This window comes from Podarcis muralis, chromosome 13, assembly GCF_964188315.1.
Source record: "Podarcis muralis chromosome 13, rPodMur119.hap1.1, whole genome shotgun sequence".
NCBI classification, from domain to species: Eukaryota; Metazoa; Chordata; class Lepidosauria; order Squamata; family Lacertidae; genus Podarcis; species Podarcis muralis.
In genome coordinates, this window is record NC_135667.1 from 4,272,336 (window position 1) to 4,536,699 (window position 264,364).

The 264,364-nt window shown below is 50.1% G+C and overlaps 7 protein-coding genes, 1 long non-coding RNA gene and 4 other non-coding genes across 14 annotated transcripts; 5 read left to right on the forward strand and 7 right to left on the reverse strand.

Annotated features, from left to right (window-relative positions):
• Window positions 1–30,812: 30,812 nt before the first annotated feature.
• GRK1 (G protein-coupled receptor kinase 1) lies at window positions 30,813–55,881 on the forward strand. The gene is made up of 7 exons (XM_028752014.2): window positions 30,813–31,502; window positions 43,289–43,416; window positions 50,643–50,800; window positions 51,016–51,099; window positions 51,258–51,382; window positions 52,713–52,914; window positions 55,477–55,881. Exons 1-7 carry the CDS (start codon window positions 30,813–30,815, stop codon window positions 55,770–55,772), a joined length of 1,683 nt encoding a protein of 560 aa, XP_028607847.2. The 3' UTR covers window positions 55,773–55,881.
• Window positions 55,882–64,083: 8,202 nt separating this feature from the next.
• On the reverse strand, window positions 64,084–82,588 carry SHBG (sex hormone binding globulin). Its single transcript, XM_028751999.2, has 8 exons — window positions 82,165–82,588; window positions 79,172–79,287; window positions 77,293–77,482; window positions 74,908–75,069; window positions 71,090–71,258; window positions 67,766–67,899; window positions 66,272–66,491; window positions 64,084–65,163 (listed from the first exon to the last, which is right to left on the reverse strand). The coding sequence occupies exons 1-8, from the start codon at window positions 82,264–82,266 to the stop codon at window positions 64,985–64,987; spliced, it is 1,272 nt and encodes a 423-aa protein (XP_028607832.2). The 5' UTR covers window positions 82,267–82,588; the 3' UTR covers window positions 64,084–64,984.
• A 5,062-nt stretch (window positions 82,589–87,650) lies between these two features.
• Window positions 87,651–120,826, reverse strand: ZBTB4 (zinc finger and BTB domain containing 4). Of its 3 annotated transcripts, none has more exons than XM_028751985.2 (3): window positions 120,502–120,826; window positions 106,421–106,503; window positions 87,651–96,120 (listed from the first exon to the last, which is right to left on the reverse strand). In XM_028751985.2, the coding sequence occupies exon 3, from the start codon at window positions 96,103–96,105 to the stop codon at window positions 92,389–92,391; it is 3,717 nt and encodes a 1,238-aa protein (XP_028607818.2). In that variant the 5' UTR covers window positions 96,106–96,120; window positions 106,421–106,503; window positions 120,502–120,826; the 3' UTR covers window positions 87,651–92,388. The 3 variants fall into 3 exon arrangements, with proteins under 3 accessions (XP_028607818.2, XP_028607821.2, XP_028607819.2); XM_028751988.2 differs by lacking the exon at window positions 120,502–120,826 and adding an exon at window positions 108,563–108,788; XM_028751986.2 differs by lacking the exon at window positions 120,502–120,826 and adding an exon at window positions 108,527–108,788.
• TRNAN-GUU (transfer RNA asparagine (anticodon GUU)) lies at window positions 104,644–104,717 on the forward strand. Its single transcript has one exon. It is a non-coding gene; the product is annotated as a tRNA-Asn (tRNA).
• On the forward strand, window positions 118,654–129,171 carry SLC35G6 (solute carrier family 35 member G6). Its single transcript, XM_028752006.2, has 2 exons — window positions 118,654–118,738; window positions 127,891–129,171. Exon 2 carries the CDS (start codon window positions 127,931–127,933, stop codon window positions 128,996–128,998), a length of 1,068 nt encoding a protein of 355 aa, XP_028607839.2. The 5' UTR covers window positions 118,654–118,738; window positions 127,891–127,930; the 3' UTR covers window positions 128,999–129,171.
• Window positions 129,172–129,300: 129 nt separating this feature from the next.
• Window positions 129,301–148,800, reverse strand: LOC114582437 (uncharacterized). Its single transcript, XR_013390329.1, has 2 exons — window positions 148,468–148,800; window positions 129,301–129,772 (listed from the first exon to the last, which is right to left on the reverse strand). It is a non-coding gene; the product is annotated as an uncharacterized LOC114582437 (long non-coding RNA).
• Window positions 148,801–150,270: 1,470 nt separating this feature from the next.
• On the forward strand, window positions 150,271–184,282 carry POLR2A (RNA polymerase II subunit A). The gene is made up of 29 exons (XM_028701691.2): window positions 150,271–150,562; window positions 151,731–151,863; window positions 152,527–152,663; window positions 153,414–153,587; window positions 154,384–154,665; window positions 155,539–155,700; window positions 157,128–157,348; window positions 157,440–157,572; window positions 160,069–160,193; window positions 161,420–161,630; window positions 162,568–162,777; window positions 163,874–164,042; window positions 165,155–165,249; window positions 166,440–166,643; window positions 166,780–167,002; window positions 168,698–168,881; window positions 169,641–169,812; window positions 171,124–171,229; window positions 171,538–171,743; window positions 172,868–173,092; window positions 174,115–174,361; window positions 174,489–174,589; window positions 176,570–176,674; window positions 176,811–176,993; window positions 178,455–178,658; window positions 179,432–179,618; window positions 180,145–180,258; window positions 181,738–181,887; window positions 182,230–184,282. The coding sequence occupies exons 1-29, from the start codon at window positions 150,473–150,475 to the stop codon at window positions 183,384–183,386; spliced, it is 5,910 nt and encodes a 1,969-aa protein (XP_028557524.1). The 5' UTR covers window positions 150,271–150,472; the 3' UTR covers window positions 183,387–184,282.
• Window positions 184,283–198,191: 13,909 nt separating this feature from the next.
• Window positions 198,192–198,263, reverse strand: TRNAG-UCC (transfer RNA glycine (anticodon UCC)). Its single transcript has one exon. It is a non-coding gene; the product is annotated as a tRNA-Gly (tRNA).
• Window positions 198,264–198,470: 207 nt separating this feature from the next.
• TRNAL-UAG (transfer RNA leucine (anticodon UAG)) lies at window positions 198,471–198,552 on the reverse strand. Its single transcript has one exon. It is a non-coding gene; the product is annotated as a tRNA-Leu (tRNA).
• Window positions 198,553–200,794: 2,242 nt separating this feature from the next.
• Window positions 200,795–237,455, forward strand: LOC114582321 (uncharacterized). Its single transcript, XM_077917809.1, has 15 exons — window positions 200,795–201,124; window positions 210,698–210,736; window positions 211,297–211,381; window positions 212,597–212,659; window positions 213,059–213,094; window positions 215,337–215,461; window positions 217,186–217,432; window positions 220,193–220,244; window positions 221,146–221,209; window positions 221,595–221,939; window positions 227,813–227,915; window positions 229,902–229,949; window positions 232,993–233,111; window positions 235,524–235,665; window positions 236,939–237,455. Exons 1-15 carry the CDS (start codon window positions 200,939–200,941, stop codon window positions 237,046–237,048), a joined length of 1,764 nt encoding a protein of 587 aa, XP_077773935.1. The 5' UTR covers window positions 200,795–200,938; the 3' UTR covers window positions 237,049–237,455.
• On the reverse strand, window positions 233,347–233,426 carry TRNAQ-CUG (transfer RNA glutamine (anticodon CUG)). Its single transcript has one exon. It is a non-coding gene; the product is annotated as a tRNA-Gln (tRNA).
• A 10,880-nt stretch (window positions 237,456–248,335) lies between the features above and the next one.
• LOC114582596 (thialysine N-epsilon-acetyltransferase-like) lies at window positions 248,336–263,215 on the reverse strand. The gene is made up of 6 exons (XM_028703749.2): window positions 262,958–263,215; window positions 260,802–260,853; window positions 257,639–257,722; window positions 254,628–254,729; window positions 251,661–251,701; window positions 248,336–249,566 (listed from the first exon to the last, which is right to left on the reverse strand). The coding sequence occupies exons 1-6, from the start codon at window positions 263,069–263,071 to the stop codon at window positions 249,390–249,392; spliced, it is 570 nt and encodes a 189-aa protein (XP_028559582.2). The 5' UTR covers window positions 263,072–263,215; the 3' UTR covers window positions 248,336–249,389.
• Window positions 263,216–264,364: the final 1,149 nt, after the last annotated feature.

A 264,364-nucleotide genomic window follows, 5' to 3' on the forward strand; every position in this document is an offset into this window, starting at 1 on the left:
GGTACCTCAGGTTACAGACGCTTCAGGTTACAGACTCCGCTAACCCAGAAATATTACCTCAGGTTAAGAACTTTGCTTCAGGATGAGAACAGAAATTGTGCTCCGGCGGCGCAGCAGCAGCAGGAGGCCCCATTAGCTAAAGTGGTGCTTCAGGTTAAGAACAGTTTCAGGTTAAGAACGGATCTCCGGAACGAATTAAATACTTAATCCGAGGTACCACTGTAGAAGCAAACGGGTGGCCGTTTGACACGGATGCTTTAGCTGATATTCCTTCCGATGCTACAATTCTGTGATCCTGTATCGAAACAAATTTCCAGACCAAAATCAAACACAACAAATGAACACCACAAGGATCCGTGTAACACAAATGGTTTGACATTAGCCTGTCCCTTATTCTTGCGCTGTGTTATAAAAGAAACTCCATTTCTTGATAAAGACGCTGTCTTCTGAAGGCAGCCCTGTTTAGGGAAGCTTTTAATGTTTGATGTATTACGGTATTTTAATACAATGGTACCTCGGGTTACATACGCTTCAGGTTACAGACTCTGCTAACCCTGAAATATTACCTCAAGTTAAGAACTTTGCTTCAGGATGAGAACAGAAATTGTCTTCCCTTTGGCGCAGCAGCAGCAGGAGGCCCCATTAGCTAAAGGGGTGCTTCAGGTTAAGAACAGTTTCAGGTTAAGCACAGACCTCCGGAACGAATTAAATGCTTAACCCAAGGTACCACTGTATTTTGTTGGAAGCCACCCAGAGTGGCTGGGATAGCCCAGCCAGATGGGCGGGGTATAAATAAATTATTATTATTATTATTATTATTATTATTATTATTATCTTGTTCTCAGCCCTCTCTGCTTCTCAACATATATGTAACCATAGCGCAGCACTCGGGGGAGAGCCTGTTCTGGTTTTGCACATCCCACTACGAAGGCGTACCTGGGAAGACAACATATTTTGGGCCTGCTTCCCTCTCTCTCCCTAAGAGATCCCTGTTTCTCCTTTCAGATCCTGCCTAGAAGCTTCTCTCCCTGCAGCCTCAACTCAAAGTAAACAAGTCCGGCCTCAATAAACGGGTGGCCGTTGCAAAGTTCAAGAGGGGGGTCTCAAAGGGAAGAAGGCTCCTTGGGTCAAAGTCTACAGGATCTGCTTGGAGACTGGGGAGCCGGGGTGGAGAGGTCAAGAGACCAGTTCTTGGCTAAAGGATAAACAGCGGGGAGAGAACAGATGGGTGCAAATTCTCTTGCTAAGTCTTAAAAGGAGATGCCGGCTGCAGGAGTTCAAAGGTGACCTGGCCATGGAGCCAGCTTAAGAGGGGTCAACGTCCAGCAACAGATTTTCCTGCCTAGTCCCCCCTCGATAAAGGGATGTGGGTGGCGCTGTGGGTTAAACCACAGAGCCTAGGACTTGCCGATCAGAAGGTTGGTGTTTCCGTGTGCTGCTCTGGTTCACCAGTAACGGCTTAGTCCTGCTGGCCACATGACCGGGAAGCTGTACGCCGGCTCCCTCGGCCAGCAAAGCGAGATGAGCGCCGCAACCCCAGAGTCATCCGTGACTGGACCTTATAGAGCAAAAAATATGGTATACATAAAAAAGGTAAAGGGACCCCTGACCATTAGGTCCAGTTGTGGCCGACTCTGGGGTTGCGGTGCTCATCTCGCTTTCAGGCCGAGGGAGCCTGTGTACAGCTTCTGGGTCATGTGGCCAGCAGGACTCAGCCGCTTCTGGCGAACCAGAGCAGTGCATGGAAACGCCATTTACCTTCCCGCCAGAGCAGTACCTATTTATCTACTTGCACTTTGACGTGGTTTGGAACTGTTAGGATGGCAGGAGCAGGGACCGAGCAACAGGAGCTCACCCCGTCGCAGGGATTCGAACCGCCGACCTTCTGATCGGCAAGTCCTAGGCTCAGTGGTTTAGACCACAGCGCCTATTACATTTTACATTTATTCTTTCTCTCAAGAGCTGACTTCCCTCCTTCCTTCTTTCGGCTTTTTTGTGTCGTCTTTAACTTTTTGCGTTGTCTTTATCCATTTTGTATATAGTTGTTCTTCTTCCATTTTTGTCCATGAAACGTCCGTAAACAAATAAATCTTTCTATATATACCATTCTTGTTGTCTGTCTGTATTCATCTACAAATACTGTTCAACCTTGGCCATAATATACATTTTTAATTCATTTTGATATTATTGTCCAGTAAATTTCTTTGTATTTTCCCTTTATGAGGTTTATTCCAGTTCTGCTGGTTTCCCTATTTCACATCATCTTCTCTATATACAGTGGTACCTCAGGTTAAGAACTTAATTCGTTCCGGAGGTCTGTACTTAACCTGAAACTGTTCTTAACCTGAAGCACCACTTTAGCTAATGGGGCCTCCAGCTGCCGCTGCACGATTTCTGTTCTCATCCTGAAGCAAAGTTCTTAACCCGAGGTACTATTTCTGGGTTAGCGGAGTCTGTAACCTGAAGCGTATGTAACCTGAAGCGTACCACTGTATAACATATTCTTTTTGATATGTTTCATCACCCTGATGTCGAATTTTTGCTGTGAGTTTGCCTATTTCTGCATACTCCTTAACCTTAAACTGCCACTCTTCTACATCTGGAGTGGGCGCCGGGTTGCCAAAGGCCGGTTTTGTGGCTTGGGCCCAGCCCCTGAAATGGAAATCAGCCCAAAGGACAGGAGAGGAGAGGGGTGTTGATAGATCAACACATTTCCCAGAAGGCTCCCCAGGAAAATCAAAGCAAAGGGCTGCCGCCACCTTGCAAGGTTCTTACGCAACAGGATGGAGCTTTGCCCAGACTTTTCGATTCATCTGAGGATTGCTGCCAGGCTGGTTTTGGGGCAGCCGACCTCAGAAATTCATCTGACAAGCGAAAGAGGAGTGGAGGAGAGAAAGATCGAGGCCTAGAGAAATCTCTCTCTCTTTCTCTGGTTCCGTCTCCTTCCCTCGCTCTTCCGAGATTGAGGACAACACGGCTGTTGTTTCTGTGACTGGTCCTGGGCCCCTCGCATGGGAACAGGGGGTGGAATCGACGGCCTCCTCTGAATCTGCATGGGTGCATGCATTGCAGGCCGAAACCCAACAGGCGGGGTGATTCTGCGCCGCACCTGTTGCATTTCTGCCTGCAGGGACCTGTCCCAAGGAAATCAGGGTTTCCCTAGAGCTTGGTAGGAGGCTGCTGGGGAGAAGGATGACTGTTTGTCCCTGGAAGGGCGCCAGGCTGGGCTGGGCGCCAGGGCCAAATCTGCCCCCCTCCCCGGCCAAACGCTTGCATGCCCAGCATCTAAAGGCGCAGATTGGCAGAGGGAGGATTATCTGCCACTGCAGGGTGTTGACATGCCCCCTGGTGGCAGCAGCAGGAATGGCACCCTACAAATAGAGGATGGGGTGATGTCAGAGAGAAGCAGGAATTATTATTTATTATTATTTGTTTCATTTCTCTATGGCTTTCTATTTTCAAGAAAAACCTCTAAGCGGCTTGCAGCATATTAAAGCATCAACAAAACAATCTGAAGAAGGTCAAATATAGAGTGCACACGGTCAAAGCAACGTAATTAACATGAATAACTAAAATATTGTCTTAAAAGATTTCAAAATGAAACATTACAAAGGAGGTCAACTACAGAATGTGTATTTAACACAAACAAAGTTAACCCAAAAAAACTTAAGCATCTAAAAAAAAACAACCCACCATTGCTACGTGAAGTCAAATATAAAATGCACATTTAAAGCAGCATAATTAACCGGAGGAATAAAATGGCAAATGGCAATGTCAGATATTTGCAAATCTAGCCTGACAGTCGCTGGGTATTTCCTGTTCCGTCCTCAACGCCGTTTCATTTCGCAGTTTGAAATTTAGCAAGGGAGATTTCATGTCTTTGGTGGGCGGCATGCAATGGCATCCGGGACCTAGCTTTTCACAGTTGACATGCAATGGCATGCAGCCTCTGGCTTTTCTTGGTGTGAAATTTCAATTGATGCGTGAAAAGCTGGCGTCTGGTGAGTTCTTATAACCGGACCTGGCCGAAATTTGCATACTCAAGAGTTGCCAGCAGGTCTTAAAGAGCTCGAGTGTTTCAGATTCAAAAAGCCAACGTTGCTTTTGAGATTGGAAGGGAGAAATGGGGAAATCTGGGTGCTTTTGAAATTCAGCACTGACTAGCTAAGAATGCCAGCTTTTCCTCACTGGAACTGCTGCTGTGCTTCTAAACAGGCTGCCGATCAAGCCACAGGAGCTGATTGAGAGGGGGAAACTGGCAACCCTATAAGCAGCTGGGATTATTTTCCCCACCAAGATCTGCGGAAGAGACACAAGGATTCATGGTTCCTGCTCTAAGCCACTGTTCTCTGAAGGATAGATTTGCCCCCGCAAACTCAGGGGAGACAATGTAGGTAAAATCCCCTGCTCTGTTTGACCGCCCAGGATGCAGACTTTTGAGTCACACAGAACTCAATTTCAGCCTGATGAAGAGTCCTGTGGAACTCAAAAGCTTGCCTCTCCCTCACAAACTCAGGCCGTCGGTTTTTTAACATGCATTTTTTTCTGGCCTTTGTATTTTGAGCTAAGTACTTGCAGCCCAGTGTAATTCGGACCGAGGGAAACTTGCAACAGCTCCTCGAAAACATCAGAACTTTTCAGACGGTGAGAGCCGTTCGACGGACCCCCTCGGAAGATCGGGGGCTCTCCTTGGCTGCAGATTTTTCAACGGCAATCGGATGGCCTTCTGTTGGGGAATTCTTCAACTAATCCAGAATGCGGCAGCTAGACTGGGGACTGGGAGCGGCCGCCGAGACCACATAACACCGGTCTTGAAAGACCTACATTGGCTCCCAGGACATTTCTGAGCACAATTCAAAGTGTTGGTGCTGACCTTGAAAGCCCTAAATGACCTCAAAGGCCCAGTAGACCTGAAGGAGCGTTTCCAGCCCCATTGTTCTACCCGGACACTGAGGTCCAGCTTCGAGGGCCTTTTGGCGGTTCCCTCATTGCGAGAAGTGAGGTTACAGGGAACCAGGCAGAGGGCCTTCTCGGTGGTGGCACCCTCCCTGTGGAACGCCCTCCCACCAGATGTCAAAGAGAAAAACAACTGCCAGACTTCTAGAAGACATCTGAAGGCAGCCCTGTTTAGGGAAGCTTTTAATGTTTAATAGGTTATTGTATTTTAATACAGTGGTTACGTACTTAATTTGTTCCGGAGGTCCGTTCTTAACCTGAAAATGATCTTAACCTGAGGCACCACTTTAGCTAAGTGCTGCTGTTCTCATCCTGAAGCAAAGTTCTTATCCCGAGGTCCTATTTCTGGCTTAGCAGACTCTGTAACCTGAAGTGTCTGTAACCTGAAGCGTCTGTAACCCGAGGCACCACTGTATTCTGTTGGAAGCCGCCCAGAGTGGCTGGGGAAACCCAGCCAGATGGGCAGGGTATAAATAATAAACTACTACTACTACTACTACTACTAAGGTAAAGGTAAAGGTACCCCTGCCCGTACGGGCCAGTCTTGACAGACTCTAGGGTTGTGCGCCCATCTCACTTAAGAGGCCGGGGGCCAGCGCTGTCCGGAGACACTTCCGGGTCACGTGGCCAGCGTGACATCGCTGCTCTGGCTAGCCAGAGCCACACACAGAAACGCCGTTTACCTTCCTGCTAGTAAGTGGTCCCTATTTATCTACTTGCACCCGGAGGTGCTTTCGAACTGCTAGGTTGGCAGGCGCTGGGACCGAACGATGGGAGCGCACCCCGCCGCGGGGATTCGAACCGCCGACCTTTCGATCGGCAAGTCCTAGGCGCTGAGGTTTTACCCACAGCGCCACCCACGTCCCTACACTACTATTATTATTATTATTATTTCAGCCGCGGTCCCTGCCTTGCAAGGTGGTTGGACTAGATGACCGCCGGGGGTCCCTTCCAACTCGGAAAGTGGGGGGGGGGGGCAAGGCCTATGGAGAAGTCCCAAATCCCGGCCTCTACCCCTGGGCTGTGGGAACATTTCAGAGCTGCCCGCTGTGCAGCAAATGCCCTCTGACTCTTTGACAAAACAAGGTGGATTTGCTTAATGCTCCTTGACAGGTTGGTGATGTTTTCATGCCTCACGCCCCCCCCCCCCAAACCATGCTCCTTCCCAGCCTTGCCTTGGCACAGCGGCTTGCAGGGTGGGGGGGGGGGGAGAGCTAATCCTGGCCCTGGAGGATTGCAAAGGCCCCCACCCTCCCAAGCCCGACTGCTGGACGTTCCTGGGATGCAGCCTGACACTTGGGACCCGGCGCCTGTCAAAGCGTGAGACGCCCCAGGGTGGGGGTTTGGGGGGGCGACGCAGGGCTCCCCATCTGAGGCCTCTTTCTCCCCCTGCAGCGCCTGACAGGTAAGCAATTTGGGGGACCCTCACCCAGTTCTTCTCTGGAGGGACCCTCGCCTGTGCATTTGGGTCACGGATAGGGGCAGATTTTCTGCCAAAGGCAGGGTGGCCGGGACTTTGGGGAACCACTGGGGAGAATTGGGATTGGGGGGGGGGAGCATAGCTGTCAATGTTTTCCTCTTTTAAGGGAAATTTCCTTATTCCAAATAGGAAAAGGAAAGGTTGACTTCTTGGGGGGGGGGGGGTGGAGGATTATGGTAGGTTAAGTCAGGGAGAATTATTGGGCATGTGGGTCAGGTGAGAGTTTGGGTTGGGAGGGATACCCAGGTATTTTCAGTGGGGTGGGGGGCTTGCAGAATTGGGGAAGGGTGTTGTTGGCAAAATCAAGCAAAATCTTTTTCTCTTTCTTTTTTTGAATTTGCATTTTATTTCTTTGTTAACCTTCTTATATTACATTGGTAAACGTCATATTACATTACAGGACTTACTGTAATATGATTTCCAACATCTATACAGAAATTATATACCTAGAAAGAAAATGAAACAAAAAAGAAAGAAAGATCAAAGGGGGGGGGACAAATCCCCCCCCAAATCATATACATACCAACACACCAGACTTCCTGTGTTTCCCGTTGTATATTCCTTTTTTACAAATGAATGTACTCTTATTATTGTATATTTCTTTACATATTCTCTAATACATTCCTATATCAATATGTTGCTCTTAGTCTTATTTCTCAACTCAGTCTCACGCCAATGTCAATCAAATGCTAGCATATGCTTTGCTATGCGGGCAAAATCTAGCAAAATTAAGGGATGGCAGCTGGTAAAAAAGGCTCCAGACTTCTGAAGGGTGCGAGCGAATGTCTAGGACAGCCTTTGCCAACGTGGCGCCCTCCAGATCTCTGCCACTACAACTCCCAGCATACCTTGTGAGTCCATGGAAAAAACCTTGGGTGTCTATATGTCTGGGTTTATATATGTCACATATATATGTTATATATGTCACATTTTAGCGATGTTATTTTATCTCAGAGTTATTTTATTGTCTTCATTTTAAATATATATATACCGTATTTTTTGCTCTATAAGACTCACTTTTTCCCTCCTAAAAAGTAAGGGGAAATGTGTGTGCGTCTTATGGAGCGAATGCAGGCTGCGCAGCTATCCCAGAAGCCAGAACAGCAAGAGGGATTGCTGCTTTCACTGCACAGCGATCCCTCTTGCTGTTCTGGCTTCTGAGATTCAGAATATATTTTTTCTTGTTTTCCTCCTCCAAAAACTAGGTGCGACTTGTGGTCTGGTGCGTCTTATAGAGCGAAAAATACGGGTATATATATATAAATAAGAATTCTACGCTGCCATGCATAAAAGGAAAGCAGAAGGGGTTTGCGGCCGTTATGCATAAAACCGTACCGCTAAAACCAGACGGATAGATGGGTACATAAAAGTTGAAATCAACTCACTAGGATGGAAAGGATGCAGTCTTCATTACCTGGCAGAACAGAAAAGTTTTCCCCTTGCATTTAAAAGCCGCTTTCCGGATCTCAGTCGGTGGCATATTCCACAAGGCTGGTCCGATGGAGCTACAAGATCGGTTTCTCTTTTGGTGTCAAATGAGCCTCGCTAACTCGTGGGAGTTACCCAACAAAGGTCCGTATAGTAAAAGCTATAGTTTTCCCAGTAGTGATGTATGGAAGTGAGAGCTGGACCATAAAGAAGGCTGATCGCCGAAGAATGGATGCTTTTGAATTCTGGTGCTGAAGGAGACTCTTGAGAGTCCCATGGACTGCAAGCAGATCAAACGTATCCATTCTGAAGGAAATCAGCCCTGAGTGCTCACTGGAAGGACAGATCCTGAAGCTGAGGCTCCAAGACTTTGGCCACCTCATGAGAAGAGAAGACTCCCTGGAAAAGACCCTGATGTTGGGAAAGATGGAGGGCACAAGGAGAAGGGGATGACAGAGGACGAGATGGTGGGACAGTGTTCTCGAAGCTACCAGCATGAGTTTGACCAAACTGCGGGAGGCAGTGGAAGACAGGAGGGCCTGGCGTGCTCTGGTCCAGGGGGTCACGAAGAGTCAGACACAACTAAACAACAACAACTCGGGGGAGATTTGTGCAGAAAGGTTTGTGCAATGAGGCTGAAGTGGCAGGTTGGCTGGCAGCTGCGGGGCCTGACTAATAATAATAATAATAATAATAATAATAATAATAATGGTGGTACTAATAATTTGATTTGCCCTGAGGTCCCAGAGCGGGCCATGGCAAGTTAAAACACCGCTTTAAAAACAGTTTGAACTGCAATAGCAAAAAAAAGGGCGAGTCTTTGAAATTTGCTCTTCTTCTTTAGAAAGGGACCCCCCAAGGTCATCCAGCCCAACCCCACCATTGCAAAAACCTTCCTCTTCCTCTTCCTGTGTTCTTGGTGGGGAGAGAAGCCGGGGTGAGATCCTGGGTCCATCTAGACTTCTTGGGCACCCGCTGACAGAAGTGGGGCAGAGTAGGGGGGAGAGAGAGGTTTGCTGGGAATGGGGGAGAAGGAGGAGGGTGGGTTGCCAGCAAGGCTAAACGAGGAAGGAGGGAACCGGCAGCCATTCGGAACAAACGCTTTTCTTCTTCTTAAATTTGCATGCATTTATATGCATGCGTGCTAATCATGTGCCGCTACTGGCACCACTTTTCGGGCCCAAAACATGTGCCCAACACGCTACCAGTTCCCCACTGGTTTAGCTGTTGAAACAGAGTGAGCTGAGGGTTCGCTGCCTGGCACACCACCTGTTTCCTGGGCAGTGTGGTGCAGTGGTTAGGATGTTGCAGTAAGACCTGGGAGAGACGGGGGTTCCAATTGCCACTCGGCTCGCTGGGTGCAAGCCTTGGGGATAGTCGCTGCCTCTCTTAGCCTGGCCCGCCTCGCAAGGTTGTTGTTGTGGGGGAGAACCATGTATGCCACTGTCAGCTCCCTGGAGAAAAAAGGTGGGGTATTGTTTAAAAAATTCAGTTTATTTTCTAATAACAAAAACATCACAAACAAAAATGCAAGCCGTAATCCCTAACTGCACTGTATAAATAAATCATAACATCACCCTGGGGTTTCAAAAAACCCTTGTTTTCCCTCCACTCCCCCTCTTGGTTCCATTGTTTTGTGTTTATTCATGCACCTTGTATCCTTAACAACCCGATTTTTAAACCTTATTCATCTTCTTACAAGTGACTTTTAAAAGTTCTGCTAATGTAACAATCTATACGCAAAGCTTGAAAAGCATGCATTGAACATTTCCCTTAAAATAAAAAAAAGAATATCGGGAAAAAGAGGAGAGTGCAAAATATGGCCTGAAGCTCAACATCAAAAAAATGGAGATCGTGGCCCCTGGTCCCATCACCTCCTGGCAAACAGAAGGGGAAGAAATGGAGGCAGTGAGAGATTTTACTTTCTTGGGCTCCATGATCACTGCAGATGGTGACAGCAGCCACGAAATTAAAAGACGCCTGCTTCTTGGGAGAAAAGCGATGACAAACCAAGACAGCATCTTAAAAAGCAGAGACATCACCTTGCCAACAAAGGTCCGTATAGTTTTCCCAGTAGTGATGTATGGAAGTGAGAGCTGGACCACAAAGAAGGCTGATTGCCAAAGAATGGATGCTTTTGAATTCTGGTGCTGGAGGAGACTCTGGAGAGTCCCATGGACTGCAAGAAGATCAAACCTCTCCATTCTGAAGGAAATCAGCCCTGAGTGCTCACTGGAAGGACAGATCCTGAAGCTGAGGCTCCAAGACTTTGGCCACCTCATGAGAAGAGAAGACTCCCTGGAAAAGACCCTGATGTTGGGAAAGATGGAGGGCACAAGGCGAAGGGGACGACGGAGGACGAGATGGTGGGACAGTGTTCTCGAAGCTACCAGCATGCGTTTGACCCAACTGCGGGAGGCAGTGGAAGACAGGAGGGCCTGGCGTGCTCTGGTCCAGGGGTCACGAAGAGTCGGACACGACTAAACGACTCAACAACAACAACAAATAAATGCAATAGAATCACAGGACTGTAGATTTGGAAGGGACCCTTGTGATCATCTAGTCCAACCCCCTGCAATGCAGGAATCTTTTCCCCAAGGTGGGGCTCGAACCCTTGACCACAAAAAATAAATGAAAAATAATTTTGACTAGGCCAGGGAGGGAGAACTCTGGTGGTGTGTGCGCCCGACGGCAGCCAGATCTCAATTTCTTTCTCTCTCTCTCTCTCTCTGCCACCTTTTCTCGAACCCAGAACCTGCTGCCCGCCCAGCGGCCAACTGCTTCACTTGTTGCCCTGTTCTGATACACCTTTAGTCCTCCAGGGCAGCGAGAGCTGTGTAGAGCGGCCTTTTTCAGGGCAGCCCCTTTTTTGCCCACTAAGAGGGAGAGCAGAAGCGAGGCAGACAAAATTAATGGACTATGCAGAATTAGATAAGATGACAGGAAGGATCCAAAACCCGAGGGACCAGAGATTCTCCGAGGACTGGAATAAATATTTGAACTATTTGAAAAGCAATTGTAATAAACAAATCACGCTAGTAGCATTGCAAGACGTTTTGTAAGGAGGACTATGCAAAATATTGCAGAGATGATTGTGAAGAGAATGGTTAAAGGTAAAGGTACCCCTGCCCGTACGGGCCAGTCTTGCCAGACTCTAGGGTTGTGCGCCCATCTCACTCAAGAGGCCGGGGGCCAGCGCTGTCCGGAGACACTTCCGGGTCACGTGGCCAGCGTGACATCGCTGTTCTGGCGAGCCAGAGCCGCACACGGAAATGCTGTTTACCTTCCCGCTATAAAGCGGTCCCTATTTATCTACTTGCACCCGGGGATGTTTTCGAACTGCTAGGTTGGCAGGCGCTGGGACCGAGCAGCGGGAGCGCACCCCTCCGCGGGGATTCGAACCGCCGACCTTTCGATCGGCAAGCCCTAGGCGCTGAGGCTTTTACCCACAGCGCCACCCGCGTCCCTGTGAAGAGAATGGTTAGTTGAGGATAATTGAAAGTAATAAGGAAATTAAGAAATGTAGATTAAGTGATAAAGACTGAAAAATCTTCAGATGTGGTTGATGGAGGTCCAAAACACTGTATAAGATAAGAAATTACTGTATTTTTTGCTCCATAAGACGCACCTAGTTTTTAGAGGAGGAGAACAAGAAAATAATATTCTGAACGAAACAATGGATGTATGATTTTAGTGGTTCATGCTGTGGCCACAGACATGATGATATGTGATTTGACAGTGAGTTTGGGGTAGCCCAATGCAGATATCCTGAGAATCCATGGGGATCCGTGCTTTTTGCGCCATTGCGGCCCCATTCGCTCCATAAGACACACAGACATTTCCCTTTACTTTTTAGGAGGAAAGAAGTGCTTCTTATGGAGCGAAAAATACGGTACGTTATATGATTGTTGGGAATGATATGTGGAGAGAGAGCGCAGAAGAGACTGAGGATGGGATGCAAAGCCAGGAGGGAGTTTCCCAGAAGCCTTTGCAGCGGTACTTGGGCGGTACTTGGGCTACAGAGAGATGCAGGAGACGCATGCAAGCCATCCTTGCCAGCAACTCGAGACGAGCATCCCCCAGAACCCTTTGCAAGACCGACTCAGTAGGAGACCTCACCCAGGGAGGCAATCCCATAACTGGGGGGGCCCTTCAGCATCCCCCGGAGAGGGCGTGAGCCAGGCTTACGCCTCGAAAGCAGCTTACAGGGTGGGGATTATCAAACGTTTCGCTGGCTGTAAGATAATGGGTTTGGACAGCTCCTTCCCAACCTCCAACTCAGGTGCAGAAGGCATGAAGCAGTTGGGGGGTGGCCTTGATCTCCCCTTCCCCAGATCCATGGGGCACCAAGAATGGCACGTGAGGGTCTTCCACAGCTGCCCCCCCCCCCGAGAGAGAGAGAGAGAGAGAGAGAGAGGCCAGCAAACCGGAGACCATCTCAGCCAGCACTTGGAAAGGGAAACAGGGAAGGAGCAAGGCCTATAAGGAGCAAATGCCTGGAGACAGTTGGAGGATGGATGGCGGCTAATGGATTGAGGTTGAACCCTGACAAGACAGAAGTACTGTTTCGGGGGGACAGGAGGCAGGCGGGTGTGGAGGACTCCCTGGTCCTGAATGGGGCAACTGTGCCCCTGAAGGACCAGGTGCGCAGCCTGGGAGTCATTTTGGACTCACAGCTGTCCATGGAGGCACAGGTCAGTTCTCTGTCCAGGGCAGCTGTCTCCCAGCTCCATCTGGTACGCAGGATGAGATCCTCCCTGCTCGCAGACTGTCTGACTAGAGTGGTGCACGCTCTAGTTAACTCCCGCTTGGACTGCTGCAATGCGCTCTACGTGGGGCTACCTTTGAAGGTGACCCGGAAACTGCAACTAATCCAGAATGCGGCAGTTAGACTGGGGACTGGGAGACAACATAACACCAGTCTTGAGAGACCTGCATTGGCTCTCTGGATGTTTCCGAGCACAATTCAAAGTGTTGGTGCTGACCTTGAAAGCCCTAAACGGCCTCAAAGACCCAGTACAGTGGTACCTTGGGTTACATATGCTTCAGGTTACATACGCTTCAGGTTACAGACTCCGCTAACCCAGAAATAGTACCTCAGGTTAAGAACTTTGCTTCAGGATGAGAACAGAAATCGTGCTCCGGCGGCGCGGCAGCAGCAGGAGACCCATTAGCTAAAGTGCTGCTTCAGGTTAAGAACAGTTTCAGGTTAAGAATGGACCTCCGGAACGAATTACGTAAGTTCTTAACCTGAGGTACCACTGTATACCTGAAGGAGCGTCTCCACCCCCATCGTCCAGTCGGACACTGAGGTCCAGCTCCGAGGGCCTTCTGGCGGTTCCCTCATTGCGAGAAGTTACAGGGAACCAGGCAGAGAGCCTTCTCGGTGGTGGCGCCCGTCCTGTGGAACACCCTTCCGCCAGATGTCAAAGAGAAAAATAACTACCAGACTTTTAGAAGACATCTGAAGGCAGCCCTGTTGAGGGAAGTTTTTAATATTTAATGCTGTATTGTTTTTAACACTCGATTCGGAGCCGCCCAGAGTGGCTGGGGAAACTCAGCCAGATGGGCGGGGTGTAAATAATAAATTATTATTAATATAAAAACACGCATTTCATAGAATTGTAGAGTTGAGGGGGAACCCCAAGGATCTTCCCCTTGCAGTGCAGAAATCATAGCCCTGGCCGGGAGACAAGGAAGGAGATTTTCCCCACCTTCCGACCAGAAAGTCTGTTCCACTGTTGAATGGCTCTTACAGCCAGAAACGTCTTCCTGATGTTTAGTCGGAATCTCCTCTCTTGTAACATGAGGTCACGGGTTCGAGTCCCGCCCCCCGCCCCCCAGAGCAGGAGAAAACAAGCTGGCTCCGACTTCTACTTGACGGCGCTTCGGTTATTGGAAGACGGCTCCTTATATCCTACCTTGAGAGCTCTCCATGTTATTCTCACAGCAACCCAGAGCGGTAGGCTTTCTGTGAGCTCCCAGGGACTGAGTGGGGATCTGAACCCTGCGCTCTCCCTTCGAAACGGACAGGGTTTCTTGCTTTTTCGCCGTGACACAGGGGCTTGCAGTTTTACATGCTTTTGCATGGCTGTTGCTGTTCAGTCGTTTAGTCGTGTCCGACTCTTCGTGACCCCCTGGATCAGAGCACGCCAGGCCCTCCTGTCTTCCACTGCCTCCCGCAGTTTGGTCAAACTCATGCTGGTAGCTTCCAGAACATTGTCCCACCATCTCTTCCTCCGTCGTCCCCTTCTCCTTGTGCCCTCCATCTTTCCCAACATCAGGGTCTTTTCCAGGGAGTCTTCTCTTCTCATGAGGTGGCCAAAGTCTTGGAGCCTCAGCTTCAGGATCTGTCCTTCCAGTGAGCACTCAGGGCTGATTTCCTTCAGAATGGAGAGGTTGGATCTTCTTGCAGTCCATGGGACTCTCAAGAGTCTCCTCCAGCACCAGAATTCAAAAGCATCCATTCTTCGGCGATCAGCCTTCTTTATGGTCCAGCTCTCACTTCCATACATCACTACTGGGAAAACCATGGCTTTAACTGTACGGACCTTTGTTGGCAAGGTGCTGTCTCTGCTTTTTAAGATGCTGTCTAGGTTTGTCATTGCTTTTCTCCCAAGGAGCAGGCGTCTTTTAATTTCGTGACTGCTGTCACCCTCTGCAGTGATCATGGAGCCCAAGAAAGTAAAATCTCTCACTGCCTCCATTTCTTCCCCTTCTATTTGCCAGGAGGTGATGGGACCAGTGGCCACGATCTTCGTTTTTTTTGATGTTGAGCTTCAGACCATATTTTGCGCTCTCCTCTTTCACCCTCATTAAAAGGTTATTTTATTCCTCCTCACTTTCTGCCATCGAGGTTGTGTCATCTGCATATCTGAGGTTGTTGATATTTCTTCCTGCGATCTTAATTCCGGCTTGGGATTCATCCAGCCCAGCCTTTCGCATGATGAATTCTGCATATAAGTTAAATAAGCAGGGGAAGTTAAATAAGCAGGGGCTTTTGCATGGCAACGCCATCTAAAAGAGCAACTGCATGTATCTATGTTTGCATATTTGCAGTATATCAAAAAAGAGAGTTGCGTTGATATCTATCGGTGTACAAAGGCTTCCCAATTTTCCCAATTCTTTCATATTAAGAACACAAGAACAGCCTGCAGGATCTGGCCAGTAACCCACCCAGTCCAGCATCTTGCTCTCACATTGGCCAGACCGCAGGCAGTGTGGTGTAGCGGTTAGAGGAGTCGTTCAGAGGGCCGAACCAGGGTGCGTGTGGAGGCAGAGATAGCAGCTACCAATAACCCTCTCCTCTATGAATTTGCCCAATACTCTTCTGCAGCTATCTGTGTGTCTCCTGCGGAAAGGAGTTCCATAGTTGTGCTCCGTGAATAAATTCTTTAATCCAGCATGAACTGTGCAACATTCGCACGTGGTGCTGGCTGAATATGCCTTTTTGGGAGTGCTGTGCACATGATGTCACCCCAATGCCAAACCAATCCCATGTTACTCGCCCGCCCAATGCACATCCTGCCGTTATAATCCACTTTCTTTTAATTTTAATTTTTAATTTTTTTATTTTCAGTGCAAAATTGCAACAAAAATTACAAACATTGAATCCAAAATAAAACAGTACAAACAAGAAAAAAACACACAAAAACACACATCTACAAATAAAACCATATTATCATTCTAATCTAATCCTTACATACATATACACACATTGACTTCCTTCCTTTGTTCTAAGACCTCGAAATTTTTACTCTTTCTAAGTTGTTGTGTCTAATGTACAGTAGATTAGTAAAGGGTAAAGGGACCGCTGACCATTAGGTCCAGCCGTGACCGATTCTGGGGTTGCGGTGCTCATCTCGCTTTACTGGCCAAGGGAGCCGGCGTACAGCTTCCGGGTCATGTGGCCAGCATGACTAAGCCGCTTCTGGCGAACCAGAGCAGCGCACGGAAACGCTGTTTACCTTCCCGCCGGAGCAATACCTATTTATCTACTTGCACTTTGACATGCTTTCGAACTGCTAGGTTGGCAGGAGCAGGGACAGAGCAGCGGGAGCTCACCCCATCGTGGGGATTCGAACCACCGACCTTCTGATCGGCAAGTCCTAGGCTCTGTAGTTTAACCCACAGTGCCACCCGCGTCCCTAATGTAGATTACCTCTATCTTTATACTTACCATTTTTCTCTTTCTTTAACCCTGCAAAGCTTCATTCGTTACATACCGATATGCTTACTCGAGAACAATATTTTTTTCATATACTCCTTAGCACATCCCCATTATTTCAATAATTTCTGGTCCGATTGTCCCCTTATGAATGCTGTGAGTCTTGCCAGATTTATATATTCACTTTCTGTGGGGAATGCGCTTCTCATTGCCGCCCACATGCGACCACAGAGCGCATTTTCTCAGGACCCAAATACATTTAACCTGCAGCATCTCCTTGTCTCTTTCTAAAAAACAATAATATGTGCATTCAGAGACGCCGGTTTAAGCACAAGGTAAGGTTTTAGCTCACCAAAGCATTAGAGGATAAATCTAGAAATGTTTAGGGAGATGTTCTTTAGTGTGACAGCAGCCACGAAATTAAAAGACGCCTGCTTCTTGGGAGAAAAACAATGACAAACCTAGACAGCATCTTAAAAAGCAGAGACATCACCTTGCCAACAAAGGCTTTGGTCCGGGGAAGGCGGGGTATAAATAAAATTTATTATTATTATTATTATTATTATTATTATTATTATTATTATTCACCTTCCTTTATTTGTTCAGCATTCAAGGGAGAAGGTTAAATAACCACTCTTGTTCCCCCGATGTTGCCGCTTTAAACCTTCTTTTAAATTTTTATTATTATTAATAGATCAGAAGAATCATAGAATCATAGAATCATAGAGTTGGAAGAGACCACAAGGGCCATCGAGTCCAACCCCCTGCCAAGCAGGAAACACCATCAGAGCACTCCTGACATATGGTTGTCAAGCCTCTGCTTAAAGACCTCCAAAGAAGGAGACTCCACCACACTCCTTGGCAGCAAATTCCACTGTCAAACAGCTCTTACTGTCAGGAAGTTCTTCCTAATCTTTAGGTGGAATCTTCTTTCTTGTAGTTTGGATCCATTGCTCCGTGTCCGCTTCTCTGGAGCAGCAGAAAACAACCTTTCTCCCTCCTCTATGTGACATCCTTTTATATATTTGAACATGGCTATCATATCACCCCTTAACCTCCTCTTCTCCAGGCTAAACATGCCCAGCTCCCTTAGCCGTTCCTCATAAGGCATCGTTTCCAGGCCTTGGACCATTTTGGTTGCCCTCCTCTGGACACGTTCCAGTTTGTCAGTGTCCTTCTTGAACTGTGGTGCCCAGAACTGGACACAGTACTCCAGGTGAGGTCTGACCAGAGCAGAATACAGTGGCACTATTACTTCCCTTGATCTAGATGCTATACTCCTATTGAGGCAGCCCAGAATTGCATTGGCTTTTTTAGCTGCCGCGTCAGGTCCCAGGTCTCTGAGCAGGCTTCAGACTTCGAGGAACGGGCCAAAGACTTGAAATAATCTTCCCTGGTCTTGTGCCATGAGGAGTTAGTCCTGTTGGGGGGGGGGGGGATAGAAACAGGCTATTCTTAACCAGCCCAGTTTGCCTATTTGCATTAGAGACTGTTTTTAGCAAAGGCTAATTCTAGATGCGCCTCGAAAGGAGCGCCTCTCGTCCCAGATCCCCGCAATGCGCAAAGTCCTGCGCCGAGTTGATCGCACAGCCTCCCCCCCCCCCACAACTCGGAGCCCTCCAGATGTTCAGCCTGCCAGAGACTCTGGGCATTGCTGTCCCAAACATCTGTCCACCGTCCCTCAGACCTTGTGGGGGGGCCGGACTATATATTTGGGGGGGGGGGGGATGAATGAATTCCTATGCCCCACAAATAACCCAGAGATGCATTTTAAATAAAAGGACACATTCTACTCGTGTAAAAACACGCTGATTCCTGGACCGTCCACGGGCCGGATTGAGAAGGCGGTTGGGCCTGATCCGGCCCCTGAGCCTTAGGTTGCCTACCCCTGATGTAAGTAATGGGCCCCACCTGCTAGCCTCTAAAATATCACCGGTTTGCTGAGTTCTGTAGATAGGGTGACTACATTCTGCATGTGCAAATGGCTTGAGATAGCTACTAGATCAGGCACCCCCAAATTCGGCCCTCCACAAGATTTACTCCCAAGTAAACGGGTGCAGCTGTTGCATGGGCAGAATGACATAGGATTTCCCACCCCAGCTGGATAGCGGTCCACGTGCTTTTGCCAACTCAGCACCCTCCAGGTGTTTTGGACTACAACTCCCATCATCCTGAACGAAAGGTTTGATTTAAGCCAGGCACCCCCAAACTCGGCCCTCCAGATGTTTTGGGACTACAATTCCCATCATCCCTGACCACTGGTCCTGTTAGCTAGGGATGATGGGAGTTGTAGTCCCAAAACATCTGGAGAGCCGAGTTTGGAGGTGCCTGTACAGTGGTACCTCGGGTTAAGTACTTAATTCATTCTGGAGATCCATTCTTAATCTGAAACTGTTCTTAACCTGAAGCACCACTTTAGCTAATGTGTCTCCTGCTACCTCCTGCTGCCAGAGTACGATTTCTGTTCTCATCCTGAAGCAAAGTTCTTAACCCGAGGTACTATTTCTGGGTTAGCGGAGTCTGTAACCTGAAGTGTATGTAACCCGAGGTACCACTGTATTCTGTTGGAAGCCGCCCAGATTGGCTGGGGAAACCCAGTCAGATGGGTGGGGTATAAATGATGTACTAGATACATAAATTACCATATAGCATATATTCAACACACACAAAACAGCGACAATTTCTTGTTGACAAAGTACAGCTGGACATATAAAGGGCCCCATTACCTTCTGTAGGGACGCGGGTGGCGCTGTGAGTAAAACCTCAGTGCCTAGGACTTGCCGATCGTATGGTCGGCGGTTCGAATCCCCACGGCGGGGTGAGCTCCCGTCTTTCGGTCCCAGCTCCTGCCCACCTAGCAGTTCAAAAGCACCCCTAACTGCAAGTAGATAAATAGGGACCGCTTTCTAGCGGGAAGGTAAACGGCGTTTCCGTGTGCTGCGCTGGTGCTGGCTCGCCAGAGCAGCGATGTCACGCTGGCCATGTGACCCGGAAGTGTCTGCGGACAGCGCTGGCTTCCGGCCTCTTAAGTGAGATGAGCGCACAACCCTAGAGTCTGTCAAGACTGGCCCGTACGGGCAGGGGTACCTTTACCTTTACCTTCAGTAGCTGAGGGCCTCATCAAACCTAAATCCAGCCCTGACCCTAAACATCTGCTGCCTTGCGGGACATCTTTGGGAGAAGAAGAGGCTCCGGGGTAAACCCTACAGAGATCTGGAGCGGAGTCCCTAAGGCGGTTGGACGGCGCCTTGTACACCTCCTTCCAGCAACTCCAGCAGCCAAACTGGTGCCAAACGTCTTGTTCTGCTTTCCTTTGGACCACACCTGTGAGGCCGAGAGGGGGGTCTTGTCGTCCGGGCAGCCCAGGACCTCCAGACACTCTGCCCAGGCTTGCGCCCGAGGAAGTCCTTTCAATGCTGCTGGTGCAGCAGTTGGACTTCACCCCTGGAAGCGCACTCCATTGCTTCACCCCTGGAGGCGCACTCCATTGTCTCTCAAGACAGACGGGTGCCAACTCAACTCCACTCCACAAGGCAGCTGCCTCCCCACGCCCACCCAGACTGATTGTTTTGACCCTCAGAAACACAAAACAAATGAATTAAAAATCCACAATTGCCTCCGTGGTCCGCACCCTGTCCTTGGCTCCTCACATCAGCCCCAGTTTGATCTCCCTGCTTTCTGTGCTTTTATAGAATCATAGAAATGGAAGGGACCCCCCAGGGGCAGAGCCTTTCAGGGTCAGGCAGAGGCCCGGGCCAGGTAGATGATGTGCCCCCCCTTTTTTTTACCCCTGGGGATAACTGAAGTCTTATAAATAAGTAAGTATATAAATACAGTGGTGCCCCGCAAGACGAATGCCTCGCAAGACGGAAAACCCGCTAGACGAAAGGGTTTTCCGTTTTTGAGTTGCTTCGCAAGACGAATTTCCCTATGGGCTTGCTTCGCAAGACGAAAATGTCTTGTGAGTCTTGCCATATTTTTTTTTCGCTCCCCCCCCCCTTTTCTAAGCCGCTAATAGCCTCTTAGCCGCTAAGCCGCTAAGCCTTTAATAGCCGCTAAACCGCTAATAGCGCTAATCCGCTAATCCGCTAATGGGGTTGCTTCGCAAGACAAAAAAACCGCTAGACGAAGAGAATCGCGGAACGGATTCTTTTCATCTTGCGAGGCACCACTGTAATTTTCACAAACGTTATGCTGACAAATAATTTTATTTAAATTTTTTAAAAAGATTTTTATTAAAGTTTCCAAATATTACAAAAAGAAAAAAGGAAAAGAAAAAATACAAAGTAAAAACAGTTAAAAACAATTCAATCTTTCCGTGTCTTATCTTTCATTTGCCTGTTCCCCGGACCTCCTCACACCTCCCTTTTTTGTATCCATTTCAATTAGTTGGTTCAGCAAATCCTTTCCCTCTTTATTTTTATCCTAATCTTTAATCTTAATATCTTAATATATTATATAAGTTATATATATTATAACTTTAAATTATCACCTGCTAACAATCCATTTTTGCACATCTATTTAACATTCCTGCTGAAAACCACTTAACTTCAATCCAACATCATTCTAACATTCATTAATTTTGCAGTATTTCTGTAAATAGTCTTTAAAGTTCTTCCAATCTTCTTCCACCGACTCTTCTCCCTGGTCTCGGATTCTGCCGGTCATCTCCGCCAGTTCCATATAGTCCATCACCTTCATCTGCCATTCTTCCAGGGTGGGTAGATCTTGCGTCTTCCAATACTTTGCGATGAGTATTCTTGCTGCTGTTGTGGCATATACATAGACAAATAATTTTATTTCAAGGCTTGAACCGTATCTGCATATAAAGACAAAATGGAAAATATAGATATACAATAGTGCTTTTAAAAAATAGATAGGGAAAATGCTAACCGATGCCCCCTTTGGAATTGGAGGCCCGGGCCAAGTGGCCCCTATGGCCCCCCCCCCTCTGTATGGGCCTGCTCAGCGGTCATCGGGCCCAACCCTTTGCTTCGCAAAAACCTTGCCCCCAGCCGCCCCCTGGGTGGGCTCGAACCGCCAACCTTTGGATTAACAGCCATTCTCCAAAGTACCTATTTCCCCAGGGTAGTGGTGGGAGTAATTACGGTAAGGGCTTGCCGATCAGAAGGTCGGCGGTTCGAATCCCCGCAATGACGGGGTGAGCTCCTGTTGCTTGGTCCCTGCTCCTGCCAACCTAGCAGTTCGAAAGCACACCAGTGCAAGTAGATAAATAGGTACCACTTCGGCGGGAAGGTAAACGGCGTTTCCGTGCGCTGCTCTGGTTCACCAGAAGTGGCTTAGTCATGCTGGCCACATGACCCGGAAGCTGTACGCCGGCTCCCTCGGCCAATAAAGCGAGATGAGCGTCGCAACCCCAGAGTCGGCCACGACTGGACCTAATGGTCAGGGGTCCCTTTACCCTTTACCTGGCATCTCAGCCCCACAAGTGCAGGAATTTCAGGAAGCCGCAGGGAAGGGAAGGAATTCTTCCCGTGGTTTTGTGTGACAGGGCTAGTGCCCCATTTCTCCGGAGCAGAGCAGCTGCTTTGTGACTTCCAGTTTTTCTGCCTAAATCAAGCACCCCTAAACTCGGCCCTCCAGATGTTTTGGGACTACAACTCCCATCATCCCTAGCTAACAGGACCAGTGGTCAGGGATGATGCGAACTGTAGTCCCAAAAGCATCTGGAGGGCCGAGTTTGGGGGTACCCGGCTTAAATCAATCCTTTCGTTCAGGATGATGGGAGTTGTAGTCCAAAACATCCAGAGGGGGCCGGGTTGGCGAAGGCTGCTCTGAGCCAGTGCGCTTCAACCTTGGGTCCCCAGTTGTCGCTGGACTACAACTCCCATCATCTGCAACCATTGGTGCTGACTCAGGCTGATGGGAGTTGTAGTCCGAATCATCGGGAGGAGGCCGGGTTGGCGAAATCAAGTTGACAGCTATCCAACTGGGGTGGGTGGGGAATCCTATGCCATTCTGCCCATGCAACAGCTGCACCCGTTTACTTGGGAGTAAATCTTCTTGGAGCTCAATTAGCGGAGGACGAGACTCCCGGGTTGTGGGCATAGTTGTCAATTTACAGATTTGAAAATAAGGGACCAGCAGCCAAAATAAGGGACCTGCAGCCTCCCCTGTTCCAGGCACTCCACTCTTCCTGTCCTCCTGCAGTCTGGTCAAACTCATGCTGGCGGCTTCGAGAACACTGTCCAACCAACTTTGTAACCAGAGGTTCAACTGAATAGAATCTGAATCACATGCACCACAAGGCCTAGGCAGCCTCAACTTAAGATGGCTCCCCGGCTTGGCTTTGCACTCCAAAGTTTGCAGCAGCACGTGCAAGAAAATGGCGTCCAGCATTCAAAAACCCCCTCAGCTTGCATTAACTAGCCACACACAAGGCATGCAAGCTCCACCCCCCAGTCGTTCTTAGACTTCTTATTGGGTGAGCAACACAGCCAAGCAACACAGTTGGAGCCTCCCTCCTCCCTGGCTGGCAGGGAGGGAGGGAGAGGAGCTGCTTCCTTTGAAATTTAAGGGACATCATTTGAGGGACATCCATCAATAAGGGACAGCAGTGGGACATGGCGCTGGAATAAGGGACTGTCCCTTCAAATAAGAGACACTTGACGGCTATGGTTGTGGGTTCGAGCCCCCATGTTGGGCAAAAGATTCCTGCATTTCGGGGGGGTTGGGCTAGATGACCCTCGGGGACCCTTCCAGTGGTGGGCGGGGCCAAAGGTGTTGTGGGCGGAGCAATGCATCTCAGCTCCCAAACATGCAAGTAATAAGCAAGATCAGAGATATCAAGGACACATTTCAGCCAGGCAGAAACATTCAAGGAGGGGGTGTGGCCTGGGAAAAGTCCCGAGGGCCTGATAGAGAGGATTGGGGGGCCGCATTTGAGGCGAACCATCAGTCGGAGACTCTTTTCCACCCAAGAATGGTTGCTTCCACATCAACCACTTAATGTGGAACAAATATCCTTCTTCTTCTTTTTTTTAATTAATTTTATTGAGTACAAATTAGAAAAAAATACAAATATACAAAAAAAAAAAAGGAAAATACATGTAACCAAGAGAAAATCAGAAAACATTTTGTGCCTCTTCTCATATTTACAATGATTTACACCTCTACAAAACAATATTCACAAGAAAGAAAAGACATGAAAGGTAAAATAAAAAAGAAAAGAACAAGAAGAAGATAAAGAAAAGGAAGAAATAAGATCAGGAATGAGAATTTAAAAAGTAGATAAGGATTCACTAAACACAACTATTTCCAATCTATATTTATGTTCAGTTATGTATTTACATCATATCCTTAGCTATCTTAATTAAAACGTTTTTAATCTGGAAGAAATATCCTTCATCCACTCCCTGCCCCCACCAGCAAATCAAGTTGATATTGTTACCAGCTTCTTGCATTCTAGAATTTTCTACCTTCTTTTCCTGCCTTTTCCCAGACCTGATTCCAGTGGCACCCTGCAGAGTGTCGGCAGGCAAATTGCTACTGAACCTCATCGTCCCTCCTGTACCTTTAGCTAGTAGCTTCCTCACCATCCTTCATTCCCCCCCCCCCCCCCGGAAACTTCTGTTTTATTTCTTCCCGCAAAACAATATTGCTTTTACTATGAAAAGAATTAAAATGAGGGTGAGGTGGTCAGGAATCAAAGCTGCACCCAGGGCCGGATTTAGGTTTGACGAGGCCCTAAGCTATTGACGTTAATGGGGGCCTTTCTATGTCCAGCTGTCCTTTGTCAACAAGAAATTGTCGCTGTTTTTTGTGTTGTATATATGCTCTATGGTCATTTATGGACCTCATAGGTATCTCAAGCCATTTGCACGTAACAAAATATTTTTTATCTTGTGTTTTGGAAATGTACATCCAGTTTTTTCCCCTTTAAATTTTTAAAGTTATAGCTAAGGGACGCAGGTGGCGCTGTGGGTTAAACCACAGAGCCTAGGACTTGCCGATCAGAAGGTCGGCGGTTCGAATCCCCGCGATGGGGTGAGCTCCTGTTGCTCGGTCCCTGCTCCTGCCAAACTAGCAGTTCAAAAGCATGTCAAAGTGCAAGTAGATAAATAGGTACCACTCCGGCAGGAAGGTAAAGGGCGTTTCCGTGCGCTGCTCTGGTTCTCCAGAAGCGGCTTAGTCATGCTGGCCACGTGACCCGGAAGCTGTACGCCAGCTCCCTCGGCCAATAAAGCAAGATGAGAGCCGCAACCCCAGAGTCGGTCACGACTGGACCTAATGGTCAGGGGTCCCTTTACCTTTACTAATTCATCAAACATTAAAAGCTTCCCTAAAGAGGACTGCCTTCAGATGTCTTCTAAAAGTCTGGTATTTGTTCTTCTCTTTGACATCTGCTGGGAGGGCGTTCCACAGGGCGGGTGCCACCACCGAGAAGGCCCTCTGCCTGGTTCCCTGTAACTTGGCTTCTCGCAGTGAGGGAACCGCCAGAAGGCCCTCGGCATTGGACCTCAGTGTCCGGGCAGAACGATGGGGGTGGAGACGCTCCTTCAGGTCTACTGGGCCTTTGAGGCCGTTTAGGGCTTTCAAGGTCAGCACCAACACTTTGAATTGTGCTTGGAAACATACTGAGGATCTTTGCTGAGGTGGACATTGTGAGCCTTGCTAGATGGTAAATTCATTCTCCTTTCGTGTGAAAAAACAGCATCTTAGCAGGGTTAAAGGCCGCTAGGGTCAAAGCATCCTGTGACTTTTAAGCTGTGCACGGGTCTCAGAAGGCTCCCACACGTCGTAGAATTGCAAGGGACCCGGAGGGTCATCTAGTCCAACCCCCATGAAGCAAGAATCACAGTTGAAGAACTCCGGACAGATGGCCCTTGAACCGCTGCTTAAAAACCTCCAGGCGAGGAGAGTCCACAACTACCCAAGGGAGACCGTTCCTGCGATAACAGGATGCCTTGTTTTGTTGTGTTGTGTTGCCCTTCTTTCCTTCCGAATTCCTAGTATGTGGTGTGGCATAGTGGTTAGAGCAGGGGTCAGCCAACTTTTCTAGCAGGGGGCCAGTCCTCTGTCCCTCAGACATTGTGGGGGGCTGGACTATATTTGCCTGGGGTGGAAATGAACGAATTCCTATGCCCCACAAATAACCCAGAGATGCATTTTAAATAAAAGGACACATTCTACTCATGTAAAAACATGCTGATTCCCAGACCGTCCGCGGGCTGGATTGAGAAGGTGATTGGGCCGGATCCGGCCCCCGCGGCTTAGTTTGCCTACCCGTGGGTTAGAGTGTTAGATTGTTAGGTTCTGGATTCAAATCCCTACTAGGCCATGAAGCTTCAGGGCAGCAGTCACTGCCTCTCTCAGCCTGACCAACCTCACAGGGTTGTTGTTGCGGGGGTTAAATGAGGGGGGGGGAGAAGAGCAATGTACACCACACTGAGCTCCCTGGGGGGAAAGGTGGGATATAAACAAAGAAACAAAAATGAACAACAGCTTGGCAAAACCATCTCCTATGTATCACTGCAGCCCTGGTTCTTAGTGACATTTTGGGGACTTTTTAGGGCAAGGTGAGAGTGCTAGCATGGCCTCAGAAAAGATTTCTGCATGCATGAGGCATCTCCCCCCCCCCCCCATAATTTTTAGTAATTTTTTCCAAATATCTTAACCACAACACAGCTTAACAATATTATTCTCCTTTCAATCTATAAATCTTATCCGAATTAACTTCCCTCCACCCCTCTTCTGACAAACCTAGACAGCATCTTAAAAAGCAGAGACACCACCTTGCCGACAAAGGTCTGTATAGTTAAAGCCATGGTTTTCCCAGTAGTGATGTATGGAAGTGAGAGCTGGACCATCAAGAAGGCTGATCTCCGAAGAATGGATGCTTTTGAATTCTGGTGCTGGAGGAGACTCTTGAGAGTCCCATGGACTGCAAGAAGATCCAACCTCTCCAATCTGAAGGAAATCAGCCCTGAGTGCTCACTGGAAGGACAGATCCTGAAGCTGAGGCTCCAAGACTTTGGCCACCTCATGAGAAGAGAAGACTCCCTGGAAAAGACCCTGATGTTGGGAAAGATGGAGGGCACAAGGAGAAGGGACAACAGAGGACGAGATGGTGGGACAGTGTTCTCCAAGCTACCAGCATGAGTTTGACCAAACTGCGGGAGGCAGTGGAAGACAGGAGGGCCTGGCCTGCTCTGGTCCATGTGGCCATTAAGAGTCGGACACGACTAAACGACCAAACAAAAACAACCACCATATATACATACTATAAACATCTATAATTCCTTCATAAATTTTTGTATTATTCTTTAGACATACATTCCTTATTATATTACAGCATTACATCTTGCGGTCTAACCAAATGTTCACAATAAACTTTATGAGTTTTATTTCAGTCCTGTGAGTGTCTTTATTTATGTGCAGTTTTCTTGTAAGTATACCATAAATTTGGACCATTCTTTTTGGAATTTCTTATTGTCCTGCCATCGGATTCTTCCAAGTTAGCCTTGCTATTTCTGCATACTCCAATACTTTCTGTTGCCATTCTTCAATTGTCGGAATATCCTGTGGTTTCCATCTCCGATCTTCTTTTTTAATGTACGGGGCAGCTTTTGACGAGTCCCCCAATATTCATTCCCCCAATATTAAATTCAGTTCTTTGCATTCCTGCTCCTGCAAAAAAAAAAAAAGTTTTTAAAATCCTCCTGTAAATCCATCAGCATTTTATTATTGCTATTCTCATTATTAGTTGGTCGATTCAATACACCAGTCCCTTTTTCCACTGCGACTCAAAGCGATGTGCAACATTTTAGGCAAAAAGCAAACCCGTGCATATGTGAAAACCAGAGTTTTTAAAATCTGAATGGCAATTCTATTTTTTGAAATAGAATTTCTCCTAATTTGCGGTTTTCCGATCTTCTTCTTCTTTCTTTTTTTTCTCTTTTCAGTGGTCTTTTTTTTTTTGAAAAGTTTTTATTGTTAAAAGACACACATATTGCAAATATACAAGCACACAAACATACATTTCATACAATCCTTAAAAATGTTCAAACATAGCCACACTCAATCCCACAGATAATTCCTTTTCCCTTCCCCATCCACCACCCTTCACCCCACCTTTGTGTTAGACTTCCAATCTACTCATTTGCAATTTCTATTACTTTCTTTCACACACCTTTAACCTAATTTCATGCTTCTTTTTCTATTACATATTGTTATCCATCTTATTTAGTATTTCAGTATTTAAAACGGAACTGGTTTATTCTAATAGGAGTTCTGATTTTTCGATATGATTTTGTAAGTATCCTTTAAACACCTTCCAGTCCCTGTCTATCTTCTCTTTTGAGATCCTTCCAATTTCTCCCTTTGTTTTGGATATATTGTAGCACTCCAATAGTTTGGCAAGCCACTCTGTTTTTGTCGGTATAATACCACTTTCCCAATTTTTATGTTTATATTTACACGCAGCAGTAGCCGCAAGGCTATTGATTGCGAAAAACCGAAAAATTGGGGGCGGGGAGCAGTTTTCCAATCTTCTTTTTAATGCGCGAGGCAACTTTTGACAAGTTGCGGGACGGGTGGAAGTTCAACCGATGCAGCTCCCTCCCCGGAACGCATGCGCGCAGTGGGGATGCAGGTGTCGCTTGGCCAGCATCCTTGAGAAGTCCGGAAGCGTAAGAAAATATGCCAATCTTCTAAATCCTGGAGCAGCTTGTTCTCCTCCCCTCCCCGGTCACCTCCTTTAACCCCCCCTCTCCTTAAGATATTCCTGGCATCTTGATAGCCTCACCTGTTTTGCCCTCTCCCGCCCACTAATCTTCTTTTGAGTCAAGGAGCTGTCCATTTTTTTCAGTGCTCTCTGGCTCTCATTCCCCCATATTAAATTCAGTTCCTTGCATTCCTGCTCCTGCAAAAAAAATTAAAAAATAAATAAAAAGTCCTCATGTAAATCCATCAGCATTTTATTATTGCTATTCTCATTATTAGTCGATTCAATATTGTTGTTGTTGTTTAGTCGTTTAGTCGTGTCCGACTCTTCGTGACCCCATGGACCAGAGCACGCCAGGCACCTCTGTCCTCCACTACCTCCCACAGTTTGGTCAAACTCATGCTGGTAGCTTCGAGAACACCGTCCAACCATCTCGTCCTCCGTCGTCCCCTTCTCCTTGTGCCCTCCATCTTTCCCAGCATTAGTGTCTTCTCCAGGGAGTCTTCTCTTCTCATGAGGTGGCCAAAGTATTGGAGCCTCAGCTTCAGGATCTGTCCTTCCAGTGAGCACTCAGGGCGGATTTCCTTCAGAATGGAGAGGTTGGATCTTCTTGCAGTCCATGGGACTCTCAAGAGTCTCCTCCAGCACCATAATTCAAAAGCATCAATTCTTCGGCGATCAGCCTTCTTTATGGTCCAGCTCTCACTTCCATACATCACTATATCAGTCCCTTTTTCTGGCCGCGGTGGCTCAAAGCGACGTGCAACATTTTAGGCAAAAAGCAAACCCGTGCATATGTTAAAACCAGAGTTTTTAAATGATCTCTTTCAGCTTCTGCCTTCTGGAAGAAGGGACAGGGTTATAAAGACTAGGACTAGCCGCCTGAGAAACAGTTTCTATCCAAATGCGATTTTGGTTTTAAATGCAGTATAAAGTAAAGGTAAAGGGACCCCTGACCATTGGAGGAGCAAGGGAACTATGCGACACTGTGATTTGGAGACTTTAGTTCTGCATTTAATACTATTCTTCCACATAGATTGGTGCCCAAATTATTAGACCTAGGACTTCCACCGTGTTTGTGCAGGTGGATATTAGATTTTCTACCAAACCGTTCCCAAAGGGTCAGGACGGGTCAGGAACTGCAGGTCTCATCATGAATATGGGGACACCACAGGGATGCGTGTTGAGCCCGCTTTTATATACGTTCTAGACAGCTGACTGTGCCCCAAATACCCCAGTAATAAGATAATTAAGTTTGCAGATGATACAACGGTGGTTGGTTTAATCACAGCTGGAGAGGGGGAGGCGGCTTATAGGAAGGAAGTTGAGCAGTTGGGGGAGTGGTGCAGGAAAAACAACTTACTCCTTAACTTAAAGAAAACAAAAGAGATCATTGTGGACTTTAGGAAATGTAAACTGAATGTTCAGCCACTTATCATTGAGGGGAAGTGCGTCGAACAGGTCTCGGTGTTTTGATTTCTGGGAATGGAGTTGAGAGATGACCTAACCTGGGGAGAAAACAGCAAAGACACGATGAAGAGAGCACAGCAGAGGTTATATTTTCTGAGAAACCTCCGGAAAAATAATCTCTCAGAGGACCTGTTGATGGTATTTTACCATTGCACTGTAGAGAGTGTATTAACTTAGGGTCTGTGTGTGTGGTTTGGGAGCTGCATGGTCAGGGGGGGAAACAATGCTGTCCAGGGTTGTAAAGACTGCGGAGAGAATAATTGGGTGCCCTCTTCCCACCTTGGATCAAATCTGTGCTTCCAGGTGCCATAAGAAAGCTGCAGAGATAGCGCAGGATAGTGCGCACCCCAGAAATGATCTCTTTCAGCTTCTGCCTTCTGGAAGAAGGTCCAGGATTATAAAGACTAGGACTAGCCGCCTGAGAAACAGTTTCTACCCAAATGCAATTCTGGCTTTAAACGCAGTATAAAGTAAAGGTAAAGGGACCCCTGACCATTAGGTCCAGTCGTGGCCGACTCTGGGGTTGCAGTGCTCATCTCGCTTTATTGGCCGAGGGAGCCGGCGTACAGCTTCCGGGTCATGTGGCCAGCACGACGAAGCCGCTTCTGGCAAACCAGAGCAGCGCACGGAAACGCCGTTTACCTTCCCGCCGGAGTGGTACCTATTTATCTACTTGCACTTTGACATGCTTTTGAACTGCTAGGTTGGCAGGAGCAGGGACCGAGCAACGGGAGCCTACCCTGTCGCGGGGATTCAAACTGCCGACCTTCTGATCAGCAAGTCCTAGGCTCTGTGGTTTAACCCACAGCACCACCCGCGTCCCTTTTAAACACAGTACAGTGGTACCTCGGGTTCACAATAACGATAACAATAACAATATCTTTATTGTCATTGTCCCTTACGGAAGTACAGGTTAAGTACTTAATTCGTTCCGGAGGTCCGTTCTTAACCTGAAACTGTTCTTAACCTGAAGTACAACTTTAGCTAATGGGGCCTCTTGCTGCCGCCGCGCTGCCGGAGCACAATTTCTGTTCTCATCCTGAAGCAAAGTTCTTAACCTGAAGCACTATTTCTGGGTTAGCGGAGTCTGTAACCTGAAGCGTATGTAACCTGAAGCGTATGTAACCCGAGGTACCACTGTATAAGGAGTCTCTATAGGAGTATATTGTATTTTAAAATGGGGTTTCAGAGATTTTAGGGGGGGTTGAATGTATTATGCAGAGTTTTCAATTCCATTGTTCTGTATGGGACAATGACAATAAATACAGTGGTGCTTCGCAAGACGAAAATAATCCGTTCCGTGATTCTCTTCGTCTAGCGGTTTTTTCGTCTTGCGAAGCAACCCTATTAGCGGCTTAGCGGCTTAGCGCTATTAGCTGTTTAGCGGCTTAGCGGCTATTAAAGGCTTAGCGGCTTAGCGGCTAAAAGGCTATTAGCGGCTTAGCGGCTTAGAAAAAGGGGGGGGCAAAAAAAAATGGCAAGACTCGCAAGACATTTTCGTCTTGCGGGTTTTCCGTCTTGCGAGGCATTCGTCTTGCGGGGCACCACTGTATGTCGTATCGTAAAAATTGGAGGGTCTGGAATTCACCCTCTCTGCTTGCCTTTCTAGGTGACGCGAAGCCGCCATGGATATCGGAGGCCTGGAGACGGTGGTGGCCAATTCGGCCTACGTGTCGGCTCGGGGCGACGGCGGCCCGTCCTCGGGGCGCGACAAGAAGATGCGAGCCAAGCTGAAGTTGCCGCACATCACCCAGTGCGAGCATCTCAAAGACACCTTGGACCTGGACTTCAAATTCATCTGCCTGAGGCAGCCCATCGGGAAGAGGATCTTCCAGCAGTTCCTGGAGGACACGCCCCAGTTCCTGGCGGCGGCAGGACTGTGGGAAAGCATTGAGGAGTACAACACATCGGAGGAGGCCATGAGAGGCTCCACCGCCCAGGTGACCATCAACAAGTACTTCGACTCGGCCTCGAAGGAGTTCTGCTCCTTCCTGGAGGAGAAGGCCATCATGCGGGTCAAGGAGGACAGCAAGCACAGCCATGGAGACCTCTTCAAGGAGTCCGAGAAGCAGCTGCTCAAACACCTGGAGGAGAAGGCCTTCGCCCCCTACAAGGAGAGCCTCTTCTTCTACCGCTTCCTCCAGTTCAAGTGGCTGGAGGCCCAGAGCGTGACGGACGAGTGGTTCATGGACTTCCGAGTGCTGGGCAAAGGGGGGTTCGGGGAGGTGTGCGCCTGCCAGATGAAGGCCACCGGCAAAATGTACGCCAACAAGCGCCTCAACAAGAAGAGGCTAAAGAAGCGCAAGGGATACGAGGTGAGGAGGGATCCGGGGTGGAAGATGTTCTTGATGGCCTTAGAGAGTAAATAAGAAATGCTCCCGGTGGCCTTAGAGAAAATTAGAGATGTTCCTGATGGCCTTAGAATAAACAAGAGATGTTCCTGGTGGCCTTAGAGTAAGTTAGAGATGTTCCTGGTGGTCTTAGAGTAGATTAGAGATGTTCCTGGTGGCCTTAGAGTAAGTTAGAGATGTTCCTGGTGGTCTTAGAGTAGATTAGAGATGTTCCTGGTGGCCTTAGAGTAAATTAGAGATGTTCCTGGTGACCTTAGAGTAAGTTAGAGATGTTCCTGGTGGCCTTAGAGTAAATTAGAGATGTCCCTGGTGACCTTAGAGTAAGTTAGAGATGTTCCTGGTGGCCTTAGAGTAAATTAGAGATGTTTCTGGTGGCCTTAGAGTAAATTAAAGATGTTCCTGGTGGCCTTAGTGTAAATTAGAGATGTTTCTGGTGGCCTTAGAGTAAATTAGAGATGTTCCTGGTGGCCTTAGAGTAAACTAGAGGTGTTCCTGGTGGCCTTAGAGTAAATAAGAGATGTTTCTGGTGGCCTTAGAGTAAATAAGAGATGTTTCTGGTGGCCTTAGAGTAAATTAGAGATGTTCCTGGTGGCCTTAGAGTAAATAAGAGATGTTTCTGGTGACCTTAGAGTAAACTAGAGATGTTTCTGGTGGCCTTAGAGTAAATAAGAGATGTTCCTGGTGGCCTTAGAGTAAATTAGAGATGTTCCTGGTGGCCTTAGAGTAAATAAGAGATGTTTCTGGTGGCCTAATAGAGTAAACAAGAGATGTTCCTGGTGGCCTTAGAGTAGATTAGAGATGCTCCTGGTGGCCTTAGTGTAAATTAGAGATGTTCCTGGTGGCCTAATAGAGTAAACAAGAGATGTTCCTGGTGGCCTTAGAGTATGTTAGAGATGTTCCTTTTGGCCTTAGAGTAAATAAGAGATGTTCTTGGTGGTCTTATAGAGTAAATAAGAGATTGATATGAGTAATAAGAGATTAATAGAGTAAATGTTGAGGTTGGCCACTGTGAGAACAGGATGCTGGAAAAGGTGGGCCACTGGCCGCATCCAGGAGAGCTCTTCTTAGGTTCTTCATGGTGTTCAGGTCATAGAACCATAGAATGACAGAGTTGGAAAGGACCTCCAACCCTCTGCAATGCAAGAATCTCATCTAAAGCTCCTCTGACAGATGCCCCCCCAACCTCTGCTGAAGAACCTCCAACGGATGGGAGTCCACCACCTCCCGAGGGAGACCGGTCCACTGTCCAACGGCTCTTGCCGTCTTCCTGATATTTTGTCAGAATCTCCTTTCTTGTAACGTGAAGCCATGGGTTCGAGTCCTACCCTCCGGAGCAGGAGAAAACAAGCTTGTTCCCTCTTTCACATGACACCCCTTGAGATATTTAGAGATGGCTCTCATCTCTTTCGTCTCTCTATTCCCAAGCTAAACAACTCCCCCATCCGTTCCTCACAAAGTTTGATCATCTTGGTTGCCCTCCTCTGCACGCGTTGCAGCTTATCAACATCCTCCTTAAATTGCAGAGCCCAGAACTAATAATAATAATAATAATAATAATAATAATAATAATAATAATAAATTTTATTTATACCCCGCCCTCCCCAGCCAGAGCCGGGCTCAGGGCGGCTAACACCAGTAAAATTACAGAAAAATAATAAGGGGGGGGGCAAATTAAAATACAGGTTAAAATGCAATTTAAAATGCAGCCTCATTTTAAAAGTAGCCCATAGATCAAAACCCTAAAGGGAGGGAAACATAAGGGTCAGACTGAGTCCAAACCAAAGGCCAGGTGGAACAGCTCTGTCTTGCAGGCCCTGCGGAAAGATGTCAAGTCCCACAGGGCCCTGGTCTCTTGGGACAGAGCGTTCCACCACGTCGGGGCCAGTGCTGAAAAGGCCCTGGCCCTAGTTGAGACCAATCTAACCGCCTTGCGACCTGGGACCTCCAAGGTGTTGTCGTTTGTGGACCTCTCCGCGGGGCAGACCAGGAGAGGCGGTCCCGTAGGTACGTGGGTCCTAGGCCGCATGACTCTCAGGGGTCCCTCCAGCAACACGAAAGAACTTTCTTCCGCCACCAGAACGCCCTCTGCAAACTTAGCCAGGTTGCACAAATTTCCACCAGGCATTCTAGTGTCTGCAAACTGTCTTCGAAAATGGGGTCTGCGGTACAGTGGCTGTGGGGGATCAATGCGCCCTCAGCTATTTTATTTACTGCATGTATATCTCACATTTTTCCCTCAAGGTGGAATGGGCATGGCTCTTCTGGCCTCTTCATTTTATCCCCACAACACCCCTGTGAGGTAGGCTAGGTCGAGAGAGGCAGGGACTGGCTGCAAGGTTTCACCTGGTGAGCTTCATAGCTGACTGGGGATTCAGATTTTGGTCTGAAGTACTAACCACTACATCGGGACGCGGGTGGTGCTGTGGGTAAACCACAGAGCCTAGGACTTGCCGATCGGAAGGTTGGCGGTTCGAATCCCCGCAACGGGGTGAGCTCCTGTTGCTCGGTCCCTGCTCCTGCCAACCTAGCAGTTCGAAATTGCCCAGGGGGGGAAAGCAGATCATGTTTGGGTTTTTTTAGAAAGAGGGAAGGGGGTGTTGAAAGGAAGCCGCTGATTGGCAAGTGATCGGGAGTGAGATAAGGGATGCTATCAATAAAGGAGGCTGCCTGGGAGGGGGGAGGTAAAGACAGCGAACTTGCAAGGAGAGGAGACAGGAAGACTAAAGTAAGAAGGAGAGGAATTGGAAGAAAAGGAGGAGCAAAAAACTGCTCCAGCTAAGGAAAAGACACTAAGGCAAACAAAAGGGAAGGGAGTGTTGAAAGCAAATAGCTGATCGGTGGGATCAGGAGAGAGATAAGGGACACTAGAGATAAAGGAGGCTGCCTGGGAGGGGGGAGGTAAAAGCCCATGGATCCTCAGGATTTTTACATTGGGTCACCCCAAATTCACCATCAGATCACATAGCATGTACATGGCAGCAGCCTGCACCAAAAGAATCACGCACCCACTGTTGCATGAGGCCGCAATGGTGCAGAAACGTGGTTACAAAGCACGGATCCACATGGATCCTCAGGATTTTTGCATTGTTGTTGTTGTTGTTTAGTCGTGTCCGACTCTTCGTGGCCCCCTGGACCAGAGCATGCCAGGCCCTCCTGTCTTCCACTGCCTCCCCCAGTTTGGTCAAACTCATGTTTGTAGCTTCGAGAACACTATCCAACCATCTCGTCCTCCGTCATCCCCTTCTCCTTGTGCCCTCCATCTTTCCCAACATCAGGGTCTTTCCCAGGGAGTCTTCTCTTCTCATGAGGTGGCCAAAGTCTTGGAGCCTCAGCTTCAGGATCTGTCCTTCCAGTGAGCACTCAGGGCTGATTTCCTTCAGAATGGAGAGGTTGGATCTTCTTGCAGTCTGTGGGACTCTCAAGAGTCTCCTCCAGCACCAGAATTCATAATTTTGGCATTGGGCTACCCCAAACTCACCGTCAAATCACATGTCTGTGGCCACAGCATGAACCACAAAAATCACACATCCACTGTTTCTTTCAGAATATATTTTTTCTTGTTTTCCTCCTATAAAAACTAGGTGTGTCTTATGGTCAGGTGTGTCTTATGTAGCAAAAAATACGGTAAATCTTTTTCCTGCAGGCAGGAAGTGGGTACAAAATTCACAGCCTGATATCTGCTCCTTGGTGACCATTTTGACTCATTTATTGAACCACTGAGAAGCAAAGAAAGCAAAGAAAGCAATGGGGTCTTTCCTTAAGGCCCTTGAAGCTGATTGGCTCCCAGGCATCCAGCCTTCTGATTGGCTGAGAGCCCTATATATACATCCTGGGTCAGGCCCAAAGGTGGCCATTCTGGTTGTGGGGAGGAATCAGCAAGGTGGGGTTTGGGGCTGGCTGGCTAGCACTCTTGAACCCAGGGCAGTTGAGGGGTTGCAAAACAACAACACCATATTTATACGGGTACTTACTGAGAAGATCTATAAAAAAAGCAACTGTACTCAAAGGAATCATTAGGAAAATAAGAAATATTTAGGGTGGGGCTGCCAAATGTTGTCCTTGCTCAGGGCACCGTATTACCAAAGTCCACCCTGGTTTGCAAGAATAAAATAAATAACATTATTGGTGAAAACAGATAAAAGCAACTATTTAAACATTTTTTAAAAAAAATCAACACGAGCGATAACCGCCCTAGACCTCCGGGTATAGGGCAATCTATCAATTCAATCAATCCATCAATAATAACTTAAAAACAGGTTAAAACCCCCTTCGATATTCTCCTTCTTCTTCCGCTGCTCAACCCCAGACCTTGATTCAAGAAGGTTCTGGAAAGATGCAGGAATGAGAGAAGAGGCGAGGAATTAATGGACCAGAAACGCGTGTGATATCATTCCAATCAAATATCCTTTATTAGGCATAGCAAACCACACGTTATCAAACAGGCGCCGTATACAAATTGTGCAAAATACGAGCTCAGCGTAACAAGGTTTGTCCCGGTCAGATCTTTAACTCCAGGGGAAATCAATTTGCGTAAATAATACAATACAACACTACCCCATCACCCATCAATTAAGAACCGCTAAATCTCTTTATAATGGCCCAGTCTTTCTACATGGACAGCACTCAGAAATTCAGCCACTATTAAAGTAATTTGATCGTTCCTGTCCGAGAGCAAGTCCTGAACGGTTGGTATCGTAGAATTCAGCCTATTGAGTTGTAAGGCCTCTAATAATTGTCTTCTGGCATGAATGCCAAAATCACAAGAAAAGAAAATATGCTCGTGTGATGTCATTATTCCTCCCAAGAACTGGGGGCCAAGTGTGTTGTTCTTCCTCTGATTTTTTTTTCCAATATATTTTTTATTAGTTTTTTTAACATATCATTTTCAACAGTAATTAAACATACTTTTACATCTTATTCAAATTTTTGACTTCCATCAATCCTGTCTGAAAATTTCCCAATCTAATCTCTCAGTATGCATTTCTTATCCTCCCTATTACATTTCAAACTCATAACCAATATCTCTATCTTTTTCTACTTTGTAACACTTCGTATATTTCTCCTTACAAAACTTCTTGTAGTCCTACTAGCGTAATTTGTTGGTTACAGTTGCTCTTCAAATAATTCATATACTTCTTCCAATCTTCTGTAAATCTCTGGTCCCGCAGGTTTCGAATCCTTCCTGTCATTTTGTCCAATTCTGCATAGTCCATTAATTTCGTCTGCCATTCTTCTTTTGTCGGAATTTCTTCCTGTTTCCATTTCTGGGCTAATAATACTCTTGCCGCAGTTGTTGCATATAAAAACAATTTAACATCTTGCCTACTAATGTCCTGACCTATAATACCAAGTAAAAATGCTTCTGGTTTTTTTAAGAACGTGTATTTCAACATCTTTTTCATCTCATTATATATCATTTCCCAGAAGTTCTTTACTTTTTTTTACATTCCCACCACATATGATAAAATGTTCCTTCTGTTCTTCCTCTGATTTTATCTTAATAACAACCCTTCGAGGTAGACCAGGCTGAGAGGCAGTGCGTGAGAACGGCAGAGCCCTTTGACAGGATCAGGCCTGAGGCCCGTCTGTTCCAGCAGCCTGTCCTCACCAAGGCCCACCAGACCCCCCAGTGAGAAGCCTGCAAGCGGGACCCGAGTTCAAGAGTCGCTCTCCCCTACTGTGAATCCCTGGAACCGTCATTCAGAGGCATAGGCCGCCTTCAAGGCTACTGGGGTCCTGGGTTTCAGGCAGGATGTTAGGATGTTGCCCCAGCCCTGGCAGGAGAGGCTGGAAACCACAGAATCGTAGAACTTCAGTTCAAAGGGACCCCCAGCGATCATCTAGTCCAACCCCCCTTCAATGCAGGAATCTCAGCTAAAGCACCCAGGGCAGATGGCCATCCAAACTCTTTCAACAAATTGACACCTTTTGATATAATCATATCAATCTTTATTACAGTCCAGAGACCCAACAGATCCTTACAAAGCAATACATAATTCATACAGCCTACCTCCAGGTTAAACAAGCATTTTGTTCAGAATATAGGGATCACTGGTTCTTGCAACCACCGACAAAAACTTTGCCACTGCTAATGTTCTAGCGTTTGTCCGGTCTTCCAATAGGAACCTGACATAGTGAGCCTCTGATTTTCCCGGGAAAGGTACCAGCAAGGGTAATATCAGTTCAGCCCTGGCTTGCTCATATTTTGCACAGTGCAACAAAATATGTTTTATGGAATCGATGTCTTGAGCACACGAGCAAAGTCTGTCCTGGTAGGGAACTCCTCTCAACACTGCAGAAGGAAAGACGCTTAGTCTGGCTTTGGTGAAAAGCCTTCGATAGTTTGGTACTGTCAGGTTTTTAATGTAAGATGTTAACTTAAAGACATGCCCATATTGTACTCCTACTACCAGCGGACTACAGACTGCGTGTGATCGAGATCGCAAGTCACTGTGTGCATTATCCCATAATCTTTGCTTTAACATCTTTAGGGCGCCTTCATAACCCAGGTAATACAGCTGGAGGGGGTGACAGACAGAGGTGGCTTTTTTAGCCATGGTTTTCTGCCATTTGCTGAATATATGTTAGATGGTCATTGATGGACCTGATGGGTATCTCAAGCCATTTGCACACAACAAATTGGAGCCTACACAACACAAAACGCTGTTGCTGCATGTAGGTTTTATTTGATTTTTATCTTATATTTTAGAAATGTAAATCCAGGGTGTTTTTTTCCTTTAAAGTTTTTTGGGGGGTCCTAAGCTATACCTATAGCTTCCGGGACGCAGGTGGCACTGTGGGTTAAACCACAGAGCCTAGGACTTGCTGATCAGAAGGTCGGCAGTTCGAATCCTCGTGGCGGGGTGAGCTCCCGTTGCTCGGTCCCTGCTCCTGCCAACCTAGCAGTTCAAAAGCACGTCAAAGTGCAAGTAGATAAATAGGTACCGCTCCGGCAGGAAGGTAAACGGTGTTTCCATGCGCTGCTTTGGTTCGCCAGAAGCGGCTTAGTCATGCTGGCCACATGACCTGGAAGCTGTACGCTGGCTCCCTCGGCCAGTAAAGTGAGATGAGCACCACACCCCCAGAGTCAGCCACGACTCGACCTAATGGTCAAGGGTCCCTTTACCTTTAAGCTTTAAGCTATAGCTTGTTTAGCTTACACTGGGCACAAGTGAATTTCTAGCATTGCGAATTCTAGCTTTGGCATTGCGTGCGTCCACACCATCCAAGGTGTGCAAAACGAGCGAAGTCACGTGTCCCTGAGTCACAGGGGGTTGGACTAGTAGACCTTTGGAGGTCCCAGCCATCTCGGCAATTCTGTGCGAGGTGTTGGGAACGGCCTCTGCGCAGCCGTGCGCGTGATCTCCTCCCTGGCCTGGTGTCCAATGGGGTGAGCCACGTGCGCGGCCGGCTCACGACAACTGTGTCTCCCTCTCTCAGGCAAACCCTCCTGCTTCCCATCCCAGGATTATTTTCAGATGAAGCAAATTAGCCACCTTAATCCCCGCGGGGCCAATTATTCCCCCGTAAAGAAGCTTGCTGTTTAGCTGCTTGCTGGCCGCGATGGCGGATCTGGCGAAAGAGGTGTCAGAGAACATCAGCGTCAGGGGTTTCGCGGCGGGGAGGGTGGTGTGTGAGACAGGAATTGTGGAATTGCAGAATTGGAAGGGGCCACGAGGGTCTGCTATTGCCCAGTGCGAGACTCGAACCCGTGGCCCTTGCTCCATCAAGCAATGCCCATAGACACCCATAGATCTGATGGCAATTCACAACAAAAAAATGACAGTATTGCAGCAGGAGAAATGGGTGCTCTAACCTCATCTGTCTGCTGAGAAATCTCTATGTGGGACAAGAAGCTACAGTTAGAACTGGATATGGAACAACTGACTGGTTCAAAATTGGGAAAGGAGTACGGCAAGGCTGTATATTGTCCCCCTGCTTATTTAACTTATATGCAGAATTCATCATGCGAAAGGCTGGGCTGGATGAATCCCTAGCCGGAATTAAGATTGCCGGAAGAAATATCAACAACCTCAGATATGCAGATGACACAACCTTGATGGCAGAAAGTGAGGAGGAATTAAAGAACCTTTTAATGAGGGTGAAAGAGGAAAGCGCAAAATATGGTCTGAAGCTCAACATCAAAAAAATGAAGATCGTGGCCACTGGGCCCATCACCTCCTGGCAAATAGAAGGGGAAGAAATGGAGGCAGTGAGAGATTTTACTTTCTTGGGCTCCATGATCACTGCAGATGGTGACAGCAGCCATGAAATTAAAAGACGCCTGATTCTTGGGAGGAAAGCAATGACAAACCTAGACAGCATCTTAAAAAGCAGAGACATCACCTTGCCAACAAAGGTCCATATAGTTAAAGCTCTGGTTTTCCCCAGTAGTGATGTATGGAAGTGAGAGCTGGACCATCAAGAAGGCTGATCGCCGAAGAATGGATGCTTTTGAATTCTGGTGCTGGAGGAGACTCTTGAGAGTCCCATGGACTGCAAGAAGATCAGACCTCTCCATTCTGAAGGAAATCAGCCCTGAGTGCTCACTGGAAGGACAGATCCTGAAGCTGAGGCTCCAAGACTGTGGCCACCTCATGGGAAGAGAAGACTCCCTGGGAAAGGCCCTGATGTTGGGAAAGATGGAGGGCACAAGGAGAAGGGGACGACGGAGGACAAGATGGTGGGACAGTGTTCTTGAAGCTACCAGCATGAGTTTGACCAAACTGCGGGAGGCAGTGGAAGACAGGAGTGCCTGGCGGGCTCTGGTCCAGGGGGTCACGAAGAGGCGGACAAGACTAAACGACTAAACAACAACAAACTGGAAAGGGGAACCAGCCACCCCAGAACAGATCCTGGGTTGCGGATGATTGACAGGTGACCATCTGCAAAGTGGCGCCGGACCTTCTTCCTAACCCGCAGTTCACCCAAGAGTGCAGCCCCAGCAGAAAACTTTCCAGGGTTATTTTCCTGCAAAAAAAGCTCCCTTTTTGCAAATTAAATAACAAATTATGCAAATTGCAAACGCGGATTGGCACCCGCGTCATACGTTTAAAGCACTCTTTGAATGTTTAAGCAGTTTTCAATGCCCCATGCACTGAGTTCCCCCCCAAAATCCTAGGAATTGTAGTTTCCGGCCCCCCCCCCAATAGAGCTACTCTAGGCTGTCAAAGTGCGTTGGAACTACTTGAACAGCACGAAAGTGCATTGAAGAGGATTGCTAGGGTGCTGTCTCTAACTGTCAGCAGGTGGCGCTGTTTCATTACCTTCCCCTGCTCTGAAGAACATTCTGCTTGAAGGAAAGGCAAGTTTGGTGGCAACCTTAGGGGCGGCAGGAAGAGTGAGGGAAGGACCTTTGCCTTTGCCTAAATATGATATATGAATAATGCAATTCTGGCTTGATTTGCAGTCAGCGAAGAGGCTGGGAAAAAGAATGGCTACTATCTCCAACCTAGTTCCCTCCAGGCAATCTGACTGCAGCTCTTATCAGCTCTGGCCAGCTTCCCTGGCTATGTGTAGTCCATAATTCTGTGGACACAGTTCCAAATTCAGCATTCTCAACTTGCTTGCTTAAACAAAAGCAAGTTTCTAGATCTTAAGGTTGCAAAGAAGGGACTGCAAAATGTGCTGGCTATGTGCAATGAGATCCCAGCAGCCAGGTGGAGAGGCTGGTCTGTCCCGGCAAATGGGGCTGCCCCACTGACCTCAGTCGACCTTCAGCCAGCACCCCCTCCTTAATTCACCTGCCCAGGTGTGTCAGCTCCCTCTTCCTTGTCTCAGGGTTGCCCTTGTAGAACTCAGCAAAGCTGGGGGCAAAACTAGAATGAGTTGGCTCTGCTTTGGCGCCACCTACTGTTGGCCTCCCTTGTCTTCTGCCAATAGACCCTTATTCCAATGGGGGCCATGTTAAAGTCCCAGCATTTGGCGGTGGGTATTTCAGACGACAAAGGGACACGGGTGGCACTGTGGGTTAAACCACAGAGCCTAGGACTTGCCGATCAGAAGGTCGGTGGTCCGAATCCCCGCGACGGGGTGAGCTTATGTTGCTCAGTCCCTGCTCCTGCCAACCTAGCAGTTCGAAAGCACCTCAAAGTGCAAGTAGATAAATAGGTACCTTTCCAGCGGGAAGGTAAACGGCGTTTCCGTGCGCTGCTCTGGTTCGCCAGAAGCGGCTTAGTCATGCTGTCCATATGACCCGGAAGCTGTACGCTGGCTCCCTTGGCCAATAAAGCGAGATGAGCGCCGCAACCCCAGAGTCGGCCACGACTGGACCTAATGGTCAGGGGTCCCTTTACCTTTATTTCAGACGACTCTGGTCTTGCTGCCCCATGAGTGGCAGAAGCAGATTAAAATTATGGAAGCTTTCTTACGTAATCTACGTAATTCAGACAGGCCGCAGTACCCCACCTCTTCCAGCTGTGGAAGAATAAATTATTATTATTATTATTATTATTATTATTATTATTATTATTATTATTATTTTATTTATACCCCTGCCCATCTGGCTGGGTTTCCCCAGTGGTGACTGTCAAAGTCCATTGTAACTAGTCCACTGGAACTAGTTGAACACCCCACAAAGTCCCCCTTTGCCTCCTGATTCCGTGGGTCGCATGGGGCTGAGGCCCAGACTATTTGAAGGACAACAAACCCGCCTGGGCTCTGGGGTCCCTAGGAGAAGGCCTTCTCTCAGCCCACCACCCTCACAGGGCCTGCTTGGTGGGGACGTACAACAGGGCCTTCTCAGTGGTGGCTCCTCCCAGACAACTTTGGAACTCCCTTCCGAGAGAAGCCAGACTGGCTTCCTCCTTGCTGTCCTTCCGCTGGCAAGAGAAGATGCTTTTATTCCTGCAGGCCATTGGGGAACTGACTCTTCTTCTTTTTTGAAGAAAACGGCTTTTAAAAGCGCTGTGCTATTATCTGCATTTTAACAGATTTTTTAAATAAAAAAATATCATTTTGATTCTGCGAAAGTGCTTTTTAGCCGTTCCCTTGGTATGTTTTTAGCTTTCGGCATTGCGTTTGCATTGTTTTTTTGAATTCGTAAAAGCCGCCTTGAGCCCTGGTGTGGAGAAAGAGTGGGATATAAATAAAGAAATCTATTTATTTTATTTTATAGATTTCTTTATTTATATCGCACCCTTTGTGGGAGGGTGGGGGGAGGGAGGGGAAATAAGGATGATATGTTTTTGGATAATATGTTTTGTTTTAATTTTGAATAAAAAAATAAAAAAGAAATATAATAATAATGATAATAATAATAATAATAATACTACAAAGACTTGAAGTCTGAGCCAAAACATGTGCAGTGACCTGCGCCCCCTGTTACTTGCTCGTTTTCTTTCCCCCCAAATGCTTTTTATTGAGATTTAAGAACACCAACACCGACCAACAAAAACATCAAATCTTATTACATATTACATATATCCTACTTTATGCTCCATAGAGCCGTTGACTTCCGTCCTTCCCTTCCGCAAGTTTTCTTATTCCAATCTATAATTCACAGTTTCATTGGTTAAAAATTACACCGTGACATAAGATTTAATTCAATCCTGCCCACGTTTTCATATTTCTACAGTTCTCACTTATATAAACCATAAATTTACTCCATTCCTTTTGGTACTTCGTCTCCTCCTGATTGCGAATTCTGTGTGTCAATTTTGCCATTTCAGCGTATTCGAGCTTTATCTGCCATTCCCTTACAGTCGGAATCTCCTGTAATTTCCACCTTTTCTCGCTCGTTTTTCTTCCAGGGCGCAATAGTGGAGAAGAGGATTCTCGCCAAAGTCCACAGCCGATTCATCGTCACCCTGGCGTACGCCTTCCAAACCAAAAATGACCTCTGCCTCGTTATGACGCTGATGAACGGAGGAGACCTCAGGTGGGAGACCCTTTTGCGGGACAAAAATGCCAGGATCTGAAATATACCCCATATGCTCTTTATTCAGCTCATAGTGAGAGAGGGATGGAAGTCCCCTCAAAGTATCTGCTTTATATATATTATTTACACAATGGGCTACATGTGATTGGCTAATTCCAGACTTCTCCTGTAGGCCAATCAGGTTGTGGATTCACTTCTATCTGGAGCTGGATTGGGTGGCTCCTGCCGAACCAATCATACTGCTGCATTGTTCTAGGACCAATCAGACTGCTGCATTCTGAATCCTATTGTTCTAGGACCAATCAGACTGCTGCCTTTTGGATCCTATTGTTCTAGGACCAATCAAACTGCTGCAGTTTGGATCCTATTCAACTCAGTACATAACAGGATAATGCGCTCCAAACCGGGCCAAAGCAGAGATACAACACAGATCTCTTCTGTCCCGGGGCAAATCCTGACTGCCGGGTCATTTGTACAGATTCTGCCACCGGAGATCTTAGATCAGGGGTCAGCAAACTTTTTCAGCAGGGGGCCAGTCCACTGTCCCTCAGACCTTGTGGGGGGCCGGACTATATTTTGGGTGAAAAAAATGAATGAATTCCTATGCCCCACAAATAACCCAGAGATGCGTTTTAAATAAAAGGACACATTCTACTCATGTGAAAACACACTGATTCCCGGACCGTCCGCCGGCCGGATTGAGAAGGCGATTGGGCCAGATCCGGCCCCCGGGCCTTAGTTTGCCTACCCATATCTTAGATCTTAGTGGGGTAGGATTGCAGAGGGTACGGGTCACTAATAATAATAATAATAATAATAATAATAATAATAATAATAATAATTTATACCCCGCCCATCTGGCTGGGTTTCCCCAGCCACTCTGCGCAGCTCCCAACAAAATATTAAAAATACAAGAAAACATCAGACATTAAAAACTTCCCTAAACAGGGCTGCCTTCAGATGTCTTCTAAAAGTCAGATAGTTGTTTATTTCCTTGACATCTGACGGGAGGGCGTTCCACAGGGCGGGCGCCACCACCGAGAAGGCCCTCTGCCTGGTTCCCTGTAACCTCACTTCTCGCAGGGAGGGAACTGCCAGAAGGCGCTCGGAGCTGGACCTCAGTGTCCAGGCTGGGCAATGGGGGTGGAGACGCTCCTTCAGGTCTACTGGGCCTTTGAGGCCATTTAGGGCTTTCAAGATCAGCACCAACACTTTCAATTGTGCTTGGAAACGTACTGGGAGCCAATGTGGATCTTTTAGGACCGGTGTTATGTGGTCTCGGCGGCTGCTCCCAGTCTGACAACCAGCGCACCTTTTTCGTTTCAGATAGTACACAGGAAGATGAGCCTTAAAAGCCCGGGACACAAATTTTCCCGGCCCTCTAGCAGCTCAGGTGCCTCATTTAACAGAAGCAATGTATTTAGTGTTAACTCTGAAAGTCTGTACAGTGGAACCTTGGGTTAAGAACTTAATTTGTTCTGGAGGTCCGTTCTTAACCCGAAACTGTTCTTAACCTGAGCTACCGCTTTAGCTAATGGGGCCTCCAGCTGGCGCGGCGCAATTTCTGTTCTCATCCTGAAGCAAAGTTCTTAACCCGAGGCACTATTTCTGGGTTAGCAGTGTCTGTAACCTGAAGCGTATGTAACCCGAGGTACCACTGTATTCAGTTCTGACCAAAATATCCCGGTGGATATTTTGCTCTGTGGGCATCCCGCGTGTGATGGGATGATGAGCTGCTTGTGCGTAAAATCCTAGTCCCTCAGAGTTTGGTCAAGTCCGCAAACCTCTGCCTACAACGGAGCCCCTCAAGCATGGCTCCGTCAGTCGCTAGCAGAATCCGACAGTGGGCGCTTACGGAATCTCTTCCAACATAAAAGCTCCTTGACGGAAACACGTCTTCTGGACTCCCGGCGCGACAGTTTCCGGCGAGGAGTGGGTGTCCCTATAGGAGGTCCTGAAACCTCCCCACTGTTTTCGCTGGAAGTGTCTCTGAGCCATCCCTCCGACTCACTTTCCCTCGGAGCTCCTTCTCTCCCCCTGCTGGTTCCCTCTTCAGCTGCTAGATCTCTCCTAACCTCTGTGAGCCCTTCCACCTCCTGTCCTTCCGATGGCAGTTCCCTGACATCCACCTCCCCTCCAGGGCCCCCTTCACACACCCCGTCCCCCCCTCTATGGGCGGTGAGGAAGCGAAACCCCTGAAAGAACCTCCCTCATCTTCCGAAGTCTCGAACATTTCCCTCCACCGGTTGCTGTTCCTGGTCTCCAAGTACTCCTCCTCATCGGAGTCTATTCCTTCTTCCAACTCAGACTCCGTGAATCCTTCCAACTCCTCCTCCTCGTCAGTGGTGCCAAAGTATTCCCTCCGGAACCTCTCTACAGTTTGAGGTTTCCTTGGGAACCTTTGATGGAACGTTTCTATTAAAACCTCGTCATTGACATCCTCTGTCGTTACCCAGGTGTTTTCTGACTCCGGTTCCCCTTCCCACGCTACCAAATACTCCACCTGATTACCCTTCCACCTGGAGTCGATGATTTCTGCCACATGGCTGCTGCGTTCCCTTTCTTCTATGACTGGTCCACGTGTGGACACCCCTTCACGTCCCCCCCTGTACGGTGACAGTAATGACCTGTGGAATACTGGATGCAGTTTCATGTGGTCCGGTAACCGGAGTCTGAAAGCCACTGGGTTGACCTGTTGAACGACCTCAAAGGGTCCCAATCTTTTGGGTCTCAATTTCTTACAACCCCCTTTGAACGGCAACCCTTGGGTTGACAGCCACACCTGATCCCCCACCCTTATGGTTTCACCTTCCCTTCTGTTCTTGTCTGCCTGCTTCTTGTATTCTTCTTTGGCCCTCTCTAAGTTCAGTTGGAGCTGACGATGGATCGCTTCCATTTCTTCTACAAAATGTTCGGCTGCCGGGACGCTCCATCTCTCCCCTCCTCCCCCTGGAAATGCCCTGGGATGACACCCATAATTAGCCAAAAAGGGGCTCATCCCTGTGGACACATTCTCCGCATTATTGTAGGCAAATTCGGCCAGCCAACCTTTCTACCCAATCATTCTCTCTGTCATTGACATAACACCTCAGGTATTGTTGGAGGATACCGTTTGCTCTTTCCGCCTGCCAGTTGGTTTCAGGGTGTCGGGCAGTCGAAAAATTAACCTCTACGTGCAGTAAGCTCATGAGCTTCCTCCAGAACCTGGACGTAAATTGTTTCCCTCTGTCTGAGACCACCCTCAAGGGGGCGCCATGCAACCTAAAAATGTGTTCTACAAACAGTTTCGCTGTCTCTTCTGCCGTGACTGCATGTGAGCACGCTACAAAGTGGCACATCTTTGTTAATAGGTCCACTACAACCATGATGGCTGTTTTACCCTTGGACTTCGGCAGATCAGTCATAAAATCTATCGATACTGCCTCCCATGGTCGTTCTGGTGTGGGTAGTGGTTCTAATAACCCCGCCGGCGCCCGCCTCTCCCCTTTGGCTCGCTGGCATTGGTCACACCCTCTTACATACTCCCGTACATCTTCCCTCACCTTGGGCCACCAAAATTCCCTGGTAACCAACCACATGGTTTTGTGTTGCCCAAAATGCCCCGCTGTGGGGCTGTCATGCAACTGCTTGAGTACTCTCCCCCTCAATTCTCCTTCGGGTATGTACAGTGCCCCTTTGTAATACAATGCCCCGTTTCTTTCCTCAAAACCTCTGGGGTTCTCTCCCTCCCTCCTAAGACTTCTGAGCTTATCCTGGGCGTATTCATCATTCTCCGTTCCCTCTACCAGTTCTCTTTGCCCCACCAATGCCGCCCCACACACCCAGCGGTCCTCTGGGATGATATGTCTCTCTTCGGGTGCTCCCTCCCCCTCCAAATATCCAGGTTTACGTGAGAGAGCGTCCGCCCTGACGTTTTCTGGGCCTGGCACGTAACAAATTTCAAAGTGGAATTTGGAGAACTCCTGGGCCCATCTCACTTGTCGTTGGTTGAGTACTCGTGCCGTTCTCCAATAATCTAGATTCTTGTGGTCGGTGCACACTTGCACCTTGTGTTGTGCACCAATTAGTAAGTGCCTCCATCTCCGGAACGCTTCGTGAATGGCAAGTAGTTCTCGGTCATACACCGTGTAGTTCCTCTCGGATTTATTCAGCTTCCGCGAGAAGAAGGCACAGGGTCTCCACTCCGACTTTCTCTTCCCCAGCTGGAGAAGCACCGCCCCTACCGCCCGGTCCGATGCATCAGTTTCTACTCTCATCGGTTTTTGTAAATCCACATGCAGGAGCTGTTCTTCCGAAGCGAACGCCTTTTTCAGTTCTTCAAATGCTCGCTCCGCCTCCGCCGTCCAAACAAATTTCTTCTTGCTGCTGAGACAGTCAGTAATGGCCGCCGTCAAGTGGGCAAAGTTCTTGATGAACTTCCGATAAAAGTTTGCAAACCCTAGGAATCTTTGCACATCCTTCTTCGTTTTCGGTGTCTTCCATTCCAGCACCGCCTGGACCTTGCCTGGATCCATGGCCAATCCCTTGTCTGACAAGCGGTACCCCAGGAATTCCACCTCCTTGGTATGAAACTGACACTTCTCCAGTTTCACCCACAGCTGGTTTGCTTGCAGCTTGCCCAACACTTCCCGGACGTCCCTTACATGCTGCTCCTCATTCTCTGAATATACCAACACGTCATCTAAGAAGGCCACGCAATTCTTGTAGAGCAAAGGTCCCAGGACGTGGTTCATAAACGATTGAAAACACGCTGAGCCTGCTTGTAGACCGAAGGGCATAACGAGATATTCAAAAGCCCCCAAAGGGGTGAACATGGTGGTTTTCCATTCATCCCCCTTCCTTATTCGTATCAGGTTATACGCCCCCCTCAGGTCCAGTTTGGTAAAAATCTTTCCCTTCCTCACCCTAGTCAAAATGTCATCAATTCTGGGCATAGGGAAAGCCACTGGTTCCGACACTGCATTCAGGGCCCGGTAGTCCACTACAAGCCTCGGTTTATCCGTGTTTTTCTTGTCCACAAAAAACACTGGGCTGCCCCCCACCGCTCTGGATTCTCTTATGAAACCTCGCTTCAGGTTTTTGTCAATGAACTCCCTTAACTCCTGCATTTCCCTGTCGGACATGGCGTACAGCTTGCCCACTGGGAGCTGGGCCCCAGGGAGTAGATTGATTTGACAGTCAAAGGGTCTATGCGGTGGTAGTTTGTCTGCTTCCCTTTCGCTGAAGACGTTGCCCAGGTCGGCGTATTGTGGGGGCACCTTCCCTTTGTATGTTACTTCCGTCCCTGCTAGGGTGGCTCTGGCCCCTTCCGGAGCCTTCCCCTCTTTGCAGTGTTCTAGGCAATGTGCTGACCCAAAGGAAACCACTCTCTGATGCCAGCCCACTAGCGGATCATGTAGCGCTAGCCAGCTCATCCCCAAAATAATGGGAGCCCCTCCCAAGGTGGCCACATTAAACGCTATCAGTTCGGTGTGTCTTGCCACCCTCATTATCATCGGGACGGTCTGTTGGCTAACTTCTCCCCCCAACAGCTCCCTCCCATCGATCGTGGTCACCTGCAAAGGGTTACTTAAAGGGATAGTCTGTATCTGGTGTTCAGCTGCAAACTCCTTACTCATGAAATTACAGGAGCTGCCTGAGTCCAATAGCGCCTTTATCTTTAGTGGATGTCCGTTCGGCAGCTCTAGCAACACCTCTATCACTAGGGCTGGTCTTGGAGGTTCCGGCGTGGGCACTTTCACTGCTCTTTGGCCTGGCTTTTACTTGCTCCTTGACTTCTTCCTCCTTCCCCCCAACAGCTCCCGCCATCCCTTGCCATTCCTTTCTTTGGGGGCAAACTCTGGCAAAGTGACCTGGCTGTTGGCAGAGATAACATTTCTTGGCGCTCTTCCCCTCCTTCTTCCGCCCTTCACTGGGATTTGAAACTGCGCGCGCGCACGCTGTTCCAATTTCCATCGGCTCTCCTGGCGGGAAAGGCGGCTCTGGAATCTCTGGAATGCGGAAATCCCTCCAACGTTCCCCTTTCCCTTCCCGCTTCTCCAAAGCTCTCGCCTCCTGGCGTGCTCCTATGGTCAGCGCGGATTTGGTCAGCTGGTCCATAGACTCCGCCCTGGGCGCCCGGGAAAGTTCATCTTTCACCGCCGAAGAAAGCCCTTCTTCGAAAAGCATTTGTATAGGTTCCACTGATAGATCCCACCCCAATTTATGGATCAACATGGTGAACTCAGTCCAGTACTCACGGACAGATCGGCTCCCCTGTTTACAAGCCATTAACTGTCTGCGCACCACTCCCTGCTCAATCTCGCTGGAAAACATCAGGTCCATGGCGCGAAAAAACTTCCTCGAGTCCTTCAGGACGTCATTATTTGCCGCCATCAGGGGCCTAACCCAGTCTTTCGGCCCCCCCTCGAGGTGGCCAATCACAAACGCCACTCGCGATTCCTCGTCGGGAAAGTCATCAAACTGCAGATTTAGGGCATATTGCATCTCCGTCCTAAAGGCTTGATAGTTCCTGGGATCCCCCCCAAACTTCTGCACCAATCCTGGCACCTTTCGTGTGAGCGGGGTGATTTTTCCCTTTTCTGCATCCTGAGCCCTCCTCTCCTCGAGCCTCGCCGTCTGCAGCGCTAGCTGGACCTCCAACACCCGGTATCTTTCTTCCAGGCTTGGACCAGCTCCAGCTCCTCCTGCTTCTCCGGTTCCGGCTGGGTTGCTCATGATGCCTCTCCTTGCACAAGCTGCTTTCAGGGACTGTCGGATTGCTGTGATGGGATGATGAGCTGCTTGTGCGTAAAATCCTAGTCCCTCAGAGTTTGGTCAAGTCCGCAAACCTCTGCCTACGACGGAGCCCCTCAAGCATGGCTCCGTCAGTCGCTAGCAGAATCCGACAGTGGGCGCTTATGGAATCTCTTCCAGCATAAAAGCTCCTTAACGGAAACGCGTCTTCTGGACTCCCGGCGTGACAGTTTCCGGCGAGGAGTGGGTGTCCCTATAGGAGGTCCTGAAACCTCCCCACTGTTTTCGCTGGAAGTGTCTCTGAGCCATCCCTCCGACTCACTTTCCCTCGGAGCTCCTTCTCTCCCCCTGCTGGTTCCCTCTTCAGCTGCTAGATCTCTCCTAACCTCTGTGAGCCCTTCCACCTCCTGTCCTTCCGATGGCAGTTCCCTGACACCGCGTTTCGGAAACGTGCGACGGGATTCGATTTGGGGCTTTGCCTCCCTTCCCAGGTACCACGTCTATAACGTCGACGAGAAAAACCCCGGCTTTTCGGAATCCAGGGCGATCTTCTACACGGCTCAGATCATTTGCGGCCTCGAACACCTCCATCAAAACCGCATCATCTACCGTGACCTCAAGCCAGAGAACGTCCTTTTGGACGATGCAGGTAAGGGAAGCAACACGCTGAAAGATCCAGGAATTTTCCATGTGTGGTTAAACTGCGGAACTCCCCGCCACAGGAGTGGCCTCCAACCTGGATGGCTCCCAACATTCCCAAATAAGTGTATCTTTTCATTTCCGTTTCCAAATGCCGCACCCAGCCTGTCAATCGGTTCCTTATGACGGCTTCTTCTTTCTCTCGCCCCCCCCCCCCCGATTCAGGACATGTGCGGCTGTCAGATTTGGGCCTGGCGGTGGAACTGGCAGAAGGGAAAGACAAGACCAAGGGCTACGCGGGCACGCCAGGTGGGCACACCGTTATTCGGGGTCCTCCTCTTCAGCTGCAGTTCCTGCGATTTAGCTGCGGCTCCTGCATCGCAGTGGGTTGGGCTAGATGACCGCTGGGGGGTCCCAGCTCTGCAGTTCTGTGATTCTGCGGTTCTTCCTCTCTCCTTTCCCTGCAGGGTTTATGGCCCCGGAACTCCTTAAGGGAGAGGAATACGACTCGAGCGTGGATTACTTTACGCTGGGAGTAACCCTCTATGAGATGGTCGCCGCGAAAGGACCTTTCCGCAGCCGTGGGGAAAAAGTACGGCATTTATTTTATTTTATGCCATCAGATTTATACACTCCTTTTCTTCCTAATGTCTCAACAAATGAAACTGATTTGTAAAAATGTTACGTGGAAAAAAATACAAGAGACATTACACATACTTCTGTAAAACAAGAAAATCTTTAATTAAAAATTTTTTAAAAAAAATTTATAGACTGTGGAAAACAGAAAATCAAAGCAATTAGGGTTGGCATATTTCAAGAAGTAAAAATCAGCACACTAAAGTTATTGAGCTTTTCTTGGGAAATGGCCCAAAAAGTTGTTGAGCTCAAAAGTTAGAATTCGCGCAAAAAAAGGCAGCGAATGATACTCAAACACACGCTTCCTGGTTCTGTTGGCAAAAACCCGGACATTTTGCTGATTTCCCAAAAATTCCCCAGGATGCTAATTTCGACATTTGAATCCCGGACAAGTCCAGGAAATTCTGGAGGTATAGCAACCCATTTACACAGAAGATAGAAATTTGAAGACGTTAGGTAAAGGTAAAGGGACCCCTGACCATTAGGTCCAGTCGTGACTGACTCTGGGGTTGCGGCGCTCATCTCGTTTTATTGGATAAGGGAGCCGGCGTACAGCTTCCGGGTCATGTGGCCAGCATGACTAAACCGCTTCTGGCGAACCAGAACAGTGCACGGAAACACTGTTTACCTTCCCGCTGGAGCGGTACCTATTTATCTACTTGCACTGGTGTGCTTTCAAACTGCTAGGTTGGCAGGAGCAGGGACCGAGCAACGGGAGCTCACCCTGTCATTGCGGGGATTCGAACCGCCGACCTTCTGATTGGCAAGTCCTAGGCTCTGTGGTTTAACCCACAGTGCCACCCGCGTTGAAGACGTTAGCAGGGCTGAAATTAATCTTATGTCATGGTCTAGATATCACTAAGGAACTGTGGATCAGAGGTCGGAATAAGAAAACCTGCGGAAGGGAGGGAAGTCAATGCTTTGTAGAGTGTAAAGAAAGAGAGATGTAAAAGGATATGAAATATTAGTGTATTTTGTTTGTGCATATAAAATGAAAACTTAATAAAAAGCATATATTTTTTTTAAAAAAAAGAAATACTGCCCCTCAATGAGGCCAAACTTAGATTCACAAAATGTTTAGGGGTATGTGTACCCCCAGGAAAAAAAGCACTGGACCTTAATATTCCCAATGGGTACGAATATTATGGTACTTATTATTAACAAAAAACGAAACCGTGTGTTTGTTTTATATCTCACATAAAGATTTTCCGCCTTTCTGCATGCGATGGGGCAGCAGAAAAAGCTTTTTAGAACAAGGTCCAGCACCTTTCTCCCTCCTGACACAGGTAGAGAACAAGGAAGTGACGCGTCGCATCCTGAACGATCCTGTCACGTACCCAGATAAGTTCAGCGCCGAGTGCAAGGCCTGCTGCGAGGGGCTGATGATGAAAGACCCGGCCGCTCGCCTGGGGTTCAAGGACAACGAATGCGCAGAGTTGAAGAAGCACCCCGTTTTCCAGAAGATAAACTGGGGCCGCCTGGAGGCAGGTAAGGACCTCCAAGCCAGGCGGTTGCGGTGGGGTTAAGTGGGATCACCCGACTTCTGAGCCATTACGCTAGCCATAGCTGTCAACTGTCCCTTATCTGGCGGGAAAGTCCCTTTTCCCAGCGCCGTGTCGCCCTGCCGTCCCTTTTTGATGATGTCCCTTAAATTTCCCGGGTTTCAAAGGAAGCAGCTCCTCTCCCTCCCTCCCTCCCTGGGAGGAGGGAGGCTCCAACTGTGTTGCTCGGCTACGTTGCTCAGCCAATAAGGAGTCTAAGAACGACTGGGGGGGTGGAGCTTGCATGCCTTGTGCCAATCAAATCGGCCGCGTTGCCTGGGGACTCGCCTTTGCTCAGCGCTTCCCAGCGGAGAGGGGGCGGTGGTTTCCCTTGCTGCATCCCCTTTGCCGGGTTGCTGCGCTGTGGGAACCACCGCTTGAGGCTTCGTTTGGCTGCTGGCTGGGCTTTCTGCCTTTGGCTCGGAGGGGCTCAGAAGTTTAACACACCTGTGTCCTGAAAATCCCTTATTTTGGCTGCTGACCCCTTATTTTTGATGCTGCTGGTCCCTTATTTTCAAATATGTAAGTTGACAGCTATGACGCTAGCCCAGGACCGATGGGAGCTGTGGTCCAAAATGTCTCAGAGGGCACAAGGTTTAAACCTTCCGGGAGTTAAAAGTGCAATAGGCTTAGATTAGAACTTGCACCAGCTTTCTAAGTGCTGTAAACAAAATCTGACCTTATTCCCTTATGGGGGACACATAGAGTCCTTTGCAGGTTCTCCATCGGTTGGAGAAAACAACAGAGGCCAACCAGAGAATATTGAAAAGCAAAGCAGCTAGTAAGCTTGATCTTTATTGATCTGTTGCAACAGGGTGCTCCCCTCACACGCAGGAAAGGAGGAGGACCCAGAAAAATGGCGCGCAAGGCCTTATAAAGACTTTTGAAATTGCCACCCTGTAGATCAAGACCAGGGACACGGGTGGCACTGTAGGTTAAGCCACAGAGCCTAGGACTTGCCGATCAGAAGGTCGGCGGTTCAAATCCCCGCAATGGGGTGAGCTCCCGTTGCTCGGTCCCTGCTCCTGCCAACCTAGCAGTTCGAAAGCATGTCAAAGTGCAAGTAGATAAATAGGTACCGCTCCGGCGGGAAGGTAAACGGCGTTTCCGTGCGCTGCTCTGGTTCGCCAGAAGCGGCTTTGTCATGCTGGCCACATGACCCAGAAGCTGTACGCCGGCTCCCTCGGCCAGTAAAGCGAGATGAGCGCCTCAACCCCAGAGTTGGCCACGACTGGACCTAATGGTCAGGGGTCCCTTTACCTTTAGATCAAGACCACCCACCAGATACATCATACCTACATCACAGAAAAGGCGGTCTAAAACAGAAATGTGAATGTTGTTTTTCCTGGTTTTTTTCCTGTTATCTGATTGCCTTTCCTGATAGTCTGTCACCCATTAAAATGCTGATTAGTTAATTCCTGAGAAAATGGGAAGGCTCCCTCACCCCCTCTCCCTCCTTGCAGGGAAAATATTTGGTCAATTTGGGAATCAAAATGGTTTCTGGTCGGTCTTCCTGTGCTGAACTATGTACAGTGGTACCTCAGGTTACATACGCTTCAGGTTACACACTCTGCTAACCCAGAAATAGTGCTTCAGGTTAAGAACTTTGCTTCAGGATAAGAACAGAAATCGTGCTCCGGCGGTCCGGCGGCAGCGGGAGGCCCCATTAGCTAAAGTGGTGCTTCAGCTTAAGAACAGTTTCAGGTTAAGAACGGACCTCCGGAACGAATTAAGTACTTAACCCGAGGCACCACTGTACTTGCTCGACTAGACCCACCTTGGGCCTCCTCATTTAGGCACAAACTGGTTCGCTGCATTGCCATTACAGTGGTACCTTGGTTTGCAAACAGTCTGGTTTGCATATGTTTTGGATTACAAACACATCAAACCCAGAGGTGTGTGTGTCCCGGTTTGCAAACTTTTTTTGCATTACAGTCAATTTTTTTTTTTATTACAACCAAATTTGTTTTGGAGGCCCCATTGGCGAAAGTGCGCCTTGGGTTACAACCTGTTTTGGTTGACAAACAAACCTCTGGAATGGATTATGGTTGTAAACCAAGGTACCACTGTATTTATTTTGTTGCGACTCCAAAGTCACACACAAGGGCTGTGCTCCGGCTCCACTACCAAAGGCACTTCAAGTACTTTCCGTATTTTTCGCTCTATAAGACGCACCAGACCACAAGACGCACCTAGTTTTTGAAGGAGGAAAACAAGAAAAAAAATATTCTGAATCTCAGAAGCCAGAACAGCAAGAGGGATTGCTGTGCAGCGAAAGCTGTGATCTCTCTTCCTGTTCTGGCTTCTGGGATAGCTGCGCAGCCTGCGTTCGCTCCATAAGACACACACACATTTCCCCTTACTTTTTAGGAGGGGAAAAGTCTTATAGAGCAAAAAATACGGTAACCCGAGGTACCACTGTAGGTTCTTGGTTGGTACACCTATGAACATTACCATATATCTCAGCCCTCCAAATTCCTATCGCACTCCCTTCCCCCTTCCGCTTCAGGCCTGGTGGAGCCCCCCTTCGTGCCGGACCCCAAGGTGGTCTACGCCAAAGACATTGGCGACGTGGGCGCTTTCTCCACGGTGAAGGGCGTTGTGCTTGACGAGACGGACAAAGCCTTCTACGACGACTTCTCCACGGGCAACATCCCCATCCCCTGGCAGGAGGAGATGGTCGAGACGGGCATCTTCGGAGAGCTCAACGTCTCTTGGGCCAAGGGCACCACCCCCAGGGATCTGGACCGCAACGCACCTCCAACAAGCACCTCCAGCAAGTCGGGGACCTGCCTGCTGCTCTGAAGAGAGGCGGGGAGGTGTGTCTCCGGACACCAGGACTCCGGCCGCTGCGGCGGCCATCGCCGGACTCGCAACAGGGACCAGCTTCCGGCTGGCGGGCGATGCCCACTAGGCTGCGCTGCCCTTCCAGAATTAAGTGGCGGTGGAAAGAAGCCGGGCGCTGTAAGCCGCCGGGGCCCTTTCTCTACCAGAGATAGGACTCTGCTTCACTACGTGGCGGGGGCAGTGGGGAACTCGAACTGGGTCCTGGCCGGCCTGCTCTGACCACTAGGCTCTGCAACCCTCCTAGCGCACCCGGGAGGCGCTCCCTAATTTTAATTAAATTTTCAGTCTGCAAGGAGGTTCACACACACACACACACACACACACACACACACAGACACACACACCCCGGGGACTCCTGGGTTTGGACAGGAAGCGGCAGCTATTGGTTAGACGGACAAGGGGGGGGGCTTGCGTTCTTAAGAAACTTGGGTGGGGGCACATCAAATACATTCAAGGCATCTGGTGGGGGGGGCAGTTCCTCCTCCCTGTTTCACGCTGGAGCACTTTACTTGGGGGGGGTGGGTGTGAATACAGTGGTGCCTCGCAAGACGAAATTAATTCGTTCTGCGAGTTTTGTCATCTTGCGATTTTTTTTGTCTTGCACGGTGTCGGGAAAGTTTTGGAAAAGCTTCAAAAATCACCAAAGTCTTTAAAAACCTCAAAAAAAAGGCTGCCACACCGCGTGCTATGAGTTGCTCCTCGAAGTCAAGTCGCAACTGTATTAACGGTGTTAAGAAAAAGGAAACAAACTTGCAAGACGTTTCCGTCTTGCGAAGCAAGCCCATAGGGAAAATCGTCTTGCGAAGCAGCTCAAAAAACCCTTTCTTCTAGCGAGTTTTTTGTCTTGCGAGGCATTCGTCTTGCGAGGTACCACTGTAATTATGGTGCTGAACGAACGAAATAATTGATCCCACCACCGGCATTTATCCTCGGTCGTTTAACAACTTCTCTCACCTACCTCCCCCTCGAGAGTTAGAGGTTATGGAGAAGGGGCGGTATCTGGGAGGGTTCTGGAACCCCCAAAACGGGGGCAGTTTGGGGGGTTCAGTCCGGCGGGGGTGCAAGGTAGCTCTTTGTTGGGAAGCCGCAGTTCGCACCCGACGACAATAAACAGGGTTTGCTGTGTAGCTGAAGAACGCTGCGGGCTTCTTTGCGTGGGCACCGCGACGGGTGAAGGATCGTCGAGTCGGAAGGGGCCCTCCAGCGGCCATCTAGCCCAACCCCCCTGAAATGCAGGGATTTCAGCTAAAGCATCCCTGACAGTGGGCCGTCCAACCTCTGCTTAAAAACCTCCAAGGAAGGAGAACCTGGCACTTAACGAGGGAGCCAAACAGAAAGTTCTTCCCGATGGCTAGCCAGATTCTCCTTATAATATGGATCCACTGGATCGGGTCCTGCCAGTGGAGGTCATAGGACCACTCCCCCCCCCCCCAAAAAAAGGGTGCTTAATTCGTCTTTTTGCCCCCTTTAGCACCAGCAGAGTCTTCCCCCCCCCCCCAATGCAATGCAGTAGCAGCTTCCGAGGGTGTTTTTCACTCTGTCCGAACCGCAGCAGGAAAGGGTTAAATCTGCCCCCCCCCAAAAAAAACCCCACTCCTAGTAATAGCGGGTGCCATTCGCATTCTAGAAAATCTAAAGCATCAAGTCACGGAATCATCAAAGAGTTGGTTCATTTACTCCAAGGGAAAGAAGTGTTTAATATCCCTCCCAGGCTGGCCTAAAAACGGGGGAATTGCAGAGAGACACCCTTTTCTAAATCTTCGGGGGACCTGGCCGGCAGTCAGTGTTGACAGTACTGAGCGATGTCGACCGAAACAGTGGCTTTCTATGCAACAGGTGGGGAACTGGGACCGAGTGCCGAGCTCATGATCCTGGCAAGCCTAGCTCTCTTGCTCAGTGGTGTAGCAAGGCTAGGTGGTACCCGGGGCAGAAAATTTCTTGCCCTGTCCCCCACACATTGAAATCTAGTTGGACTCCCAAGAGACTGTGATCTAAAAGGTAAAGGTAAAGGGACCCCTGACCATTAGGTCCAGTCGTGGCCGACTCTGGGGTTGCGGCGCTCATCTCGTTTTATTGGCCGAGGGAGCCGGTGTACAGCTTCCGGGTCATGTGGCCAGCAGGACTAAGCCACTTCTGGCGAACCAGAGCAGCGCACGGAAACGCCGTTTACCTTCCCGCCGGAGTGGTACCTATTTATCTGCTTGCACTTTGACGTGCTTTCGAACTGCTAGGTTGGCAGGAGCAGGGACCGAGCAACGGGAGCTCACCCCGTCGCGGGGATTCGAACCTCCAACCTTCTGATGGGCAAGTCCTAGGCTCTGTAGTTTAACCCACAGCACCACCCGCGTCCCGAGACTGCGATCTATTCACAGTAAAAAAAGACTGGCTGTGATCTACATAATAAATAAATAGTAATAATAATAATAATAATTTTTATTTATACCCTGTCCTTCCCGGTTCAGCCTGGGAGTGCGGGGCTGTCAGAACAAAGCGGCGAAAAGCGTGAAACTACCCTCCTTCCCTCCCGACGGCTCAGGGTAGGCAGAAGTCACGGGCGGGCGGCGCGCCAAATGTCACCCCCCCCCGGTGATGACACCTGGGGCAGCCCGCCCCCACCACATCCACCTTGCTCCGCCCCTGCTCTTGCCTCCCTTCCAACACAGGTTTCTAGTCCTTATGGGCTTTGAGCTTTGCCGGTGAACGTCTGCTGGCCTTTCCAAAGCCGGGACGTCCAGCTGGAGGGATCGGGGGTGGAAACAGGACAGGGAATCTGTGCCCTAGATAGCTCCCGGCTTCTCCCCACAAGTTGCAGAGTTGGAAAGGACAGCGAGGGTTCGTCAAAGCTTGACGGTTTCGCCTCTCGGCCGGGCGGATGTGGTGCAAAGGAACGCAGAGCAAAACTCAGAGTTTTTTTGGTGGTGGCACCAAACACAGGGTTTGCGGCACAGAACTAACACAAAACCTCGGCGCTCGATGAGGTTGGATTTTTTGGGCATTAACTTGTGACCCTGAAGTGTCAATTGCGCAGTTTGGGGGTGAAATGCGGGGTTCGCAGCACTAAATTTTGGCATTGGTTTGAGGGCATCCAGAATTTCGGGGTTACACGTTAACGGAGCGACTTAGAGGGGTAGCAGTTCCCTGTGGTGTGTGTGAGAAAGAATAAAAAAGGTAAAGGGACCCCTGACCATTAGGTCCAGTCGTGGCCGACTCTGGGGTTGCGGCGCTCATCTCGCTTTACTGGCCGAGGGAGCCGGCGTACAGCTTCCGGGTCATGTGGCCAGCAGGACTAAGCCGCTTCTGGTGAACCAGAGCTGCGCACGGAAACGCCATTTACCTTCCCACTGGAGCGGTACCTGTTTATCTTCTTGCACTTTGACGTGCTTTCGAACTGCTAGGTTGGCAGGAGCTGGGACCGAGGAACAGGAGCTCACCCCGTCGAGGGGATTCGAACCGCCGACCTTCTGATTGGCAAGTCCTAGGCTCTGTGGTTTAGACCACAGCGCCACCCGCGTCCTGAGAGAGAGAATAGAGGCATCCTATTTTTAAGGCACCCTCCATTTTCCTGTTGTTGGAAGATTCCAAGAAAGTCCTTCCCGCAGCTTGAAGTTGAACCGTGGAACTCCCTGCCACCGACTCAGATGGATTTAAAAGAGGATTGGACAAATTTACGGAGGAGAGAGCTATCACCAGCTACAAGCTAGGATGTCTCTATGGTCTGCCTCCACGGTCAGAGCCAGCAATGCTTTTGAATCCCAGTTGCTGGAAACCACAGGAGGCGAGAGGGATCTTGCGTTCGAATCCCGCTTGTGGGTTTCCCATAATAGCCACTGTGAGAGCAGTTTAAGGACCTGCATTTGAAATAACTGCGTGTTGTTGTTTTTTAAAAAAGCACCAAACAGCCCAGTTAATTGGGAACACTCTTGCAACAGATTTATCATTCCTATTACGTACATGGGACATGGGTGGCGCTGTGGGTTAAACCACAGAGCCTAGGACTTGCTGATCAGAAGCTTGGCGGTTCGAATCCCCGCAACGGGGTGAGCTCCCGTTGCTCGGTCCCTGCTCCTGCCAACCTAGCAGTTCGAAAGCACCTCAAAGTGCAAGTAGATAAATAGGTACCACTCTGGTGGGAGGGGAAACGGCGTTTCCGTGCGCTGCTCTGGTTCACCAGAAGCGGCTTAGTCTTGCTGGCACATGACCCGGAAGCTGTATGCCGGCTCCCTCGGGCAGTAAAGCGAGATGAGCGCCGCAACCCCAGAGTCGGTCACGACTGGACCTAATGGTCAGGGGTCCCTTTACCTTTACTTTTATTACGTACATGGGTTGCTCAGTTAAATGCTGCAGTCCTAGGAAAGATACAGAGTTTGAATCAAAAGGGGCAGCAGCCGCAATCGCACATCTGGGTCCCAACGACAACAATCTTGCGGGGTTGTCCGCCACCAACAGCCAGAGCTGGTCCACGCAGCATATTCTCTTCACCCGTTGGTCAGGTTTTCAAAGGGACGCCTTCCTTGCAATCTCCCATTCTGTCCTTAAGAATCACACACACACAAAGACTTCCTATTGCACATTGACTTCTGTTGTAAACAAAAGCTGCCCTTCTTCCCTTATGGGGGACATAAGAGCCCGTATAGAGTCCTTTGCAGGTTCTCCATCGGTCGGAGAAAATAACAGAGGCCAACCAGAGAATATCGAGAAGCAAAGCGGCTAATAAGCCTGATCTTTATTCAAGCTGTTGCAACCAAGCAAGCTTCGGGATCCATGAAACAGCAGGTGCATGAAGGTGTATATGCTTTGGTTTAGCAGGAACGAACCCTTATGGAGCTAAATTGACTAATTTGGACAAGTACCCTTTTTAGAATGGTTTTTCACAGATGGGTTTGAAAAGTTGAGAACCACGGGGCTATATAAAGTCTAACTGGACTCAGTTTGAATTGGGCAAGTGTATTCAGGCTGCAAAGCACGTGGGAGGCGCTGTGGGTTAAACCACAGAGCCTAGGACTTGCCGATCAGAAGGTCGGCGGTTCGAATCCCCGTGACGGAAAGAGCTCCCGTTGCTCGGTCCCTGCTCCTGCCCGCCTAGCAGTTTGAAAGCATGTCAAAGTGCAAGTAGATAAATTGGTACCGCTCCGGCGGGAAGGTAAACGGCGTTTCTGTGCGCTGCTCTGGTTCGCCAGAAGCGGCTTAGTCATGCTGGCCACATGACCCGGAAGCTGTACGCCGGCTCCCTCGGCCAATAAAGCGAGATGAGCGCCACAACCCCAGAGTCGGTCACGACTGGACCTAAGGGTCAGGAGTCCCTTTACCTTTACTATCAAGGCTGCAACTAGCTTTTTTGGTCCCTTCGTGGTCGCCATCTGTTGTAAACAAAATCTGCCCTTCTTCCCTTATGGGGTACCCAAGAGCCCGAATAGAGTTCTTTGTTCTGGGTCCTCCTCAAGGAGGACCCTGTTGCAACAGCTTTAATAAAGATCAGGCTTACTAGCCACTTTGCTTCTCAATATTCTCTGGTTGGCCTCTGTTATTTTCTCCTACCGATAGGGAACCCACTTAAGGACTCTATATGGGCTCTTGGATACCCCATAAGGGAAGAAGGCCATATTTTGTTTACAACACTACCTTGCCACCACACACAGCCAACTCTGATTCAGGCGTGCCACAAATGTGACCATCACACGTCCTTTACATTTATGGTCTGCTTTCATTCTTAGAACTTATAACCTGCTCTCTCTTTTTGGGCCAAAGGGTGCTAAAGCACTGCATTCTGACTGGCGGATGTGGTCCAAATTATTATTATTATTATTATTATTATTATTATTATTATTATTAGGTGAAAGCCCCACTCCAGGGTTTACTTCTGAGCAAACAGACAACATGATTGCGCTGCCTAGCTCAGGCATCCCCAAACTCAACCCTCCAGCTGTTTTGGGACTACAATTCCCATCATCCCTGACCACTGGTCCTGTTAGCTAGGGATGATGGGAGTTGTAGTCCCAAAACAGATGGAGGGCCGAGTTTGAGGGTGCCTGGCCTAGCTGCAACCCTACACGTCCCATTGAGAACAGCAGGGCTTACTCCTGAGTAAATAGGGGGGGGATGATCTCCGGCGGCCCTTTACTTCCTTTTTTATAAAGTCTCTTACCACAAGGTGTTTGGCTCTCTTGGGTAAGCTAAGTTCAGTCAAAACCAGGAGAATTTTTGACTTGCCAGGGGCAAGTTCCCACACCCAGAAGGGACTGGGGGGAGATTCAGTTCAGTTTGTATTTAAAGCAGAACCTGGCTACTCCAAAAACGCTATGCAAACAGAAACACATCCATCTTTTGAAATTTGTATTTCTCTTTTTGAGTTTCCAATGCAGCTGTCTCCGGCCAAGATATGTGTACAGGAGAAATAATGTGTACGTACTGTACTAAGCTAAAGTGTGCATATAAATGCATATACATAAATGTGTGTGTATATATATGTGTGTGTGTGTGTGTATATCTATATCTATAAAACATATCCCCCAAAATTGCACTAAATTAGGGGAAATCGCTTTGCAAAAATGTCTATATCAAGCAAAACAGCATTAAAAAAATGCGTACATGAAAATTAATTTGCGCCAAGATGCTGATGAACTTTCACAAGGATTTCTTTTCTGTTTAAAAATGGCAGACCGCCGTAAAAATGGGAAGCACCACGCTTAGGACTGGAAAAACAGCAACATGAAAGTAAAGGAAGCTGAGACTGCCAGATTCAGTCGCCGCCCTGTCCCTACACACAACACACACGCAAAACCTTGCACAACCGCCCGCAATCACAACCGAAATCTGGTCAGGCCGTTCCCAGCCACTCAGCAATCGCACAACTACGCCTCGGACTGAGGCCTTGTCTGCACTGCACATTTAAAGCAGAATCAGTTTTAAACAGTGTGCCGTCGTCCCCCAAAGGATCCTGGGAGATGTACGGTAGTTTGTTAAGGGTGCTGAGAGTCCTTAGGAGACTCCTCTGGGGTGCCAGGTGATACGGAAGCGGGAGGCATGCCTTCCGTCACCCTTCTACTAACCACCCGAAGGTCCGAAGCGATGACCTCAAGGGCTCTCAACCCCACGTGGACCCCTCAGCCCCCACACCGTTACACAAGCACCACACTCTACCCCAAGCCCCTTAAATAAAGTGCCTCTCCTACCCCGATCCGCTATTACGGGCGAAATAAGCCCAAATTCTTATGCCTCTTTCCCGCTCTATCTTTACTGAGGGTTGACCGTACGAAGCTATATCCCCATTCGTTTCAATGGCTGCGTTCTATCCAATCAGAACCATGCATTTGCTTTGCAGAGCTAGCTCAGCGAGCTCCTGCACACCTCATTTAACCTCTTGACAAGCTGCTGACGGCTCCCCGCTGGGAGAACAATGGAACCGAAACTCATAAAAGTGTCAAATCTTGCTACAATGTATCTATTTTGTTTCCGACTTCAATCACCAATATAAAATGGACTAAAATGGACTAAAATCTTTAGAAATTCGTATAAAATCAACCACAACTCCGATTTCCTTGCTTTTGGTGTCAATCGGCTCAGTCTCCTCGGGACGCCATGACACCTCCCCTGCCTCCATGATCCCCCGAGTGAGGTGTCATGTACGCAGGAAGACCCTAATCCGGTCAAATCGCTCTGCCAAGCCCTTCCTCCGGGTGATGCCAGGTGACAGACCATGCATACATGGACCACTGTCTTCCCATCACCGGCACTCAGAAAGTGCTTATCTGTGCATATCTCTAGCTCTGCATATTCCCCCTCCCTCCTCCATATGCTAATCCGGTATAACCCAACCTCTCTTTAATGTATTCATGATGTAATCCGTGTAACCCAACCTTTCTCTAATGTATTCATGATGTAACTGGGATGTATTTTGCACTGTATTCTGGGACATGGAGGGAAGTTTCAAAAGCTCATGTCACCCCTCTCTCGGGGTTCAATCTCGTCTTGAACCTGTTGCGCAATAAACTTGGATCTTCTGCAGTTTGCTCCTGTCTCCGGCTGAGCTCATTTTCCTCCGCAGGGACCCGCGGACTTAGTCCAACGAGCTGGGTGGCAGAGTAGCCCCGCACCCAGATTTTACCGTAACACAGGAAACAGGGAATTATGCTCACATGTGTAAATACGTACAATTTTTTGGCAAAGGGTGTTTAAGGAGATAACAGAAATCACTGGGTTAAAAGTGACGGAAAGTCCAGAGGTTGCATCATTATCAATTTACGATGGGGCGGACAGTTCGCAGGCTACGAAGGACTTGCTCACAAATTTATTGACAGCTGCACGAATTATGATAGCTAGGAAGCGGAAGGGCCAAGGGGAATATAAAATGGAAGAATGCTATAAAGAGGTGTGGGGTATAGCTATGAATGATAAATTAACATCTGCCCTTAAGGTGAGACAGGGAATACGCAGGAGAAATGATTTTGAGGCGATAGGGAAGGTGTTAATAGAATTTGTCAAAACAGAAAGGGGTCAAACCATCGCTAGAGGTGTCGAAATTTTGGGAGGTTGGATGGTTACAACGGAATGGCCTCAGTGGTGTGGGGTGCACATTTTATCCTTATTTATTTGTGATGATTACTTTGTCAAAATAAAATTTTTTAAAAGGAGAGTCTTCTGTTTATGGAGGAACCATTCGCAGAGTAGTTTAACCACCGGCTATGGGAATTGTAAGTCGCTGAAGGGTACAGGGTCTCCTTGGAATCACAGAGCCGTGGAGTCGGAAGGGATCCCCGGAGGTCATCCAAACCAACCCCCTGCAATGCGGGGTTCCCAGCTAAAGCACCCATGACAGACGGCCTTACAGCCCTCATAGAGGAGAGAGCTGTCAAAGGCTCCTTGCCGCAGTGGCTATGCACAGCCCCCGCAGCTGGGATAGCGACTCTCGCACTCGGATCCTGCTCGCCATGAAAACAGGAAGCTGGGCTGGACAGGTCGCGCCAGCATCCTGTCTCTCCTGTTGTCGGCGCCCGTGGCGAACTACATTTCCCAGGATCCCTTGGGGGAGAAGCTGTGACTGTTGAGAGCGACCTGGTTGTGCGTTAAATGTGCAAAGGGGGGATTAGTGAGCTGGGGGGGGCAGGAGATGGGGGGGTGCTTTTGCTTGGGAGAAGGAGGGCGGCTTCTCGGGAAAAGATGCGCTGCCATACTCCCTAATCCTCTTGGTCCGCCTTGGCCTGCCCTACGTCGGCTCCGGGGCAGCTGTGGGGCCAGATAGCGTTGCTCCTGGATTGCACCTCGTCAAAGTCCAGCTCGTGGCCTTGAACCCGAACCCCACGCAGGCAGCCCCGGAAGAAACTCTTCTCCTGGGCCGCCGGGAATTTTTCCTGACCTGCAACGGAATAGAAATGGGTGGGTATCACAATGGAGGAAAGATGACTTATATGCACTTATAGGCAATGGCCTAAAAAGGTAAAGGTAAAGGGACCCCTGACCATCAGGTCTAGTCGTGACTGACTCTGGGGTTGTGGCGCTCATCTCACTTTATTGGCCGAGGGAGCCGATGTTTGTCCGCAGACAGTTTATCCGGGTCATGCAGCCAGCATGACTAAGCCGCTTCTGGTGAACCAGAGCAGTGCATGGAAACGCCGTTTACCTTCCTGCCAGAGAAGTACCTATTTGTCTACTTGCACTTTGACGTGCTTTCGAACTGCTAGGTTGGCAGGAGCAGGGACCAAGCAACGGGAGCTCACCCCATCGCAGGGTTTCGAACCGCCAACCTTCCGATCTGCAAGTCCTAGGCTCTGTGGTTTAACCCACAGCGCCACCCACCTAGACAGCATCTTAAAAAGCAGAGACATCACCTTGCCAACAAAGGTCCGTATAGTTAAAGCTCTGGTTTTCCCAGTAGTGATGTATGGAAGTGAGAGCTGGACCACAAAGAAGGCTGATCGCCGAAGAATGGATGCTTTTGAATTCTGGTGCTGGAGGAGACTCTTGAGAGTCCCATGGACTGCAAGAAGATCAAACCGATCCATTCTGAAGGAAATCAGCCCTGAGTGCTCACTGGAAGGACAGATCGTGAAGCTGAGGCTCCAAGACTTTGGCCACCTCATGAGAAGAGAAGACTCCCTGGAAAAGACCCTGATGTTGGGAAAGATGGAGGGCACAAGGAGAAGGGGACGACAGAGGACGAGATGGTGGGACAGTGTTCTCGAAGCTACAAACATGAGTCTGACCAAACTGTGGGAGGCAGTGGAAGACAGGAGTGCCTGGCGTGCTCTGGTCCAGGGGGTCACAAAGAGTCGGACACGACTAAATGACTAAACAGCAACAACAAGAACAAAACCTCTCTTGGAGGATGGTAAGGGGTGCAGCCTGGGGGAAGGTTCAGAGGGCCAGGTGGAGAGGTCTGGGGGCCACATCCTGGAGCTGAGATTCCCTGCCCTTTGCGGGGGGGGGGGGGGGCACACACATGCACTTCTTAGGGGGACACCTACCAGGCAGCCCCCCAACGACAAAGTCCCCCTTTTTCCCCAGCCAGATGTGCTTCAGGCTTTCGAAATCCAGTTTCGGGGTGGGCTTCGAGGTCTCTGCGTCGCCCAGGAGGAGCGTGGCGTGGGACGGGGTGATGCTCAGGAGTAGGGGAGCGTCCAGGCAGCCCCCCAGGGGGAAGGGCACCTGAAGGACCGTCTTGTTCCCCAGGTGAGCCGTCAGATCCTGGAGCACGAAATGGGGGGAGAGAGAAGGGCAGGAGGTTAGCAACCTAGCCAGCCAAGAGAGATCTGTGGAACTCACAGACACATGACAGGCAGGAAAAAAGGTGGCTGGTGGCGAAATCTGATGTTTCCCCAAAGGTGGGTGTTGGTTGGTGCCATGACCAGAGATGATGATGATGATGATGATGATGATGATAATGATAATAATAATAAAGTGGTACCTCGAGTTATGTACTTAATTCGTTCCAGAGGTCTGTTCTTAACCTGAAACTGTTCTTAACCTGAAGCACCACTTTAGCTAATGGGGCCTCCTGCTACTGCCACGCCACCGGAGCACGATTTCTGTTCTCATCCTGAAGCAAAGTTCTTAACCCGAGGTACTATTTCTGGGTTAGCAGTGTCTGTAACCTGAAGCGTATGTAACCCGAGGTACCACTGTAATAATAATTTATTATTTATACCCCGCCCATCTGGCTGATTTTCCCCAGCCACTCTGGGCGGCTTCCAGCAAAATATTAAAATACAATAGTCCTTCAGATATTAAAAGCTTCCCTAAACAGGGCTGCCTTCAGATGTCTTCTAAAAGTCAGATAGTTGTTTATTGCCTTCACATCTGAAGGGAGGGCGTTCCACAGGGCAGGCGCCACCACCGAGAAGGCCCTCTGCCTGGTTCCCTGTCACCTCACTTCTCTCAGGGAGGGAACCGCCAGAAGACCCTCGGAGCTGGACCTCAGTGTCCGGCTGAGCAATGGGGGTAGAGATGCTCCTTCAGGTATACCGAATTCCCCTCCAACCCACGTTTGCAGGAGGGTAGGCTGTCCCGTCCATCTTTGGCAGGGGTCAGACCGGAGCGTTTGGTCGACAGGCAACCTGGGGTCTTCCATCCATTTTGGACTACAACTCCCATCATTCCGAGCCAGCACACCTGTGTTGCAAGGGCTGATGGGAGAATGGCCACGCTGGCCAGGGACCAGAGTGGTTTAATCACCCATCCCTCTTCCCAGGGAACTCTGGGAAATGTAGCTCTAACAACTCCCAACACCCTCAAGAAACTACAACTCCCAGAATTCTTTGGGGGGGAGAGAAGGAAGCCATGACAGTTCACCCCGCATCAAAACTCTTTGTTGAACATGCGGTTCACATGCGGCCAATGTTTTTTGCATTTTGTACACCCATGTTTCCATTATTTCATGGTCGGTGGTCGGTGGTGCTGTTTTGGGGGCCACGCCTCTTCCGTCCCCCCATCCTCAGGGGTCTACGTGGTGCAGCCCTCACCGTGCGATGCAGGCTCAAGCGCAGGGGGAAAGCGGAGGTAGCCAGCAGGGGCGCGGACTGCGGGGCGGCCCCGATCCACATTTCCACAGTCAGGGACCAGCTGCGGTTGGCAGAGATGACTCCGGTAGGGAGGCCTGGAGGGTGAGGGTTGCGGGGGGGGGGGAGAGAAAGAGGAGAGGTAAATAAGATTATTGAGAGTTACACAGTCCTCAGCTCCACCTCTCTTTCAAATCAGAACCAGTGAAGGCGGTGAAGGGCCCGGTCTTATTCAACTTATTCAACTTATTCAACATCTTTATCAACGACTTGGATGATGGACTCAAGGGCATCCTAATCAAATTTGCAGATGACACCAAACTGGGAGGGGTGGCTAACACCCCAGAGGACAGGATCACACTTCAAAACGACCTTGGCAGATTAGAGAACTGGGCCAAAACAAACAAGATGAACTTTAACAGGGAGAAATGTAAAGTATTGCACTTGGGCAAAAAAAAATGAGAGGCACAAATACAAGATGGGGGACACCTGGCTTGAGAGCAGTACATGTGAAAAGGGTCTAGGAGTCTTGGTTGACCACAAACTTGACATGAGCCAACAGTGTGACGCGGCAGCTAAAAAAGCCAATGCAATTCTGGGCTGCATCAATAGGAGTATAGCATCTAGATCAAGGGAAGTAATAATGCCACTGTATTCTGCTCTGGTCAGACCTCACCTGGAGTACTGTGTCCAGTTCTGGGCACCACAGTTCAAGAAGGACACTGACCAACTGGAACGTGTCCAGAGGAGGGCAACCAAAATGGTCAAAGGCCTGGAAACGATGCCTTATGAGGAACGGCTAAGGGGGCTGGGCATGTTTAGCCTGGAGAAGAGGAGGTTAAGGGGTGATATGATAGCCATGTTCAAATATATAAAAGGATGTCATATAGAGGAGGGAGAAAGGTTGTTTTCTGCTGCTCCAGAGAAGCGGACACGGAGCAATGGATCCAAACTACAAGAAAGAAGATTCCACCTAAAGATTAGGAAGAACTTCCTGACAGTGAGAGCTGTTCGACAGTGGAATTTGCTGCCAAGGAGTGTGGTGGAGTCTCCTTTGGAGGTCTTTAAGCAGAGGCTTGACAACCTTATGTCAGGAGTGCTCTGATGGTGGTTCCTGCTTGGCAGGGGGTTGGACTCCATGGCCCTTGTGGTCTAGTCCAACTCTATGATTCTATGATTCTATGATTCTAAGGTCCTGTGTGAGTGCCTGGAGTCGGTTGGAGGATGGATGGCGGCTAACAGATTGAGGTGGAATCCTGACAAGCAGAAGTACTCTTCTTGGGGGACAGGAGGTGGGAGGGTGTGGAGTGTGCAACTTGTCCCAACAGCTTCTAAAGATAAGGCGCTTGTGGATGGTGCTATTACTCTGCTGAAATAGGTATTTGCAACTCTCACACAAGTGAGAAAAAGAGGAAGGATAATTGATAAATTAAATATCCTCTCCTACTCACCTAAATCCATACAGCATGTGACATCCTCCAAAGAATTCTGGAGTCTGTAGTTTACCCCCATAGGGCTGCAGTCCCCAGCACCCTTCGCAAGGCACAGTTCCCAGGAATGGGGGAAGAGATGTGCTTTAAATGCGCATCGACTGTACTTTAAATCAGCAGTTTTCAACCTGTGAGTCCCCCGATGTTGTTGGCCTACAACTCCCATCATCCCTGAGGTCTGGCATTGCTAGCTAGGGGTGATGGGAGTTGTAGTTCAACAGCGTCTGGGGACCCACAGGTTGAGAAAGGCTGCTTTAAATGGATCGTGTGGATCTTTCCTCAAGAGTTAGAAAAGATGGGGGCCATGAGATCTCGCAGGTAAAGTGTTCCCAGGTTGTTCAGGGCTTTGTACAGCAGTACCTCAGAAGTCGAACGGAATCCGTTCCGGAAGTCCGTTCAACTTTTGAAAGTTACAGATAGGTAGCCGTGTTGGTCTGTTTCAACTTTTGAAACCAAGGCATGGCTTCTGATTGGCTGCAGGAAGCTCCTGCAGCCAATCGGAAGCCCCGCCGGACATCCGGGTTCCAAAGAACGTTCGCAAACCGGAACACTCACTTCCAGGTTTGCAGCGTTCGGGAGCCAAAGCGTTTGAGTCGTGAGGCGTTCGCAAACCAAGGTATACTCATAGGAACACCCTGAACTCTGGCAGCAGATCTCTGATTGATAGTTGATAGTATAAAGACTAAGGCTGGGCTGGATGAATCCCTAGGCGGAATTAAGATTGCTGGAAGAAATATCAACAACCTCAGATATGCAGATGACACAACCTTGATGGCAGAAAGTGAGGAGGAATTAAAGAACCTTTTAATGAGGGTGAAAGAGGAGAGCACAAAATATGGTCTGAAGCTCAACATCAAAAAAATGAAGATCATGGCCACTGGTCCCATCACCTCCTGGCAAATAGAAGGGGAAGAAATGGAGGCAGTGAGAGATTTTACTTTCTTGGGCTCCATGATGGTGACAGCAGTCGTGAAATTAAAAGACGACTGCTTCTTGGAAGAAAAGCGATGACAAACCTAGACAGCATCTTAAAAAGCAGAGACATCACCTTGCCAACAAAGGTCCGTATAGTTAAAGCTGTGGTTTTCCCAGTAGTGATGTATGGAAGTGAGAGCTGGACCATAAAGAAGGCTGATCTCCGAAGAATGGATGTTTTTGAATTCTGGTGCTGGAGGAGACTCTGGAGAGTCCCATGGACTGCAAGAAGATCAAACCTCTCCATTCTGAAGGAAATCAGCCCTGGGTGCTCACTGGAAGGACAGATCGTGAAGATGAGGCTCCAATACTTTGGCCACCTCATGAGAAGAGAAGACTCCCTGGAAAAGACCCTGATGTTGGGGAAGATGGAGGACACAAGGAGAAGGGAATGATGGAGGACAAGATGGTGGGACAGTGTTCTTGAAGCGACCAGCATGAGTTTGACCAAACTGCGGGAGGCAGTGGAAGACAGGAGTGCCTGACATGCTCTGGTCCAGGGGGTCACGAAGAGTCGGACACGACTAAATGACTCAACAACAAAGTTGTGCTGGGTGTACCACTAAGGTTCATAAGTCTAATTGCCTATAATTCAGGAACCGGGCCGCAGTATCCCACACTCACAGCAGCTTCCAGATCGACCGCGAGGGAAGCCCCACAGTGAGGGCATTGCGGCAGCCTGGCCTTAAGGCAACCGGTGTCAGGATTGCATCGCAATGGAAGGTCTGTGGCTTTTGCTATTCAGCTCAAGGGAACAGAGATCTAGGCTTGGGTGGTGGAATTGGGGGAGCGAGACATTTGTGGGGTCCTGCCCGGCTGGTACCTGATAGGGAGAAGGTGGCCAGTCCGTTCCCCGGGAAGAAACTCCCCCTGCGGATGGTGGGGAAGCAGACCTTGGTGTCTTTGTCCTCCAGGGACGTCCCTTCCAGCCACTCGGTGCTCTTGTTCAGCCAATTCCATCGCCTCATGCAGCCGTCCATGGCTGGGTTGAGCTGGAAGTCAAAGGGAGCGAAGAGAGTGAAGGGCAGGGAGAGGAAAACCAAAATTTGACAGGGACAAATGCAAGGTTCTGCACTTAGGGGTGGAGATATAGGGTGTGGGCCCCCCAACTCGACCATAGCTGTCAACTTACAGATTTGAAAATAAGGGACCAGCAGCCTCGAAAATAAGGGAACAGCAGCCAAAATAAGCGATCAACAATTACTTCGATAAAATACATATTTTGTTGCATGCAAATGGCTTTAGATACCTATTAGGTCCCTAAATTACCATATAGCATATATTCAACACAAAAAGACAGCAACAATTTGTTGTTGACAAAGGACAGCTGGACATAGAAAGGGCCCCATTACCTTCAGTAGCTTATTTAAGGGACATCAACAATAAGGGACAGCAGCAGGACGTGGCGCTGGGATAAGGGACTGTCCCGCCAAATAAGGGACGCTTGACAGCTATGAACTCGACAGCAGTGGGTGTGGTGATCTAGGGGTCCGAGGGGAGCGTGAGACAGTGGAGTGGTGCCACGTGCAGCGGTTCCCAACCTGTGGGTCCCCAGATGTTGTTGGACTACAACTCCCATCATCCCTTGCTAGCGAGGCCAGAGCTCAGGGATGATGGGAGTTGTAGTCCAACAACATCGGGTGACCCACAGGTTGAGAACCGCTGTGCTACGGAATAACAAGCTATTCTAGGCTACAACGAAACAGTGGATGTATGGTTTTTGTGGTTCATGCTGTGGCCACAGACATGTGATCTGATGGTGAATTTCGGGTGACCCAATGTAAAAATCCTGAGGATCCATGGGCTTTTACCTCCCCCCTCCCAGGCAACCTCCTTTATCTGTAGCCTCCCTTATCTCTCTCCCGATCCCACCGATCAGCTGTTTCCTTTCAACACCCCCTTCCCTCTTGTTTGCCTTAGCGTCATTTCCTTAACTGGAGCAGTTTTTTGCTCCTCCTTTTCTTCTAATTTCTCTCCTTATTGCTTTGGTCTTCCTGTTTCCCCCCTTTGCAAGTTTGCTGTCTTTACCTCCCCCTCCCAGGCAGCCTCCTTTATCTTTAGCGTCCCTTATCTCTCTCCCCGATCAGCAAACGATCAGCGACTTTGTTTCAACACCCACTTCCCTCTTAAAAAAAAAAAGCATGATCTGCTTTTCACCCTTGGGCAATTCGGCTCCAGGGACCGTGCATTCGCTCCATAAGACGCACAGACATTTCCCCTTACATTTTAGGAAGAAAAAAGTGCATCTTATGGAGCGAAAAATACAGTAATCTATTTCCCACACACACACACATTTATTTGTGGGCCTGTTGTGATAGGCCATGGGTCAGCAACCTTTTTCAGCCGTGGGCCGGTCCACTGTCCCTCAGACCTTGTGGGGGGCTGGACTATATTTTGAAAAAACAATAATGAACGAATTCCTATGCCCCACAAATAACCCAGAGATGCACTTTAAACAAAAGGACACATTCTACTCATGTAAAAACACGCTGATTCCCCGACCGTCCGCGGGCCGGATTGAGAAGGCGATTGGGCCGGATCCGGCCCCCGGGCCTTAGGTTGCCTACCCCTGTGATAGACAGCTGTCTCTCGCACCCAGCTAAATTGCCGGAGGAAACTGTGTTTTGGTTTGCACCGTAGAGATTAAGGGATGTTATTGCCGTTCAGATTTCTTCGCCTGAGGGTACAGCTAATTCTGTTTCTGTGGAGGCAGCTGGGGCGACAGAAATTCAAACCTGACTTCTGCTGCTTCGATGGTACGTGAGAAGATTTCTTATGACGCTTGAGTACAATTATAATGTTTAACCTTAAAACTGCTGCTAAGATTGTGAAAGCTAAAATTTGGGGAGCGGGGGTGCAGAGCGTATTTCCTGCTATATCTGAATGGATCGAGAAAATGTGGTCCATTTTATTAAGCTGATTTACTACAAAAGAATACATATAAACCAGCCTCGCAGGATTATGAATCATCTAAGCCAGGGGTCAGCAACCTTTTTCAGCAGGGGGCCGGTCCACCGTCCCTCAGACCTTGTGGGGGCCGGACTATATTTTGGGGGGGAAATAATGAACGAATTCCTATGCCCCACAAATAACCCAGAGATGCATTTTAAATAAAAGCACACATTCTACTCATGTAAAAACACGCTGATTCCAGGACTGTCCGTGGGCCGGATTTAGAAGGCGATTGGGCCGGATCCGGCCCCCGGGCCTTAGTTTGCCTACCCCTGATCTAGCCCAACTCCCTACAATGCAGGAATCTTTTGCCCGACGTGGATCTCAAACCCACAACTCCGAAATTTTCTACTGGCTGAGCTGTGGAAAAAGGGGTACTTTTTGTACTGTTTTGGAACAGCAAGTTCAACGATAACGCCCAACTTTGCGCTGAAACCGTATTTCTCCATGCGATTTGTCTTGGGTTTAATTTTGTTTAATAAAATAAATAAACATTAAACTGACAGGGATGGTGGGTTCTTGCATGCTGCCTTGGGATCTGTTTGGACGAAGAATGGTAGAGGATTCTTAGAAACCCTCCATCCATCCATTGAACAGGGGCTCTATCCATGTGAAGGACCAGGTGCGCAACCTGGGAGTCATTTTGGACTCACCGCTGTCCATGGAGGCGCAGGTCAGTTCTGTGTCCAGGGCAGCTGTCTGCCAGCTCCATCTGGTACGCAGGATGAGACCCTCCCTGCCCGCAGACTGTCTGGCCAGGGTGGCGCATACTCTGGTTATCTCCCGCTTGGACTACTGCCATGCGCTCTACGTGGGGCTATCTTTGAAGGTGATCCGGAAACTGCAACTAATCCAGAATGCGGCAGACAGACTGGGGACTGGGAGACCACATAACACTGGTCTTGAAAGACCTACATTGGCTCCCAGGACGTTTCCGGGAACAATTCAAAGTGTTGGTGCTGACCTTGTAAGCCCTAAACGGCCTCAAAGGCCCAGTAGACCTGGAGGAGCGTCTCCACCCTCATCATTCTGCCCATACACTGAGGTCCAGCTCCGAGGGCCTTCTGGCGGTTCCCTCCCTGCGAGAAGCCAAATTACAGGGAACCAGGCAGAGGGCCTTCTCGGTAGTGGCGCCCTCCCTGTGGAACACCCTCCCACCAGATGTCAAAGAGAGCAACTACCAAACTTTTAGAAGACACCTGAAGGCAGCCCTGTTTAGGGAAGCTTTTAAAGTTTGATGTATTACTGTATTTTAATATTGTGTTGGAAGCCGCCCAAAGTGACTGGGGAAGCCCAGCGAGATGGTTGGGGTATAAATTATTATTATTATTATTATTATTATTATTATTATTATTATTATTATTAGTGACCTGGTGTTCTTTCTAACCTCCACCACCAGAGGGAGCCAAGCTCACCAGCTGGGGGGGCAGGGGGCAGCCCCCCAATATTTCAAGAAGCACCCCCCCAGTTCCACAGCGATGCTTGGCACTGCAAGAGGACCAGTCTCCAGATATTGGAGCCCCAACAAACCGTTCCGCTCTATGCTGCCGGAGACGGGGGTCCTGATGCAGAAACAGTGCCCTCTAGCGCCACCTACTGTTGGCTCCTCCAGCCATACCTGTGCCAAGGAGCTCCAGCCCCCACCTGCAGCCCCTTCTAGCGTACAAGGAGGGGGACAGGCTCTCTTACTGGGAGAAGGAGCTCCTCCATGGGGATCAGCAAGCCCCCGACCCCAATGCGCAGGGCGAAGACAGGGGCCTCCACGATGGCTTCGGAGACGTGGTTGAGGGTCAGCTGGTCAACGCCGTCCACTGCCAGCAGGACGGTGTGCCCCTCGTTCTTCGCCATGATCTGTCAGGCAGAGCGGAGAGGTGTTAGGAACAGGAAAGGCTCACAATTTCCCCTTACTTGTCTCTCTGCTCTGGCAGGAACAAGGGCGACCATTCAGCGGTTGATATCGTATAGGCGCGTCGCTCTGCAAGCTCAGGAAGAGTGCTGGGGTTTTCTGTTTTCCTCCTCCCTCCCCACTCCTTTCCCTCTCGTGTCGTGTCTTCCACACGGGAGGCTTAATACGACAAACAGGTCGCTGAGCTACAGCAAACGGGTTGTTGTTTTTTAACGTAGCAGGTTTCCCCCAGAAAAGGGGAGGTCTGAATTAAAGCACGGGTGTACTGGAATGTCCGTTGTGACATGCAGACACTACTCAAAATTCACACATGGGCGTGAAAGGCAAAGATCCCACCTCAAAAACAGACAAAAAAAGCAGTTTGAGGCTGTAAGATTGAGAGCAGGAAGTACTTTGCCTTACATTTGTAGATATCCCTTTCCGCCTGAAGAGCGGAACAAAAGCGCTCTCATTTTTATATGAACAATGCCCTTCAATGCCCTTTAGTGTTGCTCAATTAACACAGAGGCTTTTTGAGCAGAAGCAAATAGCCAAGGGGCTGTGTTTATTGGGGTGCTTTCAAGGGGCCAAGCTGCCTTATTCAGAGGCAGATCATTGTCTACACACTGACTGCAGATTTCTGGGGTTTCAGCTGAGACCTCTCCCAGCCCTACTCGCAGTTGTCAGGAACTGAACCCGGGACCCAGATGCTCTCGCACGGAGCTCCAGCCGCCCCCCTTCTTTTAGATCAGAGGTTCCCCAAATGGGTGGCGCCTAAACCACTGAGCCTCTTGGGCTTGCTGATCAGAAGGTCGCGGTTCGAATCCCCGCGATGGGGTGAGCTCCCGTTGCTCGGTCCCAGCTCCTGCCCACCTAGCAGTTCGAAAGCACGTCAAAGTGCAAGTACAGTGGTACCTCTGGTTGCGAACAGGATCCATTCCAGAGCCCCGTTCGCAAAACGAGCAGAACGCAACCTGCGTTTGCAGGTGCGCGGGTTGTGATTCGCCGCTTCTGCGCATGCGCGTGATGCCATTTTGAGTATCTGCGCATGCGCAAGCGACGAAACCTGGAAGTAACCCTTTCTGCTACAGTGGTACCTCGGGTTACATACGCTTCAGGTTAGAGACTCCGCTAACCCAGAAATAGTGCTTCAGAACTTTGCTTCAGGATGAGAACAGAAATCGTGCTCCGGCGGCGCGGCAGCAGCAGGAGGCCCCATTAGCTAAAATGGTGCTTCGGGTTAAGAAAAGTTTCAGGTTAAGAACGGACCTCCGGAACGAATTAAGTCTTAACCTGAGGTACCACTGTACTTCCGGGTCGCATCGGGACTCAACCTGAAAACATTTAACCTGAAGCAAACGTAACAAGAGGTATGACTAGATAAATAAGTACCGCTCCGGCGGGAAGGTAAACAGCGTTTCTGGTTCGCCAGAAGCGGCTTAGTCCTGCTGGCCACATGACCCGGAAGCTGTACGCCGGCTCCCTCGGCCAATAAAGCGAGATGAGCACCGCAACCCCAGAGTCGGCCACGAATGGTCCTAATGGTCAGGGGTCCCTTTACCTTGACACACAAAGGCCCTCATATTCCTCCTGTTTAACAGCGCTCAATCAATCAATCACTTTATTTGCATGCCGCCTTTCCATAGTTAAAGGTAAAGGGACCCCTGACCGTTAGGTCCAGTTGCGGACGACTCTGGGGTTGCGGCGCTCATCTCACTCTACAGGCCGAGGGAACCGGCGTTTGTCCACAGACAGCTTTTTCAGGTCATGTGGCCAGCATGACTAAGCCGCTTCTGGCGAACCAGAGCAGCGCACGGAAACACCGTTTCCCTTCCCGCCGGAGTGGTACCTATTGATCTACTTGCACTTTGACCTGCTTTCGAACTGCTAGGTGGGCAGGAGCAGGGACCGAGCAACGGGAGCTCTGTCCTTTACCGTCAGGGGTCCTTTACCTTCACCTGAACAAATGTGGGGTTGGTTTATGAAGCCAAGGGGTCAGGATTTTCTAATAGTTTGGGGAGTGGTGGTTTAGGTCCTCCCAGTCTGAGACCTTTTATGGGTCCTGCCCCAATATTTGGGGCATTTCAGGGGGGTCTGTGTGCGCAGAGTGAGTTGCGTCTTCATCTACCTAAACTTTGCATCTGTCACAGGAACACACACACACACACACACACACACACACACCGTACCCGATGCCATTGGCCGTCGTCAAGGCGACGCCCCCCGGAAACGGTGACGTTCGTCAAGGTGTTGTGGATCTGGATTTCGGGCTTCCCATTGCGCAGAGCCAGGAGGAACCAGTTGACTCCGGGGCTCATGTCCCCGTAGAAGATCACGCCTTCCGGGTCGAAGGTGCGGAAGTCGAAATAGGAGGTGGCACTGGGGAGATGGAATCAGAAGCTGCTGAGATCAGCCAGGCCCCACTTAATCCCAGAATGGCAAAGTTGGACGGGACCTCTGAGGGTCATCTAGACCAACCCCCGCAATGAAGGTAGCTTTTCAAGGTTTAATGATTTATTGTGTTTTTATATGTGTTGGAAGCTGCCCAGAGTGGCTGCGGCAACCCAGTCAGATGGGTGGGGCACAAATATTATTATTATTATTATTATTATTATTATTATTATTATTATTAAACTCCCAAACCAATAATAATAATAAATAATAGTAATAATAATAATAATATAGGTTCGGGAGTTATCTCAACTCTAAAATTGCCCTCCTTTGTTTTCTTGGTTGTTGTTTTATTTTTTAAGAAGGGTTGTTCCAAGGCAGGCAGAAATCCAACAGGCGAAGCCTCGCAAACCACACGAAACTGCCTCTTTCAGAGTCAGATCATTGGCCCATCTCTCTAAATATTGCCTGTTCTGACTGGCGTCCCTAACTGAGAGATCTTTACAGTATTCCCTGCCGTCCTTTAATGAGAGGGGCCAAAAACTGAACCAGTGACTTCCTGTGCAAAGAATCTGCCTTATGGAGAGCCATATCTACCTCAGTATTGTCTACACCAACCTGCAGCCCAGTTTTTCTCAGAGTTTTTCAGACAGGGAGTCCTTTCCCAGCCCTCAGGGATTGAACCTGGGAAATTCTTCTTCTTCTTTTTAATGCTTTTTATTACATTTTGAAAAACAAAGTTAAGTAAAACATAAACTCTTACATTCAACATTTTAGTATTTTCCTATTTACCCTGCGCTTTATCGCGGTCAGACTTCCTTCCTTCCCTGCTTTCACAAATTAACGTCCACTCTCACAGATTCTTATTTACACTCCATCCACATCTCAAGATTTATGTTAACCCTGCTACAGTTTTTAAGCTTCTACAATTATTCCGTATGTACACAGCAAATTTACTCCACTCCTCTTCAAACTTTGTCACTTTTTGGTATCTAATCTTCTAAGTCATTTTCGCCAATTCAAGATATTCAAACGTTTTCGTCTGCCACTCCATTAAAGTTGGGATCTCCTGGGTTTTCCATTTCTGGGCCACAAGAATCCTAGCGGCGGTCATGACATACATAAATAACTTATAATCCTCTTCTCTTACTTCATCTCCTATTATCCCTAGCAAGAAAGCCTCTGGTTTCTTTGGGAATGTGTAGTTAAACCGTTTTTTTTTTCATTTCGTTATATATCATGTCCCGAAAAAAATTCATTTTTTCGCAACAAAGCCTGCTGGAAGTGTCAATTAAAGGATGGTGATTTTTTCCACATGTGGTGGACATGCGAACCTGGGACATTCTATTCTGCATGATGCTCTACCACTTGAGCGACGGCCTGACCCCATATCAGTTCATCTTTGGGGCAAAAGATACTGCACCCTTTAATTTCCGCCTGTTTTTCTTGCCCTTTTTAAAGCCACAGAGGCGTTTTCCAGCCCCCTCAGTCCCATTCCACCAGTTTTATAAACGCACTGGAAATCCAGAAACTTTCTCAGGTTTTTCCCTTCTTTTAATAATTTCAGTGGGCGGTGGGGTTTTGACAAGAAATTTTCCGCCCCGGGTACCCCTTGACCTTGCTACGCCACTGCCCCCGATGGCTCTCAGGACCTCGCGGCATGACTCAGGCGCTTACCTTGTCACCGTGCGCGGATCGATGACCAATGTGGCTGTCGGGGAGGGGTCTCCCCATCTCTGCCCAACGTTCAAAGCACCTGCCTCTCCAGAGACGGACTGGAAGCACTGGCCGTACTGGGGGAGAAAAGATATAATGGCCATTTACCATCATTGGCCACTAGGTGGCAGCACCGACCCGGAAAAGAAATAGGGAACGGGCGAATTACCAGAACTGACCGGTAGGTGGTGATGCTGCTGCTGCAAATAAAGAATATTCGCAGTTCATTACACCTCAAGGCCACAAGGTGGCGCTGTTGCCCCGTTAAAATTTAATACATATTTTTTTCCCTGCGTAAACTGCTTTAGAAAGCCAATTGTAATTAATAGCAGGGCTCGTTTTTGGTGCAGCTCCGAGCGACTGTCAATTCGGCGTTTCTTTCTTGCCCTGGCGTCTCGTAGGAATGAAATCTGGATTAATTCCGCGGGGGAAGAAAAATAACAGAATTGCGTCCTATTTGCCTTAAATAAATAAATAAGGATCTGCAATAGACGCCTTATTTACCCACCCACCCGGAAGGGGGCTTCTAGGCCTTTAAATTGTGCAATAGGCAGAATTTCAACCTATAAAGCTTTGGTCAGTGGGAAGTGGAGATGGCGGGTTTCACCTGTTGGATGTCTGCCTGTAGCCCAGCTGTGAAAGGCCCTGGGGCCCTATAAACAGAGGCCACTAGATGTAAGTCAATCAAAGCCCCTTCCTGCTGTGCAGATGAGCCGTTATACTGTATTAGCTGTAAGGCTATTATTATTATTAAAGATTTAAAGGTCAAGGGACCCCTGACCATTAGGTCCAGTCATGGCCGACTCTGGGGTTGCAATGCTCATCTCGCTTTACTGGCCGAGGGAGCCGGCGTACAGCTTCCGGGTCATGTGGTCAGCATGACTAAGCCGCTTCTGGCGAACCAGAACAGCGCACGGAAACGCCGTTTACCTTCCCGCCGGAGCGGTACCTATTTATCTACTTGCACTTTGACGTGCTTTCGAACTGCTAGGTTGGCAGGAGCAGGGACCGAGCAACGGGAGCTCACCCCGTCACGGGGATTCGAACCACCGACCTTCTGATTGGCAAATCCTAGGCTCTGTGGTTTAAGCCACAGCACCACCCGCAATTTATTACTTTACAAAAATACATGCATTGCATTGTCTACATCAGTTTCACTTGTTGCAAGACGAGAAATTTGCATGCAGTATTGGGTTGGGAAGAGAAGAGGGGGAAATAGGGGGTGGGACACAAGACCCAAACTTTTCTTCTTCTTCAAAATTTCTCAGGAATTAGGAATTAAAATGTCGGCACCCACGAAGGAGGCCTGAACCAACACAGGGGCCACTTCCTGGGACCTCTGCTTCAGCCCTGGTTTCCTCTTCTTTTTATTATTGATTATTATTATCATAAACTTTAAAATTAAATGGGGGGGATCTATCAGTGTCCACCCCACCCCCGCCCTTTCATCATTACCATCACTATTTTTTACTATTTCACCTTATTGTCTTTGCTATTGTTTCCTTTTCTTTCCCCCTTTTTTGTTTGTTGTTTTTAAAGACACACACACACAAAATAAAACAGATTATTTAATAACAATATATTTTTTCCTTCCCCTCATTCTCCCAAAGGGTTTTTTTATATACCCTTTTATTTTTATTTTTATTATATATAGGTAAGTGGGTAAGGTACTACTTCAACATTTTTAGTTCTTTTCTTTTCTTTTCTTTTCTTTCTTTCTTTTTCTTGCCACCCCTCTTTCTTTCTTTCTTTCTTTCTTTCTTTCTTTCTTTCTTTCTTTCTTTCTTTCTTTCTTTCCTTCCTTCCTTCCTTCTTTCCTTCCTTCCTTCCTTCCTTCCTTCCTTCCTTCCTTCCTTCCTTCCTTCCTTCCTCTCTTTTTCCTTCTCCCCCCCCCCCACAAAGCTGTAAGGCAATTATAATTTCAAAAAATAAACACAGTGTGTTTGGGGGCAGGTATTGTTTTTGTTAGTTACGACGGCATGTATTTTTGTCTTTTAATATTGTAAACTGCCCAGTGATCTTCAGATAGAGCAGCATAGCTGTGAAAGGGGCGAGGAGCCCGCCAGGAAAAAAATATAGCAGGGACCAAGTAATTCAGCTCTTTACTTTCAAAATATTAGGTGACCTGTGGGGAAAAACCCTTCCCAAACTCTAAAAACTGATCCTGCAGCAGTAAAAAGTGGAAGGAAGTAATTTCCCATCACCCACTGCTTCTCCATTTCAGGGAGGAAACTACAAACCCCATGATGCTTTGCGAAGACAGCCTCCAGGGAAAACGTCACCTGTTGAGCTCCTGCCTGCGGCGCAGTTGCGAAAAGGCGCCAGGGATTCTGTGAGGGCAGAGCCATCATTTCATGAAGGATATTTATTTCTCTCTTCTTTAAAGAGAACTTAATCCCAACCATCCTACGAGCCGGACATTGTTTTCCCTGGCGCTGCTTTAGGCACTCTGGACATGCTCAGAGGGATCTCCAGCCCGAAATGTCCCCCGAGGCTGAACCCAAAGCATCAGCGGGAGATGTGGGGCTGAACGCAGCCCACCCGGAGCCCAGTCTCCTGTCGGGGAAGGAGGAGGAGTGCTCCACTCCCATCAGAAGAATCCTGTGGCAGGGAGTTCCACAGTTTAACTGCGCAAAAGAGGACTTCCTTTGGCCTGGCCTGACTCTTCCAACGCTCACCTTCATCGTACACCCACAAGTGTTACGGGAGGGAGGAAATTCTCCAGGCCAGACTTACTTTTATAAACGTTGCGCTATCCTATGACGCAGACGGCGTTTTCCCTGCTTCCGACGCTGCTGCAAGCCCTCTGGATGTGCTCAGAGGGCTCTCCTGTGCGAAACGCCCCGAGGCCGAATCCAGGCATGGCTGGGACCCAGGTGTACCCCCCGAAATCTTCCCAACACCCCTCTCCCAGACGCTTGCTCCCTGCTACCCGGCAAATCTCCCCGACTCACCTTGGGAACGTGGACCCCCAAGATGTCCTGGAGCCCCTCCCCGGCCACCCGAGGGGGTCCTGAGACCACCAGGAGGAGCAGCCAAGGCCAGATGGGGTTCATTTCTCCGGAGGGCGTCAAGATTCAACAGAATCTGGCAGAGACTGCAGCCGCGAGCCGGGATATACGGTGGGCAAACAGCGACAATTCTGCACTGTCAGGAAAGGTTGTTGACATAAACTCGTCGGGTCAAGGCTTGCATGGACGCAGCAGAAATCCATGGGGGCAGGGAGACGGGATTTGGGGGCCCGGATCCTGAGCCCGGCTCTCTAGAGTTCCACGGCACATCCAGGTGTGCTCCTGCATCTTCCAACCTGGTTCCCAAAAATCGCCACCTGGACCTGTCTTCTCCGTTCGCCAGCCTCTCCGGACCACGGCGTTTCTTTCCCTTTGTTCTAAATTGTTTTATTTGAACAGACGGTAGGAGAGGTAAGCCTTGTCCAAGCTTCGAAGCGAAGAGGGAAGGGAGCTTTGGCCAAACCAGAAACAAGGCCTCTCTCTCCTCTTGCAAGCCAAAGAGCTCCTTTGCAAAGATGCGCTTTGCAAGAAGCTCGTTTGGAGAGACGTCGGCGGCGCGATAAAACGGCGCAAGGCTCACAACTGCAATCTTATTATGGCAAGCAGCTGCGTCGCAACAAAAGCGAAAGATGCTCCATTTAAGGCAAGCCTCACCCCATGCCCCATATGGGACGCGGGTGGCGCTGTGGGTCAAACCACAGAGCCTAGGACGTGCCGATCAGAAGGTTGGCGGTTCGAATCCCCGCGACAGGGTGAGCTCCCGTTGCTCGGTCCCAGCTCCTGCCAACCTACCAGTTTGAAAGCACGTCAAAGTGCAAGTAGATAAATAGGTACCACTCTGGTGGGAAGGTAAACGGCGTTTCCGTGCGCTGCTCTGGTTCGCCAGAAGTGGCTTAGTCCTGCTGGCCACATGACCCGGAAGCTGTACGCCGGCTCCCTTGGCCAGTAAAGCGAGATGAGCGCCGCAACCCCAGAGTCGTCTGCGACTGGACCTAATGGTCAGGGGTCCCTTTACCTTTTACACCCCATGCATCTAACCCAACCCTTTAAACGCAGGAATCTTTTGCCTAGTGTAAGACTCGAACCCACAACTTTGAGACTAAGATTCTCACACTCTACCAACTGAGTCATCATCCTCTTGCATATTGCGAGGGGAGGAGTCACAGATCCCTTTCGTCTCCCATAGAGTCTGGGGAGAGTGCGAGACTCCAATATCCCCCATTCAGGGGGAAATGGAGGGTACCCCCATTAGGATTAGGTAAAGGGTAAAGGGACCCCTGACCATTAGGTCCAGTCGTGGCCAACTCTGGGGTTGCGGCGCTCATCTCGCTTTACAGGCCGAGGGAGCCGGCGTTCAGCTTCCGGGTCATGTGGCCTGCATGACTAAGCCGCTTCTGGTGAACCAGCGTAGCACACGGAAACACTGCTTACATTCTCACCGGAGCGGTACCTATTTATCTACTTGCACTTTGACGTGCTTTTGAACTGCTAGGTTGGCAGGAGCAGGGACTGAGCAACAGGAGCTCACCCCATCACAGGGATTCGAACCGCCGACCTTCTGATCGGCAAGTCCTAGGCTCTGTGGTTTAACCCACAGCGCCATCCCATGGATAAATCTGCGCTCAGGGCAGGAGAGCCATATATAAGGTGGGGGACACCTGGCTTGCCAGTTAATATATGTGAAAAGGATCTAGGGCATGGGTAGGCAAACTAAGGCCCGGGGGCCAGATCTGGCCCAATCGCCTTCTCAATCTGGCCCGCGGATGGTCTGGGAATCAGCGTGTTTTTACATGAGTAGAATGTGTGCTTTTATCTAAAATGCATCTCTGGGTGATTTGTGGGGCATAGGAATTCGTTTGTTGTTGTTTTTTGCAAAATCTAGTCCGCCCTCCCCCACAAGGTCTGAGGGGCAGTGGGCCGGCCCCCTGCTGAAAAAGTTTGCTGACCCCTGATCTAGGGGTCTGAGTGGACCACAAGCTCAACGTGAGCCAACAGTGTGATGCAGTGGCAGAAAAAGCTAAGGCTATTCTAGGCTGCGTCAACAGAAATATAGAGTCGAACTCAAGGGAGGGAACAGGACCGCTCCGTTCTGCCTTGGTCAGACCACACCAGGAATACCGTGTCCCGTTCTGCAAACCACAATTTAAGGATGTTGGCAAGCTGGAAGGTGTGCTGAGGAGGGTGAAGAAGATGGTCAAGGGTCTGGAAACCAAGCCTGATGAGGAACGGTTGAAGGAGCTGGGTGAGTTTAGCCTGGAAAGGAGAAGATCTGACAGCCGTCTTCAAATAGCTGAAGCGCTGTCCCATAGAAGAGGGGGCAAGCTTGTTTTCTCCCGCTCTGGAGGGTAGGACTCGAACTCATGGCTTCACGTTGCAAGAAAGGAGATTCCGACAAAACATTCGGAAGAACTTTCTGACAGTAAGAGGTGTTTGACAGTGAGACAGTCTCCCTTGGGAGGTGATGGGGTTATGAATCCTCTGCCATCGCTTGAGGCCTCAATGGCCTGGAGGGCCTTCCATCAGATTTGACTGGTAGCCCAGCTGCACCCCTATCTGGACAGGAATAGCCTGATGTTGTCTATGCTCTGGCAACCTCTAGGCTCTATTAAAGGTAAAGGTAAAGGGACCCCTGACCATTAGGTCCAGTCATGGCCGACTCTGGGGTTGCAATGCTCATCTCGCTTTACTGGCCGAGGGAGCCGGCGTACAGCTTCCGGGTCATGTGGCCAGCATGACTAAGCCGCTTCTGGTGAACCAGAGCAGCGCACGGAAATGCCGTTTACCTTCCCGCCGGAGTGGTACCTATTTATCTACTTGCACTTTGAAGTGCTTTTGAACTGCTAGGTTGGCAGGAGCAGGGACTGAGCAACGGGAGCTCACCCCGTCGCGGGGATTCGAACCGCCGACCTTCTGATCGGCAAGTCCTAGGCTCTGTGGTTTAACCCACAGCGGCTGCCTCTGAAGACAGTACGGAAACTTCAGAATTCAGCGGCCAGGTTGCTCACCTGAGCAGACAGTTTGAGCATATTGCACCGATCCTGGTCTGACTGCACTGGTTACCAATCAGTTTCCAGGCCCAGTTCAAAGTGCTGGTTTTGACCTATAAAGACCTAAAGCAGAAGTAAGGAACCTTAGGCCCGGATGCGACCCAATCGCCTTCTCAATCCAGCCCACGGATGGTCCGGGAATCAGTGTGTTTTTACATGAGTAGAATGTGTCCTTTTATTTAAAATGCATCTCTGGGTTATTTGTGGGGCATAGGAATTCGTTCATTCCCCCCCCCCCAAAAAAATATAGTCCGGCCCACCACATGGTCTGAGGGACAGTGGACCGGCCCACGGCTGAAAAAGGCTGCTGACCCCTGCCTTAAACAGCTCAGGACTGCAATACCTCAAAGACCGCCTCTTTCCATATGAACCGACCCGGACCCTGAGATCATCTTCTTTGTGTGTCTCCTCCATGAGAGCCCGGAGGGTGGAATCACTAGAACGGGGCCTTCTCTGTGGTGGCTCCCCGTCTGTGGAATGCTCTCCCCAGGGAGGTTCGCCTGGCGCCTTCATTATACGTTGTGCGCCAGGCAAAAACATTCTTCGTCAACCAGGCCATTGGTCAATTAAACCACCGATGGCCTTTAAAACTGTTTGGGGGCAGCAGATTTGTTTTGTTTTGTTTTTCGGTTGTTTGTTTTGGTGCTTTCAAACTGTAAACTGCCCTGTCATCCTCAGATGAAGGGTGGTATAGAAAAAATCTCTCTATATAAACATGAGGCGTGTGGACCATTCAGGAATTTCTCCAGGATCGGGGTTAGGGATTAGACAAGGCGTGGATCCATCAACCGATTAGATGTGTGAAGGCGCCAACATTATTCTTGTTGGCAGAGGGCAAATAACAAGTTTGGCAGAAGTTGGGACAATTGGCTATAATCATAGAAATGTAGAGATGGAAGAAGTCATCCAGTCCAGTCTGACGCAGGAACCGCAGCTAGAGGACCTCTGGCACAGGTGTGCAGTCCTGCACTCTGTGCATGCCCAGAGGCACCTTGCTTCTCATTCAGAATCCTTCCAAAAGCGGTCAGGTGTTGCTTTCGCCTCCCTCTCCCCCTACCTTTTTTGGGATTCCCCTAGGGCTAAAGTACACAGAGGGACAGAGTCTTGCCCTGTATGGCAAGTGCCACCTCCCCACCCCCCGCACTCTAGGGAGATATATTTGACAGAGGGGCCGGTGTGGGGGGGTCACCTCTGGGCCAGCAACCCCACGCCTTCCTTGCTTTCTCAGCAAGGTGAATCGGTCATCATCCGCAGTGGTAAAAGGCTATGTTTGTCTACTTGCCGGTTGCAACAGCGGCGAAGGATTAAGTGTCAGTGGGGCAAAGATCTAGGGCAGGATTGGTCCTCCGGCAAGCCAGGAACCAATCTTAAAACCAGGGGCTGGAGAGAGCAGATTTATGGCACAACAGGAGGGTGGTTTCCCCCCCACCCCACAGAGGCCCCAAAATCTGATTTATTTTTTCTGGGCAGAGACAGGTTGGTGGCGGAGTGGGGGGAATTTGTTGAAGTCTACCCACCCCACAGCTAGTCCCCCCCCCCCCACAAGGCCAAACAAACACCCCACGGTGGGTCAGTTTGAAATCCAGAAAAGATATTAGCTGCTTAACAGGATTGCTATTTCCCAAAAGGTGAAAATCCCAGCAGGGAAAAAGCAACAACGCAGGCTTTCATCTTTCCAGCCTCTCTCCTCTGAATTACAGAATCGAAGGGTTGGGAGAAGGGACCCCCGAGGGCCAGGGGGTTGGTCTGGATAGCCCTCAGGGGTCCCAAGGGGCCAAACCTACAATTCTGATTCTATATACTCTTATCAAACAGGCCAAGCACAACTCTGAAGAATAAGGCCCCCTTCCCCCTCAAAAAAATCCTATTTTTAGCAGCACACCCAGGCAGCGGTGGCCACCCCACACGCCCAAGGCCACAGGAGGCGATGTGACTGTGGCAGTGTGGGTTAGTGGTTAGAGCAGGCTTCCTCAACCTCGGCCCTCCAGATGTTTGGAGACTACAATTCCCATCATCCCTGGCCACTGGTCCTGCTAGCTAGGGATCATGGGAGTTGTAGGCCGAAAACATCTGGAGGGCCGAGGCTGAGGAAAGCTGGGTTAGTGCGTCAGGTTACACGGACGTGGGAGAGCAGGGTTCGAATTCTGTCTTCCGTGGAGCCAGTCACTGCCTGCTTTGCAGGGTTGTTGTGGTGGGGATTCAAGGAACCACATACGCCCCAGCTTGAGCTCTTTGGAGATAGAAAAAGGTGGAATATTTACATATTGTTAGCCGCAACCACTAATTGGGAGGTAACGAAAGGCTAAAATTGATCCCCGTTTTCACAAAGCTGGAATACGTGGTGGGCGCTCGCCGCTACTGCTTTCTGAACAGTTTCTCGAGGAGCGTATAATTGTCTTTTTATTTTGAAGAAGTTATTTGAGTTACACACACAGATGCAGAGAGATAAATACAGTATTTTTTTTTTTTTTTGTCTAACGGACTCTTCACACTTGGAACACTTGGAACAGAGACCGGGAAAAAGCGGCAAAAAAAATATTATTATTATTTCATCCTCGTCATTTAACATTTTTGTACGGATCCGGCCACCCTGCCACCCGCCCGCGTCCTGTATTTATTTGTTGTTTTTTTTTAAACCCTTGGTATCGTTCCCCCCCCCCTTTTCAAAACGGTTTCAGCAAATCTTCTAAAGTGCCATAAAACTACCTAGAGGTGCTTCTAGAAAGTAACAAAAAATTAAAAACCAAAAAGAGAGAGAGAGACAAGTTTACATTCAGTAGCAAACGGTCAACAATCACCAAGAGCCCCCCCAGTGGCGAAAAAGTGCAAAAGATCAGAGAGACGGACAGCTATGTACACGTCAGTGACCGCCCTTCTGCCCCCCAGCAAGACTGCCCCACATGCCCTCCCCACCCTGGTGGTCCGGAGTGCAACCCCCCCCCCCCCAAAAAAATAACTTTGGTGCTCTCTCTATCTCCCCATTCTCAACCCTGACCGGCCTCTTTCAACGCATCAGCTGCGAGGCGCGCAGGGGTCCTCGCTGGCGACACTGGATCGCAACCGGAATCGCGCCCCACTGCCAAACCGTGGGGCAAATCCCTCGGCGCAGCCTCTTCCTGCTTAGCCGCCCGGCTTGACCTTTCAACCTTTGCAGGCCGAAAAAACGACCCCAGGCCTGCTGACCGGTTGCCATCCTAGGGATGGGTCAGAGCGGCGGGGTGGGGGGGCCCTATATCCCCAAAGCCCCATAGCGGAAGGGGGGGGGAGTTACACAGGGGGCCTGGAGCGCCGGGTGCGAACGCAAGGGGCCTGCCCTTTCAAGGAATTGACTCCAGGTCTCCAGAATAATGCGCCTTTTATGATGCAGGAGGAACTTGTGAGCGTGATGTGGGGTGGGGTTGTGGGGGGAGTGGAAGAGTCAGGAAGTGGTCCCCCCAAAAAACACACACGCACCCCCTCGCCCCAAGCAGTGCCTTCTTATCGGTGGCGCAGCAGCAGCAGCAGCGGAGAAGGAGGAATGTGCAATTTTTGCTGCATTGCAGGTGAGCCGCAGCAGGGATGTTGCGGCCAGGTGGAATGCATTGCGGAGGCACCGCTAAAGTGCTGGAGGCGACGAGGGGGGGTGGGTTAGAGGAGGCTCTGCGTTGCAATGGGGGGGGGAGAGAGAAGGAGGCGTTATCGGCCCTGCTTGGACAAAAACTGGGGTGTTTTTTTGGGGGGGGGAGAAGAGAAATCTGCAAGGCCGTGTTTCTGCTCTGCTGCTGCAGAGAGAAGACTGTGGCTTCCTTTTGCAGACCTCGGTGTGCTGCAAACAGAAATTGGGGGGGGGGGCAGCTATGCTGCAGTGCGTGGGGAGGGGGGGGGAGGCGAGAGAGGCGGCTCGCAGCACATTCCCTGCACTGGAGCAATTGGTGAAATTTTGCACGCCGCAATTCTCTCTCCCTCCGTCCTGACCCCCCTTTAAGTCTCCAAACAGGGGGGCAGAGGCGCCACCAGCTCCCGCCCCCCTGCAAGCCAGTCTTTCTTTGGAAGCCCTTCTGATCCTTGCCCCCCCCCCCCAGTTCAAGCGCCAGTCTCCGTACAGGCCTGGCAAGGCCCATGGAGCATGGAGATGCCTTGGTTCCACTGGGGGGGGGGATTCAACAGGAGGCCTTGTGGGGCAATGAAGGAGGCCTTTTGCATCCCTTAAAATATTAAGGGAAGTCTAGAGAGGTTTTTTTTAACACTTAAAGCTGAGAATTGAGGCTAGCGGAGGCAGGGTGGGTTAAGGTTACCCCCCTCCCAAAAAAACGACCTCCCTTGGCCAGAACTTTCTAGTTTCCGGAAGGAGGTTGCGGAGGCAAAAATACGCAGCGAAGGCTGCAAGTTTCAGGGGTGGGGGGCAAAGTTGAAGCTCATTTTAGCAGTAAGAGGGTGGTTAGGAGCGATTTCGATTCCAGAAACGAATTGCATGTCCCTTTCTTTGCAGAAAACTCCACTCCTCCATTTCTGCAAGCTTATCGAAAGCGCAGAATTGTCGGAGGTACCCAAAGGTCATCCATTCCAACCCCATGCAACGCAGGAATCTCAGTTATCTTATATTTGGGGGGAGGGCGGAAGCTGTTTTGTTCCTATTGTTCCATAGGAACCTTTGGATGTCCGAAAGCTCATCGCACCCAGAAATCTAGCAGCAGGTCCCTGCTATCGTCTGGAGTTCTGCATTAAAAGAGTCTTTCCCCAAACTAGGGCTTTTTCAGATATTTTGAATCACAAAAACCTGAAGGGGACCGGCCCATTTTGCGAAAGGTGCGCCAAAACATCTGGCATGCATAACTCTCCTTTCCTCCTCCCGTTGTCCGAAGCCTTTAGGCAAAATCCTGCCCCTCCCTTTAAAAATCTTCGATATCGAAAACCTCCACATACTGTTTATTCAAAATCCTTCCGCTTGCTTTTTAAAGTTTGTGCAGTTTTCCCTAGAAGGGTGAGTTTTCTTTCACCACCCCCTACTAATTAGGGGTTGTTAGGTTTTGTTTTGTTTTTAAAGGAAAAAACAAAATCCCCACTGTTTTGGTCCTTTCGTAAGCCAAAAAATATCCACAAATTTAAATGTTTTTTCATCTTGGAAGCAGGCAGAACCCATTACCCCCAGGTTTAGAAAACACCTAAGGCTTTTTAAAATAATGGGGCGATTGCCATCCCTAACCCTGCCCTGCCCATATTCTCTAATCTAAAATAATAATAATAATAATAATAGTAATAAACCCATTCCCCCAAAATATGCAGAGTGGCCTGCTGGAATGCAGCACTCAGTTCTCCCTAAATCCTAAAAAATATCGCATTACTTATTTATTTGGGTTCGTAGCAAGAGAAGGGAAGAGGGGGGGGGGGAGGAAGAACAGCATTTTGATCGCCTTCCTGGAGAGGAAGGGAACATTTCCATATCTTAAAACCATTTTGAAGACTTGCCCAACCGCCTTATGGACAGGGCTGGCTAAAAAAAGGGGGGGGAGTTTTTTTCTGATGCAAATGTAAACCTAAGTGGTCCAGAATGCTCATTGGCATGACAAATGCCTGTGCCCCTTTCAATCCTCAGGAGGCTCAAAGCTCGCTTAAGCCACAGCTGGAAAAATGCTTTCTTGCATTAGGTAGGACTAGTTTGCTTATTTATTGAGAGAGAAAGATAACGCAAGCACAGGAGGGGTTTTGGGTTTTTCCTGGACTGTGAAATGTAACCCAACTGCCCTATTGCTGAGTTTAGGTGGTGTGTGTGTTTGTGTGTGTGTTTTGGGGAGGTAAATCCCAGTATGGAGGAAGCGGGAGGGAATGTGTGTTACTGGGAGGGTGGGGTTTTGTGCTGTGCTGTTGTCTTTTGCAAAGGTGGCAGAAGTGGGATGAGCTTGGCGGAAATTAAAATCACAGTACACAGTGGAATCCGGTCTGGTTGCCCACCCCACTCCGGCTGAAAGGGCACCCCCCCCCAAGAGAGAGAGAGAGAGAGAGTGAGAGAGAGAGAGAGAGAGAGAGAGAGAGAGAAGGGCATGCTACCAGGGTGGCAGCAAACTTGGCAGCCCCCACTCCTGCAAAGTGTGTCCAGATGCGATGCAAAGCTGTTGCTGCTCTTTTGTGGCTGTTGCAAAAACCCTGGAAGACCAGATCCTACAGAACCGTCCTCTCCCCTCCTCACCATCTCAACAGGACACCCTGCCCTCCTCCTCCTCCTCCATCCAGCCAAAGGAAAATGTGATTCATCCCCTTCAAGCTGCAAAACAAAAACGAACAGGGAGAAATAATACAGCTGCCAAAAGCAGCGGCTAGAGATCCGAGGCGCTGGGCCGGAGGAGGGGGCGCCAGAGGGCACACACACCCCAAAAAAGGGGGGAGAGGGGGGGAGACAGTTCTGTGGAATGAGACCTTTTTCCCCTTTAGAGGGGGGGGAATGGCGATTTGGGGAAGGAAGAGACCAGGAAGGCAAGAGATAAAAGGGGCATTGGCTGGTGGGAGGAGCCAAAAAAGAGCTCCGCCCCCCCAAACAGAAGCTCCTCCTCCCAGCCGTACCTTCCCAGGCAGGGGTAACAGGGAGAGCCAAGACGGGGAGGGGGGAGCAGGATTGGGGAGGTGGGGAGACGACAACGAAGATTTGCTTGTGCAAGTTCACTCTGGAAATATATATACGGAGCAAGAAGACATTCATATGGGGGTGTGGTTGGGAGAAGGGGGGGGAGAGGGGTTACCCTGTACCTATTTTCGCTGCTACGTCTTTTTTTTGTCTGTTAAAAAAAAAAGTCTTATCTACGATGTGCCCCACTCGACAAACCACGGGGATGTGAAGTTGTGGGTCAGGGGGCTGCGCTGTGCATCCCCTCAACGCAATCAATGCTCACGTCTGGTTTCCATAGCTCTGTCTCTCTCTCTGCCGCAGCGCTGCCACTGCAATCTGCCCCCACCCCTCCGCCCCGAACATCCCTTCTCGGGGAGGAGGGGGTCGCCTTCCACAACCCCAGAGCGCCCCAAACCCTCCACTGGCTGGGCGGGAGCTGTTGTCCAAAGCCATGGGAGGGCGCCATCTTGGGAGAGGCGGAAGCGGCGGCGCCCCTCGCCTCCGGCTGACCCCCTCCGCCCCAACCTCCCTTGGTCCTCCCCCTCAGAGAAGGCTCCCTTTCTTCAGCCTCTCCGGGGCGGGCAGTTCCCCTCTGCCCTCGTGCGCCGCGCCAGCCCCCATTGCCATGGCCACGCTGGAGGCCGCAGCGGCAGAGCCGTCGTGGACCTCGCCACGACACGGGTTCACGGAGTAGCTGAAGACGCCGGGGAGGAACGGCAGCGGCTGCCCCTTCTCGTCCGGGACGACCATGTTCAGAGCCACCGGGAGGGTGAAGTTGTAGGGGTAGGCCGCCAGCAGTTGGTGGCCGTACATCAGAGGGTAGGGGTCCGGGTAGAAGCAGACCTTGCCACCGTCCGCGCCGTCGCCGCCGCCCGCCTTGCCCACGCCGCTGAACTGGATGGCGCTGGGGTAGGCAAGGAACGAGGGCGGCTTGTCCTCCAGGTCCTTCCGGGTCCGACAGCTGCTCGGCACCAGCAAGGGCAGCGGGTACTCCTGGACGGGGTACCGCTCCTCCTCCAGCTCGGGCGCCAAGGCCTCTTTCAGAGCGAGACCCGTGTGCGAGATGACGGGGTCCTGCAGGGAGTGCGGTAACCTTGGCGGGAGTTCGGCGAGGCTGGTGGCCGCCTCCAGCACGGGCGGGTGGGCGCTGAGCTCCTCCGGAAAGGGAGACTTGTTCCCCTCTGCCAGGGGCACGGCCTCCTCTTCCGGCACCGGGGTGCGGCGTCCGTAAGGCTGCATGTCCACCGCCACGGGCCCCTCCTCCTCCTCCTCGGGGAGCTCTTGCGGGCACAAGGGCGCTTCGCCGCTGGAGGATGACACCTGCATCTCCTGCATGGTCTCCTCTTTGACGACGGGCACCGGCACGACAGCCACGGGAGGAGCCTCCGCCGCCTTCTTGGAGTAGGCGATGACGGTGGTGAGGGCCGGCAAGGGCGGCGGCTCGGGCGGCTCTCCCTCGTGGCGCTTCATGTGGCGGCTGAGGGCCGCAGCCGTCTTGCACACCTTGGTGCAGCGGGCGCAGGTGAACTTGACCAGGGGCTTGCGGCCGACGCGGTGGGCCTGCGAGGGCACCAGGGGCGGGTTGTCCTTGGCGAGGCGCCCGTGCACTCGCTCATGCTTCCTCAGTTTCTTGAGCGCGGAGAACAGCTTGCCACAGGCGCCGCACTCGTGCTTCCACTCGGAGCCGCGCCCTGCTTTGGGTGGCTGGCTCGGCCCCTCAATTTCGGAGGCGGCCCCGCGGCCGGCGGCCACTTCCGCCGGCACCGAGTCGCTGATCCCCACACCCTCCTCCTCCTCTTCTTCCTCCTCCTCTTCTTCCTCCCCGGCCTTCTCCGTCCTTTTCATCCAGCGCAGAGAACGGAGCTTGCGGTGCCACCGGGACTTTTTCATCTTGGGCAGCGTGTTGGCACCGGCGCCGGCCTTCCGCTTGGGCTTGTAGCTGTAGTAGGGCCGCCACAGCTGGTCTTCGGCGTCGCCCCTGTCGCTCTCCTCCTCGCCGCTCTCGTTGGCATACCCCCTGCTGGCGTGCTTGCCGTGGGGAGCTTCCAGCGGCACCTCCTTCCCGCTGCTTTGCTCCCTGCCGAAATCGAAGCGCTTGCCCCCGACGCGGCCGCCCTTGTCCAGCATGAGGTCCGTCTCAGAGATCCGCCGCTTGACGATGGCTTCCTCGCCGATGCGCACCGTGATCTGGCAGAGCGGTGCGGCGCGGCTTTCGGAGGCGGCCCCGACGTACGCTGGCTTTGCCATGTATGTCATGGTCCGCCCGGACCGGGGCCCCCTGGCCCTGGACTCCCCGCTCTCTTCCAGAGCCCGCTCGTCTGCCTTCTGCGACTGGATGTACTCCTTCAGCACTTGCTTCTTGATAGGCCTGGTCGCGGCGGAAGATGGCACCTGTGTCGGGGGAAGAGGCCCTGCCTCCGAAGACTTGCTGTTGTAGGTGATCACCGAGGGCGTCTGCGACAACACTGACGTGCTGTGGACGATGACCGAGGAGGCGGGCCGCCCGTAGGCGATGACGGAGGCGGCCTCTGCGCTCAGGGGCCCTGGTCTCTTGTCCAAAGGAGCGTTCTCGCCCGCGGCCGGGAGCGCGGAGATCTCCGGGCCAACCGCAGTTTCCTGCGGCCGCGGAAAGCGTTCCGGCTCGGGCATCTCCAGGGAGCCGCCGTTGGCAGTGAAGACGGAAGCAATGTCGCCGTTGCCCAGCGAGGAGACCAGGTTGCCGTCCAAGGAGTCCCCGTCGCCCAGCGCCATGGGGATGGGCTGAGCCGGGAGCAGGAGGTTGTCAGGCACCAGGCCTTGGCTGTAGGTCTTGTAGGGCCTCTTTTGGGAGCGCATGGGCAGGAGGCGGTAGAGTTTGAGGGCGTTGAGCTTGGGCTTGTAGCCTCCGTTGGGAGTCTTCTCGGAAGAGATCAGGCCGGGGTTGATCCCGTGGAAGGCTTTCTGGTGGGTCTTCAGGTTGTAGTAGGTGACGAAGGTCTCCCAGCAGAAGATGCACTGGTAGCGGCGCTCGCCCGTGTGCCACACCTCGTGCTTGGTGCGGTACTCGGCCAGAGCAAAGACTTTGTCGCAGTAGCGGCAGGGGTACTTCCTCCGCCACGAGTGGACGTTGGAGTGGCGCTTGAGACTCGAGAGCGTCATGTACGAGCGCTCGCAGACGGTGCAGAAGTAGATGATGTGCCCGTCGACCACTTTCACAAAGTGGTCTTGGTCCGAGATGTAGTCCATGCGCTGCAGCCCGCGGTGGCGGAACAGCACGCTCTTCTTGGAAGACGGCGGCGGAGGCGGCTTGGGAGGCAGCCCGGGACTGGGCAGCGCCTCGCCCGCGGGGACGCCCTCCTCTGCCTTCTCCATCTCCTTGCACAAGACCTCGTGCGTCTGGAGCCGCTTGATGTGGATGAAGCTCTTTCCGCAGTGCCGGCAGGAGAGAGAACGGCGCGTCCGGTGCAGTTTCATGTGCAGGCTGAGCGCCGACGACGTGGTGAAGGAGCGGCTGCAGCTCCCGCAGCAGAAGGAGCTGGCGGCCGGGTAGGAAGCTCCGGATGGGGGCGAGCGAGAGGAGGCCGGCCCTTGGTGGTCCGCCTCGCCGTTGGCGGCTGAGGGGTTTCCGGGGGAATCATCGTGGTCCCAGCTGACGCCTCCCTTCAGCACGTAAGCCAGGTCTGGCTGGGGTGGCGGCCCGGCGGCAACCGAGCTGAGGTTGTACAGGATCTTGGCGGTCTCTGTTTCAGGGTCGGGCTGGCCGTCGCTGGCCGGGCTGGAGGCTTTGGCCAAATCGTGGAAGCTGAGGGGGCTGGAAGGCTCGGCCGAGCGGGAAGGGCAGGTGAGGTCAATCGGCGAGCTGCACGGCCTGGAAGAGGCCCCGCCCGAGTCGTCCATCTTGGTGCCCGCCAAGGGGTCGTCCAGGTCCTCGAGGCGGGAGATGCCGAGGCGGCGGCCAACGGCCCCGATCTCCTTGGCAGCGGCCGGGCTGGGCACGGAGAGCCGGGAGTTGTAGATGAAGTTGAGGACGTCGGAGAAGACTTCGGCTTGGACGTCGGGGAGCTCCAGGATCTGGCTGGGCTGCTGGCAGGTGGACTCCTCCGACAGCACCTCCTTGAAGTAGGGGCTGGAGGCCGCGAGGACGTTCTTGTGGGCCTTGAACTTGGTGTCTTCAGCAATGATGGTGATGTCGCAGAACTGGCCGCGGAGGCGCTGCTCGTTCAGCTGGACCAGGAGGGAGCTGGAGTGGCCAATGTCCGTGAGCTCCATGGCTGCAGCCATTCAGCTGCCTCAGACCTGCAAGAAAGAGAGAAAATGGGGTAGCAATGCCTGAGGTTTTCAACAAAGAGGGGAAACATGCAGGCTTAGTTGTTGCTGCTGCTACTGTTATTGTTATATTATAATGATGATGATGATGATGATTGTTGTCTTTGTCCATAGAGGGGACAAAGCATCTTAAAAAGCAGAGACATCACCTTGCCAACAAAGGTCCGTATAGTTAAAGCTCTGGTTTTCCCAGTAGTGATGTATGGAAGTGAGAGCTGGACCATCAAGAATGCTGATCACCAAGGAATGGATGCTTTTGAATTCTGGTGCTGGAGGAGACTCTTGAGAGTCCCATGGACTGCAAGAAGATCAAACCTCTCCATTCTGAAGGAAATCAGCCCTGAGTGCTCACTGGAAGGACAGATCCTGAAGCTGAGGCTCCAAGACTTTGGCCACCAACCGGGGGTTGGACTAGATGACCCCAGGATCCCTTCCAACTCTATGATGATTCTATGACTATGTATAATTACGATTATTCTGTGTGTTTTTTTATGTGTTGGAAGCCACCCTGAGCGGCTGGTGCAACCCAGCCAGATGGGTTGGGCATAAGTAATAAAATTATTATTATTAATTTATTATCCTGAGCAACATACCAATTATAGGGGGGGTCTGACAACTGCTCCATGTAGTCAAAAGTCTGGTATTGATTCATTGGAAAGATGCTACTATTGGCATGGACAACAGGACAACACCTCATTGAATGGATTGCTTTCAGACGCAGATTGTGTCTGGATAATGATACAGTATTAGCAATGCACAGCACAAATGCACAAATGTGGAGGCAGACCATAGAAGCATGGAATTGTAGCATTGGAAGGGACCCTGAGGCTCATCTCATCCAAAGGTCTGCAAAGCAGGAATCTGCAGCGGCCCCATACGGGGATCTGCTGGGAGGGCGTTCCACAGGGCGGGTGCCACCACTGAGAAGGCCCTCTGCCTGGTTCCCTGTAACCTTACTTCTCGCAGTGAGGGAACCGCCAGAAAGCCCTCAGAGCTGGACCTCAGTGTCTGGGCTGAACGATGGGGGTGGAGACGCTCCTTCAGGTCTACTGGGCCTTTGAGGCCATTTAGGGCTTTCAAGGTCAGCACTAACACTTTGAATTGTGCTTGGAAAGGTCCAGGCTCTTACACATGACCATGGTGCTTAGAAACCGTGACCCCTGACCTCTCGAAAAGAGGGGTGCCACAGCTGGGGGAGAGGTCTCAGGAGGGGGTCTCTGGGGGTCTGCCTGACGGCTAGGAACGACAGCCAGAGTGGCTGGGGAAACTCAGCCAGATGGGCGGGGTATAAATAATAATTATTATTATTACATTCAAATCCCACCTCTTCCTCCCCGGAGTTCAAGGTGGCAGGGATAGTTCCTGCTCCTTCCCCGTTATCGGCTCCACAACAACCCTGCGAGGCAGGTCAGGCCAAAAGCAAGCGAGCGAGCAAGGCCCCCCAGCGAGTGGGGATTCGAACCCACGAGTGGGAAGGGCTGCGAGAAGGCAGCCAGGAGTACCACAGGGCTCTGCTTCCCGTCAGTCCCAAAAAGTCGCTTGGCTGCCGTTGACATGAGTCACACCGAGCGAAGCAGCGGGGTTGATGCTGGCATGGGCAGGCCGAAGGCCATCAGGGGAAGAGAGAGCGGCCTGTTTGGCTTGAGCGGAGAAGCCCCCAGCCCAGCCCTCCTCCCCACAGGGCCCCCCCAGTCGCCCACCCCCTCCCCACTCCACCCATTGGGGAGCCATTTTGCTCCAGGAGCTCGTTCCTCCAGCTGGCAAGCCTAAAATGGCTGAAGGAAACAATTTCCCGGTGCCAGCTCGGATTAAGCAGCTGATGCGTTGGCCCGGCCTGCTCTCCGGAGCTCAGCGCGGAAGCCGCTCCAAGAGGCTCGCCTCGTTGCCCCCAGACGCTCAGGCGCCTCCTTTGGCCCGGCCGGCCCCCTCGTGTCAAGGGCTGGCCCCCGAAGGCACGCTCTGCCCTCTCCCCGCTGCGGAGACGTGGGAGAAAATCTTGTGTGTGAGAGAGAGAGAGACAGCAGAATAGGGATGCCCACAATGTTTTCTTTTCCTCCAAGCCCTTCTTTCGCAAACTTCCCTCCTCCCTCGACCTGGGTGGGACCGTCCCGACGACGCAATTTCAGGCCATGTGTGTGTGTGTGTGTGTGTGTGCGTGCATGCGAATGGGCTTGTGCCTGCATGCACGGCGAGTGTGTGTGCGTATAACACGGCGGCAACAATTCCTTGAGGGTCTCTCTTTCTCTCGCGCACACGCATATATATAAACTCCCTTCCCGGCTGCGACAGGAGTACCCAAACGGAAAGGGGGTTTCTATGGAAACCAGCCTGGATGACGAAGAGAACGGTTGGGGAGGGAGGGAGAAGGAAGAGGCAGCGCTCTGTGGCACACAGCAAGAATTTGAGGAGGGGGAGACGTGTGTGGGCCCGGGCTGCATGTGGGTAAACACAGAGAGGGGGCATGCGGGAAGGGCAAGACACCCGATGGCGTTCCGACACGTCCAGCACCCAGGATCTCTCTCTGGCCAGGAGATCCTGGACACCCCACGTGGGGGGGTCATCCAGACGTCCTTAGGCAGCCCCCTTCATCCCCATCTCTTGAGCCTGAAATGGGTCTTTAGGCTGACTCTAACCACGCTTTCTAGGGACGCGGGTGGCGCTGTAGGTTAAACCACAGAGCCTAGGACTTGCTGATTGGAAGGTCGGCGGTTTGAATCCCCGCGACGGGGTGAGCTCCCGTTGCTCGGTCCCTGCTCCTGCCAACCTAGCAGTTCGAAAGCACCTCAAAGCGCAAGTAGATAAATAGGTACCACTCCGGCGGGAAGGTAAACAGCATTTCCGTGCTCTGCTCTGGTTCGCCAAAAGCGGCTTAATCATGCTGGCCACGTGACCCAGAAGCTGTACGCCGGCTCCCTCGGCCAGTAAAGCGAGATGAGCGCTGCAACCCCAGAGTCGTCCGTGACTGGACCTAACGGTCAGGGGTTCCTTTAACTTTAACCACGCTTTCTATCTGGCACCGGGGCCAAAACAGCTGTCACAGATTTATCCTGCTGTCCCCTAGCGTCCAAGCATAGATCCCAGAGGGATCCCAGTTATCTTGGGGAAACCTGACCCCCCCCCCACCTTTGACTGACAGCACGGTCGGGTCGCAGCCCGATCCAAGGTGGGTCGCAACAGGAGCACCTGGCAAATACAGTGCTACCTCGGGTTACAGACACTTCAGGTTACAGACTCCGCTAACCCAGAAATATTACCTCGGGTTAAGAACTTTGCTTCAGGATGAGAACAGAAATTGCACGGCAGCAGGAGGCCCCATTAGCTAAAGTGGTACCTCAGGTTAAGAACAGTTTCAGGTTAAGAACAGACCTCCGGAACGAATTAAGTACTTAACCCGAGGTACCACTGTATATGTGGGCGAAAGCTTAAGAAGCAGGTCTCTAAATGGCGTCAAAATTGCATCCTGGGTCTTAAAATTATTATTATTTTGGGAGGTTTTTAAGGATTGATGTTTCATTATGTTCTTTATACGTCCTTGAAGCCACCCCAGATGGGCAGGAAATATTATTATTATTAATAATAATAATGTTGAAGAGACCTAGGGTGAGAGTAACACAGAACCACTTTGCCTCCCTGAGCCCCGGCCCACAGGAGCTGGGAACCTTTGCCTTCAGGGCTGAAATACACTCTGCACATGCCCATTGGAACATGCCATTATATTGCCAGAGCCCGAGACCTGAAGCTCCGAGAACATCTCTAAATACATCAGAGAGAGAGAAAGGTAGAGGAGAATAAAGTCCATATATTCAATAGGGTTGGGTAGGGTCCCCGTACCATAAAGAAGGCTGATTGCCGAAGAATGGATGCTTTTGAATTCTGGTGCTGGAGGAGACTCTGGAGAGTCCCATGGACTGCAAGAAGATCCAACCTCTCCATTCTGAAGGAAATCAGCCCTGAGTGCTCACTGGAAGGACGGATCCTGAAGCTGAGGCTCCAAGACTTTGGCCACCTCATGAGAAGAGAAGACTCCCTGGAAAAGACCCTGATGTTGGGAAAGATGGAGGGCGCAAGGAGAAGCGGACGACAGAGGACGAGATGGTTGGACAGTGTTCTCGAAGCTACCAGCATGAGTTTGACCAAAGTGCAGGAGGCAGTGGAAGACAGGAGGGCCTGGTGTGCTCTGGTCCAGGGGGTCACAAAGAGGCGGACATGCCTAAACGACTAAACATCAACAAGGGTCCCCGTAACCATCCTATCTGGAAGGCGACTGTTGCAGACCCTTCCACGGACACTGCATTTTCTCTCTGCCCTGAATGTGGAAATGAACGTGTGCCCCCCACCCAAAATGGAACGGTCGCAGGAAGGGAAGCAAAAAACTTGATTTGCCTCGTCCGCCACTTCCGTCCGCCTGCAGTCCAGGGTGCTGCAACCGAAACAGGGCTCTGCGACGGTGGGGAGAGGGAAAAGGCTGGCGGATCGTAAACAAGATGCGAGGCAGGATGGATTTCTGCGGGTCTGAGTCACGAAGGCTGAGGTCAGCAGATTGCAGGAACGGCACAGCAGCCTGGAAGAGGCTGGAGGGGGGGCGGAAAGAGGAGGACTGCAATGTTGGGTCTGTGAACTGGAGAGAGAGAATGAAAAAGGCCAGGATAGAAAAAAAGACCCTCACCTGGACCAGCCTACTGCTACAACCTTTGCCCACCAGATATTTTGGGACTGCAACTCTCGTCCACTGTGCTGGCTGGGAGTTGCAGTCCGAAACCCGCGATGAGAACCGAGTTGGCAAATCTGCCTTTCCGACTTGCGTGCGGGTTCCTAAAAACCTACCAAAGTCATCCCGCTCCGTGGAAGGAGAAAGACCTATGTCCCGAGGCTGGAAAATCCATCGGTTCCTACGTTTTGCCGCAGGCTCCAAGGGATTTTGTGACCTGCCAGCAAGTCTCTGCTCCAATTTTAATCTCCTCAAATGTGGGGTTCTTGAGCCTGGTTTGAAATCCCCACTTTGTAATAATAATAATAATAATAATAATAATTTTATTATTTATACCCCGCCCATCTGGCTGGGCTTCCCCAGCCACTCTGGGTGGCTTCCAAAAAAATATTAAAATACTATAATACATCAAACATTAAAAGCTTCCCTAAACAGGGCTGCCTTCAGATGTCTTCTAAAAGTCTGGTAGTTGTTGTTCTCTTTGACATCTGGTGGGAGGGGGTTCCACAGGGCGGGTGCCACCACCGAGAAGGCCTTCTGCCTGGTTCCCTGTAACTTGGCTTCTCGCAGTGAGGGAACCGCCAGAAGGCCCTCAGAGCTGGACCTCAGTGTCCGGGCTGAACAATGGGGGTGGAGACGCTCCTTCAGGTATCCTGGGCCGTTTAGGGATTTCAAGGTCAGCACCAACACTTTGAATTGTGCTCGGAAACGTACTGGGAGCCAATGTAGGTCTTTCAAGACAGGTGTTATGTTGTCTTGGCGGCCGCTCCCAGTCCCCAGTCTGGCTGCCGCATTCTGGATTAATTGCAGTTTCCGGGTCACCTTCAAAGGTAGCCCCACGTAGAGCGCATTGCAGCAGTCCAAGCGGGATATAACCAGAGCATGCACCACTCTGGTGAGACAGTCTGCAGACAGGGAGGGTCTCATCCTGCGTACCAGATGGAGCTGGTAGACAGCTGCCCTGGACACAGAACTGACCTGCGCCTCCATGGACAGCTGTGAGTCCAGAATGACTCCCAGGCTGCGCACCTGGTCTTTCAGGGGCACAGTTACCCCATTCAGGACCAGGGAGTCCCCCACACCTGCCCACCCCCTGTCCCCCCAAAACAGTCATGTCAGGATTCAACCTCAATCTGCTGGCCGCCATCCATCCTCCAACTGCCTCCAGACACTCACACAGGACCTTCACCGGTTCTGATGTGAAAGTGAGGTAGAGCTTTGTGATCTTCAGCCACTTGGGGAATCTCTATCTCTGCCAAGCCTGCCGGGCAGGGAAGTTGCAAGGATGAAAAATCTGTATACAGTGGTGCCTCGCAAGACGAAATTAATTCGTTCCGCAAGTCTCTTCGTCTTGCGAGTTTTTCGTCTTGCGATGCACGGTTTCCCATAGGAATGCATTGAAAATCAATTAATGCGTTCCTAGGGAAACCGCCTTCAGACCAGGTCCGGGGACAGTCTGTCCCCCGACCTCTTCTGAAGGCTGGGGGGGGGGGACAAGGGCTTTTCTTCCCACCCCCAGCATTTTAAAAAACCCCGGGACAGCGGAGGGCTTCTCCGCTGTCCGGGGCGATCTTAAAATGCTGGCGGGCGGCATTTTAAAATCGCCCGGGACAGCGGAGGACTTCTCCGCTGTCCGGGGCGATTTAAAAGCCCCTGAGATCAGCGCGCCCAGGCTTCGCGGACCTCTCCGCAAGCAGCGGCAGCGCTGCCGCTGCTTGCGGAGAGTTGCCGGCATGCCGAAGCCTGCGCGTGCTGAGATCAGCGCGCCCAGGCTTCGCGGACCTCTCCGCAAGCAGCGGCAGCGCTGCCACTGCTTGCGGAGAGTTACCGGCATGCCGAAGCCTGGGCGCGCTGAGATCAGCGCGCCCAGGCTTCGCGGACCTCTCCTGCCTTCAAAAGCCGTCCAGGATAGCGGGAAGCGCTTCCCTGCTATCCCGGACTGCTTTTAAAATGCTGGCGGTGGGGAGCAAAGCCTTTCGGCCCCCGCCAGCCTTCCTGGACCTCTTCTGAAGGCCGGAGGGGGGGGAAAGGCTTTGCTCCCCACCGCTAGCATTTAAAAGAGGTCCCCGGAGATTTCCCTATGGGCTTTCGTCTTGCGAAGCAAGCCCATAGGGAAATTCGTTTTGCGAAGCGCCTCCAAAACGGAAAACCCTTTCGTCTAGCGGGTTTTCCGTCTTGCGAGGCGTTCGTCTTGCGGGGTACCACTGTATTTTGTTCCAAGTGTCTTGGTGGAGGCAGCCTCGCCTTCTTGAAACTCCAGACTTGCGCAGGCTTGTGGAAATGGGAAATGCAATTCACATGTGCTCAGAGGCCCTCGTCACAAGCCACCCTGCAGCCTTAGGAGGTGGTAAATTCAAGAGCCTTTCGGACAAGTTCCCGCTGCTGCCGTCTCAAAATTCATTCCCCCTCCCTCCACTCTCTGCCTCAGTTTTTCCCCATTAAAAAAACAAAACAAAAGTAATTGTAATGAACAGATTACGCTAGTAGGACTGCAGGAAGTTTTGTAAGGAGGACTATTTGAAATATTGCAAGAAAGACTATGAGGAGAGTTATTAAGGTAAAGGGATCCCTGACTATTAGGTCCAGTCGTGGCCGACTCTGGGGTTGCGGCGCTCATCTCGCTTTACTGGCCGAGGGAGCCGGCGTACAGCTTCTGGGTCATGTGGCCAGCAGGACTGGTGAACCAGAGCAGCGCACGGAAACGCCGTTTACCTTCCCGCCGGAGCGGTGCCTATTTATCTACTTGCACTGGCGTGCTTTCGAACTGCTAGGTTGGCAGGAGCAGGGACTGAGCAACGGGAGCTCACCCCGTCATTGCGGGGATTCGAACCGCCGACCTTCTGATCGGCAAGTCCTAGGCTCTGTGGTTTAACCCACAGCGCCACCCGCGTCCCGGGTGGAGAGTTATTAGTTAATGATAATTAAAAGTAACAGAGAAATTAAGAAATGCAGAATAAGTGATAAAGAATGAAAAATCATCAGAGGAGTTGATGGAATTCTAAAACATTGTATGAGATAAGAAGTTATGTTATATGATTGCTGGAAATGATATGTTTAAAAAACCAATAAAAATGTATATATATATATAAAAACAAAACAAAACAAAAAACCCCGAATGTAGCAGTCACCCTCCCAAACGTAACAAGGTTTCGTTCTTTTTTAAAAAGGAAAAGCCAAGCTCTTTGTACAATTGGGAAGGGCTGAGATGGCTATCACCACCCTGCAGCCAACCACATGACAACCAAAACAGATCAATAAAAACGGCCGCCAAACGGCCTTATGTCTCATCAAGATAGGAAGCCCAAGACTGGAGTCAGAGTCTGTGGACACCTCACTAGGTCCAACACGAAACATTTAATTTGTATAGGTTCCTCCCATTAAAGTCAATTTCTGTTTGTAATTTAGCTCCGGGAGGAAAGGGAACTCTAACAGATTGGCCTTGTATGCTGATGAGGCTGAACAAATACCATATTTTTCGCTCTATAAGACGCACCAGACCACAAGACGCACCTAGTTTTTGGAGGAGGAAAACAAGAAAAAAAATATTCTGAATCTCAGAAGCCAGAACAGCAAGAGGGATCGCTGCGCAGTGAAAGCAGCGATCCCTCTTGCTGTTCTGGCTTCTGGGATAGCTGCGCAGCCTGCATTCGCTCCATAAGACGCACACACATTTCCCCTTACTTTTTAGGAGGGAAAAAGCGAGTCTTATAGAGCAAAAAATACGGTAAATATTAAGAGGCTGCAAACTTGGGGTGGGGACCCTCCAGGGCAGAGAAACCAAAAAAAACCCTGTGGTGTAGTAGGTCAGCGCATCTGGCTGTTAACCAGAAGGTTGGTGGTTCGAACCCACCCAGGGGCGACTGTGGGCAGAATTCCTGCATTGTGTGGGGTTGGACTAGATGACCCTTGGGGTCCCTTCCAATTCTAGGATTCTAATGTTGTATTTTAATCTTGTTTTTAAGTTGTATTTTTATCAATTGTTTTTCTATCTGGTGTTAGCCGCCCTAAGCCGGGTCTTGGCTGGGGAGGGAGGGTTAAAAATAAATTATTTTATTATTATTATTATTATTATTATTATTATTATTATTATTATTATTTCTGAGCGCTTAAAGGGCACAGAAAAGCAGTAAAAGCACTTTTACTCCTCATCCTTTTCTTCAAAAAACCCCCCTAAAAACTGTGAGCGATTCAGAGTTCAACGAAGAACCAGACAATTCAGTCTCTGTGGAAATATGAAGGCCAGCAAAATGGTTTGAGCTCCCAACGGTGGAAATATATTAGGGGCTAAATGCCTGGATGGGCATAGGTAGGACTCTGTTAATCCAAATTTGGCCCAGACAATCTCGAGAATCAAACGCTTCTAGACCAGAGACAGGGAATGTGTGGCCCTACAGATATGGCTGGACTCCAGCGCCCATCTTTGCTAACTACTGGCCATGGGGCTGATGGGAGTCCATACCCGACAATTGTCCTGGACAAAAAACCCCCAAGGCATCCTGTTTTCCCCCCTGCGAGAGCACAGAGGCACTGTGCTCTCCCACAATTTCAGCGCATGGAAAAAGCATGGCGTCGCAAAATGCGAGACACATGACTCCCGCGGGAGTGTGGTCCCGGAAGATGGCGTCCAGCATTCATCCCCCAAGAAGTTTTTTATTTGAGTTTCCATTGAAAAGAGGCTTTATTTTAATACAGTGGTACCTCAGGTTAAGTACTTAATTCGTTCCGGAGGTCCGTACTTAACCTGAAACTGTTCTTAACCTGAAGCACCACTTTAGCTAATGGGGCCTCCTGCTGCTGCCACGCCGCCGGAGCACAATTTCTGTTCTCATCCTGAAGCAAAGTTCTTAACCTGAAGCACTATTTCTGGGTTAGCGGAGTCTGTAACCTGAAGCGTATGTAACCTGAGGTACCACTGTATTTTAATGTTGTATTTTAATCTTGTTTTTCAGTTGCATTTCAATCAATTTGTCTTTATATCGGGTGTTAGCCGCCCTGAGCCTGGTCTTGGCTGGGGAGGGCGGGGTATAAATAAAATTTATTATTATTATTATTATTATTATTATTATTATTTGCAGAGCCAGTTCTCTGGCCTAGACCATCCAGCCAAGGAGACTTTTAATGTGGGGAAGGCTGTTTTGCAAGGCAACTTTCAGGCCGGGCGGACTTGGAAACGGTTGAAAAATGGCGAGCCAAACGGAATGTTCTAGAAGGAGGCAACGAGCCAAAGCGAAGGCTCTAGAAAGAGGCCGAGCCGACTCATGGCAACCCGACGGCGGTTGCCATGGGGACCAGAGCTAGAAGCAGGGGCTGGCCTAGATCCAGGCACCGTTGCCGCGGAGACACAGATGGGGTGGTGACTGGCCTAGATACAGCCGCTGTCGCTATGGCGACCGGAAGAGGGAAGCGCGGTGGCGTTTCCATGGAGACCCACGGCAGGCCTTCTTCCCCTTCACCTGGGGGTTAGGACTACGATTCCCAGAAGCCCCGGCCAGCACCTCTTTCCCTCTGGCAGCACCCCAGGGAGACCCAGTGGAAAGGAAGGGTGATGGACCTCAGCCTTACCTACACGAGTAGACCACATCTACTGGGTGTCTGTGTCCCTGTTGCTCAAGATGCTGTCTCCAAATCTGCCTGCACAGGACCGTCTGGGGGGGGGGGGAGAGAAAGAGACGATGCGTTAGCCCAAATTTAAACTGTTTGTTATCCCTGTGCCCAACACACCTTAAATTCTGCCGCTAGAAAAGGAATCTTCCATTAAAACCCATGCAGCTTTTCGTTTCAGTTTTGGATTTTTCTAAAAAGAGGGCAGAAATGGTTAAATGGCGGGTAGAGTTGAGGCTCTGTTGCATTTGGGGTCAGAAACAAGATCATAGCTGTCAACAATTCCCTTTTTTTAAGGGAAATTCCCTCATTCCAAATAGGATTCCTCGCAAGGAAAGGGGAAAGTTGACAGCTATGAACAGGATCCCAGGCCTCAAGAGGGGATGGAAAAGGCCAGGGGTCAGCAACCGAAGGCCCATGGGCCAAAAGCGGCCGGCGGAGGTCATTTGACCGGCCCCCAAGCCACCCTCGAAAGCGAGCTGCCAGCTCGAGTGCTGCGCTAAACCGGTGCAGCGCGGCACGGGGACTCACTTCCGCGGTGCCGGAAATTGCGTCTGCGCACGTGCCGGAAATCGTGTGCTCACAAGCACACATGATCCGGCTCATGGAGGGATCTCCGCGGGACCAATCCGGCCCAGGCAAGATAAGCCTTGCTGACCCCTGGAATACAGTGGTACCTCGGGATGCGAACGGGATCCGTTCCGGAGCCCCGTTTGCATCCTGAAGCGAACACAACCCGCGTCTGCGCAGGTCGTGTCTCGCCGCTTCCGTGCATGCGCGAGAAGTCATTTTGACCATCTGCGCATGTGTGCACGGCGAAATCCAGAAGTAACACGCTCCATTACTTCCGGGTTGCCACGGAGCGCGACCCGAAAATACTTAACTTGAAGCACATTTATCCCGAGGTATGACTGTAGTCACTTCCTGGCACCCTCCATAAAACACACCCACCCCTCAATCTACCTGCAATTCTGATTCTATAATAATAATAATAATAATAATAATAACATTTTATTTATATCCCACCCTCCCCATCCGAAGCCATGGTCTATTAGGCGCAGGAATGAATTCAAATACCCCCCCCAAAAAAAAATTCATCAGAACTAGAAACTTGCTTTATTTTTTCAAGAAAACCGAGTGCGTGACTGACTATCCTCCCTAGGAAGAAAAAGCTTACGAAGGTCTGAAATTCTCAGTTTCCCCTCTGTCAAATATGACAGTTAGCAGTATCAACCAGGACTTATCTTTTTAACGTGCCGTTCCTGTTACCTCTGACTGAAGAGAGAAATAAGATCGAAAACAATACCCACTGCATTTAAAAATATTTTAAAGGCTCGTATTTTTCCACAGCGTCACTCTTTTTTAAAAACAACAACAAACAACCCTTGCTTTCATCATCTTTCCCTGAATGCTTGCCCGCCATTTCGGCAGAAAAGTTGTATCCGTTCCTCATACGCACATCATGGAAAATTTGCCCCTATCCGCACAATTAAAAGGACTTTGTGATTAACACCTTCCAGCCCAAACTTACAGGTTTCAGTACATTTAGATTACTAAAAAAAAAGAGTCACGTATAGATGTCTAATTAAATGGTAGATACTGGGAGCGAACAGCGAGAGAGCCTCCAAGCCTCAATTGCTCTTACGTTCCGCCTCCTGAAAAATCCAGAAACCTTAAAATAAAATAAAGGATGTCACCAGCTTGCCAAGTTGCTATTTCTGTTCCCCTTTGAGCACAGATTTGCGGACTTTTTTTTTTAAGGTTGTGTGGCTCAGAGCAGGGGGAAATTCGGTCCTCCCTTTCCCCACAGAGGGGGCACCAGTTTTTCACTAGCTTTCGGCCACAAACGCCTGCCTGCCCCTCTAAAACGAAGCCCTGGATTCGAATCCAGAACCCTCAGAAGGCCTTGCTGCGACCCCAGCAGACCTGGGTTCAATTCTGCTTCTAAAAACAAGATGCAAAATTTCGCTGCGGGATCTCAAGCCCTGGCTCCCTTCCTACCAGACAACCACCCCGCTCCGCTTTCAGAAAACCCCAAAGTCAGGGAATATCCTAGGTACTGCCTACCCCACAGATTTCCCCTCCCGGAATCGAAGCCCCCACCATGTTTCCCCGCGAGCCGTGGGGAGAGCTGAGCCTCCGAGCTTGCGCAGCCAAAGGAACCCGATCCTCTGCCATTTCCGGAGAGCCTGTGATCTCAGCAGCCTTGTGTTAACATCCTCCTCCCCAGCTTAGCACTAGAAGAATGCAGAAAGGCAGGCGGGCAGAGAGGGCGGAAGAGGAGAGAGAAATTAAAAGCCCTTCCTGGCTGCCAGAGAGGCCACAGCCTCCAAAAGTCACTGCCTGACGGGTCCAGGCAGCGTAACCTTTGCTGCGCAACAGGCCGGGGCGCGAGGATCGCTGTGATCAAGCCTGCGTCAGCCTGCGTGTGTCAGGATCTGTTGTCGGGTGTTAGAGATGAGCGTAACTGAAGACGGGGACGCGATCTGCCACACCGACACCGTCGGGCCGAAAGGGGCTTCAGGTGTCTTGGGTGTCAGCTGCAAAAGGGGGGGCTGCGCGGTTGCGCATTCCTCTGCAAAACGGCGGGTGTTATGTGTCCATCGGGAGCAAGCCAGAGGCTGTTTCGGTATGTGGGTCAGGCCGAGAAGCGTCACCCAGTTGGATTCGGCCTGCGCGGGGAGCCCTCAGCAGGGGCGAAGGAAGCGGGTTTCTACGCCTGGTGCGCAGCGAGCATGATGCGATTCCAGAACGGGCAATGTGGTCAGGAGCGCGAGATGACGACGGCCGGGATGGAGTGTGTCCGGCACAGGCAGATATCTCGGAGGGTGCGCTTCTGGAGACTGGAGGAAAAGAGGGGTGACAGGGTTGCATCCTGCGTTGATTTTGCAGGAAATCTGGAATATAACGGCACTATGGTTTTCCCAGTAGTGATGTATGGAAGTGAGAGCTGGACCATCAAGAAGGCTGATCGCCGAAGAATGGATGCTTTTGAATTATGGAGGAGACTCTTGAGAGTTCCATGGACTGCAAGAAGATCAAACCTCTCGATTCTGAAGGAAATCAGCCCTGAGTGCTCACTGGAAGGACAGATCCTGAAGCTGAGGCTCCAAGACTTTGGCCACCTCATGAGAAGAGAAGACTCCCTGGAAAAGACCCTGATGCTGGGAAAGATGGAGGGCACAAGGAGAAGGGGACGATGGAGGACGAGATGATGGGACAGTGTTCTCGAAGCTACCAGCATGAGTTGGACCAAACTGCGGGAGGCAGTGGAAGACAGGAGGGCCTGGCGTGCTCTGGTCCAGGGGGTCACGAAGAGGTGGACACGACTAAACAACAACAACAATGTGCATCATCGGAGCTGCACGAAAAGAAGGCCGTCGTGAGCTTTTCTGCGCATCTTACAGCCACAGTCTGATGGGAGAGGTCTTAGATCTGAGTTCACTGCAGCGCAGAGGGCAAGGGTTCAGAAAAAGTGTTAGGGCACATGCTAAGTGGCGCACTCGGGTACAATTCTGGCGAAGCGCCGAGTCAAATGGGGGGGGGGTGTATGTGAAAAAACAAGTATGCATTTGCATGCATCAGAGGGGAAATCGCAAGGGGTGCAAGTCTGCTGTAGTTAAGGTGGAAGGGGGGGGTGTTGATGGACAGCCGCCGCCCGATGTATCTGTGCGTCAGGCGGAGTCCAGCCGATGCTGTTCTGGAGCTAATAAATAACTCTGACGGATTATTTTTCCCTTTCAAGCAAAGACAAGAAAATCGCTTCCAAAGCCAAAGGAAGTAGCCGAGCGCTCACAAATCATTAACCGAAAAACAACACCAGGCGTCGTCATAGAAACACCAAACACTTCGGCTCTTTTTCCTCGGCAAAGGAAGTCGCTTACGACCCTGACAGAGGCTTGGAGTCCTCCTGGGCAACAGCCAACAGCTCTGAGAGGGGGCAGGAGAGGTCCTGCTGCATAGCTGCAAGATCTCGAACTCAGGTCCTGGAAAAAGGGATGAAAGGCTCCTGAGGATATTGACACAACTGCTTATTTGGGGGAAAGAAAAGCAAATGTCAGCGCAGACTCATGACAACCGTAGCCAATGGGTACGTCAGAGAGCAAAGGCACGGAAGCGATTCTGAGCCGTGATTGGCCAAGTCGTCCATGACGTCATGCCAGTTCCTTCGTCTCCTCCAACGCAACACACCACCATGGCCCCCGTTTTTTACAGGGACTAAAGAAAAACTGCCTAAGAAAACACACTCGGCGTTCTACGGATGCGCGCAGTGTTAAAAATAAAAACCGCAGCAATAGGCCTGTTTGCACATTTCCACAGGCAAACCCCACAGCGAACCCAGTGCAAAGAATGTGCTAAAAAATGAAAAAAACAAGTCAGGGATTGCAAGATCTCTCTGCCACAAAAAGCCTTCCGAGCGCCCGCAGATGATGCTGTCGCGTACTGGAATGTCTTAAGGTACTTGCAGGACCCAAAATCTTCACCCAGCGGCAATGGGCGAGCACAGCACATAAGGATGCAGAAACATGCATTCCATCATTGGGTGTGGGAATAAAGGGAAGGAGAGTGACCCAGAAACGCTCTGAAAGGCGACTGGGATTGAGCTACAACCTGCTGCCTTGTGCAACCAGATGGTGGTGGGGAGGGCATGGGCCTTGAAATAGCAAGGACCACAAACCCCTCAAGCAAAATCATCGCCTCCCAGTCCCTCCAGACCAGGGACCCCTGACCGTTAGGTCCAGTCGTGGCCGACTCTGGGGTTGTGGCGCTCATCTCGCTTTACTGGCAGAGGGAGCCGGCGTACAGCTTCCGGGTCATGTGGCCAGCAGGACTAAGCCGCCTCTGGCGAACCAGAGCAGCGCACGGAAACACCATTTACCTTCCCGCCGGAGTGGTACCTATTTATCCACTTGCACTTTGATGTGCTTTTGAACTGCTAGGTGGGCAGGAGCAGGGACCGAGCAACGGGAGCTCACCCCGTCGTGGGGATTCGAACCGCCGACCTTCTGATCAGCAAGTCCTAGGCTCTGTGGTTTAACCCACAGCGCCACCCACGCCACCAGACCAGGTCTCTCTCTCACACACACACACCCCTGGCCAAAATACACAACTCAGTAATGCACTGAATTGCCCCTCTCAGCAATGAGTATGCACAATTAACAGCTTTACCTACAAGTAACAAAGCATGTTGTTTTGTAAACAGAGGTTGTTTTTAAAGTAAAAAAGCGACTTGTTTCGTTCTGTATTTTTGGGTGGCAGCCAATGCTTCTTAGAATACGCCTGCTGAAATTAAGGGACAATGCTAACTTGGGTTTAGTAATTTATATGGATCTACCCAGAGTAGGGACGCAGGTGGTGCTGTGGGTTAAACCACAGAGCCTAGGACTTGCTGATCAGAAGGTTGGCGTTTCGAATCCCCGCGACGGGAGCTCCTAGCAGTTCGAAAGCACGTCAAAGTGCAAGTAGATAAATAGGTACCGCTCTGGCGGGAAGGTAAACGGCATTTCCGTGTGCTGCTCTGGTTCGCCAGAAGCGGCTTAGTCATGCTGGCCACATGACCCGGAAGCTGTACGCCGGCTCCCTTGGCCAGTAAGGCGAGATGAGCGCCGCAACCCCAGAGTCGTCTGTGACTGGACCTAATGGTCAGGAGTCCCTTTACCTTTACTTAGAGTAGGACGACCCATTGTCTTTCTCCTCTTGTCCTTTGAGAGCCACTAAAGCAGCGCAACAATATTTAAAGATAAACACACAAACAGAAGCCCCAAAGCAATGTTGTGGTTGTTGTTTTTATTTTTCATTTCATTTCTATACCGCTGTACAGTTTAACGAAACAATCTCAAAGCAGTTTGCAGCACGTTAAACATCAAACAAAACCATCTGGAATAAAGCAAATGCAAGCGTCAAGGAAAATATTCCAGATCTTTTCTAAGTGGCGTTTTGCTTTCCCCATATTCATTTACCTACTTAATTTCTAGAGCTTCCCCATAGCTGAAGGACTCTAGGAAGGCAGTGGGGTGTAGTGGTTAGAGCAGGGGTCAGCAGACTTTTTCAGCAGGGGGCTGGTCCACTGTTCCTCAGACCTTGTGGGGGGGCCAGACTATATTTTGAAAAAATAAATAAAAATGAACAAATTCCTATGCCCCACAAATAACCCAGAGATGCATTTTAAATAAAAGGAGACATTCTACTCATGTAAAATCACGCTGATTCACGGACTGTCCGCTGGCTGGATTGAGAAGGCGATTGGGCCTTAGTTTGCCTTCCCATGGGTTAGACTGCAGGCTTCCTCAACCTCGGCCCTCCAGATGTTTTTGGACTACAACTCCCACGAACCCTAGCTAGCAGGACCAGTGGTCAGGGATGATGGGAATTGTAGTTTCCAAACATCTGGAGGGCTGAGGTTGAGGAAGCCTGGGTTAGAGTGTCAGATTGGGACCTGGGAGATGAGGGATCTAATCCCCACTAAATCATGAGGCTCCCTGGGGGACCTGGGACTCAGTCGCAGCCTCTTCGCCTACCTTTCAGGGTCGTTGTGGGGATTAACTGAGTGGGGGGGGCCCTCCACCTCTTTCCCCCTATTCTTCCTAATGTCTCAACAAATGAAATCGATTTGTAAAAAAAAAACGAAGTTACATGGGGGGGGAAATACGATTTACATACCTTTGTAAATCAAGAAAACCTTTAATAAAAATACATTTTTTAAAAAAAATTGAGCGGGGGGGGGCAGTAAATGAGCTCTTCCGCTCACCTGTTTGGACCAGCCAGAGGGGGAAGTATGTCGCCAACTCAGCGCCCAGAGATCTCCACGGGGCCGCAAATGGACCCACGCCAGTCGCAGAACACGCCTGGCTGATCACTAACACTGGTTGTGGGGCACTGTCTCCCAAAACGGGGTCCATAGTCAGGGATGGGCCGCAGTCTCCCCAAAACCTCCGCCCTACGGGAAAGCCAGCAAGCAGACTCGCCATTCTGAACCCCAAATCCTCCCAGCTCGACAAAAAAACACAGAGATGACAGGAAGGGTGTGTGTGTGTGTGTGTGATACCCAACCCCTTTAAAATAATTTTTTAAGAGTAACCAGGGTGTGCATGTGGAAGAGCGGCACATCCCTGCAGGGGGCTGGGCTGGATGACCCCACCAGACCCCAAATTCCAACCCTGCAGCGACTCTGGGAATAGGTGCTCAAATTCAGAAGCACGTAGATCCAGGAGCATGGAGGACGGTTCAGGAGCGCCTTATCTGCATCAAATCCTCTTAACACCCAGATTTAAAGTTGCGTTCCATGTCCTAGACCTAGGCCATGGCTAGGCAACTTAACGCCCGGGGGCTGGATGAGGCCCAATTGCCTTCTCAATCTGGCCCACTGACGGTTGGGGAATCAGCGTGTTTTTACATGAGTAGAATGTGTCCTTTTATTTAAAATGCATCTCTGGGTTATTTGTGGGGCATAGGAATTCGTTCATCCCCCCCACCCAAATATAGTCCGGCCCCCCACAAGGTCTGAGGGACAGTGGACCGGCCCCCTGCTGAAAAAGGTTGCTGACCCCTGGGCTAGATGATTCATAATCCTGCGAAACTGGACCTGCCTGGTGTTTTGACATGAGTAGAACGTGTCCTTTTATTTCAAATGCATCTCTGGGTTATTTGTGGGGCATAGGAATTGGTTCATTTCCTCCCCAAAAAAAATATAGTCCGGCCCCCCACAAGGTTTGAGGGACGGTGAACCGGCCCCTGGCTGAAAAAGGTTGCTGACCCCTGTCCTAGGGGCCCGTCATGCAAGGTTTCGGTTTTGAGCGAAGGCCTGGAAAATACATACACACACACACACCCCAGCTGGGATGCTTTGCCTGGAAGAATGACCTTTTCGGAGAGAGAGGCAGAGCGTGTTTCTGCTAGCTAGCAAGCAAACAAGCAAGGAAGGGGGAGGCCGGCTGAACTCACGCAGCAGCGAGGCAGCATGAAACCGACGGCCGAGGAGAAAAACAACAAGAAGCCAGCCTAACAATGGAGATCAGAAGGAGGCTGGACGCCCTCCAGGGAAAACATAGCCCAGTCCAGCCCCTGTGTCCCCTGGAAATGCCCTCCGCCAGGGCTGGCACCGGGACAAGATGGCTGCTGGCCGGCCACGTAGGGGCCCCTCCGTGTAAAACGGAAACCACGGGCAAATCTTGTGGGACCCGGTCTATTCTCCCTACAAAATATTCACACACACACTGGTAACATTCCCTGGTTTCCTATTCTGGGCTTAGGCCTTGTTTTGCTCCAAAATACTGGCGTTAAAATGGATAGTATGTGGAAATGAGAGAGCAATGCGGCCCTCCAATTCCTCCTATGTGGCCCACGAAATGCTCCCAGGCCACACCTCCTTTCTCCAGGCCACGCCCCTCGCCAGGCCAGCTTGCTTGGCACCCATCCTTTATACCCCGCCCATCTGGCTGAGTTTCCCCAGCCACTCTGGGCGGCTTCCAATCAAGTGTTAAAAACACTTTGAGGTTGAATCCTGACAAGAGAGAAGTACAGTTTTGGGGGGACAGGGGGAGGGCGGGTGTGGGGGACTCCCAGGTCCTGAATGGGGCAACTGTGCCCCTGAAGGACCAGGTGCGCAGCCTGGGAGCCATTCTGGACTCACAGCTGTCCATGGAGGCGCATGTCAGTTCTGTGTCCAGGGCAGCTGTCTGCCAGCTCCATCTGGAACGCAGGATGAGACTCTACCTGCCTGCGGACTGTCTTGCCAGAGTGGCGCATGCTCTGGGTATCTCCCGCTTGGACTACTGCAATGCGCTCTATGTGGGGCTACCTTTGAAGGTGACCCGGAAACTGCAATTAATCCAGAATGCGGCAGCTAGACTGGGGACTGGGAGTGGCCGCCAAGACTACATAACACCGGTCCTGAGAGACCTGCATTGGTTCCTAGTACATTTCCGAGCACAATTCGAAGTGTTGGTGCTGACCTTTAAAGCCCTAAACGGCCTCAAAGGCCCAGTATCCCTGAAGGAGCGTCTCCACCCTCATCGTTCAGCCCGGACACTGAGATCCAGCTCCGAGGGCCTTCTGGCAGTTCCCTCATTGCGAGAAGTGTGGTTACAGGGAACCAGACAGAGGGCCTTCTTGGTAGTGGCGCCCACCCTGTGGAACGCCCTCCCTTCAGATGTGAAGGAAATAAGCAGTATCTTCTCTTTAAAAGACATCTGAAGGCAGCCCTGTTTAGGGAAGTTTTTAATATTTAATGTTGTATTGTTTTTAACGCTTGATTGGAAGCCACCCAGAGTGGCTGGGGAAACTCAGCCAGATGGACGGGGTATAAATAATCTATTATTATTATTATTATTATTATTATTATTATCATCATCATCATCATCATCATCATCATCATCATCATTACAACTTTCCCCAGTGTAGCGGCTAAGTGACCGACTGAGCTACGATCCGCAGGTCCTGGGTTCAAATCTCGCCTCTTCCATGAACTCAGAGGGGGCGTTAGGCCAACCCTTCTCTCTCGGTCCTCAGTCCTCCCACCTGCAAAATGGGGGCGGGCGGGGAAGAGCGAGAATAGTGATTTACCTCACATGCGCATCCGTCTGGTTCAGCAACATTTTCGTGAGAATTATAGTACGGTTGTTTATTTTTAAAGCACACTTTCCCCTGCTTTAAAAGGATTGCGTTTTTTTAATGTTAAAAGGTCCAAAACGCATTGAACCCGAAGGGCTGAAAAGGGGCTGTGTCCCGTTTGTTTATTTTCTGTCCTGGCATAGCTCTGTCGGTTCAGCACGAGACACTTAATCTCAAGATCGTGGGTTCGAGTCCCACGTTGGGCCAAACTGTCCTGCATTGCAGCGGGTTGGTCTAGATGACCCTCGGGGGTCCCTTCCAACTCTGGAAATCTGCGATTCATTGCCTCTAGATCCCACCTCTCCTTCAAAGAGCTCAAGCTAGCATGGACAGCTCTTCGCGGTGACATCCTCGCCACGACCCTGAGAGGCAGGGACGGGCCCAAGGTCACCCAGCCGGCTTCACGGCCGAGCTGCCTGGCTTTGGCAAACCTTTCCTCGCCGCTTGGCCTGCGCCAGCCCTGCAGTCCTCCGGGGAGTGGGCCGCACTCAGGCCAGGAGCAGGGCTGCAGGGGCCACACGCTTTCCCCAGAAAAAAATCCTCAACAACATGCAACATAAAAACAGGTCCCTTCGACCGAAGGAAAGCAAGCCGCTGTTTTCTACCCTTTGCCGACAAGAAGCTAACCCGAAGTGCTTTTTTTAAAATGGGGAGGGGGTGTAGATTTGCACGCAATCTTCCCCCGTTGCATCGCAGACCCTTCAAAAGCTCACAGACAAACACAGAAGCTGGGCACTGCACCGAGGGACGGTGCCGTTTTCATGTTGTGTTTCCTCGCCGCCCGACATGCTTAGATCACGGAGAACCCCACACGGTATCTCAAGACCCCCCCCAGGCGTTTCTCACAACGGCATTCCAGGCACCCAGAATCACACTGTGCATCGGCGGAGAGAAATGCACAATGTCGTTCCGTTCGTAAGCATGTGCGCACTAGAGAGCTCTGCGCACCCACAAAACAAAACAAGCCTCTAGGCTCTGCGCTCAATTCGGACATCCGCTCACAGCCACGTTCTCCCATGCGCACGCAGGGCTGCTCTTACGGGATCAAGAGGGAACACGCATCCTCATAGGTGTCACCTCATGCGTCATGCATTTGACGGTCCCTCGCTCTGCACCTGCGCGGAGCCCCGGGTGCGAAAGAGGCGGCCAGGTCGTGAGAGGGGAAGGCGTTAAGTGAGGGGTGCAGGCAGGGGCATTGAATAGGGGCAGAGAAGAGCGTTAAGGGATTGCGGCAGGAGAGAGGGGGACGCAGGTGAGGACGATGCTTACAAACAGTACGGTGCAGTGGTTAGAGCAGGACTTCCTCAGCCTCGGCCCTCCAGATGTTTTGAGACTACAGTTCCCATCATCCCTGACCACTGGTCCTGCTAGCGAGGGATCATGGGCGTTGTAGGCCAAAAACATCTGGAGGGCCAAGGTTGAGGAAGCCTGAGTTATAGAGTGTCGGGCTAAGAGGTCCGGGTTCAAATCCTTTTTCCCCTGCCACCCACAGCCAAGAAGCGACCTTGGGGCTAACCGCAGCCTCTCTCAGCCTACCCTACCTTGCAGGGGTGTTGTGAAAATAAACTGGGGATGTGAAGGACCATGGGTTTGAGCTCCGCAAGGCGGGGTGGAAAAAGGGAATAAACAAGAGAAATAAACGTGTGAGAATGAGGGCAGGGGGGTGTGTCGAGAGAATGTGTTCGGTAGCAGAGAGAAGATTTGAGAGGGAAAGAATTTTGTGTGTTTGTGTGTAAGCTTGCGTGCAAAATGTGGCCGTGTGTGTGTGTGTGTGTTTGTGTGTGTGTAAATGACATTGCAACTATGGCCTAAGGGATATGGGGTTATTAAAGCCAGTTCGAGAGGGGGGAAATCCCCAGCCTCAGGGTTTCGTAAGGGCGCCGCTAAAAGGAATCTGGATGTGACCCTGATCTTCCCTCCCACTTTACTTCCCGCTGAAAGCTGAGATCGACCACCAAAAATGTGAAGTATTTTCCCCAACCCCGGCTGAGGAGGGCATGACAGCATACGGAAGTGTGACGGTCCTGTGTTGTCGGCTGAGGAGGAACGAACGGCAGGCCGGCAGCCTTGCCCTAAGCCGGTTGCAAACAGCAGGGCCCTCACACAAGGCAGTGCGGTATAGTGGTTAGAGACGGCAGGGTTCAACGCTCTACTCAGTCACAAGGCTCGCTGCTGGGTGACCTTGGGACAGTTCCCAGCTCTCGGGCTAGCCTACCTCACAGGGGTGTTGTGAGGAAAAAAGGGAGGGGCGGCGTATGCCACCTTGGAGGAAAGATGGGATACAAATCAATTAATAACGTGACTGTAGGATGACGATGTTAGCTAGGTTTGGCGTGACACCCAGTGTGGATTTTCTGCCTCAGGCCTAGAAAAATGTCCTGTGTGGCTCAGAGGTTTCTGTTTAGGATTTGGCACGTATTTATGTCCCCGTCGCAGGAGTGGGATAGATTTAAGACACTGAGAGAAATTCGATATAGGGAGAAAGGGATATAGGGAAAACAGGTCTGAGGCACGTACAAGGAAGGCAGGCAAAGCGAGAGGGGATAACAGGAAACAGAAAGGGTCTGTGGTGCGCACGTTCTGACAGGCGTGTGGCGAGGTTGTCGTGAGGAACGGGAGGGCAGCGGATAGCGACACGCACATCCAAGACACGCGAGATGTCTTTTGGAGGTAAATAAACAGGAGATTACGAAGGAAGGAGTCCGTGCCGTTAACAGGCAATGGTTTTTTCCATCGAGTGGTAGGCTCAGAAGGGACCCCTCCTGAGGGTCTTCGAGCCCCACCTCCTGCAATGCAGGGATCGCAGGGATCCAAGGCAGGCTCTGCCAACCTGGTGCCCTCTGGGTGTTTGAGGGCAGCGATGGGGCTGGTGGGAGCCGTCGTCCAAAACATCCGGGAGGCACCAGACTGGCAGGTCTGAGAAACGGCACATGGGCATGTACGTGAGGCAGGGTTCTCAGCGCCTGAAGAGCAGGGGCCACGGATCGGCGGGAGGCAAACTCCTGAGGTGCACCAAGCCTGCGCTGTTTTGGGCATGGGATGAGCGCCGCTGGGTCAGGAAAACAACCAGAGCTTTGGCCACATTAACCCTCAGCATTCCCTTGCGGAAGAGGGAACCAAGGAGAAGACCAGGCGAAGAGATGAAGGCTGAGAAGGATCCCTTCTCCTAATGAGGTCACCCTCACAGCCTCTCCCCCCCCCTTCATGTTGGGGTGGGGGGTGCTGTTGGAGGCTGCCCATCCCCATCCCCAAACACGGATCCTCTTCAAAACTCGCCCTTTCCCAATATTTCTGTATTTCTGCTGCCATGGGAAACATGCCAGCGGAGATCTCTTTTCTAACCCCAAATATCCAGGTCGCCCCGAACACTTCCAAAAAAGGATCCCCCGCTGAGATCCATCGCCTCTCTGTTAACCCATGAGAAGCACAGGAGTGCGTGAGCCTCGCGCGATCCCAGGACCCAAAGAGAATCGCCCCAAGCCGCCGGAGGCACCCGCCGCTGCTCGCCTCCCCAAGCGCGCAACTCCGCGCGCTGGGATCCCAGATCCAGTGTATAGGATGGCTGCAGAAAAGCCGCGGAATCCTCATCCTCTCTCTCTCTCTCTATATATATATATATATCAGGGTTGCTTCCAGAATTGAAATTAAGGAAGCCAGATCACCCACCACCACAGGCCTGACTTTTCGACCCAGGGGTCCCCAAAATATCCCGGATCGCCCAGGGGTCATTTCCGGAATAGGTGTTTGGGGAGGGGGGTCTCTTCAAGGTCTCCCGTCCACTCCCCCCGCCCTCCCTCCAAAAGAGAGAGATCGAAACATGCAATGCGTGGCGAGGATGCTAAATGCGCAGCTTCGCCTCCTCTTTCGCTGCGCCCCTCCCCAAAAAAATAACACCCAGCCAAGCAGGCTCCCCGCACCCCCCGTTCCTAAATCCCCGGGCCGACCTCTTTCCGAGCGCCTGGAGAGTTCTAGAACCGCCGCCCTGGCAGGAGGGGAAAACTTTCCCTTTCTCGGGTGGCTGGGTGCGTGTTTTTTGGGGGGGTGTCCCTCGGTTCTTTCCCGGGACTGGCGCGGACCCCCTCCCCAGCTCCGGAGATCCGGATGCCCAATTACGCAGCTGGCTGGAGGGCGGCGCGCCCCGGCGGCGATCTTGGGCGCACGTCGCGGGGAGAAAAGTGGCGTCGCCGCGCGCCCCGTTTGGACACCCCCTCCCCAAACACCGCGGGGCCCCGGGACCAGCCCCGACCGATCCCAACCCCACCCCGGCTGGCGATCCGGGGGACTAGGCCGCCTTGGAAAAGGGCGCTGGGTTGGGGCCCTCTCCAAGCGCCCGCGGGCAGCCTCGCCCTTGTTTTGCGCGCCCCGAGGGGAGCGCACGGGACCGGGGCGCCTCCGGTGGGAGGCTGCCCCCGTCGGGTCGGCGAGCCCCCTACCTGCGTGTCTGCTGCTGCAGCGGCGCGGCGAGGCAGCCCAAGATGGAGTCTTCTCGCCCCGCCATTCATGCTCGCAGCCTGCTTGGCACGGGACGCCGCTCCCCTCGCTCGCCGCCGCCGCCGCCGCTCCGCGCTCTCCTCTGGCTCCGGCGCTCCGCTCAACCCGCCGCCGCCGCCGCTGCCTCCCCCTCTGACATCATCGCAGAGGCTCAGCCGAATCGGAGCGGCTCAGGCTCGGCGCCGCCACGGCAGCCGCGCGCAACTTCGCCCTCGGTGCGGGCCAGCCCTCCGGCCCCCGGGACGCCCCCCAGGAGAAGCCCGCCAGCGAGAGCGCACGTCCCGGGGCTGGGGAGGTTGCAGTGCGGGGTGGGAGAAGAGAAGACACGCGCTTTCCAATCACGCGTAACGCGGGTTTCCTCTCTCTCCGCGTTGGTCCCTGCAAAGGGAGGCGCCTCTGATCATGTGCAGAGCGCCTGTAAGCGCAACGCGCTCCGGGGATAGCAGCGGAATAAAGGGGAGAGCGGGGCGGGAGATGCTGTGAAACGGGGCTTGCTCGGAAGTAGGTAGGGTTTCTGGAAGGGGTCACCGAACATGTGCAGAGTGCCTTTTCGTGTAACCACAACGAATAAACCTCTCCTGGGAGTGCCAACACAAGAAGAGGGAGAGGGGGCAAATATACTGTGAATCGGGGCTTACTCGCAAGCAAGTAGGGCTTTCTGGGAGGTGCCACTGAGCATGTACAGAGTTCCTTTCCGCCTTCACGCGTCAGGGCGACACAAACTCTCGTCTGGCGTATGCGCATACAAAGGAAAAGAAACGGGGGTGAGTGTAAAATTGGGTTTCCTCGGAAGTAAGTCGGATTTGTGGGAGGTGCCACCCCTTCTCTAGGGCAGCCCTCTGCAAATAGGGCCCCTTGGGGCTGTATCCAAGGCCAGTTCTACTCAGATGGGCACACTGAAATCAATAGGGGCAGTGGGTCTGCCCCAAGGAAAGGTCAGCCAGCTGCACAACCTTCAATGGGGCCTGCTTCCCAGGTATAAAACTGCAGCCTCACAGTGCAAATGTCTGACAAGGGAAATTCAGAGGTCAAAGTCTATTATTATTATTATTATTATTATTATTAATTGCATTTATATATCCCACATTTTTTCATCAAAGAAGCTCAAGGTGTTCGACAAGTTTCTCCCCTCCTCATTTAATAACCCCACAACAACAGTAGGCTGGACAGACTGAGAGACGCTGATGTCACGACCCACAAGTGATTTGAACCCTGGGTCTCCCAGGTCTTGGTCCGACACCCTAACCAACTATACCACAATGATCTACCCTCAAGCATGGATTTATTCTTATCCTTGTTTTATTCTTATCCCAGCTGTACATGAGCTGTGATTGAGCGGGTGAGACCGTGTGGGTCAGAAAGGCAGTTTCTGCATGTGGTGTAGAGGGAACGGAGGGTCAAGGGAGCCCCCTCAGAAGCAAAACTCTGATCCTCCACCTCCTCTGCCTTGCGGATATTTTCGGGAGAAGAAAAGTCTCAGGACTAAGCCCCACACAGATCTGGAGCGGAGTCCCTAAAATGGTTGGATGGGGCCTTGTACGCCTCCTTCCGGCAACCGCTGCAGCCAAGCTGGTGTCAAACATCTTGCTCTGCTTTGGACCACATCAGGGGGGGTCTTGTCGTCTGGGCAGCCTAGGACCTCCACACACACTGCCCAGGCTTGTGCCCCAGAGCTCACTTCAGTTCTGCTAATGCAGCAGTTTGGCCTCACCCCTGAAGGCATACTCCATTGTTTTCTGGAGACAGAAAGATGCCAGCAACAGAGGGGAGCAAAATAATAATAATAATAATAATAAGTTCTGTCTAGTCAAGTTGAGTGGGATCAATTCCAATCTGTTACCTCCGAGGATGTGGACAGGCTGCTTGGACGAGTGAAACCAACCACCTGTCTCCTGGATCCTTGCCCATCCTGGCTTATAAAAGCTAGCCGGGAAGGACTGGGCAATGGGCTTCGTGGGGTGGTGAATGCTTCCCTCCGTGAGGGAGCCTTCCCAGACCCGCTGAAAGAGGCGGTTATTAAACCGCTTCTTAAAAAACCATCTTTAGATGCGGCCACGATGGCCAACTATCGCCCAGTCTCAAATCTTCCATTCCTGGGCAAGGTGATTGAGCGAGCGGTTGCCGAACAACTCCAGGCACGCCTGGAAGAAGCGGACCATTTGGATCCCTTCCAGTCGGGATTCAGGCCTCATCATGGGACTGAAACTGCCTTGGTCGCACTGGTTGATGATCTCCGGCGGGCTAGGGACAAAGGTGAGAGCTGTTTCCTAGTTCTGCTGGATCTCTCAGCGGCGTTTGATACCATCGACCATAGCATCCTTCTGGACCGTCTTGAGGGGCTGGGAGCTGGGGGCACTGTTATACAGTGGTTCCGCTCCTTCCTCCTGGGCCGTGTTCAGAAAGTGGTGGTGGGGGATGAGTGTTCAGACCCCTGGGCTCTCACTTGTGGGGTGCCTCAGGGTTCTGTCCTCTCCCCCATGCTTTTCAACATTTACATGCAGCCGCTGGGAGAGATCATCAGGAGGTTTGGGCTGGGTGTTCATCAGTATGCGGATGATACCCAGCTCTACCTCTCTTTTAAATCAGAACCAGTGAAGGCGGTGAAGGTCCTGTGTGAGTGTCTGGAGGCGGTTGGAGGATGGATGGCGGCTAACAGATTGAGGTTGAATCCTGACAAGACAGAAGTACTGTTTTTGGGGGACAGGAGGCGGGCAGGTGTGGAGGATTCCCTGGTCCTGAATGGGGTAACTGTGCCCCTGAAGGACCAGGTGCGCAGCCTGGGAGTCATTTTGGACTCACAGCTGTCCATGGAGGCACAGGTCAAATCCGTGTCCAGGGCAGCTGTTTACCAGCTCCATCTGGTACGTAGGCTGAGACCCTATCTGCCTGCGGACTGTCTCGCCAGAGTGGTACATGCTCTGGTTATCTCCCGCTTGGACTACTGCAATGCACTCTACGTGGGGCTACCTTTGAAGGTGACTCGGAAACTACAACTAATCCAGAATGCGGCAGCTAGACTGGTGACTGGGAGCGGCCGCCGAGACCATATAACACCGGTCTTGAAAGACTTGCATTGGCTCCCAGTACGTTTCCGAGCACAATTCAAAGTGTTGGTGCTGACCTTTAAAGCCCTAAACGGCCTCGGTCCAGTATACCTGAAGGAGCGTCTCCACCCCCATCATTCTGCCCGGACGCTGAGGTCCAGCGCCGAGGGCCTTCTGGCGGTTCCCTCATTGCGAGAAGCAAAGCTACAGGGAACCAGGCAGAGGGCCTTCTCGGTAGTGGCGCCCACCCTGTGGAACGCCCTTCCAGCAGATGTCAAAGTGATAAATAACTACCTGACATTCAAGAGACATCTTAAGGCAGCCCTGTTCAGGGAAGTTTTTAACATGTGATATTTTATTGTATTTTTGGTTTTTATGGAAGCCGCCCAGAGTGGCTGGGGAGGCCCAGCCAGATGGGCGGGGTATAAATAATAAATTATTATTATTATTATTATTATTATAATAATTTTTATTTATACTCCGCCCTCCCCAGCCAAGACCGGGCTCAGGGCGGCTAACAGCAGGTATAAAAACAATTGATTCATTGACAATTTCAATTAACAATTGAAAAGGCGCTCTGCATATGTTTTAAGGCACTCTAGTCCTCATTTGGAAGGGACACGGATGGCACTGTGGGTTAAGCCACAGAGCCTAGGGCTTGCCGATTGGAAGGTCGGCGGTTCGAATCCCCGTGACGGGGTGAGCTCCCGTTGCTCGGTCCCTGCTCCTGCACATCAAAGTGCAAGTAGATAAATAGGTACCGCTCTGGCGGGAAGGTAAATGGTGTTTCCGTGCGCTGCTCTGGTTCGCCAGAAGTGGCTTAGTCATGCTGGCCACATGACCCGGAAGCTGTACGCCGGCTCCCTCGGCCAGTAAAGCGAGATGAGCGCCGCAACCCCAGAGTCAGACACAACTGGACCTAATGATCAGGGGTCCCTTTACCTTTACCTAGTCCTCATTTGACTATTCCAGGCCTTAGTAGCACAGATTCCAGAGGCCTACAGACTGGAGCAAATTAACTCAGGGCTGTTAACTGCTCCGATCTCGGGTGGTTTCTTGCTAGAGAGCCTCTGCAACAGCTTCCCCCAGCCTAGTGCTCTGCAGATGTTTCGGCCCTCAGCAAAGCCTTATATTCCAAAAACACCTGGAGAGCATTGGGTTGCAGAGCCCTGGAGGGGAGGAAAAAGCCATTCCCTCATCCATCATCCCATATAACTTCCTTTGGGGTAGACCTGTTCATCCCTTGCAGGTGCCTAGCAAGTGTCATCCAGCCTGGGGGAAGAGGCCCTGAGGGCGTGACGTCATAGTGGCGCAGGCAGGCAGGATGACATCACAATTTCTGCCAGGCAAGGGAGCCAGGCTAGGCGATTGAGGTGGCGGCTTGTTTGTACGGTGGCTGTGAAGGTAGGTGGGGGCTGGGAGAGTTGGGGAGGGCTCCTTCTACAAGCCCCGCCCTTTCCTCTTCTCGATCCCCTGCTACCCGAGTCAGGGGGGAAAAGAGGACTTCAGAAATGGTGACTCTCTCCCCCCACCCCACCCCACTTTGTGGCACCCAGAGTACTAGATTCCCACCCTTCTAGAATCCAGGCATAGAACCCAGACGCCCTGACGACAGATACCGCAGGAAGGGAGGTAGGGTCAGATCAGTGTGGGAGAGAAAGGTGGTGGCTTATAGTCACACACCCCTCCCACTCCTGACCCTAGGAAACATGGAGGAAGAGTTCCGCTTCTTTGGTTTACCTGCGTTGGATTTAGAAATCCCTGGGTTCAGACTCGGACGGCACGTCAAGGTAGGGCTAGGGGTGAAACCCGTCTGAAATCGGGGACAACACTCAGCTGGACGGACCATTGTGGCCCAATTTGGGCAGCTTTCTGCGTGAGAAAATCCCTGCCAAGGATAGCCTTGGCTCACTGCTCCCCAAACCCACCCCAGGAATATTAGGCAGGTGGTTGAGCTCCAGAAAGGAAAGGTAGACTTCAAAGAGAACCACGGGGTATGTGGCATAATGGTTAGAGTGTCGGACTGCGGCTTGGGAGACCAGGGTTCAAACCATAGCTGTCAAGTGTCCCTTATATGGCGGGACAGTCCCTTATCCCAGCGCCATGTCCCGCTGCTGTCCCTTATTGATGAGGCTTCGTTTGGCTGCTGGCTGGGCTTTCTGCCTTTGGCTCAGAGGGGCTCAGAGGTTGAACATACCTGTGCCTGGAAAACCCCTTAGTTTGGCTGCTGATCCCTTATTTTCGAGGCTGCTGGCCCCTTATTTTCAAATCTGTAAATTGACAGCTATGGTTCGAAACCTTCTTGGCTGTGCAGCTCAGTGGGTGACCGTGGGGCCTGCTTCCCGTCCCTCAGTCTAACGTACTTCACAATGTGGCACGGGGTTTAGCTAAATGACTCGTGGGGTCCCTTCTAACTCTACAATTCTATGAATCTGAAGTTGCTGTTGTGATAAAATGGGGATGAGAACGATGCGCCCCACCTTGAGATAAGGTGCTATGTAAATGGAATGAATAAAGAAAACTCGTATTAAGAACAAAAACAGATTATAAGGGGAAACTAGGAAGAAGGCAGGACGCGGGTGGCGCTGTGGGTTAAACCACAGAGCCTAGGGCTTGCCGATCAGAAGGTCGGCGGTTCGAATCCCCACAACGGGGTGAGCTCCCGTTGCTCAGTCCCTGCTCCTGCCAACCTACCAGTTCGAAAGCATGTCAAAGTGCAAGCAGATAAATAGGTACCGCTCCGGCGGGAAGGTAAACGGTGTTTCCGTGCGCTGCTCTGGTTCGCCAGAAGCGGCTTAGTCATGCTGGCCACAGGACCCGGAAGCTGTACGCCGGCTCCCTCAGCCAATAAAGTGAGATGAGCGCCGCAACCCCAGAGTCGGCCACGACTGGACCTAATGGTCAGGGGTCCCTTTACCTTTAGGAAGAGGGCAGATAGCAGACAATTGGGGGGGGGGTCATGGATGGAAAGCAAATGAGAAAGCTGGTCCAATGGTCCAGTCCTAGCCCTGGCACAGCATTGGGGAACTGGCTGCAGAATCCACCACCTATGCCAAAAACCCAGCAGGGTACAGTTAAACTGTGGAACTCCATGCCACAGTAGGCAGTGATGGCCACCCATCAGAAGAGGAATGGGCAAGTTCCTGGAGGAGTAAGGCTATTTTGGGGAGCTACTAGCAACAGTGCCTATGCCCTGTCTCCACAACTGAAGGCAGCGGTGCTTCTGAATGCCAGTTGCTGGAAAACGCAGGAGGGCAGAGGACTCTTGCGTTCGAATCCTGATTGCGGGTTTCCCACAGCATAGCCACTGTGGGAACAGGATGCTGGACTGAATGGGTCATTGGCTTGACACAGAAGGCTGTTCTTATGCTCTTAACATTTGAAAACGGTCCTCTCAACTCTCCCCTGACCATTAGGTCCAGTCGTGACCGACTCTGGGGTTGCGGTGCTCATCTCGCTTTATTGGCCGAGGGAGCCGGCATACAGCTTCCGGGTCATGTGGCCAGAATGACTAAGCCACTTCTGGCGAACCAGAGCAGCGCACGGAAACGCCATTTACCTTCCCGCCAGAGCGGTACCTATTTATCTACTTGCACTTTGACGTGCTTTTGAACTGCTAGGTTGGCAGGAGCAGGGACTGAGCAATGGGAGCTCACCACGTCGTGGAGATTCGAACTGCCAACTGTCTGATCGGCAAGTCCTAGTCCCTGTGGTTTAACCCACAGCGCCACCCGTGTGCCTTTAGTCTCTCCTTGCTTGCAACTTATTTCCGGCTTCACAACACTCCCCCGAGGTGGGCTTGTTTAGAAACCAGGTAAAGGTAAAGGTACCCCTGCCCGTACGGGCCAGTCTTGACAGACTCTAGGGTTGTGCGCCCATCTCACTTAAGAGGCCGGGGGCCAGCGCTGTCCGGAGACACTTCCGGGTCATGTGGCCAGCGTGACAAAGCTGCATCTGGTGAGCCAGCGCAGCACACGGAAACGCTGTTTACCTTCCCACTGGTAAGCGGTCCCTATTTATCTACTTGCACCCGGGAGTGCTTTCGAACTGCTAGGTTGGCAGGTGCTGGGACCAAATGACAGGAGCGCACCCCGCCGCGGGGATTCGAACCGCCGACCTTTCGATTGGCAAGCCCTAGGCGCCGAGGCTTTTACCCACAGCGCCACCCGCGTCCCCGTTTAGAAACCAGGCAGGTGTATAAAAGCTGGCGTTAGAGGTATGCTAGTCGGACAGAAATGCCTGGCCTCATTTGCAACCTCCCTTTGTTTCCCCCGCCCTCTCCTGCAGGTACCCGCTGGCTCCCAGCAATCCCTTGGCACTCCTGCCCATGGCACCTCGCCCGGGGCCCCCCGATCGAGCGGCCTGGACCGTGGCCGACCTGCTGCGGTTCTCTCCCCCGCCCTGCTCCCCGCCGCCCCCGCCACGACGCCCGCTTTGGAACCGCTACCGCCTGTCGGAAAGCATGAAGGGCCTGCTAGTGGCACTCCTGGGGGGCGGCGTCCCGGCCGGCTTCGTGGCCCCGTTCACCCGAATGGCCAACGAGGCCTCCGGCATCCCTTCGCTGGAGATCCTCCTCTTCCGCTGCATCCTGCACCTCCTCTTTGCGTGCTACCTGCGTTGCCAGAAGGCTCCTTGCTTCGGGCCGCCGGAGGCCCGCCAGCGGACGGTCCTCCACGCCTCCATCAACGTCATCTCAATCGGCTGCGCCTACAGCTCCTTCATGGTGGTGCCCAGCGGGAATGCCGCAACCGTCCGCAAGGGCTCGTCGACCATATGCTCCGTCCTGCTGGCCCTGTGCATCGAGAACGGCAGCTTGACGGGCTACGACTGGTTCGGGTTGGTGGGCAGCACCCTGGGCCTGATCATCATGGTAGTGCCCGACCTCCTGGACCTCGACAAGAGCACGCAGCTGTACGACACGTTCGGCTATGCCCTGGCCTGCCTCGGAGGGATGGCGCTGGCGCTGGGGCTGGTCATCTTCCGGGCCCTGGACTTCCCGGCCAAGCTGGTGACGGTGGCCTTCCTCTTCGGCGTGGTGGGAAGCCTGGTCTGCTCTCCAGCCATGTTCCTCCTCCAGCAACCCGTCATGCCCCTCGACCCCCTGACCTGGACTTGCGTGGTGGCCATCAGCTTTCTGGCGTTGGTCTCCTTCCTGTGTGCCAGCTACGCCGTCACCAAGGCGCACCCGGCCCTGGTGTGCGCCGTGCTGCACTCCGAGGTAGTGGTGACGCTGGCGGTCCAGTACTACGTCCTGCGCGAAGCCGTCACGCCCTTTGACATCATGGGGGCGGGGGTCATTCTCGGAAGCATAGTCATCATCACGGCCCAGAACATCAGCTGTGACGCGGCCGAAGAGGACGAGGACGCCAGCGTCCAACTGAAGGACAGCACATAGCCGCGGCGAGGCACAAGGTTCGAGCAGACTCCAGGAGGACGGACCGGAAGCAGGGACCTTCCAAAGGACCGACCAGCGAGGGCGTCGCAGCTTTAAAATCCGCCTGCCCGCCCCCCAACGGACAAGATGGCGGTGAGGCTTTGGACGAGGTAGCCGTCCGTTGCCTTTTGGACATCTGGGTGGAAAGTGGCCCCAAAACCCAATTACCTTTTCTAAGGAAAGGCCAGCGGACTTGGCTGGGACAGCTATTGGGTTCGCCTGCTTCTCAGAAAGCGGGTTCAGGGAAATGCCTAAGCCTGTGGTTTTGGTTTGATTTTTTATTGAGTATTACAATTTTTTATCGTCACGATATCAATCACATCCAAAGGGGGGGAAATACATTTCCCATGTTTCCCCCTCCCGTCACGACTTCCCTAAACTTCGTGGGGTTTTTTTACATATTAGCTTCTCTTGCTTGGTTAGAACTTGCTTATAAGGTTTTTACAATAATAATTATTGTTCTCTTATCATTTTAGCATCATCATCATCATATTTTCCGTATTTATTCTGTTAATTATGTTTGGTCGAAACTTGCTAGTGAGTCCATTTCTTTAGATTGTTTCTGTAGGTGTGTCGCAAATGGTTTCCAGTCTTTCTTGAAGTCTGTTGTCCTTGTCTCGAAGCCTTTTCGTTAGCTTTGCCATTTCAGAGTATTCCATCAGTTTTTCTTGCCATTCTTCTTTCGTAGGTACCGTATTTTTCACTCTATAAGACGCACCAGACCACAAGATGCACCTAATTTTTGGAGGAGGAAAACAAGAAAAAAAAACATTCTGAATCTCAGAAGCCAGAACAGCAAGAGGGATCGCTGCGCAGTGAAAGCAGCAATCCCTCTTGCTGTTCTGGCTTCTGGGATAGCTGCGCAGCCTGCATTCGCCCCATAAGACGCACACACATTTCCCCTTACTTTTTAGGAGGGAAAAAGTGAGTCTTATAGAGCAAAAAATACAGTATTTCTTAACCTGAAATGCCTAGTAAAAAAAGCTTCTGGCCTTTTAACAAAAGTTATCTTAAACATTCTTTTCATTCCATTAGAAATCATTTCCCCATAACTTTTAATTATTTTCCAATTACACCACATAATGGAAAAACGTGCCTTCTTTTTCTTTACACTTCCAACACTTATTAGAGCCTGTTCTAAACATTTTTGCCATTTTTACAGGTGTAATATACCATCTGTACATCATTTTCATATAATTCGCTTTTAACAGTATACAGCCAGTACATTTTAAATTCACTTCCAATAATTTCCCCCAGTCTTCCATTTATATGTTGTGTCCTATATGTTGTGCCCACTTAATCATTAATAACAACAACAACAAATTTTATTTATACCCCGCCCTCCCCAGCCAAGACCGAGCTCAGCGCGGCTAAAAACCAATAATAAAAACAAGTTGACTGAAATACAACTTAAAAACAAGATTAAAATACATTAAAATGCAGCCTCATCACAGGAGAAAGGAAAAAAGAAAGAGGAGGAGGGAGTCAAATTGATTCTAAGCCAAAGGCCAGGCGGAACAACTCTGTCTTACAGGCCCTGCGGAAAGAAATCAGATCCTGCAGGGCCCTGGTCTCGTGAGGCAGAGAGTTCCACCACATCGGGGCCAGTGTTGAAAAGGCCCTGCTTCTGGTTGAGGCTAATCTAACTTAGGGCCCGGGACCTCTAGGGTGTTGCTATTTATGGACCATAAGGTCCTCCGTGGGGCATACCGGGAGAGGCGGTCCCGTAGGTACGAGGGTCCTAGGCCGTGAAGGGCTTTAAAGGTCAAAACCAGCACCTTAAATCTGACCCTGTACTCCACCAGGAGCCAGTGCGGCTGGAAAAGCACTGGGTGAATATGCTCCCATGGCAGAGACCCTGTGAGGAGCCTTGCTGCAGCATTCTGCACCCTCTGGAGTTTCTGGGACGGCTTCAAGGGCTGCCCCGCATAGAGCGAATTGCAGTAGCCAAGCCTGGAGGTGACCGTCACATTTAACCTCCTCATCTTGGAAATGCCTAACCCTCTGGAACCGGAGACCCAGGGGCTGAGCAGGTGTGTGTCGTCTTTCCCCCTACCTCTGAGAGGGTGGAAAGGATGCTAGAGAGACGTCTCCTTCTCGACTCCCTGCAAAAGGCGTTGCTTTTGTGACGTTGCTTCAGGCTGTCAACACATCCTTTTGCAGCGCTGCTTTTATCGCATCCCCGAAAGTGGAAGAGGAGCTTTCTCGCCTTGTAGGCCGGCCGCAACACACACACACAGGAAATGGGGGGGGGGGATTGGTGTCGCATATTCATCTGACAACCATTAGGCCTCTTAGAGGTGGAAAAAGAAGTCAGCTCAGCTGAGCAGAGGACACCTTTGCTGTAAACAGAACCGCAGGAGAGGGCAGCCTTTGGATTCTGGAACCGTTTCCTGATGGGTGCGAGGTGGAGGATGGGGAGAGGAAGCAACGGTGGGGTGCACTGAAGTGAGCACCCCCAAACTGCAGCACGCTTCCCCCGCCTGCAGGAACAGCACCCCAAAAACCAGCTTCAGGAGGGAAGTGACCAGGGGCTGCCTCCAGCAATTTTTTGTTGGGGGGAAGGACCACGACACTGGAATCTTTCTGAATTCCATATGAAAACTAGACAGTGCACTTTGGAAGGCATCATAATAATAATAATAATAATAATAATAATAATAATAATAATAATAATAATAATTTATACCCCGCCCTCCCCAGCCAAGGCCGGGCTCAGGGCGGCTAACAAGCAATAATAAAAGCAAGTTGAATGAATGCAACTTAAAAACAAGATTAAAATACAATTAAAATATTGAAACATTAAAATATTAAAATGCAGCCTCATCACAGGAGGAGAAAGGAAAAAGAAAGAGGGGGAGGGAATCAAATTGGCTCCAGGCCAAAGGCCAGGCGGAACAACTCTGTCTTACAGGCCCTGCGGAAAGAAATCAGATCCCGCAGGGCCCTGGTCTCAGGAGCCAGAGCGTTCCACCAGGCCGGAGCCAGTGTTGAAAAGGCCCTGGCTCTGGTTGAAGCCAATCTGACTTCCTTAGGGCCCAGGACATCTAGGGTGTTGCTTACAGAATTTCGGGACATTCGGACCTCATACGCAAATTTGTATATCCCTTCTGGTTTGCGGGACGCTTCCAGAAGTTTCTTTCCCAGCTATTATTTTGAGGTCTTTTAAGGCAAGGCAGGGAGGAGGCTTATTAATGACGAACCCCAAAATTTGGGACCCCCCAAATTTTACAGTCGTTTTGCAGCGGCAACCCCGCGTTTTGCAGTGTGCCCCGCAAACTGAGCAATCGATACATAAAAGCGGGGTTCGTAGTTAACACCCCAAAATCTGACGGCGTCCAAGTCACTTCAAACCGGTGCCAAAGTTTGGCAATCGCGTTGCAACGTTTTGCAGCGAAAACCCCCTGCGCTTTGCAGTGCCTGGCCAGACTGAGTGTTCGTAGTTAATGAAGCCACGGGGAGAGAAAGTTGGGGGGGGGGACCCCTGACCGTTAGGTCCAGTCATGGCCGACTCTGGGGTTGTGGCACTCATCTCGCTTTACTGGCCGAGGGAGCCAGCATACAGCTTCTGGGTCATGTGGCCAGCCGGACTAAGCCGCTTCTGGCGAACCAGAGCAGCGCACAGAAACGCCATTTACCTTCCCGCCAGAGCAGTACCTATTTATCTACTTGCACTTTGACGTGCTTTCGAACTGCTAGGTTGGCAGGAGCAGGGACCGAGCAACGGGAGCTCACCCCGTCGCGGGGATTCGAACCGCCAACCTTCTGATCGGCAAGTCCTAGGCTCTGTGGTTTAACCCACAGCGCCACCCGCGTCCCTTACTTACTTGCAACTTATTTCCGGCTTCACAACACTCCCCCGAGGCGGACTTGTTTGGAAACCAGGCAGGTGGCAGCAGAGGTATGCCACTCGGACAGAGACGACTGCTGGTGGCACTGCTGGGGGGCGGCGTCCCGGCCGGCTTCATGGCGCCGTTCACCCGAATTATTTTCACCCCGTCGCGGGGATTTGAACCGCCAACCTTCTGATCGGCAAGTCCTAGGCTCTGTGGTTTAACTCACAGCGCCACCCGCGTCCCACTGAGTGTTTGTAGCTAATGAAGCCACGGGGAGAGGAAGTTGAAGAGCACCCAAATCCTGCCACGGAAGGAAACAGGGTGGGGTGGATTAAAGGAAGGTGCTGTTCTTCCTGGGTGCTCCTACAACGCCCCCCCCCCTCTATCTGACACCCTGGGGTACCTATTCTGTGTGGCTATACCACCCAAATGAGCCTTATGGTGGGGCAGAAATGACTCTGCAACCAACTTTAAAAGGTGGAGGTAAGCACACCCAGTGGATGGGCGCAACTAAGTTTTACTCAGAGTAATCCCATTGAAAATGATGGGCATAACTTAGTCACACCCATCCATTTCAATGAGTCTGTTTTGAGTAAAACGTGAGCTGGATGCCACCCCCTTTTCTGGGCTAAGTTCTCAAAAGCGTTGCTCAAAGCACTGGGCCAGGTGCAAGGAAAGGAGAATGGAGGAGGAAATTGCAGGAAACGGGTAGAAATACCTTTGAGAGGCATGTGGCCACTGAAAGGGGAGAATAGAATAGAAAAGAAAAAGGTCTCCTCTACTTTAACAGTCTCCAGATCAGCAAATCCTGCCTGAAATGGGAAGGCTTGTCCTGCAGATAAAATGCCTGCACTGTGAACTATGGAACTCCTTGCCACAAGGAAAATGTTGCGGCAAAAGAACTTGCCATTTCCCAGAGGTGGGTTACTTATCAGCGGAAAGGCTGTGCCTGCAATTCCCAGCCGATTATGCCAAACTCTGCCTCCCATTTGGCAAACAGGTTCAGAAAAGGGCAGTCAAAATAATAATTATAATATTTGTAATATATTGTTATTTATACCTCCCCCCCCCCCCAAATCTGGCTGAGTTTCCCCAGCCACTCTGGGTGGCTCCCAATCAAGTGTTAAAAACAATACAGCATTAAATATTAAAAACTTCCCTAAACAGGGCTGCCTTCCCTAAAAAAACTTCCCTAAACAGGGTGAACGACGTGGCCCAGGGAGAGAGGGAAAAATAGTGGAAGTGAACAACTGGCTTCGCAAATGGTGTAAACAGGAACGGTTTGGATTCTTAGATCACGGACTGCAGTTTCTTGAAGATGGACTTCTGGCAAGCGATGGGCTGCACCTCACAACGGTTGGGAGGAATGTTTTTGCAAAAAATCTCAGAAACCTCATCAGGAGGGCTTTAAACTGACTAATGTGGGGGAGGGAGACAGTGCTCCTGAAGGTAGGAGTCTATCAATTGATGAAGATGATCATCCAAATGTCATAGACCGAATGGAGCAAAGAGCATGCAGACCTAGTGGTGGGAGGAAAAAATCCTTAAATAAGAGACACGGGGGAATGATTAATGGACTTCAATGTCTGTACACTAATGCGCAAAGCATGGGAAATAAACAAGATGAGCTTGAGCTCCTGGTACAGCAAACTAAAGATGACATAATAGGAATCACTGAAACCTGGTGGGATAAATCCCACGATTGGAATGTAATAATGGAGGGATACAATCTATTTCAAAGAAACAGACCAGACAAGAAAGGAGGAGGAGTGGCGTTATATGTCAGGGATGTGTATACCTGTGAAGAGATCCAAGATTTAGAACCTCAAAGCCAAAGTGAGAGCATTTGGGTGAAAATTAAGGGAGAGAAGAATAACAGTGACCTCATTGTGGGAGTTTACTGTAGATCCCCAAGCCAAACGGAGGACATAGATGATGCCTTCCTGGAACAGATGGCCAAGCATGCAAAAGGAAGGGAGATAGTAGTAATGGGGGACTTCAATTACCCGGATATTTGTTGGATGTCAAACTCAGCCAAGAGCATAAGGTCAAACAGATTCCTCACTGCCCTTGCAGACAACTTCATTGTCCAGAAAGTGGGAGAAGCAACAAGAGGAACAGCCATTTTAGATCTGGTCCTAACCAATGTTGATGACCTGGTTAGTGGGGTAGAAGTGGAAGGATCATTAGGCGCGAGTGATCATGCTCTTCTGAAGTTTACTATACAGCGGAAAGGAGCAGCCAAGCATACTAGGACTCAATTTCTCGACTTTAAGAAAGCCGACTTCATAAAGCTTAGGGAAGTGCTGGGTGAGATCCCATGGACAGTAATACTAAAAGGAAAGGGAGTTCAAGATGGCTGGGAGTTTGTTAAGAGGGAGATAGTAAAAGCACAACTTCAGGCAATACCAATGAGACGGAAACATGGAAGGTGCCTAAAGAAGCCAGGGTGGCTATCTAAAGAACTTTTAACTGAGTTAAGATTAAAAAAGGATGTGTACAAAAAATGGAAAAGGGGGGAAACCACCAAAGAGGAATTCAAACAAATAGCCAGCACGTGTAGACACAAAGTCAGAAAAGCTAAAGCACAAAATGAACTCAGGCTTGCTAGAGAGGTTAAAAGCAACAAAAAAGGCTTTTATGGGTATGTTCGTAGCAAAAGGAAGAACAAAGAAACCGTGGGGTCACTCAGAGGAGAAGATGGTGAAATGCAAACAGGGGACACAGAAAGGGCTGAACTCCTCAATGCCTTCTTTGCCTCAGTCTTCTCCGATAAAGAAAACAATGCCCGACCTGAAGAATTTGGAGCAAATGATTCAGCAGAGGAAACACAGCCCAGAATAACTAAGGAGATAGTACAAGAATACTTGGCTAGTCTAGATGTATTCAAGTCTCCAGGGCCAGATGAACTGCATCCAAGAGTATTAAAAGAACTGGCAGATGTGATTTCAGAACCACTGGCAGTCATCTTTGAGAATTCCTGGAGAACAGGCGAAGTCCCGGCAGACTGGAGGAGGGCAAATGTTGTCCCTATTTTCAAAAAGGGGAAAAGAGAGGACCCAAATAATTACCGCCCAGTCAGTCTGACATCAATACCAGGGAAGATTCTGGAGCAGATCATTAAGCAAACAGTCTGTGAGCACCTAGAAAGGAATGCTGTGATCACCAATAGTCAGCATGGATTTCTGAAAAATAAGTCATGTCAGACTAACCTGATCTCGTTTTTTGACAGAATTACAAGCCTGGTAGATGAAGGGAACACAGTGGATGTAGTCTACCTTGATTTCAGCAAGGCATTTGACAAGGTGCCCCATGATATTCTTGTAAAGAAGCTGGTAAAATGCGGTCTTGACTATGCTACCACTCAGTGGATTTGTAACTGGCTGACTGACCGAACCCAAAGGGTGCTCATCAATGGTTCCTCTTCATCCTGGAGAAGAGTGACTAGTGGGGTGCCACAGGGTTCTGTCTTGGGCCCGGTCTTATTCAACATCTTTATCAACGACTTGGATGATGGACTCAAGGGCATCCTGATCAAATTTGCAGATGACACCAAACTGGGAGGGGTGACTAACACCCCAGAGGACAGGATCAAACTTCAAAACGACCTTGACAGATTAGAGAACTGGGCCAAAACAAACAAGATGAATTTTAACAGGGAGAAATGTAAAGTATTGCACTTGGGCAAAAAAAATGAGAGGCACAAATACAAGATGGGGGACACCTGGCTTGAGAGCAGTACATGTGAAAAGGATCTAGGAGTCTTGGTTGACCACAAACTTGACATGAGCCAACAATGTGACGCGGCAGCTAAAAAAGCCAATGCAATTCTGGGCCTCATCAATAGGAGTATAGCATCTAGATCAAGGGAAGTAATAGTGCCACTGTATTCTGCTCTGGTCAGACCTCACCTGGAGTACTGTGTCCAGTTCTGGGCACCACAGTTCAAGAAGGACACTGACAAACTCGAAGTGTCCAGAGGAGGGCAACCAAAATGGTCAAAGGCCTGGAAACGATGCCTTATGAGGAACGGCTAAGGGAGCTGGGCATGTTTAGCCTGGAGAAGAGGAGGTTACGGGGTGATATGATAGCCATGTACAAATATATAAAAGGATGTCACATAGAGGAGGGAGAAAGGCTGTTTTCTGCTGCTCCAGAGAAGCGGACACGGAGCAATGGATCCAAACTACAAGAAAGAAGATTCCACCTAAACATTAGGAAGAACTTCCTGACAGTAAGAGCTGTTCGACAGTGGAATTTGCTGCCAAGGAGTGTGGTGGAGTCTCCTTCTTTGGAGGTCTTTAAGCAGAGGCTTGACAACCATATGTCAGGAGTGCTCTGATGGTGTTTCCTGCTTGGCAGGGGGTTGGACTCGATGGCCCTTGTGGTCTCTTCCAACTCTATGATTCTATGATTCTATGATTCAGATGTCTTTTAAAGATAGGATAGCTGCTTATTTCCTTCACATTTGAAGGGAGGGCGTTCCACAGGGCGGGCGCCACTACCGAGATGTGTGGAGAAAACGAATAGGCCTCTCGTGATATAAGAACCCCATGAATTTGTATGGTGGAAAATTCAAGACAGGTGAAAGGAAGGACATCGTTAAACTGCGGAACTCCCTCCCACAAGATCGTGGCGACAGGCACCCATTTAGGCGGCTTCGAAGGCCGTGTGCCCCAGAATAACACCACTTTCTAGGCACCACACATGCTCCAGTCTTGCTTGTGGGCATTTGGTGGGCATCTGGCCACTGAGAGAACACAGTGCAGGACCCGAGTGGGGGCCCCTGGGCCTGATCCGTCTGCAAGCGTCGTATACGTTATTGTGACTGATGGGAGTTGCCATGCAAGTAGTAGTAAGATGAGGAAGGCTGGGGTGAGGTACATCTGATGCAAAGTTTGCACTCTAGCGTAAGAACACAATTTTGGGCATGGCTTGGCCAGGTCTGCGTCCACTTAGCCCAACGGTCTATAAATTAATCTGGAACTCTGGGCAAGGCCACGTCGAACCCAGGCCACAAATTTCTCATCCCACTGCTGAACAAGGAAACAGCAGAAGTTCCCTTCGTAGGGTAGGACCCAAACCAACAGATTCAGATTACAGTGGTACCTTGGTTCTCGAACTTAAATCCGTTCCGGGAGTCTGTTCAACTTCCGAAACCGTTCATTAACCAAGGCGCGGCTTCTGATTGGCTGCAGGAGCTTCCTGCACTCAATAACAATAATTTATTATTTATACCCCGCCCATCTGGCTGGGTTTCCCCAGCCACTCTGGGCGGCTTCCAACAGAATGTTAAAATACAATCTATTAAACATTAAAAGCTTCCCTGAACAGGGCTGCCTTCAGATGTCTTCTAAAAGTCTGGTAGTTGTTTTTACCTTTGACATCTGGTGGGAGGGCGTTCCACAGGGCGGGCGCCACCACCGAGAAGGCCCTCTGCCTGGTTCCCTGCCACCTCACTTCTCGCAGGGAGGGAACCGCCAAAAGGTCCTCGGAGCTGGACCTCAGTGTCCGGGCTGAACGATGGGGGTGGAGACGCTCCTTCAGGTCTACTGGGCCTTTGAGGCCGTTTAGGGCTTTCAAGGTCAGCACCAACGCTTTGAATTGTGCTCGGAAACGTACTGGGAGCCAGTGTAGGTCCTTCAAGACTGGTGTTATGTTGTCTCGGCGGCCGCCCCCAGTCACCAGTCTGGCTGCCGCATTCTGGATTAGTTGTAGTTTCCGGGTCACCTTCAAAGGTAGCCCCACGCAGAGTGCATTGCAGTAGTCCAAGCGGGAGATAACCAGAGCATGCACCATTCTGGTGAGACAGTCTGCGGGCAGGTAGGGTCTCAGCCTGCGTACCAGATGGAGCTGGCAGACAGCTGCCCTGGACACAGAACTGACCTGCGCCTCCATGGAGAGCTGTGAGTCCAAAATGACTCCCAGGCTGCGCACCTGGTCCTTCAGGGGCACAGTTGCCCCATTCAGGGTACACTCAAGCGTAAGCTGATAATACACTCAAGAGTAAGCCATGTTGGAAGTTCGGCTTCCACAAAACATTTGCAAACTGGAACAGTTCTGGGTTTGCGGCGTTCAGGAGCCAAGTCGTTTGAGTACCAAGGTACCACTGTACAAGAAGGGAGATTCCAACCAAACATTTGGAAGGACTTTTGGGCAGCAAGAGCGGTTCGGAGGTGGACTCTACTTCGTTGGAGGTTTTTAAGCAGAGGTTGGGTGGTCCTCTGTCAGGGATTCTGTAGCTCCCATTCCTGCATTGTGGGGGGGTTGTTTGGATGACCTTTGGGGGTCCCTCCCAATTCCACACTTTGCACCATTCTGAATTTGGCCAGGCATCCCGTCGGAGGGAGGCATTCAATCGACTCCCCTGCAATGCCACCCCAAACAGATTCTGCAGATCTGCCTCCAGCTCAGATGCCCTTGGGGTGTCTTCAACAGCAGCTCCAAAGGCCTGCTTCCTGCCAGGGCCGAGGTGGGAGCCTGAAGCAGCCCGAGGGCACCAGGTTGGCAAAGCCTTGCGTGCCCTCGCGCCCTCCCTTTTCTGCCACTGTCCTGTTCTGCCAGCGAGGGGGGAAACTGGCGATGCGAAACAAGCTCGCATGCCGATTCACGTGGGACCACGCAAGTGTGACTTGGGGAGGTGTGGGGGTTTTTTTTGGGGGGGTGATATTTGCGCTGTTTTGCCAGCTGCCTGTGTGCTTTTTCTGACAACCTGAAAAACAAAACAGGAAACTGTAAGGATGCGGGAAGGCGGAGAGAAAACAAACCTCTGCCGACGCGGCTGACGAGTGAGAAAGGAACGACTGGCTGGCTCCAGAGGACAGGGAAGATTTCGCAGCAGCCCCAACCCATCGCACACCCCGGACAAGGCAAAGCGTCACCTGTGCCATGCAATGAGACCCACTCAGGATCCTTTAAAGGAGGCTCGGCCCCTTGGCTTCACTCTGCTAATGTTAAGGCAGACTTTTAGCAGAGGGAAAGGCGAGGCAGCCCTGCTTTTGCACAGCAGAAGCTGCGTGCAAATGGATCCCCAGCCTTCTGCTCAGGCCTCGCCGCCATTCTGCCCTCTGGCGGCTCGCTGGCTGCAGCAGGACTTAGCAGGACGGGAAGGGGCTCCCCTCCTCGCAGTGACCAAGCCAGGCAGAGGCCTGGAAGCTTGCAAGGCAGGACACACACACTCCTGCCTGCCTCGCCGAGCTCGCTGGCATTTTCCTGTCGGTGTCCTGCAAAAGCATCCGGATTCTGAGCAAGGGGGCGGAGAGCGGGATGTGCAGGCCTGGTTTTACTCTCTCAAGGGCACTCGGTGCATTGCAAAGGCTTTCGGCTACATGCACAGCTCGTTTGCTACGTTTAGGTAGGACCCTCGTACCTACGGGACCGCCTCTCCCGATATGCCCCACGGAGGACCTTAAGGTCCATAAATAGCAACACCCTAGAGGTCCCGGGCCCTAAGGAAGTCAGATTAGCCTCAGCCAGAGCCAGGGCCTTTTCAACACTGGCTCCGGCCTGGTGGAACGCTCTGTCTCATGAGACCAGGGCCCTGCAGGATCTGATTTCTTTCCGCAGGGCCTGTAGGACAGAGTTGTTCCACCTGGCCTTTGGCTTTGAATCCACCTGATCCCCTCCCTCTCTTTCCTTTTTCCTTCAGTGACGGAACTCCTATTTGGGGACTTCCCTAGCTTTTTTCTGGCCCATCTAGGACCATTCTGGATAGTCGTCCTTGGTGTAGATTTGACGTTTTCATCCCCAAAGAAGTTTTGAGTTTCTATTGAAATGAGGCTGCATTTTAATGTTGTATTTTAATCTTGTTTTTAAGTTGTATTTTAATCAACTGTTTTTATACCTGGTGTTAGCCGCCCTGAGCCCAGTCTTGGCTGGGGACGGCAGGATATAAATAAAATTATTATTATTATTACTACTACTACTACATCTTGCCTTTACTGAGTGGTGCACCCAGGTCTTCCCCTCCTGGTTGTAGCCTCACGACAACCCTGTGAGGTGGGCTAGGCTGAGGGAGCAGCAACCGGCCCCAAGATCACATGACATGAGCTTCACGGCCACATGGGGAGTCAAACCCCGGTCTCTCCAACAATGTGCTGGTCCCGTGGGTTAACCATGAGGCGAGGCCTGAGTCCAGTCCGAGGTCGCGGTATGGAGGCTGTCCATCAAGGCCGAAGCTGGGTCCAAGGCAGGGAGTCGGGTGAGGTCAGGAGCTCCGGCATAAAAGCAGGACAGGGTGCAGGCAGGAACTCGCTACCAACAATGTTGCTCCTGCAACTTGGGACTGGGGCTGGCTGGCTTTTATCTTCCCCGAGGCATAGGGCGGCCCCGATCCTCTGGTGACTCGCCTCTCCTGGCCTGGAGGCGAGCACTCCTCCTGCGGAAACTTAGTTCCCTCCGCCTCTCTGCCCTGAGCCTCTGCAGCTCAGGAGAGGCTGGAGGGTTACTGGACCCAGAGGCAACTTCACCTTCCCCTGACGGGGCTGAGAGTGGAGGACCTGCAGGCAATGGGTCCTCCATCACCTCAGGAGCCAGAGCAGACTCAGCTGGTGCCTGCACCTGAGGATCCAGCGCAGGTGAGGACCCTTCAGGCTCAAGCCCCAGCCCCGGCTCAGCTGGTTCTGGAGGCGGGGAATCCTGTGCAGGCTGGGATCCCTCAGGTTCAGCCTCCGAGTCCGAATCCCAGGCCATCACAGACAATCTATAACCACCAGGCCACACCTGCCGCCCTCCTTGCTACTCCTTCCATCCTTACCTTTCTAGCTTCCACTATCCACCTCTCTGCAATTGATCAGCCCTCAGCTCCCACCTGCAGCTCCTAGAACTGTCAGCGTGCGACAGCAGCCACACCATGGAAACGGCTTCCGCTGGCCGGCTAAACCAGTTGAGGGGAGCCGATGGGTTTCAAACCTTCAGGGAGTTAAGGACTTTCTCTGCATGCAAGGACAGGCTCCAGCGGATGGAGCGAAGGCAGTTTCTGTACCTGCTGCAGAGGGAAATGAAGGGCAGATGGGGCTTGTCCACCAGGGAAAGGTCACCCATGTCAGAGAAGAAAAACTCTGACCCTAAACCTCCACTGCCTTGAGAGATATCTTCGGGAGAAGAAAAGGCCTTCGAGGACCAGTTGCGAAGGAACTCAAACTGGGAAGAGAGCCGTTGCGCCCAAGTGCTGTTTGCCTGCTTCCCATGGGCATCCAGTAAAGAGTGATAGAATTGTCAAGGGAAGGGACCCCTGGGGGTCATCCAGCCCAACCCCCCGCAATGCAAGAATCACAGCCACTGGGAGAACGTACTCTGTAGTAAATTGGCCTTTCGCCTGAGCAAGCAGCATTCTGGGCTTTGAATTTCCAATCCGTATTAAAATGGCACCAATGTCAATAAAATGGATCTTCTGTTGGAGACCACCACTCAAGACCCTGGAGAGCCACTGCCCACCAGGGGCGAGAGCTGCAGGGCTGGATGGAGAGTGTAATTATTCCTGGGCAAGATGTGGTTTGGAGGCTGCCAGCAAGAAGAGATTTGGACCTTAAAAGAGCAGCTTTGTCTCACTGGTCTAGGTAAGGCAGGTTTGTCATCTCAGAAGGAAACATTGCCTACTTTTCCTTTGTAGCACCTGCAGGAACAGTTACTTCCTGTTTCCACAGCACGAAATGCTAAAGGGGTGAACGTGCAGATTATCCTACTTGGTTGGCTCAGAGCCCTTTGCACCTTCTTTAAAGGAGGTCAGTATGTTATTACCCCCATATTGCAGACTGGGGAAAAAAGGTCTGGGGCTTTTTAGTTTAGAGAGCCGGTGTGGCATAAGGGTTGGAGTATTGGACTAGGACAGGGATGTCCAATAGGTCGATCGTGATCTACTGGTAGATCCCCAGGAGGTTTCGGTAGATCGCGGTTGATCGCTGGGCCCCTAGGAGCTTGGAGAGGAGGGTTCGAATTCCCACTGGGCCATGAAGCTCACTAGGTGACCTTGGGCCAGCTACCCTCTCTTAGCTTAACTTACCTCACAGGGTTGCTGCGAGGGTGAAATGGGGAGCAAGAGAACCACGTGAACCGACTTGAGATCCTTGAAAGATAAAAAGTGGTATACAGTATACAGTGGACGCTCAGGTTGCAAACGTGATCTGTGCGGGATGCACATTCGCAACCCGTGTGGGTTGTGATTCGGTGCTTCTGTGCATGTGCAAAGCGCAATTTAGCGCTTCTGCCGAAACCCGGAAGTAACTCGTTCCGGTACTTCTGGGTTTCGGCAGTCCGCAACCCAAAAAAACGCAACCTGAAGCGGATGCAACATGAGGTATGACTGTAAATGTGATAAAATAAAGAAGGCCAGCATATAAAATTAGCATGAGAACTCAGGGGATCATGAGGTAGAATGCTAGAAGATTCGGGACAGATCATTGAATTTTAGAGTTGGAAGGAACCCTGTTCTAACCGCTGCAATGCAGGAATCCCAAACAGATCATATAACGGAGGGCCATTGAACCTCTGCTTTAAAACCTCCAAAGGAGGAATGTCCACGACCTCCCGAGGGAGACCGTTCCTCCGGCGAACCGCTCTTGCCGTCTGAAAGTTCTTCCTCGCTGTCGGAGTCTCCTTCCTTGTAGCTTTAATCCCTTGGCTCGGGTCCCACTCTCCAGAGCAGAAGAAAACAAGCTTGAAAGAAACTTATTCATACAGTGCAGAGTGAAACTATGGCTGGCTCTAAAAGGGGATGGGCAAAATCGTGGAGGACAAGGCTGTCCATGGCTGCTAGCCCATGTGATCTATGGTTTTACTTTCGGGGCTGATGGGGGAAAATGGCATCTGAACGCCGGCTGCTGGGAACCACAAGTGAGGAGAGAGCTGTTGTGCTCAGGACCTGCTTTCGGGGGTGATCTGCTTCACATGGGGGTTACCTGGCTGCCCGCCGTGAGAACACGATGGGCTACTGACCTGGTGCAGCTGCAGAGCTCTTACGTCCAAGTGGCTTGCCTAAGGCTGTCTATAGCAACAGAGGAGTGCTCCGCTCACCCTCCTGACCGCTACCTGAGGCTAGCTTCGATGAACGCAGCAGCTGTTGGGGTGAGAGGTGTTTCCCCCACTTCCACTCAGAGCCCCCTGACGCACGCTGAAGAGGGCGGCCCGACAAAGGCCCTCTTCCATCTCTGGTCGCTTGAGAGTCAACACAGACCTTAAGAGCACAATGCACCGCAAATCGTGTGCGGTTTTTCCAGTTTTAAGAGACAATTCCTGGCAGGTTGCAGAGTGCAAACAGCCTGGCTTTCAGCAGCTGAGCTGACCACAAGTGCTGATATTTCTAAATTCCTAAGCAGTGACTCAGCAGCTCAGAGCTGAAAAACAACACAACACGGAATCCGAAGGCTTCCAGTTGCCCTCCATTTCCCCGTCCTCTGGAACTAAATTTACGGCAAGAGCTTCATGCAGTACTGGGCCTCTTAACAACGGCCGCTTACACGAGCAGCACGCTGAGGGTGTGATCCAGGAAGCTGACACTCTCTGCAGCAAAAACACACTCGCATGCAAAAACACCACAAGAGACTTAAGTCAGGTTGTTTTTTTTTTCCTTTTTAAAGGCAATTTATTCGCAATATTTGATTATAAAAACAGACTCCGACACGGGCGGGGCAACTGCAAAGTGGGCTTTGCCACCGCGGGGGCCCCAGAAGAAGGCTCTCGTGCTCCAATCAGCTCATTAAAATGCAAATGTAATCAGAGGCACTTTAAGGCATCAGACTTCGGTGACAACCAGATGGCTTTCGTATTTATGAGCCCAAATCAGATTCGGCTCCTCAGGAGAATGGAAGAGTTTGCATGGAGAAAGGGGGGGGGGGGGGAGTTTGCTCAAGGGAAGAAAAAAGCATTCAGCCTTTGCGGAATCACCTGTAAGTCAGGAATGGGGAGAGAACCCAAATGTTGTTGGATAACTGACTGTTGTGTTGGAATCTGGCTGTGTCTGGAGGGGCCACAGGTTAGCCACTCCCTTTAATTTAAAGGGCACGTAACAGGCCATTGGGACTGACCCTTCACAGAGCTTACTTTTGATGCCATTGCTTTTTCTAGGAGGGGTGGGAGTTAGGGGGGGAAGAACCTTGCTAGTCCAGCGAACTGGAATTCACCCTCCGGAGCTGAACAGCCAATTTCATTTTTTTACAGCATGTACAACCCCCCACTATCCCTACATAACATGCACACGTTACGCCAAACAGGGTTTTTCCTTTAAAGCATTAACATTTGCATGGACATTCCTAGCAACCTCTTCTTTTCTGACTTTCAGCAAGTCCTCTACAGCCCCAGAGCTCTGGCCCCGCCCTGTGAATCTACTTGCTTGCTTAGCCTCCTCCCTGTTTGCGAATGCCTCCACACGCCCCCGCCGGCCTCGCGTTACCAAACAGCTGGCACCCAGACCCAGTGCCAGCTGGGGAGTTACCAGCGGCCTAGATGAAGGCAGCCTGTGAGAGAGGAAAGGAGGCGCTTGTGTCACTCGGGCAAGGAGGAAGCCCGGCCCCCTGCTTTTGGCTGAGGCAGGCCCAAGGCCTTGCAGCCATTTCCAGCGCTGGTTTCGCTGGCTCAAATCCCAATCTGGATGGGATGGCCGCGAGCACAGCACGGAGGCGAAGCGGTGCAGCCGCGCCACCTAGCGGGCGGCAGCATGCAGGGGAGGTGCCTGGCTAAAAGGAAGTCGACGACCAACTCAGCGCCCTGACATCATCACAAAGACTCACTGACGGCCACCTGTTCCCTAGGCTCCCTCCGAGATGCTGCCACCCCCTTCTGCACCACAGATATAGCTATTTCCGCTCTGCTAAAAGGAAAGCAAGCTTCCTGCCTGTATCCCAACCACCCAACTAAAGCAGCTCCTGTGTTCAAGGCTCCACAAACACGGCATCCAGCTGGGACTTCAGTTTCCCCCTTCCTACCCCCAGTCCTCCTCCTGCCCCCTTGTCACCACACTCCCTGCCACCACATCCAAGCCACTCAGACCTGCTTCTTGTTACAGGCCCCATCCATTGTGTTTTCCCCCAATAATATATTCAAGGTGGTTTGCAATTAATAACATCCTTTAAGCACACTAGAGGGACGCGGGTGGCGCTGTGGGTTAAACCACAGAGCCTAGGGCTTGCTGATCAGAAGGTTGGCGGTTCGAATCCCCGCGACGGGGTGAGCTCCCGTTGCTCGGTCCCTGCTCCTGCCCACCTAGCAGTTCAAAAGCACGCCAGTGCAAGTAGATAAATAGGTACCACTCCGGCGGGAAGGTAAACGGCGTTTCCCTGCGCTGCTCTGGTTCGCCAGAAGCGGCTTAGTCATGCTGGCCACATGACCCGGAAGCTGGACGCCGGCTCCCTCAGCCAGTAAAGCAAGATGAGCGCCGCAACCTTAGAGTTGGTCACGACTGGACCTAATGGTCAGGGGTCCCTTTACCTTTACCTTAAGCACACTGCTGCATTGGAGGGGAAATTAATGTGGTGCCCTCTCCATGATGGGAGATAGAGGACAACCACATTTGTAGGACATCACCCTACAGACTAAAGAAGGACATGTGGAGGGGAGGAGTGTTCGTCTCCATTTTTCGCCCAGTGAAGATTTGTGTGTCAAGCAAGCCTCCTAACCTGCACTGGTGACGACAAGTACGGCTCCTGGGAAGGGGAAGCGTTCTGCGTGAACACAATCTGCGGGTGCAAATGGATGGCAAGCTCTTCCAGAAGGGCAGTCACATTAATAAAATAGTGGAGCTGGAAGGGACCCTCCAGTTCAAAAACCCTGCAATGCAAGAACCTCTCTGAAACCACCCCTGGAAGTTAGAGCAAAAATTAAGACTTGTAGCATCTTAAAAGTAGATAGTGCTGCTATCACCTGCATTCCACATTCTGAACTGTCTTTTTCCTACCTCATCTGAAGTCCCAGCTTCTAACACTCACACCCAAGTTACACAACCATAGATCTCCCTTCCTGTCTTTTACTTCCTTCCCTCTGGGGTCTCTCTCTGCTCTCCAGATATTTAATTCCAATGTCATCAACACCAACCCACTCCTTTTGATTCTCAGTATGTTAGCCACAAGTTCCTTCCCCCCCAAACCCAGACGTGTTCCAGAAGATCAGCTAGGATTATAAAGGTTTACCACCAACAGACAATGTGAAGTGTTTTCTCAGTTCTGTAAACAACCAATCACTCTTTCAGCTAAACAGGCGTAGGAACTAAGCGCCTGAAGGAAAACCTGCTCCCCTTTACGAACCTGTCTGTGCATTCAGGTAATCTCCACGCTCCTCCAGCTGCCCACAGAGCACCTTCTCAGAAGCAATGGCCCATTCAGTGAATTTACTTCAGTGAGTCTCATCTACTGCCAACATTGTTTCATGTAAAAAGGTGCTATTAAATCTTCCAGGCTTTCAGAATGTGTATGGGGTGGTTGTTGGTGTTTTTTTTTATTTAAAAAACCCCCAAACAATGTGATCTTTTATCAGTTTTGTAACCTGCCCAGGCAGCTCTGCTGAAGGGTGGAATACAATCTTTTAAATCCGAATAAACTTGATGTGGCCGCTGAGAATTTGCTCTCGGCGATGCCAACAGAGCTCACTTACTTCCCATCCAAAATGTTCAGCCAATATCCCCTCCTCCACTCACTCCCAGCACCAAAAACACCAAGCAGTCCTTAATCTGCTTCCTCCACACACAGCTTTTGTCTCCAAAATCCCCATTTACGTAGCTGGCTCCCCCCAAAAAACGACACACCCTTAACTTTCAAGGGAGCCTTTTGAACTCCGCAAAAACTTACAAGGCCATTCTCTGCACCACCACCCACAGGTACATTCCCCTGCCAATTAAACCTCACCTTCTCCTGATATTTTTTTTTTTGGGGGGGGGGGGCAGCAGCAGCAGCAACCAAAAGCTGGCTGGCTTCCAGACCGAAAACCCCGCCAACCTGAACTCTCTTAATACCCACACATAAGCCCTTCCCCATCACTGCCCAAGTAATTTTCCCCATTAAAAACCACAAAATTCCCATATTCCTATCTACCCCCCCCAACAAAAAAATGTTCAGAAATCTAATTAATTCTTCTCAGCCCAAAATGCCAAGTTTTAAGGCTTCTTGGACACCGACACAGAAGAATTGTCTTGCTTTCCCCCCTCCCTGCCCCCCAATATTTCTCCAGGGCTCCCCCCCCCCCGATTTTTCTCACCCTATTCTCTCCCCACAAGTATCTCCAGAGATACTCCCTCGTCCCCGAATTAAAAACTTTAGATTTTAAACATTTATTTGACCCCCCACACGCATAAAAGATTCAGCCCTCGCTCTCCCAAGGCCCCCCAAAACATAAGAACCCCCCCCAAAAAAAACACACGACCAGTCAATTATTTTCCCCACTTTTTCACTCCTACACACCGAATCTAAACTATTCACCACCACACACCGACCCCCCAAGGGCCAGGCTCCCCCCCCCATGTCGCTAAAGGCCCCCCTCGTAAATAAAGCCCCCCCACTCAATCCCACGACCCCAAATATGAACCCCCCCCCATCCAACGTCTAGTCAGGAAAAAAATTCCGTGTTCCTAACCCCCCTGCCCCCGTAACCGACGTCAGTTCTAGCCTTCCGTACCCCCAAAGTCTGCTTTAGGTGCCTCCCCCACGAAGGCCTCAGTTCCGGAGGTAGGCCCCGAAGCCGCGGGCTTTCCAAGGGAGAGCGGCGGGGCAGCCTGGCGCCGCCTCCCGGCCAAGCGAAATGCGCGAGCCCGGCGCTTTGAAGGCCACTCCCCGGAGCGTTCCATCCGCCTCCCCTTCGCTCTCGACAAAAGCTGGCTGTGAGAGAAAGCCCGCTCCTCCACCCTCGGTCCCCTTCGGCCATTTTCGGCGAGTTTCGGAGCAGGACCACGCCCACTTCTTTTATTCCTCCCGCCCTCCCGGGCTTATGAATAGTCAATGAGGAACGCGGAGTCCCTCGCGAAAGCAGCCGGAACTGGGGCGAGGTTCCGCCTTCTTTGCAGACCGAACCATTCGCAAGAAGCGGCGGGGGGGGGGGAAAGAGTAATTCGGCAAGAAAACATATATTGCGGATTTGCAATCCGATTTAAGAGCATGTCCCATTGAAATCAATTCCGATGGAAAGGATGAGGTTGCGCATACAAAGCTATCTAACTCAGTAAGGTCAGATTTCCCAGTTTAAACCACTGCTGGAAGCAGTCAGGTTTCAAAATTGTGGAACCTGGTTACTCTTTTATTTGTTTTGCAAAAGCTTTGCATTTATTTTCGGAAACAAAAAGCATTAACGAGTGGCAGGCACAGAACCCTCCTTCGAGTGCAAAATTCTGCGGTCATTGACATTTGCAACAAGTCCTGATTGACTTTGGACGAGGCGAGACTCAATTTCCCCCCTTTCCTTGACCCCGATTGTCATCCTAAACTCGTTTTACTTGGGAACAATCCCCATTGACAGCATCTTAAAAAGCAGAGACATCACCTTGCCAACAAAGGTCCGTATAGTAAGATATGGTTTTCCCAGTAGTGATGTATGGAAGTGAGAGCTGGACCATAAAGAATGAATGCTTTTAAATTCTGGTGCTGGAGGAGGCTCTTGAGAGTCCCATGGACTGCAAGGAGATCCAACCTCTCCATTCGGAAGGAAATCAGCCCTGAGTGCTCACTGGAAGGACAGATCCTGAAGCTGAGGCTCCAAGATTTTGGCCACCTCTTGAGAAGAGAAGACTCCCTGGAAAAGACCCTGATGCTGGGAAAGATGGAGGGCGCAAGGAGAAGGGGACGACAGAGGACGAGATGGTGGGACAGTGTTCTCAAAGCCACCAGCATGAGTTTGACCAAACTGCAGGAGGCAGTGGAAGACAGGAGGGCCTGGCGTGCTCTGCTCCAGGGGGTCACGAAGAGTCGGACACAACTAAACGACTCAACAACAAATCCCCATTGAAACCAAATGTCACTCCCCGCCCTCCCCATGCAAGGCCTCGTGATGCACAAACTAAAAACAGGCGATCTCTCGATTTGCCAAAGGCGAACAGCCAGCCAATTCACCCAACGCCTTTTATCTCTTTCTCTCCCCCCCTTTTACTCAATTGGTATGGCCGCACCCCCACCGCTTGCGGCGCCTCCCCGCCCGCTTTTCTCTCCTCCCAACCCCTTCGCTCTAGCCACGCCCCCTCCCGCCTCTCCTCCGCTCGGAGGGGGACGCAGGCCGCGGCGCCGCCCACTTCCGCGTCCTCGCCCTTGCCGTTCTGCTCCTGTAGCCCCGTGCAGGGGGGAGAGTCTATATAAGGCGGCGCCGGAGAGCCTGCTGGCTCAGTCGCGCTTTAGAGCGCGGAGGGAGAAGAAGGGAGGGAAGGGGATAGGCGGCCGGACGTGGTCGCGAGGGCGCGCGCGCGGGTGGGGCGGAGTTGGGGGACGCGGCTGACTCTGCCGGCACCTCCCCGACTCGCGGGGCGGCGAGGGAGACCCAGTCCCTGAACCCGCGGCGAGCTCGGTAGGCCTCGGTGGAAACCGGAGCGTGCGGGGGAGGGGCCGCGGCTGCTTCCTGGCTGAGGCGGAGGCAGCGCCGCGTCTGCGTCACGTGACACCCCAAAAGGCGGAGAGAGGCGGAAAAAAAAAAGTGTGCAAAGATGCACGGGGGAGCGCCGTCCGGGGACAGCGCGTGCCCGCTGCGCACCATCAAGCGCGTGCAATTCGGCATCCTGAGCCCGGATGAGATGGTGGGTTCGCGCGCCGCTCTGTTTTTATATCATCTTTTATGATTTAGAGAAGGTGTGGTGGTGGTGCGAGAAATAAGAGTGCCGGGCGGGTGGTGGGGTCTTTCAGAGAACTTTCTCCAGACTTTTTATCGCATTGGGATTTGGGAAGGGCAATAAAGAAGGGGGAAAATGCGGGTGTGCTTGCCTTTCCTGTGGGAGAAAGGGAGATCGATTGCACCTTCCTGGGGGAGGGGGGAGCACAGTGTTCTCTCCTCCTACTCCAAAAAATGTTGGTTTGCAAGAAGGCAGACCAAAGCGTGCTCGCTCCTGCAAGACAAAATTTCCCACCAGTTTGCAGATGTTAAAAGTGCCACAAAACTCTGTTCCTTGGACCACCCCCCCGGGGTACCTAAGTGGATTTCCTTATCATTATTTTCTTAAAAATTGAATAATTTTGCTGCTGGGACTCTTATTATTAAGTTGATTTTTATGTCGCCTTTTAGCAAAAGATACCTATTTGCAGCACAGTCCATGTTGGTATTTTTACACTGAAAAATATTACATGCATGCACACATTTGCTCCACTGACTCCAAAACTGCATTTTGAAAGAACTTTGCGTTTTTTATTCGTTTCCATATAAAACACACAGCAAGTAAGTTTCGGTTGAGCTGGCCTTAAGCTCTCCTTAAAACTTGCTCACAGATCCTGCGTTTTAAGTAGCATTTGCTGCTTGTCTCCCATTAAAATCTCAGAAAGCCCCTTCTGTGTGGGGAGAGAAAATCGATGAAATGGGTCTTGCTGTACGTAGTAGAGCTTCGCTGCCTTCTTTCATTTTTGCCTGTAATCTTGTTGATGTGGAGAGCTAGGGCAGGCTGTAAAGTTTGCGAAGCTGTTTTATCCCCGCAGTAAATTCTCTCCTGAATGCAAGGTGTTCTCCTGATAGTCTTCACTCACTTAAAAACGCTTTGTTTTCCTGGTAATGGATTTTAGAGCACCATTAGGGAAGTGATATAATAATAATAAAACGCCCTTTGCGCTTCTGTTCCTTGTATTTCCAAACCTAGATATCATTCTTTTCTTCTTCTAGGGCTCCTGATGCTGTTTGGGTCCCCATTCTTGACGTCTGGCTTTCCCCACACCCTGAAGACTTGGCTGATACTGATTCTGCTTTCCTTTTTTTCCTTCTAGAAACGGATGTCGGTGACGGAAGGGGGGATCAAGTACCCTGAGACAACAGAAGGGGGCCGCCCCAAGTTGGGGGGCCTGATGGACCCTCGACAGGGTGTCATTGAAAGGACAGGACGGTGCCAGACCTGTGCAGGTGGGTTCTTAGGGCCGTGCACCAGGCACTTTGTACTACAACTCCCGGCAGCCCCAGCCACACGGTGCCAGGCTGGGGGAGACTATGCTGGGGCCTCACTAGGAAAACTGGTTATTGGGAAGGGGATGAGGGGGCCAGTCTCAGAATCTGGGAGTCGGAGGGGCTCATAGAGTTGGAATAGACCAGTGTTTCCCAACCTTGGGCCTCCAGCTGTTTTTGAACTACAATTCCCATCATCCCTGACCACTGGTCTTGCTAGCTAGGGATGATGGGAGTTGTAGTCCAAAAACAGCTGGAGGCCCAAGGTTGGGAAACACTGGAATAGACCACAAGGGCCATCGAGTCCAACCCCCTGCCAAGCAGGAAACACCATCAGAGCACTCCTGACATATGGTTGTCAAGCCTCTGCTTAAAGACCTCCAAAGAAGGAGACTCCACCCCACTCCTTGGCAGCAAATTCCACTGTCGAACAGCTCTCACTGTCAGGAAGTTCTTCCTAATGTTGAGGTGGAATCTTCTTTCTTGTAGTTTGGATCCATTGCTCCGTGTCCGCTTCTCTGGAGCAGCAGAAAACAACCTTTCTCCCTCCTCTATAGGACATCCTTTTATATATTTGAACATGGCTCAATATCATGATTTTCCCGTCCTTCTGTTCTCCGGCAGGCAACATGACAGAATGCCCCGGCCATTTTGGACACATTGAGCTGGCCAAGCCTGTCTTCCACGTCGGCTTCTTGGGCAAGACGATGAAGGTTCTCCGTTGCGTCTGCTTTTTCTGCTCCAAGCTGCTGGTTGACTCTGTGAGTAATGGCTGGAGCTATTGGACAGCTTGAGAAACAAGCTCAGGCCAGTGAATAGCACGAAAACAGTATGGCTTTTCACTTAAGTCCCCTGTGATATTCTCACAAGGAAGCTGGTGAAATACGGGCTGGACGAGGGAACTGTTATGTGGATTTGTAGTTGGTTGGCTGACCGAACCCAAAGAGTACTCATTAATGGTTCCTTGTCACCCTGGGGGGTGGGGAGTGACAAGTGGGGTGCTGCAGAGTTCTGTCCTGGGCCTGTTGTTGTTCAACATCAATATAAATGATGAAGGAATTGAGGGGGTGCTCATCAAATTTGCAGATGACACCAAACTAGTAGCTAACGTTGCAGAAGGCTGAATCAGATTGGAGAACTGCGCCCAAAGTAACAAAATGAATTTCAATTGGAAACATTTCAGGTTATGCACTTAGGAAGAACAAGCTTCACAAATATAGGATGGGGGGGCACCTGGCTTACTAGCAGTACCTGTGAAAAGGATCCAGGGGTCTGATTGGACCGCAAACCAAACATGAGTCCACTGTGTGATGCAGCAACAAAAAAAAAAGGCAGCGCTATTCCAGGCTGCATCAACAGAAGTCTAGTCCAGATCAAAGGAAGTAATCGTTCCACTCTATTCTGCCTTGGTCAGATCATACTGGGAATACTTTGTCCAGTTCTGGGCATGGCACGGTTGATCACACCCTTTATTATTTGGGGGGAACACCCCGTTCTTCTTTTTGCCGCAGAACAACCCGAAGATCAAAGACATCCTGGCCAAATCCAAAGGGCAGCCGAAGAAGCGTTTGACCCACGTCTACGACCTTTGCAAAGGCAAGAACATCTGCGAAGGTGGGGAGGAGATGGACAACAAGTTTGGAGTGGAGCAGGCCGAAGGCGACGAGGACATCACGAAGGAAAAGGTCAGGACCGCAAATGGGCTGCGGAAGCCCAGTGGGGTTGTAATAATAACAATAATTTATTATTTATACCCCGCCCATCTGGCTGGGCTTCCCCAGCCACTCTGGGCGGCTTCCAAAGAAATATTAAAATACTGTAATACATCAAACATTAAAAGCTTCCCTAAACAGGGCTGCCTTTAGATGTCTTCTAAAAGTCTGGTAGTTGTTGTTCTCTTTGACATCTGGTGGGAGGGCGTTCCACAGGGCGGGCACCACCACCGAGAAGGCCCTCTGCCTGGTTCCCTGTAACCTGGCTTCTCGCAGGGAGGGAACCGCCAGAAGGCCCTCGGAGCTGGACCTCAGTGTCCAGGCTGAACAGTGGGGGTGGAGACGCTCCTTCAGATATTCTGGACCGAGGCCGTTTAGGGCTTTAAAGGTCAGCACCAACACTTTGGTTGGTTGAGCTTGTAAGATGTTGCGTGTTATCTTAACACTCGCTTTTCTTCTCTGCCTCCTGGACCGTTGTGGACGCTCTCCCAGATCATAGAATCCCAGAATTGTAGAGATGGAAGGGAACACCTCCAACGGTTCCTTAAGAATTTCAAATGTGCCACTAGGGCAGTGGGTCTCCTGCTGTTGTTGAACTACAGCTCCCAGCACCCCTGACCACTAGTCCTGCTAGCCAGGGATGATGGGAGTTCTGGTCCGACAACAGCAGGAGACCCAGTTTTGAGGATTCCTACCCTAGGCCCACGGCAGATGGAAGGGACCCCTGTTTGACCTGACAGCTTTGCCTCGTTGCTGCCTCTTTATCCAGGGTCACGGCGGCTGCGGGCGCTACCAGCCGAGGATCCGGCGCTCGGGCCTGGAGCTCTACGCCGAGTGGAAGCACGTGAACGAGGACTCTCAGGAGAAGAAGATCCTGCTGAGCCCGGAGCGGGTGCACGAGATCTTCAAGCGCATCTCGGACGAGGAGTGCTTCATCCTGGGCATGGACCCCAAGTTCGCCAGGCCCGAGTGGATGATCTGCACGGTGCTCCCGGTCCCGCCACTGTCTGTCCGCCCCGCTGTCGTCATGCAGGGCTCTGCCAGGAATCAGGTATGGGCCACGGGTGGACTTGGGGGGGGGGGGCGGAGAGCAAGCCTCGTTCCAACTCAAAAGTCACACCGCCAGAAATGCAGCGTTTCCCAAACTTTGGGTCCTCAGCTCTTGCTCCCATCATCCTTGATGACTGGTCCCGCTAGCTAGGCATGAGGGGACTTGTAGTCCAGGAATAGCTGGGGACCTAAGTTTGGGGAAAACTGCAGTAATTCTTCTGAATGCTGCTTGCTGGAAACCACAGCGGGAGAGTGTTCCTGTGCTCGAATCCTGCATGCAGGTCTTCCACAGGCATCTGGTTGGCAATTGTAAGAACAGGATGCTGGACTAGATAGGCCATTGGCCTCATCCTGCAGGGTTCTGTTTTCATATGCTATATGAAGCCATTCAAATGACAATTAGCCTGTGGTTCGCAACAAGAACATTCCAAAGGGCCAACTTCCTTCTGCTTTCGTCTTGGCCAATTATTAGTTACTTTTTTTTTTTAACAAAGTAGCTCTTAAGCAATGTGAAATGTTAAGCAAACAAAAACAGCCAGATTTATTAAAACGGGGGGAAAGAAAATAAAAAGGCAATTCTGTTGTTTTATAAGTGAGCTGGATGTTTTAATCCAGCTTTTTAGAGACCGTATATGAAAACCAAAGGCTTAGCACAAAGAAATATTTTTGCCGGGCACCTGCAGATACGTAATGATCATGCCAGGTGAGCCTCCCTGGGGAGGGTGTTCAATAAGCAGGGAGCCACCACTGAAAAGGCCTGCTGTGGTGTGGCCACCCTCCAGACTTCCTGCGGAGGGAGCACACGAAGAAACGCCTCCGGTGAGGATTGCGGGGTCCAGGCCTGACGGGCTGTTCCCTTCCTCCCCCCACTCAGGACGACTTGACTCACAAGCTGGCTGACATTGTGAAGATCAACAACCAGCTGCGGAGGAACGAGCAGAACGGAGCGGCCGCCCACGTCATCGCCGAAGACGTCAAGCTGCTGCAGTTCCACGTGGCCACCATGGTGGACAATGAGTTGCCTGGGCTGCCCCGCGTAAGTGCTTAGGGGGCCTCTGCCTGCCCCTAGCAGCGTAGAAATCTGCATCCGTCCCTCTTTCGCAGAGGAGTCAGCGAGGCATAAGTAGGCTGCGATGTCTCCTCCCTCCATCTGAGATAGATAAGATAATTGTAGAGTTGGAAGGGATCCCAGTGGTCATCTAGTCCAACCCCCTGCAATGCAGGAATCTCAGTTACGGTAAATAATCCATGACTGGTGGCCATTCAACCTCTGCTTAAACCCCCCCAAGGAAGGAAGAGTCCACCACCTCCAAAAGGAGACCGTTCCACTGTCAAACAGCTCTTCCTGTCAGAAGGTTCTACCTGATGTTTCTGACTAAATCTCTTTCCTTGTAACTTGAAGCCACGGGTTCGAGTCCTACCCTCCAGAGCAGGGGAAAAGCAAGCCTGCTCCCTCTTCCATGTGGCAGCCCTTGAGATATTTGAAGGTGACCTTCATTATCTCCTCTTAAGTCTCCTCTTTTACAGGCTAAACAAGCCCAGTTCCTTCAACCGTTCCTCCTTAAGGATCGGTTTCCGGAGCCTTTTATCATTTTGGTTGCCCTCCTCCGTAAGCCCATCACGAAAAACTCTTGGTGAGTGCAGGCAGGTTAACCTTCTTTGGGCGGAGGCCTCCCCAGGTCTGTTGGTCTGGAGTGATATTTGCCTTCATTCTGATTACAAGAGACTTCCCCCCCCCCCCCGTGGTTTGGACAGAATTGGGGAGTGGGAACCCAAACGTTGTCTCAATTTGGTGGTGGTTACTGATTCACATTGCATTAGAAGCAAATAGGCTCCATTAAAGCAGCCTTCACCTGATTGGCTGCCCTCCTAGTGCTCCGGACTACAACTCCCACCAGCCCCTGCCGACAACACAGTTGTGCTGAGTGTGGCTGTTGGGAGTTGTTGTCCAAAGTAGCTGGAGGGCAGCCCGGTTGATGCTGGTTGACGTGGAATATATGTAGCGCATAAGCCAGGGATAGCCCACGTGGACTACAGCTCCCATCAGCCCCTGTCGGCATGGAGTTGTAGCTCAGCAGCGCTGTAACTCTCCAAAAGTTTGTCTTCACCCCTAAAGGCAGAACTCTTCCATTGACTCCTGAGACACAAAAATACATTGAGTGGATTAGGAGAGAGATTGATACACACACGCAAAATCACATATCTGTTGGACAGGATAGCAGAGTTTCACTCGGTTCTTAATCCATCGGATTGTCCTGCCTTGAATTAGATTAGAAAGTTGACCCGTTTCCCTTACCTAGAATTCTTAAGAGCAGTTCCCAGTCAGTGGGAGGACCAGTGTCCAGAATAGGACGCTCCTCCTTGCTCCACAGGCAAAAGCAAGCCATTCTTTGCACTTTCACGTTCCCCACCAGCTTTTGCAAGAGAGTAATGCTTTTCTTCCTCCAACCTCTTGATTTCCAGGCCATGCAGAAATCGGGGAGGCCTCTGAAGTCCCTGAAGCAGAGGCTGAAGGGGAAAGAGGGGCGCGTGCGAGGGAACCTGATGGGCAAGCGAGTGGACTTCTCGGCCCGGACGGTCATCACCCCGGACCCCAACCTCTCCATCGACCAGGTGGGCGTGCCCCGATCCATCGCGGCCAACATGACCTTCGCCGAGATAGTGACGCCCTTCAACATCGACAGGTGAGCCCCCTTTCTCCACCGCACCCCACATCTGGTGTGCTCAGGTGCCTTGCGCCCCGAATGACAGCTAACCCCTCTCCGCCTCCGCTAGGCTGCAGGAGCTGGTGCGCAGAGGGAACAGCCAGTACCCTGGAGCCAAGTACATTATCCGGGACAACGGCGACAGGATTGACCTCCGCTTCCACCCCAAGCCCAGCGACCTCCACCTGCAGATAGGGTACAAGGTCAGTTCCGCTGGGGGCGGGACAGGACACAAAGCTGGGTTGGAGAATCACGGCCCCCTCCCACCCTGGAGTAAGCCCACAGTGGTGCTGGACCAAAGAAGGATTTGGGGGGCCCCTCTTGCTTGTTCCGGGACACGGGTGGCGCTGTAGGTTAAACCACAGGGCCTAGGGCTTGCCGATCAGAAGGTCGGCGGTTCGAATCCCCGCAACGGGGTGAGCTCCCGTTGCTCGGTCCCTGCTCCTGCCAACCTAGCAGTTTGAAAGCACGTCAAAGTGCAAGTAGATAAATAGGTACTGCTCCGGCGGGAAGGTAAACGGTGTTTCCGTGTGCTGCTCTGGTTTGCCAGAAGCGGCTTAGTCATGCTGGCCACATGACCTGGAAGCTGTACGCCAGCTCCCTCGGCCAGTAAAGCAAGATGAGCGCCGCAACCCCAGAGTCAGTCACGACTGGACCTAATGGTCAGGGGCTTGTTCCGCCAGCAGAACCCTACAATTCTTTGATTCTTCCGCTAGCATTAAAAGAAAGGCATTGTGTGAGCTGCAGATCTTGTAGCCTCTTCCATTCTGATAGACTCTGGTTGCCTTTTTTGTAAGTGACAACGCCAAGCGTTCCTTTAAAGTTGGACAAAAATCGAGCAAATGGGACAGTTGGGAAATGCCAGAGAGAGGGAGAGAGACCAAAGGTTTTGGGGGCGTATCGCTCTTTGCAAACCTTCCCATGTGGGGCAGGCGGGGTAAGGAAATGTGTCTCCCCCCCCCCCCCCCGGGGAGGTTCATCTGCTGATTTTATTAACATTAAGCGCCTGGCAAAAACATTCCTTTTCAAGCAGGCCTTTGGCTGATTAACATCCGGTGGCTTTTTAAATGGGAAAGGGGGGTTACTTGTTTTTGTTACCTTTTTCATTATGAACGTCGTGTTTTTATATTATTATTTATTTGTACCCCACCCATCTGGCTGGGTCTCCCCAGCCACTCTGGGCGGCTTCCAACAAAAATAAAAAATACATTAAAATGTCACACATTAAAAACTTCCCTGAATGTCTTCTAAATGTCTGGGAGTTGTTTATCTCTTTGACATCTGATATTGTATTTTTATGTTTTGCGAACCACCCTGCGGTCTACGCATAGTAGCCAACTCCCAGGAGCTGACGTTCCTTTGGCCCCTCCTCCAATAAAATATTTGAGGGGGCCAGCCCCCCCCCAAAAAGCTGATAGGCATTGCCATTCAAATGGCGCTGTGATCAATTATGCAGGGTGGGGCTTACCTGGGCCCTCCCAATATTCTATTCAGCTTTGCACCCCTGGATCTACATATCCATGGCGGAATGCAAATTATCACGGTTCTTGTTGTTTGTTGTTGTTATTTTATTAATAAGCATTGGTTGGATACTGTGAGAACAGACTGCTCAGCTTGGATTGCCCTTGGCCTGATCCAGAAGCCAGACTTTCCTTAACATTATTACGTAGTAAGCTAGAAATCATTGCAGCAAGCAGAGCGGGCATTCGGGTGCCTCGCACTCTGGAATCTGCACAGGCCACCCGTCACTGACCTTCCCTCTCCCGCTTCTTGGGCCTTTTTGCCTTGCTGGGCTGGTGCCCTTGAGCTCTGATAATGCCTCTTTCTTGCCTGGAGAGAGAGGATAAAGAGGGATGAGTGAGTGAGCATAGAAACTAGCATAGCCTAAAAAGGTAAATACTTAAATTTGTTGCTTTGCCAGCTTTTCTTTGGCCCTGCCTGCTCCTGGCGTGCGGCCCCTGGGAGTTTCCCCAGAAAGGAATATAGCCCTTGGTCTGAAAAAATATTTTCCCTTCACTCCATTATATAATAATAATTAATAACAATTAATAATAATAAAAAATAATAATTTTTATTTATACCCCGCCCTCCCCAGCCAAGGCCAGGCTCAGAGCGGCTTACAAGCAATAATAAAAACAAGTCGAATGACTACAACTTAAAAACATAATTAAAATACAACATTAAAATATTGAAACATTAAAATATTAAAATGTAGCCTCCTCGCAGGAGGAGAAGGAAAAGAAAAAAGAAAGGGAATCAAATTGGCTCCAAGCCAAAGGCCAGTCGGAACAACTCTGTCTTACAGGCCCTGCGGAAAGAAATCAGATCCTGCAGGGCCCTGGTCTCATGAGGCAGAGCGTTCCACCAGGCCGGAGCCAGTGTTGAAAAGGCCCTGGCTCTGGTTGAAGCTAATCTAACTTCCTTAGGGCCCGGGACCACTAGGGTGTTGCTATTTAATAAATATGCAGGCTTCTTGAAGCTGGGTTGTGTCCTATTTCACTGGTGTTTCCTCGTGCGTCTGTGCAAATGACAAAAGTTTTCAGAATTTGTGCTGATGCTGATTCAGTACTTGAATAAGTTTGGCTGTGGAAAATTCCATGCGCATTTTGCAGTCTTCCTCCCCCTGGCTCCCTCAAATCTTCCTGCCCATCCTTTGAGGTAGCAAACCAACAGTTCTCCTGCTTGATCTGCCCTTCCAGGTAGAACGGCACATGTGCGACGGCGACATCGTCATTTTCAATCGACAGCCCACGCTGCACAAGATGTCCATGATGGGGCACAGAGTGCGCATCCTGCCATGGTCCACCTTTCGCCTCAATCTCAGGTGGGGGAGAAGGCGCGGTTCCCTGTGCGTGTTTCACTGAGTGCGTGGATAAGGGGCAGGCTTGAAAAAAGGGGGGAAAGGTTCGGCTTACTTTTTGGAAAGGGATGATGATGATGATGATGATGATGATGATAATAATAATGATAATCTATTATTTATACCCCACCCCTCTGGCTGGATGCCCCAAGCCACTCTGGGCGGCTTCCAGCAAAACACTAAAATACAATACCCTATTAAACATTAAAAGCTTCCCTAAACAGGACTCCCTTTAGATGTCTTCTAAAAGTTTGGTAGTTATTTTTCTCTTTGACATCTGGTGGGAGGGCGTTCCACAGGGCGGGCGCCACTACCGAGAAGGCCCTCTGTCTGGTTCCCTGTAACTTGGCTTCTCGCAGTGAGGGAACCGCCAGAAGGCCCTCGGAACTGGACCTCAGTGTCCGGGGTGAACAATGGGGGTGGAGACGCTCCTTCAGGTATCCTGGGCCGTTTAGGGCTTTCAAGGTCAGCACCAACACTTTGAATTGTGCCCGGAAACGTACTGAGAGCCAGTGTAGGTCTTTCAAGACTGGTGTTATATGGTCTCGGTGGCCGCTCCTAGTCACCAGTCTAGCTGCTGCATTCTGGATTAGTTGTAGTTTCCGGGTCACCTTCAAAGGTAGCCCCATGCAGAGCGCATTGCAGTAGTCCAAGCGGGAGATGACCAGAGCATGCGCCACTCTGGCGAGACAGTCTGCGGGCAGGGAGGGTCTCATCCTGCGTACCAGATGGAGCTGGCAGACAGCTGCCCTGGACACAGAACTGACCTGCGCCTCCATGGACAGCGGTGAGTCCAAAATGACTCCCAGGCTGCGCACCTGGTCCTTCAGGGGCACAGTTACCCTTCAGGGGCACATTCAGGACCAGAGAGTCCTCCACATGTGCCCACCTCCTGTCCCCCAAAAACAGTACTTCCGTCTTGTCAGGATTCAACCTCAATTCCAAGCATCGCTGTCAACTTTCCTCTTTTCTTGTGAGGAATCCTATTCGGAATAAGGCAATTTTCCTTAAAAAAAGGGAAACGTTGACAGCTATGATTCCAAGACAGCCTGACCCAGCTGCTCCCCATCCCTGGTTTTCCCTCTCTGCAAACTCAGGCAGGCATCTGTACAGTTTCCTTCCTGATACTCGGCCTGAGCGCTGCCCTCCGTTGTTCTCAATCTCTCTCTCTCTCTCTTCCTCTCCACCAGTGTGACCACCCCGTACAATGCCGACTTTGACGGCGACGAGATGAACCTGCACCTCCCCCAGTCCCTGGAGACGCGGGCCGAGATCCAAGAGCTGGCCATGGTGCCCCGTATGATTGTCACGCCTCAGTCCAACAGGCCCGTCATGGGCATCGTGCAGGACACCCTCACAGCCGTCCGCAAGTTCACCAAGAGAGACGTCTTCCTAGAGAGGGTGAGGGCAGGTTCTGCAGAGACAGCCTTATTTATGCATGGCTTCAGAGCCAATCCAGCACCAGACCACCTTCCCCTCCTGTGGTTTCCAGCAACAGGCCTTCAGAAGCATTGCTGCCTCTTTTATATATATATATATATTTATTAGTTTTTTAACATACCATTTTCAACAGTAATTAAACATACTTTTACATCTTACTCAATTTTTTAGACTTCCATCAATCCTGTCTGAAAATTTTCCAATCTAATCTCTCAGTATACATTTCTTATTTTCCCTATTACATTTCAAACTCATAACCAGTATCTCTTTTTCTACTTTGTAACACTTTGTATATTTCTCCTTACAAAACTTCTAGCGTAATTTGTTCGTTACAGTTGCTCTTCAAATAATTCATATACCTCTTCCAATCTTCTGTAAATCTCTGGTCCCGCAGGTTTCGAATCCTTCCTGTCATTTTGCCCATTTCTGCATAGTCCATTCATTTCGTCTGCCGTTCTTCTTTTGTCGGAATTTCTTCTTGCTTCCGTTTCTGGGCTAACAATACTCTTGCCGCTGTTGTAGAAGCATTGGTGCCTCTGATGGTGGAGAGCAGTCTTCAATAACCCTCTCCTCTGTGAATTTGTCTAACCCTATTTTAAAGGCATCCAAGTTGGCCATCACTGCCCCCCTGTGGCAGGGAGTCCCATACCTGTCCTGAATCTTCCGGCGGGTTTTAGTGTCGGAACCAGAACCATGCCATGTTTTATCAGATTTTTCTGCACAAAGGGGGGCAATTTCGCTCTCTCCTTTTCCTGTACTTGTAGCGAGTCCTGCTTTAGTAAGGCTTGGTGGTTTGGGGGAGGAAGACGTCGGGGTCTAAGCCTGAAATGTTCCCTTTTCATGGGGGAAAGCCTGGGCAATAACCGCTCCGCTTCCCTTCTCCTGATCTCCCCTTCAGGGCGAGGTGATGAACCTGCTGATGTTCCTCTCCACCTGGGACGGCAAAGTGCCCCAGCCGGCCATCCTCAAGCCTCGCCCGCTCTGGACCGGGAAGCAGATCTTCTCCCTCATCATCCCAGGGCACATTAACTGCATCCGTACGCACAGCACCCACCCGGACGATGAGGACAGCGGGCCCTACAAGCACATCTCTCCCGGAGACACCAAGGTACTTTTGGTGGGGCAGGCCTCTGGGGGAGGGGGGGGAAGGCAGACTTTGCCAGCCTGGCCTGTTGCGCTCCGAAGGCCAAGGAAGGACCGGACCCTGATTAATAAAACACACACGAGGCTTGGCCAGCAAGACTCTGGGAGGAAGTGCGAATAATCATTTGTCATGCCCTGGCCCAGGTCCATTTTATTAACAAAAGAACTCTTAACACAGCGCTTGTAAGAACCAATCAGATGTCCTCTGAGCATTAAGGGGAAAAACCCCAAGTGGGGCAAAGTTAGAGAAATCCTTTTAACTGCAAAGACTACTTTGAGCATGCATACATGTTTTTAGGGTAAATAAAACAGGAATCGAGGAGGAATGCATTTAGCAAATCCCGGAATTCGTAAACAGGCACTAAACAGGAAAGGAAGGATGGCAAGGAAAGATAGTATTTTCCATCTCCTTGTGAACGCTCTTCCTGGCCCTTAAGATGTACCTAAAGATTAACAAAATCTACATCAAAGTTACCTCCTATCTTTATGGCCTAGGATATGCTGCCTTCAGACGTCTTCTAAATGTTAGGTAGTTGTTTATCTCTTTGACATCTGATGGGAGGGCATTCCACAGGGCGGGCGCCACCACCGAGAAGGCCCTCTGCCTGGTTCCCTGTAGCTTTGCTTCTCACAATGAGGGAACCGCCATGAGGCCCTTGGAGCTGGACCTCAGCGTCCGGGCAGAATGATGGGGGTGGAGACCTAAAATCTCCCCACCTGATCCTCAAATCCCCTCTTGCACCAGCTGGAACTAACAGAGACAAGAAGGGAGGAGGCGGGGGGGGGGGTGGAACGTTTGCAGAGCAACACACTGAGCAAAGCAGAAGATCCCAATCCTGTTGCAAGTCAAAATTGCACGGCTCAAAGGGTGCCAGGCTGGTGGATGGAGATGCAAAGCTGCAGCACGCGCGCGCACACACACACACAGACACACACACACACACACACACACACACAGCTGCAGCTGGGCTTCCCTAGTTTCCTGCCTGTGGCCAGATTTGCTAGCCGTCCCCACCAGCCTGACGCTCGTCTGTCACTCTCCTTTCCCCTCTCTCCCTCAGGTCATCGTGGAGAACGGGGAGCTGATCATGGGCATCCTCTGCAAGAAGTCGCTGGGCACCTCTGCCGGCTCCCTGGTCCACATCTCCTACCTGGAAATGGGCCACGACGTCACCCGCCTCTTTTACAGCAACATCCAGACGGTTATCAACAACTGGCTGCTGATTGAAGGTGAGATTGATGGTGCAACTTGGCGTGTTTTGGTGGGGGGTGTTCCGCCCCCCCCCCCGGTTTCTTCTTCCTCCAGAGGAGTCTGGCAGTTGCAGCATTGGGGTTCTGATTTAACTCTTTACAGTGGTACCTTGGGTTACATACGGTTCAGGTTACAGACTCCGCTAACCCAGAAATAGTACCTCGGGTTAAGAACTTTGCTTCAGGATGAGAACAGAAATCGTGCTCCGGCGGCGCGGCAGCAGCAGGAGGCCCCATTAGCTAAAGTGGTGCTTCAGGTTAAGAACAGTTTAAGGTTAAGTACGGATCTCCGGAACGAATTAAGTACTTAACCCGAGGTACCACTGTACTTGCTCGACTAGACCCACCTTGGGCCTCCTCATTTAGGCACAAACTGGTTCCCTGTATTGCCATTACAGTGGTACCTTGGTTTGCAAACAGTCTGGTTTGCATATGTTTTGGATTACACACACATCAAACCCAGAAGTGCGTGTGTCCCGGTTTGCAAACTTTTTTTGCATTACAATCAATTTTTTTTTTTGGATTACAACCAAATTTGTTTTGGAGGCCCCGTTGGCGAAAGTGCGCCTTGGGTTACAACCTGTTTTGGTTTACAAACAAACCTCTGGAATGGATTATGGTTGTAAACCAAGGTACCACTGTATTTATTTTGTTGCGACTCCAAAGTCACACACAAGGGCTGTACTCCAGCTCCACTGCCAAAGGCTAAAATGCAGCATTTCTCAAAATTGGGCCTCCAGTTGATTTTGGACTACAACTCCCATCATCCCTGACTGGGGGGGGCCCTGCTAGCTAGGGATGATGGGAGTTGTATTCCAAGAACAGATGAAGGCCCGAGTTTCGGAAACCCTGATTTATTGCCCATATAGCCTCTCTGTTTCTCTGAGGGGCTCACAGTGGCCTACTTGGTACTCCTCCCTCATTTAATCCCCACAGGTAGGTTAGGCTGTGAGTCGCCCTGTGAGCTTCATGGCCCGGCAGCGATTTGAACCCTCGTCTCCCAGGCTGCAGCCCGACGCTAACCGCTAGGCCACGCCGGCTTTCTTGTGCTCCCTTTCTGGTCTTGAGCCTCTTCTCCCCCTCTTTGGCAGGCCACACCATTGGCATCGGGGACTCCATCGCTGATGCCAAGACCTACCAAGACATTCAGAACACCATCAAGAAGGCCAAGCAGGATGTCATAGAGGTACGAGCTTCTGAATCCACCTGAACAGCAGTGATTCGGGCTGGTTGCCCCTGGCCTGTAGATCAGGAGCCGGGGGGAAATCGAGGTTCCCAAACTGTGCAGGTCCGCAGGTTTCATCTGCAGCGCGTGTGTTAGAAAACAAGGCGGTTAAAAGTCGCACAGCACCTAGCAGAGCACACACACACACAATTGCTACAGCAGATAGAAAAACTGCCAGGTGCTTCACCAAGACCATTGGCGATTTTAAAGGGTTGCGTCGGGCTGGAGTTAGGGGGATACTGTCTGTTCAGGGAAGTTTTTAATGTTTGATGCATTACTGTATTTTAATATTTTGTTGGAAGCCACCCAGAGTGGCTTGGGAGGCCCAGCCAGATGGGTGGGGTATAAATAATAAATTATTATTATTTATTATTATTATTATTCCTTATAGAGATGATTGAGGGACATGGGTGGCGCTGTGGGTTAAACCACAGAGCCTAGGACTTGCCGATCAGAAGGTCGGCGGTTCGAATCCCTGTGACAAGGTGAGCTCCCGTTGCTGGGTCCCTGCTCTGCCAACCTAGCAGTTTGAAAGCATGTCAAAGTGCAAATAGATAAATAGGTACCACTCCAGCGGGAAGGTAAACGGCGTTTCCCTGCGCTGCTCTGGTTCGCCAGAAGCGGCTTAGTCCTGCTGGCCACATGACCCGGAAGCTGGACGCCGGCACCCTCGGCCAATAAAGCGAGATGAGCGCTGCAATCCCAGAGTCAGTAACGACTGGACCTAATGGTCAGGGGTCCCTTTACCCTTTATAGAGATGGTTTTCACAGAGCTCTGTGGGATCCAGCAGAGATGGGTTTGTTTATTCATTGTATCTATAGCCCACCTTTCTTCCAAGGACCTCAGGTGGCTTATGTAGCCCTCCTGTCTCCCTCACAACAACCCTCTGAGGCTCTGAGGTAGGTGAGGTTGAGAGAGGCAGTGACAGGCCCAAGGCCCACCCTGTGAGCTTCGCACCCGAGTGGAGATTTGAACCCTGGACCGACACTCTAAACGCTACACCACACTGGCAAGGGAAGGGAGGCTTGTGTTTGGGTAGGATGGAGAGGGAAGGGGAGAGCAATCCCATAGCCTTGGGTGAGCGTGGCTTTGTCCTGGGGGAAGGGGCCCGTTTTGAGACTCTCCCCCTCTTTTCCCCACCTGACTCCAGGTGATCGAGAAGGCCCACAACAACGAACTGGAGCCCACCCCTGGCAACACGCTGAGGCAGACCTTTGAGAACCAGGTCAACAGGATCCTGAACGACGCCCGAGACAAGACCGGCTCGTCCGCCCAGAAGTCCCTCTCCGAGTACAACAACTTCAAGTCCATGGTGGTCTCGGGAGCCAAGGGCTCCAAGATTAACATCTCGCAGGTAGGCCTCGCCCCTCCGCTTCCAGGAACCCGGTGGGTGGACGGACGGACCCCAGACATGGCAGCTGGCCTTCCTGTTCGGCTGGACGCCGGGCACTTTGGGTGACTGCTCCGCCTCTCCCCCCTGCTCCCCACAGGTCATCGCCGTGGTGGGGCAGCAGAACGTGGAAGGGAAGCGCATCCCCTTTGGCTTCAAGCACCGGACGCTGCCCCACTTCATCAAGGACGACTACGGCCCCGAGAGCAGGGGCTTCGTGGAGAATTCCTACCTGGCTGGTCTCACCCCGACGGAGTTCTTCTTCCACGCCATGGGAGGCCGAGAGGGGCTGATCGACACGGCTGTCAAAACAGCTGAAACAGGTGGGTTTGGAGGGGGGGGGGGGAGAGAGAGAGGTACATGGCTCCACTTGGTGGTTTAGTGCCGTTCTTTCAGAAACCGGGATTCATCCTCCCACCCTGCCTGGCAAAGTCAGGTTCAATTCAGGAATTCAGAAAACCTGACCCCCAAACCCAGGCCAGTGTTTCCTTGGTGGTTTAGACAGGGAGCCAGCACCCAGGGAGTAAAACCAACCCTGTTAGGTAGGACAGCTGTTACGCCACTCTTCTTTTGCTCGTCCAATCTGATCCAGGAGATCTCAGGCTGTGCTCTGGACGCCCCCAAAACCCCACATGGAGCAAGAGTTAAAGTGCCGCTCTCCGCTTCTGGGGCGTCAAGGCAGACAAACTGTACAGTCACAGATGTGACCAAAGATGTGTCTGAGACACTGGTTTAGAACCAAGGCTTTAACCCACATCAGAATTCTAGAGGTGGGAGGGACCCCTAGGGTCATCTAGTCCAACCCCCCCCCACCCGCAATGCAAGAATTCTCCCCGCAGCAATCCCTGGGTGGGCTCGAACCACGAACCTTCTGGTTAACAGCCAGATGCACTGACCCGTTGCGCCACAGGAGGGCCCCCAAACATACAAACCCAAAATGAAGAAGTTAGTTGAATTAATCATAGTGTAGAATGAAAGCTATTTAGGAAAGGAAAATACTTTTAGCAAAATGGGACCCCTTGGGAACCCAAGAACCCTTATACATTGCCAATGATTCCACTGCCCCATGAAGATGCAGCTCAGGTTCCAGTTAGGGAGATAAAGACTAGAGGTCATCACACACAGGGCAATCTGGGTAACTTGCATGCTTTTGCTTAGTAACTGGCCTGAACCGGGAGGTGTCCAGGCATTCGTTTTCCAGAGATGGGACTCTCTGGCTCTTGGACAGATATTGTAGCCCAGGTGTGGTCCATGAGAGCACGGGCAAGAAACAGCTCCCCTCTTCACCCAGAAGTCTGAGCTGCTTACAGAAGCAGCATTTGTGTGGACTTGTAAAAGGGTAAAAGCGTATTGGGAAATAATCCATAATGAATTGGAAAAAAATGTTTAAAAGAACCTTTCCAAAAGAAACCCAGAGTCCTTTTTGTTGGGGATAATTCAGACGGAAATTCCCAGGTGTCAAAAAAGGTTATTTATGTACGCCACTACTGCAGCCTGTGTTTTGTTAGCCCCAAAATGGAAAGCTAGCGAGGTCCCAACTAAAGAAGAGTGGCAACTTAAGCTGATGGAATATGCACAGCTTGCAGACTTAACATATAGAATAAGAGAACAAGAAGAACATAAGTTTAGAGGAGATTGGAAAACATTTATTGAATACATGGGGAGAAATTGTGTACACTTAAAAACCGTTGGCAGCATTAAGATAAATTCAACAGTGTAAACAAGTTTTCATGGATGCAATAATAGAACACTGAATGGTTTAGTTTTGTAAAATATGCAGGGATTTGTGATATGCAAAATGAACCACGGAAAGAGAGGAAGGGAAGTCGTTGATATTTTAAGGATGTTTAAATGAGTGTTTTGAATTGTAAAACAAAATTTGATAAAAATGATAGATAGATAGATAGATAGATTAGATAGATAGATAGATAGATAGATAGATAGATAGATAGATAGATATATGGAGGATCTGTGGGGCGCACCGGGGTTCTCGCTAATCTCCTCTGCCCCACGGCCAGGTTACATCCAGCGGCGGCTGATCAAGTCCATGGAGTCCGTGATGGTGAAGTACGACGCCACGGTCCGCAATTCCATCAACCAGGTGGTGCAACTGCGCTATGGCGAGGACGGGCTGGCGGGGGAGAGCGTGGAGTTCCAGAACCTGGCCACGCTCAAGCCTTCCAACAAGGCCTTTGAGAAGAAGTGAGTCTTGCCTCGGGGGTTTCCTTCTGCGTGCATGGATGAATCTCTCCCCCCCCCCCCCCCGCCAAGACCTTTATTCCGTTGCTCCCACATTGCATGGGATTTGCGCTCTCTCCCCCCTGCTTATGGGGCTGGGGAATCCTGATCTGCGCTGGGCAACGAGGGAGCTCAGTGCAAACAGCTTCCAAGTCAGTAGAGTCTCCTGTAAAGGAGAAGAACTGAAGTTGGGGAAGGCCAAGCTATAGGATGCCTCTCGGAATTCTGTCTTTTCTTACTGCGATCTCAGATGGGCTGCAACATTCAGACGCATGCAAGGAATTACCGTATTTTTCGCTCTATAAGACACACTTTTTCCCTCCTAAAAAGTAAGGGGAAATGTGTGTGCGTCTTGTGGAGCGAATGCAGGCTGCGCAGCTATCCCAGAAGCCAGAACAGCAAGAGGGATTGCTGCTTTCGCTGCGCAGCGATCCCTCTTGCTGTTCTGGCTTCTGAGATTCAGAATATTTTCTTGCTTGTTTTCCTCCTCCAAAAACTAGGTGCGTCTTGTGGTCTGGTGCGTCTTATAGAGCGAAAAATAGGGTATTTTCAGCTGGCAAAACAAACACACTGCCCCTCTATTGCAGCAAGAGCCATTGTTCCCAGTAGTAGACCATGGCTTCGCTTTGTTGCTCGGTCCAGGCTTTGGGTGTCCTGGAAATACCCAGAGCATCACAGCGGTCCTCTTGAAGGTCTCTTCTCCTTCATCTCCCCACCACCCAGGTTCAAATTCGACTACACCAACGAGCGGGCTCTGCGGCGCACCCTGCAGGAGGAGATGGTGAAGGACATTCTCAGCAACGCCCACATCCAGAACGAGCTGGAGAGGGAGTTCGAGAAGATGAAGGCTGACCGGGAGGTGCTGAGGGTGATCTTCCCTACGGGAGACAGCAAGGTGAGGCTTGTCTGGCCTTGTCTTGACCTCCAGGCTGGGCAGGAAGAGACCCGTGGCGACTCCTAGTCCAGATGGTGTTTCTGGTCTGGTTCAGCAGGGTGTTTTTTTATGCCCCCACCCAAAAAAACCCGCAACCCTGCATGTGTGGACATTCCCTCTCCGCTTCCTTGATGCGCTAGTTCCGTGGTTCTCAAAGGGTGTGGTCTTCTACCTTGGCGTGGCAGGAAGATTCAAGGGCAATCAAAGCAGCATTTGAACATTTCAGTGTCATGCAGCATAGCACCAAGATAATTTCGCTTACTTGCATAATATGGATAGATAGCTTTTCAAAACGAGAGCTAGAGCGTCAAGGGATAGCGAGGATCACCCTAGTTGCGTTTTCCAATATATTTCTTACCAGTAAAAAAAAACTAGGTGTGGCACAAGCAAATCTTGATTTTGAAAGCGGGAAAAACGTTGGAGCACTGATTTTAAGTCGTTTCAAGCTGTTTTTAATAATTGTGTTTCAGTGCTAATGCTGCGATTTAATGGCTGTGGCCTACCCTGGGACCTTAGGGTGAAGGCATGTAATAAATTGTAATATGCAAAGATGCAGGGATTACTGGACCTAATTAGGGTTTCCTAACTCATGCCTCTCTCCTCGCCCCCCAAACCACCCTCTTTTCATAAATCCATAGCAAAATTAATCAGCCCATTTTGTTGTTCTCCTTCGCCTTGCCCTGGAATATTTATTACTCAGTTTTTTAAAAAAGCAATATACTACAATTTATTTATTTTTTAAATCCAGGATATGGTGTACAGCAATCGCACATAGAAAACCATACAACGAAAACTGTAGAAAATAATAAAATTGGAGATCAACTTACGTATTGGCAGTGCAGTCGTACCTCGGAAGTCAAACAGAATCTGTTCCGGAGGTCCGTTCGACTTCCAAAACATTTGGAAACCAAAGCATGGCTTCTGATTGGCTGCAGGAGCTTCCTGCAGCCAATCGGAAACTGCTGAAGCCCCATTGGACGTTCAGCTTCCAAAAGAACATTCAAAAACCGGAACACTTCTGGCTTTTGATCGTTCGGGAGCCGGGACATTCGTCTCCCAAGTCGTTTGGGAACTACGACTGTTCAGTATTTTCATTGTTATCTGTTTGTTTAATATATGAAATGCCGTCATAAGCTTGGTGGCATAGGATACGCCCTGCTGGAAAAGCAATGAGAGGTTAAAAGTAGGAGTCTGGCTGGTGATGGAGGGGGCAGCGTTGGTCGACGCCCGCACCTGGCAGTGCCCAGCTCCTAACTCTCGATTCCCACACAGGTGGTTCTCCCGTGCAACTTGCTGCGCATGATTTGGAACGCGCAGAAGATCTTCCACATCAACACGCGCCTGCCCTCCGACCTGCATCCTATCAAGGTGGTGGATGGTGAGTTTGGCAGGGAGGGGCAGAAACCGGTGGCGAGAGCAGGGGAGGGGAGGATCACACACACACACACACACACCAGCCTGCCAGGGGAAATCTGCGTTTGGGCTCCTTCGTTGGGGTTCCTTGCCACGCTGCCGAATCCAGTGACGCTTTGCCGGCGTGAATAATTCAGCCGGCTCTCCCGGGAGAGGGGAGGAAAGATGTAGAACGCGGCTGGAACAAGGCCGGGATATATTAACTTGCCAAGAACAAGCGAGCCGCAATCTCTGAGCTCACCCCCTCCTGCCCTTCTCTGCTTCCTGCGACAGGCGTGAAGGAGCTCAGCAAGAAACTGGTGATTGTGAACGGGGACGACCCTCTCAGCAAGCAGGCGCAGGAGAACGCCACGCTCCTCTTCAACATCCACCTGCGCTCCACGCTCTGCAGCCGGCGCATGATTGAGGAGTTCCGCCTCAGCGGGGAAGCCTTCGACTGGCTGCTGGGCGAGATCGAGTCCAAATTCAACCAGGCCATTGTGAGTACCTGGCTGGCTACCGTCCTGGATGTTTGGCTCCCTCCGGGGGGGAAATTAAAATGTTTTTAAAGGGACTCTTGAGGGACATAACCCGAACCAGTTGAACGAGATCGTTTTCAAATTTATAGCCAAGCTATGTTTGAAATTCAAGGCTTTTCAGCCAGGTGGGTTTGATTTAAATCACATCGATTTAGATCACTCGTCAGCAAGACTTGATTTAAATCATTTTTTTACAGAAAGACTCATGCTTGCCGGTATAATCTTAATATTTGCAACCAGATGAAGGTTTCGTTTTTGGAATGATCAATTTTCAGAGTAGTTTTTGCAGTTGTATCAAAAATTACTGATTTGCTTATGCTGTTAGAAATACATAGACAGTGAAATTATTGTGAGGTTTAATAAGTTAACTTTATATTCGGACAGCTTTTCTGCTGTACTTTATTGGAAGGAGACAAATAATCATTTCCTTAATTACAATTTAAATAATTTATTTAACTAAAACAATAATATTACAGCATATGTATCCATGTTTGCTAACTGATGTGGTTAAACATTTTTTTTATTAAAAAAAACTTAAGACTGTGTTTTAGCACACATAAACTTAAAACAAATCCTTATTTCCTGATGAATAGCCTTTGGACTATAATGTAACTTAATTAGAAAACTATCTTTAGAAAAAAATTCCTTCCAAAAGCATTTAATTTAAATTTTAAAAAATCCATTTTTTAATATATATATTTTAAAAAATTGATATTTATCCACCCTGCTTTGCAGCTTGTTTGAACATAGTTTAGGTTAACCATGGTTTAGGCGTAACAGTAAACTGTGGTTAATGAAAAACAAGAGCCAAAAGGGTCTCCATGTGGCCACACCATAAGAATATCACTGTTAGGTTCTCCTCTCCGTTTCAACCGCACAACAACCCTAAGAAGGTAGGTTAAGCTGAGAGTGAGTGAGTGAGTGACTGGCCCAGCTCCACCCAATGGGCTTCTTGGCTGGGCGGGGATTGGAACCCTGGTCTGCCAGGTCCTGACATCCAGACTGGCTTGCCGTATAAAAGCCATGGCTGGGCGGCCCCTTGAGCTCAGCGGCTGCTCATTCCCTCTTTGCCCATCCTCCCGTAGGCTCACCCTGGCGAGATGGTGGGGGCGCTGGCTGCCCAGTCCTTGGGCGAGCCGGCCACTCAGATGACCCTGAACACCTTCCACTACGCCGGTGTCTCTGCCAAGAACGTGACGCTGGGCGTGCCCCGACTCAAGGAGCTGATCAACATCTCCAAGAAGCCCAAGACCCCCTCGCTGACCGTCTTCCTGCTGGGGCAGTCCGCCCGAGATGCCGAGAGGGCCAAGGTAAGGATCAGGAGGAGGAGAAAAGGCAGGAAAGGAGTGGGGTGGAGCAAAAGGAGACTCTGCCTGTTGGCTGAAAAATTTTTACATCCCTTGTAGCCTCTCCAAAGGCCCTTTTCTCAAACGAGTCCTCACACACATTCATGGTCTTTTCCTTCTGCTTCTGGGTCCCTTTCCAGCAGAAGCTGCAAACCTTCCTGTTCATTTAGTACAGTGGTACCTCGCAAGACGAATGCCTCGCCAGACAAAAAACACGCTAGACGAAAGGGTTTTTTGTTTTTTGAGCTGCTTTGCAAGACGATTTTCCCTATGGGCTTGCTTCGCAAGATGGAAACGTCTTGCAAGTTTGTTTCCTTTTCCTTAACACCGTCTCCATGCGCTGCTCTGGTTCGCCAGAAGCGGCTTAGTCCTGCTGGCCACATGACCCGGAAGCTGTACGCCGGCTCCCTCGGCCAATAAAGCGAGATGAGCACCGCAACCCCAGAGTCGGTCACGACTGGAGCTAATGGTCAGGGGTCCCTTTACCCTTTACCTTTACATCAATAAAAATGTACTCCTACAGGGTTGAATCCACATTACAGGTGGAAATACATTGTACCATAAGCAGAGAAAGAAGCAGAGTTGGGGGAATCATTCCGAAACGGCCCAATAAAATAGAATGTGTTTTTATTATCGATACGAGTTTATTTCTGTGGCTGCTCATCTTAAACACAAAGGATTTCGAAGCATCGCTAAGCTCTGTGCGGTCCCCTTTATCCATTTGCTGTTTCGTGGACAGCGAGGCTTCCCTGTGTGCCTGATCCCTCGCTCTCGGATCTCCGCAGGTTGACTGATGGATTGCAGGAGACGGCCAAAGTTTAGCTTGTTACACACATAACTTGCTTTTCTTCTAAAAAATGAATTGAGTGGAAAGGGGCAGCTCTGTGGTTGGCTGGAGGGCAAGACTAGGCTCTCTCATGGCCAGGCGTCTTCACCCCATTCTCCCCCCTGCCCCCTGCTCTCCCGGGGGTCTGTCTTCTTCCCAGGACATCCTTTGCCGCCTGGAGCACACGACCCTCCGCAAGGTGACTGCCAACACCGCCATCTACTACGACCCCAACCCGCAGAACACGGTGGTGGCCGAGGACCAGGAGTGGGTGAACGTCTACTACGAGATGCCCGACTTTGACGTCACCCGCATCTCCCCCTGGCTGCTGCGCGTGGAGCTGGACCGCAAGCACATGACCGACCGCAAGCTCACCATGGAACAGATCGCCGAGAAGATCAATGCTGGTGAGAAGGAGGGGCGGAGTTGGGATTAGGTCCCGCCCCCCCCCCCATAAAGCCCCATTCTAGAGAAGGTGTTGCGGTTTGCCCTTCAGCCCAGGAGCTCAACTTTCCTTCCCTCCTCCCTCTGCAGGCTTTGGGGACGACCTCAACTGCATTTTCAACGATGACAACGCAGAGAAGCTGGTGCTGCGGATCCGGATCATGAACAGTGACGAAAACAAGATGCAAGAGGTGAGGGGGGGGGTGGTGGTCCTGGGAGAAGGTGTCTTTGAATGAAGCCTTTTAAATCTACTTTATTAAAGGTTTTCGACCTGATACTTCCATAAAACTCAAACTAAGCTAAATAGAATAATGAAAATAATATATCAAACAGAAGAGAAAAAGTAAGATGCATTAAAGATCACCATCATGATCTTTCTGTATTCTGCTCTGGTCAGACCTCACCTGGAGTACTGTGTCCAGTTCTGGGCACCACAGTTCAAGAAGGACACTGACAAACTGGAACGTGTCCAGAGGAGGGCAACCAAAATGGTCAAAGGCCTGGAAACGATGCCTTATGAGGAACGGCTAAGGGAGCTGGGCATGTTTAGCCTGGAGAAGAGGAGGTTAAGGGGTGATATGATAGCCATGTACAAATATATAAAAGGATGTCATAGAGAGGAGGGAGAAAGGTTGTTTTCTGCTGCTCCAGAGAAGCGGACACGGAGCAATGGATCCAAACTACAAGAAAGAAGATTCCACCTAAACATTAGGAAGAACTTCCTGACAGTAAGAGCTGTTTGACAGTGGAATTTGCTGCCAAGGAGTGTGGTGGAGTCTCCTTCTTTGGAGGTCTTTAAGCAGAGGCTTGACAACCATATGTCAGGAGTGCTCTGATGGTGTTTCCTGCTTGGCAGGGGGTTGGACTCGATGGCCCTTGTGGTCTATTCCAACTCTAGGATTCTATGATCCTCATAAAACACAAAATTATAAATATATCTTTGTAGCCCTCAGTCAGCATTTTATCTTAATCTTATCTGAATCCTCCCACCTGGGAGAGATTCCCCTTATTCAGTCTCACACCATGAGAAAAACAACTCTAACCTCCCTCTCATACTGCCCCTTCCTCTTCTTTCTGACAGCTGCCTGTACGTATCTTCATTCCTCAAAAATACAATTTTTTAGGTATTAAGGCATACATCTAGTTAAGAGGTAAAAGACCCCTGGGTGGTTACGTCCAGTCGAATTCGACTGCAGGGTGCTAGGTTGGCAGGAGCTGGGACAGAGCAATGGAAGCTCACCCCCGTAGAGCAGATTCGAACTACCGACCTTCCGATCGGCAAACCCAAGAGGCTCAGTGGTTTAGACCACAGCGCTGCCCACGTCCCTTTATCTAGTTAATACTACTAGAGCATGAGTAGGCAAACTAAGGCCCAGGGGCCGGATCCAGCCCAATCGCCTTCTAAATCCGGCCCATGGATTGTCCAGGAATCCGTGTGTTTTTATATGAGTAGAATGTGTGCTTTTATTTAAAATGCATCTCTGGGTTATTTGTGGGGCATAGGAATGCGTTCATTCATTCCACACACACACCCCCCAAAAAAATAGTCCGGCCCTCCACAAAATCTGAGAGACAGTGGACTGGCCCCCTGCTGAAAAAGTTTGCAGACCCCTGTACTAGAGAGCCACCCAAAATCAAAGAATGAAGACTGTGATAGCAGGAAGGAAGGAAGGATGCCAAATGGGTGGGGTACAAATAATAAATTATTATAATCGAGGAAAATGGGAAAGCCACAGAAGGCCCGTTTACACAACCAGAAATACATGAGAGCATCTGTAGAGGCTAGTGGCATTCCACATGCCCAGTGGGTCCTACGTTTATCCCACGGGCTGGTCGAGGAGATTGCCCTTCTCCAGAGTCACACCCAAACCACTCCAGCTGCAAATGGCAGTGTCTCTGCCTTGCCAGGGCCTGCGAGGCCTGGATCTGGCAAGGGGGATAAGGGCGGACAGACCTATCGCTATTGCTTTGTGACTCTTTTTTTCGATACGCTGCTTTTTGGGCGAAAAACACACCCGGAGACAGCTCCCGCAAAACACAAATGCGCTCATGCCGGCGCAAAGTGGCTCCTCAGGCTCCTGGCAGCCTTTCCGGGGCAGGATTGGGGTCCAGAGAACAGAACCGGGCTGACACTTTCTTCCTCCTCCCCTCCCTCTTGCACGGCTTAATAGGAGGAGGAAGTTGTGGACAAGATGGACGACGACGTCTTCCTCCGCTGCATTGAGTCCAACATGCTGACGGACATGACGCTTCAGGGCATCGAGCAGATCAGTAAGGTGAGCCTGGGCGGCGGGATTCGCACTCGGGAGATCCTGGCTGGCTCCTACAATCGCCTCCCCACCTAGGCATGATGAGGGGCTCACTCCAGGCGCACCCTGACCCCCCCTTTTTGCCCTCTATCTCTCCCCCTAGGTCTACATGCACCTGCCCCAGACGGACAACAAAAAGAAGATCATAATCACGGAGGACGGGGAGTTCAAGGCCTTGCAGGAGTGGATTCTGGAGACGGACGGCGTCAGCCTCATGCGGGTGCTGAGCGAGAAAGATGTGGACCCCGTGCGCACGACCTCCAACGACATTGTGGAGATCTTCACGGTGGGTACCCAGGGTGCGAGGGGGGAGAGGATATACGGCCAGGAATGGGCGCGTTCTAGGGTTTCCCACCCCCATGCGACGGGTGGGTGCGATAGGGCATGTTCATTCGTTTATTAATTTTATATGATGCATACAGCGTGTTACAAGAAAAAAACTGCTCCTTTCCCCTTATGGGGTATTCTGGAGCCTGTATAGAGTCCTTGAGGGTTCCCTGTCGGTAGGAGGAAATAACAGAGACCAACCAGAGTATATTTGTGAAGCAAAGTCTGGTAAAACTGGGTGCAGTTATTTATTCTTGTTATAAGAAAAACCGCCCCTTTTCCCTTATGGTGTATCCAAGAGTCCTTAAGTGGGTTCCCTATCAGTAGGAGAAAACAACAGAGGCCAACCAGAGTATATTGAGAAGCAAAGCGGTTAGTAAGCCTGATCTTTATTAAACTGTTGCAACAGTGTCCCCACTCACCACACGCAGGAGGGAGGAGAACCCTGAACAATGGTGCGCAAGCCCTTATATAGACTCTTGATATTGCCCACCCTGTAGCCCAAGACCACCCCCCAAAACATCGTGCATACATTACAGAAGGAGGTGGTCTTCAGCAGAAATCCTGTCTGCCAGGAGACCTGATAAAGGTCACTGATTACCTAGGTCACTACATTACCTAGGCAGTCTGGTCGTTCTTTTGTGGTGGTTAATACTTTAGTTCCTGAGTCCAGGTCACAGGCTCACTCTATTCATACACAAATGAGCCCTTAAGACAGGATTTGTGAGCCAAAAAGACAATGGGAAGGCTTTCCACATTTGCCTCCCTTACTGCAGAGGAATGTTTGAGGTCATTGGGAGAAATCAAAATGGTTTCGGGATTATTCTCCCATACTATTTCAGACACATGGTTCGTATATTTAGATATGTGTGCATTAATGAGTGTTTATTATATATTTGAGACTATTTACTGAGAATATACTATATTAAAATTCTTATAACAACCGCTTGACTGCAAAAGCAACAGTAACAACTTCAAAAGCGGTTTACAGAAAAGATGCAACGGTGACATTATTGCAGAGCAAAATTAACAGTAATTTAAGGTATTTAAAATAACAGTGGACCGAAAGCAGATTTGAGCTCGCATCAGCTTTCTGGCTAGGCTTGTCTAAACTGGAATGCCTTTGGAAGGCAGTGTAGTGAAAGGCAGTCAACAGGGAGTTCCGAAGCACACTAAAAGATGGTTCTTTTGCGCATGTGTAACGGGTATCAGGTGCCACCTGCACAGTGCCAATTCCACCGATTGAAGTGGCGGAGTGGGCTCATAATGGGGCAGGCGATCTCGTGTTTGTTTGAGAGGGAGAGAAAGGGAGAAGGAGCTCCCTCCTAGGTGAAGATTTAAGGGAGGGGATCTGGTAGCACAGTTTTTTGGGGGCCCCCTCTTTGCAACTGTGGCAGCCTGCCTCTCCTCGCCCTTGCAGGTGCTGGGCATCGAGGCCGTCAGGAAAGCCCTGGAGAGGGAGCTGTACCACGTCATCTCCTTCGACGGCTCCTACGTCAACTACCGCCACTTGGCGCTGCTCTGCGACACCATGACCTGCCGCGGCCACTTGATGGCCATCACCCGGCACGGCGTCAACCGCCAGGACACCGGACCCCTCATGAAGTGCTCCTTCGAAGAGACGGTGAGTTTTCTGGGGGAGGAATTTGTCAGGAGCTTAGCCTACACTCGAGTAGGACCCTGGCAGAGACACATGCCCGACTGGCATTTTCTCTCCCTCCTGGTTGATTGTTTGGGAGCTTCAAAAGCTTTCTTCAGCCTGAACATCACAGCGACCGATGCCAACCGACACCGGCACACTTAGGGATCCGCAGAGTCTGCGCAGTTCGCGTGACAGACCTCAGCAACTCAGCATTTTGGCTAATCTACTTTATTTTCATATAAACACACACGGAGCACTGCAACATGGTTCCCTCTCTCTCTAGCATCAGACAGCAAAGAGAAAGAACAAAGGACAATAGTCCCACTTCACGGAACACAGTACAGTGGTACCTCGGGTTAAGTACTTAATTCGTTCCGGAGGTCCGTTCTTAACCTGAAACTGTTCTTAACCTGAAGCACCACTTTAGCTAATGGGGCCTCCTGCTGCCGTCGCACCGCCGGAGCACGATTTCTGTTCTCATCCTGAAGCAAAGTTCTTAACCTGAAGCGCTATTTCTGGGTTAGCGGAGTCTGTAACCTGAAGTGTATGTAACGAGAGGTACCACTGTAACACAAATATCCTGTCTCCGTCACTTCCCACTTTGTGGAGTCAAAACATACACCTTCATGGGATAGACAACAATCGCATGAATGCAGTCACGGAGCAGGAATTCTAACAGAATTTCCCCCTCCCGCCACTTGGGGCGGCTAGCGGGCCACTCTTTGACTCTCCCTGCTCTCCGCTGCCCTCTGCAGGTCGACGTGCTGATGGAAGCGGCTGCCCACGGCGAAAGCGACCCCATGAAGGGCGTCTCAGAGAACATCATGCTGGGCCAGCTGGCCCCTGCGGGCACCGGCTGCTTCGACCTCCTCTTGGACGCCGAGAAGTGCAAATACGGCATGGAGATCCCCACCAACATCCCAGGGCTGGGCGTGGGCGGACGTAAGTCAACCTGCCGCGCTTGCCGGTCCGGGAGCAAGGAGGCAGCGGCAGGCCTGGGAATCTGGGGTCCTCTTGAGAGGGAAGAGGCAGGTTTCACGCGGGCGGAGCAGGGGATTCTGGGAGCTGGCACAACAGGGCATGCGCAAGCACCGCAGAGGACTTAAGTAGAGAGGAGCGAGGCAGACATGGGCGGGTGACTCCAAGCGACTGTTTCCTCCCTTGGAGGAATTCTTCGCTTCCCTGAAACAGACGCCCGCGTCTCGGCAGCTAAAAGCGTGCAACGCTTTGCTTCACAGCTGTTTCCTTTGGGGCGAGGGAGGTGAGTTCAGGCTCGTGAGGCTGAATGTCGAGGAAAGCGGGGCATCTTCCTTTTAGAAATGTGTGTTTGAGAGGGCAGGATTCTGCAGTTTAAAAAGCAAAGGGTAAAAGCGAGAGTTTAGGGCAGCATATTTTGGTAAGTGGAAGCAAGAGGGTCTCTGTTGACACCAATTTCCTCTCCTCTCTAACTCCATTCCGTTCCTTACAGCTACCGGCATGTTCTTTGGGTCTGCTCCCAGCCCCATGGGGGGAATGTCGCCGGCCATGACCCCCTGGAACCAAGGCGCAACACCAGCCTATGGGGCATGGTCTCCTAGCGTTGGTACGTATCGGGGAGGGGGGGTCTTCCGCGTACACAAATGCCCCCTCTTGGAATTATTAGCTGCAGGTTTGAGCTTGACCCAGATGGTTGGAATATTGCTTTACGTTCCAAGTTGCTCAACAACAACATGCCTGTGTTTTTTGATGCGCACCAGTTTTATCCTCCCAACGTCCCCGTTGGCCAGTAAGCTTTCATGGCTTGAATTGGGAACTTGAACCTGTGTGTCTCTGGTCCTCGTCCAGTGCTCCCAACCCATGATGCTAAATCTTCCCTGCCTTGGGATCTCTCCTTCCCAGGATCTCTGGGATCGTGCCGTGGGAAATCTCAAATTAGGGGAAGTAAGGAGACCTGCATATTCTCCCAAGAGGTTTTGTGGGTTTCTTGCAATGTTCTTTCTCCTGCCAAATGAAAAAAAAAAAAAAGCACATAGATGAACTCTGTGTGTTTGACCTTTCATTGCTTTGCAAACACTGGCTGGGCTCCTAAACTGGAGATTCAGTTCCTCAGCTGCGTACGTGCATCGTGTGGCCTTGCACCCCCGACTGCAAAAGGCAGGGAAATAACCTGCAGGAAACGTCATGTGTGTACAGGCTGTTGGGGGTCTTATGTACAGCAAATGATCAATAGTCCCGATCCACAGTCACACACACACTCACTGCAGTTTGGCCTTTGAAGACAAACTCCAACTGCTTCATGGCGTCAAAACCCAGGCAGGAGGGGGAAAAAACCACGTGGTTCCTTATTTATTATTTCTGTTCATAGGCTGCGCTTGCCACTTCGGTTTCCAAAGCGGGGTTGCAATACAGTGGTGCCTCGCAAGACGAAAAGAATCTGTTCCGCGATTCTCTTCGTCTAGCTGTTTTTTCGTCTTGCGAAGCAACCCTATTAGCGGCTAAGCGGATTAGCGCTATTAGCGGTTTAGCGGCTTAGAAAAGGGGGGGGAAGCGGGGGAAAATCGCAAGACTCTCAAGACGTTTTCGTCTTGCGAAGCAAGCCCATAGGGAAATTCGTCTTGCGAAGCAACTCAGAAACGGAAAACCCTTTCGTCTAGCGGGTTTTCCGTCTTGCGGGGCACCACTGTAATTGCCACTGCAGCCAGCAATTACCGTATTTTTTGCTCTATAAGACTCACTTTTTCCCTCCTAAAAAGTAAGGGGAAATGTTTGTGCGTCTTACGGAGCAAATGCAGGCTGCGCAGCTATCCCAGGAGCCAGAGCAGCAAGAGGGATTGCTGCTTTCACTGCGCAGCGATCCCTCTTGCTGTTCTGGCTTCTGAGATTCAGAATATTTTTTTTCTTGTTTTCCTCCTCCAAAAACGAGGTGCGTCTTGTGGTCTGGTGCGTCTTATAGAGGGAAAAATACGGTACTCAGGACTTTCGCAGTAGTACAAGTTGCCCCAGACCTGAACTTTTTGGTGCAACTCTCTTCTCCAACATGGGACCTGTTTCTCACTCCCTTTTTCCTTCATCGGTTGTGCAGGTAGCGGAATGACTCCGGGGGCAGCCGGCTTTTCACCCAGCGCCGCCTCTGACGCCAGCGGCTTCAGCCCCGGCTATTCTCCAGCCTGGTCGCCCACCCCGGGCTCCCCTGGGTCTCCAGGACCCTCCAGCCCGTACATCCCATCGCCAGGTGAGCGAGAGAATTCATTATTTCAGTGCACTGTAAGGAAAACTGTGTGTGTAAGGAGCCAGTGTGGTGTAGTGGTTAAGAGCGGTGGACTCGTAATCTGGTGAACCGGGTTCGCGTCTCCGCTCCTCCACATGCAGCTGCTGGGTGACCCTGGGCCAGTCACACTTCTCTGAAGTCTCTCAGCCCAACTCACCTCACAGGGTGTTTGTTGTGAGGGAGGAAGGGAAAGGAGAATGTTAGCCGCTTTGAGACTCCTTCGGGTAGTGATAAAGCGGGATATCAAATCCAAAACAAACAGACCGGGATTCTGGACTGACGGCTGTTCCTCTTCCCTTCCTCTAGGTGGCGCTATGTCTCCCAGCTACTCCCCGACCTCTCCTGCCTACGAGCCTCGTTCCCCAGGAGCGTACACACCGCAGAGCCCCAGCTACAGCCCCACGTCGCCTTCCTACAGCCCAACCTCTCCGTCATACTCCCCCACCAGCCCCAATTACAGCCCCACATCGCCCAGCTACAGCCCCACGTCGCCCAGTTACTCTCCGACCAGCCCCAGCTACAGCCCCACATCGCCCAGCTACAGCCCCACCAGCCCCAGCTACAGCCCCACGTCGCCTAGCTATTCTCCAACCAGCCCTAGCTACAGCCCTACGTCGCCCAGTTACTCTCCAACCAGCCCCAGCTACAGCCCCACATCCCCTAGCTATTCCCCGACCAGCCCCAGCTACAGCCCCACGTCCCCCAGTTACTCTCCGACGAGCCCCAGCTACAGCCCCACATCGCCCAGCTACAGCCCAACATCTCCCAGTTACTCTCCAACCAGCCCCAACTACAGCCCCACGTCTCCGAACTACACTCCGACTTCGCCCAGCTACAGCCCCACCTCGCCCAGCTACAGCCCGACGTCGCCGAACTACACCCCGACGTCTCCAAACTACAGCCCCACCTCGCCCAGCTACTCCCCAACCAGCCCCTCCTACAGCCCCACCTCGCCCAGCTACTCCCCCTCCAGCCCCCGCTACACCCCGCAGTCGCCCACATACACCCCCTCCTCGCCCAGCTACAGCCCCAGCTCGCCCAGCTACAGCCCCACCAGCCCCAAGTACACCCCGACCAGCCCCTCCTACAGCCCCAGCTCCCCAGAGTACACCCCGACCAGCCCCAAGTACAGCCCGACATCGCCCAAGTACAGCCCGACGTCACCCAAATACAGCCCGACGTCGCCCACCTACAGCCCCACCACCCCCAAGTACAGCCCGACCAGCCCTACCTACTCGCCCACCTCGCCCGTCTACACCCCGACCTCCCCCAAGTACAGCCCGACCAGCCCCACCTACTCGCCCACCTCCCCGAAGTACAGCCCCACCTCGCCCACCTACTCGCCCACCTCTCCGAAGGGCTCCACCTACTCACCCACCTCCCCCGGCTACAGCCCCACGTCGCCCACCTACAGCCTCACCAGCCCGGCCATCAGCCCGGACGACAGCGACGAGGACAACTGAGAGCGGGCGGCGCCTGTCGCCACGGAGACCGGTGGGCGGGTGACCTCCGAGTGGCGCGATTGGATGAAACGTTCGGAACCTTTCGGGAGGCGGCGAAAGCTCCGGTAGCTCCTGGCAACCTCCTATTTGCAAGGGGCCTGGAGAAAAAAACACACAGGCGCAGAAGGAAATTCTGCAATGCTAATACCTATCTCTCTCTCTATTTCTCTCTCTCTCTTCATCCCGCAAACCCACAGAGAACGTTTTGATCTCCGTTCTCTTGTCGTTTTTATCTTTAAAAAGAAAATACTGTAAATAATCGCATAGACTACCTAGTGAAATCGGCAAACACAGACCTTGTTTCGGAGGGGGGGAGAGTAGTTCACATGTGAATGGGGTTTGGGGGCGCAGCCCCCCCCCCAGCGAGACGGAGACCATGCTTCGGGAGAGGTGAAAACGAGAGATTTGGAAGCTGCGGCGACTCCCGTCAGCTTTCCAGCTGCGGCGATAATAGTACCTTTTTCCGTACGTGTCCGTCAGGAATTATTTATGTTTAAAAACCTTAGAGAAAGTTTCTTTGTTAAAGTGCATTGCATTAACGTGTTCACTTTTCTGCGGGGGGGGGGGGGGTCGAGGGGAGGGGGAAATCCGATGATTAAGAACCTCTGGAGAGAAATTGTTTTTAAGTCTTCTACTTTTGTCGGGGGGCTGATACTTTCCTCCCTTTTTTCAAAGCATGTTTGGAAGTTCAGAACTGTTCCCTGGCTCTCGTCGCGTATGCCTCCGGAGCGGGGCCACGGCAATTAAACCGTTGTCATTTTGTTGGGTGTTTTGGAATCCTTGCTTTTTCTTGTGAGCTCAAAAACTCTGTAACTTTCTGAAAGACAAAAAAATAAAATAATTTTTAAAAACTCCCAGCCCTTGTGCCTTTGTCGAATTCTTTTTAAGTTGCGCGCGTCTTCACAGGTTCTTCACACCTAGAGCTGCACGGTGTGTGGGATATTGGGGAAGAATTATTGTAAGCTCGAGGAGATAATGATCTGATACAGTCAGCTTCCGTCTCTGGTCTTCTCGGTAGTGGCACCCGCCCTGTGGAACGCCCTCCCACCAGATGTCAAAGAGAAAAACAACTACCAGACTTGTAGAAGACATGTGAAGGCAGCCCTGTTTAGGGAAGCTTTTAACGTTTGACAGACTATTGTATTTTAATATTTTGTTGGAAGCCGCCCAGAGTGGCTGGGGAAACCCAGCCAGATGGGCGGGGTATAAATATAGTATTGTTATTGTTATTATTTTGTTATCCCTTCCTGACTCTGGTTTCTGTGTTTTATTGCTTTCAATATCCCTTCTGAAAAGGCCTTTTATGTGTTGATGACGCTGTTCAGCAAAGCCTTTGATAGATAGCCTGGAATTTTTTGTCGTTGGACGTAGAGTAGCTCTGGTTGAGTCTGTTAGTCCAATAGGACTAACTATGCGAAAATAGTTCTGTATGTGACAATAGCTGCCAGGATGCTCATAGCAAAAAAACTGGAAAGGGGGAAAAATCCCATCAATAACAGAACGGCAAATTAAAGTTTGTGAATATATAAATTTGGCAGTATTCACAGCATTCTTAAGGGGACAGTCGGACCAAAAATTAGCAAAAGAATGGGATTGTGTTAAAGAATATATGAAAAAACCTTGTTCTAGAGTAAGTATATCGGTATGAAATGAATGAAGCTTTGCAGGGTTAAAGAAATTCAGAAGCGGTGCAAAAGGTATATAGACACAACAATTCAGAAAGGTAAAAAATTTTGAGATCTCAAAACAAGAAGGAAGTCAATATGTATATATGTACATAAAGATTATTATGATGGCATGATTTTCTCTGTAGGTCTGTGGGTTTTTTGCTTTGTTTGTTTTTTTGTAATTTTTGTTGTAATTTTGCATTGGGAATTTTTTTATTTTTTTTTAAAAAGGACACAGGTCTATAAAAATCTGGCTTTGGAGTATGCCAAGCAGAAGGCTTCACATAGACTGTTTGGCCGCAGTGCTGTGGACTGAGACTATCTGGGGGATAGTCTCCCTGAGGCAGATTGAAGTTTGGTACAGTGGTACCTCGCAAGACGAATGCCTCGCAAGACGGAAAACTCGCTAGACGAAAGGGTTTTTGGTTTTTTGAGCTGCTTCGCAAGACGATCTTCCCTATGGGCTTGCTTCGCAAGACGGAAACGTCTTGCAAGTTTGTTTCCTTTTTCTTAACACCGTTAATACAGTTGCGACTTGACTTCGAGGAGCAACTCATAGCACGCGGTGTGGTAGCCTTTTTTGAGGTTTTTGAAGACTTTGGTGATTTTTGAAGCTTTTCCAAAACTTTCCCGACACCGTGCTTCGCAAGACGAAAAAAATCGCAAGGCGACAAAACTCGCAGAACGAATTAATTTCGTCTTGCGAAGCACCACTGTAATGTATATACTGCTTGCTGTTTGGAATAAAACCGGTAACCTTCTCACCACTTGCGTTAGTACTGCTTCTGAATCTTAATTTTAAAAGAACCATCTTGCATTCGGCTGCAAGCTGGTGTGACAGCCACCAAGTTAAGGCAGGTTTTTAAAGGGGAGGTTATTGACCTGCTGCAAGATTTGCCTGTGTTTTCGCTGGTCACGGCGACTCTTAAATCAGCCTCCAGGATCAAATTCACCGTTCCTCTAGATTCCAGTTGTTAGAGCAGCAGACCATCTCTTGCCTTAACGCTAGAATATCACGGAAATTCAGTGAAGCATGGAAAGATTTAGGACGGAAAGGAAGGAAAGACTTCTTCACATTGTTGTTTAGTCATTTAGTCATGTCCGATTCATTGTGACCCCCTGGACCAGAGCACGCCAGGCCCTCCTGTCTTCCACTGCCTCCCGCAGTTTGGTCAAACTCATGCTGGTAGCTTCAAGAACACCGTCCAGCCATCTTGTCCTCCGTCGTCCCCTTCTCCTTGTGCCCTCCATCTTTCCCAACATCAGGGTCTTTTCCAGGGAGTCTTCTCTTCTCATGAGGTGGCCAAAGTCTTGGAGCCACAGCTTCAGGATCTGTCCTTCCAGTGAGCACTCAGGGCTGATTTCCTTCAGAATGGAGAGGTTTGATCTTCTTGCAGTCCATGGGACTCTCCAGAGTCTCCTCCAGCACCAGAATTCAAAAGCATCCATTCTTCGGCGATCAGCCTTCTTGATGGTCCAGCTCTCACTTCCATACATCACTACTGGGAAAACCAGAGCTTGAACTATATGGACCTTTGTTGGCAAGGTGATGTCTCTATTTTTAAGATGTTGTCTAGAGTAGCACCTTAGAGACCAGCTAAGTTTGTTCTTGGTATGAGCTTTCGGGTGCATGCACACTTCTTCAGATACACTGAAACAGAAACCACCAGACCCTTATATATAGTGAGAGGGTGGGGAGGGGTATTACTCAGAAGGGTGGAGGGAATGGGCAATGGGCTGATCGGTGTGGTAAACCTGTTGACTACTGTTAAGGACTGCAATTGGTTTTACAGGAAAAAGCCAGGGGTGAGATGGCTAAAAATAGCTATATCATGTACAGGGGCCAGCAAACTTTTTCAGCAGGGGGCCAGTCCACTGTCCCTCAGACCTTGTGGGGGCTGGACTATATTTTGAAGGGGGGAAAATGAACGAATTCCTATGCCCCACAAATAACCCAGAGATGCATTTTAAATAAAAGTACACATTCTACTCATGTAAAAACACACATATTCCCAGACCGTCCGTGGGCCGGATTTAGAAGGCGATTGGGCCGTATCTGGCCCCCGGGCCTTAGTTTTCCTACCCATGATGTATAATGAGATAAGAATCCAGTATCTCTATTCAGACCAGGTCTCTGCATGGTTTTAAGTTTGGTAATAAGTTGCAATACAGAAACTTCTCTTTCCAGTCTATTTCTGAAATTCTTTTGTAATAAGACAGCTACTTTGAGATCTTGTATAGAATTTCCTGGAAGACTGAAGTGTTCTCCTACTGGTTTCTGTCTTGTGATTCCTTTGTTTCCTTGACACATTATGTACCCAGCTTGAACGGACATTACAGACAGGGCCGGATTTAGGTTGGATGAGGCCCTAAGCTACAGAAGGTAATGGGGCCCTTTATATGTCCAGCTGTCCTTTGTCAACAACAAATTGTCACTGTTTTGTGTGTTGACTATATGCTCTATGATCATTTATGGACCTAATAGATATCTAAAGGCATTTGCATATAACAAAATATGTATTTTATCAAAGTAATTGTTGAACTGAAATACAATTAAGAAGTAGTATGTTAACAGTGAAATACAATTACGGAGTACAGTGGTACCTCGGGTTACATACGCTTCAGGTTACAGACTCTGCTAACCCAGAAATAGTGCTTCAGGTTAAGAACTTTGCTTCAGGATGAGAACAGAAATTGTGCTCAGGTGGCGCGGCAGCAGCAGGAGGCCCCATTAGCTGAAGTGGTGCTTCAGGTTAAGAACAGTTTCAGGTTAAGAACGGACCTCCGGAACGAATTAAGTACATAACCCGAGGTACCACTGTATATTATTAATGAAATGCAGTTAAGAAGTATATTAATGGTGAAATAAGGATCAAGCTCTAACTTTAAATGATTTTTTAATTCATAACAAACTTAATCATGCAAACACATTGGTTTTTGGCAATAACTAAAGTTCCTTTAGAAACACAATTTACAAAGACTCATAATCTAGTCTCTAGAAACTTGTTATAACATGAAATAATAAGAGGTGTAAATATATGATACAAACTACTAACAATTATAAATAGCGGAATGTAGGCACCCTCTATATAGAAAGGAACAAACCAGGGATATTTTAGGGAGCAGGCTAGCAGGCGGGGCCCATGACTTGCATCATAGGAGCCTACACAACACAAAACACTGCTGCTGTAGGTAGGTTTTGTTTATTTGTTTTCTAGCTTATATTTTGGAAATGTACATCCAGGTTTTTTCCCTTTAATTTTTTTGGGGGGCCCCCAAGAGAGTGGGGCCCTAAGCTATAGCTTGTTTAGCTTATATGTAAATCCAGCACTGGTTACGGAACATGGCCAGTCCACTTCCCTATCCAGGGGAAGGTCTGTTCTTAACCTGAAACTGTTCTTAACCTGAAGCACCACTTTAGCTAACGGGGCCTCCCGCTGCCGCCGTGCTGCCACTAGGCGATTTCTGTTCTCAATCTGAAGCAAAGTTCTTAACCCGAGGTCCTATTTCTGGGTTAGCGGAGTCTGTAACCTGAAGCATCTGTAACCTGAGGTACCACTGTACAGCTAAAGTGGTGCTTCAGGTTAAGAACAGTTTCAGGTTAAGAACAGACCTCCAGAACGAATTAAGGTCTTAACCCAAGGTACCACCATACAGCACTCCATAATAATAATAATAATAATAATTTATTATTTGTACCCCACCCATCTGGATGGGTTTCCCCAGCCACTCTGGGCGGCTTCCAACAAAGATGAAAAATACACTAAAATGTCACATATTAAAAACTTCCCTGAACAGGGCTGCCTTCAGATGTGTTCTGAATGTCAGGTAGTTATTTATTGCTTTGACATCTGGTGGGAGGGAGTTCCACAGGGCAGGTGCCACTACTGAGAAGGCCCTCTGCCTGGTTCCCTGCAACTTGGCCTCTCGCAATGAGGGAACCGCCAGAAGGCCCTCGGAGCTGGACCTCAGTGTCTGGGCAGAACGATGGAGGTGGAGACGCTCCTTCAGGTCTACTGGGCCTTTGAGGCCGTTTAGGGCTTTCAAGGTCAGCACCAACACTTTGAATTGTGCTTGGAAACGTACTGGGAGCCAATGAAGGTCTTTCAAGACCAGTGTTATATGGTCTCGGCGGCCACTTCCAGTCACCAGTCTAGCTGCCGCGTTCTGGATTAGGGAGGAGACATTTCCAGGAAACGGGAAGACTTGAAGACATTTCCAGGAAACTGGGGAAGACTTGATCGTCCTCCTCCAGAACACGAGAGATAAGTTCCGCTTCTCGGTCGCCAGGTCAGCAATATTCTTGCCATGCCACCCACCAGGCCCAAATCACTTCCCTCTTCCTTGGAACAGAGATGATCTCAAGAGATGCAGCGCATATGCACCCCCTTCTCTACTTTTAGGCCGATCACGAGTTAACTGTTGCGTACATTGACCTCTCCAGCCAGGAGCCTTAAAATAGGACATTGTGGAAGCAAATCATCAGAAAAAGACTAGAGAAATGCCAGCTGTGTGTTTTGCAACAGCCTGGGGGGGTTTTTTTTGGGGGGGGGGCACATTATTCAGGGAAGTTTTTAATGTGTGACATTTTGATGTATTTTTAATCTTTGTTGGAATCCGTCCAGAGTGGCTGGGGAAACCCAGGCATGTAGGCAGGGTACAAATAATAATAATAATAACAATAATAATAATATCAAATCACAGGAGAACAGGAGGTGAGGACACCCCCCCCCCAAAAAAAAAAAAACTCCACACACAACTCAACTGGAATGCTAAAACCTAAAAAATATCCTATATGCCACAGAAGGTAGGCCTGGAATCGTATTTTGGACTGTAACAGTTTTACCTCCTCTATTCAAAGTGCAGAAGTGGGAGGGAATCTGTGGTTCTTCAGGTGTTGGAAAACTACAACTCCCATCATCGTCGGTCACTGGCCCCTGTTGGCCGGGGTTGATGGGACTCGGTGTCCAGCGGCAACAGGAAAACCACACGGTCATTTTATAATGCTTGGTAGAAGGATAAAGGGACGCAGGTGGTGCTGTGGGTTAAACCACAGAGCCTAGGACTTGCCGATCAGAAGATCGGCGGTTCGAATCCCCGCGACGGGGTGAGCTCCCGTTGCTCGGTCCCTGCTCCTGCCAACCTAGCCGTTTGAAAGCACACCAGTGCAAGCAGATAAATAGGTACCTGTGATGGCCTGGGAATCCGATTCAGAGGCTGAACCGGAAGAATCCCAGCCTGCACAGGAGTCCCCGCCTCCAGGGCCGGCTGAACTGGGGCAGGGCCTTGATTCTGAAGCCCCTGTGCCGGATCCTCAGGAGCAGGCACCAGGTGAATCCACTCTGGCTCCGGAGGTGGTTGAGGACTCAGTGCCTACAGGTGAGTCTCCCCCTGGGCCCAGTAACCCTCCAGCCTCTCCTGAACTGCAGAAGCTCAGGGCAGAGAGGCGGAGGGAACTGGTTTCTCCCAGGAGGAGTGCTCGCCTTAAGGCCAGGAGAGGCGGGTCTCCTGGGGGCCGGGGCCGCCCCTGGCCTCAGAGAAGATAAAGGCCAGTCAGCCCGGTCCCAGGTTGCGGGAGCAACGTCATTGAAGAGCTGTTTCGGCCAGCACCCAGTCCGGTTCCCCCAGAGTTCCTGTCCTTGCCCGGCTCCTCGCTGTGGACCCCGCTTCGCCCGTGGAGGACTGTCTGCCGACCCTCGACTCAGGTCCTGGATCTCGCCCCACAGTAACCTCCCCCCTGGACCAGCACAGTACCGCTCTGGCGGGAAGGTAAACGGTGTTTCCGTGCGCTGCTCTGGTTCGCCAGAAGCAGCTTAGTCATGACCCGGAAGCTGTACGCCGGCTCCCTCGTCCAGTAAAGCGAGATGAGTGCTGCAACCCCAGAGTCAGCCACGACTGGACCTAATGATCAGGGGTCCCTTTACCTTTAGGATAAAAAAGCTATAAAATATTGGGCACAAATATATGTTCAATGGAAACTAGAATGTTCAATGGAAACTAGAACTCTTCCTTCTGGGACTAGTGGATATACAATAAGGTTACCAGACGTCCCCGTTTCCCGGGGGACAGTTCCCGGATATACAAATCAGTCCCTTGACAAAATCTATTTAATAATTAGTTGAAAAGTGTCCCTGGATTCATTGAAAGAAACAACTGGTAACATTAATATACAACTAGAAAAAGTATATGGATGGTTATTGCAAGATATGATCAGAGAGGTCAGATTGTACAGTTATTCCCATATATTCAATAAACGTTTCCCAATTTTCTTTAAATGTCTGTTCTTCTTATTCTCTTATTCTGTATGTTAAGTCTGCGAGTTGTGCATATTCTGTCAACTTAAGTTGCCATTGGGACCTCACTCGTTTTCCATTTTTGGCCTAACAAAACACGGGCCACAGTTGTTGCATACATAAATAACCTTTTCTGACACCTGGGGATTTCATTCTGAATTATCCCCAACAAAAAGGACTATGGGCTTTTTTTTTTAAGGGTTGCCATACGCCCAGAATTGCTTCTTCCTCTTTTAAAGCTGTCCAAGTTGGGTGGCCAACCCTGCCTCTTGTTTTAACTATTTGCTATGCGAAAGGCTGGCCTGGATGAATCCCAAACCGGAATTAAGATTGCCGGAAGAAATATCAACAACCTCAGATATGTAGATGACACAACCTTGATGGCAGAAAGTGAGGAGAAATTAAAGAACCTTTTAATGAGGGTGAGAGGGGAGAGCGCAAAATATGGTCTGAAGCTCAACATCAAAAAAACGAAGATCATGGCCACTGGTCCCATCACCTCCTGGCAAATAGAAGGGGAAGAAATGGAGGCAGTGAGAGATTTTACTTTCTTGGGCTCCATGATCACTGCAGATGGTGACAGCAGCCACGAAATTGAAAGGTGCCTGCCTCTTGGGAGAAAAGCAATGACAAACCTAGACACCATCTTTAAAATCAGAGACATCACCTTGCCGACAAAGTTCCGTATAGTAAAAGCTATGGTTTTCCCAGTAGTGATGTATGGAAGTGAGAGCTGGAAGGCTGATTGCCTAAGAATTGATGCTTTTGAATTCTGGTGCTGGAGGAGACTCTTGAGAGTCCCATGGACTGCAAGAAGATCAGACCTCTCCATTCTGAAGGAAATCAGCCCTGAGTGCTCACTGGAAGGACAGATCCTGAAGCTGAGGCTCCAAGACTTTGGCCACCTCATGAGAAGAGAAGACTCCCTGGAAAAGATCCTGATGCTGGGAAAGATGGAGGGCACAAGGAGAAGGGGACGACGGAGGACGAGATGGTGGGACAGTGTTCTCGAAGCTACCAGCATGAGTTTGACCAAACTGCGGGAGGCAGTGGAAGACAGGAGTGCCTGGCGTGCTCTGGTCCAGGGGGTCACGAAGAGGCGGACACGACTAAACGACTCAACAACAACAACAAGTTTGGGAAGCAGCTGGCCTTCCTTGCAAGGCAGTTGTGCTGTGTGTAAGTCTCCCCACATCCTTTACAGGTGAGTAGAGGGCTGAGATGGCTGCAGAGTGTCACAAGAATGTTAAGGTCTCAAATACAGTGGACGCTCAGGTTGCGAACATGATCCATGCGGGAAGCACATTCGCAACCCGTGCATTCGCAACCCGCAGCGCCGCGTCTGTGCACATGCGGGTCATGATTCAGCGCTTATGCGCAAAGCATGATTTAGCGCTTCTGTGCACGTGCAAGCGCTGAAACCCGGAAGTAACCCGTTCTGCTACTTCCAGGTTTGGCGCAGTGCACAACCTGAAATCACACAACCCGAAGCATCTGTAACCTGAGGTATGACTGTATAGAATAAAAAGGTAAAGGACCCCTGACAGTCCAGTTGCAGATGACTCTGTGGTTGCGGCTCTCATCTCGCTTTACAGGCCAAGGGAGCTGGCGTTTGTCCACTTCCACAGACAGGTTTTTCAGGTCATGTGGCCAGCATGACCAAGCCGCTTCTGGCGAAACCAGAGCAGCGCACGGAAACGCCGTTTACCTTCCCGCCGGAGCGGTACCTATTTATCTACTTGCACTTTGACGTGCTTTCGAACTGCTAGGTTGCCAGGAGCAGGGACTGAGCAACGGGAGCTCACCCCGTCGCGGGGATTCGAACCACCGACCTTTTGATCCCACAGCGCCACCCACATTATCTAGTGCTTTATCTAGCAGCAAATCGGCCTGCCAAGTTTCCCAGCCTTTGTAGACTCAGGACAGACAAAGCAAACATCTGTATATGATGCACAGAGCAGCAGAATATGGTCTTTTTGGCCAGGACTTCCCATTGCTGTACCTGCCCAGATGAGGGCATTGCTGGCAAAAACCCAAATCTAACAGATAGTTCCTCTCTCTGGGCTCGGAGCCCAGTTCCCCAAGACCCTAGACAAGCTAATTGGCTGACTTTGATGTTATCCTGTATATCGAAACAAGGGGATATAAACTTACATTGGCTCATGGTTACAACAACTACCAATTAACTGTGGGGTTATCGTGACTTCCAAGATGGCGTTTGCAGAACTTCCGGAGCTGTTGGCCTTAGGTTCAGCAAATTGTGTTTGTGCGTTCAGAAGAGATCGCCAAGAAATCAGGTCCAGATGAAGATGTTGGACTTTTCGGAGCTAGCTGACCTGACTGGAAGAATCCGCGACCAGACAGAAGAGGAATATCAAGAAGACTGGAAGAAATTTAAGGTTTATTTGAATAAATACTGTAATATAAAAAATTAGAAATCACTTGAAAGTACCAAATAGGCCTAGGATTAAATTAGGGTTCAATTAAATAAATGGGATTCAGAACAGGAAGAAAAGTAAATAAGTTAGATTACAATCGGAAATATTTTTGTTTAATAATGATGTTGGAAACTCAGGAGGGAGGGACTAGAGGAAGTCAATCAATCTGTAAATAAAGTTGGGCCTTTAAAGGATTAAGTTCGTTTTTATTTATTTGTTATGGTGGTGGGTAGGATAATGTTTTTCGTATTGTTTTTTTCTCTGATGTCCTTTTTGGTTTTTGTTTTTGTTGTCTTGTTATGTGATATTTGTTATAATTGTGGAAACCCAATAATTATTATTTTTTGTGTGTGTTTTTTTAAGAAATCAGGTCCAGAAGTAACATAGAAGAACTGGAGGTGGCTGCAGGTTCTTTTTGAGAAAAGGATGGGACGAACCCCAAGTATAGGGTATAAAGCAGCCTAGGCAATCATTCTAAATAAAGGATGGTTTCTGTGAGGTCAAAGGGTCCACAAAAGGAAGAGGCTGCTTGTTGCCTCTCTGTGTGAGTCTCTGCTCCTTCCCATCAGCCTGTGCCGCTGAGTGTGGTGAATTTCCCTTCATCCCTACGCCAGGGAAGATTGGAGCACCTCTTTAACTCCTGGCCCACGTAGGCAGAGTCGTGCGCTTTCTAAGGAGGGTGCCTGTCGCACCTCTTTGCAAGCCGTCTCCTCTGGGATTGTCTCCTCCTAACATGCTTGTTCTGTTTAGGAGTTTGCTGTAACATCATCTACACACAAGAGCTGGCAGCCTTTAAAAGTGAGTTGAACACCTTTGGTGAGGAAGGCTAATAATAATAATAACAACAACAATAATAAATTTTATTTATATCCCGCCCTCCCCAGCCGAAGCCGGGATCAGGGCGGCTAACAACAATAAAATAGTACAACATTCTAAAATCATTTCATTATAAAATTAATTCAACTCAAATTGATGGCAACCATTAGGCTAAAGTTCTGTGAAAATTGCCAAAGGAGGGGGTCAGGCTGTGCCCTGGCCAAAGGCCTGGTGGAACAGCTCTGTCTTGCAGGCCCTGTGGAAAGATGTCAGGTCCCGCAGGGCCCTAGTCACTTGCGACAGAGCGTTCCACCAGATCAGAGCCACAGCCGAAAAAGCCCTGGCTCTAGTTGCGGCCAGCCTAACCTCTCTGTGGCCTGGGACCTTCAAGATGTTTTTGTTTGAAGATCGTAAGTTCCTCTGTGGGGCATACCAGGAGAGGCGGTCCCGTAGGTACGAGGGTCCTAGGCCGTATAGGGCTTTAAAGGTTAAAACCAGCACCTTAAACCTGACCCTATACTCCACTGGTAGCCAGTGCAGCTGGTATAGTACCGGGTGAATGTGATCTCGCAGCGAGGAAACCGTAAGAAGTCTCGCCGCAGCATTCTGCACCTGCTGGAGTTTCTGGGTCAGTCTCAAGGGCAGCCCCACGTAGAGCGAGTTACAATAATCCAGTCTGGAGGTGACCGTCGCGTGGATCACAGTGGCGAGGTCAGGGCGAGAGAGATAAGGAGCCAGCTGCTTAGCTTGGCGGAGATGGAAAAATGCCGCCTTCATTATAGCTGCAATCTGCGCCTCCATGGAAAGGGAGGTGTCGAAGATTACACCCAAACTCTTAACGGGCGGTGCTGGCACTAATTGCACCCCCGCAAGAGATGGGAGTTGCCCCCCCAATCCCATATCGTCACTTCCCAGCCAAAGGACCTCTGTCTTCGAAGGATTTAACTTTGAATCCATGATGGAGCCTTCAAAGTCAGGAGCAGTCTATCCCGGAACACAAGTAATCTAGCATGGGGTGGTTTCCCCCCCTCAGTCTTCTGCCCCAAACCATTCTTGTTGCTCTGATCACAAGACACCCTGCCTGAAATCCCGAGATCAGATTCCTTCTCCTTGTTTTCAAAGCCCCCTGCTCAACATGACCCTCTTATAATCCCTATTAGACAGGGATTTGTGGACATCCATGCACAAAAACTCGCTAACCATTGGCCATGCTGGCCGTGGCCGGCGGTCGCAGAAGTCCAACAAACAGTCTATCGCTCCGGCCAGTTCCCGATCGATCCCTGCTCTGCAGCCTCCCCTCTTGAACTGCGGATTGTAAGCTCCTGAGGGCAGAGTCCTTTTTGTACTCTGAAATGCTCTCGTGCCCAATGGTCTCCTTTCTCAATTCAGGTTGCAAGAAAGGCGACCAAATGACAGGAAGACCTTTGACTCAATGTGACTAAATGACAGGAATGGATTTGTAAACTAAATGAAGATTTAATTTCGGCAAAATCAACTGCTATAGCAAGAAATCAGTCGAATCCAAAATTAAAAAAGGAGTGGAAACGTTTTGATGAATATATGGCAAAATATTGCTTTAAAAAAGATACGCTCATATGCCTAGATTAAAATGTGAAGGGATGGATGGAAGAAAAATTAGTAAGGAAAGATAATAAGAATATATAGATGGTTTGAGAAGGTTGCAGAATGCAAAGATTATTGTAAATTGTATAATGTGGAGGAAATCGAGGGGGCGGAGGGAAGTGGGAGGAAGGAGAAAAGAATAATATGATGGATTGAGGAAATATAAATGTCAATGTATGGGGGGATGGGGAGGAAATGGTGTTGGCTTTGGTACATCTGTATTGTAATGCAATATGTGAAAACCAATTAAAAAGAAAAATCAGCACTAAAAAAAAAGGGGAACACCTGGAAGACCTTTTCTGCCAGTTAAGAGTGCCTGGACAGTACCAACGATAGAAGAATGGCAGATGAAGACAATGGATTTTTCGGAGCTAGCCGACCTAACCGGAAGAGTCCGCGACCAGGAGGAGGAGGAGTATCAGGAAGAGTGGATTAAATTTAATGATTATCTAGCTAAATTTGTTAAGTCAAATTAACTGAAAACAGCCTGAAGATACTTAATGGCCTTAGGATTTTATTTATGTTAAGTGATGTTTCATTTCATAATATGAATATTTAAGGATGTTAATGTTTAAGTTAAATTTTACAAGAACTGTGATTTGGAAAACCGTTAAAAGGATATGCAATGCAATTCAACCAAGGGGGAGCGAGGAAGTCACTTAAGAATGTTAATCAGTGTAATTTTCAAGAAGGCTATGATTTATGTTTGTTTCTCTTATGTGTTTGTTTGTTTATAATGTTGTGAAAACCAATAAAAAGAAATTGGGGGGGGGGGAGAGCTCCTGGACAGTGGAGCAAATGGACCTGGGAGGTTCTTAAGCAGAGGTTGTCTGCCCATCTGTCATGGATGGTCTAGTTGAGATTCCTGCATTGCGCGGGGTTGGACTAGATGACCCTGGGTGTCCCAACTCTGTGCAGTCATAATATTGGGCTGCATGGTGTCCCTTTTTTGCAAGCTGCATCCTGGGCAAAATGAGCTTAGTCCTGATGCATCAGGCGGTCTGCGGGTGCAATGGGAAGAGAATTTTGTTTTTGCATTTCCTTAACAGTAAATAAGCACTTGTTGTTGTTGTTGTTTAGTTGTTTAGTCGTGTCCGCCTCTTCGTGACCCCCTGGACCAGAGCACGCCAGGCCCTCCTGTCTTCCACTGCCTCCCGCAGTTTGGTCAAACTCATGCTGGTCGCTTCGAGAACACTGTCCCACCATCTCATCCTCTGTCGTCCCCTTCTCCTTGTGCCCTCCATCTTTCCCAACATCAGGGTCTTTTCCAGGGAGTCTTCTCTTCTCATGAGGTGGCCAAAGTCTTGGAGCCTCAGCTTCAGGATCTGTCCTTCGAGTGAGCACTCAGGGCTGATTTCCTTCAGAATAAATAGGTTTGATCTTCTTGCAGTCCATGGGACTCTCAAGAGTCTCCTCCAGCACCAGAATTCAAAAGCATCCATTCTTGGGTGATCAGCCTTCTTGATGGTCCAGCTCTCACTTCCATACATCACTACTGGGAAAACCAGAGCTTTAACTATACGGACCTTTGTTGGCAAGGTGATGTCTCTGCTTTTAAAGATGCTGTCTAGGTTTGTCATCGCTTTTCTCCCAAGAAGCAGGCGTCTATTTATTTTCGTGGCTGCTGTCACCATCTGCAGTGATCATGGAGCCCAAGAAAGTAAAATCTCTCACTGCCTCCATTTCTTCCCCTTCTATTTGCCAGGAGGTGATGGGCCCAGTGGCCATGATCTTCGTTTTTTTGAATAAATAAGCACCCCCCCCCAATTGTTGCATTGAAGATTGTGGGGAGCGTTGGAGAAAACCTCGACCATCCTTGTTTGCATCTCGTGAGAGTGGGGGGGCTTTGCATTTTGCAAAAAAATCAACATCAAGGTTACGGGAGCAGTGGAATTAAAAAAAAAATGAAATAAAAATATAAAAATCTGCTGCGTTGGCCGGGAATCGAACCCGGGTCAACTGCTTGGAAGGCAGCTATGCTCACCACTATACCACCAACGCTTGTTGGGATTAAGCAAGCTGCCGGGAGCCAGAAATGGAAGGATCGCTTGTGCTTTTTTTCCTTTCCTTTTTTCCTTTTGCAGAAGGGGAAAAGAATGCGACGGGGGTGGAGGGAGGAGGAGCCAGCCAGGAAAACAGCGAGCTGCCTCGCCCCCCCCCCAAGCCTGGGAAGCGCCGCCGACTCAGCAAAACCCTGCGAAAAACATCTGGCAGCGGTGGGATTCGAACCCACGTCCCCGGAGAGACTGGAGCCTAAATCCAGCGCCTTAGACCGCTCGGCCACGCTACCTTAAGTGGCGGGTGGGGGGAGGGCAAAGGGAGACGAAACCACAAAAGCGGTTTTTAAAAAAAGGAGAAGATGCGCCTATGCACGTGTGAACACGCCGACACGTGTTGACCCCAGATGCCCCCCGTTCTTTCCAGACAGGGATGCCGTGCGAGGAAAGCGGACTCACTTCCTTCTGGTTTGCACGCTGAGCAAAGGAGAAGCTGCGGGGTTTTTTGTTAAATAACCATTTGCAACATCCGGAGCAAAAGACCTTTTTTTTGCAAGCTCCCTTTGCACGGGATGTCTCCGTCTTTTTGCTGGAGTCGGCGGGCAGAAGTGAAAGCAAGAAATTGCCTGCTTTATTTTATTTTATTTTGGCCCTTTTCAAGCTGGGATCTCTCTCCTGGGTTGATGCTCGTCTGAACGGAGCCGCGGGTTGACCCGGGTTCGGTTCGTGCTAGCGCAGGAATTGTGCATTTTTTTAAAAAAAATCCGAAATAAAAGCATTTTCAAAAAATGAATTTTTTCCACGCTGTCCGCCCCCAGAGAAAGATTCAACCGAGAAGTAGGATAATTTGTAACATTTGCAACTCCAAATCCTCTCTTCGCAGGATGTATAGGAAAGTGACGTAATCGGGTTCCGATCACATTTCATTCCCCTCTGACATCACTGTTGACAACCTCCCCTCCATGAAACACGTGTGTGTGTGTACACACGTGGTAACACTTCCCGCATGGGACGGACTGTATTCCTCGAAAGCTATTGCCACCACTAAGCGGTTCCGCCTTCAAGGTGTTACAAGACTCCTCGCTGTTTCCGATGTGACCCATGCTTTATTCCGCGTTCACACGCCCATCGCTAACACGTGTCGACGCCTCAACTTTAAACCTACACGTTGAAAAAAAGTGGAGCGGGGAAAGGCTCGATCGTTGATTCCCAAGTCCTGTGAGATCGCAGAAACTCCGGGTTTGTTTAATTGACGTCCCACCCCGGCCGCTAAAAAAACCCCAAACCCGTAACGTGTGAAGCTACATCCTCGCAAATCACCCCCAGGCAATCTAAGTACGTGTTGGGTAGAGGTGCGGGAGTTACACACAACCAAGAAGGCGACACTCGCGGGATCTCCTTCTTCGGGACCCGTTAACCTGCGGAACTCCCTGCTGCGTGGTCCCCAGCAGCTCATTCCAGCCCGCCAGCTTCGGCTATCCAGAAGCTGCCAATCTCTATAATGGATTGAAAAAACGTTGAAATATACATTTATAAAGAAACCAGAGGCCTTTCTTCTTGGGATAACAGGTCTGGAACTGCCCAAGAAAGATGTTCAACTATTTTTGTATGCCACAACTGCTGCGCGTATTCTGTTAGCTAAAAAGTGGAAAACCCAAGAATTACCAACGATAGAAGAATGGCAGATGAAGGTGATGGATTTTTCGGAGCTAGCCGACCTAACCGGAAGAGTCCAGGAAGAGTGGATTAAATTTAATGATTACTTAGTTAAATATGTTAAGTTACATTAACTGAAGACAGCTTGCAGACATTTAATTGGCTTAGGATTTTATTTATTTTAAGTGTCGAATTAATATGTTTAATTTCATCATGTGAAGATCTAAGGATGTTAAAGTTAAATTTTATAAGAACTGTGATTTGGAAAACCGTTAAAAGGACATGCAATGAAATTCAACCAAGGAGGAGCGAGGAAGTCACTTAACAATGTTAAGAAGTGTAATTTTCCATAAGGCTATGATTTATGTTTGTTTGTCTTATGTGCTTGTTTGTTTATAATGTTGTGAAAACCAATAAAAACTTTTTTGAAGAAGAAAAAAGAGGGCGACACTCGCGCGCGCGCGCTCTCCTTCTTCGGGACGCGTTAACCTGCGGAACTCCCTGCTGCGTGGTCCCCAGCAGATCAATCCAGCCCGGCAGCTTCGGCTATCCAAAAGCTGCCAAGCTGGGCCGGGAAAGCAGCCAGGCAAGCAGTCCATAGTTCTCCCCCAGCATCACCGGCCCCTGGGCTTCGTCTCCATTCCCTAAGGTAGACTGTCACCGAAAGTGGAGGCTCTACTTTGCGCGCTTGGAGCAGTAGGCGGCGGCTGCGGCTTCCTGTGCCGGCGCCCCCGGCCGGGCCTGCTCCGCCCTCGGCGCGCCGCAGCTCCGGCGGGCGTTTCCTGTCCGGATGCTGCTGTTTTGGTGCTGCTGCTCCGCCTCGGCCTCTCGCCGCCGGGGCTGCTGCTGGCAGGCGGCCGAGCGCGGCCTCCCCTCGACGGCCTCGCTGTTGCTGCAGCCGCCGCCGCCGCCTCCTGCTCGTCCTCCGGCGCCGCCTCTCCGCGCCCGGTCGCTTCCGCGCTTGCAATCGCCGTTCGCCGTCGCCGCCGCCGCCGGCCTGGTCCGCCCTCTCCTGCCCCGGCCATGGGGAGGCGCCGCCGGGCCCGGGAGCCGCCCGCCCGCCTGGTGCTGCTGGCGCTGGCGCTGGCCTCCGGCTCGGCGCTGCTGCTGGCCTCGCTCAGCCTCCTGCTGGCCGCCTGGCCCCGATCCAGCGCCCGCGCCGCCCAGCAAGAAGCGCCGCCCGCCGCCGCCGCCGCCGCGGTGCCACAGGTGAGGGGCGCACGGCGAGCGCGCAAGGCTCCAAGCCGCGCGTAATGCCAGCGAGGCGCACGGAAAGGTCCTTGGGGAGGAGGAGGGGGGGACCCAACTCGGGACCCCCCAGATCGCAGAGTTGCAGAGAGATTCGCATCGAGGGCGGCGAGGCGGACGGGCGGGGAGTAGCGGGAGGGAAGGCACCCTTAGGTGCAGCCAGCAGCACCCACAAGGCGCACCCAGGGCTCGGCGAACGCAACGGAGGGTGTGCGTCCGGGAGGGCTGAGGAATGCGCTCCGCTGCGCGCACTTTAAGTAGGGGATAATCCGGCCACCTGCTGTCAACGCAGGAGACCCGAGGCAGAGGGGAGGGGCGCCTGCCTTGCAAGATGCATATCTGCCAACAACACACACACACACACACACACACACACACACACACACACACACGAGTGACACTTTGGAGGTGAGCAGATTTATGGTTGCAGGAACTTAATCACACGCACAAAGAGTGATTCTGAACAGGCATTGCAGAGGGTTGAGCTGGATTATCTTTGGAAGTCCCTTCCAGCTCTACAGTCCTGTATATAAATAAACGGAAGGGAGGAGGGAGATTGTAAACAGTGAGGCCAAGAGGCCAGGCGAGGCAAGACCTCAAACGCAAAGCTCAAATATGCCCAAGATAAGCATTTGACAGCGAGCGATAAGGCACAACCTTTTTAGCTTTGCTCTGCTGTTTCCAATCCTGTGGTGGGAAAGGAAGAAATTAACTCAGTGGGTACCAAACTTTTTTGGGGACCCTTGCCCCCCAACTCTGCAATTCTCAGGTTCCAAACAGCAACGATTAATTGCAACCCAATTAAAACTCTTGAACTGCGGTGATTAATTTGACCCAGCGATTCCAGGTTGTGGAAGTCATTTATAACTCCAGCGCCCCACGCCTGCCCCCTTGCCCCTTGGCAATCCCATTGCCGCCCGCGTGATGCTGCCCATTTTGGGAGCCCCGGCACTAACTGACCCATCTGCAGCTGATTCCTCTGGAAATGGTGCAGGAGGCTGCCTGCACCTCCAGGGTCAGAGCAGAACAATGGGCATAAGATCTAGACCAGCCTTTGCCAAGCAGGCGCCCTCTCCACATGGGTTGGGGCTACGACTCCCCTCTGGAGGGCGCCCGGTTGGCAGAGCAGGCTGGTCTGTACCCAGCCAGTAAACAGTGCAAAGCTCAGCATTGCTGGGAAACATTCCTATACCCCTGAGGCAAAGCACACTGTTTGCCGCCTTGCGGGCATGCAGCGCTCGACCACAGACCGCCACATGCCTGCCAACCCCTGCTGAGCCCTGAGCTGTGGGAAGCAGCCCAGTAGTTATTATGGTCTGCAGAGTGGGCATAACCAATCCTCCAAGTCCTTTAAATAGCTCTAAGTGGGTCACGTTCCCGCACCTTTCAGCAACCGCTGCCCGGCAGGCGGGAATTCAACCGGTGCAGCCTCTTCTCAGCATGTTGGTGCGTTGGGGAGAGACACTGGGTGAAAGCAGGGGACCCCCTTTAACATACCATGTTTGAAACAACAGATGCGTTTCCTTAGAGAGGCAGGGTGGGGTAGTGGTTAGAGTACTGGACTAGGGCCTGGGAGAGACCAGCATTCCAGATGCTAATCTTGACGCCTCCCATTCGTGTTTCCCTGTGCAAGTGGCTCTGTTTTAACGCTGCCAGGGGTTTGCTGCAGATATATCCTGAGGCCGCCCCAGCTGCCGAGCGTGAGGATGGGGTCGGATTCGGGTGGGGAGAGGTCACCCGGAGAGAGATCTCCCCGGCCCCAGCCCGCCTTTCAGGTGGGGAAAGCGGAGGAGCCTTCACAGCTTGGCCAAGCCCACCCAAGTGACTCAGTCGTTGGCCCGAGATTCGAACCTGGGTCTTGCCAGAACTGCATGCTCTGAAAACCGAGTAAATCTCTTTGAGGCAGCGCAGCCTGGATCCTTTGACGACCTTGTGCCCTCCAGATGGTTCTGCCATGTACTCAGGCTGGGTTGGAGCAGCGGTTTTGTGGAAATGGGCCCTTTTGTTTGTTGCCGAAACCCCCAAACGAGTGGGGTCTGACGTGTGGTTCAGAGGTGAAGCCTCTGGTGCACCTTTTTCCCACCCCACCCGCTGGACCCACACGCCCAACAGCTGGGCTGGCCCCCCCTGAGGCTGGAGGCCGTCCAGTCCTGGCTGCCTCTCCGTAGCAACCTCCCGATCGCTCCCTTCCCAGGCCTTTGCAAATAAAAACAAAAAGCCATCGCTGAGTGCTCCCATCTGTTAGACGCGAACGAGGCCCAGCAGAGTCCTCGAAAACGCAGAGGCCGTGCTGAAGCCCCAGGACTTATTTGTAGCCCTCCCACCTGTCCGCACATGCAAATAGCCTGGCTGCAGGATCAGACCCATCTGGTCCAGCCCCCTGTTCTCACAGCGGCCAGCCAGATGCCCGATGTGGGAAACCCGCAAAGCAGGATTCGAACTCTCTTCCCTCCGGTGGTTTCCAGCAACTAGTATGCAAAACGATTGCTGCCTTCCACGGTGAGGCCCAGAAGACCCCCACCCCACCCCATAGCCTTAGAATCATAGAATCATAGAGTTGGAAGAGACCACAAGGGCCATCGAGTCCAACCCCCTGCCAAGCAGGAAACACCATCAGAGCACTCCTGACATATGGTTGTCAAGCCTCTGCTTAAAGACCTCCAAAGAAGGAGACTCCACCACACTCCTTGGCAGCAAATTCCACTGTCGAACAGCTCTTACTGTCAGGAAGTTCTTCCTAATGTTTAGGTGGAATCTTCTTTCTTGTAGTTTGGATCCATTGCTCCGTGTCCGCTTCTCTGGAGCAGCAGAAAACAACCTTTCTCCCTCCTCTCTATGACATCCTTTTATATATTTGAACATGGCTATCATATCACCCCTTAACCTCCTCTTCTCCAGGCTAAACATGCCCAGCTCCCTTAGCCGTTCCTCATAAGGCATCGTTTCCAGGCCTTGGACCATTTTGGTTGCCCTCCTCTGGACACGTTCCTTCTCCTCCTCCATGAATTTACCCGGTCCTCTTTTAAAATCCATCCAAGTTGCAAGAAATGAGATTCCAACAAACCATCAGGAAGAACTTTCTGACAGCAAGAGCTGTTTAACGGTGGGATGGATTCGCTCGCAATGTGGTGGGCTCTCTCCTTCCTTGGCAGTTTTTGAGCAGAGGTTGGAGGGCCATCTGTTATGGATGCTTTTGTTGAGATTCCTGCATCGCAGGGGGTTGGGCTTGTAATAAACGTAAATCTGCCCTTATTCCCTTATGGGGGACACAAGAGCCCTTAGAGAGTCCTTTGCAGGTTCTCCATCGGTCAGAGAAAATAACAGAGGCCAACCAGATAATATTGAGAAGCAAAGCAGCTCGTAAGCCTGATCTTTATTGAACTGTTGCAACAAGGTGCTCCCCTTAAACGCAGGAAAGGAGGAGGACCCCGAACCAAGGTGTGCCCGCCCGTATATAGAAATTTTAAATTGCCCACCCTGGAGTCCAAGACCACCCCCATAAAAATCATACCTACATCACAGAAGAGGCGGTCTACAGCAGAAATCTGAGTGCGTTGTTTACCTCCTGTCTGGCAGATTACCTGTTAATGCTTACTTGATTGGATACCCTGGGGAGCCTGGCCAGTCTTTTGTAATGATAAATACTCAGTTCCTGAGCCAGGTCACAGGCTCACCCTATTCATACACAGACATACCCTTCAGACAGGATTTGTGAAGGAAAAAACAATGGGGAGGCTTTTCCATTGACCTTGCAGAGAAATCATTTGGTCAGTTTGGGAGTCAAAATGGTTTCCAGGGCTATTTTCCTGTGCTGCTTCAGACATGTAGTTTATATATTTATGTACATGTTTGCTTGGTATATTTATGAACATTTATATATAAGACCTTAATTTTTAAATTTCAGACTAGATGACCCTCGGGGTCCCTTCCAACTCTCTGATTCTCCCGATTCTAAGTTAGTGGCCATCCTTGCCTCTTGGAATCCCAATAGTTTAACTGTCCTGATGATAAAAGGAGCACCTCAAATGCATTGTTTAATGTTTTCTCTTCTGTATGCATGATGGTAAAAGAGAGAGAGCTTCTGAGCATGCACAGAGTTGTTTTACTTTAAAATGGAGCAACTGCATCTTGCCCATCCTTCGCCCCTGAGATGGGGACGGAAGGACAGATGGACATTCTTCTCCAGGTCAAAGGTCACATCCTACTAAGCCTCATCTGGAAGTACTTTGCAAGAATGACCTACTGAGTTAATGCAGTTGACTGGTTCTTTGGAAACTTTTCCTTTTCCTAATGGGATGAAGATGAATCTACATTCTGGAAATTAAGAGACAGGTTTGCGTGGATGCGATAAGAAAACATACATTTCACACAGTGCTTGTCTTTACTGTGTTTTTTCTCCTAGCCATACTGGAGTAGAAATGTTTTAATTGACTGATGAAGGACGCTGCTGCTTTTGGCCCTTAGATTCCCTCGGGCAAATCGTGGCATTGACACTTGCAAGGGTACTTCTGAGCATGCTCTGAGTGCTGAGTGGCGACAGGTGTGGGCCGCGCAGGACCCCGCTTCAGAAATTTGGGGTGCCACCAAAGCTAACCCGACTCAGAGAAAAATTAACAGGCCTTCCTGAGTTGTTGTTGTCGAGTCGTTTAGTCATGTCCGCCTTTTCGTGACCCCCTGGACCAGAGCACGCCAGGCCCTTCTTCTGCTGCCTCCCGCAGTTTGGTCAGACTCATGCTGGTAGCTTCGAGAACACTGTCCCACCATCTCGTCCTCTGCTGTCCCCTTCTCCTTGTGCCCTTCATCTTTCCCAACATCAGGGTCTTTTCCAGGGAGTCTTCTCTTCTCATGAGGTGGCCAAAGTCTTGGAGCCTCAGCTTCAGGATCTGTCCTTCCAGTGAGCACTCAGGGCTGATTTCCTTCAGAATGGAGAGGTTGGATCTTCTTGCAGTCCATGGGACTCTCAAGAGTCTCCTCCAGCACCAGAATTCAAAAGCATCCATTCTTCGGCGATCAGCCTTCTTTATGGTCCAGCTCTCACTTCCATACATCACTACTGGGAAAACTAGAGCTTTAACTATACGGACCTTTGTTGGCAAGGTGATGTCTGTACTTTTTAAGATGCTGTCTAGGTTTGTCATTGCTTTTCTCCCACGAAGCAGGCGTCTTTTAATTTCGTGACTGCTGTCACCATCTGCAGTGATCATGGAGCCCAAGAAAGTAAAATCTCTCACTGCCTCCATTTCTTCCCCTTCTATTTGCCAGGAGGTGATGGGCCCAGGGGCCATGATCTTCGTTTTTTTGATGTTTAGCTTCAGACCATATTTTGCGCTCTCCTCTTTCATCCTCATTAAAAGGTTCTTTAATTCCTCCTCACTTTCTGCCATCAAGGTTGTGTCATCTGCACATCTGAGGTTGTTGATATTTCTTCCGGCAATCTTAATTCGGGCTTGGGATTCATCCAGCCCAGCCTTTCGCATGATGAATTCTGCATATAAGTTAAATAAGCTGGGAGACAATATACAGCCTTGCCGTACTCCTTTCCCAATTTTGAACCAGTCAGTTGTTCCATATCCAGTTCTAACTGCAGCTTCTTGTCCCACATAGAGATTTCGCAAGAGACAGATGAGGTGATCAGGCACTCCCATTTCTTTAAATTTGAGCGTGTCTGTTCTGCAGACTCGACAGCGCTGAGCTCAATATCAGATGGTTTCCTACGTTCCTGAAACGGTGACTGGCCGTTCTCACACCTCCTCTCCCCCAAATGTACTCCCCACCCCGCTATTTCCCCCCTTCCTGATGTTCCCCCTGACAGCAGAGAGGAGGATCAGAAATGCAACTTTTAAGAAAGGCGTTAGCAGCCTGGATGTTGGGAGAGACGTGTTTTCTGGGTTTCCGGAGCAACCATCTCCAGGCTGAACTCCCTGCTCTCCAAAAAAAAGTACATCTCAGGGCTGAATTTTTGAACCCTTCCCAAAACTGTCCTCTCCCACAGGTACGGAGCAATAAATCAGCCTGGAACTTTGCATCGCTATCTTCTTAACATCCCTGAGTTAAATCTGCAGGGTTATATATTGAAATAAAAAAAATTAATGTTCATAAATGTACCAAACAAGCACGTGCATAGATATGGGGACCACATGTCTGGAGCAGCACAGGAAGACCGCCCTGAAACCATTTTGACTCCCGACTGACCAAATGTTTTCTCTGCAAGGAAGGAGGGGGTGAAGCAACCTTCCATTTGTCTCAGGAATTGGGTAATCACCATCTCAAAGGAATGGGCAGACTACCAGGAAAGGCAATCAGATAAGGCCTTATCAGATAACCTGGCAGACAGGGTAAAAACAAGGCACTCGGCTTTCTGTTGTAGACCGCCTTTTCTGTGATGTAGGTATGAAGTTTGTGGGGGGTGGTCTTGGGTTACACCCCTTCTGTGATGTATCTATGATGTATGGAGGGGTGGTCTTGAGCTCCAGGGCGGGCAATTTAAAATGTTTATATAAGGATGGGCACACATTGGTTCTGGGTCCTCCTCCTTTCCTGCGTGAGAGGGGAGCACCCTATTGCAACAGATCAATAAAGATCAGGCTTACTAGCGGCTTTGCTTCTCAGTATTCTCTGGTCCGCCTCTGTTCTTTTCTCCGACCGATGGAGAACCTACAAAGGACTCTATAAGGGCTCCTGTGTCCCCCATAAGGGAAGAAGGGCAGATTTTTCTTTATTGCAATATATTTTTTCTTAGCGTGCTTCAAACCCCTCAGGACCCGAGCGAATTTCAACAGCGATATTTTGCCCTTTTGGAAGCCAGTGTTAGAAATGCAGGGATATAAGCTAATTGCCAAAGGGCTCTTTAAACTTAGGTTCCAGTTGCCCCGACGGAATGTCCAGGCAACGATTCTTGTTGCAGCGAAAGGTATTACTGTTTTTTCATTTCAGTTCTATCCCGCTTTAAATCTCAGAGTGGTTTACATTAAGGCAGGGGTGTCAAACTCAAATTCATCGGGGGCCGCATCAGCAGTTTGGTCACCCTCAAAGGGCCGGTTGTATCTATAGGACTCAATATGCGCTCAATATAAAAACAAGTGGAGGTTTCCTATGTAGAACGGCCGGCGCCGCTAGAGGGCAGACGTTCTCTGGCTTGTAGGCTGCCGCACATGCGCTGAAGAGGCGGCTTTCTTGTGTCAAAAAAAGAAGAAGCGAGAATAAAAGGTGAAGGCTGGCGGCCGGCGGCGGCTACACGGGCCACATGACGAGGTCTGGCGGGCCGGATTTGGCCCGCGGGCCTTGTGTTTGACACCCGTGCATTAAGGCATCATATGACACCAATTCCAGAATAAACCAAATGCGAGCTTCGAGGAAAATATCCCAGATCCTTCTCTAAGTGACATTTTTCTTTCCGTATAATTGTTTACCTACTTCATTTCTACAGCTTCCCCATAGCAGAAGGACTCTGGGAAGGCAGTGGGGTGTAGTGGTTAGAGTGTCAGACTGGGACCTGGGAGATGAGGGTTCCACACACTGGGCGACCTTGGAGTCAAGTCTCAGCCTCCTAAACTACCTTACAGGGTCGTTGTGGGAATTAACTGGGGAGGGGGATGAGCCACGTACTCATTGGAGAATAAATTGGGAGATAAATGCAACAAATAATCTCTTCCGCTCACCTGCTTAAGAAAGCTGGAGGGGCCGGCCGGGCGGAGATGACCGTTGCCAACCCGGCCTCCAGAGAGCTCCAGGGGGCCGCAATTGGACCCACGCCAGTCGCAAGAATGAGAACAACAACAATAAATTTCACAAGGGAAAAATGGCGCCTGGACATTCCTTTGTAGCAACCGTAACCAAGGTTTAAGGTGGGATTTGCCTTATATACCTGAGTTTCCAACACGGGTCCCTCTTTGAAGGAGGGTCTTCTCCTTTTGTAATAAACAGAAATCTGCCCTTATTCCCTTATGGGGGACACAAGAGCCCTTATAGAGTCCTTTGCAGGTTCTCCGTCGGTCGGAGAAAAGAACAGAGGCCAGGCAGAGAATATTGAGAAGCAAAGCAGCTCGTAAGCCTGATCTTTATCCATCTGTTGCAACAGGGTGCTCCCCTCACACGCAGGAAAGGAGGAGGACCCAGAACAAAGGTGTTCCTGCCCTTATATAGACATTTTAAATTGCCCGCCCTGGAGTCTAAGACCACCCCTAGAAACATCATACCTACATCACAGAAGAGGCGGTCTACAGCAGAAATCTGAGTGCATTGTTTATCTCCTGTCCGGCAGGTTACCTGTTAATGCTTACTGGATTGGATACCCTGGGGAGCCTGGCCAGTCTTTTGTAATGGTAAATACTTAGTTCCTGAGCCAGGTCACAGGGTCACCCTATTCATACACAGACATACCCTTCAGACAGGATTTGTGAAGGAAAAGACAATGAGGAGGCTCCCCCACCTCCTCCCTCCTTGCAGAGAAATCGTTTGGTCAGTTTGGAAGTGAAAATGGTTTCAGGGCGGTTCTCCTGTGCTGCTTCAGACATGTGGTCCATACATCTATGTATGTACTTGGTTGGTACATTTAGGAACATTTATTATACAGTGGTACCTCGGGTTAAGTACTTAATTCGTTCCGGAGGTCCGTACTTAACCTGAAACTGTTCTTAACCTGAAGCACCACTTTAGCTAATGGGGCCTCCTGCTGCCGCTGCACCGCCGGAGCACGATTTCTGTTCTCAACCTGAAGCAAAGTTCTTAACCCGAGGTACTATTTCTGGGTTAGCAGGGTCTGTAACCTGAAGCATATGTAACCTGAAGCATCTGTAACCCGAGGTACCACTGTGTGTGTGTGTGTGTGTGTGTGTGTGTGTGTGTATATATATATATATATATATATATATATATATATATATATACCGTATTTTTCGCTCTATAACACGCACCCGACCACCTGACCATAACACGCACATAGTTTTTAGAGGAGGAAAATCCGTAGGCATGCCACCCGTAGGCATTTCCTCCATAACACGCACAGACATTTCCCCTTACTTTCTAGGAGGAAAAAAGTGAGTGTTATGGTGCAAAAGGGACGCGGGTGGCGCTGTGGGTAAAACCTCAGCGCCTAGGACTTGCCGATCGCATGGTCGGCGGTTCAAATCCCCACGGCGGGGTGCGCTCCCGTCGTTCGGTCCCAGCGCCTGCCACCCTAGCAGTTCGAAAGCACCTCTGGGTGCAAGTAGATAAATAGGGACCGCTTACTGGCGGGAAGGTAAACGGCGTTTCCGTGTGCGGCTTTGGCTCGCCGGAGCAGCGTCGTCAGGCTGGCCACGTGACCCGGAAGTGTCTCTGGACAGCGCTGGCCCCCGGCCTCTTGAGTGAGATGGGCGCACAACCCTAGAGTCTGGCAAGACTGGCCTGTACGGGCAGGGGTACCTTTACCTTTATGGTGCAAAAAATACGGTGTGTGTGTGTGTGTGTGTGTGTGTGTGTGTGTGTATATATATATATATATATATATATATATGACCTTAATTTTTTTCACTTTTCTTTCCCTTTGGTGCTCAGGAGCTGCTGTCTGAGGATGACGCGGAAGAGCTGGACCCGGTATGTGGCTCTCTCTCCCATGAATTTTACCATCTAACGAGACCATGGATCCATAAAACGAAAGCAATAATCAATGTACTGTACTATAAAATAAATAAGACAGTATTGTAGATGATAAAAATTTAAATAATTTTGTTCCCCTTACCTGCACTGATGATGGTCATTGTTTGGATGGGGGGCTTTTATCTATTTCTGCAGTCACACAACCAGTCAATCAGTAGCTGAACTGGGTTCCACACAGTCCCAAAAAACAAATTAACCGGAAAAGCCTCAAAAACGCAAAATAAATAGCAAAAACAAAAGCGCCAAACTTAATCCGTTCTGGAAGTCTGTTTGACTTTTGAAATGTTTGAAAACCAAGACGCAGCTTCTGATTGGTGCAGGTGCCCCGGAAACAATAGCTGGCAGCTGCATCGGACGTTCGGCTTCTGAAAAAACGTTCGAAAACCGAAACACTTACTTCCGGGTTTTCAGAGTTTGAGAACCAAAGCTTTTGAGAACCAAGGTACCTGTAATTTTGCCTGCCCTCTGTTTCTTGCATTGTCCCTCTCTCCCTCTAGGTGGTGCTGTCTACCGGCTGGAGCAGCCAAGGCAAATTCCTGCACCATTTTGCCCAGCAGGGGGCGCTGCGGCAGAGGAGACAGGGTGAGTGTCGCCGCCTCCCTCAATGGAGTGGACGGGAGGGGAGCAGGCGAGACACCTGATAGGTCAGGGAATGTGGGAGTCGTACAGGTGAAACTCGAAAAATTAGAATATTGTGGAGAAGTTCGTTTATTTCAGTAATTCAACTTAAAAGGCGAAACTAATATATGAGATAGACTCATGACATGCAAAGCGAGATATGTCAAGCCTTTATTGGTTATAATTGTGATGATCATGGCATACAGCTGATGAAAACCCCAAATTAACAATCTCAGAAAATTAGAATATTAAATGAAATCAGCAAAACAAGGGCTGCAAATACAGCAATATTGGACCTCTGAGAAGTAGAAGCATGCATATGTACTCAGTACTTGGTTTGGGCCCCTTTTGCATCAATTACTGCCTCAATGCGGCATGGCATGGATGCTATCAGTCTGTGGCACTGCTGAGGTGTTATGGAAGACCAGGATGCTTCAATAGCAGCCTTCAGCTCTTCTGCATTGCTCAGTCTCATGTCTCTCATCTGTCTCTTGGCAATGCCCCATAGATTCTCTGGGGTTCAGGTCAGGCGAGTTTGCTGGCCAATCAAGCACAGTAATCCCATGGGCATTGAACCAGGTTTTGGTACTTTGGGCAGTGTGGACAGGTGCCAAGTCCTGCTGGAAAATGAAATCAGCATCCCCATAAAGCTCGTCTGCAGAAGGAAGCATGAAGTGATCCAAAATCTCCTGGTAGACGGCTGCGTTGACCCTGGACTTAACGGAGCACAGTGGACCAACACCAGCTGGTGACATGGCTCCCCAAATCTCTTTTCTGATGAGAGCAGCTTTTGCATCTCATTTGGAAACCAAGGACCCAGAGTCTTAGGTCCAGCTCCGAGGGCCTTCTGGCGGTTCCCTCCCTGCGAGAAGCCAAGTTACAGGGAACCAGGCAGAGGGCCTTCTCGGTGGTGGCACCCGCCCTGTGGAACGCCCTCCCACCAGATGTCAAAGAGAAAAATAACTACCAAACTTTTAGAAGACATCGGAAGGCAGCCCTGTTTAGGGAAGCTTTTAATGTTTAATAGGTTATTGTATTTTAGTGTTTTGTTGGAAGCTGCCCAGAGTGGCTGGGGAAACCCAGCCAGATGGGCGGGGTATAAATATATTATTATTATTATTATTATTATTATTATTATTATTATTATTATTATTATTATTATTTCTCCCCATTTCACAGCTGCCAAAGGCAAGCGCTCCCGGCCTCGGAGACCCAGCACTGTCTCAGCTGCGCACTACGAAGGTGAGAGAACGTGTGGCATGCTCCCTTGCGCCTTGCGCCCAGATCTGGCCCCACCCAGCCCAACTGCCGGGGGAAGAAAGCGGGGACCCTTCCCACAGCCCCCCTGCTTTTATTTGGAAGGGACTGCTTTGGTTTGCGGGGGGGGTCATCTTTCTCGCCAAACGGTGCTTCTTGTGCCCTCAGGAACCCGCTCACGATCCCTTAGAGCAGTGTTCCCCAACCTTGGGCCTCCAGCTGTTTTTGGACTACAATTCCCATCATCCTTGACCACTGGTCTTGCTAGCGAGGGATGATGGGAGTTGTAGTCCAAAAACAGCTGGAGGCCCAAGGTTGGGGAACACTGCCTTAGAGAACCCAGGAGTCCTGCCTGACCCCCGTTTTTTATTTTTATTCTTTCAGTGCAGCCCACCGAAGGACGAGCTGGGATCCAGGCAGGTAACACTTCTTGGGCTGGGGCTTCTCTAATGGCTGGGAGGGGAGAAGAGGGGAAGGCTTCTGAGACCCTGTCTGAATAATAATAATAATAATAATAATAATAATAATAATAATAATATTTTATTTATACCCCACCCTTCCTGGTTCAAAAACCAGGCTCAGGGCGGCTAACACTTTAAAACACTTAATTATAAAAGCAGCATAAAATACAGTATAAAAACATGAATTAACAATAAAAATCAAAAATCAATTCAATAATCCCCAGGGCTAGCTGGCTGAATTGGTCCCACTTGGGCCAGCGAGGAGGCCAGGGGAGAATTAGCTGTGGGGTCTCAGAGCGGGTGATCTTCATAAAAGGGGAGTGGGAGGGAAGAGAAGGGAAATAAAAGATCAGGCTGGATTCAAATTAAAGGCCAGGCGGAAGAGCTCTGTCTTACAGGCCCTGCGGAAGGAGGTTAAATCCTGCAGGGCCCTGGTCTCCTGGGACAGAGCATTCCACCAGGTCGGGGCCACCACTGAGAAGACCCTGGCCCTGGTGGAGGATAGTCTGACTTCCTTAGGGACCTCTAAACTATCATTATTCATGGACCTTAAGGTCCTCTGCGGGGCAGACCAGGAGAGGCGGTCCTGTAAATATGAGGGCCCTAAGCAGGCCACTTTAAACAGTCATGGCTTCCCCCAAAGGATTCTGGGAGCTGTAGTTTGTTATGGGTGCTGACAGTCGTTGGGAGACCCCCTATTCTCCCCTCACGGAACTACAGTTCCCAGAGCTGTTTAACAACCGATCCCTCTTCGCAGGGAATTCTGGGAAACGTAGGTCAGGGAGTGGAATGGGGCCTCCTCTCAGTGCCATAACAAACTACAGCTCCCAGAATCCTTCGGGGGAAGCCAGGGGTGTTTAATGTGGTACGATACAGCTTTAAACGTGTAGCGAAAACAGGGCCTGGGTAATATTTCAACAGGACTTCCAAAGTGGGGATTTTTATCCATCTGCACCAAGTGGTATTGTATCACAGTAAACCGTCAAGGCTTCGCCCCTCCCAAGGGAACCCTGGGAACTGTAGTTTGCTAAGGATGCTGGGAGTTGATAGGAGACCCTGTTCCCCTCGCAGAGCTATAATTCCCTGGGAAGAAGGATTAACTGTTAAACCTCTCTGAGAATTGTATCTCAGCGCCTTTGGCAAACTACAACTCCCAGGGTTCTGTGGGGGAAGCGGAGACCGTTCAGAGGGGTATCAAGGCACTTTAAATGTATGGCTGTGAATGTGTGTGTGTGTAGCTTTTTAAATATCCACAAATGTTTTACCGTATTGTTCGCTCCATAAGACGCACCTGACCATAAAACGCACCTAGTTTTTAGAGGAGGAAAACAAGAAAAAAAATATTCTGAACAGTGGATGTATGATTTTTGTGGTTTATGCTGTGGCCACAGACATGTGATCTGATGGTGAATTTGGGGTGACCCAGTGCAAAAATCCTGAGGATCCATGTGGATCCATGCTTTGTAACCACGTTTATGCGCCATTGCGGCCCCAGGAAACAGTGGGTGCGCGATTTTTGTGGTGCAGGCTGTAGCCACGGACATGCTATGTGATCTGATGGTGAATTTGGGGTGAACCAATGCAAAAATCCTGAGGATCCACGTGGATCCGTTCTTATTTTTTATATATGCAGTTGTTAAAAAAGGTAAAGGGACCCCTAACCATTAGGTTCAGTCGTGGCCGACTCTGGGGTTGCAGCAATCATCTCGCTTTATTGGCCGAGGGAGCCGGCGTACAGCTTCCGGGTCATGTGGCCAGCATGACTAAGCGAACCAGAGCAGCGCACGGAAACGCCGTTTACCTTCCCGCCGGAGCGGTACCTATTTATCTACATGCACTTTGACGTGCTTTCGAACTGCTAGTTGGGAAGGAGCAGGGACCGAGCAACAGGAGCTCACCCCATCGCAGGGATTCGAACCGCTGACCTTCTGATCGGCAAGCCCTAGGCTCTGTGGTTTAACCCACAGCGCCACCCGCGTCCCTATATGCAGTTGTTACATACATACATATACACGTGTGTGTGTGCATGGCACCATTCACATAACAAAAACTACTGTAGATATTTTATCTAAATTTTCAAAAGCGGGACCCCGCTGGGTAATCTAACCGGGGTAGCGAGGCAAAGGGGGGTAATTTGGAGGGATGCTTTTCCAGCCGCAAAGTCCTCAACTGTTTCCTTCTCCCCCCACCCTGCCCCATAGATGCTGACGGCACCATCCGCGGGTGGGTGGAAGCTAAACTCAACACGACGAGCCCCCTCCGTTACGACAGCAGCCGGGGCGAATTCAGGGTGGCCAAGAGGGGCCTCTATTACCTGTACTGCCAGGTGAGGGCTTGAAAAGGTAATCTGGGGCCAGGGAGGGCCCAGGTGGTTTTTTGGGTTTTCAGGGGGGAGGAAGCGGAGACTTGTGGGTAAAAAGAGCAAGGCACCCTGGGAAATGATGAACTTTGGTTCTTTGGGGGGGCGGAGAGGGAGAAAGTACATTTCCCAAAGTTATCGGGATTGATCTCCTGGGATCGGTGGGGCTGCGCAGGAGTGAATAAAGGTCTAGAGGTCAAAAGGGGGTTTATGAGTCTCAGCAATAAAGGGCACGAGCATGTACAGAGTGCCCCCGTCTGGCCAACAAGGACCCTCCGTATCCCATCTCTTTAGGTGAGATTTAAAAAAAATAATACAACGTCGCCATTCTTTTGACCTTCTTTTTTAAATACACATTTTATTATTGCTAGCTAACGGCGACGGGTGGTTAATGTGAATTGTAAATACAGTGGTACCTCGGGTTACAAACGCTTCAGGTTACAGACTCCGCTAACCCAGAAATAGTACCTCGGGTTAAGAACTTTGCTTCAGGATGAGAACAGAAATCGTGCAGCGGCAGCAGGACGCCCCATTAGCTAAAGTAGTGCTTCAGGTTAAGAACAGTTTCAGGTTAAGAACGGACCTCCGGAATGAATTAAGTACTTAACCCGAGGTACCACTGTACTGACATTTCTTGACTTCTTTCTTGTTGCGAGTTCGCGAGGATTTGGGTTGGGCCGGTGACAGGTGTAGGTTAAGCCGATCGAGGGGTCAGCTGAACTCAGAGGTTTGGGAAATAACAAGAACAACAACAATAATTTATTATTTATATCCTGCCCATTTGGCCATGTTTCCCCAGCCACTCTGGGCGGCTCCCAATCAAATGTTAAAAACAATACAGCATTAAATTTTAAAAACTTCCCTAAACAAGGCTGCCTTCAGATGTCTTTTAAAGACAAGATAGCTGCTTATTTCCTTGACATCTGCTGGGAGGGCGTTCCACAGGGCGGGCGCCACCACCGAGAAGGCCCTCTGCCTGGTTCCCTGCAACCTCACTTCTCGCAGGGAGGGAACCGCCAAAGGGCCCTCAGAGCTCGACCTCAGTGTCCAGGCAGAAGGATGGGGGTGGAGACACTCCTTCAGGAATACTGGGCCGAGGCCATTTAGGGCTTTCAAGGTCCTAAATTACACTAGTAGGGCTACAAGAAGTTTTGTAATGAGAACTATATGAAAGATTGCAAGGTAGCGAAAGAATAGAGATATTAGTTATGAGACTTAAAGGTAATAGTGAAAGTAAGAAATGTATATTAAGTGACTAGATTGGAAAATTTTCAGATGTGATTGATGGAAGTCAAAAAAATTGTAGAAGATGTAAACACCAACGCTTTGGAAGCACCAACATTTTGAATTGTGCTCGGAAACATACTGGGAGCCAGTGTAGGTCTTTCAAGACCAGTGTTATGTGGTCTCGGTGGCCGCTCCCAGTCACCAGTCTAGCTGCCGCATTCTGGATTAATTGCACCTTCTGGGTCACCTTCAAAGGTAGCCCCACGTAGAGCGCGTGGCAGTAGTCCAAGCGGGAGATAACCAGAGCGTGCGCCACTCTGGCGAGAGTTCAGGCGGCCGCCTGCGAGGGATTCTTTAGCTAAGATTCCTTCATTGCAGGGGGGTTAGGCTGAATGGCCTTTGGGGGTCCCAGACAATTCTGCGATTCTGAGCTTATTCTCCATGTCACCCGCCCCCCTTGCCAGGTCCATTTCAACGAAGGGAAGACCATCTACATGAAGCTGGACATCATGTTGGACGGCGAGCTGGCCCTGCGCTGCCTGGAGCAGTTCCCCCCCACCAGCTCTGGGCCCCAGGACCCCGAACTTCGCGTCTGCCAGGTCTCCGGCCTGGTCCTGCTCCGGCCCGACGAATCCATCCGGGTCCGCACCATTGCCAACGTCCGCCTCAAGGCTGACCGTTACCTCACCTACTTCGGTCTCTTCCAAGTCCACTGAGACGAGGGGCGTCGAGAGGGAGGAGCTGGATGGTGCGCCCTTGCCCTTCGGGGAGCTGGATGTGGGGGTTCAGAGAGGAAGGGGGCAGGAGCCGCTACGGACTCGATTCCTGCGTTGTACGGGGTTGGACTGGATGACCCTCAGGGTCCCTTTCACTTCTACGGTTGTAGGACTCCCTGCGTTCAGTCTTTCGGCCTTCCCGGCTCCCAGATCGGAGCAGCGCCGACGATTCGTTCCCCCTCCGCTCCCGATCTGGAACTTCCCGTTTCGGTCCCACTAAAGAGGCCTTGGTCCATTTTCGTGGCGCAGAAAAGCTGCGTGCCCCGCTGCGGCCAGAAGCAGCCCTGCCACCCGTCCCAGGCTTGGGATCCCGTTGTTGCGAACAGGTGGGCCTCCGCCGTTGCGATTTGCGATTCCTGCGTCGCATTGCCGGGGGTTGGTCTGGATGACCCTCGGGGTCCCTTCCAACTCTATGAAAACAGAAGCCACAAACCAAAAAGAGAGAAAGGAAAGAGGAACTGGGTCATTTGCATGGGCTCCCTAGACGGTCGCTCCATTTCCTTCTGGGAATTGTATTTTTCGCTGCTACACTTCTGCCTCTGCCGGGATCCTAAATTTACGACGCCTCGTGTTCCCTACGTTATTCTGCTTTGTTTTCTGTTTCGTTTTCTGATTTTGTTTCTTGGAAGCTGTTGGACATTTGCCGTGGGTTGGGCTAGATGACGCCCCCAAAATCTCTGCAATTCTACGATTGTTTCAAAAGCCGTCCTGCTGGCACGGAGAGAAAGAGTCGCTGCTGAGGACCCTCCCAGCTTCAGCCCTTCTGACATATATACTGCTTCATGCTATGCGCAGTATATAACGCAAAGTTTAGAGGCACATCTTGTACATAGAGACTGCAGTTCGGGCAGCGGCCAGCAGGAGGCGACAAAGACACCCACAGGAACAGGAAGTGGCCTGCTTTGGTGGATCCCGCCCATTCCAGCCAGTCGAGGGCCAATGGGATTCAAAGAAGCTTCCCATTGGCCGCGGAGAGCAAAAGGGGATTTTTCAAAGGACAACACATAGGCTGACGTCTCTGTCCCTGCAGATAGATAGATATGCAGTATAATCTCTGCTAGCCAGTGCCGGACTTGGATAGGGGAGGAGGGCCTGATCCTGATGGACGGAAAGTGATGCTGCTGTTACATTACCTGTTCATACCTGGGGCAGTGGGAGGGGCTGGGGTTTTAATGACCTGTTAATAACAGAAGAAAAGCCTTCTAAAAAAATAATAATAACACGAACACGTTTATTTCCTTTTCAGTCGCAAAGTGGCGCACACAAACACACATAGCTTAGTTCTCAGACCTCACCCCCCAGGCCAAAGTCTGTTTCGGGGGCCTAATCCGGCCCCTGTGGCAGTTTATTTCCTGGGGTAAAACCCTAAAAAAAGTTCAACAACTCCAATCCTAAAAAAAAGGGCCAACCACTTTGGTTGGCCCTTTGGTCGGCCCTCGCGGCCCTTCACTTCGTCAAATCTGGCCCTCTTTGAAAAAAGTTTGGACACCACTCAAATAGGATGAGGTTGTTCCAAATGCCTCAGACCCACACGATTTGGAGCTTCCGAGTGCTATGGCGCATGGGCAGAGGGCATTGCAGGGGATTGGGCTAGATGGCGCTTGGGTACCCTTCTAACGCTGCAATTCCATGTCGCCGCCTCATTACAGAGCCCCACATTTTAGGGGGGCAAGAGGGAGGATTCATGGTCGGTTGTCTCCAGTCGTCCGCAAGAGATTGCCACGCAGCGGGGCTGATGTTTCCGGCCTTGGTTGTCCCATTTGCAGACATCCTTGCAACGCGGAGTTGGTATGGCAACAGGCCTGGCGTCTGAAGCCAGCTCTCCATAGAGCGCATTGGTGGGGATCTTGCCGTCTTCCATTCTTTAGGAACATGCTGAGAACATGGGTTCAGGAGAACACACTGAAATAAAAAAATTAAGGTAATATATAAACCACATGCCTGAAGCAGCACAGGAAAACAGCCCGGAAAACATTTTGACTCCCAAAACTGACCAAATGTTTTCTCTGCAAGGTCAGGGGAAATTGAAAAGCCTCCCCATTGTCTTTTCCTTCACAAATCCTGTCTTAAGGGTATGTCTGCCTATGAATAGGGTGAGCCTGTGACCTGGCTCAGGAACTATTTGTCATTACAAAAGATTGGCCAGGCTCCCCAGGGTATCCAATCAAGTGAGCATTAATAGGTAACCTGCCAGACAGGAGGTAAACAACACACTCAGATTTCTGTTGTAGACCACCCTTTCTGTGATGTAGGTATGATGTTTCTGGGGGTGGTCTTGGACTCCAAGGCGGGCAATTTAAAATATCTTTATGAGAGCAGGCATAAAATAAAATATCTATATAAGGCCAGCTGCTTCCCAAACTATCCCAAACTATATGGCCAATGCTGTCATCACCACCACCCTGATTAAGTTCTACAACTCCTGGGGCAGGGTGCGTTCTGGGAGGCCAAAGCAATCATTTCTGAAGGGGCTGCCTTGCAAGGGGTTGGAGCAGAGGACCCCAATCCTTTCCAGAAAACTCTACCGTGCTGTGAAACCGAGACACCTCGCTCACTCTGCCCTTATCGGCCGGGTCCCTCTCAGTTTATCAGGGACCAGAAGGCTTGCAGCAGCGAACTGCCTTCCCCACTCCTGGGGTCCATCGCAGCCCTGCTGCTCCTTTCCCTGCAAAGCCCCCCTCTTCCACCCCTAAAGGATGCCCCCAGGAGATTGCAAGGATCCAGACCCTGACAGCCAAATGGCAACGGTATTTTATTAAGAACAGAAAAGGGAAGGTAAAGAAAGGAGAGAACAAAGCGGCAAAGCAGGATGTTCAAAAACAAAAGGGCCTCTCCAGCTCAAGTCTCTCTTATCTTAAACAAACAGGCTTCCTTATGAGTAACGCCGGGTAGGTAGGTGATGAGTCGCTGGGTTTGTTTTATTTTTTTTATAATAATTTTTATTAATTTTAACATATAAATTATAATATATACCACAAAACTTCACCACGTATACAATCTTTTTTAGACTTCCATCAGCACCTCTGATGATCCACCAGTCTTCTGTGAATTTCTGGTCCCGCAGATTTCGAATCCTACCTGTTAGTTTATCTAGTTCTGCATAGTCCAGAGTCGCGGGGTTTTTTAATGGTTGGTAAGGGACTGCTGGACTTCTTAAAGGTTTCCTGCCCAGGCTGGGTTGAGTGGCAATGCCTTTGCAGGAATTGGGCAGCGAGGAATGTCTGACAAAAGGAATTCTGGGCAGTTTTGAGGCCAGGTGTGATTATTGAAGCCTGGGGTGACTTCACAGACAGGATTTGGGCATCCTGTCCCTTCACCCTCTAACTTCAGGAAACTACAGTTCCCAGAAGTAGCCGTGACGGCTTCAGGTGGCACCACAGCACTTTAAAGGCATGGTGCCAATGTGGCCCACCTAGCAGGTTTGCCGTGAGGCTCCTTGCAAAGAAAAGGAGTCCCTTTGAGAAACTGGCATGGGAGGGTGCCAAGCAGTGCCAACACGCTTCCCTACTCTGAGATCTGGGTGCCGGACGACCCGGAGAGAGCTGCCTCTTGGCCTCTCTCCACGCTGGGTGCCGAAGGCAGCAGTCTGTAAGCCTGCTTCCTCAAAATCTTGCACAACCCTCTCGGCTGTTCTTGGCACGGGTTCAGATCCCGCCCGGCGGAACAAGAGGCAGAGACGGCCAAAGCCAGATGCATGCCAGCGCTGCCGGAGGTAGGGAGACTGAGTGTCGGTGTGGAGGATTGGCACCCTGTCGCCTTGAGCACCCAGTGGACGCCAGACCCAGGGAGGGCTGGCTTTTGAGGGTGCCCAGAATTCGGGTATCAGATGGGCAGAGGCTGAGTTTCAGCTGAACTGGCAGCAGGTGTCCTTTGGGGACGAAGAACCTAGGGCAGACCAGGGGCTGTGTATTGTGTTTGGAGGGCATGCAATGGGGGTGTTTTCGTGCCCAGGGGACCCTGGCAAGCAGAAAGGGTCTCCTTAAGAGGAGGGGTGGTTTTTGTGTGTTTTTTTCCAAAGGCCAGCCTAAGTTCTCCAAGGAAAGGAGCAGTAGAGGGTGCAGTTTTCCTAGGTTTTGCCCCTGAGAATCTGGGCTCAGGAACCCTGCGGTTCTTGGGCGTCTGAAGTCAAGGGGGTCACCAATTTTGGACCTGCCAGGCCATTTTGGAAGAGCAGGGACGGTCCGGCTGCATTTCCAGGCCCCCCCCATATGGCAAAGACAAGGTCACAGCGAGGGTCCTCTGAACAGCACCCCTCTCTGCCCGCCGCCGTCTGGCTGGGTGGGTGTTTCCTGGGGGTGGGATTCCTGGCCTGCCTGCTTGCTTTCATCTGCACCCAATGGCGCCTGGAAACTCTGCGCGGAGAGCTGTCACAGCTGCGAGGGGAGGTGCGATCTGCCACACACGAGATGGTGGGGGGCCAGGACGCCCCCAGGCCATGCCAGGTAAGCGGGAGTCGAGACGGGCGCAGGGGGGAGCCGGAAAGGGGCACAGCAAGAAGGGAGGCGGTGGGTGGGTACTGGCCCACATGGATTCTGATGGAAGGGACCCTGGGAGTCATCTAGTCCAACCCCCTTTCAATGCAGGGATCTTTTTGCCCAATGTGAGATTCGAACCCACAACCCGGAGAGTCACGAGTCCTGTGCTCCACCGACCGAGCTCTCCCCGGGATATGTTCATATTTTCAGCCTGAGGAGCAAACTTCTCAGTGCCTGGGAAACTGCCAAGGAGAAAAGAGTTCTTCTGAGCATGGGCAGAGTGCCTTCCCCACACCATGGTTTGGTTTTGTCTGTTTGTTTCTGACCTAAATGTCTGGGCGACAGGCGAGGCCCACGGAAGGTCAGAAGCGATGTGATCTTTGAATTCTGGAAAGCTCTGTTGTTTCGAGCGTGGTGCCAAGGTTGTGGGTTCGATTCCTGCATATTCCTGCCTGGCAGGGGGTTGGACTAGATGACCGCCAGGGTCCCCTTCCAACTCTACAATTCGGTGATTTCTGCCGGATTCGGTTAAGGCAGAGCATCTTAAAAGGATGAGGGCAAGAGGAATTCCTGCTAGAGGGCAGGAGGAAGGAGAATGAATAGAGCTTGGCAAATGTTTATTGAATATATGAGGGGGAATTGTGTACACCAGAAAAACATTGGCAGCATTAAGATAAATTCAACAGCATAAATAAGTTTAGGTGGCTCTAATAATGGAATAACGGGACGTGGGTGGCGCTGTGGGTAAAACCTCAGCGCTTAGGACTTGCCGATCGTCAGGTCGGCGGTTCGAATCCCCGCGGCGGGGTGTGCTCCCGCTGCTCGGTCCCAGCGCCTGCCAACCTAGCAGTTCAAAAGCACCCCCGGGTGCAAGTAGATAAATAGGGACCGCTTACCAGCGGGAAGGTAAACGGCGTTCCGTGTGCTGCGCTGGCTCGCCAGATGCAGCTTGTCACGCTGGCCACGTGACCCGGAAGTGTCTCCGGACAGCGCTGGCCCCCGGCCTCTTAAGTGAGATGGGCGCACAACCCTAGAGTCGGACATGACTGGCCCGTACGGGCAGGGTTACCTTTACCTTTTAATAATGGAATACTGAATAGTTTACTTTTTGTAAAATATGCAGGGGGTTATGATATGCAAAACGAACCACGGAAAGAGAAGAAGGGAAGTCGTTGATATTATCAGGATGTTGAAATGAGTGTTTTAAATTTAATAACATTTTAATATAATAAAAGAGAGAATGGAAAAGCTCTGTGTTACAGTAGCCTTGTGCAATTTTGGGAACTTCAGAGTTCCCCGGCTTCGAAGAACCAACTTTCCAACCCACCCTGCAAAATGGTGTGGATTTATTGAATTGGGGTTTTAAAAATGGAAACCTTCCCCAAAACATTCCTTTCCCTCCTGTTCCCTCCCCCCGCAAACCAGATTTCTTTCTTTTTCCCAGCAAAAGCTTACATTTTATTCTGGTGGGGTTTTCCTCAAATCCCAACTGGGCGCAAATCCAGTCTGGGCAGGAATGAAGGCACAGATTCCCAGAAACTGCGCAATTTCAAAAAATCCAAACTTTTTTCAAAGAGGGCCAGATTTGATGAACTGAAGGGCCGTGAGGGCCGACCAAAGTTGTTAACCTTTTTTTAGTATTGAAGTTGTTCTTGAGCTTTTTTAAGGCTTTCACCCCAAAGTTCTTAAGCTTTTTTTAGGATTGAAGCTGTTCTTGAGGTTTTTTAGGATTTTGCCCCAAAGTTGTTTAAGTTTTTTTAGGATTTTAACCCAGGAAACAAACTGCTGCAATGGCTTGATTTAAGCCCCCGAAACGGACTTTGGACATGCCTGATTCTGGGGAAAGGAAGAGAGAAGATAGAATAATCCTCGAGGAATATGTGAATTATAGGAACAGCCTCTTAACGTCAGAAGTAAATAAAAGAGGGAAAAATCCCTCTGAGCATGTGCAGAGTCAAGCCTTCAGTTCTTTCTTCCAAGCTGCTTTCCTCACAAGCTGTAGGTGGCCTGCCTCCTAATATGTACGCGTAGGTGAGGAGAATGCACTCTGCACATGCTCAAGGGCACCGTTGTTGTTCTGTCACATATTTCAAGATTAGGGGCTTGGCCTCTGTGACTGACACTGACTGCAAACTTGCGGAGAGGACCCAGGAGTCCGGTCTTCCAGTCACCTCCCCAAGCCCACACTAGATTCTCCTCTGGGGCGGGGGGCAGAGATGAGGAATTTTATCCATTCTGTTTCTCTCTGTTTTTCAACTATGCTGTTACTATTATCGTTATTCCTATCATTTATTCTTATTATTAACTAGCCGCCCTTCACCTTAAGGTCCCAGGGCGGCCCACAACATTAGAAACAGTTTAAATAATCGCAAAAATAAGGTGGGTCGTAAAAATATATGCCTCAAGTGTCAAGAGAAGTCAGGACAAAGGGGTGTAAATTTCTCCCGATATTCTTCCATGCATTTTTTGCATGTGATTCTCACCAAATTATACCAGTTTTTACGCACCCTTTACCCCAGTAGATGCATTTTTGCAAAGATTCCAAACAGCTCTGCAAAATTTGGAGAGGCCCGAATATTGTTGCAGAAAGTAGGCCTGCCTTGTCACCCCATCCCTTATCGCATCTTACCTCCTTCCCTTTTGAACTTCCTGTTCCGTAGTTCGCTGGAAAAAGGGGGAATAAACACACACGCACACAGAAAACATTGTCTGTGTGAAGACGGAAGCAGGTGTTCCCATAACCTGAAGGCTACAAGTCCCCGGTTGCCTCTCCCTCCATCCTGAGACCAGGAAACTGCTCTTAGGTGTGCCTCCTCTAAAGCAGGTTGCCAACTTCCCCCAACTGGTCCTGCTGCTGCGCTCTTATCCAAACCCCGACACGCAGAAATTAAGCCGATTCACCTGCCTTTCCATCATCTGCACGCCTGGGAAAATTGCACAAGCCATTTTCTTTTGCACGCCAGAGAGTGCTGCTAAAAGCACAGGAGCATAGCTGGTGAAGCAAGGCGGGAAGCTGGCAACCCTTCTCTCAAGCGAGTCTGCAGACTTAGGATTGCCAAATGTCCTCTTTTTCACGGCGAGAGCTGTCATCGCGATCCATAGTTAAAAATAGAAGTTGGCAAATGTGTCCTCTTTTTTGCTCTTCGGAATATGGCGGCCTCTTTTTAAAATGTGCTTTTAAAAGCCTTGTTTTGCTGCTGCGGGGAAGGAAGAAAGGGCGCAGACAGACAGAGGCTTATTGTGGGATCAGCAATCCTCATGCACAGAGTTTTTCTTTCGTTTTGCCTTTGTCGCCCTCAAGATGCCAGCCTGTACGTTTTATTTACCACCATCCGGATTTCCTCTTGCTGCGGGAAAACCCTTTATGAAAAAAACAATACGATACACATACACAGTCACCGCCAATGTGGAAGCAGTAATGTTGGCGCTTTTGTGGTGGGGAGGGGTTGGGGCAGTTTGTCGTGTGTGTGGAGTAGGGTTGCCAGTTCAGGAGCATCGCAAGACTTTGAGACGTCAGGTCCCTAAACTGCCCCTGGTGATGGGGGGGGTAGCTTTTGGAGTCGGAGGTTAATCGGGAGAGGACCCCCACAGAGTGTCTTTGTAAAAACTGGCATAAAAAGGTAAAGGTACCGCTGCCCGTACGGGCCAGTCGTGTCCCACTCTAGGGTTGTGTGCTCATCTCGCTCTAGAGACCGTGAGCCAGCGCTGTCCGCAGACACTTCCGGGCCACGTGTCCAGCGTGACGAAGCTGCTCTGGCGAGCCGGCACCAGCGCAGCACACGGAAACGCCGTTTACCTTCCCGCCAGTAAGCGGTACCTATTTATCTACTTGCACTTAGGGGTGCTTTCGAACTCCTAGGTGGGCAGGAGCTGGGACCGAAAGACGGGAGCTCACCCCGCCGCGGGGATTCGAACCGCCGACCATGCGATCGGCAAGTCCTAGGCACTGAGGTTTTACCCACAGCGCCACCCGTGTCCCTTAAAAACTGGCATACTACAGAAGAAAACACACAATCCAGCTGGGGGAAAGACAACAACCACTTTGCAAAACTTAATTAGCTCCCAAAGGCTACGGTTTGGTTTTTTTAAAAGCCAGTTTTTAAAGCCTGTTTTAAAATTAGAAAGGGTTTGCCTTCTCGCACCTGGATATTTTATTTTATTTTTGTGCGGGGGAACGGATGGACTGCCAAAAAAGGCCAACAAGTCAGGACGGAGCATTCCAGACCCTGAGATTTCAGGGCCCCAAACTGATCAATAGGGCAGGTTCTGGAGATGGAGGTTAATTGGGAAGGAAGGCAGACCTGCCCAGAATGTCTGTACAGTGGTACTTCGGTTTAAGAACAGTCCTGTTTACGCACTATTTGGTTTACAAACTCAGCAAAACCAGAAGTAGTGTCCTGGCTTGTGAACTTTACCTCGGTCTAAGAATGGAAGTCAAATGACGGAAGGGCACCAGCGGCAGGAGGCCTCATTAGGGAAAGCGCACACCTCGGTTTAAAAACGGTTTCAGTTTGAGAACGGACTTCCAGAACAGATTAAGTTTGTAACCCGAGGTACCACTGTATAGTGGTACCTCTGGTTGCAAACGGGATCCATTCTGGAGGCCCGTTCTCAACATGAAAAGAACACAACCCGCAGCGGCACGTCTGCGCACGCGCTGGTTGTGATACACCTCTTCTGCGCATGCGCATGATGTCATTTTGCACGTCTGCACGTGCGCAAGCAGCAAAACCCAGAACATAACATGAAGCGGACGTAACATGAGGTATGACTGTAGTATAATTTCATGCCTGGCTGAAACTTGTAAGATGCGTGCATGTTGTTGTTGTTGTTTAGTCATTTCGTCGTGTCCGACTCTTTGTGACCCCCTGGACCAGAGCACGCCAGGCACTCCTGTCTTCCACTGCCTCCCGCAGTTTGGTCAAACTCATGCTGGTCTCTTCCAGAACACTGTCCCACCATCTCGTCCTCCGTCCTCCCCTTCTCCTTGGGCCCTCCATCTTTCCCAACATCAGGGTCTTTTCCAGGGAGTCTTCTCTTCTCATGAGGTGACCAAAGTATTGGAGCCTCAGCTTCAGGATCTGTCCTTCCAGTGAGCACTCAGGGCTGATTTCCTTCAGAATGGATAGGTTTGATCTTCTTGCAGTCCATGGGACTCTCAAGAGTCTCCTCCAGCACCAGAATTCAAAAGCATCCATTCTTCGGCGATCAGCCGCCTTTATGGTCCAGCTCTCACTTCCATACATCAGTACTGGGAAAACCAGAGCTTCAACTATACAGTGGTACCTCTGGTTACGTACTTAATTCAGTTCTTAACCTGAAACGGTTCTTAACCTGAAGCACCACTTTCACTAATGGGGCCTCCTGCTGCCGCCGCGCCGCCGGAGCACGATTTCTGTTCTCATCCTGAAGCAAAGTTCTTAACCCGAGGTATTATTTCTGGGTTAGCGGAGTCTGTAACCTGAAGCGCCTGTAACCTGAAGCATATGTAACACGAGGTACCACTGTACAGACCTTTGTTGGCAAGGTGATGTCTCTGATTATTATTATTATTATTATTATTATTATTACCACCACACACCTGGAGACTGAAGCCTGCCCCCTGGAGGCGGCCAGGCAAACCTGGCGATGTCATGTCAGACCTGGAGGTCCCTAGTGTGGTGACAATTCGGTGGTTGGTACCCATTGCTACTCCCCTCTTTCCACTTGCTCCTCATCTGAACACAACCACACCGAAAAGGAGACGGCCGTGGGAACTGACAGGATGGTTGAAGGCAAAACAGCACTCTTTTTAAGCCAAACACCCAAGTTAACGCCATTCCTCTCCGGTTTGGTTTCAGAGTCCTGGAGATCTTCCGGAGAGGTCTCCCACACATCTGGAAAGGAGGAGGAGGAGGAGAAGGGATACTGGGAAAACCCCCCAGGACTCGCCACGTCCCCGCAGTAAGTAGGCCATTGTGAGATTTGGCCGTTGTTTTGTGATGGTTAATACTTTGGTTCCTGAGTCCAGTTCACAGGCTCACCAAAAAAGGTAAAGGTACCCCTGCCCGTACGGGCCAGTCTTGCCAGACTCTAGGGTTGTGCGCTCATCTCACTTAAGAGGCCGGGAGCCAGCGCTGTCCGCAGACATTTCCGGGTCACGTGGCCAGCATGACAAGCTGCATCTGGCGAGCCAGCGCAGCACACGGAAACGCCGTTTACCTTCCCGCTGGTAAGCGGTCCCTATTTATCTACTTGCACCCGAAGGTGCTTTCGAACTGCTAGGTTGGCAGGCGCTGGGACCGAGCAGTGGGAGCGCACCCCGCCGCAGGGATTCGAACTGCTGACCTTCTGAACGGCAAGTCCCACCCCTGTCCCCTACCAGGCTCACCCTATTCATACACAAATGCGTCCTTCAGACAGGATTTGCAAGCGAAAAGGCAATGGGAAGGCTTTCTCCATTTGCCTCCCTTACCGCAGAGGAATATTTGAGTTCAATTTGGGAGAGTCCAAATGGCTTCAGGATTGCTCTCCTGTACTCTTTCAGACAAGGGACGCAGGTGGCGCTGTGGGTAAAACCTCAGTGCCTAGGACTTGCCGATCGTAGGGTCAGCGGTTCGAATCCCCGCGGCGGGGTGCGCTCCCGTCGTTCGGTCCCAGCTCCTGCCCACCTAGTAGTTCGAAAGCACCCCTAACTGCAAGTAGATAAATAGGTACCGCTTTATAGCGGGAAGGTAAACAGCGTTTCCGTGCGCTGCGCTGGTGCTGGCTCGCCAGAGCAGCTTCGTCATGCTGGCCACGTGACCCGGAAGTGTCTGCGGACAGCGCTGGCTCCCGGGCTCTTAAGCGAGATGAGCACGCAACCCCAGAGTCGGTCACGACTGGCCCTTACGGGCAGGGGTACCTTTACCTTTTACTCTTTCAGACACATGGTTCGTATATTTAGATATGTGTGCATTTATGAATATTTACTCTATATTTGATGAATATTTATTCTATATTCGGGCGCACAGCGCACTCTCCCAGCTTTACAGACACCTGTGCGCAACGACACAGTGAGGGTCACAGCTGGCTAGACAGGTGGCCAAGTCGGGTCTCCCCCTTCCTGTTTCTTGTTTTCGGCCCCACAGAGCGAGGAGAGGAAGGCTGGAGAGGAAGCACAAGTGAAGTTGGAGGGGAAGTGAAAGTGATACTGTATTTAAATAATCCAGAGCTCCCTCCTGAGGATACATGGCTGAGCAGAGAGAGGGCCTTCCTGGCTACAGGGCCCTGGATGTTGTGCAGAGATTTCCGCCCGATGCCAAATTTGGTTTATTTTTGGCCCCGGCTACGATAGCATGGCAGTGTTCGCACTTTGGAACTCCTTGCCACTTGACATTAAGCACTCTGTTCGGCGCCTGCTAAAAACATTCTCATCTAGACAAGCTTGCCCAGATGCTTAGAAGGCGGAGGTGATTTTAATCTGTTTTAGCATTATGGCTTCTGCGTCCTTTAAAGCACGGTTGCAATCTTTTCGTAAACTGCTTCAACGTATATGGTTATTTTTCCTTACAATCAAGCGGTGTGTACATTTTGCCCTGTATACCTGAAAGAGTGTCTCCGCCTCCATCGTTCTGCCCATACACTGAAGTCCAGCTCCGAGGGCCTTCTGGCGGTTCCCTCCCTGCGGGAAGTGAAGTTATGGGGAACCAGGCAGAGGGCCTTCTCGGTGGTGGCGCCCTCCTGTCAGATGTCAAGGAGATAAATAAATAGACCTTCTGTAGACATTTGAAGGCAGCCTTGTACAGAGGAGGTTTTAATTTTTGATACTTTATTGTGTTTTTAAAGTTTGCTGGAAGCTGCCTGGAATGGCTGGGGAAATCCAGTCAGATGGGCGGCATATAAATAGTAAAAATGTTTATTATTATTATTATTATTATTATTATTATTATTATTATTATTACCTGCTAGGAAAGCAGTCCGTCCTACATTTGGCTCCCCTCCGACATTCCAACAGTGGTGAGTTTTGGTCTCTCTCTTCCATGGATCTGTGTGGCTTTGTCATTCAATCTTCTGACTGTTGTTAAGATTTGTGTGGAATGTGTGTCTTCTGGTTGTTCTGTGTATTGTTGTAAACAAAATCAGTCTGCCCTTTTCCCCTTATGGGGTACCCAAGAGCCCATACAGAGTCCTTACGTGGGTTCCCTATTGGTAGGAGAAAATAACAGAGGCCAACCAGAGAATATGGAGAAGCAAAGCAGCTCCTAAGCCTGATCTTTATTGATCTGTTGCAACAGGGTGCTCCCCTCACCCGCAGGAAAGGAGGAGGACCTCGAACAATGACGCGCAAGGCCTTATATAGACATTTTACATTCCCTGCCCTGGAGCTCCAGACCACACCTCCATATATCATACGTACATCACAGAAAAGGCGGTCTACAGCAGAAATCTGAGTGCGTTGTTTACCTCCTGTCTGGCAAGTTACCTGTTAATGCTTACTTAATTGGATGCCCTGGGGAGCCTGGCCAGTCTTTTGTAGTGACAAATACTTAGTTCCTGAGCCAGGTCACAGGCTCACCCTATTCAAACACAGACAGACATACCCTTAAGACAGGATTTGTGAAGGAAAAGGCAATGGGGAGGCTTTTCCATTTTCCTTGAGCTTGCAGAGAAATCATTTGGTCAGTTTGGGAATCAAAAATGGTTTCAAGTTGGTCTTCCTGCGCTGATCTATGTACGTGCTTGGTTGGTACATTTATGATCATTTATTATATATATAAGACTTTAAAATTCTTATCACAGTATAAAAATGTGCAGTCCTCTGCAATTCCTTCCTCTCTCGTTTTCTTTTAACGACACGAGACTGCAGAAATGCGCCATCCTTAACTTTTAAATTCCCCCGAAAATGCATTCTCTATCGCCATCACCCTCACAGTTCAAAAACACTGATCCGTTGTTTATAATTATTTCCTGGCTCAGCTGCTGCAATTCTCCTTCCCGGTTTCTTATTTGTTGCAATCGTGATCGTTTTGTGCTTGTGCGCTGTTCCGCTTCCAAGACTCTTTGAGCCTGCAAAAGATTTGGGGCGGACTGGCTGCTTCATTTGCGACCAACACATGCTGAAATTCCTTTAACTTTTCATGCCATTTTTGTTTGAGCGTCGCGCAAGAGTTGCTCTCTAAATGGCATTCACGTGGCATCACAGAACAATTAATAAATCTGAATAACGGATGGATGGTCCTGTATAAATCCTGCACAGAGGCACTGCAAAAGATAGTGGTGGCAAGAGATGAAGTTCCTGGTGGAACAGACAAAATGAAAACTGTCAAATCATTGGGTTTGGGTGGCAATAACTCTCAAAAGACCTCAAACATGAAATTGCTGATCTTCTAACAAAAAATATGTAACTTTTCCCTCAGATTAGCCTGCATACCCAAGGGCTGGAAGTAGCTAATATAACACCAAATAATAATAATAATAATAATAATAATAATAGATAATAGATAATAGATAATTTATTTATACCCTGCCCATCTGGCTGGGTTTCCCCAGCCACTCCGGGCAGCTTCCAACAAAATATTAAAATACAATAGTCCTTCAGATATTAAAAGCTTCCCTAAAAAAAGATCGAGGGGCAAATTACAGGCGAGTTAGCATAACATGGTGGAAAGTATTGTTAAATATCTTACTGATCAGCTGCTTCCTTTCAACACTCCCTTCCCTCTTGTTTGCCTTAGTGTCTGTTCCTTAGCTGGAGCAGTTTTTTGCTCCTCCTTTTCTTCCAATTTCTCTCCTTGTTGCTTTAGTCTTCCTGTCTCCTCTCCTTGCAAGTTCGCTGTCTTTACCTCCCCCCTCCCAGGCAGCCTCCTTTATTGCTAGCGTCCCTTATCTCGCTCCCGATCACTTGCCGATCAGCGGCTTCCTTTCAACACCCCCTTCCCTCTTTCTTTAAAAAAAAAAAATGATCTGCTTTTCGCCCCTGGGCAATTCGGCTCCAGGGACCACACATTTGCTCCATAAGACGTACAGACATTTCCCCTTACTTTTTAGGAAGAAAAAAGTGTATCTTATGGAGTGAAAAATATGGTGTTTTGTGTGGAGGGGGAAGCTTTCGCAATAGTCCTCTTCACTTGCAAAACCCTTCAAATCCTGTATAAATAGATGAATGGGGTAGGTCTGTCGAGAAATACTTATTTACCTTTTCAAAAGAATGGCCAGGATAAAGCAATCGGCACTCATGATCAAATATCTCTCAAATTTATTGTTGTAGACCGTTTCTTTTCTGTGACATAATGATGCTTTTTCTGTGATCTTTGGCTAAGGGGTTGGGGCAATTTCTGAAGCTTTTAAAGGTGGTTACACAGCTTTTGTTCTGTGTTAAGTTGTGGGCAAACATATCAGACGACGCAGCGATTCTTCAAATAGCTCTTGTTTATTCAAAGGCCAGGACAGAACAACGTAACTGTAGCAACTTTCTAAAACTATCCAATCACTGAACGTCACTTTCGATCCTTCATTTGCATACAAACTATCCAATCACTGAACGTCACTTTCGATCCTTCATTTGCATAACTATCTACAGTATCCCCCTGCTGGCCCAGGGTGAGAACTTCAGTACATAACATTCTGGGTCCTCACTTCCTTGCAAAGAGGGGGGGGGGGACTCTGTTGCAACAGAAAACAAAAATTAGTTCCTGCCTCCATCTATTCTTCTCTGATTGACAACGAACAGGGGATCTCCTTCATGGAGAGTATGGGCTATAAAAACCAACCCCATTTCCCCCCCCCCCCATCAGAGGATGGGACAAGGGAACGACCAGACGGGGTAATGCCCCACTTGGAAAAGAAGGGGTGGCGCGCTTGTGTTAACTCAAAGATTTAGTTTATGGGGACAGCTTTACCCTTTGAATGTCTGCCTGGCTTGGGAAGCGACCCAGGAGTCGTGCGTAAAGGAAAACAAAAGGTTGGCAACTCATTTGGGGGCCGGGGGGATGGACTGCCACGGGTGAGTTTTAAATGGGACGGCAGTGTGATAATCTTTTTCCTGTCGCCCGCATTTTAGAAGATGGATTTGCTACAGAAATATGGTGGGAGCCTTTCCTCCAGCAAGGCCGAGCCCTGGAGCTCAGCGGACGGGATGTGGTGGTGAGGCACATGGGGCTTTACTTCGTTTACAGCCAGGTAAGAGGGCAGGGCAGGATCCTGACCCTAGTTTGCCAGTGGTGGGGGCCACCTGGATTAGGTAGGGCTGGGAAGGAGGAGGCCTCATCACAACACACAAATGCACCCTCTTTCTACTGGGCTGTGGTACGTAGCTCAGTGACCGAACCATCATTTCAGGCCCCGGTGGCATTTCATAGAATCGGAAAGGTCCACGAGGGTCATCCAGTCCAACCCCTGCCATGCAGGAATATTTTGCCCAATGTGGGATTCAAACCCACGACCTTGAGATTCAGAGTCTCAAACTCTAAGGACTGAGCTATCTACAGACTGAGCTGCAACCCTGGAGAGTCGCTGCCATCCAGTCAGTTTAGACCAGGAGCAGGGTTCGGATCCCTGCGTAGCCATGAAGTTTCCTGGGTGGTCTTCGGCCAGTTGCCAATTCTTTGTTGTTGTTGAGTCGTTTAGTCGTGTCCGCCTCTTCGTGACCCCCTGGACCAGAGCACGCCAGGCTCTCCTGTCTTCCACTGCCTCCCGCAGTTTGGTCAAACTCATGCTGGTAGCTTTGAGAACACTGTCTCACCATCTCGTCCTCCGTCATCCCCTTCTCCTTGTACCCTCCATCTTTCCCAGCATCAGGGTCTTTTCCAGGGAGTCTTCTCTTCTCATGAGGTGGCCAAAGTCTTGGAGCCTCAGCTTCAGGATCTGTCCTTCCAGTGAGCACTCAGGGCTGATTTCCTTCAGAATGGAGAGGTTGGATCTTCTTGCAGTCCACGGGACTCTCAAGAGTCTCCTCCAGCACCAGAATTCAAAAGCACCCATTCTTCGGCAATCAGCCTTCTTGATGGTCCAGCTCTCACTTTCGTACATCACTACTGGGAAAACCAGAGCTTGTACTATACGGACCTTTGTTGCCAGAGCTTTCCAAACTTTTCATGCTGGTGGCACACTTTTTAGGCATGCATCATTTTGCAACATAGTAATTCAGTTTCACTAGCAAACCAGAGGTTAGACCAGGGGTCTGCAACCTTTAAGACAAAAAGAGCCACTTGGACCCGTTTCCGAAGGAAAAAAAACCTGGGAGCTGCAAAACCATTGCGACATTTAAAGCATGCGCGCCGCTGCCCTCTGATCTGACAGCGGGTGGGAAGGTGACGTCGGGACGGTGCGTGACTAACGCGCGCACCGCCCCCATGCGACGTCACAGCCAGTACAGCGCCCGCCACAGTGGGGAGTGTCGGGGTGCACAATGTGCTTCCTCCCCTTGCTAGTATCCGCACCGGAGCCGCAGCAAAGATGTAAAAGAGCCACATGCGGCTCCGGAGCCGCGGGTTGCAGACCCCTGACGAACCCCTTTCCAGCCCCGGGAGGAATGCAGGGAAAGTTTGTGCGACAGGTCCACACCCTGCAGCTGACACAATCGCGTGTTGCGACACACAGATTTGGAAAGCACTGTGTTAGCCCAACCTTCCTTGCAAGGTTGTTGTGAGGGGGAACTGGGGGGGGGGGAGGAGAACCAGGTACCCCACCTTGGAAGATAAAGGTGTTCTATAAATGAAATCAATAAGGAAATCGATAAAATTTGTCTTCTTCTTCTTCTTCTTTGGCGATCACTCGTAGCCGAGTAAGATTGTCTTCCATAAACACGGTTTTCACAATGACATGATTTTCACCATTCGACAGCTTCAAGAAAAGTGCAGAGAGCAAAACCAACCCCTGTGTATGGCGTTAATTGACCTGACGAAGGCTTTCGACACTGTATATCGTAATGCCCTTCTGTCCTTCTGAAAACTGGATAAAAATTGTACACATGTGTTGGGAAGACATTTTTATTGATTTTCCAGTAAAAACAGCCAATCAGCATATCCACATCATAATCCAAATAAAAACAAGAAACTAAAATTTAAAAAGACCAAATTGTAATTATTAATTTTTCTGGGCTCCTGATAGTCTGGACCTCTGAAGCATATCTCCAAATCTTCAGTCCTGCCTCTCCTCATTGTTTTCGTATTTTCCGCCTTCTGGTCTTAACACTTTAAAGTTCTCCTTCGCTGGCTATAGATAGGTAGCCGTGTTGGTCTGCCATAGTCAAAACAAAACAAAATTCCTTCCAGTAGCACCTTAAAGACCAACTAAGTTAGTTCTTGGTATGAGCTTTCGCTGGCTATGCGATTCTCAATCGTGTCAAAAATCATATGTCCTTTCATCCACCGAACACAGCTTTATTTGTAAATATATGTGTGTTGGGAAGAAATTTGGCCCAGCCTTTTAAGGCTGATGGCACCACACAGACGCTGCGGGAAATATTTGTGTGTGGGGAGAGCGATGTTGAGCACCCTTCAGGAAGTGTCCGGATTACACCCCGCTGCCTTTTGCCCTTCTTCGCCGCTGGGCCAGCGAAACCGACCCACACACCCCTTTTCTTCCCCCTAGGTGCTGTTCCGCGACCCCACCTTTACTATGGGGCAGGTGCTGTGGCGGAAAGCTCCCGGGAAGCCCGGCCAAATCCTGTTCCGCTGCGTCCAGAGCATGCCCCCCAACCCAGAAAAGGCCTTCAACAGCTGCTATAGTGGAGGTGAGAGGAGAATCAGACCTGGCTGGTGGGAGGGAGAGCTGCTACCCAGGACTCCTGGGTTCCCTTGAAAGGGGAGCGGGATTTGGGTTGGGGTGTTCGCGTCAAATGGTCTTGGGTTGCCACCTCTCTCCTGGGCAGAAATCCCCCCCCCCGCATTTTCTGGGGCTTCACCTGTTGAACCTCGGCAAGTCAGTCAGCTGTCAAAGGCCAGACTGGGGACAGGGGGGCAACCTTTGTGTATTCCACAGGGCTTTATGGTACTCAAGAACATTGTTATAGGGGAAAAACTGCTCCCTTTCATTTATGGGGTATTTCGGAGCCCTCCTATTGGTAGGAGGAAATAACAGAGGCCAACCAGAGTATATTAGGAAGCAAAGTGGCTAGTAAGCCTGATATATTTGTATATTCCACAGGAATATATTTGTATATTCCACAGGAATTAAAGACGCTCAATAACACCTACTGCCCATGGACTGCCTCGCCAGAGTGGTGCACGCTCTGGTTATCTCCCGCTTGGACTACTGCAATGTGCTCTATGTGGGGCTACCTTTGAAGGTGACCCGGAAACTACAACTAATCCAGAATGCGGCAGCTAGACTGGTGACTGGGAGCAGCCGCCAAGACCACATAACACCGGTCCTGGGAGATCTGCATTGGCTCCCAGTACGTTTCCGAGCACAATTCAAAGTGTTGGTGCTGACATTAAAGCCCTTAAGTGGCCCAGTAGACCTGAAGGAGCGTCTCCACCCCCATCGTTCTGCCTGGACACTGAGGTCCAGCTCCGAGGGCCTTCTGGCGGTTCCCTCGCTGCGAAAAGCAAAGCTACAGGGAACCAGGCAGAGGGCCTTCTCGGTGGTGGCACCCGCCCTGTGGAATGCCCTCCCATCAGATGTCAAAGAGATAAACAACTACCGTACTTGACATTTAGAGGACATCTGAAGGCAGGCCTGTTGAGGGAAGTTTTTAATGTGTGACATTTTAATGTATTTGTAATCTTTGTTGGAAGCTGCCCAGAGTGGCGGGGTACAAATAAATTATTATTATTATTATCATCATCATCATCATCATCATCAATGTTGTTATTATCATTATTATTACTCAAATTGAAATACTCCAAAGCCCCTATTCCTACCAATCCTGCAAGACAATTTGCTAGCGTCAAATTCAGCAGGATGAGGCCCTGTCAGTGCCAGGGGAACCAGAGGCCCTCGAAAGGAAGGTGTTTCCGCCCCGCTGCGTCTCTGCCTGACCCTCCTCTTCCTCCTCCTCTTAGGGGTTTTCCACCTGCAGCCTGGAGACCGGCTGAACCTCCGCATCCCTCGTTTCAACGCATCCTTTGACCTGACTGCCCACGGGACCTTCCTGGGGTTTCTCCGTCTATAGTGGTCTTCTCGGGGGTTCCCACCGTGAGAGACTTCGGGGCCAGAGTGTCAGTCAGCCAGGGTGTTATGTACTGAGTTGAATAGGATCCCAAAGGCAGCAGTCTGATTGGTCCTAGAACAATAGGATCCAAAAGGCAGCAGTCTGATTGGTCCTAGAACAATAGGATCCAGAATGCAGCAGTCTGATTGGTCCTAGAACAATGCAGCAGTATGATTGGTTGGCAGGAACTACCCAATCATGCTCCAGATAGAAGTGAATCCACAACCTGATTGGCTTACAGTAGAATTCCGGAATTAGCCAATCATGTGCAGCCCATTGTGTAAATAATGTATATAAAGCAGATACTTTGAGGGGACATTCATTCATTCCTCCTCACCACTATGAGCTGAATAAAGAGCATGAAATCACTTTGCGACTCTGAGTATATTTCACAGAGTCAAAGACTTCTACGTTCTGCTCCGAACTTTGAGGGTCTGATGGGGGAGACGCTCTGGGGACCAGGGGGTTGAGCTGGTATTTGCCGCAGGAAGCGAGGTAAAGAGCTTAGGCCAAGCTGAGCTGCTCAAGAACGTCTCTGACCCTCCTTTTTCCAAGATGCCAGAGCCTTTCCTGGCCCACAGTGAGAGCACACAAGGCACCCGGGATTATAAGAGCAACAGCATGTTCTTCCGTGGCCGGGAAGGGTTTGCCATCCAGGTGTCCGCCAAGGACAAAAATGGATTTTCCCGAGCCCTTACGGTCTCTACTTCGAGCTTGGGAGGATAAAATACCCAGTACAGTGGTACCTCGGGTTACATACGCTTCAAGTTACATACGCTTCAGGTTACAGACTCTGCTTACCCAGAAATAGTACCTCGGGTTAAGAACTTTGCTTCAGGATGAGAACAGAAATCGTGCTCTGGTGGCGCAGCGGCAGCAGGAGGCCCCATTAGCTAAAGTGATGCTTCAGGTTATGAACAGTTTCAGGTTAAAAACGGACCTCCGGAACGAATTATGTACTTAACCAGAGGTACCACTGTATCTATTACGCAGCAGCATAAAGACCTTAACGCCTTGGCTCCACTGGAACGCACTTTCTATAAACACCGTTTTCATTGGGACACCTTTTCAGACATTTGGACGGCGTATACTGTCTTGTAAACTAAGATGGATATACAGTCATACCTCGGGTTACAGACGCTTCGGGTTGCGCGCCGTGCCGAACCCGGAAGTACTGGAACGGGTTACTTCTGGGTTTTGGCGCTTGTGCAGAAGTGCCGAATCGCAACCCGCACGTGTGCAGACGTGGCGCTGCGGGTTGCGGGCGCTGCGGGTTGCGAACATGCTTCCCACACAGATCATGTTCGCAACCCGAGCGTCCACAGTACTGCAATGTTGGTTATTGTCCTGTTAAAAGTAAACTTACAGAGGGTTGCTTTTCCCCTCCCTGCCCCCCCTTTCCCCCGCCAAATATTTTTTTCAATTAAAGTATGATTTCAAAGCACATTGAAACGGCGCCCTCCGTGTTTTGGACTACAATTCCCATCATCCTGAGCGAGCGCAATCCAACTCCCTGGCTCTGATGGGTTTTGTAGTCCAAAACATGGCAGGCACCAGTTTGGTGAAGGCTGATTTAAGAACATAAGAAGAGCCTGCTGGATCAGTCCAGTGCAGGACCTGAACACAGGAGCCGCTCCCCCTTCCTGTGGCTTCCAGCTGATACGGAAGGGGGGGCATGTCTTCTTCACCCCTTCCGCCGGTCCCCAGAGGGTCCGAGACGATGACCTCAAGGGCACCCGGCCCTACATGGACCCCTCAGCCCCCACACTGTTACACCAGCACCACATTTAACCCCAAGCCCCATAAATAAAAGTGCCTTTCTCCCTTCCCTACGCCCATTCGCTACATTGGTAAACCGTGTGTACCAGGGGTCTGCAACCTTTAAGACAAAAAGAGCCACTTGGACCCATTTCTGAAGAAAAAAATACTGGGAGCCGCAAAACTTGTCATTATAAAAATAACTTTTTTGTCACTTTTTTAAAAATTATTTCTTTGTTTTACCCCTCAGAATTACTCCTCCTCATAGAAATAAATGTTAATTTAACAAGTTACCTTTTTGTGTGTGTGTGTTCTTCACTCCCCTTCAAAACAGTGACCAGCGTACATGCCCCCTTTCAATGCAGTGACCAGCGTACATGCCCCCTTTCAATGCAGTGACCAGCGTACATGCCCCTTACAATGTAGCAGGCAGGCAGGCGGGAAGGTGACGTCGGGACGGTGCGTGACTAACGCACGCACCGCCCCCATGCGACGTCACAGCCAGTACAGCGCCCGCCACAGTGGGGAGTGTCGGGGCGCACAATGCGCCTCCTCCCCTCGCTAGTATCCGCCCCGGAGCTGCAGCAAAGGTGTAAAAGAGCCACATGCGGCTCCGGAGCCGCGGGTTGCGGACCCCTGGTTGTGTACTAATGTTTTGTATCTTTTGAATGGGAACGTTCTACCCAATCAGAACCATGCACTCGCCCCTGCAGAGGACTAAAATCTATAAAAATCCATAGAAAATCAACCGTAGCACCAATTTTCTTGCTTTTGGTGCCAATCTGCTTAATTTCCCTAGGACTCCACGACACCTTCACTGTCCACCATAATCCCTCAAGCGAGGTGTCACGTACACACAGGAAGACCCTAATCCCGTCAAATCACTCTGCCAAGCCTTTCCTCCGGGCAGTGCCAGGTGGCAGACTATACATACATGGACCATTGTCTTATCATCACCGGTACTCAGGATGTGCTTATCTGCGCATATCTCCAGCTCTGCATATTCCCCCCTCCCTCCTCCATATGTTAATCCTGTGTAACCCAACCTCTTCTTAATGTATTCATGATGTAACCGGGATGTATTTTTCACTGTATCCTGGGACATGGAGGGAAGTTTTAAAAGTTCATGTCACCCCTTCCTCGGGGTCAGTGGCGTAGCGTGGGGGGTGCAGGGGGGGCCGGCCGCACCGGGCGCAACATCTGGGGGGGGGCGCTCGCACTCGCAGCTCTCTGCCCCTACCTGGCTCACTCACTCTCTCTCACTGCAGTGCTGGCTGTGCGAATCCGATCTGAGCCGCTGGGTCGCCACCCACTGTGGAGGGGGGGGCGGTGCCAGGCATGCGGTGCGGAGGGGTTGGGGGGGCGCAAATTACTTGCCTTGCCCCGGGTGCTGACAACCCACGCTACGCCACTGCTCGGGGTTCAATCTCGCCTTGAACCTGTTGCGCAATAAACTTGGATCTTCTGCATCTTGCTCCTGTCTCTGGCTGAGCTCATTTTCCTCCACAGGGACCCGCGGACTTAGTCCAACGAGCTGGGTGGCAGAGCAGCCTTGCACCCAGATTTTACCGTAACATAGCAATTGATATTCAGAAGCGACTGCAGAGAACATAGGCATGTTGGCTAGTTGCCAGCCATAGCTCTCTCCTCCTCCAGGAATTTGTCCCATCTTCTTTCAAAGCTGCAGCAGGGAGTTCCACAATTCTGCTACGCACTGCATTTAAAGCACTGTCCTTTTAAGACCTACACTCGTTGGCCAAAATTGTGGAAACCCTTTTGGAGAAAGTGTATTTCCGACGTTTGATGGCTCATAACGCCACTTTCTTTTGGAGTAATACCATCAAATGATATATCAGTGGAAAGATAATTTAATGAAGAGTGTAATGCAACAAAGTTTGCTCAGTTATCTGTATCCTATCAAACGTTATAGCCAAATAACCAGAAAAAGGAGAGTTTAGAGAGCCAATCAGGTGTAATCTTGTTTTGGCAATCATGGCTCATAACACCACTTTTTTTGGAGCAATACCATAAAATTATATATCAACGGAAAGATAATTTAATGAAGAATGTAATGCAGTATGTTTTATGATGGATTATTTATTACAACAGGTTTGCTACTCTGTCCTCCCCCCTAGCAGTTCCTTGTATTTGGAACAGCAATGAGGAGTTGAAGATTTCCCAACGCTTTGTTTTCTGTTTCGCAAGTACAGTACACTGGTAACCACAAACAGCTGCCAATTGCAAATAGGCAAAAACTTGGCAGTTTCAGCATTTATTTATTTTTGGCTTTGTTTACTCAATACAACGCTTGATTAAGCCGCTCTCTGGGGCACCAGACAATTTTTGTGATTTGCATAGGAACATTTTATGGGGGGGAATACAATTCAGAGTTTCCAAGAAAGCCCACATCACTGATCATGAGCTAGTGGTGTAGCCCTTTCTCCTAGCACAGAAATAGAAAGGGCCGTAACAGGTGAGTTTTACCTGCCAGACACCTGGGGGGGGGGGGAGGAAGGCAGGGATTGCAACTTTGCCTCTGCTTCCTGTAAGGCAATTGCCCTTGCAGAAAAATGCTGTCGAGTTGCTCCTCCTCCCCAGTTTGGAATATTCTTCTGCATGAAACAACAGCCTTGTAAGCTGAGAAGGTGTCCGTGTAATTGTACTATTGTGAAATAGTATTTTATAAGGCCGTTTTTCCGCCAGAATCCAATTTTGGAGGGAGCTGTTTCCAGTCTGTTGTGGTTTAAACTATTGTAATATTCTGTTTTATTAAATCTTTTATTGTAGGTCTCCTTGGGAACATATTTGTGGGACGGGGGGCAACTTTTAAAATATAAGAAATGCTGGATGAAGCAGAGAGGTACGGTCTTGAACCCAGACTCTGTGGCTTTAGAGCAGCAAGCTCTAAGTAATAGGGAACAGCACTTGGTGCAAGCTCTGATATGCTCTCGCTTTGTTGCTCCAGTGGAGGAAAGTCTATAATGATGATGATGATGATGATGATGATGGTGATTTATTTATACCCTGTCCATCTGGCTGGGTTCCCCCAGCCACTCTGGGCGGCTTCCAGCAAAATATTAAAATACTTTCGTTCTCTAAATGCTAAATGTCATCCAAAGAAACGGACAGGCTGTAGACTCAGGGCAAACAAAGGGAATATTATTCGAGGCACAATTGACTCAATGAATCCGCTGTCCTAAGATGCGGTTATGGCTTTCAGTGCAAATCAGCTTCAGGCAAAGGCTTCACACTCATGGGTGGCTATTAGCTATGACAGATTAAGGCTCTTCATCTGGGTTAATGTTCCCACTTGGCGGAAACCTTGCTGACCCCAGAAAAGCATTGTTACGGAAAGGGGGGGGCATGTCTTCTTCACTACAAATATTTGCTCAATTTCTCTAGGACTCCATCACCCCTCCCCTGTCCTCCATAATGCCTCAAGGTGTCAAGACCCTAATCCTGTCAAAATCACTCTGCCAAACCTTTCCTCCGGGCAATGCCAGGTGACAGACTACGCATACATGGACCATTGTCTTCTCAGGATGTGCTTATCTGCGCATATCTCCAGCTCTGCATATTCCCCCCTCCCTCCTCCATATCTCCAGCTCTCTGCATATTCCCCCCTCCCTCCTCCATATGTTAATCCGGTGTAACCCAACCTCTCCTTAATGTATTCATGATGTAATCTGTGTAACCCAACCTTTCCTTAATGTATTCATGATGTAACTGGGATGTATTTTGCACTGTATTCTGGGACATGGAGGGAGTTTCAAAAGTTCATGTCACCCCTTTTTCGCTGTTCAATCTCGTCTTGAACCTGTTGCGCAATAAACTTGGATCTTCTGCAGTTTGCTCCTGTCTGGCTGAGCTCATTTTCTTCCGCAGGGACCCGCGGACTTACTTAGTCCGACGAGCTGGGTGGCAGAGTAGCCCCGCACCCAGATTTAGCCGTAACAGCATGAAGAGGATTGATCTGCAGAGGAGAACCCCGCGCCCCTTCTGAATAGCGGAGGCTATTCTGCTTGTGGGTATGCAGCCTTAAAAAGAAAAGCCAAGCCTGGTGGATCTGGCCCATCTAGTCCAGAGTCGTTCCACCAGGCCTTTGGTCAGGGCGCAGCCTGACTCCCTCCTCTGGCAACATGCACAGAATTTTGCTTAATGGTTGCCATCAACTTGATTTTAATTAATTTTTATAATGAAATATTTTTAGAATGTTGGATTATTTGATTGTTTGACTATTTGATTGTTGTTAGCCGCCCTGAGCCTGGCTTCGGCTGGGGAGGGCGGGATATAAATAAAATTTATTATTATTACTATTATTATTATTATTATACTGTCCCTGCAGGATACCCCAAAAGGGAAACCCGCAAGCAGTGCTGGATTTATGTATAGGCTAAGTAGGCTGAAGGGACGCTGGTGGCGCTGTGGGTTAAACCACAGAGCCTAGGGCTTGCCGATCAGAAGGTCAGCGGTTCAAATCCCCGCCACGGGGTGAGCTCCCTTTGCTCAGTCCCTGCTCCTGCCAACCTAGCAGTTCGAAAGCACGTCAAAGTGCACTTTCCCGGCGGGAAGGGAAACGGCATTTCCGTGCACTGCTCTGGTTCGCCAGAAGCGGCTTAGTCCTGCTGGCCACATGACCCGGAAGCTGGACGCCGGCTCCCTCGGCCAGTAAAGCAAGATGAGCGCCGCAACCCCAGAGTCGGCCACGACTGGACCTAACGGTCAGGGGTCCCTTTACCTTTAAGTAGGCTGGAGCCTAGGGCCTTAGATGCACTTTCTTCAAGAGATAAGTTTAGGATTAAATCCTTTATTCCTATATTAGATGCACGTGAAGCCAATTTAAAAAGAAGTGCTGTGTACAGTGATGTTGCACAATTGTTTTTCCATTCTTGCTATTCCGATAGCATCTAAGGAAGAAATTTAGCAAGGTGTTGAACTGTTGATGGAAGCATACCCAGAAGATATGGACGTGAAACTTATTGATGAACTTTTGCACTTTCACCTGTACGTGAGACAAAGCCATAGGCTCACAGCAGAGCACTCTCTGTCTCCTACAGAACTTTATCAAATGATATACAAGGGGAAAATTCAGATGGCCTTTCCTAATGTGGAAGCAATCTTGCGGCTGTTTCTTAGCTTTATGGTCACCAACTGCTCAGGAGAGAGGAGTTTTTCAAGACTCAAACGAATAAAAAACGAATTAAGTGCCACGATGTCTCAAGAGAGGTTGTCTGCACTGAGCATTGTGTACAGTGGTACCTTGGTTTACAACCATAATCCGTTCTTGAGGTCCAGTTGTAAACCAAAACAGGTTGTAACCCAAGGCGCACTTTCGCCAATGGGGCCTAAAAAAAAATATCAGGGTTTTAATCCAAAAAAAGAGGCTTGTAATCCAAAAAAAAGGGACACACACTTCCAGGTTTGACGTGGTTGTAATCCAAAATGGTTGCAAACCAAGGTACCACTGTACAGTGAAATCGACAAACTTAAGACAAACAAATTTTGATGAAATTGTCCGATGTCCTTTAGAGGAGAAATTGGGAATTGCAGAATTTTAAATATCTGTTGTCATCCTTGGCGTCACTCAATTTTGTTTATAACTCTTAAGTTGTGGGTGAATATATCAGATGACACAGCGATTCTCCAAACAGCTCTTGTTTATTCACAGGTCAGAACAGAACTGAACTGAAGGGTTCAGCCAGCCTGCTTATACAGAGCTCCAGTACCACGCAACTGTAACAACTTTCTGTAACTATCCAATCACTGAACGTCACTTTCGATCCCTTATTTGCATATGTGGACCTGAGTGAAAACTATCTACAGTATCCCCCTGCTGGCCCAGGGTGAGAACTTCAGTACATAACAATAACACTCTTCCATTTTCTTCTAGTTGTGAGGGTGGGGGGTTGGGAGGGGCCTCACAAGTGGAGTAGCCAAGGGCCTCTCTTCATCGAAATCTGGCCCTGCCCTGAGCACAAGAGTCCTCTGCCCTCCTGTGGTTGCCAGCAATTGTTCAGATGCATTTGGTGTTCAGATGGTGCCAGAGCGGAGCCATTGTGGCTGGAAGCCGTTTTCCTCCACAAATTCCTCCACTGCTCTTTTAAAACCACCCAGGTTGGTGGCCATCGCTCTGCTCTCTCCTGAGGCAGGGAGTTCCGTAGTTCTAACCACGCGCTGCTCAAATAAGCACATCCTTCCGTTTATCTGCCCTGAACCTTCCAACATTCAGCTTCACTGTCCGTCCGCATGTTCTGGTGTTGTGAGAGACGGAGGAGAAACTTTTCTCTAAACACTTCCTCTGTGTCGGGCATAATTTTATGAACTACTTTCTAGAATAAAGGGAGCTCAGGGATTTTAAATAAATATATGGTTTTCCCAGTAGTGATGTATGGAAGTGAGAGCTGGACCATCAAGAAGGCTGATCGCCAAAGAATGGATGCTTTTGAATTCTGGTGCTGGAGGAGACTCTGGAGAGTCCCATGGACTGCAAGAAGATCCAACCTATCCATTCTTAAGGAAATCAGCCCTGAGTGCTCACTGGAAGGACAGATCCTGAAGCTGAGGCTCCAAGACTTTGGCCACCTCATGAGAAGAGAAGACTCCCTGGAAAAGACCCTGATGTTGGGAAAGATGGAGGGCACAATGAGAAGGAGACGACAGAGGACGAGATGGTGGGACAGTGTTCTCGAAGCTACCAGCATGAGTTTGACCAAACTGCGGGAGGCAGTGGAAGACAGGAGGGCCTGGTGTGCTCTGGTCCAGGGGGTCACGAAGAGTCGGACACGACTAAACGACAACAACAACATATATATATATATATATGGACGCGGGTGGCGCTGTGGGTAAAACCTCAGTGCCTAGGACTTGCCGATCGCATGGTCGGCGGTTCGAATCCCCACGGCGGGGTGCGCTCCTGTCGTTCGGTCCCAGCTCCTGCCAACCTAGCAGTTCGAAAGCACCCCTGGGTGCAAGTAGATAAATAGGGACCGCTTACTAGCGGGAAGGTAAACGGCGTTTCCGTGTGCTGCGCTGGCTCGCCAGATGCAGCTTGTCACGCTGGCCACGTGACCCAGAAGTGTCTGCGAACAGCGCTGGCCCCCGGCCTATAGAGTGAGATGAGCGCACAACCCTAGAGTCTGGCAAGACTGGCCCATACGGGCAGGGGTACCTTTACCTTATATATATATATATATATGTGTGTGTGTGTGTGTGTGTGTGTGTGTGTGTGTGTCTTTTGTTTCTCAATTTGATCCTTTTTACTGACTTGTTTTAATGTGCTGCAAACCGCTTTGAGATTTTATTTTCTGAAAAATATAAATAAATGAATTGGACCACAGAAACTTTACTAATTATTTGCACCCCATTTCTCGTTGCCAGCGCCAACCCGGTGCAATGTTTAGGGAAGCTTTTAATGTCTGATGTATTACGGTATTTTAATATTTTGTTGGAAGCCGCCCAGAGTGGCTGGGGAAGCCCAGCCAGATGGGCGGGGTAAAAATAAATTATTATTATTATTATTATTATTATTATTATTATTATTATTATTATTATTGTACTAAGCAGTATTTAAAGCAAAGGGCTGTAAACAAAACACAAAACCAATTTGAACACAAAATACCCCCAAAGCAGAAAGAAAATAGAGCCCAATTTAAAAAATAACCCCTTTCCAGCCAAGGGGTGGGGAACCACAATGGCTGACCCCTGTTGGAGACAGAATACTGGGCTGCGCACGAATCTTCACCCTAGGTCTCCAAAGGAGGCGTCTGAAACAGGATCTCGCGGGACTTGAGGCTATAATATCGCGCGACTGGATGCTGGCGTTCGGTGAGATCGGACGTCGCGCTCTCGCGAGATCCGAGCAGAAACAAGCGGAGAGGTCGCTCTTGCCTCCGCCGCGGGATAAGAACATAGAGTTACAAAAAGGTTAGAGCAGCGTGCTTCCTTTTTTTTAAATCGGAGCTTCCGGGTTCCTTCCGACCCTGTTTTGATTTTGTGTTAAAAAAGAAACCTTGGAAGAAGAAACATACAAGAAGAGTTTGGAAAACAGGACTGGACGGGATTCAGACGTTTATTTGGGTCGTTCCAGAAGTAGAAGGGGGGAGGGCGCACCCCAACAAAATCATGATTGTGTCAAAGATGTACTGCAAAGATCAACACAAATTTTGTGGGCATCAGTGAACAGAATAATTCGGAATAAGGTTTCAGATTTACGCCCTGCGAATTCCTTGCTTTGACAGGGCGAGGAGAACTGTAGTTTTATGAAAGATCTCGTGGCAACCCTTAGCAAACTACAGTTCCCAGGATACTTTAGGGGGAACTGCGACTCTCAAAGTGGGGCAAGAGTGTTTCAAATGCATGGTGCAGATGGGACCTTAAAGGTAAAGGTAAAGGGACCCCTGACCATTAGGTCCAGTCATGACCGACTCTGGGGTTGCGGCGCTCATCTCGCTTTATTGGCCGAGGGAGCCGGCGTACAGCTTCCGGGTCATGTGGCCAGCATGACTAAGCCACTTCTGGCGAACCAGAGCAGCGCACAGAAACGCCGTTTACCTTCCCGCCAGAGTGGTACCTATTTATCTACTTGCATTTTGACGGGCTTTCGAACTGCTAGGTGGGCAGGAGCAGGGACCGAGCAACGGGAGCTCACCCCGTTGTGGGGATTCGAACCGCCAACCTTCTGAACGGCAAGTCCTAGGCTCTGTGGTTTAACCCACAGCGCCACCCGCGTCCCCTGATGGGACCTTAGGGCTCAGGAAATACATTTGGTTCCTCTAAGATGGTGGGGAGGAATGCCATTTGAAGTAACAGAGGGGACTTCCTTTCACATGTGGTGGGATTGTAAAATTATAAAGAAATATTGGGAAATGATTTACAGTGGTACCTCACAAGACGAGTGCCCCGCAAGACAAAAAACTCGCTAGTCAAAAGGTTATTCCGTTTTTTGAGCTGCTTCGCAAGACGATTTTCCCTATGTGCTTGCTTCGCAAGACGGAAACGTTTGCAAGTTTGTTTCCTTTTTCTTAACACCGTTAATACAGTTGCGACTTGACTTTGAGGAGCAACTCATAGCAGGCGGTGTGGTAGCCTTTTTTGAGGTTTTTAAAGACTTGGGTGATTTTTGAAGCTTTTCCAAAACTTTCCCGACACCGTACTTCGCAAGACGAAAAAAATCGCAAGACGACAAAACTCGCGGAACGAATTCATTTCGTCTTGCGAGGCACCACTGTACAGTGAAATGAAGATGATGTTTAAAATAGCCTTTGTTAAAAAAAACCCAGAAGCTAATACCCTATTAGGTATTACAGGAACGGACATACCAAGATCACGAAAGAACTTATTTATGTGTGCAACTACGGCCGCACGGACACTGTTAGCACAACATTGGAAAGAAGAAGGCGTCCCATTCAAAGAAGATTGGTAAGTTAAATTAATGGAATATGCTGAAATGGCAAAACTGACAATGAAACTAAGAGGAAGAGCCGACAACGAATTTAAAGAATAATGGGAGATGTTTATTGCATATACGATACGATAATCTTTTATTGTCATTGTCCCATACAGAACAACGAAATTGAAAAAATCTACACCAAACATTCAAAAACCAGCAAGCCTGCTATCCCAGCCTGGTTAACCCGCTAAAAACTCTGATACCCCATAATTAAATACAATATACGCCCACAGAGATTACCTTACAGTGCGTTTAAAACCAAAATCGCATTTGGATAGAAACTGTTTTTCAGGCGGCTAGTCCTAGTCTTCATAACCCCGTACCTTCTTCCAGAAGGCAGAAGCTAAAAGAGATCATTTCCGCGGTGCACACTATCCTGCGCTATCTCTTCAGCTTTCTTATGGCACCTGGAAGCATAGATTTGATCCAAGGTGGGAAGAGTGCACCCAATTATATATATATCTATATATATCTACATATCTATCTATATCTATAATCAGTATCTATACACAGAAGCATTGTACCAGGTTAATACATGAGCAGGGTGTTAGGACTAATTGTAATTTGGATACGAATAGACAATAGGTAATTTATATGGTTTTAAAATTGAACATTGGACATGCGGTATGTTGAGTAATAATGGAACCAAGGACGGGACTAGGGGGAATCCAACTTGATTTATTTTGAATTTGTATTGTTGTTGTTTTTATATATGTTATTTTTGGAAAATCAATAAAATATTATCAAGAAAAGCAGGATTTGCGGGGACAGAAGAAAGCCTAAGGAACCAGGACTCCAGGGTTCCTGAGAGAGACAGACAGGGGTTTGGGGTATAGCACAACCTTCATCCACCTGGCACCCTCCAGATGCATTGGACTACAACTCCCATCATCCTGAGCAAGCACAGCCAAGCTCCCTGGGTCTGATGGGAGTTGTAGTCCAAAATTTCCAGAGGGCACCCAGCTTAGTGAAGGTCCGTCCTGCAGGAGGGGGCCTAAACCTTTGCCAAAATGGCCTCTAGGGCTTGGAGCCAGAGGCATGAAAAGTAATCCTGAATAATTCTGGGCCAAACATTACTGCCAATATATCTCGGCTCCTATTTCCTCGCTTCTTGCGCTAGCTTCCGGACATGCGCTCCTTCGATGTGGCAGAGGTGCCAGTGGTCCCGAATAGTGACGTTCACGGCTCCCAACTTGGCGTAGAAATCCATCGCCGGCTGGTTCCACCGGGCACAGATGAATCGGAACTCGGAACAACCTTTCTCCAACGCAATCTGAGGGGATGGGGGCGGAATTGGAGGCCGTTATTTATTCATTTTATTTCATAAAATTTTTCCATACCTCTTCATTGTGTGAGGGGAGGACCTCAAAGCAGTTTACAAAAAAGGGATAAAAGCAAGAAAATCTAGTGAAATCTGCAGCTCAAATTTAAAACACATGGCAGTTAAAATCCTAAAAGCAGATTAGCATCATCTCAACCTTCTAAGCATCTGGGTGGGTGTGTCTAAACAGGAATAAAACTGCCCTTTATCAAAAGATCTTAGGCAACGTCAGTGGCGTAGCGTGGGTTGTCAGCACCTGGGGCAAGGCAAGTAATTTGCGCCCCCTAACCCGTGGATTTGCGCCCCCTAACCTGTGGATTTGCCCTAACCCCAGATGTTGCTCCCGGTGCGGCCGGGCCCCCCTGCACCCCCCACGCTACGCCACTGGGCAACGTACAACCTTAAGAACATCTGCCTCAAAGAATTTTGGGTACCGTAGTTACAATCCCCAGAAACCTTTACGATATGATAATCTTTATTGTCATTGTCCCATACAGAACAACGAAATTGAAAAAATCTACGTCAGACATTCAAAAACCAACAAGCCTGCTACCCCAGCTATCCCAGCCTGGTTAAAAAGGTAAAGGTACCCCTGCCCGTACGGGCCAGTCTTGACAGACTCTAGGGTTGTGCGCCCATCTCACTCAAGAGGCCGGGGGGCCAGCGCTGTCCGGAGACACTTCTGGGTCACGTGGCTAGCATGACGAAGCTGCATCTGGCGACCCAGAGCCGCACACGGAAACGCCGTTTACCTTCCCGCTAGTAAGCGGTCCCTATTTATCTACTTGCACCCGGGGGTGCTTTCGAACTGCTAGGTTGGCAGGCGCTGGGACCGAGCAACGGGAGCGCACCCCGCCGCGGGGATTCGAACCGCCGACCTTTCGATCGGCAAGCCCTAGGCGCTGAGGCTTTTACCCACAGCGCCACCCGCGTCCCAGCCTGGTTAGCCCCCTAAAAACTCTGATACCCCATAATTAAATACAATATGCTCCCACAGAGACTACCTTACACTGTGTTTAAAACCAAAATCGCATTTGGATAGAAACTGTTTCTCAGGCGGCTAGTCCTGGTCTTTATAACCCTGTCCCTTCTTCTAGAAGGCAGAAGCTGAAAGAGATAATTTCTGGGGTGAGCACTATCCTGCGCTATCTCTGCAGCTTTCTTATGGCACCTGGAAGCGTAATTTGATCCAAGGTGGGAAGAGTGCACCCAATTATTCTCTCCACAATCTTTACAATCCTGGACAGCATTGTTTTTCCCCTGACCGTGCGGCTTCCAACACATAGACCATAAGTTAATACACTCTCAACAGTACAATGGTAAAATGGCATCAAACGACAGCGTCTAAATAATTCTTTCAGCAGAGAAATGGGCTAATAATAATAATAATAATAATAATAATAATAATAATTTATTTATACCCCGCCCATCTGGCTGGGTTTCCCCAGCCACTCTGGGCGGCTTGCAACAAAACACTAAAATACAATAACCTATTAAACATTAAAAGCTTCCCTAAACAGGGCTGCCTTCAGATGTCTTCTAAAAGTTTGGTAGTTGTTTTTCTCTTTGACATCTGGTGGGAGGGCGTTCCACAGGGCGGGGGCCACCACCGAGGAGGCCCTCTGCCTGGTTCCCTGTAACTTGGCTTCTCGCAGGGAGGGAACCGCCAGAAGGCCCTCGGAGCTGGACCTCAGTGTCCGGGCTGAACGATGGGGGTGGAGACGCTCCTTCAGGTCTACTGGGCCTTTGAGGCCGTTTACGGCTTTCAAGGTCAGCACCAACACTTTGAATTGTGCTTGGAAACGTCCTGGGACAGTCTCAGCCTGACCTACCTCACAGGGTTGTTGCAAGGATATGATGGGGGGGGGGGAGAACTATGTACAGCATCTTGAGCTCCTTGGACAATGAGGTGTGGTATAAATGTAAGAAACGGATAAATAGTCCATTCACACTCTGGCCTGGTTCAGTCAGGGGTGGCTAGCCGGGCTCCTTCTCAACGACAACAACAACAACAACACAGACATACACACCCCTGTTCAGCCTCACCTTTGCCACTTTATTCATTAAACTCGTGCCAATGCCTTTGCCTGGTTGGGAAAATGGGGAAAAATGAATGAATGAACAAGTTAATCACACTTCATTTTTAGCTGTGGACATTCTGAACTAGAGTTTGAGCGTTTTCTCGGTTTAAAAATATCTGCTTGTGTGAGGGACTGGGGCTCGGTACCAGAGGATCCTTTGCCCCAGGCGTCATCTGAACCAGGTCTGGGGCCTGATCCTGAAGAGCCCCAGTCTGCACAGGTTCCCCTGCAACAAGCACCAGCTGGGCCGAGTCCGGGGCCTGAGTCTGCCCTGGCTCCAGATGCGGAGATGACCTCGTTGCCTCCAGCTGGGCCATCGCTTACAGCTGCTCCACTACCAGTTGGGTCAGGGGAGGCTGAGGCGGCCTCTGGGTCTAGTAACCCACCGACGTCTCCTGAGCTGCAGAGACTCAGGTCTGAGAGAAGGAGAGACCCAAGTACTTGCAGGAGGAGTGCTTGCCTTTAGGCGAAACAGGGAGGTGAGTCGCCGGGGGATCAGGACCGGCCGTTACCCTGACAGAGACCCTGCCCCAGGTTCCGGGAGCAACGTTGCTGTATGCTAGATCCTGCCTGAGATGCTGTACCTGTCCTTGCCTCCTTGCCTGGTTTCCTGCCTTGGCTCTGTTGGACTGACTCCCATCAGAACCTTTGGATTCTGGACTGCATTTCACAGATTACCCCTGGGCCCAGCACAGCTTCGTTCAGTTAATATTGCCATAGATAGATAGATAGATAGATAGATAGATAGATAGATAGAGGACCCCTGACCATTAGGTCCAGTCGTGACCAACTCTGGGGTTGCGGCGCTCATCTCGCTTTATTGGCCGAGGGAGCCGGCGTACAGCTTCCGGGTCATGTGGCCAGCATGACTAAGCCGCTTCTGGCGAACCAGAGCAGCGCACGGAAACGCCATTTACCTTTCTGCCGGAGTGGTACCTATTTATCTACTTGCACTTTGACGTGCTTTCGAACTGCTAGGTTGGCAGGAGCAGGGACTGAGCAATGGGAGCTCACCCCGTCGCGGGGATTCGAACCGCCAACCTTCTGATCGGCAAGTCCTAGGCTCTGTGGTTTAACCCAGAGCGCCACCCGTGTGTGTATGTGTGTGTGTGTGTGTGTGTGTACACACACACACACACAGAAGCACTGTACCCAGGTTAATACATTAGCAGGGTGTTAGGGCTACAGTCATAGGTAAAGGTACCCCTGCCCGTACGGGCCAGTCTTGCCAGACTCTGGGGTTGTGCGCTCATCTCACTCTATAGGCCGGGAGCCAGCGCTGTCCGCAGACACTTCCGGGTCACGTGGCCAGCGTGACAAGTTGCATCTGGCGAGCCAGCGCAGCACACGGAACGCCGTTTACCTTCCCGCTGGTAAGCGGTCCCTATTTATCTACTTGCACCCGGGGGTGCTTTCGAACTGCTAGGTTGGCAGGCGCTAGGACCGAGGAGCGGGAGCACACCCCGCCGTGGGGATTCGAACCGCCGACCATGCGATCGGCAAGTTCTAGGCACTGAGGTTTTACCCACAGCGCCACCCGCGTCCCTAAATATTGAGCTAGCAGAGGATGGTTTCAATCCATCAACCTCTGGGTTATGGGCCCAGCACGCTTCCGCTGCGCCACTCTGCTGCACGGCTACAGTCATACCTCAGGGTAAATACGCTTCGAGATGAATATTTTTGGGTTGCGCTCTGCGGCGACCCGGAAGTAACGGAGCGCGTTACTTCCGGGTTTCGCCGTGCACGCAGGCGCAGACGCTCAAAATGACATCACGCGCATGCGTGGAAGAGGGAAGTGCCGAGACGCAACGCGCAGACACGTGGACACATGTTGCATTCGCTTCGGGACTTTTTAAAAAAAGCAGTTGCAGTGTGAACCCTATTTTTAGTCTGAGGGCCAGATTCCCATGCGCACAACCTTCTGGGGGCCACTTACCAGAGATGGGCAGGGCCAGAGGCGAAACTGGGTGAAAGAACTGTTGCAGGAATTTATGTATGAGGACCCTGTTGCAACAGCTTTAATAAAGATCCAGCTTACTAGCCGCTTTGCTTCTCAATATTCTCTGTTTGGCCTGTTATTTTCTCCTACCGATAGGGAACCCACTTAAGAACTCTATACAGGCTCTTGGATACCCCATAAGGGAAGAAGGGCAGATTTTGTTTACAACAGAACTGACTCTTATTGGCAGGCAACTATCCAGACACTTTATTGCAACTGCAACAACTACATCCCCAACAGTCAACCATAGCTGTCAACTTACAGATTTGAAAAGAAGGGACCAGCAGCCTCGAAAATAAGGGATCAGCAGCCAAAATAAGGGATTTTAGTCAACCAGCATCCAAATGAAGCCTCAAGCGGTGGTTCCCACAGCGCAGCAACCCGGCAAAGGGGATGCAGCAAGGAAAACCACCGTCACCTCTCCTCTGGGAAGCGCTGAGCAAAGGCGAGTCCCCAGGCAAGGCGGCCGATTTGATTGGCACAAAGCATGCAAGCTCCGCCCCCCAGTCGTTCTTAGACTCCTTATTGGGTGAGCAACGCAGCCAAGCAACACAGTTGGAGCCTCCCTCCTCCCTGGCCGGCAGGGAGGGAGGGAGGGAGAAGAGCTGCTTCCTTTGAAACCCAGGAAATTTAAGGGACATCATCAATAAGGGACAGCAGGGGGACACGGCGCTGGGATAAGGGACTGTCCCGCCAAATAAGGGACGGTTGACAGCTATGAGTCAGACCCGTCCAGCAAACCCATAAAATGGATCCGAAAAAGGCTATGTTTTATTTTATATTTTATATTAGCTATGAAGTCTTTCCCGCTTATCTGCCCTCCGATCCTTCACTGTTCCTCATCCTAGTTTACTGATTATCGTCTGTGCGCTCAGTCAGAAGAGAGAGGGGTGCACTCTGCACATGCTCAGAGGCACCCAACTTCCTGAGTACCTCGGAATTCCGGCACAACGTAGAGATCTTCGCCAAAGAGGATTCCGCCGTGCCACGTGCAGTAGGACAGGTAATGGAACTGGTACCCGACTATTGTGCAACCTGGAGAGCAAGGAGGAGAAGCAAAATTAAAAAGCATATTAAAAGGGAATGGGCTGGGCGATAATTCCCAACACCAGCGGAAGCCCAAATTCAGCATCAGTTCACCTGCAGTTTTAGGATTACCATATTTTTCCGTCTATAAGACACCCCCTATTTTTTGGGATCCTGATTTAAGAAAATGGGGGGAAATGGCCCCCGTGTATAAGACGCCCCCAAATTTTGAACATTATTTTTTAGGGGAAAAACCTAGTCTTATACAGTGGACACTCGGGTTGCGAACGTGATGCGATGCACGTTCGCAACCCGCAGCGCCCACAACCTGCAGTGGCGCATCTGTGCAAATGCGGGTTGCGATTTGGTAGCTCTGCGCATGCGCGAGCGCCGAAATCCGGAAGTAACCCGTTCCGGTACTTCCGGGTTTCGGTGGTCTGCAACCTGATAAAACGAATCCTGAAGCATCTGTAACCCGAGGCATGACCTGTATATGGAAAAATACGGTAGTTTTTATTTTTATTTTTATTTATTAATTAAATTTGTATACCACCCTTCACCTGTAGATCTCAGGGCATCAAAATACGAGATAAAAACACAAAATACATACATAAGAAAAACAAGAACAAACCAAGCCAATAATCTAAACCTCCCACAAACCCATTTAAAAGGATATTATGGGATGCTAACCAGCCAAAGGCCAGGCTGACTTAATAACAAGATCAAAATACAACATTAAAATGCAGCCTCCTTTCAGTAGAAACTCAAATCAAAAACTTTTTGGGGATGAAAACATCAAATCTCCAACAATAGCCCTCTCTTCCTCCACGAATTTGCCTAATTCTCTTTTAAAGCCATCCGGCTTAGCGGCCGTCTCCACCTCCATTCACCCCGCAGCGTATCGCGTAATAAATCGACAACCCCAACATTCGTTCCTCATCCTGCTAATCATCCTGGTTTTGTATTTCTGTCCCTTACCTGCTGAGCTATATATATATATATATATATATGCAGGTTTTGGTGTCCTCGGGTGTCTTCCCGTGTAAAAGTTGGGGTGTCTAGGCGACGTTTCGACGAGGTCTCACTCGTCATCTTCAGGCTGGTGCTTTCGGCTTCTTGTTACTGGAACAGAGCAGGATCTCAGTGTTTGAGTTCCTATAAATACTGTTGAGGAGGTGTGGTGTATAGCCTCCAATGTTCTGGGCCGAGAGGAAGTTCCCAGGCTAGTGTGCCTTTTCTTCTTTTGTTCCTTAATTGCTTGAGGGATATCTTGAGTGATTTCTTGAGTGATATCCTGAGTACCACTTAGGTGGGTCATTAGGTGTGGATTAGTTGCTAAAGCCTTTGTGTCTTGACCTCTTGAACTTTGTGAAGAGTTTTTCTGAGAAGATGGCTGTACTGCACTTAGTTGTGCTCTGGCTTGGCTTCGTGTATAGGGGCGAGCTGTGGTTTTGTGGCCTGTGCCAGCCAGATCTGTGTAGGGATTGCAGGGGGGTGCAGCATCCGGAGGTGCCACCATGGTTTGGCTACTGGATGGTGTCTGTAATTTATCTGTGGAGAGGGTCTGGGTTTGGGTCTGGTGTGGTTGATTGGTGATGGCGTTCTGTGTGCCTCTGGATCTGGTGTCAGTTTTTGTGGGGAGGGCTAATTTCCAGATGTCTGGCAAGCGGGATGTGTCGTCACGCTTGTTCATGTTGTGAGGGTGTTTCTCTATCTCGATGGCTTCCATGATTATTCTCTTGTGGTGATGTTCCATGTTAGAGAGCAATTTGGAATCTGCAAAATACCCTGCAAAGTCTGCCCAGCCACGTACATTGGACAAACAAACAGACGAATAAATGCACGTATCGCAGAACACAAGAATGCCGTCAAAAAAGAAGAAAAAACTTCCTCTCTTTTCCAACACATGAAAGAAACAGGACACGAAATTAATTTTGCAGATTCCAAATTGCTCTCTAACATGGAACATCACCACAAGAGAATAATCATGGAAGCCATCGAGATAGAGAAACACCCTCACAACATGAACAAGCGTGACGACACATCCCGCTTGCCAGACATCTGGAAATTAGCCCTCCCCACAAAAACTGACACCAGATCCAGAGGCACACAGAACGCCATCACCAATCAACCACACCAGACCCAAACCCAGACCCTCTCCACAGATAAATTACAGACACCATCCAGTAGCCAAACCATGGTGGCACCTCCGGATGCTGCACCCCCCTGCAATCCCTACACAGATCTGGCTGGCACAGGCCACAAAACCACAGCTCGCCCCTATACACGAAGCCAAGCCAGAGCACAACTAAGTGCAGTACAGCCATCTTCTCAGAAAAACTCTTCACAAAGTTCAAGAGGTCAAGACACAAAGGCTTTAGCAACTAATCCACACCTAATGACCCACCTAAGTGGTACTCAGGATATCACTCAAGAAATCACTCAAGATATCCCTCAAGCAATTAAGGAACAAAAGAAGAAAAGGCACACTAGCCTGGGAACTTCCTCTCGGCCCAGAACATTGGAGGCTATACACCACACCTCCTCAACAGTATTTATAGGAACTCAAACACTGAGATCCTGCTCTGTTCCAGTAACAAGAAGCCGAAAGCACCAGCCTGAAGATGACGAGTGAGACCTCGTCGAAACGTCGCCTAGACACCCCAACTTTTACACGGGAAGACACCCGAGGACACCAAAACCTGCATTCCTATACCCGTGAAAATCTACGAAAGCATATATATATATATATATATATATATATATATATATACACACACACACACACACACACACATATATAGCCAGTTTCTTTTGTTTTCCCCACCCACTAGGCAACGCTGCTCCACTTTCCCGCCCACGCCAAAAAGAAGTTTAGCAGTTTCCCTTGCAAGGCTCAGTCCGCCTCTTTTGCTTACCGTCTCTGCTCTTCTGTTCTGGGGGCAGCTCAGCTACGAGGCACCCAAAGGTGGAATCTTTCTCAAACCCATCTTTTCTGAGAACTAGGAAGAAAAGGACAGATTTATTTAAAACACTGTTATGATTCATTGGGCTATAGATGTTAAGTTGTGGGTGAACATATCAAACGACACAGTGATTCTTCAAACAGCTCTTGTTTATTCACAGGCCAGAACAGAACTGGACTGAAGGGTTCAGCCAGCCTGCTTATATAGAGCTCCACTACAACGCAACTGTAACACTTTCTGTAACTATCCAATCACTGAACATCACTTTCAATCCCTTATTTGCATATGTGGACCTGAGTGAAAACTATCTACAGTATCCCCCTGCTGGCCCAGAGTGGGAACTTCAGTACATAACATAGACATTGGACATAATATACAAAAAATTATGGAACGAGGGAATAAAATTTACTGCATGTAGTGCATTGAAAGAAAACATTATGAAAATGATGGTGGTATATAGGTGGTATAGAACACCAGCAAAATTAGCCAAAATGTATAAAATTGATAATAAATGTTGGAAATGTAAAGAAAAAGAAGGTAGCTTTTACCATATGTGGTGGGAATGTAAGAAAGTGAAGGACTTCTGGGAAATGACTTATAATGAGGTGGAAAAAAATGTTGAAATATACATTTGTTAAAAAACCAGATGCCCTTCTATTGGGTATTGTGGGTACAGAAATTAATAAGAATGATAAAAAAGCTGTTTTTATACACCATAACTGCAGCAAGGACACTATTAGCCCAAAGATGGAAACAAGAAGAAATACCAACTAAAGAAGAGTGGCAAGAGAAATTGATGAACTATGCTGAGATGGTGAGACTAACAGGGAAAATTAAGAACAAGCAGGACCAGACTTTCCTAAAGGAATGGAAGAAGTTTTCGACATATCTGGAAAGCAATTGTAATCAATTGATATCACTTGTTGGGTTAAAAGAAGTTTTGTAAGGAGTAATTTATAAATTATTGTGATGTATTGGAAATCTGAGTTTATAGCAATAACTGTAGTAACAAAATGCATAATTGTTGTTTAGTCGTGTCCGCCTCTTCGTTACCCCCTGGACCAGAGCACGCCAGGCACTCCTGTCTTCCACTGTCTCCCGCAGTTTGGTCAAACGCATGCTGGTAGCTTGGAGAACACTGTCCCACCATCTCATCCTCCGTCGTCCCCTTCTCCTTGTGCCCTCCATATTTCCCAACATCAGGGTCTTTTCCAGGGAGTCTTCTCTTCTCATGAGGTGGCCAAAGTCTTGGAGCCTCAGCTTCAGGGTCTGTCCTTCCAGTGAGCACTCAGGGCTGATTTCCTTCAGAATGGAGAGGTTTGATCTTCTTGCAGTCCATGGGACTCTCAAGAGTCTCCTCCAGCACCAGAATTCAAAAGCATCAATTCTTCGGCGATCAGCCTTCTTTATGGTCCAGCTCTCACTTCCATACATCACTACTGGGGAAACCAGAGCTTTAACTTTTACCTCTGTCTAAGAACAGAATTCGAACGGTGGAAGGGCAGCAGCGGCAGGAGGCCTCATTAGGGAAAGCACGCCTCAGTTTAAGAACGATTTTGGTTTAAGAACAGACTTTCGGAATGGATTAAGTTCATAAACTGAGGTACCACTGTAGACAGACAGACAGACGATAGATAGATCAATAGATCGATGGATCAATATTTGTTATGGAGATCGGGGTGAACCACATCCCAGTTTGTGAGAGCCATTTTGCTTTCTACTAGAATCCGAAGGTCTTGTGTAGCAGGAACCCCCCCACCCCAATCATTCAGTTTGTACAAACTTCACACACACTCACACTCACACACTACATACACCACGCTTCTGTTATAAATTCATAGAAAAATCAACCATACATCGGATTTGCACTGTTCCACTTTTATTTGACTCCATGAAGGAAGGACTACAAAATGGGGAAGGTTTGATACAGGCCAGCCATAATCCCTTCACCATCCCAGCACATCCACAGGAGCCCTGCCCAGTTGCTATGCCAACCCTGATGGTCCTAGACAGAAGACCATCAAGATCACAAAGAACTTGCATATGGGAGTGGATTCAGCATGGACTGGAACAAAGGACAATGATCAGATCTTCCCTCAGGGGGCAGGAAACTACGACTACCTTTTGTCGTCAGAAAATGACTCATGGGGAGGGGGAAAGGAGGAAGCAGCCAGGTGACAGGACACTCAGGTTACCACCACAACTCCTCCCTCAACCCCTCCTTTCTGTGATGTATGCATGATGTTTCTGGGGGTGGGCTTGAGCTACAGGATGGGAATTTCAAAAGTCTTTATAAGACCTTGCACACCATTTTTTCTGGGTCCTTCCTCTCTCCTGCAAGTGAGGGGAGCACCCTGTTGCAACAGTTCAATAAAGGCCAAGCCTACAGGCTGCTGTTTTGCTCCAAGTTATCCTGGTTGGTGTCTTTGTTTTTTGTCCAAGGGAGCCCTCGGATTTTTCCGGTAACACTTGCAAAAGGCGGAATCCAGAAATGGGAGGAAGGCTGAGAATACTCTTATCCTACAAGCATCCCATTTATAGAGCATTTATCTTGATTTGTTGGCAGGGAGGTTAGACGGCGGTTCATCAAAGCGAATCTTATCTCATTCTTTCCCACTGCATTTCCCCATCACTTTCCTTACTGCAAAAAAACCACCCCTCTGATCTTTCAGGGGAATCCCCACCCAAAAAGAGGTGACAGTCTGGACGTACCCAGGGCCGCTGTCAAAGAGGATGTGGGGAGCGATGCCAGCCCTCAAGGTTACAGGTCAGTGTGCCAGCTGCAATCCATTTAAATACGAAATGCTGCCATCATCAGTTTCCATCATTCCTGACCACTGGTCCTGTTAGCTAGGGATGATGGGAGTTGTAGTCCAAAAGCAGCTGGAGAACCAAGTTTGGAATTCCCTGGGCTAAATAATGACTCATTGCTGAAAACCTGAGTGGTCTCTTCCGGCAGAAAATTGAACCCGAGAACTCAGCGGAGCAATGTATTACTTGGTATCTTTATAAGCTTTATTTTCAACTCTTTTAAGACTGTCCTGCAGTAAAGCTTTGAAACTCAAAAAAACAAACAAACAAGGAAACGCTGCCGTCGCCGCAGAATTTTCCTTACGTGCTGGGGTGGTTGTCAGCTGGTCCAGAGCTTTGTGGAAAGCTGCAGATTCCTGGAAGAAGCAAAATGTTGTGTATGAGTCATGCAAGGCCCTTGGATTACAATGCCGGCCGCATCGTAGGGACATAGGAAACTGACTTCTACCGACTCCGACCATTGGTCCATCCAGCTCAGCATCACCTACACTGAATGACAGCAGCATCTCTCCAGGATTTCAGACCCGAGGAGCCACGTCTGCCCATCCGAGTGTGGCATAGTGGTTACTGCATTGGCCTAGGACCCGGGAGAGCAGGGTTCAAATCCTCCACTCAGCCAGTCGCTGTCTCCTTAGCCTAGCCCAGGCATAGGCAAACTCCGGCCCTCCAGATGTTTTGGGACTACAACTCCCATCAGCCCTAGCTAACAAGATCAGTGGTCAGGGATGGTGGGAATTGTAGTCCCACCATCCCCGAGTTTGCCTATGCCTGGCCTAGCCTACCTCACAGGGTTGTTGTGAGGCTGCAATGGGGGCAGGGAGAGAACCATCTACACTGCCTTGAGATCCTTGGAAGATCAAAGCAGTCAGTAAATGTGATACATGAATAAATAACAAATGTTCCCCACCTTGAGTGGGTGGAATGCAAAGGTCATAAATGGTTTGTTTATCTTGAGAGACAATGGAGTGTGCCTCCAGGGGTTACTGGAAGGAGGCGTACAAGGCCTCATCCAACCCTCTTAGGGACTCCGCTCCAGATTTGTGTAGGGTTTACTCCAGAGCCTTTTCTTCTCCTGTGTGATGGCCTGGGACTCGGACTCAGAGCCAGAGGAGTCTCAGTCTGCACCAGATCCTTTGCCCCAGGAGGCAGCTGAACCAAGTCTGGGGCCTGATCCTGAAGAGCCCCAGTCTGCATAGGTTCCCCTGCAACAAGCACCAGCTGGGCCGAGTCAGGGGCCTGATCCTGCCCTGGCTCCAGATGCAGGGATGACCTCGTTGCCTCCAGCTGGGCCATCGCTTACAGCTGCTCCACTACTGGTTGGGTCAGGGGAGGCTGAGGTGGCCTCTGGGTCTAGTAACCCACCGACGTCTCCTGAGCTGCAGAGACTGAGGTCTGAGAGAAGGAGAGACCTGAGAACTCGCGGGAGGAGTGCTCGCCTTCGGGCGAGACAGGGAGGTGAGTCGCCAGGGGATCAGGACCGGCCGTTACAGAGATAAAAGGCTGTCGGACCCTGCCCCAGGTTGTGGGAGTAATGTTGCTGTATGCCAGAACCTGCCTGAGATTCTGTGCCTGTCCTTGCCTGGTTTCCTGCCTTGGCTCTGTTGGACTGACTGCTCACAGAACCCTTGGATATGGGACCAGACCTGGACCGCATTGCTCGGGTTACCCTTGGGCCCAGCGCACCCTGAAGATGTCCGGCAAGGCAGAGGAGGTTGAGGATCAGAGTTTTCCTTCTCCACGATGGGCTCCCTTCCCAGGTGGATAAACCCCATTTGCCCCTCATTCCCTCTTGACCACTGGACCCACTCCTGGTCTCGTCCGCTCCATCTCCCAGAGTCTGTCCTCACAGGCAGAGGACGTCCCTAACTCCCCGAGGGTTTGAGACCCACCGGCTCCCCTCGCCTGGTTCAGCCGGCCGGTCGAAGCCGTTCCCAGTGCGTGGCTGTTGTCGCACGCCGACAGCTTCTCGGTGCCGCAGGTGAGAGCCGAGCGCAGGATGGGGTCCAGAGGTGGACAAAGCACCCCAGAAGGAGCATGACGTGTCCCTCAACAGAGGTGCTGTATTTTTTCTCTATAAGACTCACTTTTCCCCTCCTAAAAAGTAAGGGGAAATGTGTGTGCGTCTTAAGGAGCGAATGCAGGCTGCGCAGCTATTCCAGAAGCCAGAACAGCAAGAGGGATTGCTGCTTTCACTGCGCAGCGATCCCTTTTGCTGTTCTGGCTTCTGAGATTCAGAATTTTTTTTTTCTTGTTTTCCTCCTCCAAAAACTAGGTGCGTCTTGTGGTCTGGTGCGTCTTATAGAGCGAAAAATACGGTAACTTCCCTTCCCCGAATGCCCCGTGCACCCCAACCATAAATGGGGTGGGGAGAAATCCAGCTCTGGGTCTAAGGCACTCCCTGTACCCAAATATCCTGCTTTCTGGGTGCTCTCCTCGCCCTCCCACCCCCAAATCTCTTACCCTTATAAGTCGCATGATGGCCTTAAGGTCTCCTGCGACCCAGGGGCGTATAATGTAACTCATGCTGGCTCCTCCGAGATCCTTGCTCTCTGCTCTCCTGGCCTGGACTCTCATCTACTGAAGGGATGATCTCTCTTTTTTTCTGCTTCGCTGGATTTGACAATGGGAGGGGTCCCTCCCTCCCCCCAAGGCTATGGGTCACTAGGCCATCTCAATTTGCTGACGCTCAGCTCTTTTCTTGGGGAGCTGTGCCGGTTTGCAAACCCTGACCCATAAACAGGCGACAAGGTTCTTTCCCCCCCTGGTGAAAATTAACTTCTTTTGGCACAAGCTTGCATCACTTTCACCTCTTCCTTGAAGCAGTCTTGACCCAAGCAGGGCTGGGCTATGGGCAAGCAACCCAGGAGGTCACTTAGGGTGAGGGTTTCGGTTGAAGGGTTGCCCCCTTTAGATGGGAGGGGGGCATCGCATACCAGCCACGGGCAGGGACAGATGGGAAAGTGGGCAGAGGTTACATTCCGGACATGTAAAAGGCAGATTTCTGGACATCCTGTTAACGGAAAAATCCGAGGGCTCCCTTGGACAAAAAACAAAGACACCAACCAGGATTACTTGGAGCAAAACAGCAGCCTGTAGGCTTGGCCTTTATTGATCTGTTGCAACAGGGTGCTCCCCTCACCTGAAGGAGAGGAGGGACCCAGAAAAATGGTGTGCAAGGCCTTATAAAGACTTTTGAAATTGCCACCCTGTAGATCAAGACCACCCCCAGAAACATTACGCGTACATCACAGAAGGGGTGTAACCTAAGACCACCCTCAGATACATCACAACTACATCACAGAAAAGGCGGTCTAAAACAGAAATTTTAATATTTTTCTCCTGTTGTTGTTTATCTCCTGTCTGGCAGGTTACTTGATTGGATTGCCTGGGGAGCCTGGCCAGTCTTTTGTAATGATAAATACTTAGTTCCTGGGCCAGGTCACCCTATTCAAACACAGACATACCCTTAAGACAGGATGTGTGAAGGAAAAGACAATGGGGAGGCTTTTCCATTTGACTTTGCAGAGAAATCATTTGGTCAGCTTGGGAGCCAAAATGGTTCCAGATTGGTCTTCCTGTCCTGATCTATGTATGTGCAGTTATGAACATTGCCATATATCTAAGACCATAAAATTCCTATCACAATCCCGCAACCCTCTCCTGCCATGCAAGCAAGAGGTGTTTTCTCGGCATTCAAAAAGAGCAAGTTGTGTTTTTCTATGGGTGGAAACGGCACTTCTGCCAGGAAACCCCTTTGGCAAACTAGCAAAATGGGGCATCATAAAATCATCGAGTTTTAGAGTTGGAAGGGATAAAAAATCAAACATTTGAAAAGTCCCTAAATGGCTCGGTCCCATTTCCTAACCC

Coding starts and splice junctions, on each gene's coding strand:
- GRK1 (XM_028752014.2), top strand. CDS start 30,813: ATGGATATCGGAGGCCTGGAGACGGTGGTGGCCAATTCGGCCTACGTG. Junction 43,417..50,642: donor ATGAACGGAGGAGACCTCAG/GTGGGAGACCCT, acceptor CTCCCTTCCCAG/GTACCACGTCTATAACGTCG. Junction 51,100..51,257: donor GGGCTACGCGGGCACGCCAG/GTGGGCACACCG, acceptor CTTTCCCTGCAG/GGTTTATGGCCCCGGAACTC.
- SHBG (XM_028751999.2), bottom strand. CDS start 82,266: ATGAACCCCATCTGGCCTTGGCTGCTCCTCCTGGTGGTCTCAGGACCC. Junction 67,900..71,089: donor GGCCACCTTCTCCCTATCAG/GTACCAGCCGGG, acceptor CTCACCCTCCAG/GCCTCCCTACCGGAGTCATC. Junction 66,492..67,765: donor GCTTGAGCCTGCATCGCACG/GTGAGGGCTGCA, acceptor TTCGTGCTCCAG/GATCTGACGGCTCACCTGGG.
- ZBTB4 (XM_028751985.2), bottom strand. CDS start 96,105: ATGGCTGCAGCCATGGAGCTCACGGACATTGGCCACTCCAGCTCCCTC.
- SLC35G6 (XM_028752006.2), top strand. CDS start 127,931: ATGGCACCTCGCCCGGGGCCCCCCGATCGAGCGGCCTGGACCGTGGCC.
- POLR2A (XM_028701691.2), top strand. CDS start 150,473: ATGCACGGGGGAGCGCCGTCCGGGGACAGCGCGTGCCCGCTGCGCACC. Junction 155,701..157,127: donor AGTTGCCTGGGCTGCCCCGC/GTAAGTGCTTAG, acceptor CTTGATTTCCAG/GCCATGCAGAAATCGGGGAG. Junction 173,093..174,114: donor GAGATGCCGAGAGGGCCAAG/GTAAGGATCAGG, acceptor TCTTCTTCCCAG/GACATCCTTTGCCGCCTGGA.
- LOC114582321 (XM_077917809.1), top strand. CDS start 200,939: ATGGGGAGGCGCCGCCGGGCCCGGGAGCCGCCCGCCCGCCTGGTGCTG. Junction 210,737..211,296: donor ACGCGGAAGAGCTGGACCCG/GTATGTGGCTCT, acceptor CTCTCCCTCTAG/GTGGTGCTGTCTACCGGCTG. Junction 221,210..221,594: donor GCATGCCAGCGCTGCCGGAG/GTAGGGAGACTG, acceptor ATCTGGGCTCAG/GAACCCTGCGGTTCTTGGGC.
- LOC114582596 (XM_028703749.2), bottom strand. CDS start 263,071: ATGAGAGTCCAGGCCAGGAGAGCAGAGAGCAAGGATCTCGGAGGAGCC. Junction 260,854..262,957: donor CCATCATGCGACTTATAAGG/GTAAGAGATTTG, acceptor TGCTTCTTCCAG/GAATCTGCAGCTTTCCACAA. Junction 249,567..251,660: donor TAATGAATAAAGTGGCAAAG/GTGAGGCTGAAC, acceptor CCATCCCCTCAG/ATTGCGTTGGAGAAAGGTTG.